The sequence below is a fragment of the Desmodus rotundus genome, chromosome 8 (assembly GCF_022682495.2).
Source record: "Desmodus rotundus isolate HL8 chromosome 8, HLdesRot8A.1, whole genome shotgun sequence".
In the NCBI taxonomy this organism is placed as follows: Eukaryota; Metazoa; Chordata; class Mammalia; order Chiroptera; family Phyllostomidae; genus Desmodus; species Desmodus rotundus.
The window spans coordinates 84483837-84772194 of record NC_071394.1 but is presented as its reverse complement, the minus strand read 5'-3'; the positions used below and the strand labels follow the sequence as shown (position 1 = coordinate 84772194).

General features: G+C 38.9%; 1 protein-coding gene across 7 annotated transcripts; it reads right to left on the bottom strand.

The window, feature by feature from the left end:
- Nucleotides 1-52952: 52952 nt before the first annotated feature.
- On the bottom strand, nt 52953-281621 carry CFAP20DC (CFAP20 domain containing). Of its 7 annotated transcripts, XM_053930177.1 has the most exons (18): nt 281200-281621; nt 278345-278434; nt 274504-274597; nt 267758-267830; nt 199561-199675; nt 168927-169083; nt 154331-154495; nt 138985-139121; nt 138158-138320; nt 136647-136763; nt 135382-135501; nt 132657-132976; nt 123725-124081; nt 112853-112921; nt 107496-107699; nt 97822-97883; nt 65493-65587; nt 52953-53521 (listed from the first exon to the last, which is right to left on the bottom strand). In XM_053930177.1, exons 1-18 carry the CDS (start codon nt 281218-281220, stop codon nt 53409-53411), a joined length of 2472 nt encoding a protein of 823 aa, XP_053786152.1. In that variant the 5' UTR covers nt 281221-281621; the 3' UTR covers nt 52953-53408. The 7 variants fall into 7 exon arrangements, with proteins under 7 accessions (XP_053786152.1, XP_045048318.2, XP_053786153.1 ...); XM_045192383.2 differs by lacking the exon at nt 112853-112921; XM_053930178.1 differs by lacking the exons at nt 274504-274597; nt 278345-278434; nt 281200-281621 and adding an exon at nt 220943-221011 and having other exon boundaries at nt 267758-267780.
- Between the last annotated feature and the right edge of the window lie 6737 nt (nt 281622-288358).

Genomic DNA, 288358 nt, shown 5'->3' with positions numbered 1-288358 from the left:
AGAGGAGAGGTAGCTGTGGCAGGTCCTGTTCATTTGGAGCAGACTCTGGGCTTAGCCTTGCCTGAGGCTTCCCACTCCAGACTGAGCCTCCTGAACCTTTATTATTTAGGGGTCAGGAAGAACTGTGCCTCAATTCCTGATTCCCAGGTGTTCCCCTGGAAGCTGGGTAAACTTTGGATAATACAAAGAGAATTTCTGATGCTGGTAGGAGAGTGAGAGAGAATAAGGTGGGCTCTGGGTCCTTGCAGGCCTTGACATTCTATGTATCCACCTGTTTATTAACCCACCGAGGATGGTCCTTCATCATGCTGTGGTGGAGAGCAGTGTTTCCTGGCTTGCCTTCCTGCTAAACGTTGCCTTTGATTACCCTGATTTGCCGCCTTTGCATTTGACACCTCCCCCTTCCCATCCAAGATGGGTTTGTGGTTGCCATCCTGGTTCTCAGAGCTTTTGTCATATATAATATCACTAAGAGGTAGAGAGAAAGAGATGGCCAGAAGAGAAAGGGAGAAGGACTCAGCTGGAGAAGATGAGCTGAAATATGGTATAAAGAGCTGGGGGTGAGGGTGAAGGAGGGAAACTGCCCACGAGGCCAGGGCTGGAGGGAGTTGGGGAGATGTTGTCAGGAGGGACTGGTGCTGGAGGTGGGAGAGCTGAGCGAAGAGGCAGGAGTACTTGGTGGTTGTTAACTGGCTCTCCATTCAGGTTTCCTGAGAAACATAAGTGAATAGGAATTCTTTCACATTTTCTCTTAGGGGCTAGACCTTGCTCACCTGAACATGATTTCAGAGACTGGGGCAGGAAGGCCCCTGAATATATTAGGGCTACAGAAACATTTCATTTCATTATCTCTTCTGAGTGCCAGAAGAGATAATGAAACGGGCACTCTCAGAGTGCCAGACTCTGAGCTAGGCACTGAGGGAGAAAATATGAATCCGAAATGGTCCATGCCCTCAAGGAATTCATGGAATTCAATGATTCTAAAGGGGCTATTATTCTAATATTTCAGAATTTAATTTTACCAAAATTCTTGATCCTGGCAAGTGGGCTGGGCAGTTCATTTCCAACACTCAAGTCAGGAGGAAGCATTTCTGGGAGAAGTTGGTCTGTCTCCTCTTCTTTCTTAGGAAGCAGAGAGTTTGGGCTTTGTGCAGGTTCTGAAACCAAAGTCCCGCTGCCTTTGTGAGGATCCCTACCACCAACTCAGAGCATAAATTTTCCTTGAACAGAAAACTCATGTGGAAAACCCATTACTCTGGCTCCATTTTGGTCTTTGTCCCAGCTCAGTCTTTATTCTTGGCTGCCTCTCTGTGTGCACTTGGCCACTGGAACAATGCTTGAAATTCATCACAGAGGCCAACCTTGACTTAAATACAGAAAAAGAGCTAAGTAAATTCATTGACATGGGTCCCATTTAAACACTCTGTTGAAGGATAATAGCTTATTAGTTTAACTAAGCCCCTGGTTCACAGAAAAGCAACTGAGATCTCAGCAGACGGGTAAGCAGGATCTAATCAAACGGATGTGCCAGTTGTCTCTTTTTGCTTAATGTTAGTTCCTTTTATTTCTTTGGATTTCACCTATATGTTAATGTTTTGGTTTACTTTTTCCTTACTTGTGTGCATATTACAAACATCTATGTCCAGCACTAGTCTGCTTTGTACTGCCATTTGTTAGAAGTTATGACCTTAGCCTCTATAATTCTCTTAGTTATTAATAATTAAAAGTAACAGACAGCCATGACATCTGATTATCACTTTATGGTTGACCCATTAGTTTCTCTTGCATTATTCAACTTGACCATTGCGAGGCAGAGGTAGTGTGGTTCAGTGGTTAACAGCATATGTTTTTGGGGTCGGAGAGACCTGAGGCTAAATCCCAGCTTGATTATTGGCTATCAAGTTGTTTAATTTTCTTATCAGATATTAGTATTTTGGGAAATTGATAAACTATAGCCCACTGCCTGGTGCATGTTTGCTATTTAGTACATAGGGATTTACCAGGATCATTGTTCTCATTTTACTGGTAAAAATATAGAAAAGCTAAAGAACTTACCACAGTCATACAGTCCCAGGCCTGGTTTCTTTCCTCCCCATGAGACTTCCTGGCATTCCTCTATGATGCCAGGCACAGTGCATCCTAATGCTTGAAATCCTTCTTAATACTCACCAGTGCATTGGGGGATTATTATTTCATGGTCCCCAGTGGGATGAAATACAATGTCTGGTGACATATAGACTTTGCCTCTCACAGCACCCTAGTCCGTGGTTGAGTTAATCCCCACCTCCACCCAGATGACTAAGATGAGCCAGGGCTTGGTGGGGATCCCATCCCTTATGCCACAAATGGAAGTGAGTTCTTTTGCTTCCTGTTCTGTCTATGCCCACACTCACACCCACAAAGAGTAAACATTAAAAACAAATGTTTGGAATAAAATGGTTAATTTGTAAATAAAAAAATAAACAACAGATATTTGGCTTCTATAAATGTTATTGGGAAAACTGGAGAGCCACATGCAAAAGAATAAAATTAGATCACTATCTTAGACCATGCAGAAAAATTAACTCAAAATGGATAGGTGACTTGAATAGAAAACTTGAAACTCTAAAATACATAGAAGAAAACATTGGTACTAAGCTCTTCTAGACAGCAGTCTTAGCAGGGTTTTTGAGGACTCAATTTCAACAGCAAGGGAAACAAAGCAAAAATAAACAAATGGGATTTTATCAAACTAGAAGCTTCTGCACAGCAAAGGAAACCATCAACAAAACAAAAGGCAACCTACCAAATGGGAAAAGATATTTGTAAATCATATGTCTGATATGGGTTAATATCCAAAATACATAAAGAACTCATGCATCTCAACAACAAGAAAACCCAACCCGAAAGTGGTCAGAGAATCTGAATAGACATCTTCCCAAAGAAGGCATGCAGGCTTCCAGCCAAAATGGAGGTGTAGGTAGACACACTGTGCCTCCTTGCACAACCAAAAGAAGGACAACAACAATTTAAAAACAAAAAACAACTAGAACTGACAGAAAATCTAACTGTATGGAAGTCTGACAACCAAGAAGATAAAAAGAAACCTTCATCCACACTGGTAGGAGGGGCGGAGACAGGCAGCCAGGGCAGAGAGGACTCACGGCAAGGTGGCGGCTGGTGGACCCAGTGAGGTGGCGGATTGTGGAACAGGGCAGGCCAGGCTGCAGCTAGCAGACCCCACAAGGCGGTAGCTGGTAGCCCCTGCAGCCCCACATTTGCACATAGATAAACTGGGAGGAAAGGCGGGGGAGCGAAAGAGACAGTGAAACCCCAGAGTTCCAGCTCAGGGAAATAAAGCTTCAAACCTCTTATTGCAAACACCCATGGGGGATGAGGTGGCAGCAGGAGAAACTCCCAGCCTCACAGGAGAGTTCGTTGGAGAGATCTACAGGGGCCTAGAGCGTGCACAAGCCCACCCACTCGGGAATCAGCACCAGAGGGGCCCAATTTAATTGTGGGTAGTGGAGGGAGTGACTGAAAACTGGCAGAGAGTGGAGCTAGCGCCATTGCTCCCTCTTGGCCCCTCCCTCGTGTACAGCATCACAGTGCAGCTACCAGCACTACCCTGCCCCAGTGAACACCTAAGACTCTGCCCCTTTATGTAACAGGTGAGCCAAGACAAAAAAATAAAAATGGTCCAAATGAAAGAACAGATCAAAGCTCTAGAAAAAATACAACTAAGCAACAAAGAGATAGCCAACCTATCAGATGCACAGTTCAAAACACTGGTAATCAGGATGCCCACAGAATTGGTTGAATTTGGTCGCAAATTAGATGAAGAAATGAAGGCTATGCTAAGAGAAACAAAAGCAAATATACAGGGAACCAATAGTGATGGGAAGGAAACTGGGACTCAAATCAATGGTGTGGACCAGAAGGAAGAAAGAAACATCCAACCAGAAAAGAATGAAGACTCAAGAATTCAAAAAAATGAGGAGAGGCTTAGGAACTTCCAGGACATCTTGAAACATTCCAACATCCGAATTATAAGGGTACCAGAAGGAGAAGAGGAAGAACAAAAAATTGAAAACTTACTTGAACAAATAATGAAGGAGAACTTCCCCAATCTGACAAAGGAAATAGACTTCCAGGAAGTCCAGGAAGCTCAGAGAGTCCCAAAGAAGCTGGACCCAAGGAGGAGCACACCAAGGCACATCATAATTACATTACCCAAGATGAAACAGAAGGAGAGAATCTTAGAAGCAGCAAGATTAAAGGACACAGTTACCTCCAAAGGAGTTCCCATAAGACTGTCAGCTGATTTCTCCAAAGAGACCTTATAGGCAAGAAGGGGCTAGAAAGAAGTATTCCAAGTCATGAAAGACAAGGACCTACACCCAACATTACTGTATCCAGCAAAGCTATCATTTAGAATAGAAGGGCAGATAAAGTGCTTCTCAGATAAGGTCAAGTTCAAGGAGTTCATCATCACCAAGCCCTTATTATATGAAATGTTAAAGGGATTTATCTAAGAAAAAGAAGATAAAAAATATGAACAGTAAAAATGACAGCAAACTCATAGTTATTAACAACCACACCTAAAACAAGAAGAACAGCAAACTAAGCAAACAACTAGAACAGGAACAGAACCACAGAAATGGAGATCACATGGAGGGTTATCAACAGGGGAGTGGGAGGAGAGAGAGGGGGAAAAAGTACAGAGAATAAGTAGCATAAATGGTAGGTAGAAAATAGGGGGAGGTTAAGAATAGTATAGGAAATGTAGAAGCCAAAGAACTTATATGTATGACCCATGGACATGAACTATAGGGGGGGAATGTGGGAGGGAGGGGGTGGGCAGGATGGAGTGGAGTGAAGGGGGGGAATGGGACAACTGTAATAGTATAATCAATAAATATAGTAAAAAAAAAAAAGAAGAAGAAGAAATGCAGATGGCCCACAGGTGAAGGAAAAGATGTCCGGCATCAGCAGTCACTACAGAAATGCAAATCAAAACTACAATGAAGTATCACCTTACACTGGTTAGAATGACTATCATCATAAAGACAAGAAAAAATTGCTGGAGAGGATTTAAAGAAAAGGGAACCCTCATGCACTGTAGGTAGGAATGCAAATTAGTGCAGCCACTGTGGAAAGCAGTGTGGAGTTTCCTCAGAACAATAAGATTAGAAATACCGTATGATTTGGAAAAGACATATGCACCCCTATGTTCACTGCAGTGCTATTTACAATAGCCAAGGTATGAAAAAAACCTAAATGTCCTTCAATAGACAACTGGATAAAGATGATTTTATATATATATTATATCCAGAAAGTATCCAGCCATATACTATGAAAAATAAACACATTTAGTGAAGATATAAGATACAAGAAACATTGTATGCAGGACAATAATGCCACAACCCCTTCAAAGTAGGCACCTTGGGACCTCACACAGGTCACTATCATCTCTTCTGTTGTTCGGAACACCCGGTAAAATCATTTGTTGGAATTACCATCAGCTACCCTGTTGTATCTTCCTGAATCTCATTGACAGTCTGAAATCTCTTCCCTTTCAAAGGTGATTTTACTTTTGGGAAAAGCCAGAGGTTGCAGGGGGCCAAACATGGGCTGGAGGGGTGCTGAGTGAGTCACCTAGGTTGCCGATCTCTGTTGATTGCAATCCATACACATTCAACATTCCCTGGTGTTCTGCTTGTTGCAGGCCTTCCACAATATGGAGCACTCAGAGTCTTGTCCAACTTTGGAGTTTTGTGCCATACTTTTCTTTGTGTTGCACTCATTTCATTGTCCCAAAAGCCTTCTGAATCATCTGAATACTTTCTTCAGAGGAACGTTCAAACTTAATGCAAAATTTGAGGCAGTTTCATTGCTCTACTCGCTCATTTTGAATGTGACAGCCACACAGTACACATGCTCACTCAACAGCGTCTACTGCCCCCACTGACTAGTACAGTGAAGTTGTCATTGTTCACACATGCATATTCCACCCCCCTCTCCTTGGCTGCCAGGTTACGTCAATATCACACAAACTATTTTTGTTAAATTAACAATGGCTGGGATTTTTCTGGACAGACCTCAATATATCACACACACACACAATGGAATACTACTCAGTCATGAAAAGGTGAAATTCTGCATTTGTGACAACATGGATGGACTTAAGGGTATTATGCTGAGTGAAATAAATCAGACAGAAAAATAACAAATGATTTCACTTATAAGTGTAATATAAAATTAGAACAAAACAAATGAACAAAGAAAAACAATAACAAAACAAACTCATAGAGGCAGGCAACAATAGAACAGTGAGGACCGGAGGAGAAAGGGAGCGGAGGGAGGGTGAAACGTGTAAAGTGGGTCAAGTGTGTGGGGACAGATGGAAACTAGACTTGGTGGTGAACTGATGTAGTATGCACAGATATGAAATTATAATTATGTTGCACACCTGAAATTTATACAATGTGATAAAGCAGTGTTACCTCAATTTACAAAAACAAATGAAATAATTTAGAAGACACATGTTCATAGAGCTGGATGGCTTTAGGTTATGGGAGTAATTGTAACAGTGGAAAATTGTAATGGTGGGAAATTGTAACCCACTCCACCGTTCTTTTGACATTGTCTCTGCAAGTGCTCACTCTGACTAATATGTAGCTTGTGGATGAACAGTGTGTTTGTATAAGAATCCTAGGAACAAACTTCAAAAGATACAGATTCCAACCTTCAGGCATCCCAGCTCCGGGAGATTTGCTGAACTTCAACCAATGAATCAGAATGATTTGAGGTCAGGATGACATGAAGCCAGGATGACTAATCCAGGACGATGCACACCGGACTAGCACTTGCCTTACTGGAATGGACTGTGCTTGTCTGCACATAGAGAACTTTTCAATCCCCTCCCTTAATCTGTTTGCTCTGTCCCCTTCTCCCTCCTTATTAAAACCTCTTCCTCCACTGACAGGGGGAGATGGGCTTTGAGACACGAGTCCCCCATCTTCCAGGTAGCTGGCACCTGAAAACAAACCACTTTCCTTTACATCAGCACCTATCTCTTGAGTATTGGCTTTTGTAGTGACAGGCAGATGGATCTGCTTTTGATTACATAATTCCTTGTAACATAATAAATTCATTTCTGTCCTTATTTCCTTATAACAAATACATGTTTTATTGTTGGGTGTATTTTCTTCACACACAACCAACCTTTACCAGAACTGGGGGTTATGTAGGTTTTCACAAGGGCTTAGCTTTCCACCTGGTTGCCAACTTGCACATTTTTTCATGGAACCAAAGCAGAAGTAGGTAGGACTGAACCACCAATGTTTGGAGAAGGGGAGGATTTCATATGGCTATTTTTTACAGGCTGGACTCTTCCTGAACAATCAGAGGCCTCAAAGGCCAGGTGTTCTGGCTGAAAGCAGTAGGGGGACTTTGAGACATTTTTGCCACCTGAGGAGGACAGTGCCATGGGTTTGCTGCTCCTGTCGCCCCCTGCTTCTTTCCCTCTGCACCTCACCATTTCAGGGACCCCACGCTGGGTCCAAAGTGCTAGACTGCAAACTCATTTTATTTTGCATTTTGGGATCTGAGCACTAGGGGAACATAAAATATAGATTCCCACGTAGCTCTGTAATGCTCAAACTTCAGATTCAGTATTGGCATTTTAGAAATCTGCTCAGCCATTGCCTGCAGTAAGGAGGTTGGCAGATGGTGAGGGGTAGCAGGTATGCGGTGTTCCTGTGCTCACTCATGTTCCACCTTTGACAGCTTTATCAAAGGGCCCTTCGGAAACTCAGCCATGGTGAATTAGTTATTCATTGCTACGTAACAAACTACCCCCAAACTTAGTGGCTTAAAAGACCATTGTGGATTACACATTTTAGCAACAGTTCTCTTTGCTACATTTTCACCATTTCCCTGAGAAGTTCTGCTCTGGGAAGTTAGTGTTGAGACTCAAACTTGATTTTACCTGCACAGAGACCTTCCTGCATGAACCTCCACCCGGTTAGGACCTGTGGGCACAAGGGACTCTCTTGTCACCTTTCTGTTTATCTGTGTTTCTCAGGACCCAGTGTTGGGAGTTAATGGAGATGAACACAAAACATTTACAGGAAATTGTAGGTGAAAAGGAAACATAGTCAAATTTTATTGAGCACTTGTTATGTGTTCCAGGCATTGTGTTAGGCAGCTTACGCGCTCATGTAAATGTGTATATGTGAGGCAATGTCGTTATTAAACTCCTTTTTCACAAAGAAGGAAACTGAAGCACAGAGAGATGAAGTGCCACAGCCCAAAGTCCCACAGCTAGAAAGTGGAGGATGAGGGCTGGGACACCGGCAGTAGGTCTGAGGGCCCACGCTCTGGTCCCCCCCACTCACTTTCCTTCGCAGTAAGAGGCAGAGTCAGGGCTGAGAGGGCACTTGCGGTAAGTGCGAATCAGGCCTTCTCCTTATCAAAATGCTGCCCTACTCAGGGGACTTGTTACAGGCACAATAGGCCTTACATTTTACAAATGGACTTCTGGAAAATATTGCCTTTTAAACAGAACTCTTTTTTAGAAAAATAGTATTTATCTGTATTTCCCTCCATAAAATAAGATATACTACTCATTGCAGAAAATTGGAATGTAAACACAGAGAGAAGAATTAAAAACCATGTAATCTTGCCCTCCAGAAAAAAACATTTTATTTTTATTTTTATTTTTTTTACTTATGATTTTTTAATGATCTTTTAGTTTCCTTATATCCCCCTCTTGGCCCCTCAGCAATTCCCACACTGTTGATTACTTCCATGAGTCCTTTTTCCTTTTTGCTCAATCCCTCCACCCTATAACTTCCCCCGCAACTAGCTGTCATCTCCATCTGAGTCTGTCTCTGTTTTGCTTGTTAGTTCAGTTTATTCATTAGATTCCACATATGATTGAAATCATATGGCATTTGTCTTTCTCTGACTGGCTTATTTCACTTAGCATAATGTTCTCCAGGTCCATCCATACTCTCACAAAGGGCAAAATTTTCTTCTTTTTTACAGCTGAGTAGAATGAATTCCACTGTGTAAATGTCCCATAGTTGTTTTGCCCACTCATCTATTGATGGACACTTGAGCTTCTTCCATATCTTGGCGATTGCAAATAATGCTGCAGTGAACATAGGGGAGCTTATGTTCTTTTGAATTAGTGTTTTGGGTTCCTTTAGATATATTCCCAGAAATGGGGTCACTGGGTCAAAAGGCAGATCCATTTTTAATTTTTTGAGTCTCCACACTGCCTTCCACAGTGGCTGCACCAGTCTGCGTCTCTACCAACAGTGCAAAAGGGTTCCCCTTTCTCCACATTTTTGCCATCACTTGTTGTTTGTTGATTTATTGATGATAGCCATTCTGACAGGTGTGAGATGGTATCTCATTGTGGTTTTTATTTGCATTTCTCTGGTGATTAGTAACATTGATCATCTTTTCACATGTCTATTGGCCATTTGTATGTTCTTTTTGGAGAATTGTCTATTCAGGTCCCTTTCCCATATTTTAATTGGGTTGTTTGTTTTTTTGGTGTTGAGTTTTGTAAGTACTTTATAAATTTTGGATATTAACCTCTTATCATATGTACTGGCGAATAATGTTCTCCCATTCTGTGGGTTGTCTTTTTATTTTGTTGATGATTTCCTTTGCTGTACAAAACCTTTTTAGTTTGATGTAGTCCCATTTGTTTATTTTTTCTTTTGTTTCCCTTGCCTGGGAAGGTATATCTGATAAAAATTTCTATGAACAATGTCTGAGATTTTGCTGTCTATATCAGAAAAAAGACATTTTAAATACGTTGGGGTCCAAACTGTGTCCCCTTACCTGAGCAGTTACTACATATACATGCTTGAGATAAAGATGGAGAAAGGTAAGAATTTTAACAAGCACGCCATGCGGCCACATTCTGACTTGTAAATGTGCCCATGAGTTGATGCATAATTAAATGTGACCTTCTGCTTCTGGGGATGGGCATCACTTTTTTCAAAGCACTGTTGGCAGGCGCTTACTTAAATAAGTTGACTCTACTACTTGACCTGACCACTTTGGCAAGGACAAAGCCACAGCCAGCGGGAAAGGGGAAGAGGGAAGGGCCCACAGTGGAAGGGGGTTTCAGAGAGGCATTTTATGGCTCAGTGAAGGAGCCCCTGCCCCTCTTCTGCTATGGGAAGAAGCCCCACTTATTATGCTTGCTCTGTGGTGCTCAACTGTACCCTGGGGAGGCTTGAGCACTGAAGCCCACCTGCCTGGAGGCTCCAGGGGGTGAAGGAGTTACATGTGTTCCAAGGGTGACTAGGGACAGTATATTCAATTAATAACTAGTGAAGAGGGCTGGATAATGCCATTGGGTATGAATATTAGAATAGGTGCCCTCTCTTTTGGTATAATTGAGACCTGTAGTTGGAGGTTAATCAAAACAGGAGTTCAAGTAGGGGACTGGCTGGAAGGAGCAGATTGCAGCCTTAGAGCTGCTGAGAATGTTTGGAATGGGATGGGCAGTCAGCCATCACTGTGCACCTGAGGGTGTGAGTTAACTCGGTGGGTGGGGTGCATGTGGGTCAGTGACCAGAGTTTTCACTGTATAATTATCCTCATTGATAGATGAGGACACAGATGCTCAGAAAATGTAGGATGGACACTTAAGCTAAAGTATCCCTTTCCATTTTAACTGAGCTCTTATTCTTAGAAAAATCTTTCTTTTTATTGTTTAATTTTTTTTTTTTTACCTGAAATGGGGGAAGTGCCTGACACTTTGTACATTATGCTTCTAAGTCGAAGATTAGAGCTAAATTTGGAGCATCATTATCTCCATTTGGAGGGTGAAGAAACTGAGATGGAGAGACAGTCTGTGATGCAGCAAGGCCCCCGTTTAGAAAGTGTGTTAGTTTTCTGATTGCCATTATCACAAAGTACCACAAACCAGGTAGCTTCAAACAACATGAATTTGTCATTTTATAGTCCTGTAGGTCAGAGGTACAACACAGGTTTAACATCAAGGTGTTGGCAGGGCTGCTTTCCTTTCTGGAGCCTGCAGGGGAGAATCTGTCTCCTTTCCTTTTCCAGTTTCTAGAGGCTGCCTGCATTCCTCGGTTTGTGGTCCCCTTCCTCCATCTTCAAATCCAGAAATGTGGCATTTCCCTGGCCATTTTTATGTTCCTTATATCTCTCCTTCATTGACCATAGATGAGAAAGTTTCTCTGATTTTAAGGATTCATGTGATTAGATTTGGGCCCACCCCAATAATCCAGGGTAATCTCTTATCTCAAAGTCCTTTACTTTAATCCTGAGGTTTTCAAGATTTTCAACTTGCATGCCACAGCAGGCACACTGCTGTGCCGCAAGAATTTTTAAAACATGCAACACCTGACTATTCAGTTAGGGGTACTGACCTCTTTTCCTTTAGATTGTCAAATTAAAAAAATAACAACAGCTGACACAAGAATAGACGTCTGGTGTGAATGGATTAAAATTATACCTATATTTTTGGCAGATCAGCAAGAAATATATATTTTTTGGTGTGCCACAGAATTTTAGTAATTAGTTTATGTGTGCCATGAGATGAAAAAGGTTGAAAATTGCTGCCTTAATCACATCTTCAAAGTCCCATTTGCCATACAAGGTAATACAGTCACAGCTTATGGGGATCAGGATGCGGACAATTGCTGGAGGGTATTGTTCTTCCTGCCTTCACACTAACTGAGGGAGCTGGAGTTCACACTGGAATCTGTCAGTGTAAAGATTTACTAATAAATACAGTCATCGCGGTAGTGTGATAGTGCAGGAGGGGTAGACACTGGATCAACTGAACATAATGGATCCCAGAAGTGGATGGCCAGCTAATTTTCTTATGAAGGTGAAAAGTGACAAAAATGGTGTGGGTATAATTGGACGTCCTTAGGAAAAAAACCAAAACCAAAGCCAAAAATCACAAATGAGTCTTCACCTAAACTTCACACCTTGTACAAAAATTACTTCAAAATGGATCATAGATCTAAATGTAAAATGTAAAACTATAAAACTTTTAGAAGAAAATCGAGAAGAAAATCTCCATGACCTAGGCTAAGACAAAGTGGTCTTAGACGTGACACTAAAAGCACAATCCATAAAAGAAAATAACTTGAAAAATTGGACTTCATCGAAATCAAATGCTTTGGTCTATGAAAATCCATGGTAAAAGATTAAAAGACAAATTAAAGAATGGGAAAAAATATTTGCATATCTGACAAAGGACTTGTATCCAGAATATATACATATCTGACAAAGTTACATATCTGACAAAGGACTTATATCCAGAGCATATAGATAACTCTCTAGACTCAATAGTAAAGAAACAGTAAGGAAATGATACTACTAAAAATGGGCAAAAGACTAACATTTCATCAAATGGGGATACAGATGGCAAATTGGCACATGACTACTTATTCAAGTCATGTGCCAATTTGCCATCTGTATTAGTCAAGTGCAGATTAAAATCATGTTGAGATACCAGGATACATCTATTGCAATGGCTAAGATAAAAGTACTGACAATACCAAGTGCTGATAAGCATGCAGACAAAATGTATCACACATACATTCTGGGTAGAAATGAAAAATGGTATGTCTACTCTGTAAAATAATTTGGCAGTTTCTTATAAAATTAAGTATACATTTAACATGCAACCTAGCAATTGCACTCCTGGTATTTATTGCATGGAAATAAAAACCTTATGTTCACACAAAAACCTATACACAGATGTTTATAGCAGCTTTATTTGTAGTAGCCAAAAATTGGAAGTCATCCAAATATTCTTCCAAGATGTATGATTAAACAAATGGTGTTAAACCCATACACCAAAATACCACTCACCAATAAAAAGAAACAAACTGTGGATACACCCAACAACTTGGATCGATCTGAAGGATACTACGCTAAGTGAAAAAAAAAAAGCCAACATTAATGGTTACATATTTGTGAAACACTCGAAATGGCAAGATTATAGTGATGGTTGCCTGGTGCTGGAAGTGGTGGAGGAGGTGACTATAAAGAGAGAGCATGAGGGACTTTCTTTGTGGTGTTGGACAGCTGTGCATCTTGATTGGGGTGGTTACATGAATTTATCCATGTGATAAAATTTCATAAGGCTAGACACCAAGAAAAGCACATGTAAAAATCAGTGTGTGAGAACAACAGTTAGTTAATAGTGTTGTACTCATGTCAATTTTTTGATAATGTGGTCATGTTAGATGTTACTGTTAAGCTGTGTGATGTGCGTGTGGGAATGCTGTACTGTTTTTACAATTTCTTGTGAGTATCATTTTTTTCTTGGGAAATAAAAGGTAATCAAATAGACAAAACTCCAAAATAAAACACTCTGGGTCTTAGTCACCCCAAATCTCAACCTTTCTGTGTGGTTTTTATGGATTATAATATGTCTCCAGTGCATCAGTTATCTGTCATTGCATAACACAGTGCCCTCGAACTTCGGGCTGACTTAAGTGGTTCTGGGTCATGGTCCTGCATGGTGCTGTCATTGTCTGAAGGCTTGTTTGGGGCTGGCCTGTTCATACTGCCTGTTAGCAAGAAACCTCAGTTACTTACCATGAGGACCTCTCATAAGGCTGCTTGAGTGTTCTCACAGCATGGATGCTGGCTTCTTCCAGAATGAGTGATTGGAGAGAGCGAGATGGAAGTTGCAATGTCTCTTATGATGTAGTCTTGGAGGTCACACACCACCATTTCAGCAATATCCTATTGGGTACACACATCAGTCCTATTCAGAGTGGGAGGTGACTACTAATGGCATGAATTCCAGTATGAAAGAATCCTTAGGGGACCTCTTAAAGGTTGGCTACAAAACCCTGTAAAAGAAAGAAATATTGAATGAACAGTCTTCAATAGATAATAAGCGTTGTTAACGAGCTAAGTGCATTTTCTAGAGGCTGTACCATTCTGGGGTCACAATTTGGCTATTCTTTCAACAGATATTTATTGCTCATCTACTCTGTGCCATCAGTTTGCTCAGGACCTTTGCAGAGGGAGCCCTGCTAGAGAAGCAAATCGCAGGAGCACAGTCAGGAACCAGAGAGACAAGCTCAGGAAAAAGTGCTGCCTTGGTTCCTACTCAGCCCTGCACATCTTCCTAATCATCCCATTAAGTAAGGGCCTGGAGGAACCGCATCAGCCGAGCAGCACTTCTGCCCTTGGTCTGTTTGTTGGATAATGACTACATCTCACGTGCTCTGCTTAAATGGATCACCATTCCACTCCCTCCTCGTTTTCTGGTCATAATTTTTTTCTGTTCCCATTTTAGTTGGAGACATGTGCCCTCCAAACCACACTCTTCACATTTATTAAAGCTAATTTTTTTTTTTTTGCTGCCTTCTCTCTTATTTCTAAAAGCAAGCTTCTCTTACCTTACACACGGATCCTCACCTGAACAGGAAAGTTGATTAATGCACAATTTACCTTTCCTTCAGGTTATTTATGTCTCAGTCAAAATTCTTGGTTGCCATCAAGAAACAAACTCTGGCCACCTTCAGCATAAAGGAATTTCTTAGAAGGACATCAGCACTCTCTGAACTGATAGGTGTCTTGAAAATCAAGCTTAGGAAATGGATACAAACCCTTGGCTTTCTGTAGGGCCAGGCGGTAGGGGCAATGTAGTCAGCATGCCACTGTGGCCACTGTGATAACACTCAACAGCTCCTTCTGTCCTTGCTTCATAGCTTTAGGACTCAAAATCCTGGGAAACTAACTTCTTTGGTTTTGCCCAAGGTCAAAAATGGCCCCAGGCTACAGAGTTGGGAAGAGGTGAGACTTGATCCATTTTGTAAAAATAAATAAATAAATAGATGTATAGATAAATAAATAAATAAAATAAAAGCAAATGTTTCTACTTATTTTTTTCCCTCCATCCTCCACCCCCCTTCCCTGCAGATAACCTTCCATGTGATCTCCATTTCTGTGATTCTGTTCCTGTTCTAGTTGCTTGCTTAGTTTGTTTTTTTAGCTTTGGTTGTTGATAGTTGTGAGTTTCTTGTCATTTTACTGTTCATAGTTTTTGATCTTCTTTTTCTTAGGTAAGTCCCTTTAACATCTCATATAATAAGGGCTTGGTGATGATGAACTCCTTTAACTTGACCTTATCTGAGAAGCACTTTATCTGCCCTTGCATTCTAAATGATAGCTTTGCTGGATAGAGTAATCTTGGATGTAGGTCCTTGCCTTTCATGACTTTCAATACTTCTTTCCAGCCCCTTCTTGCCTGTAAGAAATCAGCTTTTTTGAGAAATCAGCTGATAGTGTTATGAGAACTCCTTTGCAGGTAACTGTCTCCTTTTCTCTTCCTGCTTCTAAGATGCTCTCCTTCTCTTTAATCTTGGCTAATGTAATTATGATGTGCCTTGGTGTGTGCTTCCTTGGATCCAACCTCTTTGGGCCTCTCTGAGCTTCCTGGACTTCCTGGAAGTCTATTTCCTTTGCCAGATTAGGGAAGTTCTCCTTCATTATTTGTTCAAATAAGTTTTCAATTTCTTGGTCTTCCTCTTCTCCTTCTGGCATCCCTGTGATTTGGATGTTGGAACATTTAAAGTTGTTCTGGAGGTTCCTAAGCCTCTCCTCATTTTTTTGAATTTTTGATTCTTCGTTCTTTTCTGCTTGAATGCTTATTTCTTCCTTCTTGTCTAAACCATTGATTTGAGTCTCAGTTTCCTTCCTGTCACTGTTGTTTCCCTATGCTTTTTCCTTTATTTCACTTTGCATAGCCTTCACTTTTTCCTCTATTTTGTGACCATACTCAACCAATTCTGTGAACATCCTGATTACCAGTGTTTTGCACTGTGTATCTGATTGGTTGTCTATCTCTTCATCTCTTAGTTGTATATTTTTACATATTTACTAACTCTCTAAATGGCTCTTGTTGATTTATCACCATTCTGTTCACACCAAAGCTCTCTAGTGCTCATTGAGTAGACAATTACTTAACTGTCTTTAGGATCCACCCAGGCCTTGTGTATTCCATAAATGAGCCCTCAAAATTGGCAAACACTCTCAAGAAGTGCTTTAATTGGATATTCTGTTAATTTACCAATAGTCATCTCCTAATGTCATTTATTATAGAAAATTAGATGAATGTAGAAAGAGAAGAAAAATATTGATTGCTACTCTGAATTTTTAATATGAGTATTTGATTTATGAATTAATTCTTCATTTCATTAATTAGAGTAGCAAGTCAGTTTCCCGAACCAAGGAATCATGCTGAGGATTATTGTGACTTTCTCATTAGCAATTTTAATGAGACATTAAATGAATTTCTTTCCTGGTCCAAGTTTTTTATCCTGCTCTAGGTGGAGCCTTACGCTTGCTGGGTTTGTGGTTACCTTTTATGTTCTTTCACTCAGCCTTTCTTTTTTATCTAGTTACCCATTTTGGACAACTTTTTTTCTGTGAAAGACGCAGGAGGTTGGCTGTGTTGACCTCTACGTTGGCCCAGGATCCTGCAAGTTCATTCAGAAGAGCATTTGGTTCTAGTTGGCTCAAAGGGCCTCTAAATGTCTAAATGTCTGCCCTCAAAACTTAGCCCCAGCTTGGTATGTAGCAGGGGCACAGTAATTAGTTGTAGAATGATTGAAAGAACAAGTGAACACATGCTTTCTGTTGGTCAGGGATCTCCCACAGTGAGTGTCCTGTTGTATCCTTTAAAACACCTTTAGAAGTGGAAAAAAAAATATCCTGGTTGTTAAGAAGCTCAGGTTCTGGAGTCAGACAGAACCTTATCTTTTCTATATTCTAACTATGTGATGTGAGGCAGGTAAATTTATCTCTCTGATCCTCTATTTCTTCATTAATGAAATGGGAAGAATTAGATTCTCTGTCTCATGGGGTTTAGTTTGTGGTTGCCCTGTGCAGAGGGCAAGACCAACCTTCCACAACCCCAAAGTGGTTCAGATGTTGAGACTGATGATGAGAGTGATGATGTCACGGATGCACCAAAAAGGTATAAAAATATTTATTGCAGCATGAGACTTTCTAGGGGAAGAGAGGGAAAGCATCCAATTTGGTTTGAATGTGGTTTTTACTATGCTTAGGGATGAGGCCGGGGTGACAGTTTCCACACATGGCAGGGTTTGGATTTCCCCCCTGGGAGGAAATGTTTTGGCTCTTATCAGCTTGTCCAAGTGTAGAGCAAAGAGAAATGGGAATAGTGGGGGCTTGAAAGCGTCAGCAGGCAAACACCAAAGAGTCTGACCATTACACTGTCATGAGAAATGAGCTGCTTAAAGGACATCAGAGCACAGTGTGGGGCTAAGCGTTTAATACATGGATTATCAATGCAATGATTGGTTTAATCCTTTGAAGAAGCTTTTGCATATATTATCTCATTTTCTCTGTATATCAGTGTGAGAAATTTGGAGACCTGGTCAGAAGTTGATTGGGTACAAAGGAAACAGTGAGCAAACGGCAGCTGCTCACCTCACTCTCACCATTCCCATCATCATCACCAGCTTTATTGTCACCATCACCACCATCACCATTGCTCCTGCCACACTCAGCAGCAACAGCATCAACAATGCCATCCCCGTCGTCCCCAGAACGGCCCCATCGTTGTCACCAGAAGCAGTGGCAGCATGACCATTGCCATCATCATGATCTCCACCACCACCATCATCACTATCATCATAAGATTTCCTTTTTAAGTTGTATTTTATTGATTATGCTATTACGGTTGTCTCAATTCCCACCCCCCCTTTGCCCACTTCCACCCAGCACCCCCCACTCCCTCAGGCAATCCCCACACCATTGTTCAAGTCCATGGGTCATGCATATAAGTTCTTTGGCTACTCCATTTCCTATATTGTACTTTACATTCCCATGGCTATTCTGTAACTACCCATTTTTACTGAATCCCCTCACCTCTTTGCCCATTCCTGTGTACCCCGCTCCCATCTGACAACTATCAAAACCCTCAGTATTGGACATCAGAAATGGCGCAGCTAACTGTCTTTGACAAGCACGAAGGACCTGTCAAATTGCCACTGTTGGATGTCATTGCAGCAAGGGCCTTGCAACAGGATGTCTTCCCAAAAGACAGTCTCGCAGGCACAGAGACTGGCTTGGGATTTTTGTGTAAATTAACACGTGTTCTTCCTTCTGTTTTCATAGGGCGTATGCCTAGGACCTCATAACTTGAGTGATTGGTTGCAATATAAGCCTCACTTAAGGAGCCCATCCTCATCATCGCCCCCTGAGACTCAGCAGTTTGACTGAACTAAGTGGTTGGGTTGGAGCAGTCTGTAGGCTTCACCTTAGAACTGATTTTCTCTTTTCTGTCCCAAAGGCTTGGACAGAAAGGGCCCAGAAATTTGGAAGGAGGGAAATCCTAATATGTTGCTCTCAGCCTGAGTTCAGTAGAGTGGGCCACAAGGGTTTTGGATATGTGTAGCATGCCTCATACACCTTCCTCCGGATAAGTCCAACTCTCTTTCCAAATCTGTCACGTCCAGAATACGACTAGGATGCCAACTGTCCGGTAATGCCAGCCTTTGGACATTGAGCCTGCAACTTCCTGATGACAGCCAACTGACCTGGATTCTGTAAGGTCCTTACCCTTACAGGAAGGACTCCCTCCGTACTGCACCCCCCCTTTCAGGGCACCCCTGATCCAAGGGTAGGTAGGACGACATCCATGTCTAGCCAGAAGTAGTTACAAGAAGATGAAACCTTCATCCATTGTCTTTTAATAAGATTATAAAGGGGTTGTATATCTGAAAGGAAGGATTTGTAACAGGGTTCAGCCAATAAGGGGGTCCCAAATAGGGATTTGTAATGGGGTCCAGAAGAACTTGGAGACAATTGGCCCCACACCACAGGGACACACTTGCCTGGAATGCTGGCAGCTGTAACCAATTTTGGGAGGAGCTGGAAATGGGGCTGCAGAGGAAGATTGGCACTGGGATTTAAACCCAGGCGTGGCAGTCGTTTGGCGTCTCTTTTTGGGACCATGCATCTTTTCGGGGATTACGCAGCTTTGGCAGAGTTAGGACCACGTGGCTTTGGAAGTGCTCCCTTTTTGCCACCTAAATGGTACAGGGTGCCTGAACCACAGACTTCTATTTCTTTCCTGAGATACGGTACCCCAAACTGGGCAAAGGGGAGAAGGAAGGACTGTGTGTGTTTGTGGGTATTTTAAAGAACTTTAGTCTGTATTATTTCAAATAAATAATAATTCCTTTCCTTTTTACCAATCTCTGGCATTGAGAGACGTCTTTCCTCTGGTGGTGGGCAAAGTGAACCTAGTATGGAGGAGGAACCCCAGAGAAAAAGAGGGGGTCCTTTATATTGTTCAGCCCCCTCCCCCACCTCTGGTCTGTTCAGTAACATGTATGCATGATTCTGTCTCTGTTCTTGTTTGCTTAGGTAGTTCATTAGATTCAATTGTTGATACATATGTATTTGTTGCCATTTTATTCTTTATAGTTTTGATCTTCTTTTTCTCAAATAAGTCCCTTTAACATTTCATATAATAATAATTTGGTGATGATGGACTCCTTTAGTTTTTTCTTGTCTGGGAAGCTCTTTATCTGCCCTTTGATTCTAAATGACAGCTTTGCTGGGTAGAGCATTCTTGGCTGTAGGTCTCTGCTTTTCATGACTTTGAATATTTCTTGCCAGTCCCTTCTAGCCTGCAAAGTTTCTTTTGAGAAATCAGCTGATTTTTGAGAAATCAGTCTTATGGGAATTCCCCCATAGGTACCTAACTGCATTTCTCTTGCTGCTTTTAAGACTTTCTTTTTATCTTTAACCTTTGGCATTTATCATGTGCCCTAGAGTGGGTCTCTGCATCCATTTTGTTTGGGAGTCTCTGTGCTTCCTGGACTTGTATGTCTATTTCCTTTACCTAATTAAGGAAGTTTTCTTTCATTATTTTTTCATATAGATTTCCAATTTCTTACTCTTTCTTCTCTTCTTCTGGCACCTCTATGATGAGAACGTTGGAATGCTTGAAGTTGTCCCAGAGGCTATTTACACTATCCTCATTTTTTTTCTTTGGATTCTCTTCTTGTTGTTCTGTGTGGTTGTTTTTTGATTCTTTATATTCCAAAACATTGATTTAATTCTTAGTTTCATCCACTCTATTGTTGTTTCCCTGTAAGTTTTTATTTGTTTCAATTAGTGTATCCTTTATTTCTGACTGGATCTTTTTTATGCTCTTGAGGTCTTTGCTAAGTTCCTTGAACATCCTTATAACCAGTGTTTTGAACTCTGTATCTGATAGATTGCTTATCTCCATTTTATTTACTTCTTTTTCTGGAGTTTTGTTCTATTCTTTCATTTGGCCATGTTTCATTGTCACTTTGTTTGGCAGCCTTCCTGTGTTTGTTTCTATGTATTAGGCAGAGCTGCTATGACTCCCTGTCTTGGTAGCATTGCCTAACGCAGTAGGTGTGCTATAGGGTCCAGTGGTATAGCCTCCCCTATCACCTAAGTTGGGTACTTGAGGTGCACCCTTTGTGTGGGCTGAGTACACCCTCCTCTTGTAGTTGAGACTTGATTGCTGTTGGCAGATCAATGGGAGGGATTTACCCAGGCCAGTCAGCTGCAGGGACTGGCTGTGACCACTGACCACCAACCTCCAGCCTCTAGGGAGGAGCCCCTGTGCAGGAGTAGGGTAGTGGTGCTCTGATGTGGTCAGTTGCTGTCCACCGGGTGTGCAGGCCCTGGGCTTTTCCTGGTGGTGCAGGCCAAGTTCAGCCCACACCTGTGTTTTGCCTGGGGTCACCCTGCCTAAGCTATAGAGCAATCTGAGATGGCTGCTACTTGTGCTAAGCTTGGAGATTCCCAAGCAAAGCCAAGTTGTGAATTTAGGCTGGCTGCTGCTGGTGTCAGGCTTGGGGCCACTTAGTAAGAGATATAGGAGTCGAGGGGCTCACTGAGGCCAGCTGTTGCTTGTTTGAAAGGATTCAGGAATTTGTGAAGCATGAGCCAAGACCAGTCATTCATATGGAAAAGTCACTGTTAACAGCTTAGGTAGGCCAGTAAGTTGGGTGGGACAGAGTCTCAGGGGGTCTCCAGGGCAGGGCAAACAGTGTTAGCAAGGTTGATGGAATCTCAGGCGTGATACCTGCCTGCTGGCTCTGTGGCTTTGTGGGGAGAGGGTTGAGAAAAGGGACACTGACTTCTGCCCGCCTTACTATTGGAGAGAAAGCTGTCCCAAGTTCCTCCTATATGCCACTGGTGCCTTTCTAGCTGCTACCCAAGGGCTGGAGCTCAGAGAGAGTGATTCTCAGTAAGTCTTTGCATGGGTTCTTTAAGAGAAACTGCTTGGGACTCCAAAAGTTTCTTCCACCAACTCAATCCCCACTGGTTTTTGCAGCCAGAAGTTATGGGGAGTTATTTTTTGGCACTAGAACCTGGGACTGGGGGCATCGGGTATGGGGTTGGGACTCCTTGCTCCTGAGATATCCCTCCTGAATTTTTATCCACCACATGTGGTTGTGGGACCAGCTAGTTCTGTGTCTCTTCTCCTCCTGCTTGTCTGGATGGACGTGGTTTCTTTAATTCCATAGTTGTCAGACTTTCATTCAACTCAGTTTCTGACAGTTTTGAGTTTTGGTTGTTCTGCAGTTTAATTGTAAGTTTTGATGTGGTTGTGCAATGAGGTGAGCCATGTGTACCTATGCTGCCATCTTGACCAGAAGTTTAAGATTTCTTTCATATAATCTACTTTCTTAGGTTGAAGAACTATATTTTCTGCATTGTTGCAGATGAAATGATATTAGCTATTAGTAACAAAAATATAGGCTCACCTAGCTGAACAATAAGGAATTTAGTCTCTCAAGTAGCAAGAAGTCCAAGAAGGGTGGTTCTCAGGAGCTCAAAGATATCTTTAAAGACCTGGATTCTTTTTTCTGCTTTGCCTTCCTCTTTGCATTACCTAGTCCTCAGCTGGTTCAACTTCCACACACGGAAATGTGTGTTTTGGTAGAAAAGGAGACTGTTTTTTTTTTTCCCGTGAGTTTCTTTATATCATCAAGTAAAATCTTTTACAGAACTGTCTTTCAACTACCCACCTCCTCTTAGCAGTTTCTCCCAATGTCCCATTGGCTAGAATGATGTCACATGGTCATGCATAAACTCATCACTGGTAAGGGGCATGGTTTACCCAATCGTGGTGTACTCCCTGGAGCTGTGGATTGGGTTCAGTTTCTTTGATGTTTACAGGGTGTGCATGTCAGTCCGGTAAGGAAGAAGGAAGCCCACGAGTGGGCAGTGAGTGGAAACTGCTACAGGGTCTATTGACTGAGCTTCTGTGCCAGAAAGACATGGTGGGAACTTTGGCTGAAGTAGATGGTGAGCTGTCTTCACCAAGCATCATCAGGCTACTAGAGAATCTCACTCCAGTGAACCAAAGGGGGAAAGAAAACTTCTGGGACAATATTGGGCTATATCAAAGTCTTAGAGAATCCAGGAACCAGCGCAGGTCTGGGATCCTCATTCTAATGCTCTGGTATCAATGTGTCTCAACTGTCAGACATCTGGGCACTGCGTAGTTGCATCCTCCCAACTTCTCTCTGTGCATCTGTCTCACTCTTTTCTCTCTGCCAACTTGTGTTGTCTGCCGTGGTCTTCCCGCACTATGACCTCGCTTTATAATTCCTTCTGTTTGTAATTGCGATGGAGCAGACTGCAGGTTCTGAGGAGAGAGAATTTTATTGGTGCATCTTGAACCAATGTGGTCCACCAATGTTCACCTCTCTTCCGATGGACAGAGACTGGAGGTTGGGTCATGTGCTGCCTGGTGACCTTGCCTATCCAGCAGGGGCCACATGCAAATGTCCTCTAAGAAGGGGTCAAGGAGTTTCTCTGGAAGTGTTCAGGCAGGGAGAAAATGACTGTCAAAGGAAATGTGCACTTCTTTTTTTGTGAATGGCTAAATAAATACCATGGAGTCTAAATTTGATGTGTCAACTTGGCTGGGCCATGGTAAGCAGATATGTGCTGAGCACATTATTTTGAATGTTTCCATGAAAGTGTTTTTTGAATGAGATTAACATTTAAATCTGTGGACTTTGAGTAAAGCAGATTGCCCTCCATAATGTGGGTGGACCTCACCTAGTCAGCTGAAGATGCTAATAGAACAAAGGAAAAAGGAATTCTGACAGCACACTGTCTTTGGACTTGAACTGAAACTTTTTCTTTAAGGTTCTGGCTTACCAGTTTCCCTTGCATATTTTGGACTTATCAAGCCTCCATAACTGCATAATCCAATTCCTTATAAGAAACCCCTCCCTCTCTATATATGTACACACATCCTGTTGGTTCTGTTTCTCCCTTAGTCAAGGAGAACCTTGACTAAAATGTTTGGCCAAGAATTAACTCTCCTTTGTGGGCAGGGGGTGAGGGAAATCTGGGAAAACATTTAGAGTTAATGTGGATGCTATCATAGGTGGGAAGATTCTGGAAACTGCATTTTGTTTTCTGCAGCTGCAGGTCAGATTTCCCGCCTTGAGCAGATTCCTTCCTGGGACAACCCTGAACGTCCAGCCAGCTGCACAGAGCACCAGCGACACTGTGGCCTTTCTACTCCTTGTGTACTCATCCCCTTGATAACTTCCGAGGGCCTAATCTTGGTCTTAGGTCAGTGGTTGTCCCCAGGGGACATTTGGTAAAGTCTGGAGACATTTTGGTTATCACAACTGGGGAGAAGATGGTGTGACTGGTACCTAGGGGGTAGAGGTCAGGGATGTGGCTTAATATCCTACGATGCACAGCCCAGACCCAGAGCCACCTGTAACAAATAGTTATCTGGACCAAATGTCAATAGTGCCAAGATCAAGAAACTTACATCTATTAATAGATAATTAGCTAACATATAAAAACAGGCCTTCCTTTCAACCCTAGCTTCCAGGAGATATTTAATCTCTCTCTCTCTTTCTCTCTCTCTTTCTCTCTCTCTCTCTCTCTCTCTCTCACACACACACACACACACACACAGAGTCTCTTTTTCTAGTGTCACTTTATAAATTGAGAGAATTATGACAGAGACTGAGGAGACAGCATTTTATTTCACCGTATCTCTGTCCTATAATATCTCAGTGCTCTCAGCACAGGGCCTCTGGTGCCCCAGCATAAAATCTGTGAGATTTAAACGTATACTTGGGATGCCGTATAAAACATACAGAACATTATGTGGCAAGGCCCTTTCTTGATGCTCTACTATGCACAAAATCACCAGGCAGTAATTCAATTTCAAGGCTTTGTCCTATAAAAATAGGTGTGTGAGCCACCCAGGCCTCAGACTGAAGCATAGTCTTGTAGTTAGCACTGGGCATTGCCTTCTGTAGGTAAGGAATTTTATTTTGACAAAAAATGAGCATTAAAGAGCTTCCAAGGAGGCACCATTGTTTTTAATGATGGCTTTGTTTTCCTCAGAGAATGCAAGACATTGCCACATAATGAAAATAATCATTATCTTTGAGTTTATTCTGGGTTTAATGGATTATTATAATGCTGTGGAAAATTATTTCCCAATAAATGTTAAATTTCATTTTCTCAGAGCCTTCTCTCTCTTCGCCACATGCTTAGTGTTTTCTTCTTCTGCATTAAAGATATGTGACTCTCAGACAAATGGGCTGACAAAGCCTGCTCTATTTTCTTTACCATTTCTGACTTAAAAAAAATATATGTATATACCCCATGTTAATTATTAGTTTCTATTGGGGAAAAGAAATGGTATTTGGTATTTTTTATTAATAAGAGAAGCTTTGTGAGCCTTATAAACTTACCTCTGTGGGGCTCACATGCATTAAAAATTGGCCATTTCCACAAAATTCTCAAGTTCAATCAGATTGTAACAGTTTTGGTCACCAATGTAAATCTTTTAAAATTCATGGGTTGCTCGACGCCGTGGCAGGGAACACCGTGGGGAGCTGTGTTCCGTGAGGGCCAGATCTGCTCACATTGGCAGCAGTTGCTGGGTGGTGGCTTAAAGTTTTCAAAATGGGTTTGAGGAAACCCACAACTTTGGGCTACAACCTCTCCCCTTTATCTGATTCCTCCTCCTGCTCTCCTGTCGGAGATCTAAACACTCAGCCCTTCTGCTGAGCAGTCAGGGGCCTCAAAGTCAATTCTTAGGATAAAACAACAAATCCTCAATCCCTGAATGTTTGCTGACCACCTCCCACGGTCAGATCTGTGTGTAACAGAGACATGACAAAGCCGCAGACCCAGAAAAGGTCACCATCCATATTCTCAGTCTCTATAGCTCAACCTCTCTTTAGCCCTAGGTGTCTGAATAACACAAAAAACTGGAATGCCAAATCAAACTTGCAACATTAGCAGTCTTACCCAATACCCAACTTTATTGACATTTTAAGGAACAGTTATTTCCAGGCACAGGTGAAGCAGGGAGAGACCAGCACCCACCGGCATAGTCCCCGGCCCTCTTTTGCTATATTAGAGTGACTCCTACTCCAGATTTAACAAACTGTCTAAGCAATGCCTCTGGGGGCAATACTTACACATAAGAGAACAATTATGATCATGAAGCATTTCTGCTAAGTACAAAGGTTACACGACGTCTTTCAGGGAGCCATGCCCCATAAATTCATGGATTCCAGATTTGCTTGCTGTAAGTAATTCAGACACCTCAGGTATAGCCTGTGGAAAGCATTCCACAGGGAAGAACTCTTTCTCCGTAAATATCATCTGTGCTTTCCAGAAGGTCAGCCATTAGCATGTTTATGAGGCTATTTGATTGGGTCACTTTCCTTTCTTTCTCAAGGCATCCCTTGAAGAAGAGGAGAATGCATTGCAGGCACTGCTCATGTGCCCTTCCCAGGTGCTGTGATTGACTAGCAGTATCTGCTGCAGGTGGGTGTGCAGGGGGAGGGGAGGGGAGGGGAGGGGAGGGGAGGGGAGGGGAGGGGAGGGGAGGGGAGGGGAGGGGAGGGGAGGGGAGGGGAGGGGAGGGTGAAGTGTGTGACCCTGAGCACCTCTGAGTCAGCTTACCCTACTCCCTCATGTGAAGCCTTCAGAGAGCAATAAGTTGCTGAAAGTCACAACTCAGTGTGGCAGGGACTCAAATCAGGGTCCCTTGGGCTCCAGGGCTTTCCATTGACGTCCTTGTATATCTCTGTTCAGACTCTGGAGTGAAAACACCAGCTCATGGTCCTGAGCCTTTAGAAATTCAGAGAGGGCAAGGACATTGCCAGCCCCTGTGGTTCCAGGGCTTACCCTGGGTCAGATACAATACTCCCCAGCACCTTACAAAGTGGGTCGTCTTGTGAGTCTCATTTTGCAGACAGGGAAGGTGAGGCCCAGAGGGGTTAAGTGACTCACCCGCGGCCACATATCTAAGTGTGCAGAGGTGGTAGTCAAAGCCAGACACCAGGCATTTCATTCATGCACTTGTTTTGATTAGAAGGGCTGCCTTTGCAAAAGTGGCTTCATCAGGGGCACCAGCCATCGTCTCTAGCCCCTCTCCCTCCCTGCAGTAAACACTATATATTTCCAAGTGGCTATTTTTCATTTCCTATCCTATGGAAAGTGAATGGCTGTTAGAAGTATAAAACAAAAATTTCCAAACAAGTTGAAGGAAAAGATTTGAAAGTGTAAGCAGAGTTGAGAATGGATTTTACATATCAAGATACTGTGTCGAAGCAACATTTAACCAGTTTTCTGGCCAAAGACCCATGTTTGCAGGGTGACCACCTAAACACCTGGTGCCACTCTTTAGTGGGATCATGCAGCGGTGAGAGTAGCAGGATGCAATGGAACAAGCCCTGGCCTCAGGCATGTAAGGCCACCTGTGACCCTGGCCCAGTACCTTTACCCATCCCCTCCCCTCTCCCCAGTCCTCTGTTTCTCTACCTATTAGATGAGATGGCTTCTGAGCAGGTCTGCTCAGCCCTGCCAGCTCTGACCTGCCATGTGGCTAGCCATTTCCTCTGTCAGTCCCCTGATAGTCTGACAGCTTTTGGGGAACACAGATGTTTCACAGACATTATGGGGAGTGGCTCTTTATCTTTTTGGATTCTGGATCCCACTTGTGAATCTCATGGAAACTACAGATCCTCTTCTCAGTGAAATCTATATATGCAACATTTGGTTCACAACTTCAGGAGATTCCTAGAACCTTCCCCCAATGCCCATGGGTCTCAGGTTAAGAATCCCTGGTCTTGGGCAACAATATACTTGCAATCTGAAGTTGGAAGCACAAGAAGTCAGGTTCAGAAATGCAATGCATGCGTAAAATATAAACAGAGTTTCACAAAACTCCCCATTGTGGTAGGCAGTTTCTGGGATGGCTCCCAATGATCCGTGCTTCCTGGAACTCAGGGTCCTTGCCTCCCCTGCAGTGTGATCTGGACTCAGTGGCTTGCTTCTGATGATGCACAGAATGCGACAAGAGTGAAGGGATCACTTTGGAGATCAGGTTATAGAAGGACTCTGGCTATCATCTTGCTCACTCCCTACTGCTCTCTCGCCCTCTCTCTCTACAGGAGGCTGGCTGAGATGCTGTGGCCACCCTGTGGAGAGACCTGTGTGGCCAGGAAACAGGCAATAGTCAGTGAAGAATGGAGGTGCTCAGTCCAATGGCCCATGAGGAACTGAACCCTGCCAATAATTGTGAGAGTGAATCGTGAGAGCTTGGAAGCAGATCCTCCCTCAGTTCAGCCTTAAGATCAGACTTAAGATGAGGCTGTAGTTCCAGCTGGTACCTTGATTGTAGGCTTGTGAGAGATCTTGAGAAAGAGGCTCTTAGCTAAGCTGTGATGGGATTCTTGATTATAGGAATGTGTATCGTTTGAAGCCACCAAGTTGTGGGGGTAATTGGTTACACAGCAATAGATAACTAATATGACCACAGTCTAATTCCAGGTACAAAATACCATACAAAAGTCCAGCAAGCCTCTGAAGTGTCCCCATAGTGGACTCAGTGTTCTTAAGAAGCATGAAAGCAGAATGTGTCTTGTGATCCCAGGCTGGGGGCAGCAGATGAGGGGTAGGGATCCTCACAGGGGTCCCATGCCACCTAGCTTCTGCCAACAGGAGGCCTCCCATGGGTGCCTGAGACCTTCTGGGTTTTCCTTCTAGGCTTTGGTTCTGTTCTATTGCCAAACAATAGAAAAAGAAAGTTGATTGACTTTCATCATTACAAATGATGAAGTGGTCATCAATTCATTCCTTCAGTTGCCACAGAGAAAAGGTGACCTTTGCTTGCCCCATAGATGTGACATATTATTTCTTTTGGCTTTGCAGTTGGCCTGTGGGAGTCATGTCACAGTCTGAACAAATGGCTCTAGGCAAACTGGCGGCTGTGATGAAGGGCAGGTCATCCAGGGGTTGGGCATGCCATGCTGGATAACCATCAGAGTATAAATCAGGCCAACAGGAAGGCATCTGTCAGCCACCACAAAACATGGGAACTACCAGTAAAGCTCGCATGGGTGGTAGGGCTTACCTGAGGGTGATAGCACAGGTAGGGGAAAACCTCCATTAATTTTTAAACCTCCCTGACCCTGGGTTAGGGGCTACGCATTGACAGGAAGAAAGCCATTTTCCACTTTATCAGCTGGACATTGTTCTGTGAGTGCTAGGAGGCCCAATCCCAGGCAGACATGTGAAAGAGGCAGACATATTGCGTACCTTCCTTTAGTATAGTCCAGGGCATCTGCATTTCAACACGGGACTTTTAGGGATAGGAAAAAAATTAAAAAACCAAAATCAAAGGGAAATGAGCTCATCTGTGTCTCTACTCTTGGTTTCAGAAATTATCATCCCTCAGAGTTGCCCATGCCTCAGCTGGGGAAAACAGGAGGATCAATTAGGAGTTTTGTTGGGTCACATGCGAAGAAGCCTCATCAATGGAATCAAGGTTCTCAGCCTGTTCTGAGTCATGATTTTTTGGCAGCCAGGGGAATCCTGTGGAAGAATGTTTTCACGTGCATAAAATGAACTAAAAATAAAATAAAATAAAAAATAAGACTATGAAGAAAATAAATTATTGAAATATTTATAAAATATTTAAAAAATTCAAATTTGAGATATAGCAGGCTTTTAAATTAACACATTAAAGAACTAGATCAAACCACCAGAATTTCAAAATAGTGATAGCTGTAAGTGATAAATCAAGATAAAGGCAACAACGGTAATGTTAAATGAAAACATATGTAGTTTCTATTGACAAAGTCACGAGCATCACTGATACTACTCTCCTCTGCTGCCCACATTCATAATGGAAAGAATTAAATCTCAGAGGTTTGTAAAAGTGAAAAAGTAACCCCTTTCCCTTCAAGTTCATAAAACCCTGAATTCTTTCTGAGGATGCCGTGGGATCTGTAATCCAGAAAAAGAGGCCTATTCCTCTCATGTGGAATCTGTTCTGGAATCTGCAGTACAGGGCTGGCGCAGCTGCTCCTGGGAGAATCAAGGGCTCAGACTTTTGGCTTCTTGCTTTGATTTTCTTAGCATGTGACTCACCTTCACGGTTGCAAAATGGCTTGGCACCTCCAGGCATTGCTTCTGCATTTCAAATAGGAATAAGAAGAAAAAAAAAGAGAAAAAAAATGCATGTGCCTGCTGATTCTGTCCATTGTTATGAGGACAAGGATAATTTTCCTGGAAGCCAACTTTGTTTACTTCAGTTGACACTTCATTAGCCAGACCTGGTGCCTGGGTCATCTCCAGATACATGGAAATTTGGGGGAGGGAGTGTTCTAACTGGGTACATTCTTGTCCAAATGAAGGTTGTATTAGCAAGACAAAGAGGAGCAGGGTATGGGGCAGTTGATGATACAGAAAGCCAGGGTCTGGGCAGCAGGATTTAGACGAGTGTGTGTGTGTGTGTGTGTGTGTGTGTGTGTGTACACGCAGGCAGCGTGCATTGGCCCGAGAAGTAGGGGGGATTAAAAGACATTTCTTTCTATTTGTGGTATATTATCACTATTACTCAAGGAAATAGTGCTCAGAAACTGTGATTTTTTTTATTGGCATGCTGAACACTTGGCATAATTGCCCCTAGTAAAAATTCAATTGACCAATAAACAAAGAGGCAGGGAAGTGTTCTGGTTAATTCTCTGCTTAACCCAGGATTAATTGAATTCCTTTTTGTTCCAGAGTGATAATGCAAAATCCTTCTAAAATGTTTGATGCCCTCTGGTTTCCCTCTCCCTTTGCTGACACTGGCTAGCGGGGACTGTGGCGTTCCCATCCTTGTAGGTGGAGGGGTAAAGTTGGAAACTGGTCTGAGGGTGGCAGCTCCCAGTCCTTCTCCAGAAAGTTGCTGTTTTGACTCTTTCCTTGATGCAAGCTCATTTTTCCATGTGCCCCCTTACCCCGAGTTAGGGAGACAGCATTATATTTCCAGTGAGCAGAGTTTTAGTGAATTTAGGTCTTACTATGCTGTCAGCTCTGTGCAGGCTGGGGACACAGCTATCTTGTGTGCCCACTTCAAGGGCCTACCTGGCACATGACATTATAGGCAGTTTATAATATTATTTATATGAATGAAATATATAACAACTCTGCTGGCATGGAAGATCTTGTGCTCTGTGCATGTTTTTCAGCTGTGATCTTTTGTGAAATAGTTCTGTCTGATAAAACAGAATCTCACCTGGTTGGGGCTGGGCTGAAGAACCTGCTTCCACCCAACACTCTTTTCTCCATTTCAAATTCCTGGTGGCGAAGCTTGTGTCTGTGTCTCTCCAGAAGAGCTGGAACTCATTGCTTGACTTCCCTCTCTTCAAACAACCAGCTCCGGATCCTCTGCGTTATTTCTTCTGGGTACAAGGCTATAAATCACAATGGTTAGAACCACGGGCTCTGGAGTCCACACCACAGCAGAGAGACCTCCAGCACTGTCCCCTCCATCACTATGTGCAAGCTTCCCTGGCCTTCCCCCACCCTGAGCACTCTAGGTGCTGTCCTGTCTCAAGGCCTTTGCACCTGCTGTTTCCTCTGCCTGGACACAGGAGCTGCCCACTCCTCAGCAGTGAGCTCTCTGGTTACATGCCTCCTGGGAGGGGCTTCCCTGACTACACCCTGTGGAGGGCCCCTTCCCGGTGAGTCCCTCCGTAGCTGGTTTCCTGTTTCTCTCCCAGCACATTTCACCATGTGCTATTGTCCACGTGTTTATGTGGAGTCCCCCTAGTATGTAAGCGCCACGAGGACAGGGGCTTTGACTATCTTTCCCTGTTGAAGCCCAAGTGCTCAGAACAGGGTAGAGTACGGAGCAAGCCTTTGACACCTATCTGCTGAAATGGAGAAATAAATAAAGTCATTGAAGCTCTCTGAGCCTCAGTTTCCTTATCTGTCCAATAGCTATGAAAACTAGAGGGTTGTCATGAAGATTAATTGAGCTCATGTGTGGAAGCAATGGTCTTGATACAAGATGGTGAATTCGAAGACCTTCTTGGCCACCTAATACTTTCTACACTCCAAGAGTCAGTAAGGTAACTCTGTACCTTATAATTGCTCTGACTCTGAGCTCTGCTGCATGAACAGGCAGAAGAAATATTCCATAAGTAATTGAAGTGTTTGACGGACAGCACTGCCACTTTTACATTATTGTTATTTCATAGCCGGTGCTTTGAGGCATTTGGAAACAGCCTACGCGAAGGAGTTCCTGCAGCTGGGCGTTACAGCTCAGGCTATAATTTCACTGCAAATGTGTCTTTCGTCTTTAAGCAAAGGGTCATTCAGTTTCACAGAGTCAAAGTGCTCTCCATGTGATGTACATTACAGGATAATATTAAACAGCCCATTCACACTGCAAAATATATTTATGCTTCTTTTTCCTTGACTTATACTGAATTATCCCATAATGCACTGTAAATAAAAGTTACAAAGGAGTCATTATATGCTCTGAAAAGAAAGGAGGAAATTGAGAATTGCCTGCCCACATTCTTGACTGGGATGAAGGACTCTGGGGTGTGTGGTGGGGAGGATGGCTTGGTGGACATTTCATTTCCTTAAGAAAGCATTCCTGGATGCCAAGACCAGGTTAGGTGCCCTGGTTTTCTCTCCCAGGACCCTTCTTTTTCAACATGCTCACCCCCCCCAGGTTTGTTTACCATGTCTCCTCATCTAGCTGTGTGTCCCAAGACAGCAGAAGTGGGGGATTGTGTTCCCACCCCTAACCAAGCATCTGGCAGCTATGACAAGTGCAATGACATCCTAAATCTATTTCAACAAATGTTTATTAAACACCTTCTCTGGGCCAAGGATTTGGTAATTGTGTGTGTGTATCTGGGGGGGGCGGGTTATAACAGTCATCAAAAATAGAATTACTGGCCTCATTTACAGTCAAGATAAGAAGGTAGACATTAAATACATTAAAAAATTACAACCATAAGAAGGTACTTAAGTGCCTATTCTTGAGTGTCTATTCTGGGAGTTTGACCTAGTCAGAGAGCTTGGGAAAGTTCTTCACAAGGAAGTCATATTTAAGCTGAGATCCAAAGGATGTGTAGGCATGAACAAACTGAAGAGGGGATGGAGCAAGCAGGAGCAAAGGCCCTGGGGCAGGGGGCCCAGGAACAAGTACAAGAAAACTAAAGCAGGTCATTGTGGCTGGAGAGAGGTCATGTGATGCAGGTGAGTCTGGAGGGAAGGGAAGGATTGTATCACATAGGACTTTGATGGCTGTGACTCTAAGGAGTTAGTTTGTTGATGGAAGAAAGGAATTTTCCCAACGTTGACTCTCCTGGCACCTCGGTTCCTTTCTTAACACTTTCCTTCCAGAGAACGAGGGCAGGAATCCGAAGTGGAGACTGCCATGTTCTGGTCATCTGGGGCTGACTATATTTTTCTGAGATTGTTGCAACAACAGCTCCCATCCCACCTGGTCTTCTGCAGTGTGACCCTGCCACAGCCCCCTTGAACCTGGGCTGGTTTGCACGGTAACCAACAGAATGCGGTGGGAGAGAAGCTGTGTGCTTCATGAGGCTAGCTCAGAAAAGATCATGCAGCTCTCACCTGGTTCGTGGGGAACATTTCCTTTCTGCATGTTCCTACTTGGAAAGGCCCTAGGCATGTGGAGAGGGCACATGTAGGTGGTCCAGGCAACAGCCCCGGTTAAAGCCCAGCTTTTCTCATCCCAGTCCAGGTACCAGATATGTGCATGAAACTCCAGGTGACTCCAGATGCCAGATGTCTGGTCACCTCTGCCCATTTGAGGCTTTTCAGCTGAGGCCTTAGACATCGTGAAGTTGAGTGACGCTGTCCAGCTGACCCTGTCTGAATTTCTGACCAACAGAAGTTGTGCGCATAAGACCACAGTTGTGGTTTTACACCACGTAGGTTCAGGGTGGTTTGTTATGCAGCTATAACAGGACACGTGTTAAAGGGGCCATGATGGGCAACTTCACCAAGGGCAGTAGCAGGGCGGCCACAATCACCTGGACTCCTGAGGTCAGACAGGAACTTGGGGGTGCTGCCCATAGGACCCTAATTCTTCTTCATGATGGGGTAGATAACCTGTGAGAGACCATCTTCTACTCAAAAGCCCATCTCTCCCCATTCAGGCAATGCCAAAGCAGGAAAGTAAATAGGTTACTCTTTTAGTTTATTTATTTTTTACCTTTCTCCAGGTGTGAAAGTCACACGCCAGCTGTGATAGCCGGAATCCTTATTTAACTGTTGTTTTCAGATCACTTGTTTTTGAAAGATCCCCAAGCTGATACAGACTGCTGGTGTTTTGCCAAGAGAGATAAACAGTCTCAGCTTGTACTGCAGTTGGATTCAGTGTTAGCAAAATACAGCAGCTGCCTCCCAGGGGACGTCTGCCCTGGAAATACCTGGGCATTCTGATTCAAACTCACCTCTCAATTCTTTACCTTGCCACCCCTGTGACCACGTAATCAACCAGTTGTAAACCCTGAAAGACATGCTGGTGAGCAAATCATCTTGATCACCCCAAATACCAGTGATTATTTTTTTCATGGAAACAACCTGAGGTAAGCAAACATCCACTTCTGTGGCCTTTAAAACATGTTAGGAATTAAATTGAAAATCGAAATTATTCAGTTCAATAATAACTGCTTCCTGAGTGGTGTTGTTTTGCACATCAGGTGGTAACATTGTAACTGCGAATAAATTGCTTATAGTAAGATTTCCCCCTTCAATGCTGCGGTGGCAGATGGACTAGTAAATATGCAACACTTTGTACCGACACTTGCAATTTCAGAGGACTAAAGGCTCCCCCTTCACACAAACAAAATGCACAATCATCCAATATTACACTTTTTAATAGAAAAACTTAATCGTGATGTAAGTAGCATTCCCTGTTCGACAATTTCACTAGTTTAACAGCAATTATAATGAGGAAGAACATGTCAGCTGCTATTTACGTTCTCTCTTTGCAAGAACATTTTCTTTCTTTCTTGGAAACTTTTCTGACTTTGAATTTAGGGAATACTCTTATACATTTATTGGCAACTAAGGGGACATCATTAATAAGTAACAATTTCTTATACGGTCCTCTTTCATCAGGGTTGTGTGAGGCAGTGAGAGTGATGGTCAGGAGCAGGCTGTGGAGACAGCAGGTCTTTTCCCCTCATAAGCTGGGTGACTTTGGGCAGATCCTATTCTGTCTCTGGCCCTCAGTTTTTGCATTTGCCAAGTGGGGTGTAAGTAGTACAGTCCCTTTAGGGCTGGCATGAGGATTAAATAATGCAGGTAATGAAGTTATGCCTGGTCCAAGGTAGCGCTCAATGACTGCTGGCTTTCATTATGATTAAGGTGTCTGAGTGAGTTAGAGTTTACTAAAAATGTTTTATTTTTCTGAGAAAGGATAACTATGATATAAAATACAGTGAGATGGTGGCCAAGATGGAGGTGTTGGTAGATGTGCTTCACTTCCTCTCACAACCACAAGAAGGACAACAACCAATTTAAAAACAAAAAACAAGCAGAACTGTCAGATAATCAAACTGTATGGAAGTCTGACAACTAAGGAGTTAAAGAAGACAGACTGGTAGTTCATCCAGACTAGTCGGAGGGGCGGAGATGGGCAGTTGGAGCAGAGAGAACACTCGGCAAGGCAACAGACCCAGCAGGTGAGGTGGCAACTGGTGGCTGGCAGACTGGGTGGTCCCACATTCGTGTGCGGATAAAATGGAAGCAACAACTGGGAAGTGAGACAGACCGTGCAACCCAGGACTCCATTGGGAGAAAATAAAACCTCAAAACCTCTGGCTATAAAAACCTGTGGGGGTAGTGGTGGCAGGAAAAACTCCCAGTCTCACAGAAGAGTCTGTTGGAGGGACCCATGGGGTCCAGGAATGTACACAAACCCATCCACCCAGGAATCAGCACCAGAAGGGCCCAATTCGCTTGTCGGTAGTGGGGAATGTGACTGAAAGCTGAGTAAGAGCCGAGCGAGTGGCATTGTTCCCTTTTTGATCCTTCACCCACACGCAGCACCACAATGCAGCAACGTGGGTTGCTGAACTCTGGCGAATACCTAAGGCTCCACCCCTTACAACGTAACAGGTGTGCCAAGACAAAGTAACATGGCCCAAATGAAAGAACAGATCAAAACTCCAGAAAAAGTCCTAAGTGATGAGCAGATAGCCAACTTATTAGATGCAGAGTTCAAAACACTGGTAATCTGGATGCTCACAGAAATGACTGAGTATGGACACAAAATGGAGGAAGAAGTGAAGGCTATGCAACGTGAAATAAAGAAAAATATACAGGGAACCAAAAGTGAAGGGAAGGAAACTGGGACTCAAATTAAGAATTTAGAACAGGAGTTAAGAATAAACATTTAACCAGAACAGAATGAAGAAACAAGAATTCAAAAACATGAAGAAAGGCTTAGGAACCTCTGGGACAACTTTAAAAATTCCAACTTCCAAATCATAGGGGTTCCAGAAGGAGAAAAGAAAGACCAAGAAATTGAAAACTTATTTGAAAAAATAATGAAGGAAAACTTCCTAATCTGGCAAAGGAAATAGACACACAACTCCAGGGTGCTCAGAGTTTCAAAGAAGTTGGGCCCAAGGAGGAACACACCAAGACACATCATGATTACATTACCCAAGATGAGAGATAAGGAGAGAATCTTAAAAGCAGCAAGAGAAAAGGAGACAGTTACCTACAAAGGGGTTCCCATAAGACTGTCAGCTGATCTCTCCAAAGAGACCTTACAGGCAAGAAGGGACTGGCAAGAAATATTCCAAGTCATGAAAGGCAAGGACCTATATCTAAGACTACTCTATCCAGAAAAGCTATCATCTAGAATGGAAGGGCAGATAAAGTGCTTCCCAGATAAGGTCAAGTTAAAGGAGTTCATCATCACCAAAGCCTTATTATGAAATGTTAAAGGGACTTGGCTGAGAAAAAGATGAAAATCAAAACTATGAACAGTAAAATGACAACAAAAGTCACAACTATCAAACCTGAAAAAACAAAAACAAAAACAAACTGAGCAAACAACTAGAACAGGAACAGAATCACAGAAATGGAGATCTCGTGGAGGGTTATCAGCGGGAGGAGGTAGGGGGAGAATGGGGGAAAAGGTACTGGGAGTAAGAAGCATAAATGATAGGTGCAAAATAGACAGGGGGAGGTTAAGAATAGTATGGGAAATGGAGAAGCCAAAGAACTTACATACATAACCCATCAACATGAACTAAGGTGGCGAATGATGCTGGGGGGTACAGGATAAAGGGGAATAAAGGGAAGAAATAAATGAGGCAACTTAATAGCATAATCAATAAAATATGCTAGTGACTACTAGTGGGAGAGACAAGTCCCTTAAGCACACATTTTTGCTGCTCTGGTGTATCTATCATGGAAATAGGGCAAACATTCCCTTGTTGAGCTCCGAGCAGAAACTTAGGTACAAAATCTTCATTGCAGGATGCTGTGGTTTAGTCCTTCTGAAAGGGTCTCCTGCTGGGGAGAGGGCCAGGTCATCAGGTTGCTCTGTGGGCAGCAAGAGGCTCCCCCTCCTCCTTGCTGGGGCCTGCTGAGGGCTGGGATCTCCACCAACACCTCATCTCTCAACCCAAAGGTGGTGAGAGTTACCTCTTTGGGGAATAACCATGGGAGGAGGTGGTGCCAGATAACTAAAATTAAAAGCTTGGGAGCAGTGATGATTGTGACCTTGGCTCGGTTCCTGTGAGCAACCAACTCACTGATTTGCAGATTTGCAGAGCCTGTGAGCACTGCTGAGGGAGTCCCAGAAAGAGCAAGGTCACATTTGATGGTGGAGGGAGGAGCAGAGGGGGCTATTTTTATCATCATGGAGGGGGCTACTGAATCATTGAACGTTTGAATTATGTTAACATTAATGACAACTATGGCAATTAAGTTTGGTAGGTACCAGCACCATTAGGTATTCTAAGAATTGCTTTAAAAACTCATCAGTTTAAGATTAAAATATTTATTTATATTTTTGTCATAGACACAGAGACTTTTCTTTCTACAGTGTCCTCAACTTCTTTTATTCATTAGCAGGACAGATTAGTGAAAGTTCCTTAGCTGTTCTTGAGAGTTAGGAAGTATATCATTGACTAGGGCCTTGGGATTGGATCTGATGATTTCAACACCATTTTGTCCCAGGATTCAGTGAGTAAGGCACACAGCATCTTCTGAGAAATAATTGTGTATGGTAAATCATTGGAATTTCTCCAGAGGTGAGGTTCTTGGCTCTAGTGTATCACTGAGATCTAGGTCATGCTGTAGAAACACACAACTCTCCACTCTAAGCTCAAAATAATGAAAATTTCTTTCTTGCCCACACTGCATGTTCTTGCAGGTAGGCAAAGAGGCTCTGCTTATCACAGTCTCTCAAGGACCCAGGCAGACAATGCTGCAGGTTTCCCTGCAGGAAGAGAAAGAGAACTCCAGAGGAGCTCTCACTGGAAAGTAGCACATCACCTCCGCTCACAACTCATCTGTCAGAAGAGATGACCTGAGATACCTACACACAGGGGTTCAGAAAGTGCAAACCTGTCACGTTCTGGGAAGCAAAGAGCTGGAAAGATTGGTGAGTAGCATTAGTGACAACCACAGTCCACTGTTCTACTCACCAAATGTTTGGTCCACACTCCCTGCTGCAGGCAAAGATATACTCAGCCTCTCCCCCAGGGAGACAGCCCCCAAGTCCAATTTTATCAAGACATCCATCTCAAAAAGCAGGATCTTGAGATAATGGACAGTGGTCTCTATGCCAGGTCCAATTATGGCTTCTGTTAATCCAGACATCTATAAATTAGAAAGACACGTTGCATACAACACCCAAAATACAGTGATGGAAGAGGGCCAGAACTACTGCAATGAAGATAGAGCAGCCTCCAGTGCAGGGCAATTCTGAGTCTTGCTGGCAGTTGTTAAGGGCGCCCCTGCTCTGGGTGTGGGGGCTATTCCTTAGTTAGATCAGGATTCTGTTGCTCTGAAGTCCAGTTGGCTCCATCCTCTGGGAGGTTTTCCTTTATCCTTAATCTCTTTGGCCACGTCTGAAGTAAGCATTGGAGAACATGTCCTCCTTTGGGGCTGGAGATCTTTCTCAGCCTGCTTCCTGCCTGAGGAAGATTGGAGGTCCAAGGGTGGTTTTAAATCTCATACTGTTTTTAATCATAAACACTTTTAGTACAGCCTCTTGCTTTCTCTGGCTGTACAACTCTCTCAAAAACTAATTGGCTTATTGTCTATTTTATTCCGATCATCCTCATGAGCCCATAGTTACACTCATGCTTCTTCTCAAGACCTGCCTCCCTCCCTCTTGACTTGAACCCGTTGGGCTTGACAGGAGAGCTACACTCTCAGTCTCAGGAGAACTACGCTCTCAGTCTCTTTCCCAGGGCCGTTTTGTTGTCCTCATTCCAGGACCCAGGTGGTGGAGAAGCCAGTGCTTTGAACATCGCAGTTGCCAAGCGAGGGGCAAAGTGTTCCAGCTCTTAATTTCCCAGCCAGAAGTGACACCCATCACTTCTGCTCTCGTTTGATTGGCTAGTGCATCATGGAGCCATACTTCTCTTTAAGAGGGCAGTAGAGCGCAAGTGGCCGAGCACAGGCAGAGTGCAGAGAGAGTGGGGATATTTTCGAACAGCGCTAGTGACCACAAGTTACTGCATTTTGATGAGCATGTACCTGCATAATCAGAAAGTAGTTAGTGAGAGTAAACTTCGAAGTTAGTGACTTTTATTATTCTAGTGAGTGGGATGTGATCAAAATAGCACGTTCATGAAACATGTAAAGAATGCCATGTACCTGTCTTGAAAGCTTTGCACAAGGAAATATGTTTGGCTGTCTTATTGCTGACATGGTTGAAAGAAGGGTCAAGTCCTCACGGCAGAGAAAAAGCTGGCAAGAAGGTAGGACTTAAAAACTGGTTGTTCTAATGATTTATGCCAAGGTCTAAAGAATTTGAACTACTTTTGTGTTATTCAAATTTTTAGGTGGATTATAAAAAATTTACATTGATGTAGATTAAAATGTCCTCCCAGATATAATTTAGGTTAATGGAGAAATTAGATATGACCTTGGGATGAAATGAAAGAAAGGTACAGACTTTTTTGATTATTGCTAAATTAACACAGAACTAAATCAGTAATTCAGAGAAATGAACAGCAGTGTTCCATTGATCTGAGGCTTCTGATGGTAGAGGAAAATCACATGCCAGAGCTTTGATTAACCTATTGACTCTTCACAACATATTGGAAAGAGCTGACATATTATAAAGATATATCTGTTCCTGTTGTCTTTTTTCCTTTCTTAGTTGTCAGTAATTTTGGTTTGTCTCCTTGTACATAGTTTTTTGGGGATTAAATTTTGGAAAAATTGTAAAGGCTCATTTGAGGCTCTAGATGGTGTTATCTCCCTACAAAGAGGATTTATATTTGCTTGCTGTGGGCAGTTAAGGCAGGTGTAGATAACTTAATCCAATCAGCAATTGGAAGGTGAGGTTTTTAGTTTTCTCAGAAACTTCATAACCAGTTTATCCTGTGTAATTAGGGCACTGCTATTTAGGGGTCTTGGGCAATCTGGGGGTGATTAACAGAGCTCTTATTTCCAGTAGGTTCTTTTGTGTCTCTAGAAGATTTCTGTAACCTTTGCTCATACTCTCAAGCTGTCAGCAAAGGAAAAAGTAGGAATGTTGGAATGGCTCATTTTGCCTATTGTTCTATCTTCCTGTCCCCTTGAATTCTTAGTGTCATGGTAACTCTCTGATGTCTTCCAACAGGTGTTAGTTTGCTGTTTGTGTCCCATTAAAATCCACATGTTGAAGCTCCAGTTCCCAATGTGGTGGTCTGACGGTACTTTGGGAGGGAATTGGGTTTAGATGAGGTTGTGGAGGTGGAGTCCCCATGATGGGATTGGGGCCCTTAAAAGGAGTTGAAGAGACTAGAGTGCTTGCACCTGTCCAGCCTATTCCCTGCCATATGAAGATAGAGGAAATAGGTGGTTGTCTGTGAGCCCGAAAGAGGGCTCTCACCAGACACTGAATCTGCTGGTACCTTGATCTTCAATTTCTCAGCCTCTAGAGCTGTGAGAAACAAATGTTTAAATCACTCATTTTATTACAGCAGCCTGAACTCCTTAAGACAGATTTTTTTTTTTTTTTTGGTAGGCTCTTCAGTCATTCCCAATGAAAGGTTTGGTCTATACCAAATTAGTCCACCATTACTGGAAGCTGAAATCCTGTGGGAGCTTTTGCACAGACAAGTGACCTGACATATTATATTTAATAGGGTTCACTCTGGCTGCCATGTTGAGTATAGATTGGGGTAGGGCATCAGGGCGATGGCTGAAGCAGGCGTGGCAGCTGGTATGCTCTGTAAGGAGATGGTGAGAAAGGACAGCGGTGAGAATGTGGACATACTGAGAGTAAAGCCTGGAGATTTCCTGACAGTCTGATAGAGGGGTGACAAAAGTGGGAGAATCAAGTTTGCTCCCAAGTTTTCTGGCCTCAGCAAACAGAAGTATAGATTTTCCATGAGATGAGATGAGGAGACTATGGCTGGAGAAAGACTGTGAATGGAGCTGGTTTGGTGAATTTTGAATGTTTGCCTTTGACAAATTAACCCTTTCAGTCTTCCCAAATGGCACATGCAGTGTAATTGGGCTATTCATAAAATAATTACAGATTTATTCTTTAAAAAGTAATTCATCACACACCACAAGTGAGGTGGCTCAGTAACGTGTGTTCATTTTGGAGATGAAGGATGGCAGTTCTCTTCGCTGGAGGCAGTCTCACCCCACCAGGAGATCTGGAGAGTGTTTCCGACCAAGGCCCAGCTGATGCCTCTTCTGTCTCTGCCATGCCAGCCCCTGGATCTAGTTTCTTCGATCACTGATATGACAAAAATCCTTGTTATATCCTGTTCAGAGACAGCAGAGCTAGAGATTTTTTAGGGGAAGAAAAAGCAAAACACTGACTTTAGAAAAGATTAAGTTTTTGAAATTTTCTTTTCTTGGATGTGACTGTATTCTGGTCAGTGATAGTCTTCATCGTGCAGGCAGTAGGGGAAGGCAACAGGGGTGAAGGAGCGAAGGCTGACTCCCACAATCCCAGAACTCAGCTTGGTTGTTTTTTATCAGTTGTGAAGCTGAAAGCTAAGTCCTCTAACACCACATTTCTTGATATTTTCACTCCCCTGAACATGGGAGTTTAATTTAAGAGAAGAAATGCTTCAGGTCCTGTTAAACTTACACACTATCTGTTGTGTTATGAATTGGTCGGTGTACTTCAGAACAAGTGGAGGTCTGATTAGAAAAGATCTTTTAGTGCCAACAAAAAGGTGGTAGCTGAGGATGCCAGGTTACTATAGAAACACCAGGGAAATGGGAAGAGTATAAAGGATGCTTTGTGGAGAAGAAATAGATTCTTAAAATGATACCTGTAAATCATGTCTAATGTTTTCTCTTTATAAAATGTGTAGATAATAGGAAGGAATGCTCCTAATATCCAAACACATCAATAACTTAAAATGTATTTAGGTATAGGTAGTAAATTTCTCATGGACTTAAAACATTTTTTTGTGAACTCTTTTTTTTTTGTATGAGGTACAAGAGTTAGACAGAAAAAATATTTTTTACAGCCACAACCATGTAGTTAACACCTAAGCAAGAACAAGGTGTCATGGCGAACACTTTCCTCTACTAATAAGCAATATGGGTTTTAGCCATCACAGAACAATGGCTGGTCACTAGTGCTTCCCACTGTTAAGTCATGAGATTTGACATCATCCAGGCCTGAACCTGCTTGTGCCTCAGCTTCCTAATTTATAAGGTGGACTATTTCAACTCTGACTATTTCAGAGTTGTTATGAGAATTAAATGAGAAAATGTGTATATACAGTTCAGTGCGATACTTGGCAACACAGTGAGAGCTCAGTAAATGGCTGTAGTGATGACAATAAAGATGATGAGGACAGTGAGCAGGAGAGCCATTTTCATCCTGAGTGAAGCTTTGAGCAGAGTCATAGTCCAAAGCCTACCTACCGTGATGAATCATTAGGTTAAATGACTAAAATGGACAATTTTCACTGTGACCTGTAATTTGACTGTGTTTATGAAGTTTGAGTGGGCGGAAGTGCTATAGGAGACCATGGGAGTGCGTTTTAAACACCACTGAGTCTTGGACATAAACCTGAAGCACAAACTGTTGGGCTACTGATGCAAATGTTGTTTGTGGAAGGTGAAAGCGTGGCAGAGCGACACCAGAACTTTGGGCGCTCTAGGATTCAGCAAGAGACGCTTTCAGTGCCTTTATCACTTCAGGTGGAAGGAATTATAACTCAGAAAGCATTACAAGAAATTTTCTGTACACACCATGTGAGAGGCTGTGTACAATTTTTTACAGCTTGGTGTTGGAAGCAAAACCTGGATGATGCTGGAATTAATTGAAGAGTGAAGAAAGTAAGTAGAAAAACTACTTCTCACCCTAATGTGTTTATAATACCCAACCTGGCATAAAAGCCATGGTGAAAACAGCTACTGAGGAGTCTGTGAATTTCCTTTTCTTCTTAGTAGTTGAAGGCAGCGAAAACCAGAGAAAGGGATAGTTGGTAATAGTTGGCAGAGAAAGGGCTGGTAATTCTTTGGTGAACTCTTCTGCATCTATAACTTGTGATTAAATTCTAGATAGAAATTTAAGGGAGAAACATTTGCAGAGGATGGCTGATCTTCCAAAAAGCAAATAAAGGCAAAGCTCAACATGAATATTTCCATAACTTTTTTTGAAGAAAAACATGTTTAATTATTATTATTATCATAAGTACATAATTATATCATCTTTTTTAATGGTATGTATTCTACAAATATACAAATGTACATAAAAAAGTTATCCTGAATTAAGCCCTTGCTGGTGTGGCTGAATGGATTGAGTGCCAGCCTGCAAACCAAAAGGTTGCCGGTTTGATTCCCAGCCAGGGCACATGTCTGGGTTGTGGGCCAGGTCCCCAGCAGGGGTCACTCGAGAAGTAACCACACATTGATGTTTCTCTCCCTTTCTCTCTCCCTCCCTTCCCTTTCCTAAAATTGAATAAATAAAATCTTTAACAAAAAATTACCCTGAATTAATTGGTAAACACATTCTTTTTGCTATTTGTTTTTTGTACAGTTTTGCTATTAAAATGCTGCAATATACATTCATAAATATTTATCAATATTGGAGATGTGTCTACAGGAAGTATTTGGCAAGATTTTTAAAAGATAAATTACTAGAATTGAGCTGTATATTTTCTTTGTTCTTTTTCTTTCATTTTTTTATTGTTGTTCAGGTACAGTTGTCTCCATTTTCCCACCATCCTTCCCCCCACCCCAGCCATCCACACTTCCCACCCTCAATCTTACCACCCCTTTGGCTTTGTCCATGTGTCCTTTATACATGTTTCTGACAACCCTTCCCTCTTTTCCCCTCATTATCCTCTTGCACCTCCCCTCTGGTTACTGTCAGTTTGTTCTTAATTTCAATGTCTCCGGTTATATTTTGCTTGCTTGTTTGTTTTGTTGATTAGGTTCCACTTATAGGTGAGATCATATGGTATTTGTCCCTCACCGCCTGGCTTATTTCACTTAGCGTAATGCTCTCCAGATCCATCTGTGCTGTCACAAAGGGTAGGAGCTCCTTCTTTCTGCTGTATAGTATTCCATTGTGTAAATGTACCAGTTTTTTGATCCACTCATTTACTGATAGGCACTTAGGTTGCTTCCAGCACTTGGCTATTGTAAGTTGTGCTGCTATGAACATTGGGGTGCATAGGTTCTTTTGAATTGGTGTTTCAGAGTTCTTGGGGTATAATCCCAACAGTGGTATTATTGGGTCAAAAGGCATTTCCATTTTAAGTTTTCTGAGGAAATTCCATACTGTTTTCCACAGTGTCTGCACCAGTCTGCATTCCCACCAACAGTGCACTAGGTTTCCCTTTTCTCCACAACCTCACCAGCACTTGTTTGTTGAGTTGTTTATGACGGCCGTTCTTACAGGTGTGAAGTGGTATCTCATTGTGGTTTTAATTTGCATCTGTCTGATGGCTAGTGATGCTGAGCATCCTTTCCTATGTCTCTGGGCCCTCTGTATGACCTCCTTGGAGAAGTGTCTGTTCAATTCCTTTGCCCTTTTTTCAATTGGGTTGCTTGTCTTCTTTAAGTGGAGTTGTTTGAGTTCTTTATATATTTTGGAGATCAAACCCTTGTCTGCAATATCATTTGCAAATATATTTTCCATACAGTTGGTTCCCTTTTCATTTTGCTGATGTTTTCTTTAGCCATGCAGAAGCTTTTTATTTTGATGAAGTACCATTTGTTTATTCTTTCCTTTATGTCACTTGCTCTAAGGGACATACCAGTGAAAATTTTGCTATGTGGGATATCTGAGATTTTCTTCCCCATGTTCTCCTCTAGGACTTTTATGGTGTCGTGACTTATATTTAAGTCTTTTATCCATCTTGAGCTTATTTTTGTGTATGGTATAAGTTGGTGGTCGAGTTTCATTTTTTTGCATGTAGCTTTCCAGATGTCCCAACACCATTTGTTGAAGAGGCTGTTTTACTCATTTTATGCTTCTACTCCCTTTGTTGAATATTAATTGACCATAGAGACTTGGGTTTATTTCTGGACTCTTGTTGCTATTCCATTGACCTATGTGTCTGTTCTTATCCTGGTACCAGGTTATTTTGATACAGCAGCTTTGTAACACAGTTTGATATCAGATATTGTGATCCCTCCTACTTTGTTCTTCTTTCTCAAAATTGCTGCTATATTTCCATAACTTTTGAACATCATCTTACTCAATTATTATAAAAAATCACATTAATTTAAGCTATGGAGAAGAGAGCTAGACTGAAATGATACCAAATCTGGATTATAGACTCTGTTTAAACATATAGTGTAATAATATTAAATAGCCTTCATATGCCCCAAGATAAAGTGTGTATGAACAGATAAAATGAGATGAGCAAGAAAGACTGCTTGGAATACTCCTGCAGTACCACCACGAAGAGTAAAAGTAGAAACCTTCTTTAACACACACGAGCTGCTTGGCTCAACATTGATCATCTCTGAAATCCTTGTTTTGAAAAGTTGCTGTTTATTTGGGCTTTACCCAGAAGTAAGACTCTGAAAATTCATAGTGGAGCCAATTATTTCAACCATACAGGTTAGACCTGGGTGTTACAAATAATGAATAAATACAGCTTTAAAGAATTTCTGGAGTGTTCATTTTCCAACTATATGGCCCCAGGTGTTAAATCTGTATTCAGTGCTGGCTGCATTTCCCCCAATTTTTAGGAAATTGTTAGTTCTCTAGATGGCATATTGTATGAAACTGATGCCCCTATCTTTCAGAGTAAGGATAAAACATTTTTTAGCTTAGTTTTATAGCAAAATATGAAACTCTAACTTAGGTACATAAAAGTATACATGTACCACTCACACTTTCAGGAAAAATGCCATAGCCACTGTGTATGCCCAGGGGTCCCAGTCTGAAAGCCCATTGGTCCACCAGGCCCAGGCATAAATCACGGTCGTAACAGTGAACACTTACTCATGTGCTAAATGATTTTTCCTGGGTTTGGCAGTTCACTTATCTGCATCTTGGACGTCTCCAAGTTCTCCAGATTGCTGGGGTTAAGTTGTTTTTTAAGATTTTAGGGAAAAAAAAAACTAACCTAGGTCTCATTCCACAAGTAGTTGTTACCTCATTTACACTCTGCACAGATCCTTGGGGCGGGGTGGGGCTGGGAGCTCTGGTGCTCCAAGTACCCTCTGACTTGGTCATTGCCTTATTGGCTTTTTGACCTCCATTCCCTTTCTACTCTTGCCCTCTCTTTTCTGAACAGTGTCACTCTACTGTAGAACAATTGTCTTAATTTTTTCACAGCCCCAAAGCACGTCCAATTCAAGGCTATGCACAGAACAGATTTTACAAAAGTGGCTGTGAAGGAGTGATTTAAGCAAGATTTTAAATTCTCGATATGTCTCCTGTAGTCTATTTACAAATATGCCACAGAAACCAGAAATTGAAAGCCACTGTTCTATACCTTTACTCAGATTGAAAAAATTGGCATTTTTTTGTGTGTGGGAGAAAAATAGAAATGACTGCTTCTATAAGTGGGATGACTCCAACTTCCCAGCAGTATCTAGCTTAAGGATGGTAAGTCATAATTGGTTTTGTGAACTGGTGAATTCTAGTTACATAATATACTCAGGCATAGGCACACACTAATTTCAATAGCCTATGACAGAGTAGCTCCTGTGATTTTCACACTATCACTTGATAAGCCGTCTTCCCTTTAATAATTTAGAGCTGGAACCTAGGCGTGTTCATTCATTAACATAAAATATAATCTGACACCCAGGAAGAAGAATGAGTAGTTTCACTTGAAATGTATATACAACAGAATCAGAGCAAACAAAACAAGTCATGTTTTACATTCTAGTAATCATCAACCGCATGGGGCTAAAATAAGTTGTTGGAACATTATTGGATTACCAACAGATGAAGTCCATCAAGTGATAGTTTGTCGACTGAAACCCTGTGTCTTTGACATCATATGCCCTTGAGAATCCTCAAACTGTTCATTCTTGCACCACAGAAAGTAAGAGGAAAGGTAAACCAGAACATAAAATGGGTTAGGCCAGAGGGTCTGAGCTTGGCTGCTTTTAAACAGTGTGATGCCCAGGTCACTGCCCAGCTCCGAGGAGGTAGAAATCCCGGGGGTAGGACTCCATCAGCATCATTTTTTAGAGCCCCAGAAAATGCAGTATGCTGGCAAGATTGAGTTTTCATATTAGACTGAAAGTAACAATTGGTGAAACATGGAAAGGGGTCTCAAAAATTATAAAGAGAAATGCAGACAGTGATATCCCTTACACGTTAAGGTTACAGACATTACCAGGGCTTGTGTTTTCTGACCAGAGCAAATTACAGCTGCAGTCTCTGGCATCCATTCTTTTCTGTTTATCTGGACTTTGAAGTGTCTCATAGATTCTTATGTTTAGTTAACAAATGGAGCCATCCTTTTTTTCTTAAATCAATTTTTTTTGGATAAAGGCAGATGTTCTTGTGAAGTACCTGACTTAAGAGGATTAAAATCGTTTGAAGTAAGTGAATTGAAAGATATTATAAGTATATTGTCCAGACCTAGTTGCCTAAATGAATTTTAGAAATATTTAAATATGAAAAGTCAAAAGAAAACACAAGTATTAGGGGGAAAAATAGTCTGCTTATTAGAATTAGCCCACTATAGGATGATATTAATTTCTTTGACCAGCCAAAAGTTTTTAAAAGAATTGAATTGGCTAAAAGGTTTGTAAATCTTCAGGGTTTGAAATGTCTGAACCGCTTTTGCCTGTAGAAAGAAAAATGAAGGGTGAAACGTTGATTAATTTTCTTTAAGATAATTTTGAGTTTAGGAAGCCATAAAGCAAAGCTGGGGATGGTTTTAATCCCATCTCATGATTTATTTATAGATTATTGAAACTCCATAATTAATAGAAATTATTCAAAATGGTATTTATCAGAAATAAAGAGTAACGCGCCCCCCCCCCCCCCCCCCCGGACTTCTGAAGCCAAACATTCCTAGGTGTTTGTACATATCTCAGCGGTAAGGCCCCAGGGGCACACCCTCCCTGCTCCATGCCTTCGGAAATATCCTTTACAGCAGATTAGAGATAGATACAGGAGTCTCCTCTTCTCTGCTGTTTTACCTTCCTTTCACACTTTCAGTTACCTGCGGTCAACCAGTCCAAAAATATTAAATGGAAACTTCCACAAAAAACAATTCATAAGTTTTAAACTGCACACCATTCTTCACAGCATAGCGAAACCTGGCCCTACCCCACCTGTGCGGCCTGGGATGCGAGCCCTCCCTCGTCCAGCGACTCTGCGCTGCAGATGCTCTCTGCGTCTGTTGCCCAGCAGTCCTCTCAGCTATCAGAGCAACTGCCACCGTGTCGCAGTACTTGTGTTCAAGTGGCCCTTATTTTACTTCATAATGCCGCACTTACATAACTTTTATTACAGGATATTGTTATAATTGTTCTATTTTACTATTAATTATCATTGTTAATCTCTCACTGTGACTAATTTATACATGAAACTTTATGGTTGGTATGTACGTACAGGAAAAAACACCGTATATCTAGGGTTTGGTACTATCTATGGTTTCAGGGATCCACTGGGGGTCTTGGAACATATCTTCCTAGGATGAGGGTGGGGGGAACTGTTATAATTTCCCCTCATCCACAGGTTAAAATACTGGTAATACTTATTATTAGGAGCAAGTTTATGTGCCTAAATCTTGCCAGGTTCAGCATAAACACTGACAATGATAAGTTGAGCTGATGAAAACCAATCAATACCATTTCCCACACTTCACTTCTGTAATGTTTCACAGGATTACAGGTGATTAACTACAGAAGAATATGTCAGCAGTAAAAATTAGTGTTATCTGTGGTCCATGTTTATTGGTTATTTAATTCTTATAAGTCAAATTATTTTGACTTAATTTGATTTTAAATTATATTAAAACCACCCAAACCCAAGGCAAAATATTCATTAAGCTGTAAAGCTCCAATATTCATGAGAAATGAACTTGAACTTAGATTTATTCTTTGTTATAAGTGAACTGTATTACCTACGGTTATAAGTTTGTATAATTTAAAATAGGAGAAAGAAAATTCTTCATCTTAGGTGACCAAAACCTCTGACTTAAGAAGTGTTTAGCGAAATATCTGGGCAAAACATAAACAAAAAGCAAAAAGCCTACTACAGCCCCGAAAGGGCATGCACACACTCACAGACACAGACACACACACGACCACCCTGGGAGACACGTTTCTGGGAGTTCTGGTGGAGTCAGGGCTTCCAGGGACTTGGTGTTTCTCAGAGAAGGCTCTGTGGGTGGATAAGCCTGTGAGAAGCTCTCCTGAGAAGGGGTTCTGAGGACAAAGAAATTGGAGAAATGCTGCATCCTTCACTTCTCCCTCTGCGTGTGGGTCTATCACAGCCACTGAGAACTTCTTCAATAAAGACTTCTCCAGTGTTTTCCTGGGCTTGATCGTGGGCTTCTTGCACACTCCCATTAAATTGATTGACCTTGAGTGGAATTTTTGTTTCCGGGGACACATTTTGGGAAATGTTGACCTGTGACATGAAAGGCTGACAATGAGGGAAGAAGAATCTGTGCAGAGCAAAAGAAGGAAACACTGAGAAATAGGGAACCCAAACTCTGGCGGGGTCCTCTGGTGCCCATTGCAGAGTGTCATGATGTCATCTTGAATTGACATGAGGAATCAGAGATTCCACTTGCCCCTCTGCAACTGAGTGCCTTCAGACAACTAACTTCCCAATTCCCAGCCTGAATCTCACTTTTCTCAACTGTAAAATCAGAGTTTAAAGAAATGATCTAGATTGTCTTTTCTAGGCTCAATTAGATGAGTCTACCTCAACTATCACAATGGAAGAAAAAGAGAAAATAGGATTTGCTTGACAAGAATTCTCTTTATAGCCAACTTTTTTGGAATGCAAAAATAAATGATGCTTTAAATAGAAATCCTATAATACAGCCAAATGTGGATAGGTGATTCTTAATCTTCATTATTCCGGTCATTTTGAGTGAAAATTCAGAGTCACAGAGTGTAATCCAGAATAAACCCAGTTTTAGTATTGTACTTGCTATCATCAAACACTTAAAAAAACAGTCCAGAAAGTTTCAGCAGCTAGATCTTTAATTAAAGCCAAAGGGCAACTTTAAAATTAGTTCATTTAATTAATTGTCCTTCAGGTTGTACAGTCTGTGACTACACTATTCTTGGTTATTAATCACAGTTCGTACTTCAAAAAATCAAGATGTGGTTGAAATAACTGATTTAAATGAAGCTAATCTGAACTATGGAGAAATACAACAGGGCAAATTATTTTGCAAAATGTTCTATACTTCAAGTATGTCAGTGTTTTCCTTTAATAGGAAATAAAATCAAATTAATTGGAGAGACAATGTGTAATTGCCAGGGAAACGAAATCATTGATCTGATGTCACCTACCAGCTGACAGTTTCCCCACAATTTCCATTACCTGAGCTCTGTGATTAAGTAAGTCAGAGACTGAAGACTTAAAGTCACTTGCGAGCTGCCTCCCAAATTATATGAAACAAGAAACTGAATCAGTCCACAAATGAATACCAAATTAACTTAAGATGTACATCCATACTGAATCAAACTACTCTTTCAGAATCCATGTGTAATAGTCAATTTCAGATACAATGTTCAGTACACATTTGATTAGAAAAGTCGAAGTCAAAGTCTTGAAAATGGAAACTTACAACAATATGGACTCCTCCCCACTGAGACATGTGCCATTAGGTGAATCTCTCATCACGTTGGACCTCTCATCACGTCGGCGCTCTCATCACATTGGATCTAATCCATAGCAGTGGTTCTCAACCACGACTGTATATTAGATTTGCCAGCGGAGGTTTTAAAATTTTCTGATGCTCAGGTTGCACCCGAGATGAATCAAATCAGATTCTCTGGGGGTGGAACTTAGACACCAGAATTTTTATAAACTTCCCAGGAGATTCTAATATGCAGCAAAATTTAATAACCAGTGAAGCAGAATAGCCCAGTCAATAAATTTCCAAGTAAACTTGCTGTACCATTTTGGTTTAAAGTTGGCAGTGTGAGGAACACCTGTTTCTTTTCAATTCTTCTGTAAAAATCTCAACAGAAACGAAGCTATTCTTTTCAAAAGACAAAATATAAAAGGTAGATAATAAAATGTGGTAGATAATCTTTTTGAGTGTCTGCTTGGTTCACAAGAAACTCCTTGACTGTAGAAGGTTCTCATGAACCAAACTGGGCCACTTGGAATCCCAAGTCTGGATTTTTAAACTGAAATTGAGAGCTACTATTTCTGTATGATTGGATGTGTGGGCTGTGAAATGGCTGAGTGTTCTGGCAGGTGGAGGAGTAGCTGAGAAAGTTACATGGGGAAAGAGAGAGGGAGAAGGAGGGAGAGAGAGAAAAGAGAAGAGAAGAGAGGAGGGAGGAGAGATCAGCAACACGAATCAGAGGTAATGCATCTCGATTCCCAGGGTAGACATCTGTCATTTCTGCCTGCTTGGCATCCCTCTCCATTTTGTTAACAGCATCCTCTTCTCCATCGGGGACTACTCACTCCCATACCATATGGGCTGGGTATAGCCAACAAGTCAAGCCGACTGCTTCTTGCTCCCTGAGCAGAGACTCAGGCAGAAAAAGATGGTGCTGTCATTTTGGTGACTACATCAGGAGAGAATTTTGGTTCCTATTACAGGATCCCTGGAGCTTCCCTGATTCCTGTGCCTCCTGGGTCTGATCATTTAACAAGTCTTTGAATTCTGGGATCAAGGGGGCATGTTGCTTGCAGTTCAGTTTTCTATAGTTTTCTTGTCCTAGCTTGAATCCATTTGGAGGCTGTGTAGCAGTCTGTTTTGGGTTTCACTAGGCACTCATATATCCTTAAGCTTTTTCCAGTTTATGTTTTTGATATTTGTAACTACACACCTTAACTAGGGCAGACTTCTAATTTATGTGGATGTTCCCAAGACTGACTAAAGCAGGAACAAGGCCTCCCAAGTCCTACTCCAACCTTCAAGGTCATAATCAAGATAACTCACTATTTTATCATCTTGCATGCTTTCTGAAGCTTCAGTGAGTTATTTGCATTTTGTAAGTATAAAGATCTTGGGGAGAAATTCATAACAAAAATATACTTTGTGAACAATAAGATTAAAAGCTTATTGCACATAAACATGGTTCTAAATAATGTATGATCCTTTGAATAGGAGCCCAAATCCTCCCTGCAAAAAGGAGCTCTTACTTCCTCTATCAAACAGCACTAAATACAATTATGGTACTGCCATTAAACCCAACTGTGCACCAGTAATTTTTCATTTCCAATGGTACTCTTCTTTATTAAAAAATCTTTATTAAATAACAAAATACGCCAACTAATATAATAAGTACTTCTTTGAGCTCAGTATCAATATACTTGGCATACAATTCAAGGCCATCTACTCAAATGCAGTAAGGACAGTTTCAGTGACATAACCTTGAAGACCAAGGGAAACCTCCCTGAGTTCTTGAGGCCCAAGTTAGAGAAGTGGTGAGGTGTCAGGGTGTTCAAATAGCTGCCTTCTTGTTAAATCTGGATCCATGGAGCTAGGTTTGGATCACATTATTAAAATTCAGAGATAACTGGTAAAAAAAAAAAAGAAAGCAGGGCACAGTGCTAAGCAACTTAAATGATGAACAGTGTTGTGATCTTGGGCAACCTCTGGATGAACTATAATGAAATGGAAAGAGCGGGGCCAGTGCCAATAAAACGTGACCATAAAGTCTGACCAGCTCACCGTGTTTCCTTTTCTAAGAGTCTAAGAAAAGGTAAATATCACCTTGGAATATTCTGGTAAAGAAAGTGGGCTAAGTAGAAAGAAGCAGTTTAAAAGGTATTCTTCTGACCATCATACTTTATTTTTAATACAAATAGGTAATAAAATAAAAGGTACACAGATTATCTTTAACAAGAATATATTTTCTGTATACCTAGCCATCATTTACAGAGTAACACTGAAAAAATTTGAATTAATAACTCTTAATTTGTTTACATAAAATTATATGAAATAAACAAAATTATATGTGGGATGAGAACCAAAAATAAGAACCAATTCAGAGTCCTAAAATCTTGTCCGTGTATCAATTCCTTTTCAGTTCCAAAAAGTCATACACGTCTACAAAAAGAATGTAGGCATTCTTGACATTGAACATTATCTACAAAAGAAATTCACCTCTGTTGCTTTTGATTCTGCGAGCCTGCTGCCCGGCACACACGTTGTGGTGTCAACAGAGTCAGAACTGCTGACCTGCTTCACCTGGGGGGTGGCCCTTCTTTGCCCTGGAAGGAGGGATTATACCAATTCGTAATATTTCCCAGTCTGGGGATCAAAGTAACAGTTCAGACATGGGTCATACAGAAGAGTCAGCACTTCCTCGTCCTCTTCCACGCTCAGTTCCTCTTCACCTGCAGGAAGGGGAACCACAGACATGTTAGCTACTGGCCTGGCCTGAAACTTCTAAACATCAGAATGGCAGAGAAACAGGAATCACCATCCATCCCTGGAGAGTTCATGTGGGCAAAGTGTTGACGCTGGAATGAAGGAGCACTGCAGACATGATGAGACTATGCGGTTTAAGTTATGGAAGGGACAGTGGTCACAGGGCCAGCTTCCGTACAGAGGATAAGAAACACTGAGTGTGCCTGGCAATTCCACTGCTGGGATTATACCCTAAGAATCCTGAAACACCAATTCAAAAGAACCAATGCACCTCAATGTTCATAGCAGCACAATTTACCACCGCCAAGTGCTGGAAGCAACCTAAGTGCCCATCAGTAAATGAGTGGATCAAAGAACTGTGGTACATTTATACAATGGAATTCTATGCAGCAGAAAGAAAGAAAGAAGGAGCTCCTGCCCTTTGTGACAGCATGAATAGAACTGGAGAACATTACACTAAGTGAAATAATACAGGTGGTGAAAGACAAATACCACATGATCTCACCTATAAGAGGGACCTAATCAACAAAACAAACAAGCAAGCAAAATATAACCAGAGACATGGAAATAAAGAACAAACTGGTAGTAACCAGAGGGGAGGGGGATAATGGGTGAAAGAAGGGGAAGGATCATCAAGAAACATGTATGAAGGAACCATGGACAAGGACAACTGTGGGGGAGGATTGAATGTGGGGTGTGGGGGTGGGTAGGGCAGGGGAGAGTAATGGGAGGAAAATGGGGACAACTGTAACTGAACAACAATAAAAAAGAAAAAAGAAAAACGGAGTGTGGAGTACTGGCAGGGAGGGGAAAGGGAAAGGGCCAAAGGACTACGCGTTATGCTAATTAGAGTTAGGGAAACTTGAGCAGGATTCAAGGCTTAAAGATCACAAGTCTAGACTTCTTCATGGGCCAGAGCTGTACAAATGCAAAACAGTGTGAATTCAATGACCTAACAGAGAACTCAATCCCCAGTCATACATCCTTAGAAGACTACCAAATAAACACGAATTAAAATAAAATGTTTAGAACACACAATACAATATACAGATGATGTATTATAGAATTGTATACCTGAAACCTATGTAATTTTATAAATCAATGTCATACCAATAAAGTCAATGAAAATTAAAGAAATAAATAAAATGTTTAGAAATATAAATAAGATGCATAAGCATAGAACACATATGGAAAGTGAAATGTTAGGTGATCTGTAATTTTATGAGAGGTAGGGAGGTCTGTCAACTTTGCTGGGAACATGAACATGGCTTGTGGTTTTCTTTGTTGTTGCTGCTGTGACAGCCATTTAGACGGTCTGGGTGAGGAGAGGTCCTACTGCCTAAGTTATTAGCAAGGTTTGGCTGGTTTCCAACAGATGGCATGGAATGAAAAAAAAAAAAACTGTTTTACAAAGATGTTTCCTGTGCACCTCATGTGTGCCCAATGTTGTTCTACTAACAACAATGTGTGCTTGGGTACTTGATGACATCATTGGTGAGTGCCTTCTGAGTACTTCTGAAAATCCCTGTATTAGGAATTCAGAGGCTGGGAGGGCAAGACCTCCCTGTGCTGGAGAAAATCAGATCGGGCTCAGGAAGACAATACTCCTCTGTCTTCCTTAGCATAGGCTGCTAAGGACTGAAGATGCCAAAGTTTTGGGTCATGAGCTCACTAGGGTCAGTTTTGGAAGATGAGGGGCACGGGACAGGGCTAGCACATAACCCTGAATTTTTTTGAAAGGGTGAATAAATGATCATGAAACAAAGCTTGTGATCTTAAGTGTCACTGCCCAGAGTAAGGGTAGGTGGTGGTAACGGTGGGACTTCATCTTCCCTCCCTTGCAAATCAGATCAAGCGGGTGTGTGAACATGTCAGGACAGCGACAGAATGGAGTGAAGTCCAAGGAAGTGGAGCAGGATGGTTAAGTGGGTTCTGAAACTGTACCACAGTCATTCCTCTGCCCATCTCTCTGCTACCCACCCAAAATGTTTCACACGACTGTTCCCCACACCAGGCACCCAGCCAGGTGCTAGGGACATGATGGTACAAGAAACGGGCTCTGTGGGAAGAAGTGTGCAGGGACCCAGGTGAAACATGAGATCAGCTGGCTCTCTTGTGCATCTAGACCCAGCAGTCCTTAAAAGATGGAATTTAACAGAGGAATGATTACATCAACCTTGCTCACTAACATCTGGGTAGAGCCCTCACTGGTTTAGAAAGCACTTTTTCATGCAGTAGCTCACTTGACTCTCCCGATCCTGTGAAATAGGAATTATCGTGCCCAACTTATGGATGAGGAACGAGGGCCTGCAAAGTGAAATAGCTTATGTGAGGTCACTTAGTGAGTTAGAGGGATGAACCTGGGTTCTCAATTCAGAGCTCTTTCAACCATACTGGCTTGCTGTTTTTATTAAGAAGGAGGTGTAACATTCAATTAGGAGCTATTATATTACAGGAATTTAACATGGAATTAACAGTAAAAAATTGTAAAGGTGTCCTACGTTTAAAAAAAGAACAGTTTTGGAAAAAAAGAAATTTGATTTGTCATGTTTCAAAAACCACTGACAAAGATGAGAGAGTCCACAGGGGAGAGCAGAGGCAAATAGCTCAACCAACCCGAAGGAACTGGCCTTATTAAATCCAGAAAAGAGACAGCGTGATGGAGGTGACAGCAGCCCTCTGGCTTCAAGTATGTAAAGGGTGGCAAACGAGGGAGAAGTTAAGAAGATTCTGGGGGGTTCCAGGAGAAAACAATAGATTGCCGAGTGAAAGTTACAAGAAGACAGAACTTGGCTCAGCACGAGGAAGAATTTGCTAAACATTCGAGCTGACCAGAAAATGGAAAGTGGACTCTAGGGAGCCTGAAGCAGGGGCTGGGGCCACCATCTGTAAGAGATTCTGTAGGCGAACCTGCACAGGACAGGGGACCAGCTCCAGTGATCCCTGTGGTGCTTTTGATGAGTTTCTGTGACTTTTGGCTGCAGTGGCTTATGTCTTTGAAGTATGGCAGGACTTAGCTAATGGCCACAATAGTAGTGGTAGCTGACCTGAGCACCCTGCACAGTTTCTTATTAAGAACAGGAGCTCAGAGAAGGCAGACTGCCTTTCCTTCATTTTCTGTTGTTACAGTAAGAGTGGTCCCCAGGGCGCTGCCTCCACCTGCTTCATCTAAGTGGGAGAGGTTGGAAATGCTGTTCAAGTGGCTGTTTTATACGGAAGATGACCCCCTTTAGGTCACTTCTGTACATCAAAGGAGAGGGCACATGTCTTTTACTTTCAGATATTCAATCTGTCAAGTCTTTCATATTTGGGCTACTTCAGAGAACAGAACAAAATCAGTTTACTGGTAACCACTGTGTGCCTGCTGTGTGACTGAGCCATCTGGCTGCAGAAGTGACATATGCACACAAAGCAAAAGCAGCTACTAACGGTTACAAGGAGTTAAACTGGGAGCTGCAACTGCGGGAGGTGGAGGGCGCCTCTGGGCTGTACAATCCCACAAACCTGGGGGGGCAGGGAGGGAGCCCTGCTGTTTCCTACGGGGATAATTTCAGGCAGGTTACAGGTTACTTCCCCTTACTGGACTTTCGTTTGCTCATTTATAAAATGGGAGTAACAATGCCTATTTCAAGTCTTCTTGGTGGAAGACTAAATTAATCAGACACTGGATAATATGCATAGTGGAGTGCACTGAGTAGTTGTTCAATAAATGATCGTTACTATTACTATTAAGGATAATAATAAAATAAATCATTAACTATAGGCTACAGTGTTTTTAGTAACTCAGAACGGCAGCACGGGCAAAGCTTAAAGAGCGAGGAAAGGCATCACAGAGATAAGCAGCACGACGTTCCGACAATGGAGTTGCACAGATCGGGTCCTACTCCTACTTCTACCTCTTCCCAGCTGCGGGACGCTGGGGAAACCCACTGCTCGGAGCCTCTGTTTCCTCAGATGTACAGTGAGGATAGTAAAAGTACCTGTTAGAGTATGTATGAGAACTAAATCAAATAATAGCACACATATACAATAGCAAGTACTAAAAAATTAGTTGTTATAATCATCATCATGAAAAACGTAAAATATCTGAGTTAGTCATGAGTGGAGTATGTTCATTATACCTTATTCTCTATCCCAAAACTATTATTTGTTTGATTTTTTACTACCCCAAAAAATAGTTGGTTTGAATGAAACCCCAACTAGTTTTATATAGCACAGGGTGATGAATTAATCTTTAAATAAAAATTGTTTTATACCAAAAAAATCATGTTTTTCAAAAAGTAAAACTAAATTTGCCATCATGTGTAATGTTAAAACCATGTGTCACTGATTCTGAGGTAAACTGTCTTAGAGACCCACCACTGGATGTCTTGTTTTCATGCCATCAACACACGGGGGAACTCTGACCTCTGCCGCATGAGAATGAGATGCTATGCATTCTGTGCCTCTACTTTCCAACAGAACAGTTTGAAGCTGATGCTATTCAGTTAGAAAACTCAACAGTTTTTATAACCACTCAGGAATCTTTCAAGATGACAGTAACCGTTGTAATGAGCTGAGGGTCTCTATCACCCAACTGCCTGCCGAGGGAGGGAGTAGAGGTTCGGCTACACAGCGCATGCGGACTGAAGCAGTAACTGCCACAGAAATGCATCGTTTCCCATACGGATCACTGTAGAACTGGGCCTCGTGCATTACAACCATGGGGTTATGGCAGGTTTTGTGGTTTTCAGTAATAAAGCCTTATATGGATGCATTTTAAAACTCTACCAACAATGACAGTTGTACAAAAATTGGGTGACATTATGTATAATTTTACACTGACAATAAGTGCTTTAAACTTAACAGAAAAGGTTTTTTTTCATTATAAGTTAATTTTCAAAGCCTCCAACTTACATCGTTTTGCCATTGTCATCCCTATGTAATGAAATTATAATATCATTAAGCAATTACCACTATGATGTCAAGCAATGGGAAGTGTTTTGAAAAGTAATGATTGTGTCTGGGTATGGGGTAATTTTCAATCATATTTTTGGATAGTGCAGTGTTTGGTTTTTCCCCAAATGTGAAACTGCTCTATTGAAAGACTGGCTACAGAAACTGGAAAAGGACAAATTAACAAATAAAACCATTCTCTCCTACCAGACTAAGAGCATCTGGTCAGAGATCCAAATTACATTTTTACTCTTTGTCACATAATAAAGCCATTCCGAATGAAATAAAATTTCCTTTCAGATAATAATCTATTTACAAACTTTCAGCTTCATCCACATTGGAACTGGTTAACAGCATATACAGGAGAAGAACCAGTGGGGCCAGACCAAGCACAGCAACCCTGGTGCCCTCAGCTTGGTGGGGTGGATCAAGCAAATACTCCCTCCAGGTCACCTTTGAAAGTCAATGAATACAAATGCTTAATTATCTATATTTAGTGTGTTTTAACTATAGGTAATAGAAAAGCCATATACACAAGCTAAGTCTTCAAGCTTGAAAGTAAATGATGCGGCACCAGTTTATCAGATTTAAAATCTCTGAATCAAGACACTGTACTTGATTTTCGATTCTGACACTGCTGTCTAGAATTTTTTTTAAAAAGTTCATGCATTTTCTCCCTTATAGATCTTGAGAACTGATTGACTGTGTTTTTATGTGCATACTATACACTATTGTTTAAACAATGCAAAGGCGAGGGATCACCATTGGGAGCAGTCAGCCGTAGGATCAATAAAGATGACATTTCAGATAAGATTCTGCTGAGAACCAGGTGCTTGCAAACTCTACAACCGACATATCTCACAGGAGGGCCAGATTAACTTGCACTAAAACCTGAGAAAGTCCACGGAGAACTGCTGAATTTTGGTTTTCAGCAAATACTTGCACTCAAATGGGAGAAAGATAAGTGATCAACAATGGAATAAAAAGAATGAAAAGATACTTTCTTCCTTTAGAAAGCTATATTGTTTTTTGGAAGGCAAATAGCATGCTATGATTACAGTTCATGTTTCATTTGGGAAACAAGTACATCACCCCTTTTGTAAAAACTGGTGCCTGTATTTTACTCAGAAAGTGCCATTTAAAGTGACATGTGGAAGGATTTAGATGGTTAATTAGGATTAAACTGCAATTTCATTCTTTCTGGGTAGTTTCTACTTGTACGTGTGCACAGTGTATCAAATCATTGTGTGTACAGCCTAAACTCACACAATGTCATGTGTCAATAACGTCTCAGAACAGCTGGAAAAACCCCCAGAACAAATGTGTAGCTTTCAACTCTGAATGTGTTTTATCTCACCTGAAGGAAGGTCCCTAGCTGGACTACTGGGCTCAGAAGCCTACAGAGCCCATAGTGTCTGAAGGGCCTGGTTTTAGGCAAGGTGGCCACTCTGCAGAGGGGGAAAATGTGCTCCAGTCCCAGCAAGGGATGCTGGACCACATCCTGGTCCAGGACCCCTTCTGGGTGTATTTGCGGGGTAAGTAGGTGGGGCTGTGGTTCTGAAGGGTGAGTGCCCCAGACACCAGCAATGTGTTTACTTCTCTGCTGGAGGGTTCACTGCTAGTCCTCTGGAAAAGAAGGCATCTCTTTATATTAGCGAGAGGGTTCACTCCCCTGCTTCCATCATTTCTATGCAGATAAGACACCTCTGGGACCCTGCCAGCTGCATAAGAAAAAATATCTCCCTGCCCCAAGATTAATCAGAGAACAAAAGACAATACTTACCTCAGAGAAGGGGCAGGGATTCTGGATTCAAGAATGTCATAAATATTAATGAATCATTTTACAAGCTGAGTTGGAGTAGGTCTAAGGAGAATACTAAAGAAAGTACATTTTTACCCAGAAATTTTCAAAAAAGAGAACTCACCCAATTAAAAGAAATTGCAGCGGACATTTCAGCTGTACAGTTCTTATTGACCTAAGATGGAATTCTATGCTCCTATGGCAGCATAGGGGTTAAGGGTGGAAACTGGCCTGGATCTGCGTCCTGTCCCACATTCAATGGGTCTGGGACCCAGGCTGTGACCTTAACCTCACCTGTCAGGTGGGGACACAACATAGCCCCATGCCGGGGAGTGCTGGGACTAGTCATTGTGAGGTGATGCTCGGAAAACTCAACCTACTGCTAGGTACACGGTGAGCGCTTTATTAACACTGCTTTATTAATGCTGACTTCTGTTATTACTTTTAATCACCAATATTTTTTTGTGGGGGGAAGGTCTCCTTTGCATCTTAAATAAATCTTCAAGAAACAGGGAAAATCCAAAGAGTAGACCAAGTCATCCTCCTGTTTCCCATGGGCAGAAGCTTCGTGCCCCGACTCATCAAACACAGTCGGGGCATTTACTGTGTCCTAGGTGCCACAGAGGGTACCAGATTGTTCCATGAAACATAATGTCTGGTGAAGTAACTAATACAACAGATTTTAGAAGACTTCTTTCGACTCAGGTAAACGTCAACAACTTGTGCAGTATGACATAGGGCCGTGAAAGTATTCCTCTGATGGAGCTCAGGTAGGTGGCCAGATTCCCCTCTCTCTGGTTGTCTGTGAGAAGCCATAAGATTTCTGTAAATTCTTAATTAGTAATTTAGATGGTATCTCTATAAAATAAGCATCCATTGCCTGTTTATGTCTTGTGTGAAATTAATGAACGTTCACAAAGCAATATCCTATGTGGCTTTGCCAAACAAAAGGTACAAAACGAGGCTGGCAACCCCGAGGGCCCTTCAGAGTGGCTTTCTCAGTCAAGGTCTCTGCAAACTGGAAGAGAGACTGCAGGCCTGAAGAGAGAGTCATTATTATTCCATTTTGGAGCTGGTAAGCATGAATAATTTAAGGGTCATCTCTGTAAAGGAGCAAATGTCAAAAACAAATTGACAACTATTTTTCAAGCAAAGTCCAGTTCACTTTCAAAAGGTCAGTTTGGTAGTTTTCTTGAGTAAGTTCTGAAATCTTAACTCTGCATTTTTACATTTAGCATGAGCTCCAAGAAAACACATTTTTAGTAAGTGTTAAGCGCACCTGTGCCCATGGTAATTGATATTCATAGTACATTATGGCCCAGGAGGAACTGTGAAGAGCTGTCCATTTCTCCATCCAGGTGAATGGCGTGGAGCACAAGGCTTTTCCTGCTGGCGGGTCGTCTCCGCTGGAAGCTGAGCCGTTCACTTTAAGGAGGCATTTATACACTTGAGACATTCTGGCTGAACAAAAACTGTGGCTGTGACAAACTTGTACTGAATAAAGTAGGAACACTAAGGCCAGGTCTAACGCATGCATTCACTTTTGCATGGCCTGGGGCAAGTTTTCTGGAATTTTGTCTGGCTGAGGCCAACCTTGCCTGCCCTTAAAGCGCAGTTGCGCCTCCCGCTGCAGGAGTGGCGGTGAAGCGCACCACTTCCTTGTTTTGAGTCCCAGTGTGCGTGTGTACACAGGGCAATAACAGCACCTCCACTTAGCAGGTGCTGTTCAGAGAATTAAAGTGCACCTGTAGGCCTGGGTCTCAGGCAGATGAAATAAAAGTTAGTTATTATTGTTTTATCCCAGAAGTTTTAAGATGGGAGATCTTGTTCCCCATGAACCAGCATTCAGAATGGCCCTCAGGTCCCAGAGCAATGGTTGTGCAGAAAGGCACTACTGTGGGGGAAGCCTGGGTCCTGAGTCTAGCTTGGACTCTGACACGTGTCCTTGGACAAGGTCAGTGGAAGAGGTGGGGCTACATCAGTGTTTTTAACTGGTTCATCAGAGCCCCGGGCAGGTTTCTGAGACCCTGACTCCCCCTTTGGCCAGAGCAGTTCTGCGTTTAGCTCTTTTGTACATTGGGATTCCATGTGAAATTGCATTTGAAAGAAAAGTTTTCACTGCTTATAAGTAAAGTTTGAGAGCCATTGCATAATGTGACCTACAACTGTTTTAAATTGCTAAAATATATAGTTTAATACTTGCATGGTTAAATTTTAGAAATAAACCTAATATACTGAAAAATTGGAATTAGAAATTTGAAAGTCAGATTTCAATGAATTGCTTTGTTTTTCAAGGTTGTGACAGGAAATGACCAGTTGAACATTTCTCTTCCTTTCCCTCTCTTTCTCATCATAAATAATAAATAAGTAAACAAATCACCAATTACAAATTGTGAGAAGACTGAAGAAAATGTACACCGTGAAGTGAGAGAGACCAGCCTTCTCAGATAATAGGCTACCAGCACACACCCAGGCCTGGCAGTTCTGAAGTCCAGTGATGTTGTTCTTCCACTTCCTCACGCCCTTGGCCTTGCCCTAGAAACTGATAGCACAGTCACTGCAGCCCTGAGCCCCTCCCATGGAGGCAGTGTGGCCACCTGTCATCTCTGACAAGCCTGGGAGTGGGGAGGGGGGGGGGAGGCAGGTCTGGGGCTGAAACAGGGGATCAGAGCTCTGATTTTTTTTCCTTAAAAAACTTAGTTACTGAGCTCTTGAGATATTTTAATTTGCTTTTCCTGTTGATTAGGAATTTTTAACGGAAGAATAATCTTTCAATTCCTGGTTTATACATACTGTTTTTTTTGAGTAAATAATCTATTAACTTTGTTCAAAACCAAAATAGTACAAAAACAGTGGTTGGGTTCTGGGGCCAGGCTGCTTAAATTCAAATTCCAGCTCTGCAAGTGACTGGTCACGTGACCTCGGCTTCCTTAGCTGTAACAAGCAACTACACACACAAATAGTATCTTCCTTATGGTGTTGCTGTGAGGGCTAAGTGTGACAACTTAGCGCAATGTCTGGCATATAGTAAGTGCTAAATTAATGGTGGCACACAAGAGAAACCCAGGAAGAGTCCCAGACTGCCCACGACTGAGCCTCCCTTCTCCTTCTGATGATATAAACTGGACCCACTATTTTTCCTTGACAAACACTTTTACGGGGCTGTCCAACCTGCAGCCTGTGGGCCGCATTCAGCCCAGGATGGCTATAAATGTGGCCCAACACAAAATCAGAAATTTACTTAAAATATTACTTGGTCTTATTACTTAGATATATACATTTTCTATATTAGTGATCACAAACTTGGGATCTGCTCAACAGTTTTAAAAAGATTGGAAGAGCCGCTGTATAGTTAGGGTTATTACGTGAGGACATTTTTGCTTCTCTGTGGTGGTGGGTATCACGAAAATTATGCACGGACCTTTTTTTTGCTCATCAGTTTTCACTAGTGTTTGTGTATTTAATGTGTGGCCCAGAGACACCAAACAGTTGAACACCCCTGCTTTATGAGAACAGAAGAAAATACTATCTTGATATATTGGTAAGTATGGACTGTGCTACGTTGTTTAAAACTAGGCCAATTACATGTAAAGATTAACCAAATAAGAAACACTAGCTTTTGATGGTATTAATTAGCTCAAACCACCTGAACATATGAGCAAAGGGGAAAGGGACCACTGATAAAAATCTAGGGTGGTGCACAGAAGGGGTGACCGATCTGGTTAACTGTAGCCAGAACGTTTCGTTTTTATAGTTCTCTAAATTTAATTTGTTAACGTGTCCTCAACGGAAGTTCTGTTTACCTTCAACATAACTGAGCTCCTGGTGTCAAAACATCACTTTGTAATGGCAGCGACTTGAAGACAGCCTTTCAGCTGTGTATACACATATCCTGGTGCCTTTGTTCGTGGACTATGCTCTCCATCCCTGTGCCTTATTGAGGACACCTAACATAACGTATTATTTGTTCCCTCACAGCAAGGTCTCCTTCTGACAGCCCAGATTCTACTTTTCTGTCATAAGTAATTATAAATGTACACCTCTAAAGATTCCCAATTTGAGGGGCATAATCTGTCTCAGATAGTAAATCACAGAGACATCTCTATCCCTTGGGCAGCCCAAATGTACAATTCAGATGTATGAGCTTTCACTCTGAATTATCCATACCTGAAGAAAAATGGATGTTCCACTTTCTCCCTGGGGCAGCTAGGAAAAAAAAATACCCCCAGAAAACTGGCACCTTTCTTGGAGCAATTTATATTGGTTTCAGTTTTTTTTTTTAACCTCAGATATAGAGCTTCCATCTTCAAAATCCAACTCAGAAAACTGTCTCAGATTCCCACTCTGAGGTTATGTGTCACTCTAATTACCCACTTTAGATCCCCATCCCCCCACCTCAAGCCCTCTGTTTCCACCAGAGATTCTTTTCTGTTCTTCCTCTCCATACTCCTGCCAATCATGTTCCCTGCTCACAACCAGAAACTTATGGTTCATTTTTACAGCTCTTGCCAACAAAGGGAACCTCAGGCAAATTTTCATTCCTGCTTCCTTCCAATTTTTCCATTGCTAACACTGCTTATCATAGCTCTGTGCCAGCCTTTGCTTTATGTCAACTATAATTGAACATTTTTTAAAAAATTGAAAAAATAAAACACACCCCCAAATAACCCCAAGTCCCCATTGTATCTCTGTATTAACAACAAAAACATGTATCTCAGTGATATTAGAATATTGAATCTGCTTTATAATAATACCAACAGCTAGGATTTGGCAGATACTATTCTAAGTGCTTTGTATATGATATACCTCATTGAATCTTTTTGAAAAACTTTCAGGAGGGCACTATTATTAGTCTTACTTTACAGATGCAATAATCAAAATTCTCAAAGGTCACACAGCAGAAACTGTTAGAGCTAGAATCCAGATGAAGGTCAATTTGACGTGAAAGCCATGCTCCTCTTACTCCTTAAACTATGTTTTGTCCCGTGACTAACCTTTAGCAGAACAAGGACAATTTCTCTCATATTCTTTTTAGTTGTAAAGAAGCGATCATTGTAGAAAATGAGGCACAGGTTACCTGTGTTGGGTGTGTGAGCCTAAGCAATCAGCATTTAATGAAGGCAGTGGCATCTCAAAGTGACCGATTGTCTCTGTTTATAGTTATTTCTGTTTTTTATGCATAGCATTTTTCACGTTCCCACCTTGGGCACTCAGACTTCCGGAAGAGTCCTGATGCTGCTCTGCTGGCTGCTGACTGGGAGGGACGATGGGCGGGCTCAGCATATTTAACCAGTCCCTAAAAAGGAACGAACACACACCTGTCATTCCATGTGCGGATTTCACCCAGAGGATATTTAATTCCCCGGGGCTTCCACAAAGAAACATTTTTCCTCCTTCATATTTCAGAAAGATAAGATGTTCAAAAATTAGTGTTCAGTTTCACAAATTGTTTAACATAGAGTCAATTACTTAACTAACTACAGAGCTCCTTGGCTTACCATGGGGTTACGTCCTGATAAACCCATCATAAGATAAAACTACTGTGAACTGAAAATGCATTTGATACAACTAACCTACTGAACATCGTAGTTTGGCCTAGCCTATCTTAAATGTGCTCAGAATACTTACATTAGCCTGCAGTTGGGCAAAATCATCTAACACAAAGCCTATAGTAAAGGGTTGACTATCTCATGTAATTTATTATGCGTACTGCTTTTGTTTCATTGTAAAGTCGAAAAATCGTTAAGTCAAAGCATTGTAAAAAAGGAATTTCTTAGTTGTTCCATAAATACTCAACTAAATAAAGATGACATTCTTCTCAAAAGTTTATTATTGTTATTAAACTATAGCATAAGAAAATTATTTTAATAACTCAGATGGAATGCATCAGAGATAAATCTCGTTAGGACCTCTGGGTAAGAAAGCCTGACAAAGTCACATGTCACATGTCACATGTCATGAATGACAGCATTCCACACAGTGATTCAAAGCAGAGGTTAGTTTTGGAGCGATCACGGAGCAGCCGCGATGGTGGGAGTCGGTCTGCATGAATTCGGGGCTGGATAGCAGCGGAGGCCAGAAGAAGGAAGAGTGAGGGGAGCTGGGCCCTTGAGTGACTCACTACTTTAGTTCTCCCATTATGAATGGGGACAAAACCACTCCAGAGCACCCTCTACATTCCTTGTCCCTCTCCCTCCGACTTCTAACCTCATCTCCTAATCTCTTGACTTCCTCTGGGTGGATGTGATACAAGTGGGTGACACACAGAAGACGTGAGTCACTGTGCATTTTACTTCCATACTTAAGCCCTCCTCACCTCTAAACTCGCTCCTGTGCCTCTTCAGAAGAGAGCAAGTAGAGGAATGAGAAGGATTTTCCAACATGAGTTCTATTTCTTGCATTGATACAGTACCCTGTAGTTTACCTTATTCTTCTCAACAGGAGGCATGTCCTCATGACTAAACAATGTCTTTCTAAATTTCTGTACTTACTACTGCCTTTATCTATAATGGGAGATAGTCCCAGCCAGTGGCTATGAGCACTGGCTCTTCAGGCCAATCCTGGCTTCACATTTCCTAACATAAGAACTTGGTGAAGTCACTTAACATTGTAAACCTCAGATCTGTAAAAAGGAGATAATAGTACCTCAGAGTTTTGTTGTTAGGATTAAATTTAAAAAAAGGATGGAAAACACTTGGAATGGATCTGGGTGCAGAGTTGTACTCAGTAAATTTCATCTATGACCACTATCATCTTCATTACCGATGAGGATCATAGTGTGACTTTACCTGCAATGGTAAACCAAGGTAAGAACTGGATTCTGTTGGAATTAGAAAGAGTGACAGTATGATTACAAGTCTATACAGTAGAGGTTTTCCTCGCAAGCCATTCACTCTTTTTGTATAAAAGTAACAATGTAAAAAATTACCTATTTCCTATTTGTAATATTTTAAAATACCTTCAGTAACTGCTCAGCTCAGCTATCACTAGATTATGGCCAATGAAATAAGCAAGGTGAGCATGTTGTATAATTGAATTTCATAACAACACATTAAGGACATCAAAAAGGATTTGTCACAGACTTCCAAGCTAATGGGACATTTTCTGATAAGCACCTTTTATTTAGTCCATTTAATGATAATAGACCCAAAATTCCTACATTATATAAAATTACAAGGTCACATGCAAAAATTACCTGCTCAGTGACCTCATTACTCAGTTAGAGTGATGGAGAGCAAGGATGAACAAGAGAGAAATAATGTTATCATATGATGACACCCCCAGAGACAAGTTAGAAACTTTACACAATGGCAGTGGAAGCACCTACTCTCTGTCCCTGGACATGGGAAATATATGGGGGGGGTGCTGTGTGACTGCTACAAAACAAGGCATTCATTTCTTAGGCTAATGATTTGATTAGATTAATGTTTTTCCTTCTTAGCAGTAGCCATGAAAAATATAGGGGTCTCTTTGTGATTTTTAAAAAAAATTTCAAATTTATCAAAAAGTTGCAAGATAAGAAACTCCTAAACGTCCTTCACCCAGATTCCCCAACTTAAACATTTTATCACATTTGCTTGGGATCTATCTATCTACCTAGGTACTCATCGTGTGCCAACATTTCCCCGTCTAAACGGGCTGATGAACTATGGCCCATGGGCAAAGTCTGTCTGGCCCACTGCCTGGTTTGTACGGCCTGCAAACCAGTCATGGCTTTTGCATTTTTAAATGGTTGAAAATTTAAAATAATAATGTTTCATGACACATAATAATTATACAAAATTCAAATTTCAGTGCCATAATAATTATACAAAATTCAAATTTCAGTGCCCATAAATAAACTTTTATTGCAGTACAGACATGTTCACTAGTTTATGCAGCTATGGCATTTGTGCTATAATGACAGAGTTACATATTTACCTGGCCCTTTACAGAAAAAGTTTGGTGACCACTGCTCTGTAATCATGGGCTCATATTGATTTCTCCACTGCTAACACAATACCGCAGGTCTGTTCTCACCTTTCCTCTTTCCACATTTGTAACTCCCTTCCGACTGTGAGATACCCAGCTCTCAGACGAGATCGGTTGCGTTCAGGGTGGTATGGCCGTAGACAGAAACCCGGCTCTCATAATCCTCAATATATTTACTATTTTATGAACTATGGAACACACCAAAAGTCATTTCAGAATTGTTAACAAAACAAATTAAATAACCGATAGAAAATCCCTAACCTACTCTCTAGGTTTCTCTGTTTATGGTTCTTTTTATTCTTCACTCAAAATACTAGGTTCAAAATAACTTGGGTTAGTTCTTTTCCCTGCTCTTCAGTGCAGTTTTACAGACAGTCCTGATTTATGATGGCTAGATTTACAGTTTTCAACACTACAGTGTGTGAAAGCAATATGCATTCAGGGGAAATTGCACTCTGAATTTTGATTTTTTCCTGGGTGAGCATTATGTGGTACCTTTTTCTCTTGTGATGCTGGGTAGTGGCAGCACGCCTCAGCTCCCAGTCAGCCACGCTCAGCTCACAACTCACACTCCACAGTGTATTCATTGTGTTAGATGATTGTGCTGAACTGTAGGCTAATGTAAGTATTCTGAGTATGCGTAAGGTAGGCTGGGCTAAGCTATGATGTTTGGCAGGTTAGGCATGTTAAATGCACTTTTGACATAGGATGGGTTTTTTGGGATGTAACCCCAAAGTAAGTCAAGGAGCTTCTGCATTATTCATTTGAAATACAGAGTTACCAGCTTCTGTTTGTATTACATTTTAGGTTTTTCTTTCCATCCTTATTGATTTTTTATTACTTGTATTGTTGTTGAATAAGTTAAACATTAACAGTTCAAAAGTCAAGACTACACAGAAAGGCACATTCAGGTAAGAGTTATGCTTCCTCCACGCATTCCGGGCTGTTTCCACCTCTTGTCACTTCCATGCCCCCCACACACACTGCTCTGTAGGGAATCAACTTCATTAGTTCTGGTATCTCCTTTCTGTTTCTTTGTGCAAAACAAAATAAATCCAAACCAAACCAGGTACATGTCTGTTTTTATTCCTCTTCTTTCTTATGCAAAAGGTAGCATACCATAATTTTTTGCATTTTCATTTTTCAATTTAAAATATATCTTGTAAATCAATTCTACTAGTCCATAGCTTCCTCATTCTTCCATCTGCATAGTACTCCACTGTGTGAATGTAGTGTCATTTCTTTCACCACTCTCCTAGGTTTTCAATATTTTGCATTATTGCAAATTAACTGCAAGATTATTGCAATTAATGCAGCAATGAATGACCGTGGGCATATCTATTTTTGTATACCTGGAGATATATCTTCAAGGTAAATTGCTAGAAGAGAGATTCCTGGAACAAAAGGTAAATACATACTTGGTTTTGTTAGATATTGACAAATTGCCTCCGCCAGGGTTCACATCTGCATTCCCACCAACCATGTATGAAAATGCTGGCTTCTTTACGGCCATGTCACAAGAATATGTTATCAAGTTTTTAATGCTTTTTAATATGAGAGATGAGAACTGGTATCTTAAAATAGGTTTAATGTGCACTTGTTTTCATTATGAGCATTATGAGTGGGACTGACTGTCTTTTCATATGCATAGGGCATTTATGTAACATTGAAGTATATGCATGTGGGTATTTTATATCTATACCTATATAAATATTTTGTCTGTTCATATATTTTGCCCCTTATTTTATCAGGTTTTTTTGTCTCCTTCCCTTATCTTGTCATTTATGTCTGTTTACTTTGTTTTTGTCATGCAAAAGTTTAAAAACATTTTTCTTTCTGTAGTCAAACGTTATCAATCTTTTATTGCTTCTGTATTTTGAGTCATACTATATGGTGCGAGTTTAGGCTTGTGTGAGGTGCATTTGATTTTATCTCTTAAAAATGACTGCAGAATATTCTTGACAAGTGATATTTTAACTTAGGATTTAGACGATTTTATATCATCAAAGCAACTCATTTGTTTGGCTTTTTCATTAAGTAAGCATTTACAAAGTATATTTTGAAAAACAAGGTTTTCATGTTAAATGTAAAATACTGGGCTACACAAAGCCAACCAGGACTTTTTCTTGCAGGACTTTGAGAGCTTTAAAGCCACTGGCTCTCCTGAGAGGAGGACAGAGTGTGCAGCGCCACCCACGTGTGTGCGTCTGGAACTGTTACCTCTCTTGGGGTCGTGAGTCCACAGACCTCACCTTGAGAGATGCTGCTTCAGGTTACACCACTTTCCCATCCCGGTGACACTGCCTTTATTTGTTTTTATTTTACTTTATGTATATTTAATGATTTATTTTTCCACGTGCATTGTTTTTTGGTGACTTATTAAGAAGCAGAAATGTATAGTCTAGTACCTGTCTCTTACTTGTTTACATTTTTATATGTGATATTGAATGTGAATCCATTGCTTTGCCTCTTGACCAACTCCTTTGAACCTCCACACCTTCCCAACAGTAAGGAGCCAACACCCGGTGTGCGGGTGTTCCAGCTCAGGCTCACTCACCGCATGCCAGTTCTAGCTTTAGTTCTGAATAGTTCTGAACTGTTTCCTTGGCCTTTTTTTTTTTTTTTTTACCCCAACTACCTTGCTCCACAATCTGTGCTTGCTCTTTGCTCCACCATTTTCATACTTGCCTTGTCTTTGTACTTGATATATTTTGGATGCTTTCCTCAACTCCGACTATAATCTTTTCTCTCAAGGATGGACTTCACCCACCTGTTAGGAAAGACTCTGGCTCCTTAGTGGGTAAGTATCCTTCTCAAACATGCTCCCTCCCACCCCTGACTCGCCTCTCAAAACTGAAGAGAAAGGCCCACGAGGCGCACCTACACATGCTGAGGTGTGTAAGTGTGCCTGTCACAGGAAGATATTTTACTGTTTTACTGTCACAGGAAGTAAAAAAGTAAACCATAACACTTCCTGTTTTACTGTCACAGGAAGATGTTTTAATCAGGAGTCAATACAATAGATTTAAATTAAGTACCACATATAAAAATATCATGCAGATGAAGAATAAATACCATCTGGTGAACTTTCACAATGGCCAGATTTAGCTAATATTAAAGCCTTGGCCGAAAAAGAATGCCACACTGTTTACATCCCACAGTGGGCATTCACTGAGTCAGAGTCGAGTCACATATTTTCATCACTGGGATGACATCTTTGGCTAAGATGAACTATGGTTTCAGTTCCTTCATTTCAAAACAACATTTTGTTTACAAGATAATTTTACTAATTATTTCATTAATATATTTCCTATAAATATATCATGTATGTGTGCATGCATATACACATATATGCAAAAACATGATATGAGACCGAAAGCTCAATCATCTCTCTACATACACTGTGGCCACTCGCTGAAGTCCTGTGTGCCAGGCCCTGGGGTTCAAAGAGCTCTGAGTCAGATGGAAAAAGCGTCCCCACCAGCAGAAATAACACCAGAACGTGGCTATGCACAAGGCCGCTGTGGGCTGATCAGACCATCTGTTTGTTCCCTTGAAATAATTCCCCTGTTATAAAACTATATACAATTTTGTATACATTTAAATATTTATTTGGGGCAGTAATTCTTTGAGAAATTTAAAACATGACAATAATTATTATGTAGCTCATTACAACTTGCTATTATAAAGGTTGGGGTCTGAGGAGCCAGCCCAGAGAAATACACAGGAGCACTTAGCAATTTGTAGCCAAGACTTAATGATATTTATTTATCATTTGGTATCAGTGCACATTTCTTATTCACTGAAAGAAGTCTGGGTGTTAAACATCTATGGTTAGGAAACAGACTGGGGAGAATGCACAGTTGTAAAAGCTGGTGAAAACTTTTTCCAGAAAAATGTACATAAATACCAAGTTTTACTTCCAAATTCAGGAGGTCAGAGATCATCTGAAGCCCATTCGTGGACTTCTGGACCCCCAAATTAAGAACTTGTGTACCCTGGAATAGCATGGAGGCAATGGTTCTAATAGTGTAAAACCCATGGTTGGCAACCTATTTCTGTAAAGGGCCAGACAGTAAATACAAGTGTTAGGCTTGCCACGCAGTAAGGTTTTTATTGCAACTATTCAACTGTGCTGTTGTCATATGAAAGCAAACATAAAGAACTAAGTAAGTAAACAGGCATGGCTGTGTTTCAATAAAATCTTTCTTACAAAAAAACATCCTGCAATGGGATTTGGCCCACAGGCTGCTGCTGAATGACCTCTGTCTTAGAGGAAGGAACTGAAGCGTGGAACATTCTCCAGGCTCTTATAAAACTTCCTGTCAGTGTCCCTCCTAACTGCCTTCTGAATCCACCTTCCTCACCATCTCCACTTCTACTACCAAATCCAAGCAATTCTCTTGTCTCACATTTTCTGTAGCCAAAGCTCTTAATCGATCCCCTCATGGTCAGTCATTCTGGTTTCACTTCTCTGTTCTCCACATTGTAGCCAAAATTCTAATCTGATTATGTCAATCTTTTGTTTAAAACCTTTCAATGTCATTGGGAAGCTATTGTACTTGGGAAAAAGACTGAACCTTCGCCTTTGAGGCTTTGCATACATAATCTTTATGTATTTTCCCAGCCACATCCCACATGAGCCCACAGCCTCAGTTGATTTGTTCAGATGTGGACACCTGACCTAATCTGGGCCAATCACTGTGTTTCTCCAGAACTTCTGAAACTGGATCTAAAAGTAAGAGACAGTCCCCAATAAAGATGGAAGCCAAAATAAGTGAAACTCAGATATGCCACTGGTTACCATATTTCCCGTCACACTGAGGAAGCTAGTCTGAAGAGAGAATGAGAAGCTTAAAGTGTGGATTCTGGGAATGAAACAATGTCGGTACCAATGAATGAAATGGGATATTGGGGAGAGGAAACCAGTTTGGGGTGACATAGGAGTTTGGTTTAGCACATAAGGCATATGAGGTCTTGGTAGTAATAATTTCACATGGTCCTCCAAGTTACGCTGGACACATTTAGGGATCTGTTAGTAGGTCCTGCCCTTAGTTCTTGAATATGTTGACAAAGCTCCACACCCACTGCTGCCATCGTAGCCTGCACTTGTAGAATCTCTCTCTTGTTTACCCCCCAGCCAATATGGACTCTCTCTAATCCAATCCAGAGTGATATTTCAAAATTGGCTTTTAGGGCAAAATCCAAAGTCACTACAATGGCTTAAGGCTTCGCACGGTCTGGTCCTTACTTTCTACATAATGCCTTTGTGTCTTTCCCTCACTGTCGCCACTACACTAGACCCAGCTTCAGAGGGAGAGACATAGCCACATCCTTTCCTAGTCCCTTTTCTTTTTTTAAATCTCCATATTAGCACTTTATTACTATTGCACAATGGATTTAAAGACATATACATATATGAGTAAAAACATTTTAACTGTTTAATTATGAAAATTTTCAAACGTATGTCAAACTCTTCACTGCCCAGGTTCAATAATGTTAGCATTTTGCTCCAGAGTTTTTTCTTGGTGCTGTTTTTAAAAAATTCTTTCTTTTCATTTTTTAAAAATTTGTTTTTGTAATTACAGTTTACATTCAAAGTATTGAATGTCCTCTGCTCTACCAGCTGGGCAAAGAAGGGAATGTAGTCCCTTTTCTCATTATGGCCGAGGGCTCTAGACTGAATGTTAGTATCTCCCTAAAATCCATATGTTGAAACCTCATCCCCACCGTCATGGTATTTGGAAGTGGGGTCTTTGGAAGGTGTTAAGGTCATGAGGGTAGAGCCCTCATATATGGGATTGTGCCCTTACAAAAGAGACCCTAAAGAGCTTCCTTGCCCTTTCTGCCCCATGAGGTTACAGTGAGAATACAGCTGTCTATGAACAAGGAAGAGGAGCTGTGATCAGACTCTGAGCTCCATAAAGCAGAAAATCGTATCTGTCTTCTTTGCCTTGGGCTTGGAACTCAATAAATGTTGATACTCAATAAATGTTTGTTGAATGAATGAATGAATGAATGAATTCCTGTGTGAAGGCCATGGCTATAAAGAAGGGCCCAGAGGTAAGAGTGAAAAGATTGGGAAATGGGTGAGTTCTCTGAGAAAGATCTGGTAGAGAGGAGGAAAGGAGAACACACTCTGAGAGCAGTGGGAGGAATAGCAGGAGCCAGAAAAGGCAGCTAGTTGAGAACAATATGAGAACTATTCTTCCCAGACACTTCTTCTCCTCCCTTCCTAAAAAGGGTCCTGGAGGATGTTTGTATTATGGTGACACCTGGAATAGGATCACATCTCTTGCACAGCAAAAGGTGGGAAACATATTGCATAAACAAGTAGTGTATTTTCGCCTCACATCAACCCATATATATTTGAAGACACACAACAAACACCATACAAAAGGAAAACCACATTCTTTCTTCTTCTGGCCTCTACAAAACCATCTCTCCTGCCCATGTCTTTGTCAGAAAGATCCATAAAAGAGAGGGCTCAGCTCCTTTCAAGTGCTCAATGCACCAAGAAATCACAAAAACGATTAACTTCTCTTACTTTATTAAATATATTTTTTACGCTCTCTGCAGAACCAAATATCTTTCCTGTTTGGCAGTATTTCCCTCAGGTTAAGAGAATATTAATGGCATAGCATCTTGGGACCATTTTACAGATACTGACTCATTAGATATGGTAGATAATTCAACTCCAGAGAAACAAATCCAGGCATCAGCCATCAAATTAAGCTACAACATGTGAACAGTAATATCCCATCTACTTGAGACAGTATGGAAAAAGGCCAATCCCTTCTGTGCCTTCTCAATAGTGTTGTCAGCATTGCTGCTTTATAATTTTAGGGTGAATAGATATTTCTTGAGCCCATGCAGCATCACAGACTTTATGCTGCATAGTGAGGAGTAAAAAGTGATTCTGCCCCTGAAGAATTCAGTCTCCCGGAAACAGGTTATAAGACCAACACTTATAGGAAGTGAAGAAAGTGTTGTTACATAGAGGGAAGCCCAGAGAACCCTTACAGTTAGGAGAAGGGTTCAGATAAGGCTTTCTAGCAAAGGTTGTTCCTGAAGAATAAGGATGAGGCTGCAAAATAGAGAAAAGATGGGAGAATGTTCTAGAAGGAACAGCATGCACTGCAGTAGAAAGGGGTGGAGGGTTTGGGGGTACCCACTGTGAAATGATGGGCACTGGGTGTACACACATAGCAGTATGTGTTGGATGATGCAACTGTGGTCAAATGCTGACGAAGGCAGGGGTCTTAGATGCAAACTAAGGAGTTCCTACTTCATTCTGAAGGCCCTGAGGATCTATTCAAGGATTTCAGCTAGAAGAATTTTTGATTTGCATTTTTGAAAGATCACAGTGGCAGCTGTGTGGAGAATGCATTGGTGGGAAAAGAGAGGGGCTAAAAAGATCAGTTAGGAGTTTGCTGTATAATCTAGGAGTTTGCTGTATAAATAACACAAGGAATAATGTGTTATTTTGGAAATTTAATACATATGTGTATGAAAAAAAACATACAAAAGGGGAAAAAAAGAACTTTCCCTTTGACAAAATTCATTTCCCATTGTATCAAAATAAGGTTGTAATATACAGAAATCTCCTTAGAAGACATCTTGTTTTTATCATCCAGTGAGAGTGAAGGTCTTCAGAGATGGCAGTTTGCCTCAAGGACCTCACCCTCTCTAATAAGGACTGGTTTAGATTTTTTTCTGTGCATCCCATATACTAGCTAAGTCAAATTCAAATAATTATTGAGGGTCTAAGTACCCAACCTTGTGTACTTGTGATATATAAGGATACCGAATAAATACAAGTCCCAGAAAAGTAGGCAAAGATATGAACAGGCAGGTAGGGAGAAAACACATGTAAATGCCTCCTCACCCCCACTGTGGAAAGATGTTTGGCCATGTATATAACTATAGAAATGCAAATTAAAATAACAAGCTACTATTAGCACACAGAGCTTGGCGAAAGTTACAGGTTTCATGATACTCAGTGTGAGCTAGTAGGAATGTAAATTGGGAAACCATTTGGTAGTATCTATTAAAATTACCAAGTAATTTCACTTCTAGAAATTCCTTATAAACACATACTTGCCCAAGGTCACAAGATATGAGGATGTTTGTTACGGCAGTGTTTATAGTAGCGAAAAGCTGGAAACCACCTAGATGTACATCAGCAGACAACTGGCCAAATAAGTTACAGTGCATCTGAATAATAAAACAATACCCAGCAATTAATGAAGAATGTGAGTATTTATATGTTCAAATTCAGAAAGATGTCCAAAATTTATTCTGTAAATATCTAAAAAGCAAGTTATAGAACAGTATAGAGACTCATCCCGTTTATGTTGAAAAATACATAAATAAAACATATTTTCTTGTATATGCATAGAAAGTTTCTGAAGGATGCCCAAGAAACTGTTAACCATAATCATAAGTAAGTAGAAATGTGGAGTATGGGGTGGGAGGAGTAAGGCTTATTTTTCACTTTTTATTTTTCTACTCTAGTGGAATTAAAACTTTTTTTTTTTTACTACTCTCTTCTTTAAAGGCAGATTCTCTCTCTTCAGTAGCTTCCAATTTGATGGCATCTATAAGTAAACTCCTCTGAAACACAGCTTCGAAATATCTTTTAAAAAGCTATTAGGCGGCAGCGCTTACCGCAAACAGCAGTGCTGATGGAGGAGAGAGGAAAAAGGGGCGCCTTCTTCGTGCCAGTGAGCACCATCTGAGCTGATCCTAGCAGCCTTCCCCATTGCAAATACCAACTTCAGTGATAAAAGCAGAACGTTTTGGGTCTTTATAAATACATTTTGGTAATGTTCCTGGAAATTGTCAAGTCAATTTGCATAAACAACAGCTGCTTTATCTAATGCTATAGATATGACTTAAAAAAAAAGATGGTGGCTTATTATTTGTTTGTAACAGATCCTTCATGAGCCTGATTATTAAAGGGAAATGGTTCCTGGGCTGAAGTCTGCAATGTCAGGTCTGTAATCGAATGATATAACCTGACAAAAATGGTTACAGGGGGAAAGCTGGAAGATGCTCCACAATAGCAGGAAGCTAGGCACAAATCTCGGAGGAAGCAAACATAAAGACTTTTTTCATTCTAGGAATTCTAGGAGATGTATTCATAAGACTATGTGAAAAGAAGTTTAATATTATGTTTTAATCTGCTTTTCAAAGGATTTTTTCTTTTTTTAGTTGCTGGAAGATAAAGGGTCTCAGCGTCATGGAAAACTTAGCAGTGACTCACTTATCCTTTACCTTTCACTGGAGGGGAATTATTTGGGGGTGAAAATTCTCAAGGAAGTCCGTTTATCTCCTCAGAACAGAAAAAAACTAATCAAGCATTGTCTGATTAATTAGAGACACTTGAAAAAAAGCTATCAAGGCCCTCCAGCTGTAATCAATTTAATCAACATGCAGCGAGCCAATCTGGTTTTCTTGATTAACAAAACTGAATGTTAAACAGAGAAGTTTGACATTGCACTGCCATTAGCTAAAGCTACAAATTGAACACTTTCCCTAAATATTCAAAGTCAGGTCAGGATAAAGTGAAAACTCTTATGACAAGGACCATGGGCAGGAACACGCCATTTCTTCCCCTTGATATTTCTGTGCCAGATGAATAAGCTTCATCTAAGTAGCAGAGATCAGTAGTAACATCAGAATGCCTCAATGAAGACAAAAAAGTGCTGTGAGATTTCTCTCACCTTAGTGTTATCCATGTTGGTTGCAGAATTCATCAGAAACAGACATGCCGGACATGAAGAGATGGAATTTTCCTTACTACATTTTAAAGATGTGCATCAGACACTATACGCCTCTACAGTGTCTGATGAGTAAATAACAAAATTCACTTTTGCTTATTTTATTTGCATGAAGTCAGTTTAAATGTCAAAATGTCTAATGCAATATTGGTTTATTAACAGTTTGTTTCTTACTCTTAAAAAGCAGTATAACTATAAAGTGATTAATTTTGTGTAGTTGATCTTTGCAACACAATCTGGAGTTTTATCTGTTAAAATATCAATTCTCAATCTTTTGGGAGTAAAAATCCCTTTTTCCTGTTTGGAACTTAGTAAGAGCAAAAATAAATATGTGCTAACCGGTATGTTGCAATTAGTTATTATATTTGTTACATGTAATGTTACCAAAATAGTTTCAATATGGAAATATATAAGTAATTTGCCTAGAAAATCAACTGAATAGTATTCAAGGTAGTCTTAATGCCATTGCATTCACTATGTTTTCTTGAAATGAAGGGGAAAGGAAAGAGTATACATGGCATATAGTAGTTATTCAATAAATACTTATGGAGTGAATCACCGAAGAGGTAAAGCTTATCCACTAGTACTATATTGTGGTAGCTATGGTTTTGGCTGGCCACTTCCTTTTCCTCTTCTGAAAAACTAGCTCTTCTTTCCTATGGGTAACTCACATCACATGGTTTTGGGTGCTAAGCCTTCCTTCAGTCCCAGTATGAGGGCAGGCTCGAGACCCAAAAGGGGCCTGAGTCCGTTCTCGAACTTTGGCTGGGCATATAAGCAAGGTCCTGACACATGCCCACCAAAGTGTGCACAAGTAAATGACATCTGTTGAGCATATTTTCCCAACAGAAAAAAGAAGGGCTGAGAGAAACTGTATGGAAGCTGTGGTATTTTTTCAAGAGGTCCTTTAGAAACTCTACTTTTTTACGGGAGACAAATACTGTTTTTTTATCCAGTGGAAGGATGCATGTAGAATGATGACTTACATTCCAAATAAACACACCAATACTGAAGATGCAGGGGCAACAACTGTTCCTCTAAGTAACAGGTTTTGTCTTCACATCTTTGAGGAACATTAAAAAAATATCTGGATGCCTGCTCTAAGCCACTTTGTATTTTTGATCTCGGTGTTGACAACAGAGTGGTGACCAAGTCACAGTCCCTGAGGACAGACAATAAATGAAAAAGAGAAGAAATGAAAGGGTTCAGAATATGCCACCCCCAAATATGACACGTTGACATAAGGATTATTTTCAGCTAAAGGCTAGGAGAAAAGGAGACAAAAGAAGAACTCTCAGCCCTCCCCATCTCTACCGGGCAGGGTAGGATGATTCTTAACCATTGGAGGCAACTCTAGACTCTTTATCGGAGATGACACCAGAGGAATCTACATCACAGATCTTACTAACTAGCCCTTGTGTTCCATCAGTTTCCCCCTTATATTTATCCTCCCACAATCAGCCACCTCCAGAAGCTCAGAGTCCCTTTGCTTTGTCTTGTCATTTTTCCACAAAATTTATTGTTCTTTTGTTAAGATGCTGTATAAGCCCAGGTTCTAGCCATTCTTTTGAGGTACTCATCACGGAGCACCTGTGTGTGCACGTTGCAGGACCACAGGTGTTACTAAGCTCTGTCTGTTTTCCTCATGCTAATTTTTTTTGTTGTTCATTTATTTTGTAGGAGAACCTAGGAGAGTAGAGGGAAAAGGTTTTTCCTGCCTCCTATAGAAGGGATATTATTTCACATAGCCTAAAAAATTTAAAAATAAAGTTTAATGAGTATTTCATAAATAACAGTTCTAGCACAGAGTAAAGTGATAGGTTCTCATAAAAACTCCAACCTATTGCGTACAGACTGATTCTAAATGCACAGGCAGAATGGGAACCACAGAATGGCTGATTTGGGGCCATCTTTCAGAGACAGATGTTTCTAACATAATGGGGGCCCCTCAGATGAACAAATAAAATTCACATTGAAACCATGTTTCCTGAGGAAATCCAGTTGCCGGGAGTCCACAGACAGTTGTGAGCTCCTAGATGTGCAAAGCACTGTACACGAACAATGGGAAGGTGACGGGGAATCAAGGAGAACAATTTCATGACTTAGACTGACCACCTTAACTTCCAGGATTAACTTCATAAACGCCAGCAAGGCCTGGCTGGTCACAAGATGGAACAGTAAAAAACCCTGTGCTGCTATCTGGACGGACAGGGGCTAGGGTGGGACTGTAGCAACAGCAGCGACAATCAATGGCCACCACAATAGAAAATACGCTGATAATCCAAGGTGGAGCTGGGCATTAGACATATATTTGGGGTAAGAACACTGCATATAATTTAAGTTCCACAGTTTTTGATTTGAGCTTAACTTTTCCTTAGCCTTGCAATCTTTAGGTTAAACTCTGTGCCTCTGTTTCTTCACCTGGAACATGAGAATAACAGAATTTATCCCGCGGGGTTGTCGCAGGGATTAAATGAAGTAATGCAGCATGTGAAAGCCATCACCCCTGAGTGCTTGCTGCAGAGATGGAGGCAATGAGTGATGGATGTAATAGCAATAATGTTAGTAGTTATTATTGTTTGAAATTACAGAAAAAGATTCAACTTCAAGGAACCTTTTATAACATCTTTTACAGAATTATAAGACAGCTTATGTGTTAAAGGCTTTGTAACTAAGTCATTAGCGAATCAACAGCAGAAAACTCTGTAGCCTTTTCTAACTTTAACTAGAGAATAATTGCTTTAAAATTAGAATACAAAAGGGAACCACCTTAACCTTTCTGCAGAATGATGGGATTAATGGTGCAGAAAGAGTAGGTGGGTTTAACTTAATGCTCTAATTCAGCTCTCTGGGCTTTTGTAAAGAATAACTACAGGGTATCATTTTCATCATTAAGTGTGTCAGATTATCAGATGCCATATTTATGTACTGATTTCCATTTTCTTTTCAAAGTTTGTTTATTCTTTTATGTTCGTTAGTCAAATAAAACAATAATATGCTAAAAGGAAGGCTCTGTGAGGTGAATGGCAATTTAATTTTTCCCCAGTGTTAGCTGCTTGCACAGAAAATAAAGAACTGGAGAAAGTTGACAGGGTCTTTAGTTGACTAGATTTATTTCCTAGCAGTCGCAGGGTGTGTTAATTATAGCATTGCAGTTAATGAAAAATATGTGTTAGAATGCTGATGTGTGTGATAAATGGACTTTTGAATAAATATGATGGTAAAATGCTATTTTTAAAATATTGGGAGGAAATAATCAGAATTCTTTTGTTGCAGGGACCATTCTCTAGTGAGTAAATTGGGCTGCCAAGGAGGGCAATAATTCTCTCACATCACCAAACCACCACCATCATCATAATTATTCGTGGTGTTACTGCAGCTGCTATTTAACCTAAATATGGTGTTTATTCTGTAGAAAGCTGACATGCTAAATTATAAACAAGGCAGAAAGATACAGAAATGTTAAAATACCAGAAAGAGCAGAGTGACTATATTAGCCTAAGAATTACATTATTGTTGAATTCTTTTATTAAAGTGTGACATACACGTAGAAAAGTGCACAAATAATGAATGTATAGCTCAACGAATGATCTTGAAGTGACCACAGCCATCAGCTGAGCCAAGAATAGAACCTTCACTTACTCCTCCTCCTGATACTACACTCTCTGCTCCCCCCAAGCAGCTCAGATGGCAACTTAAAAAAAATTAAATTTATTAGGGAAACATTGGTTAATAACATTATGTCAGTTTCAGGTGTACAACTGTAGATGCCGCCTTCTGACACTCCCAATTAGTTGGCCTGCTTCTGAACTTTGTATGGGTGGAAGGATACGATGTGGATTCCTCAGCTGTCTGCCTTCTTCCCCTGAACATTATGTTTGTAAAATTCACCCATGTTCTTCAAAGTAAATAGCATTCCGCTGTGAATATTTAGTAATTTACTTACGCTTTCTACTACTAGAGGAGACTGGGCTGTTTCTCATTTGGAGCTGTCATGGATGTGTTTATGTTGGAGGAAGAACTTTTTTCTTTTCTGCTTGAGTGCTGTGGTTGGGGGCCTGCAAATTAACTGACGACAGGCAGATCACCAGGCGGAAAGACAGTTTATTCACATGTGCACCTGGGAGTTGCTCAGGAATAAGTAACTCACTGAGTAGCTAGAGATGAAAGTTTATATACGAACTTAACAAAGTGGGTATGTGTAGGTCTTCAGAGGGAAGGTATGGAAGGTTCTATTGACTTTTTTGATGCTAATGGGAAATGGGCAGTCTATATTTTCCAGAGGCCCTGCTTAAGTCAGACAAGGGAAGTCCAGATAAGATTTCTTTCTGCATCTTTTGTAGCTCAAATCTTTTTCACTGTAAAATCATCTTTATATCAACTCTGGGAGTCTGAGTGAGTCCCCACAATTTATATGTTTTGGGGTGCACATACGTATGCATTCTACCGGTCATGTATCTAGGAGGGTAACTGTTGGGTCAAAGGATACATCATGTTCAGCTTATGCAGATGCTACCAAAACAGTTTTCCAAAGTAGTTGTGTTCATTTCTACTCCCACCAGCAGTGTTTGAGAGTTCTACTTCTTCCATATCCTCACCAAACTTACTGATACTTTATCTATCAGCCATGTAATGGGGTATAGTGGAATCACAGTAAATTTCTTCTTCCACTCTGTGGCATGCCTTTTTACCTTCTTAAGCAGTGTCTTTTAATAAATTCTTAATTTTAATATAGCCCAATTAATCAATATTTTCCTTTATGAAATTTGAGACTTATTTAGGAAATCTTTTCCTACCTCAAGGCCATAAAGTTATTCTTTGAAGCTTCCTTCTAGAACTGGGTTGTTCACCAGGGCGGTCACCAGCCACAAGCAGCTTCTGAGCACTTGAAATGGAGCTGGTCTGAGTCAAGCTATGAATATAACACGCACACTGAATTCCAAGGACTTAATACAAAAAAGGAAAGTATCTCATTGGTTCAATATTTTAAACTGAATATGAAGGGACCAACAAACAACCAGAATGGTGTAAAGATTACCTTTAACTGAAAACATTTAGGTAAGTACCAGATGCAGAAAAAAATCTTATCTGAAATTCCTATATCTGACTAAAGCAGAGCTTTTCAAAAATCAGCTCCTACACAACCCCGCCCTGGGGAAGTCCTCACAACTGACCTTAGCAACTGAACACTTTGAGAAGTTGTAAACAAGCCTTATAAGAATCTTCCATCCTTTTCCACTGAAGCTCTACTCTTCCACCGCACTTATTAAGCTGATATATAAACCCTTACCCCTGACTGTTCAGAGGGCCACTCCTTATAGATGCTTTCAGATGCACTGCAATAAAACTTTTCTCCTGTCAATTTGTTGTCAGTTAATTTATAAACCCAGGTACAGCACAATTTACAATAGCCAAGTGCTGGAAACAACCTAAGTGCCCATCAGTAAATGAGTGGATCAAGAAACCACGGTACATTTATACAATGGAATACTATGCAGCAGAAAGAAAGAAGGAGCTCCTACCCTTTGCGACAGCATGGATGGATCTGGAGAGCATTATGCTAAGTGAAATAAGCCTGGCAGTGAAAGACAAATACCATATGATCTTACCTATAAGGGGAACCTAATCAACAAAACAAACAAGCAAGCAAAATATAACCAGAGACACTGAAATAAAGAACAAAATGACAGTGACCAGAGGCGATGGGGGAGGGAGATAACAGGGGAAAGAAAGAGAAGGGTTGTCAAGGAACATGTGTAAATGACCCATGGACAAAGCCAAAGGGGGGTAGGACTGAGGGTGGGAGATGGGAGTGGATGGGGTGGGGGAGAGCGGTGGGGGGAAAATGAGGGCAACTATATTTGAACAACAATTTTAAAAAAGAAAAAAATAGGATGATAATTAAAAAAAAAAACCCACATACCCATTGCTCAAACCTAGGTTGGAAGAGAAAAAGTTTTCCTCCCATGAATTATAGTTGAAGTGGTTAATATTTTGGATATACTGGGTTAAATAAATATATTATTAAAATTAATTTTACCTGTTTAAAAGTTTTTAAATGTGGTTACTAGAAAATTTTAAATTACGTAGGTAGCTCACATTCTGTTTCTGTTGGACAGCAGCTCTAGACGGTGTCTTCTTTCTCTAGATGTGGTTCCTGTACTCTGTAGGGTAGGGTCACAGGACCATCAGCATTTAGGATGTTTCAAAATAAATGTGTCTCAGTTCCTCCAGAGACCTGATCTATTTCGAGTTAACCCTTTTACCTGAGGTGTAACAACACTCTAGAACTTACTATGCCCTTGTGTCTTTATAGGTCCTGAACTGCAATTTTTGTCTGTCAAGCTCAAAAAAATGTCAAAGGTCATGCTCAGCTTCTCAGCTGCTGCTGCTCTCTGAAGTGTAATTTTTCCCCGAGAAAAGTGGCCCAAGGTGCAGGCGGCCTCCCTGGCTTCCCTTCCTTTCCCTTCTGCAGCAAGGCTCTGTAAGGCGTCACTGCCCTGGAAGCTCTCCTGCGGCTTCAGTCAGAGGACTTTCACATGCTGTCTGGCTTTTCTGGTTGCTCTCAGAGGGGAGTTTAGTGTGAAACGACTAAGTTTGCCATTACCAGAGGCAGAATTTATATAATTTAATTAAAAAATATATTATGCCTATCATTTAATGTTGTAGGATTTTAACTATGGTTGATGTGGGGAGCTGAGTCAGGGTTGTGGAAAAGGAGCAGTCCTAGCTGATCTCAGTTTAGTCAAGGAAGGTTGTATAGAAGAGGGGCGTAGGAGATCTCAGCAAGGCGATAATCCCAGGGATAGGGAGTATCATGTAGGGCTAGGGACAGAGTCCGTTCAGTAACCTAGCTGACCAAATAAATAATGGAAATATTAGCTCAAAGAGATTACAAGTCACATGCTAATTCCAATACAGTGTTACCTGGAGCACCTTACTGAGAAGGTGTGTAAGTTTACAGCGATGCTCAATGGGCAAGAAGATTGTGATCCACTAGCAATGTCTGCATTGGACAAAGGATGGGGCATAACTGTGCATGGATGTGAACCCTAATACCCCAGAAATCATATGCAATGATTGAGTTATCATGCATCAAAAGTATGTTAGAATCAGATTGTTTGTAAATTAAAATAATTTAGAGATATTACGTAAGGGTTTTGAATGTGCCATCCCCAAATTTTGCTGCTTTGACATATTATTTTTTAACTGAAGACACTTCAGAAACAGTAGATTCAGGAAAGGCTCTCTGACCTCTCCCTTTCTACCTAAAAGCAGGGCATAAAATTTCCCATGAGGAAGGTGCCCTTTTTGGTACAGGGTAAAACTCAATCACTAAAGATTCTTATGAGCCCAGAGACAGCAGCAAGAGGGTCTACAGAACAAACCTTATTAATACAGTTCTTACCTCCCATTGGTTTCCCCCATGTATTTATCCTCCCACAGTCTGTCATCCATAAAAGCCAACCCCGCTGTCTTGGTCTTGTCATTTTTCTACAAGTATATTATTCTGTTTTAAGATGCTGAATAAGCTCCAAATTCTAAAGACTCCTTTGAGCTACTCATCACTGAGTTTCTCTCATGGATGTAAGTGCTGCAAACATAAGTAAAATTTGTATGCTTTTCTTTTTAATCTGCCTTTTGTCAGCTTAACTTTCAGGGCTCAGCTACAGAACCTAGGCAGATGGAGAAAAAAGTTTTTCTTTCCTCCCGTACAATCACATCACTTCAAATTGGCCATTGATCAATATTAATATGGTGGAAGACCTTTAATGGAGGCCTGAGGGGCTTTATAGTCGGCTATGATCTATTAAGGTTGTAATAAATGCCCAGCAGGGACAGTGAGTGTGCTTTTCAAATTTATGCAAGACACTGGGGTGAGAGACAGAACAGGCTGGATGATAGAACTGAGATTCACAATGATCTTGGTAGTCAAGAAAATTGGTTCAGACACCAATATTTATTCCACGAGTATTTACCAAGATCCAATTTTGTGTCAGATCCTGGCACAAAGTGCAATGATGAGCAAAAATAGATATCCTGTTCTCTTTGAGCTTACAGTGTGGAGGGTGGGCCGACATCAATCAGGTAATCACACAAAAATGTGTAAGTGCTGTGAAGTTCATTGATGCTATGAAAACACATGAATAGGAACTTGAGGGTTCCCTCGGGGAAATGATGCTTGTCAGGAAGTCTAATAAAATGAATAGGTATTAATCAGGCAAGGTGGAAGGTAAGGTAGGGGAAAAACATTCTAGGGAGAGGAAAAAATGGGCAAAGGCCCCGAGGGAGACAGGTTTGACAAGCGGAAAGGAGGCCAGTGTGGCTGAAGCACAAATCTCCAGATGAAAACAGGGATGGCTCAGTGGGCATGTGCCAAACCACTCAAGCCTCGAAGGCCATTGAAAGCTTTTTGTCTTTATCCTGTAAGCAGTGGGAAGCCATCGAAGGGTCTTAATATGAGGGTATCACAGTCATATCTGTGTTTAGAGAAGGTTACGCTGGCTGCCCTGTGGGGAACTGACACTGGTTGTGGTGAAAAAGCACATGTGGATGCAGGGACACCACTTAGGACGCTCTAGAAATGGTCCTGGAGGAACAGGGTGATAGTTTTAGGTGACCAAAAGCCAGAGATAAACCATTAATGCAATGTGGGTACTAAAAAACCAAATGTGATTCAAGCTATACTAACAGACACAGTGTCCTGGGCAATGGTCTAATTGTGGACCGAATGAACTGTTCAGTTATCTTGTTCAATTTAGACAACTGCAATTTGATAAACTCAAAAGTGTCCAAAGGAAGGCAGGTTGGCCTATGCCAGGACCGGGAATGGCAAAGTTCCCAGACTTGAGGACTTGAGGCTGGAGAAATGACGGACTGAAGGAGAAAATGGAACAACCAAGAAGCAATATTCAAAAATGTTAAGGGGGCATTGTGTGAAGGAGTGGTGATTCAAATTACTGTTCTGGAAAGACAGCTAGGACCAGTGGGCAGAAGTTATAAGGAAGCCTGTGCCAACTCAGTGTAAGGAATGCTCAGTAATGAACTGCCTGTCTTGTGCTACACTGAGCCTGCCTCCCTGGCCCAGATGTGTAGAGGAGACTTTTGAAGGGATGCTGGGTTAAATCATCTCTATAATCTCTTCAAACTCTCTAGGGTTCTTTGATTCTCTCAAAGTGTGATTGTTTGGGGGGTCACTTCATTTCTGATATTTCCTATTAATAGGAATTAATATCTGATATTAATAGGATATTTCCTATTAATATCCTGCCACCACTATCATCACTCTCTTCCATTTAATAAGAATATATATGTCAGGCCTTGTGCAAAATTCTTTACATGCACTTCCTCATTTAATCCTTGTAGTTACACTAGTTTACTGAATACGATCCCTATTTTTTAGTTAACTTAATTGAGGTTTAGAGAAGTAATTTCACAAGGATACAAATGTGGCATTTTGAGTTCAGAGATGGCACTTTTAACCAGTGCACTATGGTGCTTCCTACAACCAGTTACTCTTCCATTCTATATGCCAATGAATGGCATTCTGATCTCAGCAATTTAACCAACTTCCAGACTTTCATATATTAAAGTAGATAAAGTTCCTTATTCACAATGACAAAATATAGTCAATGTCATAGATAGTAACTATGTAGGTCAGAATAAGGCTAGCTTATACTTGGTAACAACCCCAAATTTCAGTGTCTTAACAAAAGTTTATTTCTTGCTCATGATAAATGTATATAAAAGATGAGCAGGGGAACTCTGTTATCATAGTCATTTATTCAGTGACCAGGTTTACAAAACAACCACTACTTTTAATGTTCCTGGTTGTTGTCAGAGGAAAAGAGGACTTTGGTGGAGTGTTTTACACCTGCAGTTACGTGCTCCAGACAAGCTACAATGTAGGTGATTTTGCTCACAATTCATCGGCTGGAACTAGTTGGGCTAATTGGCTCCTCCCAAACCAAGCAGATTTAGGAGAGTAATCCAACAATGAGGTAGGAATTGAGAGTGCTTGGGATTTTGGCAAATCATGTTAACAACTACTGCAGACAATAAATATGCAATGAAGCCAGAAAACATGCAAACACCTTTTGCTGTATACATTTCAGAATTTCTACCAAAGGATAAGAATACTTCTGAACATTAGCTTATTTACTTACCCCAAGTCGAGAGTATGAATATATTAGGAGAGGAGAAATGTACAAAATGTGCTGAATTCTGGTAAAAGTCTTCACTGTATATGAAAAACACAATTTGAACCATAATCATGTCTACGACTCAAGCCCCGGGCATTCCATATTAGGATACTTCTTTGTACTAGGGTTATATACAAGTGTTGAGACATAAAATGTAATACTGTATTCCCTTATAAGTTTCCTTGTACCTAGGTTTATGTAAAGCCATCAATGGTGAGCTAAGAGAAGGTGATATGAAACAACTTAAGCCATGTATCAGGGTTTGAATATTAAGATACAGGAAAAAACCCATTTAAACACTTATAGAAATTTTATTCTGAAAATTCTTGGCAATGTCAGTTCGTCCTTGTCAAATTTGCTAAAGGCATGTTACTCAAATCCCAATTTTATTTACATAAAAATGTAAAACTCTTAAGAACTTTTGCTTTCTAATAATATTTGTAATAACAAAATAAAACAAGTAATTCACCTTATTTCTTGCTATGATTCAGAGTACTCAATTCAAATTTGAACTACTTTTATCTACAACCTGAGGGAAAATATAGTTGTTATTCATAAGCACTCCAGGATCTCAAGTACAGAACTAAAAACCTACAATGGAAGTACGAAGGCAAATCAGTGATATCTATGAAGCGTTTCTCTGGAAATGGCTGTCAGAGATTTAAATGCCCGAAAAAAAGTAAATGGAGTATTAGTGTGCTTAAAACACAATTAAAGTTTGTGTTACCGTTACTAATTTAGGAAAAAACTGATTCCAAAAGCCAGTAATTATTTCCTGTAAAGTCACTGCTGTAATGTCTTACATGGTACCTTTTTCTAATTTGAAAGCTACATATTTTAATAGAGAATGGTTTGAAATGTTTTTAAGGTCAAACTGGAAATATGTTGATGATTTAAAAATGCAAACAAGTGCTTTATTATATTATAGTACCAGAGTGTTATTGTGGTTTAAAAATATCATTAAATCAGCACAAACCCACACTTATCATTTCCTGCACATTTTTCACACTGAGCTGCCTTCTGACTATGAGTAATCTGTTAATCTGCTCTTCGCCTCACAATTCGTCAAAATGACAGATTCATTCCTTCTCTAATACATAATATCTTCATTTACTGTACGCCTTGCTGCATCTTTTTTGCTAGCACTGAAATTTAGGAAATCACAAGTAAATTTAGAGAATGTGACATGGGTGGTTGTTCTTATTTTTTCCCCATTTCTTCCATTATTTCAGCAGGAGGAACTAAAACTTTTCTGGACCCTTAATGTGAGTTAATAATATTTCCAACATGAAGGCAATTTCAGGTTTCAGTAAAAGCGTTGTTAAAGAGGTTGGAAGAGGGAAAATGATAAAATAAAAAGTAATTGCACCCTTTGCCAAGTCAAAACTCTGACCATAACAGAATTTTCTTCTAAAGCTACTGGGCAGTAAATAGATTGCCACAACCATGTCCAACCACTAGGGAGAAAGATGTCATTTGAAAGAAAGAAAGAAAGAAGGAAGGGAGGAAGGAAGGAAGGAAGGAAACAAATAAATAAATAAATATCATCCAGTAGTTTAGGGATGAATTTTCCCCTCAAAAGACAGGGCTGCATTAGCACAAACCCCACTGCTTAATTGAAGGCCACACTGTGATTTTATTTAAGCTGAGACCTTCATTTTTATCATGATGTTGACTGACCTTAGGTCAGGCCAGATCTCAGGCTTCTGGTTCTGTGCTATTTTGATAATGCAAATGGTTTTGCTATTTAAAATTGTTTGCTACCAATTCAACAGAAGGTATTTTACTCCCCGCTCCGTTCCTGCTTTGCTCCCATTGCTTATTAGTTTATAAATTCTGCATACAAAGAGAATGAAGAACTGAAAAATATGAGAACATGTAAAATTCTAGATAGTTTTTTCATCTTAAATAAGAGATAAAGCACATCATTTACAAATGACCATTTGGCTTCACTTGTTACTGAGCTAGGTGTTCACATCATAAAACCAAGGGTCACTATTGTTAACCTTGAAGGTCAAAGTGAAGAAGTTGTTTTCAGCTAAATGAGAAGCTGCCTTCCAACCAATCTGTCAGCACACACGCACACATGCACACACACACGCACACATTTCCCATGCATACAACCAACACCCAACAGCATGGTTTCTTGTCCTGAGCACCAAACTGCACCTGATTTGTCCTAATTGATGGCAAGGGAACTAAGGCTTTTAAAAGTCAATGGACAAGAAAGAGTCAATAGAACAATAATGTCAGTGTTAATCCAATCAAATCAGCTAAAGGTTGTTTGCCTTTTCTCCTTCAAGTCACGTCGAACACGCTGGACCTTTGACCAGTAGTTGTACTGAATGGGTTTTCATGTGGTAATGAGCAGCGAAATTTCTTCACAGCTGTGAACTCTGGTAAACATAATATATTGCTTCAGTAAAAAATTATGTTTTAACTTTAATCAATTTCAAAATGTAATGTTTTTCATTAATAAGAGAAACAAAAGCATTGCAAGGAAGAGGTAAAACTAACTGCCAACAAAAGCAGAGCGTGTGAGGGCTAATGGTTGGAAAGGCTGCGATTTCTCTGTGCCAGCCCAGGACAGGCTCCCAGGCCCCTTGGCACCTTTCCTAAAACAGTCACACACTGCTTTGATGACACTTGGTGAGGACTGGCCTCTGCTGGGAGGCTGAAAGCTTGCTAATGGCACACTCAAAGGCATCTCTCCATGATGCTCTGCACATAATAGGTGCTTTAAAAATACTAACCATTGCTGACGGTATAAACTGCAACACCCTCAGATCATTTCCTGCTTTAGAGGTTCCTTGTTTAAACAACAATGGAAGCCACTCTGCATTAGGTTACAAAGTGAAGGATGAGGCGGCAAGTCTATGGATGTGACTGGCTGTGGCCATATAACCACGATTACGGTCTTCCTTTTCTTAGGTCATGTCCTTATCCTGGACCTCAACCTGCAATCCCCTCCCCGCCCCCGTAGATAGAGGTGAATGTTATAAACTGGAATTGGTACTTCGACTTTTTACAGGTGCTCATTACTCTAGAAGGGAAAGCTGAATCTTTTAATTAAAAGCTGAAACTGTAAAGTGTTAGAATGGTAAATAATTGCTTTGGTAATTACTTTCTTTGCCTGGACCCCGCGCCAAAGGTAATTTGAGTTCATCATCTGGATGGGTAACAGTGACTGGGGAGGCCTGGGTAATTGCAGGAGCTAAAAATCCCAGTTAAAAAATGCTAGGATTCTTCAGGGATCCATCATTTCAGACACAGAAGCTTTGGGGAGGTGGAGGAGAAGGTACAATCTCTTGCTCTGGAACTCACACAGGAATGGATTTCATGAGTTTGTAATATTGGAAAATGTGATAACTAAAATATTGATGAGTATTTCCCCAGTCCTAATGGCTTAAGATTCTCTCACGGAGTACAGCTGGAAAAGGAGGCTCTGGGTGAGGTGCTAGGTCCCTGCGGCCTAAGAGAGTCCTGGTCGGAAAGCGGGCAGACAGCTAAACTGACACTGGAGAGTTGATGCCCAGGCAGGCAGGGCCAGAATGAATACGTGAAGAGAGCAGAGAAGAAGAAATACTGGCCAGGTTGGCAGGGGTGACACCAGGACCTCTGGGGGGATGGCTAGTAGGGTGTGGGACAGGGTGATTGGTACAGGCATGCAGTCTGAGCTAACTGGCTCTGGTAGCATAAATGGTCAGAATCAGGACTGAAGGTGGGCCAAGGCCACTTGGCCAGGCCAAGTGCCAAAAGTAGAGGAAGAGGAGAAGTGATGGGGCAGGCTACCACCAGTTGCCCAACTCTGTTGGTGAATTGTTGGGTCCCATGGAACCCAATGGGAATGGTGCCCCTGAAGTTGTGCAGGGCATGGCCCTAGGTTCACAGTGGTCAGGGGTGAGAAGCAGGATGATTCTTGAGCAATTTTGTTTGCTTCCCAGGGTGCCTTATCTTGGGTTTTCCCTGGAGCAGGGTTAGAGAAGCCATTCTGAGCCTGGTCTTTGCCGTTAACTGGGGGAAAAAGGGGCCCAGGTGAGTTTTACCAGGTGTCTTTAAATCCTGTTGAAAAGGTTAGACCATTGGACTGCAGATTGTGCTGGGAGCAGAAAGGGGACAGAGTCACTTAAGTTTAAGAGGGCAACAGCACCACAGGCTCAGGTTTGTCATCTATCTATCTGTCTGTCTGTCTGTCTATCATCTGTCATTTATCCGTCTATCACAGTTAACTAGGAAACTCTGTTGTGCTCTACTCCGAGGGAGAAATGTTTGTCAAAACCCCAACTTACTTATTTAAAAATGATCCAAATTTAATCACTTGAAGAGAAACACAACTTGCAACTTTTGTACTTAATTTCATTTATTTACATTTCTCTCTTTTGTGTTGGTGGGACAGAAGACTTACGCCATAGAGGAGAAGTCCATCAGGCTGAGTCCCGACAGTCCGGGAGAAAAGAGAAACGAAGCCTCAGAGATCAGCGCGGAGCAGCGCCTGCAGGCTCGGAGGACAGGCCGGCTCGCTCCAGTCAGGCCAGCGGGGCCGGCGGGGACTGAGGTCAGTGGTTATTAGTCATTTGTCAGAGTCGGTGGGGCTTTGTCAGATAATTACAGTTATAAGTATGTTTATATCACAAAACATGTGACAAAGCTGCAAAGGATTCAGGTCCTAACACAATCTGTACTGACATTTAACACAGATAAATGATAAAGCAAAAAGCAAACACTTTAGAAAACCATGCCACTGATTATTGGGCATTCTAGAATTATTTTCTATACTGTTTATTTCCATAAACATTTAGAACCTTCCAGGGCCTTAGCCTACCTTCCCTATTCCCCCTATTTTCCAATGAGTTGTAAAAATAGCAAGAATAATCGTCATTTGAAAGACTGGTTATCGACTCCATCCATATAAATAGACAACTAGAATGTAATTACAGCTTATTTTATAAAATCCATTTCTGAGCAAAAATATCTTGAGCCGTTCTGAAGAATCTACATAAACACATACATAGATGTGCCTAAGGGACAGCTCTAAATCCCACAAACCAATAGAAGGCACTTTAGAATAAATGACTTAAGACTGCAAACAGCACCCATTTTGCTCTGTTTGGCACCATGTAAGTTCACACCCTAGGAAACACTTCTCCACATGAATGAATTGTGAAATTGTTTCCTTCTGCTCGACACTTCTCTAAGTTATATTAGATTATGTTAGCCATATCTGCGCCTTGTCATAGAGGCTGTCGGTGCCCCAGAGGCAATGTGGGTGGACACTGGCAGCAAGGGCCACAGTACTTGAGATGCTGCCTAAATATCAGCCAGTATGTTGGGGAAAAACAGTGGGAAATATCACACCCACACCTAAGAGTACAAGGAAAGATGGCTTTGTTGAAAATCTAGACTTGCTAGGGATTATGGTGTGGCGAACCACGTGTATTTGAATTCCTAGATTACAAACATAAACATCTCAGGAAATGATTACCTTTGTGTCTCACCTCTATCCAGTGTCAAGCGTTGCCCTACAAGTGTGAGTGAGTGCGCGTACCAGTCCGCTCTCCTCGGCTGCCGGGTTGCATCAATGTCGCACAAGCCATTCTCATTATATTCATAATGCCTGGACTTTTTCCAGACAGACCTCATATTTGGGTATGAGTTATAAAAATCTTAGGTCTCTGGATTTTGCAGATACTTATTTCAGTGAATTGAACATGCTGTCTCACCTCCCAGAGGCGCCAGCCTACTCCCCTGTCATGGACCTGCAGGTGCACACGGCCCCACCACCATCCTGTCTGCATTGCTGCCATCACAGCTGTGCTCACTTCAGGAAGCCAAGAGCCCCTGCACCTTCATTTTCATTCAGAGCCTGTGTGTGCCCCACTCGCAATCCACGATTCAGGCCAGATTCCTGTTTATCCAAGAGGGTGGACTTAGAGACTTATCTTTTATTGTTAAATAATTTTTTATATTCATTATTGATATCTTTTAACTTTAAATTTTAACTTTAAAGTTTCATATTTTAGAATCTAAAACATGGAATACTATTTGTAAGAAATATAAAAAATACAAATTTTAAGAAGAATCATAGCTTTCAATTTTGTTAAATTATGTGCCTTACATGATTCAATTATCCCATTTTATATGATGATCTATGTGACCTCTCCTTTTAAATTTATGGCCCAATAATGCCTTTCTGTCAATTCTCCAAGATACTGAATTTATGAGCCAAGAGCCAAGCCATGTGATCTTCAGGTTTTCTGAACAGCTATATAACAATGTTCTAGAAACTGGTAGATAAGCTGCAGGCAAATGGGATTAATGGCACTTTATTTTTTTGTTTTAGAATTTGGCTTTTAATCAGAGAGATGCAAATTAAAACCACAATGTGGTACTATCTCACACTGGTTAGAGTGGCCAACATAAACAAATCAACAAACAAATGTTGGAGAGGATGCAGAGAAAAGGGAACCCTAGTGTACTGTTGGTGGGAATGCAGACTGGTGAGGCCGCTGTGGAAAACAGTATGGAATTTCCTCAGAAAACTAAAAATGGAACTGCCCTATGACCCAGCAATTCCGCTGCTGGGATTATACCCTAAGAACCCTGAAACACCAATCCAAAAGAACCTATGCATCCCAATGTTCACAGCAGCACAATTTACAACAGCCAAGTACTGGAAGCAACCTAAGTGCCCATCAGCAAATGAGTGGATCAAAGAACTGTGGTACATTTACACAATGGAATTGTATGCAGCAGAGAGAAAGAAGGAGCTTATACCCTTTGTAACAGCATGGATGGAACTGGAGAACGTTATGCTAAGTGAAATAAGCCGGCGGTGAGGGACAAATACCATATGATCTCACCTTTAACTGGAATATAATCAACAGAAGAAAAAAGCAAACAAAATATAACCAGAGACATTGAAATTAAGAACAATGTAACAATAGCCAGAGGGGAGTGGGGAGGGGATAGTGGGGAGAGGGGTCTATAGGAGCTACTATAAAGGACACAAGGACAAAATCAAGGCGGAGGGTAGAGGAGGGGGAGGGAGGTGGGACTGGCTGGGGTGGGGTGGAGGGAAGGGGAGAAAATGCAGACAATTGTAACTGAATAAAAATAAATAAATAAATTTTAAAAAAAGAATTTGGCTTTTATTATGTAAAAACATAAATTAATTTTTCCTAAATGAATCAACATTTAATTGGTTAAATAAAATATATTAAGAATATAAAAATAAATAAATGCTCAGAACAGTGAAAAAAATACTATCTTTCAGTTGGTGAATTAAAAAATTTAGTTAGTGAATTTTCTTATATTCTATCTTTGAGAATGGAATTTTAAATGAGATATTTAAAGATATTTACCACATGTAAATATTAATTAATTCACCCAACATTATGAAGTATATTGTCTAAATAAGACAGTGTTCCCTTCAAGAGTGGAACTGGTTTTCAGGTGTAAACCCTATCACGAGTCTCATCAAAGTCTCAGAATCTAAGCTGGGAGTGACTTCCGAGAGCATGTAACTCAAATCTGTTCTATTATATATGAGGGTGTTTATATTACTAGATGAGATCTGAATGGATTGAGAGGCTTGTCTGAGATCATTTACTGTGTCAGTAACTGTCAGTAACGGTATTAGGATGAGAATTAGGGTCCTTTTTCCCTTTTATTGAAACAAAAGGTTCTACTTTTTAACATGTCTTATTATCACTTTCATTTGTTCAGACTACAGGTTCTGACTTTGTTATGATTTAGACCAAAGTTAGATTTCCAGTTACCTTCAGAGTTTACTCACATATGGATAAAGAGATTGTTAGTCAAATCTAGATAATCTGCATGATTGCAAGTGACATAATGACACATCAAGAGATAACTGATTTTAACTATGTTGAAACACTTTTTACATATACAACATTACAATTTCACCTTTGAACCTATGTTTGTATCTATTTATGATAGTGACAATTCTCCCTATTAGATAACATGAAAGAATGACCAGATCAAGTGTATAGATCAGGAATAGATTGCTGATAAAGAAAATTTAGTCTACCTATGTCATGAATATTCTGGGTCCCATTAAAGTCCTACAAATGGTGTAGGTGGTCTCCTGGCAGCATGTTAGTCCTACATGGCTTTGATTTGCTGTTCATTGCTGATTAGACGAGAAGTGGTTACTTGGCCCAAGTTATGCCAATCACACTCTCCTTCCTGGAAAGTAGGAAATGGATTCAGACATAGCCTGCCAGCCAGCTTCAGCATGTATTTTGAACTGTAATATGTAAACTCAAGAGCTGTCAGACAGCCATATGTGACTGGGGAGAAGGGAAAGCGGGTGTTCAGCAAGAATGAAACACACCGGAGGGAGCCAGTTTATGTGTCCTGACCAGGAATTGAACCTACAACCTTTTGGTATACGGGATGATGCTCCAACCAATCGAGCCACCTTGCCAGGGCTAGCTAAATTCTTTTTTTTCTTTTAAAAAGATTTTATTTATCTATTTTTAGAGAGGTAGAGAGGGGAAGGGAGGGAGAAAGGGAAACATTAATGTTACCTCTTTCACACCCCCTACTGGGGACATGGCCCACAACCTAGGCATATGCCCTGACTGGAAATCGAACTGGCAACCCTTTGGTTCGCAGGCTGGCACTCAATCTACTGAGCCACACCAGCCAGGGCCAGCTAAGTTCTTTTTGATATGTGCAACCAATAAGTCTAATTCAGACACTGTATAATAGAGATCTCACTCTGGAGCCAGAGCTATGATGCTGTCGTTGGTATTTTGGTCCATTTTGGACAAACCACAGTATAAGTGAAAGCGCTTGATAATGAGATGTGTTTGGACAATGAGATGCATTACAATAACTAAGACCTTGTGCATGAAGCTCAAGATAGAATGATTTTTAATAAATTCCTACTATATAGTAAATAGTAATAAAGTAATACTGTTTTATACAGATAAACTAGCTTATTTAGCTATTTATTAGAAAGCCATATGATACTACATATATTACAAAACTGAAATTCAGATTTCCTTCTCCCCAATGAACCTGAAATAGTGAAGTTTTTCTATATTGACAAATGACTCATATGTCAATGATATTTTAAAAATAATGAAATAATTTTGAGATTGTGAAGTTTTGAAATTATGAAAAAAGACAATGGCCATTTAAACCTGTATAAGCTATTTTGATAAATTTAAAGGTACCAGGTAATATAAAAAAAATACTTAAAAGAGAGCTTGTCACATGCCAGGAATTGTGCTAAGAATTTTTCATGTATTAATTCATTCGATCCTCCCCATAACCCTATTATTATGCTCGCACGTGAGTTAAATGACTTGCTCAAAGTCCCACAGCTAGTAAAAGGTGAAGGTGCTATTTAACCTAGGTAGGCTGTTAGCCACTACACCATAGTCTGAATAAGAAAAGCAGACTGAACTAAGACTTCTGAAAAAAAAAAACTTTGGAAAGTTGTTTAGACATTTTGAAAAACAGTTTCATGAAACCAAGAAAAAGGCACAATTTTCTAACTAATCTTTAAACAAAGAATTTAGGTTATTAATGATTCTTACCGGGGGTTGGAAGGAGACGGTGGATTCATTTCTTTCTGATAGTGCCGACCCTGGTTAATAGGCTGTAAGAGACAAACATCTGTGAGTGACCAATTAGCAGCATGCTCTTTACATTACTTTCACACGCACTCTCATTGCTGTAATTTTTCCCCCAAGACACAATCTGCAAGAAGGGCCTGGTTTACTTTATAGTATTGTTGAAGGCTGTTTGGGAGGTCAAGCTAATATCAAAGTGATGTATATGGGAAAACAGGTTATTTTAATGGCCAGTCACTGGACTAGATAACACGTATGGTGTAATCCAAGTTCATGGATGGAATCCTCTTCCCTCGTGGAATTTTATGCTATTATCATTGGTTGATATTTCCAGAAGCAGCAAAACAAAACAAGTGATCCGGTGGAATTTATGCTGCAGAGCAAGTATAGGCAATAACCAGAGACTGGGGGATATAAAATACATATTCATATCTCACTGTAAGTTTGCAAGGAGAACTTCTACTTACATTAATGGAATTACACATGTAAATCTTAGGTCAAGGTGGTCACTTTCCCCAACTGCATAATAAAGCCTCAACGATTTATCAATGAACTGAAAAAGGTAATGCCAATACCCAACAGAAATGTGAAATCTCAATTTTCTCTCCACAAGAAAACTTTATGTTTCTGTCTATTTCAAAACACAGCTAAACAACCACCTCCCATTTAAGCCTTAACCTGCCTCCACTGGAACTTGATGTATTTCATTTGTTCTATAAAAGGAGAAAATTCCATTATAACTGAAACAAATTCTGTTTTCCAACATCAGTTCAAAGTATGTTTCCTATCTGATTAACAACAATGTTACTGTAATATGGAAATCATTTTTAAAGTTCTCATTGTACTACAAGTTGGAATTTGGTATACATTTTTGAATTGCATTTAAAGGGCTTTAGTTACTTCCTTGCCCAAAGGGGCTGGCACTAATGTTTTCTCACCCATAACGTGACCACACAGTGCTGACAGCGACCGAGAAAAACAGTGCAGCCACGGTGGCTGTATACATACAGCGCATACTCCTTATTTTCCACATACTCCTTATGTTAATGGGTTCTAAAATAGTAATGACATGGGTGGTGGGAATTCTTTAGAGTAAACTCTCTTCCTCTGTAATAATGTCTTGGAAGTGTTCCTTTAATTTAAATCAAACACCCTGTATGATAATCACAGTCACTTAGCAACTATCTGTGATGCACCATGAATTTAAATGTACTCCAATACTTTGGCAATTGAACCAGTATCAATGCATCACCATTTCAGTAATAAGAAACAACAGCTGGGAGAACAGTGGAAGGAAAAACATGTCATAAGACATATTTGACCTCACTAGAGAAATAATACTTAGCAATTTGCAAGTGAAATTTAGTTCTATGATTTAGGCTTTATTATTTCACAGCAGAAAAAAGATTAGCACGGAAAGTGCTTTACAGGTTCTCCAGACCAACTCACACTGGGGCAGAAACAGTCCCGATAATGCCTTCATTGGTATTCCCGTGTTTCAGCTGTACTCAGGCCTCCAGTGAATGGACCACTGCTGCTTTACTTGCAGAGGCATTTCCATAACCCTCTAAGTATTAGAGTCCTGATATTCAGCCAAATTTCTATTTTCTTAATTTTATACCATTAATTCTATTTATACTTGTCCCCAACCCTCTTATTTCAAATGACTTACTCCATCCTCTGGAGCAGAGAAATGGCTGCAGAACCCTATCTTGTTTGGGACTCAGCTGTCACTTAGACCACATAGACGGACCCTTCCATGCTTGCTCACATTTGTGTAAAACAGATCCAATAACCCACGGGATACAAAGGAATACAATTAATAAAAATTCACACATAATGATTTTTCGGTGTTAGAAAACAAAAAATAACTAGTGGAAACTCTTCAAAGTAGGCAGGATTATAGATATGAATAGATAAAAATGTAGTAAATAAAAATATTCACTTAAAATAATTGCAGGCAATGTAACTTGGTCTGAAATACCTGATTCCTCAACTTAATTTGTACTGCTGAAAACTAATGGCCCTGGCAGGGTTGCTCAGTTGGTTGGAGCGTCGTCGCATACATCAAAAAGGTTGTGGGTTCAATTCCCGGTCAGGGCACATATCCAGGTTGCAGATTTGATCACTAGTCGGGGTGCATATGGAAGGCAACCAATCGATGATCTCTCTCAGATTGATGTTTCTCTCTCCCCCCCTCTCTCTCTCTCTCCCTCTCTCAATAAACATATCCTTAGGTGAGGATTAAAAAAGGAAACTAATGGAGTTGTTACTCCAAAATATTTTATTCAATAACCAAGTTAAATTTAATAATAGTGTGTCATGCAGAGCATTTTGACTTACGCATGTAACTGCTATAAACTGACTTATAAACCGCAACTGCTAACGACTCAGTTGGGGAAGAATGCGAGTCTTGCTTTGGAGTGGGTGCTATATAAAATTGGGTGGCCCCACTTCCCTTTCTCTATACATGTCTCCTAACCTCGTAATCAGACTCAGACACAGGAAGGGATTATGGGAATGATGCAGCTAAAGCGCTCTTTCAAGATATTTCAGTTCCTATAACTTCGCTTTGCTGCTTTGAAAGAGCAGAGCTTTCACTTGGATGTGGTCTTTTTGGTTTCCTAGGCCCAAATCAGAATACGGGGGAATGTGCCTAATGGTTTCTAAAGCTCTCTGACCGTGGTGGGGTGGGCGTGGGCATGGGGACAACATGACAGGCTGTCTGAAGCCAGATGTCCCTATCCACGTGTGGACACAGATGTTTCTATATCTATATATCATAGATACATATGCATAAACCTATTTCTACTATTTCTAGGTAGGCAACATCATTTGAAAGCAACAGTTAAAAAAATAAAATTGATTTTTTGATTTTGGAAATTTAGGCGTATTTAGACAATACCATAAGCAGCCAAGGAATACCAACCAATACCTACAAATAACTATGAAAATCATGATAACGGCAGTAAATGATATGTATTGAGCATTTACTCTGTGTGGAATCCTTGACAGATATTATCTCATTTGATTCTCACAGTAATTCTATGAAACAGGATTAACGACTCCAACTAACAGATGAGGAATTTCAGACACTGGATGTTAACCCAAGGTGATGCCAGCCAGGAAATAGTGGGGCCGTAGTTTGAAGCCAGGCTGTCTGATTTCAGTTTACCCTCTAACCACCAGAGCGTAGTACTTGATCCGGTACTTAACCACCTGGAGTGGTGAACACCTAAGTTTCTGAATAAGAAATATGGCAAATCAGTTCAGTGTACATCAGGGAAAAAAATAGTGGTCTTGAAATACATTTATTTGAAACATATGACTCCCTCCTTACCATAAATTAAATCCATTTGATTTCATTCTTATGATGTTATTCTATATTTAAATTAAAGAAAGTAAGTTTTGCTACATTGCTAAATTGGGACAAATATATAAGATGTAATAGACAATGCTTTGAGAATGAAGAAAGTTTATTTCACGGGGTGACTTTCATAGTCACTAAACACAGAACAACTAGCACATTTCAATAGTTCTCCTGACAGCTCATATATTACGCTGACTCTAATATCAGTTTTTGTATATTATTTCTATAGTGGCACAAGACATCTGCTCATCTGATTTATCTGCAGTTTAGCACAATCAACTACTTACCTTTTTAGTTCAGGATTAAAAGAAAACTCATTACACCTAAAGACAGCTGAGAAGTTAATGAATCCGTAGATCAGAACAAATTAAGACCTATTAGAGCCTGAAATGCTTATACAGTATATATTGGACACAGCAGCCAGCGATCATCATGTAAAACACTGATATGCTGATGAGCAAAGAAATGGAACAGATCCCAGAAATTCGGACCTCGTCCTTTTGGTGGCGCTGTTGCTATGCACTAGTGTTGGGAAAACCAGCATTCACATAAAAGTAACTACCACTTAGCACAAAAGAAGCTTTGCTTTTCTATGATCAAGCTGCTAGAAATTTGGGGGTGAGGGAGAGAAATAAAGGCTAAATAAAAGAACAGGAGAATCCTTCAATGTTAAAAGGTAAAGACAATATTTTCATGTTGTTACATAAAGACTTATGATAATGGCAATAATGTTGCAAGGTTAATCAAGATCATAAATAACTTGTATGAGAACCTCACCATATGCTTGCAATTTCATTATGTGCATTTTGACTCATTTTTCCAAATACGCTTTACAATGTGCCATTTGATGGATGAATATGATTTGTTTTTTTTGTTTTTAAACAAGCTGAGGGACTCATGTACTTGGTATTAGGTTAGGAAAATTCTTAACTTGAAGGAATGGTGGCTTTGGGGCACCTGCTTACAGGGTAGCATGCACGTGAATGTAGGTTAGAGGTGGAACAGAGAAATAATGACATAATGAAATAATTTATTTGTAAATGTCTGAGGTAGTTGGTGTGGATTCTAATGGTGAGGCTCACATTAAAACAAGAACAGCCTCAGAACCTTTGCCCACCCTTACAGCTCTCAGTAGTCATAAAAAAGGGAAATGTCCTAGAAATCTTTTCTGATTACTCAAGTGGCCCTTTGAGGGGAGTAGCTTTGGGGAGCAGTAGATCATAGGTAGCCTGAGCTGACTCTGCTAGGCACAGGACATGTTCATTCTATGCTCTCAATCAATTCTCATCATGCTAATATGAGGAAGGCTCTTCATTACCCTCACTTTACAGGTGACTGTGCCAGTGAATGGCAGAGCTGGGGTATGAGATGAGGTTGGCTGATGTAGAGTCTCTATTTCGGTCATCACATGGAGTTATCTCCATTAACAACTGTTCCTTTTCCTTAAAACACACACACACACACACACACACAAAATACAGTTTTATGCTATTGCCAATCAAAATCCCTCACCAGAATAAAATTCATTTAAAAATCCATTGTAACCAACTCCTAGCTCTCCTTCCAAGGCTGCCTGTAGCCCAGTTTTTGAATAAATCTCATGAGGGCTATTCCTAACAGAAACCCTCCAAAATCGACTACTTGTAGTTTGGTTTTCACAGAAGTTGTAAAGTATTGTTTTAATTGAATTTGGTTCTAAGTTAGAAACTTTGAAAAATTTGTCTGTTAAAGGCCAGGGGGAGTTCTCAGTAGGCTTGATTTGTTTAACATGAGATGCAAAAGCTAATTTGTTATGAGAAATATGGTTACATTTAACTATACTTTTAAATGAATAATTTATTGTATCTAAACGCATTTTAAATAGTATATATTATTCTAACTGTACAGATGCTGAGAGAAGCTGAGGGATCAAAGCTGGTAGGAAACACAATCGAATTGCTAAAGACTCTTCACTTTCCTCCGCATGGGCGGTCTGGTTTCAGAGTGCAGTGTGCGTGAAGTCCTTAGGTCAGGAGGCTAGACTGCACGTGACTGGCCTAAATCTCCTCTGTAAACTATTGGTCATTAAGCTCAGCCTAGAGTGAAATTTTTCCTTTATGTGTATATTTAATCCCCATGTATCAAATCTTGAATGTAAGATATTACCTGCATCATTCAGGATTCATTTAAGCAAAGAAAAGCTCATATTTATTTATTTTAGAATTTTGATAAAAACTTCCTTATTTTGGAGTAAAAGAGGAATCTTTCGATATTATCGATTATTTAGCCAGTGACTAACAACCAGCAGTGACTGAGTGTGACCTGATGCGGGGTCTGTGCTCAGCATGGGCCTGCCCCTCAAGGAGTCACAGCCAGGCCTGGGGGATACCAGTGACAATGGTTACCCGATGTGGTAAGTGCTATCATTGAGCCTGAAGGTAATGGGACCCCAGAGAAGAAAGAGAGAATTCTGTGCAGGGTGGTTGAAGGCGGGAAGGGTTTCGTGAGTTGGGTCACAGGGGGTGTTTAGGAGAAGGATGGAGGGTCTCTGCCAGAGGGGAGAGTGTGAGCAGTGGCGCGACTGATGTGATCTGGAGGGAAGGCAGAGCAAGCTGCACACACAGTGCAGCTAGAGTGTGGGGGAGTTAGCGCTGTGTGTATGTTGGGTGGGAGGTGCATAGTGATGCTGAGACAAGCAAGCACTCATTTCAAGTCTGCTCAAGGTGATGGAGAAACAGGCACTGAGACGAGGTTGCCTGGTTAAAGGAGAGACGCCACCATCACCTTCATGGAGTCTGTCCTTTTCAGAACTTGGAATTCCTTTCTCCCTCTTTCCACATGGTGAGTTTGCCCTCATTCGTGAACTCTGGTTTAACTGTAGCTTTCTCTGTGAAACATCCCTGAAACTAAAGGTAGAATTAATTGCTCCCTCTCACTTGTTCCCAGAACTTTTCATTATATTATCACTCACTACCCTGACTTATATACAATGAGCTGTAGACTCTATGCTTCCTTCCAGTTGGTGAACATCTCAAGGCTCAGCAAAGCTTTATTTGTATCCCCAGCATGGTCCCCAGCCTGGTGTACCACTCAGAACAAAATGTGAAATGAATTCACGAGAGACAGACAAGTGAGGTTGTGGTGGGAGTTATTGTGGAGATATTCCTGGCTCTAGTGGCAGACAGGTAGGCGTGGCTCTCACAGTGAGTCCTGGAGAAGGGCTGCAGGAGGCTTTGGAGCCAAGTCTTGTGGGATAAACAGGTACAGCGTACAAGGATATGCGCAGGTGCACTTAGGGAATCACAACGGGAACTGAAGCATGGAGCGCAAGGTGGGGGTAGTGAGAGATGAGACTGGAGAGGGTGGCAGGTCTCAGGCCATCCAGGGCCCTCTAGGCTAAACCGAAGAGGCTACAAGGGGTTATTAAAGGGCTTTGGCAGGGGCAAAGATAAAATCAGATCTGGGCTTTAGAAATATACTAATGTGAATAACAATGATAATAAAAATTGCAACTAAACTTTATTTATTAAATGCTTGTTATGTCTCAGATACAGTGTCAAGTGCTTCTCCAAGGTCACAGCTTGGATGTGAACCCTGGCAGTATGAACCCAGAGCAAATCCTCCTAACCATCCAGCTATGGTGCTTGGACCGGAGGTACAGAGGCGTTAGCAGGCTGATGAAGTAATGTGGGTATGGTGTAGGCAGGGGGGGTTCGGAGGTAAAAAGAAGGGAGGATTTGGAGACCACCTGGGCATGGACAATGAGGAGTGGGAGTAGCGTGGAAGTCTTCCAAATTTCCGGTTTGAGGGCCGCATGGGTGGTGGCACCATCACTGAGCTACAAGGAATGCAGAGTATTACTGTGATAAATACAGTTATGAGTTCTTCTGTTTCTTCCTTTTCACAGCCCCTCTATAATTTCTAAAGAGAAGGGCATGAGCTCTCAGAAAGACCACAATGGTCCTTGTAAATTGCTCTATTTAAACTCTAGGAGCAACAAAATGCAGAAGATCATTAAGGAATGCAATTTTCCATTTTGTGATAGTTCCAATATTAAAATAGAGTGACTTTGATGCAATAATAATCATATCTAATGAATACAAAAGGTAGGCTTTTCAATTATTTTCTGTCTAAAAAATAGACTGTCTTTAATTTCTCATTTAGTCGAATAGGCGATTATTAAGTTCATCACCAATGATGTTATTTTTGGCTGTGTACTTTTCGAGAGGAGTAGTTGTCATGCATGAGGACTTCAGCCCTTGCCAGAACAGGGCAGTGATGAGAGCACTGTATCCAGGGCAACCGAGGGTTCAGCCGTTTCAGTCCATAAAAAATCATGCCTCAGCTTGCCCTTTGTAATGTTGGTCTCTAAGCTACTACGTGACAGAATGAGCTTATTCAGGAGGCCACTGTTCTCTTTCTTTCTTTTGGTTTAAATGCCTGCTGAGGAATATTTTATAAGAAAGGCAATGTTTCGATTCCATTGTAGCTCTGGCTCCTACATGAGTAAGATGCAGATTTTTGCCAGTGCGATTTACAATGATGTTTTAGCTCTGGCTGCAAGGATACTCTGCACGCAGGGGTATTTTTGATGGGTGGGTGGATACTCTTTGGCACCAAGGCTACTCAAGGCATTATGCATGCTTGGTCATTCGATTTAATGAGGAGAAAGAACACTGATGAAAAATGAACACCATCCCTCCCACCCCGTGTCCTTAGAACCAATTTGAATTTCTCCTCTGGGAAGTCTTGTAAGGTCTCGCCAGAGCAGGAACCTCACCTTCTGCTGGACTTTGGTAGCACTCATTTGACAACTGAATCCTGTATCACAAGTCACCATATCATGGTGGTTAGGAGCTCGGACTCAGGGGTCATGCCACACTGGTTCTGAATCACTTTACTCAGGGTCTCCATTTGCTCATCTGGAAATGGGAACTCAGTAGTGCTCGCCACATGGGATAGCAGCAAGGAATAAGTTAGATAACACATGTAAGGCCTAGTGCTTGAGATGTCTAAGATCCACAAAGATGCTAGAGACCTGGAAAAAAAGCCAGCTTTAAAATTCAAAAGAAAATTCCAAATTAATAAATATTTAATGAACTCAATTTTTACATATTTTATTTTAGTATTTTATATTAATAGGAATAAAGTTACACAATTTTATATTTCCTTTCAAAAACTGCATATTAAAAAAGTTACATTTACTGTGGATGAAAGTCTATTTTAATACGTTCGATCTGATGTTGAATGTGGCCTTTAAGTAAATGTTCCTTGGGCCTAATCAGGTCTTAAAATGTCTCTAGGTGCTTGGTAATTTACCTTTACTATATTAATGATTTTATTATTCTGCCTCACTATATTTATTGTGCTGTACAGGACTGTTCTGTCAAAGTTTCTGCTTTGTGTTTCCAATTAAGCCAGAAGATCCTTGAGGACAGCATTGTGGAGGATGGACTGTCAAAACGCTGGGCTCTGTTCTGGGATCCAGTACTGATGGGTGTGGGAAGTTGGGCTCAGGATGTCTTCACCTGAAATTTGACTTGCCCCAGCTCCTCTGCAGGTGCAGAGTGAGGATGATGGCCGTATTTAAAAGTGCTCTCCCTGCGCAAGCCTCTGGGCAAATATAAGCCCCGGAAGCATCTGCAGTGCCTATCGTGGCCCTTAGGCACAGGGAAGAGTCAGTAAATATCTGGTGATTTCTACAGAGGGTTCGTTTCTACCTCGTATCCAAGGAATACTTAGTATATCTATAGTCTCTTTCTCTTTGTTTGTTTAACAAATATTGACCCCAGGGCCTGTACTAGGAGCTGGGGATGCAATGGGATACCTTGAATGTATAGTAAAATTATTCTTTTTTAAAAAAGATTTTATTCATTTATTTTTTAGAGAGGGAGAGAAACATCAGTGTGTGGTTGTCTCTTGCATGCCCCTTATCAGGGACCTGGCCCACAACCCAGGTATGTGCCCTAGATTGGGAATCGAACCAGCAATCCTTTGGGTTATAGGCCAGAGCTCAATCCACTGAGCCACACCAGCCAGGGCTTTTTTATTCTCTCAATGTGTGGTTTTATATATCACTACACAATTAACATACGTTTTCTGAAGTTAAATAAGACAATTTAAGAAAGATCAATGCCTCCACACCTAAAAGACTACTTCAGAATGGGCTCTGAGTATTTCTGATACTCATTTAGGCCCTGATTTTCCCAGGCAAGGTTGAGCTTCATCAGAAAGAAGCTGCTTGCTCCTTGTCAAGCCAATCAACAAAGGCAAAAAGCCTTGGACTCACAGGTGGCAGGCAGGAGTTCCAGGTGGTTGTGTCATCACTGCTGGTACTTATGCTAACATTACAGTTGTCAACCTGGGATGCACTCAGGCCGTGGGAAGCCCCAGTGTCCTCCAGGTCTTCATTCTGTTGCCGCCGTAGGCTTGCCAGCATTTGCAACTCAGATTCACTCATCTCGCTGGGCTGATAGTTTCTCCAGTCATACTCCTAACCAAGAGAGGAAAAAAGTGACAGAGCAAAGGGTCACTTGGCTTTTCTTAATTTTATAGCTACCAATGAATGCTACTCCACAACTCTATCCTTCCAATGGTTCCCCAGTGACAGAGGCCACAGCCACACCCTTAATGTGCCTTTATAGGATGCCTACCCCACCCGGCTGTCTTTTTGTTCCTGACCCTTGTCTTTTTGTTCCTGACCCGTCAGCCACACCGTGCTTCACTACGATTCTCTAAATGAAGCATCCAACTCACGTCCGCCTTAGTGCCTGTGCCCATGCTAGTCTCCTGTGCCCCATCTGCTGGCTAACTCCTAGGCGTTTTTTAGCTCCCAAATTATGTTATTACCTTGCAGAAGCCTTTTCTGACAACCACAAACTGGGTCAGTTCCTCCACATTATGGGCTTGCCTAGATGCTTAAAGTGTTCATTTTTAGCATCTATCACAACTGCAGTTAGTAACTGGCTCTGTGTTCACAGGTGGTCTATCAGCTCTACAAAGGAAGCACCATGACTTACTCCCACTGTACTTCCCATGTCTGATGCTCAACTAGTATTTGATGATGATGAAATAAACAAAAATTCAAAGCAGGTTGTTTTAAAAAGAAAACTCATTTCCCATAAAAATGTCCACTTTACAAGAAAATTGATGAATTTTATCCTTGTCAACATTATGACCAAATCCATTCAACTTATAGTAAGACTGAGAATGACTAATGCTGTTAAAAGCCATCAAATAAAATATGAACTCAAGGTGGGACCATGAAAGCTGGAAAGACCTTGCAGCTACAATAAACACTTTTACTGATATGGATTTTATTATACATATGTAATCTCTCAGGCACATTTCCCCCCTCCCCCCGCAACAATAGTACTATGAATCTTTAGAGGCTAATATAAATATTATTTCACTGTACAGGGAAGAAATTGACATATGGAATTCTCAAAACTTTTTCTTTTGCTCTGGACTAAACCAAGTTTGATAGAAATGTTAATTTCAACATTACTAAAAGTTAGCATCGTAAATGAGCTTTATGATTTAACCCAGGACTGGCATATAACTTAAACACAATCTTGAAATTTTCTTTACATGTATGAAATTGGTTGTACTTAAAAAGTTTTTTTTGCCATGAAACACTAGAAGTTTTTAGACATTATAATCTCCACACTTACTTTCTCAGTGGACCTTTTGAGACAGAGCCTGCCTTCTCTTCTTTTTTGCCTCATAGGAATATAGAAAGTTAAAAAATATATAATTTTGAAAAAAATCTTGGCATTTCTATGACATTAAAAGCTTTTTAATAGAGCATTATCATCATCATAATTTGGAGGCTGTGAAAGCATACGATCTGATAATGTGATGTGGAGATTTTCTGGAAAGTTGCCAGTGGGAACTCACTTAAATGCTTATAGTTCATGGCTCCAAGCAGCTCGGCACCCCGAGAGGCCATGCAATCTCTAACAGGAGAGTTCAGGAGTATTTAATGTGCTTTGAGAGTTCTTGGGACAAAACAGATATCACAAGAAGATGAACAAAGTTCATATACCAAAGAAAAACATGAAAAAGAAAAAAAAAGGGCAATAGAAATAATTGAAATTCAAAAGAAATAGTTGGGAGAGCAACAAACACAAGAAGACATGCTCAGCATCACTGTCATTAGTGAAATACAAATCAAAACCACAATGAGATGCCATTCACATCCACTAGGATTGTTACAATACAAAAGATAACAAGTGTCCGCAAGGGCATGGAGAAATTAGAATCCCCATACACTGTTGGTGGGAACGTAAAATGGTGCAGCCACTTTGGAAAACAGTTTGGTGGTTCCTCAGAATGTTAAACATGGGCCATGTGGCCAGCAATTCACTCTTAGGTATATGGCCAAGAGAACTGAAAACATGTTCATATAAAAACTTGTAAATGAATGTTCATAGCTGCATTATTTATAATAGCCAAAAAGTGGCAACAACCACATATCCAACAATGAATGAATAAGTTTTTGTTTATCCACACAATGGAATATAATTTAGCTATAAAAAGTAATGAAGTACTGATACATATTACAACATGGATGAACCTTGAAAACACTATGCTAAGTGAAAGAAGCCAGAGAAAAAAGGTCACAGATTATATGATTCCATTTACATGAAATGTCCAAAATATGGGAATCCAGACGCAGAAAGCAGATGTGTCTCTTCGGGGTGAGGTGGGAAAGAGGGAATAGAGGGTGACTGTTGATGGGTGTGGGTTTCTTTTTAGGGTGATGTCAATGCTTTGAAATTAAGTTGTGGTGATGGTTACAGAATTTTGGGGATACACTAAAAATTCCTCAATTGTATACTTTAAAAGGGTGAGTTTATGGCATATAAATTATATCTCAATTAAAAAAGTAGTAATTAGGTGTGAAAATGAGACCAGTTGCTTGACTTTGGGCTCAACAGTGATCAAGTGACCTGCTGTTCTTCTGTCCAGAAATGGAACTAAATGTACTGTGCCAAATAGGGGTATTATTTGGCTTGTCATTACCAATACATGCTTTTATAATGAAAACAACACTTTCATTTTCATTTTTATAATTTACATAAGAAAGGCTTGATATGTAGTATGATTAATCCATCCATTCAATTTATTTCTGTAATCCACAAACCTGTACCGTGCCTGAGGTACATCCCAGGTGCCAGGATGGAAAAACAAGGGAGAATGGGGCAATGGATCAGCCAGACAGATCGAGTCTGGGCCCTCGTTCTGCCACTCACCAGCTGTATGTGCACGGGCAAATTACCTAACCTCCCTGTGCCTCGTTTCTTCACTTGTAAAATGAAACCACAGTACACACCTCATGGAGTTTTTGGTGGACCAAATGAAATGATGTATATCAGATGCTTAGCATAGTACCTGACAAACTAAGGGTCTTCAAACTTATGATTTGTTCTTTTATCAGAAAGTGTTTAGCATGTATTTTCCAACATATAGCTATTTCTAAATTAAACATATGTACAACTATATTAAAATAGTATGTATAAAATAAAAATGCAAAAATTGAAATTAATATGGTCAGGCTTAAAAAAAGGAAATAGTTTAAAAATTTTGCTCCTGCAGCCCAGTGGATTGTTTTGGACACATCTTCTAGGGTGAGCACAATCATAGTAGACCCCTGAGTGGGCAGTCGATACTTATGCTCCCTGTTATTACAATATTATTCTCCCCTCTCATTTTCTCTGCCCCCCTCTGTGCAGTCTTTCATCCATTCCATATTATACTAGGAGCTGGGAGCACACAAAAATAGGACACACATCTGTCTTCAAGGTGCTCACAGTCTAGAAAGGGAGGCATAACAATTATTCTAAAATGTGCTGTTATCAACACTGTAACAGAGCTATGTCTAAGATGCTTGAGGAATTCAGCGCAGCAGTGACCGCTGTGTTTTGCTGTGTGTAATGCATACTATTTTGCCCGAATCTGGAATGCAAAATAAGGAAGCACATTTTACATGAGTATAATGATTACCTAACATAGGAATAATAATCCTGTGTTTAATGCACACAAAAACATGAGTACACATTATATACAGCAAAATACGGTAACTGCCCAGTAGAATTAGGAAAAGCCTCACAGAAGTTTACAGTGGCATTTGATAGTAATTAAATTTATCGACAAATGGTGTGTGTGGCCTTCAGCGGGAGTGAATATTCTCCACCACTGACCAGGTTGGGCAGCGGCTGGGAAAATCATAGCTGGCTGGAACACTGCCGTAATCTGCGGTGGTGGAAATGGATTGATTGATTCATTCATTAGTTTATTCCACAAATGCTTATGGAGACCCTATTATGTGCCAGAAACTGTTGGTGCTAAATTTGCTTAGAACTCTGTGTTTCCATGATTTTATTTCATACAACAGTAGTAACAGAGTCTGACAACAGCCTGGAAGGGGCAGCTAAAAATGAGCTGAGCGAAAGAAGTGACTTTCTCCAGGGTCATGAGCAGAGCAACTGGTGGCAGAGACAGGTAATTAACTCACTTGATACATTTGTGATTTGCAATCTCTTAAACTATACCTAAATCACCAGGAAGGCTAAATTACTCATTATTTTTTAAAAAAGTTTTGCAATAAAGTCTTCACCTTAAAGTGGACTCCGGTACAAGATGTCATCTAACTAAATTATGCAACTGCTGAGAGGCAAAGCGCTTTATGTGATTCTATCTCTGAAAGGCTCAAAATGCTATGTGTAACCCAATTTCATCTCAAAATATCCTTGTAGGGAAAAGGGGAGACTTTATAGATCAGATGTTTTAGGAACAAGGCAATGGGCTCAGGGCCGTGAAATTCAGCTGTGCTCAGATCCCAGGCAAGCTCTTCTGTCAGGAAGTCACTCAAGCCTTTTGTTTCATTGATCTTTCTTCAGACATCAGGAGCCTACAACACTGAAGGTACAAACACAAGTAAGATGTGGCCCCTGCTTGCACAGGCCTTACAGTCTAGTAGGGTGAGTTAGGCTATCAAGAAACAAGCATTAAGTAAGGTAGAATATACTGAGGTACAGTATTAATAATCAAGCAGAACACTGATAATGATTAAAAGGAAAACTAATAACTCCAGCAAAATCATACAACACAACAAACAAAAACAACCTTTCAACTAGATGCCCTTTACCTAATCTTTCTCAAGATGTTAAGACAGACTTGCTCAATCAATCAAATATCAGCCTACAGACTTCTGCAAGCCCCAGACAGGAACTGTGGCCAACATAGGGCTAAGTTTCCAATGGTGGTATAGAGCCAAAATGAGACATAGCCATTAGTAAGATCAGATGAAGAAACTCATCCTATTCTGTATGGATGGCAGTGTAATAGAACTGGGAGAAAAGTGGGTTGTTATTCTCATTCTAGAGCCCGTAAACTCTCAGAGACTCTCCTTCTAAATCAGGTTTGTGCTATGACGGTGCCTGACACCCGGGAACATTGTGTTGTAAAAATTCTTAATAAAAGGTCTCCTAAGCAGTCCCTGACTCTTTGTATTTCTTTAAGTTACAGCAACACTCAAAGGGGATGGTGGCTGTTATAAGAGAATATAATACAAAAGGCAATGTGAAAAAAGAGAAATGCACCAAAGAGTCTGGTGTATTCGGCACCAGAGAAGCCACTTACAGGATCAGTCAAGGCTTCATGAATGAGATGGTCTCTCAGCTGGGTCTCGAAAGTTAAGGGTAAAAATACCTAAAATTTAATTGAAACCTTATAAGACCAAATGGCTTTCACTTCCCTTGCCCAAGTTTTATGAAAAAATCTAAGATTCTACCCAAAGATATTCTTAAGAGTTCCAAAATGGAAACTATGCAAATGCCCATGAACAGTAGAACAGATAAATAAATAGTGTAACAATCACACATTTAAACACCATACACATTGAAATGAGTGATATATTGAATCTCACTAACCAAATGCTGAGTGAGAGAAATCAGACGTGAGAGAGTATACACTGGTAAAACTAGTCTTGGGGGTGGGGGTGAGGGGACAGGAAGGAAGTACAATCAGGCTTCTGGGGTGCTGGTTTGTTCTGTTTCTTGAGCTGGGTGATGGTCACACAGGCTTGTTCAGTTTGTGAAGCCTCATCAAAGTACACGTTTACGATATGCGTACTTCTCCATGATCAACGAGAGCATGAATGTCTAAGACTCAAAAAACCCAGTAGATCTTGGGAAGTGATTAATCATTGGCACTTACTCTGGGCTGTCTTAGTGGGAAAAAAGCATTTTGTAAATGTAGCAGGGGAGTTGGTATCACTGGTATTTATTATTCAGAGTTTTGAAGCTGTAATTAGAAAGTTTTAGAAGTTTTTTGAGCCCCAAAATGACAGCAAGAAAAGTAGAAGTTCATTTTCCAAAGCTAATTTTAAACTCTAATTGGCATTTGATTTGAAGATTAATCTCCTCTCCATTGCTATTTGCAGACAGTGTTTAATTTCTACACTGACATTTTAATAATAGCTGATGGTAAATTAGTGTCCCAGGGCATCTCTTCAACAACTAGCACTCCTTGAAGACTTGTTTCAAATTCCTGACCTGTGCACCCCACACAAGAGTTGGTCCTGATTCACTGGGATGCAGGCCCATTGACAGTAAGAATGAACAGAACACAGAGGCCACAAAGTGAGCTGTAAGGGACACATACTTGAGGACATAACTCCTTCAAAACATAAGGGAGCTTTCAGCCTGTGTTTCACCCTGCAAAGATATAAATCAAAACTTAAAGACCAAGTCACAATACAACTTGAAAAACTTTGCTAAACCTAAGGGATGCAATGTACACAGCATAAATCAGGAGTCAGGCTGCTAGAAAGAACCAACTGTCCAAATCTAGGTCATGTTTTATGTCAATGGCATTCATGAGCCCTAGGCTTAACCAGCTCCAATGCCACCACTGAAGTGTCTCTCACAAATGTTTCATTTCTTCAATAAACACTTGACTAGGAGGATGTATTAGAATATTGGAGAACTGACAGTGAAATGTTAAGAGTGTGTTGGCTAAACAGCCAATGCATTTTTACTGATTCGTACTTCTGGTAGTTTCTTAATTTTTGTCAAGTCTTTCTATCTACAATTTCTGCAACTTTTGAGAACTTGAAATTGTTCTTCAATAGAATACTGGCATATTTTTTGCATACCTAGCTGCTTAGAAATGGAGATATCAAAATATTCTGATGACTTTTACAATTAGATACCATTGACCAAATTTTGGACCATAATTCCATTTTAAATTATTTTAACATACCTCTTCTCTAGACCATTTTTGCCTTGGTCAACAACAAATTAGACACTAGTACAAAGAAGGTGAAAGGAACAAACCATTTGGTAGCATGAGCAGGGGTTTGGACTGAAAAATGTTCAAAAAGAAGACAGAGGACTAGGAGGAAGTTCCACCTGAGAAACTTCTGTGCTTAATGTGAATACTTTTACTGGTAGTACAAATGGTATTTAATGATAAAATTCTATAGCTTCAGTAATGTACCCAGCAGTACACTGACAGATAAAACTGAGATAATGGCTTTTTCTCAGAGAAAAGGAAAGAGCGCAGTTTTGAGAAAACATCAAATATCACTCTTTTCCAAAGGTTATTAATTGGTAGGAGTATCCAATTCAATAAACAAAACTTTCTTATCATGGTGGATATTACAGTTTATGAAATGCTTCTAGTCCTGTCCAGGTTCAATTCACTCTATCAACCCTGATGCTCCCATCTACGGCTAAGCTCTGGGAACACGGGAGGCACACAGAGGGTGGTCTCTGGGGAATGACTGGAGAGACATCATGTCTTGCTTCTGAATATTTTTCTCTCTTCAATATATCCCTGAGGAAATACCATGTGTTACCTGGCAGAAGCGGCCCGTCAATTCTCTCTGATGTTAGCACTTCATTCAACTATAAACAGAGAAGGGGCACACATAGCCAGCACTTACTGAACAGTACCTAGAACTAGTTTCTGGAATTTTATGAAATTTGAAAAGGTTTCATTTGCTTCGGCATGCTAGGTATACTGGTTACATTTCTAATTATTGAGTCTCAAAGAGGTTAAGAAATGTAACCAAGGTCATTTAAGTAAGGAGCAAACCAGGACTCCAGTCTAGGTCTGTCTGATTTGAGCTGGTGCTCTGAACGTGGGAGTCCACTGCTCTTGACTTCTTGGTTTTGCAGAATGAAAATGTAGACATACTTGGCATACAGCCCTATTTGGGGGAGGCCCTGAGGGTGGCAAAGGGGAAGGCTGCATACCAGATGGCCCAGGGCAGATGAGACCAGTGGAGACCTGGGGTGTAAGGAGGGGCAGTCACCTTGAAGTGAACCTGCACCATCCAATAAACACATGTATAACACACAGGGTAACCTGACCCCAAAGCAGGTGTTTTGCAACAATGCAGTATTGTTGTAGCTAGAGCAAGTCAGGGGTCAAAAAGGCATTTCGGAATTCTTTCAACAATGGAGTATTGTTGAAAAGACAGCTGCAAAGGCACACCAGAGTGGCAAATTCAAAGAAAGACAGATGGCTTCCCTTGAAATAGAAAGCATTATATAGCATAGAAAATGGGGAACTTTATATAATGGAACAATGCTTCTAAAATTCTAAAATAATTTACAAATTCACTTTTCTCTAACTTGGTAGAGCACCAATTGCACAGAATAGTGAACTTTCATTACTTTTTAAGAAATATGATGATAAATATGCCCCACTCCAATACTGAGCTCAAGTTCATCAGGAAGGCAATGAAACTCATCCTTTTTCATTATCCAAACTAAATGGCCTGACAATTAAAGGAAAAAAATTTCTCACATTATCCCATGGCCTAAAATATCTTTAAAAGCGTTCTCCTACAATTCAGTTTTGATTTTCAAAAATGGAAATGTGAAAATTAAACTCAAAAGTTATATGTGAATCATTTTACATTTTTTTCATATAAAGAGTTGTATATTTTTTTCCTAAAGAGAGTATCTCAATTAATAATTGGTAGCTTATTTTTTCTTTCTTTATAAAAATAACCATTCTTCAATAAGTTTAAACTTTTTTTCTGGAGCCACAAAGCCTATTATATACATCTTTTTTATTTGTTGGTCTGTTTAAAGATGCACATAATGACATTTGTAGGTTTAAAATGATTCATTCAAAATTGTTTGAGTGCAATTATACATGTGGAAAATTTTAATTACCAGCTATCTACATGGTTACAATATTATCCAGAGGGCTGTACTTCTTTCTTAATTAAAAATATCTGAACTCTATTAAAATATGAATAAAACATTGCAAGGAAGAAGTTTACCAAGCAGTTAGCAAATCAATTTCAGTAAACATTCCTAAAGAATAACTAGTACCCTTCCATTCCATATCCGGGGACTAGAAAGACAGTGGTCCTGTACCTTTTCTTTTTTTTTGTAAGAGCCTTGAGTTTTCCTTTGTCATAAAATTGCTTCATGTTTACACTTGCGAGAGCTCAAATTTTCAGTGGGCTGTCCACTTATAATTCCTGACTGCGGTACCTTTGTGGCTAAGTGGATGGCTCGGGTCTGCCCTCAGCGATCTGCAACCCAGGCAGTGACATAACCACCCATTCACTTGGTTGCTGAAGTTCCCAACTTAATGTCCTCCTCAATTCGTCCTGTTTCCTCTTCCCTATATCCCGCCAGTCCTACCTCTCAAATATGACAGCACTGTGCCACTTCTCTTCACCTCCACTCTGCACTACCAGTGATGCCTCAACTGCTTTCCCTGCTTCTGTTCCTGCCCTGTTGCACCCTTCTTGACACAGCTGGGAAAGTTTTTGAGTGTAAATGTCATTGTTTGCTTAAAACCTTTCAAAGACTTGGAGTAAAGGCTACCCTCCTCACCATGGCCTTCTTGACCTTTTGTGTTCTGGGCTCTGTTTACCTCTCTGACCTCATCCTCTTCTACTTTCCATAGCCCATATGTTCCAGCTAAGTTATTCTTCAAAAATGCCCTTGTCAGGAGCTTTCTAACTACTGTTCCTGATGTCTAAAGCACTGTTGCCAGGTTCTTTGCATAGCTGGCTTCTTTTTAAAATTTACATCTCAACTCAAATATTACCTACTCAGTTAGATAATACCTAAAGTACACCATTCTGCCCAACACTACCACTCTATTACAATACCCTGTTTTTTTCTTCTCACACCTTTATTATAGTTTACAGTCATTTTATGTACTTGGTGTTACTGTCTGCAACTCCCAACAGATATAGACCCCTGAGGAGAGGGGCCTTCTCTGTCTTGGTCAGTGTAGTATCTCTAGTACCTGGGAGAGTGTCTGGTCTGATAGGTGTTACAGAAGAGGAAATTCTCTTACTTAGCTCAGAAGTAGAACTAGAATAGCTGCATCCCATCAGTTGGAGGTCCTTTATTTTGGAGACCCAGCTTAGGTGGCAGAAACCACCATCAGGTGTCAGTGCTCTGAATATATGGAGTACAGTGCTAGCCAGCCAGCCAAGGTAATTTCACACCTGCACTCACATTAATATCAGATGGACTTCTAGTCCCATGATAACTCTCAAATTTTTCTTCTTGCATCAGTACATTTCCTATGAGTCGTACCAGTAGAATCCTTGTAGATCTGACTGAGCCATTATGTCTATGTTAGAATTCACTACTGGGGCCACACTAGTCCAAGTATTAAGTTTTAAATATCTTGAAAGATAGAAAAGTTTTGAGTCAAATTAAATCTATTTGTGGAGGCAATTGGTAAGAAAAAGAAATAAAAGGTCCAGACTGGAAAAAAAGTAGAACTATATTTGCAATGACATGATCTTATACATAGAAAATCTTAAGGGATTCACAAAAACGTGATTAGAACTAATGCCCAGCAAGGTTGCAAGATACAAAATCAATAGAAGAATCAATTGTATTACTACAACTAGCAATGAACAAGTCAAAAATGAAATTAAGAAAACAATTCCATTCACCATAGCATCAAAAAAATACTTAAGAATAAAATTAATAAAGAAGTGCAAAGACTTGAACACTGAAAATTATGAAACATTGCCAAAAGAAATTAAAGACACAAATAAATAGAAAGACATCCCATGAATTGGAAGGCTTACTATAATTAAGATGGCATTATTCCCCAAATTCCAGTTGCCTTGTTTTTCTTTTTTGCAGAAATTGACAAGCTAGTCCTCAAATTCATTTGAAAATAGAAGGGACCCGGCATAGGAAAATCAGTGAAGATAAGGACAAATAAGGCTGGAGGACTCATACATCCTGATTTCAAAGCCTACTACAAGATTGTAGTAATCAAGACAGTGGGATACTGCATGAGGATAGACATATAGATCAATAGAATAGAGTTGAGAGGTCAAAAATAAAGTCTGACATGTATAGTCAACTGATTTTCAAAATGGGTGGCAAGACAATTCAATAGAAAAAAAAAAAAGAACAGTCTTTCAACCAATGGTGTCGGCACAAGTGGATATCCACATGCAAAAAAATGTAGTTGAGCTTCCGGCCAAGATGGAGGAGTAGGTAGACACACTGCACCTCCTCGCACAACCAAAAGAAGGACGATGACAATTTAAAAACAAAAACCAACCAGAACTGACAGAAAATTGAACTATATGGAAGTCTGACAACCAAGGAGATAAAGAAGAAACATTCATCCACACCAGTAGGAGGGGCGGACATGGGCAGCTGGGGTGGAGAGGACTTGCGGCAAGGCGGCGGCTGGCGGACCCAGTGAGGTGGCAGATTGTGGAGTGGGGCAAGCCAGGCTGCAGCTAGCAGATCCCACAAGGTAGTGGGGGGCAGACCCTGTGGCCCCACATTTGAGCATAGATAAACTGGGAGGAACAGTGGGGGAGCGAAGCAGACCTCGCAACCCAGGGCTCCAGGGTGGGGAAATAGAGCCTCAAACCTCTGATTGAAAACACCTGTGGGGGTTGAGGTGGCAGCAGGGGAAATTCCCAGCCTCACAGGAGAGTTCGTGGGAGAGATCCACAGGGTCCTAGAGCATGCACAAGCCCACTCATTCAGGAATCAGCACCAGAGGGGCCCAGTTTGATTGTGGGTAGCGGAGGGAGTGACTGAAATCCAGCAGAGAGTGGAGCAAGCACCATTGCTCCCTCTTGGCCCCTCCCCTACGTACAGTGTCACAGTGCAGCGACCAGCATTACCCGGCCCCGGGGAACACCTAAGGCTCCGCCCCTTTATGCAACAGGCATGCCAAGATGAAAAAAATGGCCCAAATGAAAGAACACATCAAACCTCCAGAAAAAAATACAACTAAGCAATGGAGAGATAGCCAACCTATCAGATGCACAGTTCAAAACACTGGTAATCAGGAAGCTCACAGAATTGGCTGAATTTGGTTGCAAATTAGCTGAAAAGAATGAAGGCTATGCTAAGAGAAACAAAGGAAAATGTACAGGGAACCAATAGTGTTGGGAAGGAAACTGGGACTCAAATCAACGGTGTGGACCAGAAGGAAGAAAGAAACATCCAACCAGAAAAGAATGAAGAAATGAGAATTCAAAAAAATGAGGAGAGGCTTAGGAACCTCCAGGACATCTTGAAACGTTCCAACATCCAAATTATAGGGGTACCAGAAGGAGAAGAGGAAGAGCAAAAAATTGAAAACTTACTTGAACAAATAATGAAGGAGAACTTCCCTAATCTGGCAAAGGAAATAGACTTCCAGGAAGTCCAGGAAGCTCAGAGAGTCCCAAGGAAGTTGGACCCAAGGAGGAACACACCAAGGCACATCATAATTACATTTGCCAAGATTAAAGAGAAGGAGAGAATCTTAGAAGCAGCATGAGAAAAGGACACAGTTACCTCCAAAGGAGTTCCCATAAGACTATCAGCTGATTTCTCAAAAGAGACCTTACAGGTAAGAAGGGGCTGGCAAGAAGTATTCCAAGCCATGAAAGGCAAGGACCTACATCCAAGATTACTCTATCCAGCAAAGCTATCATTTAGAATGGAAGGGCAGATAAAGTGCTTCTCAGATAAGGTCAAGTTAAAGGAGTTCATCATCACCAAGCCCTTATTATATGAAATGTTAAAGGGACTTATCTAGGAAGAAGAAGGAGATAAAAAATATGAACGGTAAAATGACAACAAACTGAAACTATCAACAACTGAATCTAAAACAAAGCAAATATGTAGAACAGGAACAGAATCACAGAAATGGAGATCACATGGAGGGTTATCATCGGGGAATGGGGGAAAAGGTACAGAGAATAAGTAGCATAAATAGTAGGTAGAAAATAGACAGGGGGAGGGTAAGAATAGTATAGGAAATGTAGAAGCCAAGAAGTTATATGTATGACTGATGGACATGAACTAAGGTGGGGAATGTGGGTGGGAGGGGGTGTGCAGGGCAGAGGAGAATGAAGGGGGAAAATGGGACAACTGTAATAGCATAATCAATAAAATATATTTAAAAAAAGAAATGAAAAGACAACTTACAGAATAAAAGAAAATATTCATATGTCACATAACTGACAAGAATTGTGTATCCCAACTCTTATAACTGAACGATAAAGACAAATCCAACTTAAAAATAGGCAAAGGATTTGAATAAGCATTTCTCCAAAGGACGTATATAAATGGCTAATGGGCACATGAAAAGATGTTCAACATCTTTAGCCATCAGGGAAATGCAAACCACACCCACAGTGAGATACCATACCGTAGGATGGCTTACATAAAAAGGAGACAATAGCTATTGCCTAGGATATGGACAAATTGGACCCCCCGGCCCCACTGCTGGTGGAAATGGAAAATGGCACAGCCATTTTGAAAATTTGGCAGTTTCTCAAATGTTAAATGTCAAGTTCCAAATGAACCAGTGATTCTACTCCTAGGTATGCACTGAGAGTACTAAACATACGTCCCCACAAAACCCTGCACGTGCATGTCCACGGCAGCACTGTTCATAACAGCTCTAAAGTGGAAACAAGCAACGTCTATCAACTGATAAATGAACAGGCAAGTGTGGCATCTGCATGTAATAGATTACCATTCAGGCATAAAAAGGAATAAGCTGCTATAACATGGATAAACCATGAAAGCATTATGCTAATCGAAAAAGTCAGACACAAAGGTCACATATTGTATGATTCCATTTATATGAAATGTTGAAAATAGGCAAATTGATAGACACAAAAAATGTATTGGTGTTTTCCAGGAGTTTAGGGGGAGAGGAGGAATGGGGAGTGATTGTTAATGGGCATGAAGCTTCTTTCAGGGTGATGATTCCTTTGTGGAGTTAGTATGCACACAACACTCTTCGGAGTAAACTTGTTTCCACAGATTCTTGCCTGCGAACATCTAGTGGGGAGAATGTCGATTATTAGAACCCTTCTCACCATGACTGTGAATTTCTTTTTAAAATTGTGTCTCCGGAAGAATCCTCCATTTTCATTGTAAATTCACTTTGAGATGGGGTAGGCTGTCTATGCCTTCAATAATTTTATATCCTATTAAACTGGGATGATCACATTCATGGATTGTAGCGATCATGTGGGTTGTTACAGTCAAATTTTATTAGTCTGAGTTTTGACACTGATGTCAAACCTCTCTGCACGGATGTGAAGCAATGCTTTAGTGCCTCTATCCCCTCGTCAAAGACAAAGCTCCTCTCCCTTTCCTCTGTCTGAAGTCATTGCTCTGGCAGTCTCCTTAGCTGTAAAATGGACTAGTAACAGCTCAGAGGGCTGCTGTGCAGACCGGGCCCAGGTCAGGCTTGTGCTGTGAAGTCTGAAGTGTGCAGCTGTAAGAAGTGTCTCCTGAAGTAATGGAGATGTTTTCTGGAAACTGTCTTATCCTAAAAGCTTCTTAAATGAAGAGAATGGGTGAGGGAGAAGTCCCCTGCTCTCTCCTTTGCGCCTTTCACCACTTGCAGGTGTTGCAGGGGGCACTGTTCTTCCAGGAAGTGGGCTTAGCTGAGTGGCCAGGTACTTTAAGACCATTCGTGCCTGAAGCTCATAAGCTGATTTTGATGTTCTGGGTTTATTTCTACAGGGAGATTAAAGAAAAAAAGAGAATAAACAATCTTTGGATATAGAAGATGACAAATTCTACCTAATGGAAGGTGGTGACAAAGAAATTAGGGTGAAAATGGAGTGGAATGCTTCTCCCTGACTGGCTTTGGTTCTGTTTTTGGCAGCCTGGCATTGTAGACTAAATCTATACATCTATAAGGTTAGTTTATTAGTTGTATTCCAATTATTATTAAAAATGACAGGCGGAACATTTGTTTTAGAAATATTTTCAAAAATAATATTTAAAATAAAATATTTAAAAATATTATTGACCACTTTTATCTTTGATCACCATAAGACAAATCCATTTTCATTAGGTGAAGTGATCTACTATTTTCTTACATGCACACACATACGCACACAAGCACGAGAAACCAAAAGAGGAAAACACATTTATCTTTGGATGTCTCTTAAAGAGATACCATTATCACTCAGCACATGCTTGTGCAGAAAGGTATGGTGGACACAGCAGTAGTTCTGGATGCAGAAAATCTAGGTTCAAGTTTTGACTCCCAAACTAACTGTTGTCCTTGAACAAACTGCGTAAGTGTCCAGAACCGCAGTTTCCTCCTCTGAACGATGGGGATGCTGACAGTCTCTGCCTCTCGGAGTTACTGTGAGGATTAAGTGAAATACTTCACGGAAGAAGGCTTGGTACAAGGACTTGCATGTGGTAAATATTAAATAAATATTAGCTATTTCTATTTTGTTGCTGATGATGTACATGTTTATTACCTTTCTAGGTAACAATCCACGCTGACTTGCTTAGAACATAATTGAATCAAAGCCTTACATTGTGACACATACAGAATATACTTAGGACATGACAAATAAAGACAATCTTTAACATTTAACAAATGGAATGTAAGTATTATTTGTCCTGCATAGCCTCTGGTTTCTAAGTGCAGCTGTAGGGGAACTGAAGGAAGAAGAGTACTAACACAGGAAGAAAAAAATCAGTCTGATGGACGTGAATACAGCCACCAAACTAGCCTAGGGATTTATTCAATGACTCTGCTTTACTGTTAACCTTCACTCATATCGTTTATTACTTGGGGAACTGCTGCAAAGAGACCACAAGTGAATAGAATAATGATGTTTTTATGGCTCCTAATGTAGATTGTTATTGAAAATCTGTCAATTTTACTGGCAAGCCTTTGGCTCAGAAATAAGATCTTCATTTATAATTTGCAAACAGTGATAACTAAAATAATGAGAAGTAACTGGGAAATAAAACATAACTATTATGATAATTATCTTTCTCATTAAAAACATGAGGCATTCTATTATTGTTCGGATGTGCAATACTCTTTAACAGCTGCTGTTACTGAGCTAAAACATATCTGAATAGAAAAGAAAATACTTTACTGATCACCCAAAGGATGAAAAATAGATCCTGCTGAAAATGTGCGCAGAGTGGAACTGAACAGGACACAGCAGGATGCACTGTGTGCATCGCAAACCACAGTAAAACCACTTACCGATGCTTCAGGAATGGGCTTCAACTTCTCTGAGACTTCCTTTGTGGGGCTTTTGTTTACTGAAGCTGGCGCTTGATGGGTCGGTGGGTCCTTTGTTTTGATAATGGATTCTGGAGTTTTCTGAGAGGGCTCACTCCTTCTTCCAGGGGGAGAAAGCCATGCTCCAGGCACCAAACTTGTTTGAAAGGTGTTTATATCTATGTGCTTCGCCAAGGGATTCTGGCTTTCTGACACTCCTGCTTCTGTGTAGGCACTTTCTAGACATCCTTTACTTGTCCGCCTTGCAGCCTTCCCCAGCGTGGTCTCTAAGGTGAACTGAGTTATTGGACCAGGAGAACCCTGGACGCAGTGGTTATCCTACAAAGGGGAACAAAGTGAAAATCATTTTGAGACAAAATGTGTGGTAAGTTACTGAGTACAGTTCTTAATAAGTTCATATATTCTATGAATAAACCAAAATTTATACATTTATTTTATTGTATAATAAAATATGTGAGTTCCCAGACAATAAAAAGCTAAAGGAGTTTATAACCACCAAACCAGTATTACATGAAATGTCAAAGGGTCTTCTTTAAGAAGAAGAAAAAAAGACGTATGAATAGAATGTCAATAACTACATGTCCATCAACCATTACTTTAAACGTAAATGGATTAAACGCTTCAGTCAAAAGACACAGAGTGGTTGCCTATAAGAAACTCACTTCAGATCAAAAGATACATACAGACTGGAAGTAAAGGGATGGAGAAAGATATTTCATGAAAATGGAAACAGGAGAAAATAGCTGGGGTAGCAATCCTTACATCAGACAATTAGACTTTAAAACAAAGGCTATAACAAGATACAAAGAAGGACCCAGGAATTCCACTTCTAGGTATTTATTTGAATAAACCCAAAACACTAAATTAAAAAGACACGTGTAACCATATGTTCATTGCAGCATTATTTACAATAGCCAAGATATGGCTAAGTATTGCTCCAGGCACCACAGATGCTGGGAATATAATGGTAGGCTAGAATTTAAACCCAGCCATCCAAGGACTTTTTCCTGAAGGCAGCAAGGAGTTGTAGGGTGATATGAGGCAGAGGGATGCCACAATGGCACAAAATAGAAGGCATGGGGGATGAGTTTGTGTCAATATTGTTTGTGGGATGTCTAGAGTGTTTTATGGAGATAGTAGAAAGGGAAGCCAATTAGGAGACACCAAACTGTAAAAGCCAGAAACACCGAGGAGGCTGTGTTGAGGCAGTGATGGTGATGATGGGGAGGCCAGCTGACTTGCGAGTTCTGTAGGAGGCAGAATATGTTGTATTTTGTGACTCTGGGAAGTTCTCACATGGAATCTGAGGTCCCTAATCCTGTCACGTTCTAATTTTCCCTTCTTGCAGGAAGTATGCGGGATTTAGCAGACAATGGGGCTCTCAGGAAAGGTCCACTCAGGTCTTACAACCTCCCCTAGGAAATAGCTTGCCTATCTGTAGTAAAGAATGTGTGGGTAAAGAAACTGCAGAGTGTCCAAGGATCTTTTATGAATATTTCTCTTGGTACTCATTCTGGGCCTACATTTTCTTTGTCTATGCTGGCTTTATCTTCTGATACCTATATTTCTTTATAAATGATAGAGAAACTAATTTTCCAGAGTCCCAGATAGGGTAAAGAGAAGAAGGTGGTGCGTGGGTGTCAATCCACATAAGAAGGGCAAGAATATTTTTGCACTTCCAACAGCACTGCAGGCACGGGACAACCCTCTCTGCTGCCCCTTCCTGGTGAGCTGTCCTTCACTACCAGTCTGCTGACCCTGAGGGAATTCGTATGGGTGAAGAATGCGGCCTACACGCAAAGAACGGGAGAGTGCCAGAGACCTAAACAATGCCTACTGCCCCAAAGTACCAGAGAACGGAGGGGTGACTCTTGCCACTTTTGTTTCATAAAGGTAAAAAGATATGAGTTTAGTCTTGTTTGGAGAAGGTAAGTGGAGAATATCAGTATCTTCCAAGTCTTAGTTCTGAGAAGGTATGGGTGCAACTCGGATAGATTTGGTTTTAAATTTAGTCTGGCTACTAGACAGTGTTCTGTCTTCTCCAAACTTAAAAAAAACCTCAAGTTTAATTTCCTATAATTGTTATACACAATTGTCAGGGGGATTTCTGTGACCAAAAGACCCCCAACATATTAATTTCCATAATATTTTCATAATAAAAACATATTGTGGGCTTAAAACATATTGGACTTGAAAATAGGTGGATAAGTGAAAAAGGTATAATTACGACTCTTTGGGCCCAAATCTCTGTACCAATCTGGGATTCCATCTTATATATGACAAAAGCAGAAGTTAAGAGCTTTTGCAATAAACATTAGTTCAAAAAATCTTTACTAAACTCCTGCTACGTGCAAGGGATGTTGTGAGTACTGCATAGGATCCACAGGAAAAAGAACAGGAACACTGCCCTCAAGAGAAATAGACTCTAACAGCAGAGAGAGAGATACCTACAAAGGTAACAATTTCATAAGGTAGAAGGTAGTAAATGTAATTTTAAAAGTTTCAGGTGTACTATTATGAGAATTTTGAGGAATGCATGGAAAACTAGATGTTTGTTACATCATTTAAAAAACACTTTAGGAAGTCTGGTGGGTCAGACTAGAGTTTTTTCTTCCTTCTAGTAGTTTACTCAGATAAAAAATTTCTTTTTGCTTGGCATGAGCAGTGATTATATACACAGAAATATTCATGAGTATGTATACGGACATTCATCTCACACTTTTTCTAATGTGATAGGCTAAGAAGTGGAGATGGACCAGGAAATGGACAGGTTTAGCTGTGTTCCCTGGTGAGCATTATCTCGGTTATATTGTATTTCTGAATGGTATGTTTCCATGCTATTTTAAATACATGGAAAAGTGAAGTAACTAGAGAATGCGGACAGGGTACAAAGGGCTAGTTTACTTTGGCTGCCCCAGAACCACCAAATCGGTTTATCCCAGATTCTGATGGGAGAATTAGGATAAATGAGAAAGGCAAGTTGATATATGAGACTAGTGTCTTGATTTAACTTGGGTCAGCCTCTCCTTTAGAGAGGGAATAAATGGAGAATAAAAAATAGTGTAATGTTGACTGGGAGTGGTGCACTGGCACAAACCTATTCCTCTTATTTAGTAATGCTTTTGCCTTAGTAAAACAGATGGTATAGGTATAGGCAATGTTTATTGATCTTACATATGTAATGCATTTGGGCTCAATATGTTTTGTAGATTAATTTTCTCTATATAACATACATTTGTTATATGCATAAGAAGTTAGCTTACTATGATCTGATTGAAAAACAACCACTTTTCCCCTTTGGTTTATGATTTAGCTGCTGAAAACCTGTACAGCAATTGCGTATCATTTGTCAGAATAGTAAAGAAATTGTCAAGCCATTTTCACATCCCAGTCATCTGTTCATCTGTTTTTCAGAAGAACAAACACAAAATGATTTTGATTTAACTTAATCTATTTTTTTAAAAGTCCCAAATCTCTTGAACTGTTTGTCTTCTGGGATCAGAAGCATTTGTTTGTTAAATATTCAATCACACCCCAGCGCCAGGAACATCAATAGAGTTTGCCTGATTAACTGTAGCGCGGCATATGTACGCTGAGGACGAGAATGATTTCCCCAAGGAGCCAGCGCTTCCTCTGTTGAACTACATTTCTTACAAGGACATGCAGATGGGCATTTGGACAAGTTGTGGATACACAAAATGGATTGCTCTTGCTGAGCTTCAATTTTAAAAGATAATTTTAATGACTCTTGAGGGCCAGCTACTTGGAGCAGATGGGACTTCGGCTTTTTGTCTCACAACTTTAATGTTGAGTGAGTCAGGATAGAACCCTGTTTCAGCCTTTGTAAAAGTGGATGATTGTATTTATTTATATTCCAATTGATGTTTTAATTCAGTCCACCGTGAATAATGTCTTACGTAACATTCTTAAAAGTTCTGTAACAAAACACATCTGCAATATTCCAAACACACTTGGATGGCAGTATTGACTTTGTAATTTAGATCGAGTCAGCAGGGGTTTCTCTTTGTCCAATGTTTTCATGACTAAACGTGTGAACTGACAGCACCTTTTAGTTGGGCTAGCAGACAATAGAGATGATATACGTACATATTTCCAATGACAACCAAAGAGCACAGTTATTTGCATAAATATAGCTAAAGATATTAGTCATAACAGAATGAAAAAATCATCTCTTTAATGATAGCAAGATTGACCATTCAAGTATATCTTAAATGTCCTTACTAAAAATCATCCCCAAGAAGTATATCTACTTCAACCTCTTGATTTAATGGGAAACTATAAAAGTAACACAGTTTTCTCTGGATAGTAGTGTCTTATAATGCATTTTACTTGTTTATAAACAAATAAAATGAAAGGAAGATGTGGCTTTCTAACAAGTAACTAACCTGCCCCACGCCTGATATTAAGAGGCTGGGTGAATTGTTTTTGTGAACATCTTTAACCTGTAGCCAGTGATGCCTCATGCAAAAATCATAGAAGTTACAGGGACTGTATGGGATGGGCAAACATCATCATGTGAATATTTGAGAAAGATGATGATACTTCTTTGACTGTTCAATACAAAAACATATTTTTCTCTAAGTTAAATTTCATGTTCTTTTAACTAATAACACTTTAAAGATTTCTTGTGAAAACTATCCACACCACATATTTGTCTACAAGGTGTCTTTTATTTTTATTATTATTTCTTAAAGGTTTATCTTATCTTTATTTTTAAAGATTTATTTATTTTTAGAGAGTGGGGAGGGTAGAAGAAATAGAGAGAAACATTGATGGTGATAGAAACATCGATCGGTTGCTTCTGCTACATGTTCCAACCAAGGACCGAACCTGCAGCCCAGGCATGTGCCCTGGCTGGGAATTGAACCGGTAACTTTTCCCTTTGTGGGACAATAGCCAACCAGCTGAGCCACACTAGTCAGGGCAAGATGTTTATCTTTTGGCAGAAGCTGTAGAATGCTATTCTCGGCAGACAAGAGTTTTATAGCCTTTATTTGCCTACAACAATGAAGACCCAAGTCATAGCCAAGGGGCCTGAGACTTTTTCAAAGAACAGAGCTTCAAAAGATAACAATGAAGACAGGTAGATGTGAACTGCCCAAAAGAATTATTCACACAGAATAATATTACATTTGCCTGGTAGGTTTAGATAGTATGTTATGTTGTAATTCATAATATAAAGGAATAAAAGTGTCAGGCAATATATTAAAAATAGAGTCCTCCTATATTTTTTCTAACACATACCATATTTTTTGGACTATAAGATGCACCTTTGCCCCAAATTTGGGAGGAGAATGGGGGTGCATCTTATAGTCCGAATGTAGCTTCCCTGGCTTGCTGGGGCGGGGGGGGATATTATGGTATTTATGTTATTAAATATTTTACCACACTTTTTGCTTCTAAAATTTTTTTCCTATTTTCCTCCTCTAAAACCTCGGTATGTCTTATGGTCCGAAAAATTAGGTAAATTGACATTTAAAAGTTTTTAAAGGCTACACAGAAATATAAGCAGCTTCATGTGGACCAGAAATCCTTTCTACTGTGCGTGTGGTTGTGTGTGAGAAAGTAATTCAAAACCATCAGTTAAGTGTGTAGGGGTGAATGGTTTATAGTATAACCCAGAAATACATGCTATCAGGGAAAAAATAAAATGAAATAGCTTAATTACGGCATGCTAAAAAAATACCTTGAAAGCAACAATGCCAGTAAAGCTGAGAGGAAGGACTAAAATGGTGCTTTTAATCTGTTTGTAATTTTGTCCTTTAGGCTTCCGAAAAGTCAGATGGAGAAAGCTTCCTAGCTAATCTGAACACTATAAGTAGTCAGTACACAAAATTCATGTCCAAATGTGGGTAATTTTTGGCTCAAATGTTCCAATTTGGACTGTTATACAAGACAAATTACCTGTCCTTGAAAATATCTGCTTTAGTGATACACAGCCAGAGTTTGGGGGAAAGTGACAGTATTGCTAAATAAGAAATTAAATTAGGGGAGTAATAAAATATTAATATAGAGCTAACTATTTCAAGTTGCAAACCAGATGCATATACTTAGAAGCCACACTGAGAATGAGGGCACAAGGTATGGAGACAATAGCAGTAACGTGCTTGTCTTCTTTCAGACGTTACAAGAGCGTGGATGGCGCTGTCTCAATAGCTGTCCTCAGGTAATTCATCTTCCATGGTAGTCTTGATTGTACAGCTGTCCACAAAATACATTTCCACACTTTGCTTTTCAAATAAGATGTACAGCTTCAAAATTAATTGAGTATCAGTAATATTAGTATATATGACTGCCTAAGGAATAAAACATATAGTACACCAAAGACTAAGACAAGAATGCATACAAAAAATTTTATACTTCTGAGGCTCTCACATTAGTGAGGATCTGAGATGTGAACTAATTATTTTAGCAACTTAAATTACAAAGACAATGTATCACTTTAAGCTTATTTTAATTGGCCTTTACTATCAAATGTGCTTTTCCTCTATCATAATAACACGATTTAATTTTGCCTAATTTATATGCTACTGAATACATCTAACTTCCCTTAAAAAATACTCAATGGTCTTACAGCAAATTAAGTCTTTTAACTACAAATTATAAACTTCAAGCATAACAAGTCATGTAATTATTACTCATTCATCCATTATTATTTATGACATAACATTATGGTTTTTTAAGTATAATTTTGTTACTGTAAGGTTACAACATTCTAAAATAATGCAAGTAGTAGTAAGGTTACCTGAATCAACAAAACTGATTTTTGCCCAAAGACTATATATAAATTATTTTAAATTTGTAATTCAATTTCCCATTGACTTATAAAATTAGTAAATGAGAGAAGTAATCTTACAGGAAAAGAATTTGCCAACAAAACAAAACAAAAACTCCAGACAAACCAATCTGATAAAGAAGAGATCATTACAAATTCTAGAACTTGTTTAAATAGAGCCTGGCATTTTTGTTGGCTATATTTTTGTATTTTCGTTTTTGTCTTGTTATTGCTTCTAACAGCAAACCCCAAAACTTGCTATAGTGTGGCGAGGCTTCTGTCTCTCTCTCTCTCTGGCTGCTAGGGCAGGTGTTAGCAAGGAGATGGTCCCACTGTAGACTCTAGCCACACGCCCCTGGTCATTCTGATGGTCTTGGCACAGGTGTGACCAAATAGCTATGCCAGTCAGAGCTTGGGTGATGCATGATCAATTTATTTTTCAATTTAATGTAGCTGGTAATAAGTACGTGTGTGCATAATAAGCATTGAAGGATGCCAGAAGTAGAGTAGCTAGTAGCAAAAGGAAGTCATAGAAGTAATAATAAATTTAAATATTCAGAACTAATATTCTTCATTTTCCTGTGCAGCTCTGTTGCTTCATCTCAATGCTTATCCTCCCGTGGTGCTATTTAAAGGGCAGTTTCCCCATCACACATCCCTTAAAAAGTTTTCCAGAGAACGACCCTTTCCCACCTGCCATGAAATCCCCACCACCACAGCGATTCTGTTGGGTTAGGAAAGACAGATGGTGCTGTGCACAAGAGAATGGGTCTAGCCCATTAATGAAACGGTATGCATTAACTTATCACATTAGCCAATTGATATCGCAGAAGAATTGACTGCCGGAGTGGGAGCAGTACTAGATGTTGAAGACAAATGTCCATTTTACAGTTTTATAGCCTAAACTTAGTCAAAGTGAAAGGAACAAAGATGTCCACAGCGACATTTAAAATGTGTTATCAAATGTACTATTTTATGCAGAAAGGAGTTTGTAGTAGGTTCATGTTTGGTATAACTAATAGTTTCATCACATGCAGAAGCAAGGGTGTTATAAAAAAAAGGGTCTCCCCATGCACTTTGCTACGGAAACTCATTAAAAGTTGCAAAAAACCATAATTACTGCCTGAACAATCTCACCATATTCTCAACTGGAGCTATGGATTTCACCCACATCCCACTGTCCAAAGGGGGATTCTTGATCAGTTATAATTTTTAAAACAAAATTTTGTAAACATACACAAGTTTTTCTAATTATTTCTATATTTTTTGCATAGAAGGGAGTTGTATAATTTTACTAAACCATAACTTAACTGTAATCTGCTTTTTAAATAACATTTCCTAGAAAATATTCACATCTAACATTTAAGAATAAAGCTAAAAAGATTCAGTTAAATTCATTTCATATGAGGAAGAAAGGTTTATCATCATGTTTACTTATTAAATAAATGTTAAGACCTATATTCAGTTTGGTTTTTAATAAGTTTTTTAAACAAACTTTTAATAAATTTACTAATTTATAAGATACATTTGTATTCTAAATAATTGCAAACAAAAAACCTCCTGCAAGGCAAGTCCCAGAAGTAATCCATGATTCATTATCTAAACTTTAATTGGCACAACTCTTGAAATTCTGGGACCATATGGAAAATAATGAGTCCTAATAGGTCTAAGGTGAAAAGATGTCAGGGAATAAGGAAGCCAGAAAACCATCAATTCAGAATGCTTAGCAACTGTAACACCATTTCCCCAGAGATCAAGAACAATGAGTTCTCAATGTTTTACTGGTTTCGCTAATCATAAAATTAAACCGCATATTATTTCTCATTCTGTGAGACAACGATTAAAATGAAAAGACAGAAAACAAAACAAAAACTGGTTTCTATAATTAAAAATGAGATTGGCTGACTGTTAATAAAAAAAGGCAGCAATTTAGAGTTACCATAACAACCTGAGGCAATTGTTGAGTGACACTGCAATCTGCTGCATTTTTATAAATAGCAGTTGATTTCCCCTCTTTTATTTCAACTAGTTTTACTGTTTCTTGGAGGTAATGGAACCACTGTGCTTTAAAACTATTTCACTCATCAAACAGTGTACCTCTTCACTGCTGTCACTGTTATGAAAGTCATCCTCCACTTGGGTCACACTGGTGTCCTCTTTTAGGTCCAAAATAAATGGGCACCCCTCTGGGGACATATTCTGAGTCCTTCCACGAGGCGCTGATCGTGGTCTTGATGAAAAGGTGAAAATGTCCTTTGGAACAATCGGGGGTTCCTCTGCCGGTTGGTCACGTTCACTTTCCGTGCTGGCTTCCAGCCACAGCTGTGAAGTGCGGCAGGAGTCATCCAGAAGCAGAGACTGTCTGCTGGGTGCCAAATGGGAAATGTGGTCATCGTTTTCGGGAAATATCCATTCATCTGACATTTGGAAAAGATGACAAAAATTAGTAGTGCTTCATAAGTGTTATTTCAGGCAGGTAGTCAGGTTAAAATTTCTTGTTGTTGCAACAAAGATTTATTAAATAATGTAAAAGTCAAGATGGCAATTTATCCACCATCTTGTAATCTGCCAACATTTAAACCACAGATCAGTGCCTACAGCGATGGGCAACTCACCTGCACTTCTCACCATCTGAGTTGAAACACTGGCCAAGCAATTTATGTCTGAAATAATTACCACCTGTCTTGCAGCAAGTTCTTTATAGCACAGCTTCATTAACTTGACATTGCAGAGGGGGGAAAATCTTCCAACTTAAAAAGGGCTGACTTACTAATATCTTTTTTAACTGCAGGAGGACAGAGTACTTAACGAGTTTCTTTAAACAAAGTATCTGGGCATTGTCTAGATTATAAATCATGGAGGGGAGGAAACCATGGGAAGGTTGACAGCTTTTTTGCTCCATTCTGCTGATTAAAACAGGAAAATTCACAGACTAATCTGAGTAGACTCTTCAAGTAATAGTAAATCTATAGAAATATTTGTTAATGTGACTGGTGAATTCTGCCGGTAAAAAAAACCTTTCTGTTTAATTTTAGGAGAGAATGTTTTGATATGAATTTTGTTTTGCACAGCATTATTTGTTTTCTTTCAAAATACTATATACTACCACTGAGTTACATTTTTATCAAAACTTAAAAACATTATAGTCTTATACTCAACATTGAGATAGATTTTATAACTACGATCCAGGCAAATTAGAAATGACAAATCTATATAATGAATATCATTAAAAGCATGCTTACTCTTTTTTAGAATCGCACCAAAAAAGAGTTGAGCATTTTTTCTAACTTGGTCTATTTTTCTTGAAACTTAATTTTGCTGCACTGTGTCAGTGGTGAAAATCTTACTAAAATCTGTGTTCTGCAGAACTAGAATGTGGGCACGGTTATTTTATCCCTGACTCTTGAATCCTATTATATTTTTATCATCACAAGAAAAGTAGCGTAGTGATATTTAAGATTTGCTGATTTGAAACTTTAAAGCCTATACTACAAAAGCACAAGCAACAAATAAGACCTTTAATAAAATTAGCATTGAGAGCACAGATAAAATTATATTCATCACAATTGTATTCATCTGTTTCTTAATCTAAGACTAGCACTATATAACAGAACCTGCCTATAAAAAAAGGACAATAAGTGTACACTTCTTAGAAAAAAATCTATTAGGGATAAGGCTTGCATATATTCAGGGACAGAGTCTAAGTAAATGGCCAAAGGCAGGCTGAATCTACTTCATCTGACCACCTACATGGGGACGTGGCGGGACCTGGTGAAATGTGAAATGAATGTGGTGGGCAGGTGAAATGAACAGAGGCACTGGGCTGTCCTCTTTTGGGCAGCAAACCCCTTTGCAGGGTGCTAAGCACATGGAAGGTGCTTTGTAAACAAAGTAGGTGATTTAATAAAGGTTGAAAAAGATTGCAAAAACCAATGTGTTGCATTATGTTCATGGATATGTAAAAAATAGTGGAGGAAAACATAATAGAATCTTCACTGTGCAATTCAACAACTTTTATGACCTATTGCCAAACATATTAACTGTCAAAAAGTCAAAGTAAAAGGAGTGTTTTTACACCAAATAAACTCTAATTATCTCACTACCACACACTTTTTTGGAATTTGTAGTTTTACCTCCAATATTTCCATATCAATTGTAATGAATAATTTGGTGTGTTTTCTTAGGAAAATATGTAAATTACTGTGTAATCACAATATTGCAGCAAACAAGATAAATGCAAGAATGATCACCTAAACATCTAATTAGTTTTTCTACACAGTCAGATTTATGCTAGAGACACTAATTGCTTAACATTTTAATGAAGGTTTCAACATTGCATAAATAAGACTGACAAACTACAAACAATTATAATTTATTTTCCTTTTTCCCTTGCTCAAAAACAATTTGCAAAAAACCCCCCAAAACCCCACAACAATTTGCCTTTGTAAAAGTACTACACACCTGCTGGGCAAGATACGTTGATAGGCTCAATGCTCTACAATCCAACCATCTCCATTAGAAAGAGGGCTGAAGAATGCAACAATAGATAATCTTAGGAGAGGGTGACAATATCATGGAAAAACTTCAAAATTTGAAACTTTCATTCTGGACAGGACAACCAGTGCATTAAAACTTGAAAATAAAAATACTCTTTCATCCACTAAAGTTTGACATAAAATTGAGGTTAAAAGGAGATTTACAAAAAATGATAGATTTTAGCAAATGACTGCCTCATAAATTTTCAAAATGACAGGGTTTGAAATATTTAACACATTTATAGCTTGTTAATTACTGACAATTATGGCATAATGAAGATGCAAACCTGCTTCAGCAGAAGCCTGGGGCGCTGGGGTGCTGAGGTCCAACGTCTCCGCTTTTTGTTGGGACGCAGTGGTGAGGGTCGCCGCTTTATCTTCATTCCTGTTATTTCCTGAAGAGCTGTCTTTATTAGAATAAATATTTTCCACTATGTTACTCTTTTAGTGTTTACGAAAGTTAATTTTTGAAGGTTGGTATTAATTGGGTATACTTTTCTGTATCAATATTGTAAAGCATGTTAGAGGTGACATTGTAGAGTTTTTCGGTAGAATGTTTTAAGATGAACTCAGCTGCATTTTCGTGGAGGTTCATCATATAATTCCTGGATATCTGCACGGGGACATTTGTTTTACAATATGTAATAAAAGGAATTCTAAAACCCATATAATTTTTAAAGGGTCTTATTAAATTACAATTTTACTGAACTCCAGTCTTAAAGCAAGCTCTTTCCTTCAGCACCTTAAGAAAATGGGCAAGAATGATCACCTAAACATCTGCATCATTACTGCAGAATTAATTTTTCTGTCTACCATTTTATAAAAATCACATTGAATCTAGCAAGCTGAATTATGACATATCCAAGAACCTTACATTTTTTCTTTCTTTTTATTTATTTATTTATTTTAAGAACCCTACATTTTTGAGAAATTATGCTAACAGATATGTACATGATACATTCCGGGCTTGATGGAGGACAGACTAATGCGTGTGTGTACAAATCTACACATACACGCCTCAAATCCATTACTCAAGGAATAACTATCAAAGCCACCTACATTTGTCTAATGCTTTGCTGGTCGCAAAGAGTTGGAGTTTTAACCTACAATATATCGGATAGCAAGGAGTTTAAAGAGGAGATAGCAAATACTAAAACAATCTGTAAAGGGCTCAATGTAAAAAGAACAGACATAAATGAAACATGAAAAATTATGGGTTAAGTTCAATTTTAGTAAAGTCTACAGGCAGAAACTTCCTCCATCAAATATGGGCTATTTTTAAAAAACAGTAATTTAAACTTATTCAGCCTTTGAGAATAGAAGTAGAAAGTCCTTTATTTCTGTGGTACTGTCTATTTAATCCAGAAAATCTCTGTTAGGGCCCTAGAGCAACTGTTTTGCAGAAAATTTGATTTTCATAATCCCTGTAGAACAGACATTTATATTTTAAATGAATCAGTTCATAATCCTTTGAAATTTACAACCTGCAGAGAGAGATTTCATTGCTCTGAATAATAAACAGATATGAGATAGTATTGAATTAGTGCCATACCGCTGGGTGTCTGTGTCCTTTCTCTGCTGGTGCTTTTTAACCTTAATCTTCTCCTGTTATTATTCTTATCTGCTGATGGGTCTTGAGGAGGATGTGGATGAATAATATGCAGATTGGCTGGTACATTTTCGGATGAAAGAACAAAAAGCCAGAACAGAAAGTACTATATGGTTTGAAGTGACTCAGTAAATATAATTATAGCTATAATGAGAATGTTCATGTATCATTTTGACATTATGTAAAGCTGTATCAAAAACTTATTCCTTCACAGGAAATAGATGTTTATTCCCACTCTAATGTTAGGATTTTATCAGGCTTTCAAAATTACTAATACATTTTATACATTAAATATATAACTTATAGAGAGCTACAAGTAATTTAGTTAATGTTAATCACACAACATGCTATATTAAAAATATAAAAAATGAAACTGACAAGCCAATACTGAAAAATTATTGCTTCCTTTAAAAGAGGAAGCATAGTTAAGTATGATGCAATAAGAACTTAGAGGGTAGTTTCCAAAAGAACACTGGAAGACTAGGAAATCTAAAGAATTCTTAAGTGTAATTTAATTCTGTACTAATACTAATACTAATAATATCCATGGCAGCATTTAATATTTACTGAGTGCTTAATTTCTTGGCACAATGTGATGATATGCTTGACTGATTTTTTTCTCATCGAAACCTCACAAAGACTCTTTGAAGCAGCTGTTATCACTACTACTAGCGCCAGTAGTAGTTGTGTAGCCTCAGGTGACAGGTGAGGGAACAGGCTTACAGTGCCTGAGAAATGCGATCAGGGTCTCACAGATAGTGATTGGGCTGCGACTGAATATCTCTGTTATTCATCTCCTTACTCAGGTTTATACTCCCTGGAAGATATAGTTTGTAATAGTGCTCATTAATTTCTAAGTCAAATAAAATGAACCCAAATGCCTGTTTCAACTCTCACAAAAGTCAGACTCGTAAGAGTGAAAAAACTGACAGGAAGTGGGTTCTGATCTCAATTCTTTCCAATAATTACAGATTGCAAAACACTTTACCTCTTTGTTAACCTTGAACTCTCAATCTATAAAATTAGACAAAGTCTTTTCTTCACCAACAGGGGTGTTTTAGTATCAATAAGAGAAGATAAAGAACACTTTACAAATGGAAAAGATTAATTAAAAGATAAAATTAAGTTAAAAAATCTTAAAATGCACATGAAGTTCCCAAAATATAGTGATAAAAAGATGTTATATTATTTCCATACTAGTCTTCACAAAGTAAAAACACAGAGGACTACAGGAATTTGAAATAATAGAATAAATAGAATGATAGATTCCAGAAGATTATAATATATATATAAGAATTCTAAACATATTTTAATATCTATGATACTTTTCATTTTTAAGTGGTATTTGTCTGGACTTAAGGTCTAGTCACGAGTATAACTTCAGATTTATCTTAACAAGGACATTTCTCACTGTTTTCACCAGCTGTCAGTCTTTATGCGTGATTCATTCTTACCATGAAGAGGCACAGTCTGCTTTATTTGGCAAATATTTTCTTTATCTCCTTGTTCCTCGGACTCAGGTATCAGCAAGGGCGACATTTCCACACTACTCACACACTTCTCTGCTGTGGACCGCTGGCACGGTCGGTTATTTTTGGACCCGACAGATCTTATGGTCTATAAAGGCAAGAAATTAATCTTCACATTTTAGAATACAGGAAATGCATTTATTTTCTGTAGACTCTACATAGAAGAAATAATATTTAGACAAATAAAGAGTGAGAAAAAAGAGAAAATGAGGTTACAAAGTTGGTGGAAAATTAGAAAGGAGAAAAATAATGTGAGATAGAACAGAAGACCAGCCTCCCAGACATGTAAGCTAAAATGCACTGATTTGCTGCATTTCATCTTTAGTGGAACTGAAAATCACTGTGTATGTCAGAAATTAAGAGGAAATTAAAAATAAAAATATATCATTTGAGAAGCTGTTAATTAAGAAGAAATTAAAAATAAAAATTTAACATTTGAGAAGCTGTTCATTGTAAGGTGTCTGGTGATGATCCAACTCCTTCTTGAAGGAGACCACAAAATGTGATCACATATATTTAAGTTTTGTGAGCATATCTAATAAAAAGAATACTCAGAAATGTTAATTATGTTGACATGACAAAACGGAAACAATTTTGAGGTCTTTTAAAGTCCAGAATTTCTGATCAAAATGGATTCAAGCCTTCTGCTTTTGGCACATAGTCTCACTGCCACCCCCCACACCCCGCACTGGAAAAACGCTTCTCTTCCTGTGCCACTCATGTGTAGATAAGCTCTTCAACCTTGCTCCTACCTCAGTGGATGTCCTCATGTTATTTCTTCTGCCAGAGAGTGGAGGCGGTCCAAGAACTTTGGATCCAAAGGCGATATGACAAACATCTTGATTTTTACTGTTCCTCACAACACCTGTTCCTCTGTTAATAAACTGATCTGTTTTGTTAAAGGAAGGTAATAATGGTTCATTAATGCGTGTAATGGTAACATAATGTTGCAATGTTTCTAAAAACCCCTCCCCGCAAGCACTAATGAAAATGCAGATACCCAGGTCCAATATCGGCTCTATCAGATCTGTAGGATTAGAATGTTGGGTGTGGGGCAGGGGTGGGTGTCTGGGCAGAAATCTGTAATTTTAACAAGTTCCACTATCATTTAACAAGGTCACTATCATTTCAGAGCTACTACCACAAATATTTTTCCTCAAAGAAAAAAATGAAGAAAAATGAAAAACTACTAAAAATACATCTTGTTCTCTCTTTAAGGAAATAATTTAAACAAAACTATTCAGCTCAGCTAAACAAATATTTGCTTGAGCACTCTTGGGCATTTCCTAGAGGTTGTGAGTGACACAAAATAGATAAGACACATTGCTTGCCCTCAGGGAGTATGAAAGGAGGTGCCAGCGCAAGTAAAAGTCACTACAACATGAGGCAGACCAGTGGAAATGAAGCATAAAGTGACCTCTTAAATGGACCTTGAGTGACTGATAAGATTTCAGTCAATTAGAGGTGCAGGGTACCCTAGGCTGGGGAACGCGCCTGAATAAAGGCATGGAAGAGCAACAAGGCAGAGTATGTTTGGGGAATAATGAAATTACCAGTTTAGCTGGAAGGATAGACTAGGGTCACATTGCAAAGAGCATTAAAATGCTTAGAGCCTACTGTAAACTTCTAGGCAACCGGGAATCTCTGGTTTGGGGGAGAGAGAGAGTAAATGGGCATCACCTCCAGGATAAGGCAAGTGTAATCACCAAACGCTGCTGCCTTTTCCTTTCGGGAACAGAACTGAATGACATTTCAGAGTCTTCCCTGCAGTTACTACATGGGCCATGTGATGGAATGGGAGAAGTGTAAACCACTTGCTGGCCCCTAAAATCTCCTGCACAATTCCCTGTGCTCTCTTTCCTCACCTCTTGACAAGATGCAGAAGATTCAGGGAAAGGCTTTAAGGCCCCAGAGGAGTCACTAGATGAAAGGAGCTCAAGTCTCTGAATTACCCTGTGGAAGGCTGCCTAAGGAACTCTTGATTAGACCAGAACTGTGGGGTTCTTTGTGACTGTAGTTAGCCTCCTTATTCTGATAAAGTAGGTGAGGGTTATGTCCCTTAACTCAAAACACTGCTCACAACCTAGAAAACCTGCTGTGACCAACCTGAGTATTATGATGTTGGCTCTGAGTTCCACAGTCCTGGACATTTAAGAGCTACTGGCCACTTTCTGTCTGAGCTATTCCCTTGAAAACATTCTTATCGTTAGCTAGCTGTAGAGCTGCAATTTTACATGTGGTGGTATTAAAAACCACTTTTCCATACAATAGCATGAGAAAAGGCATAAAAGTTTGTGAAAACAGAAGCTCCAAATACTTATATCTGAGTGGAATATGTGTGAGTGCATGGGTGTTTTTAGCGCCTGTTTTTGAGTTTGTAATAGATGAAGTTGAAGAGATGGGTAGGGCTAGATTGCTGAATTGATTGGATTTTTGCTGGAGAGAAGATCTCGTGTGGATGCTAAGTGGTGAGAAGATATGCTATTCCAGTTTTCTTCAAATTCCTAAAGCCCTATTAAGTAGAAGACATTTCATTTGCCCAAACGGCAGAATCAGAACTAATGAGTAGAATTTGGGCAGTGAATTTTCTGTCACTTTGAAAGTGTTCAAGCAGAAGTGTGAAAAGCTGTTCTGGATATTGCAAGGCAGATGCAGATTTCAAATGACGCCCTGTTTTCTGTCTCTAGCCTGGTGCTCTCTTCTGAGCTCCACTCTTTGTATCCCCTGGCCATTGTGAACGGGGCTTCTTTGATGTCTCAAAGACACCTCAAACTGAAAACCTGGTCTAATGAATGGCACCAAAATCCATCCAGGTTGAAAAGCCAGAATCTAGATGTCATTCTTGACACCTCTCTCCATCCTCTTCATGTCCAGCCCATGGCTGCTTCTCTCCATCTCCTCCACCAGCAATGAATTGCAAGTGGCCATCATCCCTCTCCTGGATGATTTCAAGGCCTCTCAAGTGACCTACTACATCTGCTCTGGCTCCCTGTCCCATGCCTTTTCCAAAATACAGCCAGAGTGGTCTTACGCAAACATAAATCTGATTGAGTCATTTACTTTCCGCACTTAAAACTTTTCAATGGCTTCCCTGCTACTCTTAGGATTAAGAAAAAAGCCCTTAAAATTACCTACCAAAATCTGTGTGTTCCATCCGTCTTCAGTTCACACCTTACACCCCTCATTTTCTGCCCTCTCAGCAGACTGGCCTCCTCAGTTCTTCTTGCCTCCCAGAGCATTAGTACCCATGGCTAGAAGACTCTCTTTTTTCCTCTAGGCTGTATGTTTCAGCTCAGGTATCACTTCCTTAGACAATCTTCCAGACCGTTCCGATTGGGGTAAATTCCCCCAGTATAGGTAATCCCATAAACTCTCCCTCACAGAACTTGTCAGACTTGCACTTCCACATGTGTTTATGGGTTTCTCTGATAACGTGTGCTTCAGGAGATATAAACTCAGTGGCCTGCTTTGTCACCCCTAATTCTGGCACCTAGCTCTGTGCCTGACACAGAGTACATAATAAATCTTTGCTGAGCAAAATGAATGGATCATTAAATGTAATGGATCAGAAGAGAAGTTGGATTAAATGACCAAATATTTCTAACTATGATTAGAATTTTATTTTAAGAAAAATCCAATGGTGGGTTTTATGTGTAAATCGAGGGCGAAGACTGAACAGAACTGAAAAACTGCCAGGATGCGGGGGATGAGAGAGAAGGGTCAACAATGACCAGGACATTGGTATTTATGTGGTTGGTGAGACTCTCAAAAGCAGCAGTGCTTTTCAGAGTTACGGGTGAAAGTTTGTAGCATTTAACAAATAGACTTGGCTGTGTATGAATCTGAATTTTTTTCAGTCATTTATAAATATCCACTGGAGTCAACAAAACACAGTTAGTCTCTTAGGATCAATAATATGAAGAAATGACACACAAATTCCAGGTCAACTGGAAAACTCTATCACAGACTGATCATTTGTACCTTTTGTGACCAGTAAAATAAATCCTGGACCATTGATTTTGTTCTCAAATGTGGATTTCCCAGAAAGAATTAGCCACTGAGGGTACTGAAGGGCTGTAGGGGATATGGCATAGGCCTAGATGGGAATTTTCAGTACCACAATAAGAGCCTTTTTTACTTCCAGTGATGGGAACCATGAGGCTATGGTTATAGTTTTCTGTTCGAACATCCTACAGTGGCAATTTCCTTGATGTATTTTCTTCTTCTTTATCTATATGCCAGTTCCCCTAGTTAATTTAAGTTCCTTTGAGTAGAGAGACCATTTTGGGGTACTGTATGTACCCCTACCTGCTGACCCAGCATAGCACGTGGTAGACAAAGGATAAATCTCACCCAACTTGTAGACAGTATCCAAGATAAAAAGAGGATTTGGGGGAGGAGGCAGTATTGAAAAAAGTCATACTGCAAAAGGTACAAACTCAAGCGTATTTTATTCAAGTGTAGAGTAAGTGAGTCATGGGATGCAATGTGCCGCATGGTGCCTATAGTTAACGTTGTGTCGCACATTTGAAAGCTGCTAAGACAGTAGATCTTAAAAGTCCTTATCATAAGAAAGAACTTTTTTGTAACTATGTTAATGTGGCTTAATGTGGTGATCATTTTACAATATATACAGATATTAAATCATTATGTGGCAACCTGAAACTAACTTACAAGTCCAACACAAATAGTGCCCCCTTTTTATTACAAAAACTTTTATTACAGAATCATAAGCATGTAATTCTGTAATGTAACAATATCACACTCAAGCACACTATATGATATTTTAGGTGAAATGTTCAAATTAAAACTATAAATTATTACACCCATATTATTACCCTATCAACCACACTCAAGCAGGCGTTACTTCTGCTGGACCCTGTATAATAATGTTTATGTAAATTATACCAATATAATTTAAAAAATCAATTCCAGCTATAATTCCAACAAAATAAACATATCAACTAGTTCATAGTTGTTTAAAAAATGAAAATTCCTAAGTACTTTGAATTCCTTAGAATTTCTTGTTTAGCAGTAGTTACCCAGTGAATATAAAAGACATACCAAAACCTGATCTAATATAATCCCCTAATCACAGAAAAGTATGCTTTCTGTATTTTTTACAAGACTATGTGCTATAGGATTTCTTCAAAGAGTAATATACCACTATGTTTTTAAATTTAAATTTATTTTTTAACTTTACAAATTTTAGTACACTTTTTTCCCACAAAGTATACCTAGGCTCTACTATTTAGTATCTCTTTAATGAACAAAGCTTTTTAAACTTAGTACAATTAACACACACATTCCTTTTTTTTTTTTTTAAGGAGGGGACAGTGAGGAGAGGGGATTACAGGAACTACTATAAAGGACACATGAACACACACATTCTTAAAGCCTATTTCACTTTAATGATTCTCTGTTTATAATCATATTGTCATAATTATCTCTATAAACATGTATTATAATGTGAGTCTATTATGATAGGGTCCTAATTGAAAGCTACAAGGAAAAGTAATTTAGACCTTTGGTTTCTAAAATAAAAAGTAGAAGGGACAAAGTTTCTGTGAGAGAAATCTTAAAACACAAGCAGAAATATATGCCTTTTGAATTATAAAAGGGGCTCTTTTAAGAGCTGACATCAATATGCATAACATAAGGTTAAAATCAAGATTAGATTAAAGTCATGTTCTAGGCATTTCATCTTCTTGAGTTTGTGCAAAATGAACTTGGTGTAGGTCAGAGATGTTACTATTAATTATTTTTCTATTTTACTGAGGGGTAGATGCCTATGGATTATAAAACCTGAGGGTATACTTTCTAATTGTCTTTTAGAAAAATAAACATTCATTATTATCTCAAGACACAATGTTGTAATTATCACAGTCATTGCACTTTGCAGGGTTTTCAAAGCTTAACCAAAAAAACGTGCTGAATTTTCAACTGTAATCATTGCAGGGTCATGCTCAAGACTTGTATCTATTACCTAATAATCAAATCAGAATTAAACTTCTACCAGAATCCAGACTTTGAATGAATTTTTATTTTACTATATGTGCATTGTTATAAAGAATCTGAAAATTACAAAAGAAAGGTCTATTTAGTAGAGCAATATTGTTTTAGACAAGGTACTTAACCTTTCTACACTTCACCTTCTTCAGTAATAAGATTGGGATAATAGAAGTACCGAAGTCATGTGTTTCTGTCATGTGTTTCTATATATGAAACACACATATAATATGCTAAAAACTATCCTTAGTAGGCAGCAAATGCTTAGTAAATATGCTATTAATGTCTTCCTTCTTGAATAGCATTTAATAATTGGCAAAGTTCGCTCACATTCATTCATTCTTTCAGTAGTGACTGGGCACCCAGTCTGAGCAGCCACTGCCCTCGGCACTGAGTAAGACAGGGAGTAAGATGGACACATCACCTTCTTCAAGGAGCTCCCAGTCTCATGCAGGAGACAGATATTAAAGCAAGCAATTCATAAATAACTGCATGATTAAAACTGTCATAAGAACTATGAAGGAAAAGTTCAAAGGGTTTTAAGTGTGTGTAACAGAGTGTTGCTGTGTTGTCTTTGGGGTCAGGGAGATGACAGTCAACTTGAGATTTAAAGGATGACGGATGTGATGATGCGTACATGATCTCTTATGCAATTTCCAATCCCTTTGTGGGACATTAGCTCATCTCTACAGCTGAACAAACTGGGACTCACAATGTTTATTTACTGTCCACACAGAGCAGGGGCTCAGAACCCATGTCCCAAGGCCTTTTTGTGTCTTCCTTTCCCTCCATGTGATGCTGCCATTGGTGGCCCAGGAGGGCAACACAGGGGATTCTTCCTATAACCACTATTTATTTTCTGGGCATTTTGGTGAAAAACCTTTATTTAGCTATCTGAAAAGTGCTTTATTAATGATTATATAGAGTAATATTAGAACTTCATAAATGTGATAATTAATGTATATGATGAAGACTGATGGGGTTTAAACCAGGAGGAACAACTGGGGAGTGAGAAAAACTACATAACCCAGGATTCCAGTGTGGGAAATAAAGCCTCAATCCTCTGATTGAAAACACCTGTGGGGGTTTAGGTGTCAGTGGGAGAAACTCCCAGCCTCACAGGAGAGTTCACTGGAGAGACCCATAGGGGCCTAGAACATACACAAACCCACCCACCCAGGAATCAGCACCAGAAGGGCCCAATTTGATTGTGGGTAGTGGGGGAAGTGACTGAACAGTACCAGAGAGCAGAACAAGAGGCACTGTTCCCTCTTGGACCTCTCCCCTACATGCAGCGCCACAACTCAGTGACCAGGGTTGCCCCACCCTGGTGAACACCTAAGGCTCTGCCCCTTAGTACATAACATGTGCACTGAGACCCCCCCACAAAAAAGGGGCCCAAATGAAAGAACAGATCAAAGTTTCAGAAAAAATACAACTAAGTGACGAAGAGATAGCCAACCTATCAGATGCACAGTTCAAAACACTGGTAATCAGGATGCTCACAGAATTGGTTGAATATGGTTGCAAAATAGAGGAAAAAGTGAAGGCTATGCAAAGTGAAATAAATGAAAATGTACAGGGAGTCAATAGTGATGGGAAGGAAACTGGGACTCACATCAATGGTTTGGACCAGAAGGAAGAAAGAAACATTCAACCAGAACAGAATGAAGAAACAAGAATTCAAAAACATGAGGAGAGGCTTCAGCACTTCCAGGACATCTTCAAACGTTCCAACATCCGAATCATAGGGGTACCAGAAGGAGAATAGGAAGACCAAGAAACTTAAAACTTATTTGAACAAATAATGAAGGAGAACTTCCCTAATCTGGCAAAGGAAATAGACTTCCAGGAAGTCCAGGAAGCTCAGAGAGTCCCAAAGAAGTTGGACCTAAGGAGAAACACACCAAGGCACATCATAATTACATTATCCAAGATTAAAGAGAAGGAGAGAATCTTAAAAGCAGCAAGAGAAAAGGAAAGAGTTACCTCCAAAGGAGTTCCCATAAGACTATCAGCTGATTTCTGAAAAGAAACCTTGCAGGCAAGAAGGGGCTGGAAAGAAGTATTCGAAGCCATGAAAGGCAAGGACCTACATCCAAGATTATTGTATCCAGTAAAGCTATCATGTAGAATGGAAGGGCAGATAAAATGCTTCCCAGATAAGGTCAAGTTCAAGGAGTTCATCATTACCAAACCCTTATTATATGAAATGTTAAAGGGACTTATCTAAGAAAAAGAAGATCAAAAATATGAACAGTAAAATGACAACAAATTCACAACTATCAACAACTGACCCTAAAAAAACAAATACAAACTAAGCAAACAACTAGAACAGGAACAGAATCACAGAAATGGAGATCACATCAAGGGCTAGCAGCGGGGGAGGACAGGAGAATGGGATAAAATGTACAGGGAATAAGACGCATAAATGGTAGGTAGAAAATAGGCAGGGGGAGGTTTAGAATAGTAGAGGAAATGGAGAAGCCAAAGAACATATATATGACCCATGGACATGAATAAAGGTGGGGGAATGTTGGTGGGAGGGGTGTGCAGGGTAGAGGGGAATAAGGGGGGGAGATGGGACAACTGTAATAGCATAATTAATAAAATATATTTAAAAAAGACAACTGTGTAGGTAAATGATTAATGCAGGAAAGGCCCTGGTGAGTAAAATAATTTTTTAACTTTTGCAAATATTAAAACCAATACTTAGGCTTATTTCATTAAAAAGTTTAAGACATTTTTTAAAAGGCAATAAAAGTAAAATTAGAATATCTCTTTCTTCTCTGAACTTGAGTAGAACCTTAGACAATGTAAGAACACCATCTGTGTATTAAGTTCAGATATGTGAACAAGATAAAAAGAATTGGTGATTTCTGGGGCGGGGTAGATATAAGGGGTTAAATGGTAAAAAAATGTAATAAAGTATAATATATTACTATTTTTCACAAAGTCCTAATTTATTAAAAAGTTATAATACAGGCTTTGGTAGATAACTTGCATCATTTGGGCTTGGAAATTTAAGTTTCCAAAACACAAGAAGGCACCCCAGCAGATAACCCTGAAAAGTAGTAGTGAGAATTGCATCATAATGCAGGTCAGCAATTAAGAATGCATCTCTGAAACGAGACTGCCTGCTCTTCCTAGCTGTACTACTCACTTCCTCAGTGAGCCTCAGTTTCCTCATGTGCAAAATGGTGATTATGATGACTGCTACATAAAAAGGTCTATCAGAGGATTAAATGGGATACACTATAGGAGATGGTTAATTTTATCTGTTAAATTGACTGGGCTGCAGGGTACCCAGATTAAACATGAATGTGACTGAGAGTGCTTTTGGATGAAACTAACATTTGAATCAGTAGACTAAATAAAGCAGACTGCCCTCTTCAGTGTGGATGGGCATCATCCAGTCCATCCAGGGCCTGGATGGAACAAAAAGGTGAAGGAAAGGAAAATTTGATCTTTCTGCCTGACTCCTTGAGCTGGAACATTGATTAGTCTTCTCCTGTCCTCACACTGGTACTTTCACCATTTAGTCTCCTGGTTCTCAGTCCTTTAGACTTTGACAGAAACTATACAACTGACTCTCCCAGGTCTCTGCAGATCCTGGGACTTCTCAGTCTCCATAATTGTGTGAGCCAATTGCTATTATAAGTCTGTCTGTCTGTTCCTGTCTCATTCATTCATTCATATATATATATAAAAATAAAAATGATACATGTAAATATATATAAACTATATAAACAATATGTATATGTAAATATGTATATTTACATATATATATAAGTTTAACTCTTACGCTATGTAAACGGTTTAGTGCTTGGAGCATAGTAGGAACTCAAAAAGTATTAGCTATGATGATGAAGACAATGATGATGATGATGATTGTTGCTTAATTATTTGGCTAGCATTTTATTCAGTCATTCAATCACTTAATCAACAAATATTTCCTGAACTCCTGACAGATGTATAGCATTGAGCTAGATGCTAGGGATACAACAATAAATAGGACCCTGCTGTTTTTAAGTGTAAATTCCAGAGTGGGAGACATCAATATGCAAATAAGTAAACAAGAAAACATCAGGTAATGATAAATAATGTGATGAAAATAAAAACACAGTGATACTACAGAGTGCCTTGGGAGTTACTGGAGATCACTGATGATTATAGTCCCACGTTCACTATTAGTGAGAATGTATGTCAGTATGACTCATACTGATATAGTATATGTTATCATATAGTGTATTTCCCTATTATTACCGTAAACAAGTTTAATATTTAACTATATTCTTAAATATCTTATTTTGCCAATAATTCTGGATTTCCTTCCCATTATATGTTTTACATGCAAATATTGATATTAAATAAATATATTTTAATTTTATAGCAATTCTTTGGGCTTTAAAAGTAAAGTATACAGAAGAAACTAGAAATGTCTCATAATTGTTGTAACATAATACATCTGTTGACATAATAAATCATAAATATATTTAGAAAATTAAAATTCTCTAGTAAAGATACAATATGAGAAATTAAAGTTTCATCTTCCTTCCTTGCCTCTACTAGTCCCTGTACCTAAAGCTAATTTCCTTTAAAAATGTAGGCCTACACCAGCTTCCCTAAGCAAGTAGCAGTGGGGTCATACAGAAACAGCATCCTCAGTTTCCATTTTTTCCTGACTGACATGGCTTAGAGGCTTTTCCAGACCATCACAGGAAGATCAGGCCATCTATATACCTGCATACATGATATCTTATTGTGTGACTATTTAATCAATTCCCTACTGTGCAGTTTGTCTCTAGGTTTTTCTTATTATAAGCAATATGGTAACAGACCTCTAAAGGAGAAATGTAAAGGTTGGTGAGTCAATCCTGCAAAATTAGCACAATTATCAACTGATTAAATGTGTTTTTCATATTTAATAATATGTTTTATATATCAAAGATTTTTTCAACATTTGGCAGAAATACCAAAGAAAACTTAAAGCTCACTGTGTAAATGAATTGTGACATCTGTGCTATAATGACACTGGATCAATGCCCAGGCTAAATTTCTTTCACATTAAAAAATTTTTAAATGAAGGAATGTGATCAATTATACCTCATTTTTACTAAAGACAGGGGTATATCTCAAATATAAGAGATGGCTGAATTTATTCTGAATTATTATCAGACACTGCAACTAGAAATTGTGGCATCTCTTTAACCAACAATCCTAAGACACGGTTTATCAAAGTCTGATTTTAGAAAAGAAGTTAAAAGATTGTCTTGTGTTTCCCTGAAGTCAGAATCTTACTCCTTTTTCTTGTAGGTTCTACTTTACAGTAGATTTTGTTTTCACAACGTGGAACCCAAGAAGAAATTTTAATAAGGATTTCACCAATGCCAACTAGTTAGATGATTACTGCATGGTTTTGCTAGATGTATTAATTCACCCATTTGCAATTGTGCTAGGAGATAGGGATGTCAGTCTCTTATTTAAAAAGGAGTAAAAACACAATAAGACTGCTGCTGTGGAAAGAAGGGTGCTTAAGAGAATTGCCTCCTAATTTTTAAGTAAATTACTGGTTTTGATTTGCACCTAGTGGACCATTACATCTTGTCATTAGTAGCTGAATGATCAACTTCAATAACCAGACCTGATTCTCTGATTTAATTAAACTAGGGTCCCATTAATGAAAATAAGATAATCAGACCTCACAGTCATCTGCAGACTAACATCCATTAGCTAATGTGCACCAGGAATGGAATTGCCCAAGCGAACAGTACAATGTTTGGTGACACTGGCTTTATGGAAACACAATTATTTTATTGATTTTGTTAAATCCTTTTGATCAAGTTCTGTGATCTTCAACAAAATGCACCCTAACACAGAAGTTTCAATGTTTCCTTTTTTGTTTGGGTAAACATGCTAGAAAGCATCCATAGGAAATACCTACTTCTTCCTGTAGCAGCTTCATTGGTATGTCTCAATATGAGCATTTATAATAAAATACAATTTACATGAGTCCTATACAATCAATTATGAAAACACACAGTCATTTTTCATGCAATTCAAATCTCACCATGGGGAGTCCATTTTTTTAGAAAGACAAAAACACATAGTTCAAATTAAGAAATACCTCCTGGCTTTTCTATGATTAAAAAAGCCTGTCCTTGGGCTCTATTCATTAGCTACCCCTTTCAGATAAAATATCTTACACAGGAAATTATAATTATTATTACATTCACCGATAGTAAATTTTAAAGCCTGCGTATGTCAAAGTTAGCAATTGAAAATTATTTAGAGGAAGAGAACCACGAAGTTCAGCACATGTCCCTGTAATCTCGGCTGCCACGCATGTGCAGGGAGATTTACTTAAGAGAAACAGTCATAACTCTATGGGTATAAATGAATATAAGTATAACTGGGATTTACAGGGCAGAAGAAATATGCTGTTAGATGATTATTAATTTTCTGTATATATAACTCAAGTTAACTATTATTATGTATTGGGAGCCCATTTTTAAAGTTTGCAAAAATATGAACTAGTATCCTCTTCTACAAGTTGGGATCAAATAGGGCCTATGAAAAAGTTTCTGTTTAATTACAATATTGGATTAATGTTATAATTAATATTTATTCAAGTTCCTGTTTAATCTCAGGCATCATGTGTCCTTGAACTTTAAATAAGACACTTAAAATATCTGATCATAGACGTACATTTTCTTTGAAAGACATAATTAATTATTAAAACTTTGAGACACAGCCTTGGCCGGCGTGGCTCAGTTGGTTGGAGCATCATCCCATGGACCGAAAGGTTCCTTGCTGGATCTCTCCCCACTCAGGGCACAAACCTAGGTCGCAGATTCCACCCCCGTCCCTGGTAGGGCACTTATGGAGGCAACCAGTCAACGTTTTTCTCTCTCTCTCTCCCTTCCTCTCTCACTAAAAGCAATGAAAAAATGCCCTCAGGTGAGGATTAAAAAAATTAAGGTACAGAGAAGACATTTACAATTGCTGAGGGTTACCTGACAGGCTTTACAGCTTAAGCCTTTCTGTTACCGAAAACTATTACCGAAAACTACCGCAGCCTATTAGGTACAGATAGACCGTTTGGTCACCCAAACCACTCTTACTCATTTCATTCTGTGGCGACTCTTCCATTAAGATTGAATTGTGACCCAATGTGTTTATACTGGCTGTCTGGGTCGTGGGATCTTTATCTTCCTTTTATGTTTTCTGAAGGTCCTTTCATGAAAATGGATCGTGTATGTCTCTCTCCCCAGCCCCCATCTAGAGATAGTATATATCATAAAAATACAAATTCTGACTATTTATGCCCTCGTTGTCAAAAAGTCTTGCCCAAAGCTGGTAATTCTGGAAGCAGGCAATGGAGACATGGGGGTTCATTATATATTCCCTTTACTGTTGTGTAATTTTAGAAATTTCACAATAAAAGGTTTAAAAACGTAGTGCCTATTTACACATAGTCCTCTGCCAGGGTTTATACTGAAAAAGTTGTAAAATCAATCCCAATTCTTTAGGAATATATGACTTAGGGCATGTGATGCTGATGAAGATTGATATATACGAAATTCACTGACTAAATGAATGTAGGATAAATAGAGTAAAACAGTCCGTTTTTGCAAGTCATTCATTTCATCCTGATTATCTTTTTCCTGTTTCTACTCTGGCCTCTCTCAAACTTTGACCATTCTCTCCTCCCTGTCTGTTGGCTGAGAATCACCAGTTTTTCTCTGCAGTTCCTTTCAGTGTCTTCACGTTTGGCTTTCACAGCCACTTGTCATTTAATGCCTAGCTGGATGCAAAGGCATCTTAGTTGTAATCCTTAATCTCTGCTCTCGTTTGATTTACAAGTTCATATTGAATCCTGATGTCAATTTCAACTTCCTGAAAAGGAAATTATCATTCCTCCACTTTAGAAACATGAAGTACACTCTTCTTGTAGTTCCAACACAGCCATTCTGCCTCCTCAGACCGTTCCCCTTAGCAACCCCTCAGCCAACTCTTCCATGCTGTTTGCTGTCCCTTTATCTTTGCTCAGTCTTCTGTACCATCTTACACATCCATACGTCCTATATTTATTTATTATAAACATATATACAATAATTTATTGAATACTTTCAAGATCTACTTCCTCTGTAAGTGCCCTATCATGGCCATTTCACCTTCTTCTGAATCACTTCAGTATGTATGAGAGTCATCTGAACCACGTGAGTGTTGTGGGGAGGAGTGATCTGGTGGTTCTCAACCCTGACTGCACATTAGAATTGCTGGGGGAGTTTTTTTTTAAAATCCATCCCAGGCCAATTAAATCAGAATCGCTGGGAATGAAGCATAGACATTAGGAAAATTTTTAAAAAATCAGTTATTTTTAAAGTGTCCCAGGTGATTCTAAAATACAGGAGGTTGAGAACAACTCACCTGAATAATATTAGGCTCTTGATTTTGTAAGCACTACCCATTCATTTGGTCAGTAGCAATGGGTGACTACTCCAGTGGCAGAAAACTGGCACGCACTGGCAGATATTGTTAGGCTTGCAGAGTGTTTCAAAAAAAAATTTAGACTTCAGATAATATATTAAAATTGGGAGATTTATTATAAACATTGGGATACCCAGCCTTGAATAAGAAAATGGAAGATCTGATGAGACTAGGCAACACTTCTGCAAGGCAACACTTGGCTAGAACTGAACTGCAGTTACCCCTTCTAGACTGAGAATGAGCTTCTAGTTTGCTGCAGTCCTCACCACTCCCTAGAGTTCCCTCACAGGGGCTGAGTGTTAATCGCCATCTATTGTATCATTTGTGTAGTAGTTAATGTTACTGTATTAGTAGTAGAGAATGATGTCTTTGATGCACTATCTCAATCTTCTTTCCTAATGCCTCTTCCACTCCCATTAAGGCTCACTGTTCAAGTAGAAAATGTTTCTCTGTGTCAAATATCCAGTTATTTAGGTCACGTTATTTGTGTTATCAGACTGTCCTCTATAGTAACTTAGTCTCCAGTCCCTGGCTCAATATTTGATAAGCACTATGATAGAAGCTAGGGAAATAGAAGAAAGAGGAAGTGACACTTTATTGGGGAATGCAGACATATTAAAAAGTATAGCAAAAAAAGGGGGAAAAGTCATAGAAAGAGAAGAACAATGCTTGTGAGAATTAGGAAAGGCTGCAAAGAAGCGGTGGCATTTGAATTGGGTCTAGAAAGATAAATGGGAGCTTTTCCGGCACAAAGGCAAGGAAGCCATGTTAGGCCAACGATACAGCAATTCCAAAATATAAACATGTGAAAGCCACAGAGTAATCAGAAAATGACACGTGGGGAATGAGAGAAAGGTCTCAGAGATAAAACTGTGGAGTAGGTTTGGGATAGGGGAAGTTGGCTTTGTGTACATTCTCAAGGGTTTTTCATGTTGTCTTCTAAGATAGTGGGAAAGACATTAGAAGTCTTTAATTGAAGACTAACAGAATCACATTTCTATTTTTTTTTTAAAGCTTTTACTTATTTATTGTTAGAGAGAGGAAGGAAGGGAGAAAGAGAGGGAAACATCAATGTGTGGTTTCCTCTTGAGTGCTCCCTACTGGGGACTTGGCCTGCAACAGAGGAATGTGCCCTGACTGGGAATGGAACCGGTGACCCTTTGGTTCTCAGGTCAGCGCTCAATCCAGAGCCACATCAGCCAGGGCCACATTTCTATTTCTATTATCAGAAAGATAATTCTGATAGCAACGTGCAGATTAACTGAGAGGCTAAGGTGAGTGACAGTAGGGATTAGAGCAATGGATATAGCAAATAGATAGAGGAGACAGATTTGAGTGCTGTTTGAGAGGTATAATTGGCAAGACTTGGATGCATATAGGAAAAGGAGAGGAATAATTAAGGATGTTTTGATATATCATGTAAACAAATCCAGAAAATATTTTAGTTGCTAAAGAGAAATTCAAAATAATGATTTATCACTGACATGAGTCATAATATTTAACTTCAAATTATAAAGATTAATTGCATGCTGTTTTCCCCCTTTATTTTGTTCTTACAAATAAACATGCTTATAATTTAGGTGTTTAAGTGCCTACCTGATTCTGCTGAACTTAGAGGATGACCTCCAAATTTTTTTACAGTTTGGCGGAGTTTGGTCATGTTTAGCAGCTGTGTAACTTGTGGAACATCTGTTGTTAGTTGGCAGCTTCGTGGAATATTGTCCGTAGGTTCAACTGTTGGAAAGGAAGCACCATATCCAGCTGGAAATAAAGACATTCAGTACCAAAATGTAAGCCATTTCTGCCAAATGGACACATCTTATAAATGAAACCAATTAAAGTAAATCATTTTAGAATACGACTGTGGATGAGATACTCAAATTTACATCCTTGGTTTACTCATCTGTAAAATGAGCCTGATAATTTTACTGCTTATTTTTAGGACTATAGAGAGGACTGAATGAGACAGAGTATATAACATATGGAGCGGGTTCAGAGACTTGTGCAATAAGTAAGAACATTCACTGGAAATATATTATATTTGTTTTTCAATACTAGATTGTACCTTGAGAGAAAAGCTAGTTAGGTATGCACCAGTGAAGATTTCTGGGAGTTTATTGGCTCATTTATATAAGATCAATAAGTATAATGACATTATTAAATAAGTGCTATAGTCATTTTATGAGTAAATTAAAGTTTTCACTTTTTATTTTGAAAGAACTTTAAATCTATAGAAAAGTTACAAAAATAGTATAGAGTTCCTATATGCCCTTTTCCCAGCTTCTCCTATTGTTAACATCTTATCTCTGAATACTTTCAAGGGAAAACCAGTTATTATAGTTAAAATAGTATTTTATTATTATAATTCATATTTCTAATGAGATTTGATAATGTTCATATATATTTATATGGATATTTAAATTTCAGTTTTAGCAAATTTTCTGCTCATGTTCTTAATCTACTTAACTATTAGAACATTTTTTCTCATTTATTTTTACAACCTCCTTTATGGCAAAGATATTAAGCCTTGTCATATATAGCAAGTAGGAATTAAATTGGTATTAGCATTCCAAAACGCAATTTTACTACATGTATGAAAAGTCTTAAAAAGGTACATGCCATTTTACTCAGTAAGTTCACTGTATGAATCTACCCTAAGTAAAAAAAAAACAAAAACAAAACCTCAGACAAAGGTCTATGAAAATAGGTGTTTAAAATTTCTGAAAAATAAACAACTTGAATTTCCAGTAAACAGTCACAAGAAATTATATTTATAAGGATGGTTGAATGATATGGGAAAGACTCAATAAAAAGTTAAATAAAAATCATATATATAAAACTCTCATCTCACTGTAGGAAATTAATAAATAAAATGTATGAATGGCAAAAAGACAAAGAAATATACCAAAATGTAAAATAACTTTTGATGGTTAGCTTAAGCATAGGGTTTATTTTCTTCTTTATAAAAATGTTAAAATATAATGGAAAATTTGTTTGTGTAACTGTGAATATGAGTAGTAAGAAAAATTTAATCAATCATCCCTCAAAAAACATCCTATGTAAGTGTAAACTCTAACCACATTTGCACGGGCAATCTGAATCTTACAAGAATGTGACTGACATGTAAATCAGATTTCACATGAAAAAACTCAGATTCCCTGTGTCACCTCCCCTTTCTGTCCATCTACTCTCCCTTTGTACCCGGAACTACTTCACTACTTTTTGGATTATTATTTGAGGAAAACTCTGGGAATTACAAAATCTTCAATAAAAGGAGAAATTAAAAAAAAACTATTGGTTTACTATTTTAAAATAAAGACTAATCATTAAGACCATTTAATTTAGCAATTATTGATCCTCAAACTTTCTCTGAGCCTCTGTGGAGGAATACATGGAAAATCAGTCTCGTTTTTGTGAGATAAAACTATGAGGGAGCTTGGTGACCTGGTAGTTGGATGTTCTGATAAACCTAAATGGACGTTAACTCATCTCCCCACCACCCACACCTCACCGCTAACCACCCCCACCACATCCAAGTAGTAAGTCATTTTATTTTGTTGGGTTTTTAGCACTTATAGTTTAATTTAAAAATAAGAATTATGAAAACAGCATCCCACAATAAAAAGTAATCAGTGCTATACTGTGAATAAATAGAGGGCATGGCCTGTCTTCATTCATTCATTTACTCATTTTTATCATTCAGCGAATATTTATTAAACCTCTATTATGTGTCAAGCACTTATCTAGTTGCTGGGAATCCAGTGGTGATTTAGAGTAACTCTGTCCTGGCCTTCTTGAAGCTTACGCCTAGCAGAGAATATGAAACAAATGATACACATATAACTATTTAGTTATAATTCTGTTAAGTGCTCTGAAGGAAAAGTTCAAGGTGTTATGAAGTCTAACAGCACAGGGTATCACTGAAAGTCTCTGATAAAGACACATTTAACCTGAGTCATAGAGGATGAGCAGAAAGTGGCCTGGTGACATGGGGAAGGAGTGATCATTCAGATGAAGGGAGGAGAGCATTTGAAGACTCTGAAGGCAAAAAGGACTCCAGTGCATTCTAGGAACTGAAAGAAAGTCTGCTCTGCCAAAGCATTGCTAGCTTGGAAGAGAATGGTGGGATAATCCCAATGGTGTATTTAGTCAAAGCGGATGCTCTATAAATGGTCACGGACAAAAGCCCCTTAATAACAGCTGACCTAGATTAAACATAGCTGCCAAATCTGCCACTTTTCTTTGGTTGTTCTTTGTACAGCTACATCCTGAAAAGTAGTACTCCATACACATTTTATTTGGATGGCACATCTTTCTCCCCAGATGGCAAATAACAAATCAAGCTGGGAATCAGATATTAAGGGACCGGGGCCTGTCTGCATTGTTCTGTCAGACAGGTTCTGTCTTCTGGAATAGACTGTGTACGGAAACATGTAGACTGCTTAATTAACGCCTGAAAATGACATAGTTGAATTCAAACTGCTTTTGTTAAATTTGAAAGAACGTAATGTTGGTTGTAATGGTCAGCTCAGAATGGCAAAATGGTACATGAAGGGAAAAGCTGACAGAGTTGCTCATGTTGTATCCAAACACAACAAGGCTGTGGGGTTTTCTGATGTCTTTGCTCTCAGTATCAGTTAGTGTATTATTATTATTAGAATGTTTGAGTGACATTGTAACTCTGTTTGCCATAAAGTCACCATAAAATGAACCATTCTGTAGGTGTCTAATAACTTTTGATGAGGATCTTAACTAGCTTTAAGATTTAAGACATGATTATATATATATAAAGCACTGTCTCCAATAAAAATCACCACTCCCATTTTTTGTGGGGAGGATGGATGCCTTGTAAAATAGGGATATTTATAAATCTGTTTTGTTCATGGCTTCTCCTAGTTCATATAGTTTAAATAAGGACTAATTTTATAAAAGTTCACTGGTCCCAGACTCGATTATATTCATCTTATTTCTATGGGAATAGCCTGCAGTGCCTAGCACAGTTTCTTATTTACATAAAATCTTACCTCTCTAAAACACCAGTGAGAGATAAGCAGAAAACACAAAATTCTCTAACTGCCAAAACATTTGTCTGAGTTTGTTCTGCCTGTTATAAAAGAATATTGTAGACTGTGTGGCTTATAAACAACAGAAATTTATTCTCACAGTTCTGGAGGCTGAGAAGTCCAATATCAAGGCACCAGCAGATTGGTGTCCAGTGAGGGCCCTATTCCCAGGTCAGAGATGGCCATCTTCTTTCTATACCCTCATATGGCAGAAGGGGTGAGGGAGTTCTCTGGGCCTCTTTTTTAAAAAAACATTAAAAAAAATCCTCATCTAAGGATATCTTTGTTGATTTTAGAGAGAAAAGTAGGGGGAGAAGGAGACAGCAAGAGAGAGAGAGAGAGGGAGAGACACTGATGTCGGAGAGTAACATGGATCAGTTGCCTCCTGTATGTGTCCTGACTGGGAACTTAACCTGTAACCCTTTGGTGCACAGGACAATGCTCCAAGAGAGCCCCCCAGCCAGGGTACCTGGGCTCTCTTTTATAAGGGCACTAATCCTATTCATGTGGGCTCCAGCCTCATGACCTAATCACCAACCAAAGGCCCCACCTCCAAATACCATCACTTTGGGGATTAGGTGTCAACATATGGATTTTAGGGGGATACAGACATTTAGTCTATAAAAATACTGATACAAAGTCCAGGGGTTTTTTTTGTTTGTTTGTTAATTCATTCATTTGTTCTATAACTATCAGATTTTCTCTAGGCCTGACATGGATTCGAATCCCAACCTTTAGGAAGTTTACTGTACAATGAACAAAGACATTGTTATGCAGTATACTATAGGGGTTAAAAGTACAGATTCTAGAGCAAGGTGCCCTAGGTTCACATTCTGGCTCCACCACTTGTTAGCTGTCTGACCTTGGCGTAGTAGTTTGCCTTGTGTGTCCTACTCTCCTGTCGGTGAAACATGGATCCAAAAATATTTACCCTGTAGGGTGGCTGTGACGATTAAATGAATTAATGCATATAAGGGGCTAAGAATAGTGCCTGGTACGTAGCAAGTGCTACATAAGTGTTTATTATTAATAAAATATAAATACTTATGTAAAATATCTCATTACAATGTTGATGAAACCACCACATCTTATTATGTGCTTTCTATAACAAAAAGTATTGATGTTAAAAGGAGTAAGTCATCCTGGATTACACTGAAAACTCAGCTATCCTGAATGAATCATACTTATAGAGTTGTGTTTTAAAAAAATAACCTATTGAAGAGGAATTCACAGTCACACAAAATTAAGCATTTTAAAGTGAATGATCCAGTGGCATTTAGCAAACTCACAATGCTATGCAACTACCACCTCTACATAGCTCCCCAACATTTCCATCACTTCAAAGTAAAATCCCATACCCACTAATCAGGTTCTCCCATTCCCTGCAGCACCACAGACCCTGACCACCTCAACTCTGCATTCTGTTTCTCCAGATTTATCTATTCTGGATATTTCAGATAAATGGAATCACACAATATGTAACCTTTTGTGTCTGTGTGTGTAATATTGTACATACCATATTTTGTTTCTCCAATCATCTCGTGATGAACATTTGGCTTATTTTCACATTTGGGCTATTAGAAATAATGCTGCTATGAACATACATGTACCTGTATCTGTTTTCCATTCTTTGGGTATATAGCCAGGAGTGAAGTTGCAGGGTCACAGAGGAATTCTCTGTTTATGTTTTTAGCAACGGCCGAACTGTTTTCCATAGCAGGTGACCATTTAGTGTTCCCATTAGCAATGTGTGAGGGTTCCCGTTTCTCCACACCCTTGCCAGCACTTATTTTCCATTAAAAATCAGTATAGTCATCCTAGTGAGTATGAAATGGTATCTCATTGTGGTTTTAATTTGCATATGACTAATGATGTTAAGTATTTTTCATGTGTTTGCCAGACATTTGTATATCTTCTTTGCAGAAATGTTTATTCAAGTCCTTTGACCAATTTTAATTAGGTTGTGTTTTTTTTTTGTTGAGTTGTAAGAGCCCTTTGTATATTCTAGATACTAGATTATATCAGAATATACATTCCCTATAAGTAGAACCAGAATATATATCCTATCTTGCAAATGTTTTCTCTCATTTTATAGATTTTTCAATTTGACAGCCTCCTTTGATGCACAAATGTTTTACGTTTTGATGTCCAGTTTATCTATTTAAAAGCCTTTTGTTACTGCACTTTCAGTGTCATACTTAGGAATCTTCGGCCAAGTTGAAGGTCATGAAGATTTAGATCTATTTTTTCCTAGTACCTCTTACACAAGGGTGGGCAAAAGTAGTGTATATTCATGAGTACGTGAAACACAGAGTTTATTCTTATGTTATTATTGATTACCATATTATTTGCATAGTAGCTGTAAATGTAGTTTTGCTCACCCCTGTATTTAGGTCAATGATCCATTTTGAGTTAACTGTTTTATATACTGTGAGGTAGGGGTCCAATCTCATTCTTTTGCATGTGGACATTCAACTGTCACAGAAGTTTTTTTCCCTGTTGAATGTTCTTGACACCCCTGTCAAAAGCAGATGTGTGGGTTCATTTCTGGTCTCAATTGTATTCCATTGGTCTATATGTCTAGCCTGACTGTTTTGGTGTAGCCTGGCCAAACTGTTTTGATTACTGTAACTCTGAGGTAAGTTTTGAAATTTGAAAGTGTGAATGCTCCAACTTTGTTATTCTTTTTCAAGATTATTTTTGTCTATTTGAATCCCCTTGAAATTCCATATAAATTTGAGGACCAGCTTTTCCATTTTTGCAAAAAAGGCCATTGAAATTTTGAGAGACTGTATTGAATCTTTTTTTAAAATTGTTGTTCAAGTACAGTTTTCTGCCTTTCCCCCCCACCCCAGCCCAAGACTCCAGCTCTCCCCACCTCCCTCTCGTTTCTACCCCGTTACCCTGGTTAATTGTCCATGTGTCCTTAATCGCTCTGCAAACCCTTCACATTATTCCCCTGAAATTCCCTCCCGTCTCCCCTCTGGTCACTGTCGGCCTTTTCTCAATTTCAGTGTCTTTGGTTATATATTTTGCTTGCTTGTTTATTTTGTTGATTAGGTTCCTGTTAAAGGTGAGATCATATGGTATTTGTCTTTCACTGCCTGGCTTATTTCACTTAGTGTAATGTTTTCCAGTTCCATCCATGCAAAGGGTAGGACTCCTACTTTCTTTCTGCTGTGTAGAATTCCATTGTGTAAATGTACCATAGTTTTTTGATCCATTCATTTACTGATGGGCACCTAGGTTGCTTCCAGTACTTGGCTATTATAAATTGTGCTGCTATGAACACTGGAGTGCATAGGTTCTTTTGGACTGGTGTTTCACAGTTCTTAGGATATAATCCTACAGGTGGTATCTCATTGTGGTTTTAATCTGCATCTCTCTGATAGCTAGTGATACTGAGCATCTTTTCACATGTCTCTGGACCCTCTGTATGTCCTCCTTGGAGAAGTGTCTGTTTGTATTGAATCTTTAGCTCTCTTTGGGTAATTAATACTGACATCTCAATAAAATTAGGTCTTGCAATCAATCCATGAACACAGGATGTCTTCCCATTTATTTGGGTTATCTTTAATTTCTTGTGGCAATGTTTTATAGTTTTCAGTGAAAAGTCTCTCACCTCCTTGGTTAAATTTATTCCTAGATATTTAATTATTTTGGATGCTGTTGTAAATGAAAATGTTATCCTCAGAATTTTTCAGATATGAAGTATTAATATAAATATTTTATATATTTAAGTATAAAACTGATATTTTAATCGAATAATTGTAAGTACTGATATACAGATATTCATGACCCATATTTGCGAGATCTATTCTTGGTTGCTGGGCACCTCTGTAATGCTGGGACATTATCCCCTTTCTTGTCCTGCATTGTTTGCTAGGGAAGGGCATTTTAAATTCAACTCCCCTGCAGAAAGGAGTGAGAATGCAGCTTTAAACTGATGAGATTGGGTCTGATGTACACTCACCTGACCTGAAGATAAAGAGAGAGGTGGGAAAACACTCAATAATGTTAATTATTAAAAACACTAAACCTCTCCAATTGCTGAGAAAGTTAAACTTGTGTACTGTTGGGGAAGGAATGGTTAATCAGTTAACCATTTGAACCATCAGTTAACCAAGGAATGGTTAATGGTTGGCCTCGAATTCCACCTGTGACCTCAGGGCAAGATGCCTCCTGACCTCAATGCGATATAACATTGGCCTGGTTTTCCTCATAAGTATGATTAAGACATTGGATTAGATGACCTTGAAGGCCCTTCCCTGCTCAATGAGTCTGTTTAGGTGAGACATCATTGATTCTAGTTTCTTTCTGTGACCTTTGAAGGGATGATTTTCTTCATGTTGCTTGACACTCAATAAAGGTTTATTAAATAAAGACAGTAAATGAGTGAATAATTGAATGAACAGTTAGCCAATCCTTACCTCATTAATTCATCAAACATTTATGACAGGATACCAGTGCCAGGGCATGTGGAAGAGATAAAAATGTGGAGACCCAACCTATGCCCTCAAGAGTCTCTCAGTCTCGAATCACACCTTTCATTATTCTCTTCTTGCATCTCTAAACACAGAACACATACTTCCCAGTACTGATAACTTAGAAAGAATACTGAATTAGGGAGTCAGGAAACCTGTAAAATCATCATTGGCATAGCATGCACCCATGCTTAGTAGATAATCACTTGCTCTTTCCTGTCTTCTCTTTCTCTCCTCTTTCTCTTCCTATCTATACATATATTCTATTTTTTCAAAAATACAGAAGGATACAATTTAGTCAGTAATTCAGTCATGCAAATACCTAAAAATACTTCTCCCTGTACCCTCAGGAAGCTTTAAAGTACCAAACTAAATTAAATCAGCCTGTTATACTACTTGTCCAGCCTAAGTCCTTCTTCTGGAAAAGTGAGAAACTACTTAATTGCTGTTTTAAGGTTCTAGTAATTCACTTCCTATTGTATTCACAGTATAAACAGAAAATAGCAAAGGATTAGGCAACACTCTCTAGCTTTGGTGAGTTTAAGAGGTTCTAGAGTAAAATGGTAGGAACTTAAATAAGCCACAGACAACACAGTATTGAGCTCAAGCAGGCATTTAATACAGTATTTATTAATTGAATCCCAGAATGGAATGTAAAAAACAGGTAAGAGGTTTCCTGTTATAAAAGTCTCAGTACTATGGCTGACTAATCTGTCTCTGCAGAAGAAAAGGGCCCTTCCTTCAGTAAGGAAGACAGAGATAGGGTAATTCATTGTAATACAGACACCCTAAACACAGCTAGTCACCAAATCCTGACATTCTTATTCCATGACAACTTTTGTGTCTTTCCATTGTAAATTCCACCCCTCCTTCTACCCTCCCAGGAGAGGCAGTGCACTGTAGTGAGTAGGAGCATAAACTCGAGTCCTGCTGCCAGCGTTCAAATCCTGCCTCTACTGCTTAACAGCTGTGTGACATTGGGCATGTTATCTGACTTCTCTGTGTCACAGTTTCCCTATTTGTAAAATAAGGGTAATAGCAACACCTGCCTCATAGGGTTGTATGAGCATTTAATTAAGTCCATATATATTGTGTTTACAACAGCCACTGCTACCAGTCATCAACGTCATCATCACCATTATCACTCCTGTTGCCAATCTCCTTGACCAGGGACACTCAGTGTGCTCCACACTATGTTCTCCTTTGTCCTTTTTATCTAATTGTCTTCAGAATGAACTCTTGTAGTGTTAACTTTTCTAGTGTCTATAATTACACAGTGAACTCTAAGGACAGGAACTTGGCTCTACATCTTTGTTACCCAAAGTACGCAGCCTAGTAATGCAATATGATGTTACATCATGCCTCTTACCCCACCATGTACCATACTGAACTCCGTTCTTTTGAAAATCAGATCCATTCATGATGTCACATCTTTAAACATGTATGCTCTTTGTTCTGCCTGAAATGCTTTCTCTTCCCACTGTCCACTTTCATAACTTGGGAAATTATTCTTTTTCTTTCAGAATATAGCTTCCAAAGTTTATTTCTCTACATTGATATCGACCAAACACTGATTTGTAGACAGATTCTGATCCATGAAGTCATTTTTATTGGTCTGTGGTGAAAATGTCAGTCTTTATTCTGAAATTAAGAACTTCCCTGTGTGTGTTTGTGAGTGTGTGAGTTTAAATGCTCAATGAAACAATCAAAATAATTGTAGTTTTTCTTATTTGTCTGTTTTAATGCTGTAATTTGGCAAATTCAAATGGCAACCTTTTATTAGTGCTGAAGTTTTTCTTAACAGGTCTGCAAACTCCAAGTGCCTCACCAAGTGGCTCCCTCAGGTAAGGTGTCAGTGCTCCAGACTCTCTTCTTAATGCTTGTTAAGGCCTTAGGGACGTCTGTACCAGGTATTGTGATCTGCATGTAAGTTCAGGGAGACCCTGAGCTCCTTGAAGGAGAGGCTGTGTACATCCCAGTGCCCGATGTACAGGAGGCAGATAAATGTTTAGCATCTACACATTACATTATAGTTTGTCTTTTTACATATATTTTTACATTTAATTGGATCTTCACAACAACTTTATAGCAATTTTTGAGGAAACAAAATTCAGACACATTCAGAGCACATACAAAACCACAAAGTTGGTACATGATCACAGCAACTAACTGTGGAAATAGTAATCCATGTCTTTAGGCTCTATAATATCAATTCAATTTAAATAATGCATTTAATCAATTTAATTTAATTTAAACAAAGATGACTTGGTTTACACACATATGTTCACTGGGAATATAATAGTACTTATCTAACCAAGAAACAATGATTATCCTCACTTTACTGATGAGGAAAGTGAACCAGAGAGAGAGGGTGAGTACTCGTACAAGGTTCGGTACTTGTAGCTAACTGGGGAATATGAGGCCATATTCCACAATACCCTGGACTGCAGTATGCTTCCCCAGGTCTATTCAGAACATTTGAGGTAATCTGAGATGCCACACGTAAGCCTACTTTTCAAGCATTTTGAAAACCTGAAAGAAATCACACCAATGCTTGTTTTTGGAAGCTTTTAGATTATCTATTCATTTAAAAATTAATTATAAAATAAGTACATGTATATTGTTCAAAAATTCAAAGAGTACTATACAATTATGAGAAAAAATACCATCCCATCATTTCCTAATGGCTGCCCTCCTACTTCAATCATCCCCTACTTCCTAAATGCAGAGGCACCATTTTCAAGCCTTTCAACTATATCTTCTAAATCTTCTGTAGTTACTTCTATATTTATAAATAGTAGCCTTATACTGACATTTCTGTACTTAACAGTTTTAGATAATACTTCTGACTTTCTATTTCAGAAAAAAGAGGATTTAGCACTGTTAAACCAGCATTCCACCTTCCTTCCCTAGCCACATCTTCCAAATATGATTTTTCATAATTTTTGGATAAGTTATTAGTAAATGCTTTATATAATTAAGATTATATGTAAAAAGGTGTGCTACTACACACCTATTTCAATGGCAAAAACCCAGAACACTGACAACTCCAAGTGCAGACAAAGACATGGAACAACAGGAACTCTCATTCATTGCTGGTGGAACACAGAATGGCACAGTCACTTTGGAAGACACTTCGGCAATTTCTTATTGAACTAATCACACTCGTACCATATGAACTGGCAATTGTGCTCCTTGGTATTTACCCAAATGAGCTGAAATTTTATGTCCACACAAAAATCTGTACAAGAATGTCTACAGCAGCTTCATTCATAGTTGCTAAAACTCGAAAGCAAGCAACATGTCCTTCAGTAGATGACTGGGTAAACTGTGGTGCTTGGACAATGGACTATTATTCAGCGCTAAAATAAAATGAGCTATAAAGCCAGAAAAGACATGCAGGAATCTTAAATGCATATTACTAAGTGAAAGAAGTCAACCTGAAGGTTACATGATTCTAAATACGTGACATTCTGAAAAAGGCAAAACTATGAAGACACTGAAAAGAGCAGCAGGTACCAGACAGTACTCAGAGGGAGGAATGAGTAGGCAGAACACAGAAGACTTTTAGGGTAGTGAAACTATTCCGTATGATAACTATAATAGTAGATACATGGTGATTATTCATTCGAAGTTCTAATGTAAACTATGGACTTTGGGCGATGGTAATGTGTTAATGTATGTTCATCAGTTTTAACAAGGGTACCAGTCTGGTATAGGTGGTCATCGTTGGGGTGACTGTGTATGTGTGGGGAATAGGAACATAGTGAAACTCTACTTTCCATTCAATTTTTCTGTGAATCTAGAACTTCTCTAAAAAATAAAACCTATTAAAGAAAAAGTTGTGCACATCTGAGCCACAAAATATACTATGATTACGTTTCTTTCATGGTACAACTTTACAACTTAAAAAAAAAAATCCTAACTAGAGGATTTGCATATTGGTTTTAAGGGGGCTGGTGGGGATGACAGAGAGAGAGAGAGAGAGAGAGAGAGACAGAGAGACAGAGAGAGAGAGACAGAGAGAGAGAGAGAGAGATGTGAGACAGAAAATCAATAGGTTGCCTCCTGTATGCAACGGGTACCTCCTGTTGCTCTTGATTTGTGAATGTTTCTATATACATATAAAAAGTTATAATATAATAAATTTGGTTAAAATATTTATTGAAGTAAAGCAGGAACAATTACTTTCATTTTATAGATGTAGGTATCTGTTTTTAACTCTGAGAAAAACACATATTATGTTCTACTTTATTTCTTTCTTTGTATTAGTTTTGGTGTATACCATGTACCTGATCTACCTGTGTTCAGAAACTCAATGGTGCAGTTTCTCGAGAGAATAAATCTCCTGTTTCCTGGTTATATGGAGGCGGAGATGGACCTGGGGTTCTGTAGAAACCTATGTAGAATTTTAACCAATCTCCCTGTTTTTAGCCACACCCACTTACCCTGCCTTTGGCAGTACCTGGGCTTGACAATTCTTGAGCCCTGCTGAGGTTCTATGTTATGAATTTCATTGGTAAACCTCTCTGTAAACCCAAAAGTTTCAGCTTTCTCTGCTCTTGTAAATCAGTTGTCAGTTCTCAATCTCACAATATTTATCAACATCTTTTGTCTGTTGGTACCTCCTCTGCATCTTGGTGGACTTATACCTATTTTATTTTTATATTAATTTTAGCAGGTTTGAGGAATAATTAGTTAGAAAAAGATATGTATTTATTCTGCCAATTTTTGATTTGCTTTTTTCCCTGACATTTAAAGAAAAGATTTTACTTATTTATTTTTAGAGAGAGGAAAGGGAGGGAGAAAGAGGGAGACAAACATCGGTGTGTGGTTGCCTCTCACATGCCCCCTACTGGGGACCTGACCTGGCCCACAACCCAGGTATGTGCCCTGACTGACTGGGAATCGAACCAGTGACCCTTTGGTTTGCAGGCCAGTACTCAGTCCACTGAGCCACACCAGCCAGGGCTTTTCCTGACATTTATTTAAAAATATTAATCAGTTTATAATTCACTGCCTATGATCGGAGGTAGAATGCACATATATTTCTATAAATTTGAGGTTTCTTATTAGTTGGGTGCTATTTTTTCGAAAATAAAATCTTTCCTTTTTTCACATAGACTTTAGTTTAAGTGGTACATAAATTATTGGCCATACTTCTTGGCTTGTGATTTCATTAGGGAGCTGCTATTAGTGCACTGCTGTGTTTTATTATCAAATAAAATTTACAGGCACAGTGTCCTGTTCCACAGTGAACCAAACAAGGATTTCTCACACACTCTTCCAGATGGAGTAGAAGTCTAAAGTCTACATACAAACTCCTAAGAAATCACCTTTGGCATCTTATACGAAGTCCTATTTCCTGGGCTTCTAGAAGTGATTTTGTTAAAAATAATCCCAGATGAAAATCAAAAGGAAGCATCAGTATGTTCCCAATACTTTCAGTTGTTTAAGACTATCTTAGCAGGAGAGTTTGTGGTGTCTAATGAGTTCTAGGTGGCTCAGTTACCTGCCGAGAATACTATTCATCAATCATAGAAAGAATAATTAATGTATATGTTTCTGGTCCTTCTAGAAATATTATGAGGAATAATTTAAAAACCTTTCCATTTTAACATGATCATTAGAAAATTAATATATTCATAATATTTCTCCCAAATGACTTTAAGAAATGTAAACAGAGTAACATAGTATAGTGGACAAATGTAGAGCATTTTGGATGTCCAATATCTTCTGAACATTTCTAATTTGGTGACTTTGCTGTACTAGTCCTCTCTCCCTAGTCAGGAATCAGACATTTGCTTTGCCAGCCCTTGTTGCATTAGACCTAGGCTCTACAAACCAGACAGAGCCACGTCAGTCTTTGTTCAGCAGAGAAGCAGGAAGAAGACATAAAGTTTTCAGGAGCAGCAGTGACAGAAATTCTGGAACCCACAGCCCAGAATTATGGTGTGAATTATGAAGTCCTTGCCCAGGGGCAGTAGCTATTGGGGTCTACTTTGGAATAGTCATGTGGCAGGGGCTGGGTGTAATCTTGGCTGTCGCTTCCAAGCCTGACTTTCTGAATCTCCCTGAGATTCTATGAACCAGTTAATTTCCTTAAATAAATTCTTTTCCCCTCCTAACTACCTAGAGAGAGTTCTGTTTCTTACAACTAAAATAAAAAATATATCTTTGTAACATTTAGCTACAGTAAAAATAAACATGTAATCCAGAGGAAAGAATGACACATTCTACAACAGGGATGAACTATGAAAACTTAGGCTATGTGAAATAAACCAGTTACAGAGAGGCAAATACTACATAATTATATTCATGTGAGATGCCCAAAATGGTCAAATTCATGGACCCAAGGAATTGCCAGGGTTGGGAGGAGGGGCAAATGGGAAGTTACTAATCAAGGGGCAGTGGAGAGGAATAAGCTCCACAGGTCTGCTGTACACGTTGTACCTACAGTCAGTAATTACATACTGTATACTTAAAAAGTTATTAAAAGGATAGATCTCATGTTAAGTATTCTTTCCAAAATAAAATTAAATTTAAGAAAACCACTACTATCAACTCATGCGCTCCCCAAAGACATGTCTAATTTAAAAAACATATTGGAGGATTTTAAAAATCTTGATAGCAACTTGAACATACCATCTTTATCAGCGGTATCTTGAGGCTTGGATTTTAATGTGAATATCTTCCGTAGCTTACAGTTAGCTGAGACAACAATTCCATCCAATGACTGGAAAACTGCTCCCTTGAATATTTCACTGGTAAATGCTACCAAGTCAATGCATAGGTTGCACCACTAAAATAAAGACAAGGAAAAAATGAGTAAGTACTTTCTATAATCACACAGATGGGCAAGCTGTCTACATGTGCAAAGTCCGGAGAGGTGAGGCAATTATCTGAACCAACCAGTCCCATTCCATTTTTCCCTTTTAGGCAAATATGTCTCATTTTGGCTTCAGTTTTCTTAAGAACTGCCTTGATTCTTCCAAAGAAATCATCATAGTCTAAAGTATACAGTGGTCATCTGACTACAGAGTTCCCACCATGAGACAAGGCTTTGACAACTTTGGGGAAAACTCTAGATCTGTAGGCCCAGTGCTAGGGGGGAGCTAACTGAAGGTGCATCAGACCACTGAAATCTTGAAAATCAGGGATAAGTAGCCAATTGTTCCTTCAAGGGGACTAATTTGATCCCAATTAGCCACTTACATTTGTTAAAGAAAAAGATTGGATGAAATTAGAAGCTGGGTTTAAATTGTGGCCAGTGCTGTCTACTTATAATCAATTAGCCTATTGTATAGAAGTAGATTTTTCTAAAGAATCTGTGATTATGCTTGATATTTGCCAATTTTAAAGTACACTTGCAGGGAGTAATTTCTGCCTATTAAACAATTAGACCCCTCAATACTTCATCAAATAAATTCTTTTAATGGTCTGACTGAGTTAAAGAAAAGGAGAAAAGAATCATTTAGTAAGAAATTAAGACATATTTAAGATTGCAGAAAAAAAGCAGGAAAATAATTTTTGAAATTAAAAGAAAAGTAGTATTTAAAATTGTGCTTTTTAAAAAATATCAGCCTCTTCCACTATTTGTTTAGAAGCACAATTTACGTAGGTCCATTTTATTAATCCATAACATTGAAAGCTATATTCAGTAAGAAAATAAAATATCATTTTTAAAGGCAATTCTATTTAGAAATCATTTTAATATGGAGGAAAAGATGAGGTTGTTTCCACAGCAGAAAAGTAAGAGATTGCAGTACATTATTTATTATGTACATGAAGATTATTTTCTTTGTAGATATCTCAACAGAAACATTATATTCCCAGGCCATGGGGATGCTCTGGTCTTTTTGGGAAAAGGTGTCTGGAGTAATAAAAGGTAGGAAGTAGGACTGAGTGTGATGTAATAATGAGACTGGCTTGACCAGTAAGATGGTGAGCTCTGTGGAGGTGTAGGAAGTAACAAGGGATGGGCCAGTGAGGCCACATTCCGGAGGAGATGGAAGATGGGGAAGAGAACCTTGGGCTCCAGAAGGTAAAGTGTAACTGTGGTTCTTGAAGGAGAATGTAACACAAGAAGAATATTGGGAAATTTGGACTAATCCTGATGTGGAACTGTTTTGGGATGGTAGAGGGGGTCTGTGGGGGAAAGGTGAGGTAGAGTGGAGACAGACTGAGGCACAGAAAGACTAGCCTCTTGTTAGTCATTTAAGCATAAAGTGAGGAGGGTCTGTCTGGTTAGAAGGCTAGCACAGCAAGTGGAATGTAAGGGACAAATCCCGTAGGCATGCCATAGGGTGAAACACCACAAGTTGGTAAAATCCAGGTTATAAGGAATGGAGGTCTTGGGGTTTCCAGCTATACAATAATAATTATTAACATTATTATTACAATAGTAAATTATTATTATTGTTATAAATGTTGTTCTTATTCCTAAAAGACTTAATTAACATTATGCCCAATTCCAATCATTCAGTAATTGCATTCATCCACCCTTTCCCACAGGTGCTAAGTAAGCATTTATCAGGTGTTAGACACTGTTCTTGGCTCCAGGGATACAGCGAGGAGTAAGGCAGTCCTTCTAGTCTGGGAAGGGAGGCAGACATTTGGAACCTATTACATACAGTTAGTATGGAGGGGGCTCAAGGTAAGAGGGTGGAGAGATTCAGAGAAGCCTTCTTTTAAAAAAATCTTAAAATTATGTCATGATACTATATGCACATACAAGCATATAGTTTTATATAAAAATGTTATACAAAATGAGGTCCTGGTCATCTCTACATTCCTCTAATCAAATTGTTAACTCTTAACTTTCTTCTCTCTGTATTTTTAAATAATACTACTTCTTGATTCATCAATTTTAGACATCTACTGACTTCCTATTATGGTACATAAGACTTAGCTTATTACTTACACATACTACTTTCCCAACTTCATCCCCCTAGAAAATTATCTCATTCTTTCTTTTTTCTTTTTTCCTCAAAAAATCCATTTTATGACCCTAACTTGTGTGGCTCAGTTGGTTGGGGGAAAAAGCGAAAGGTCACCAGTTTGATTGTTGGTCATGTCACAGAGTTCGGTCAGGTGTGGGTGTGTACAGAGACAACCGATTGATGTTTCTCAGTCACATCGATGCTTTGCTCCCTCTCTTTCTCCCTCCCTTACCTTCTCTCTAAAAATAAAGTTTTAAAAAATCAATTTTCTGTTTTACTTGTGACTATGTAAATATTGCATACAACTGAGCCAAGTGATGCTCTATGATTACCTTTCCTCCCTTATACAACTTTTTTGTATTTCTAGTTAATAACTGCTATATTAATTATTTGCTTTATTTTCTTTGAATCTAAGTGTTCCTACATCTAGGAAATGCTTGGAGGTGACTTCTGGGTTTGGTTGTGAACGATGATGTAGAATTTCCAGGCTCAGGGAGGCATGCAAACATGTTAGGCATTTTTTCTCGGGGCCCTGTCCCTTTATACCCTGCTTTCATGAGCTCTCTGATTGGCTGTACCTGAACACCCCCATCAGCTCTGATGGGGAATTGGTGTCCACCTTCTTCTGAGTCCCAGAAAATCAGGCCCTTACCTGCTACACACTTTTCTTATCCATCACAGTACAGCTGCTTTTATTCCCTCTACCTGGACTCCTGGTTTGTAAAAATTACTCAACCAATAATGGTATGCATATGTGTGTGTGTTTTTGCCTGTTTGTTAATATATGAAGACATGCATGATTACATACATGCCTATACACACTTTCAACCTTCATTTTATAGTCACTCGACAAGCTCCATAAATGTGTGGGAAATGATAACATATTTAATGAATCCATCTCTTAGAAGTACAGATTGGAGAAGTTCCTGAAAAAGATGGGAATAACTTTCACGAATCTCCCTTGGCTAGAGGAAATAGAAATTATTTTTTCATTTAGTTGATATTTATAATGGTTCTAATTTTCATAAGCTCCAACAAATCATTCATTATTTATACAAATGCTGTGATATATTTTCTGAAGTTTTATAAAGAGTATAAACTCTACTATCAACAGGTGGGTTATAGGAATTACAGTTAATCTTTATAAAATAAAGATTTATAAAATTTTCATTATTCTTGGTGATATCATCCATTTTAAAAATATCCTCTTTTGGACATTTTTCTTGATCTCTAATCACTTTATTTTTACATACAACTCTAGTACAGCATGGAAGACCTCTTAGTCTAAAATATTTATAATCAAGGGCCCTTAAGAAGTTTGCAATAGAAAGATAGCAATGTGATAGAGAAAAGGTGGTTCTGTTCAGTTCGTTGCCTGGATTAATGAGAGGTTATGTTACTTCCAGGATGTAATTTTGCATGAAAAAAATTGACTGGCAAAAGGTAACTGAATTACTGAAAGCATGAATTTCTAGTTCATACTGACTCATTTTGGCAATGTGGCTTTATTATACCAATGAAAGGACAGTATATTCTGTGAACACACACACGTGCTTGCACTCACATACTCACACACACACACACACACACACTCAAATGCATGTTCTCGGTTGTCCCAGCACTCTTTTCATTTCCCAAGTCATGACTGTACGAAAGCTCTGAAGATAATTGAGTTCATTCTGCTGGTGTAGAAAGAACCCGAGTCATAACAGTGTACAACTCCTGCCGTCACTGACCTTCTTAAAAGGAAACAACAAACAGGAAACTATAATTTCATAACCTAGCAATCCTAAAGTACATCTCTACAGAATTTTAGAACCTCACTCAGGTTTAGTGCTCCTAAAATGATAACAAAGAACAATGTTTTAAGATATTTATTGTGCCTTTCAAAAGAATTTTTCATATATTAGTTTTAATTTCTCAAAAGAAAATCTGCTTACCATTGTATTGACCTTATTTATCTCTATCACCATCATACTGTATTTATTAAATGGTGTAAGCAGAAATTGAAATAGTAATTTCATATCCACGTGGTCAGAAGGAATTATCTACTACTACTGTATTAAAAACAATTTCCCCAGGAAAACAAATCATGACAGGTCCTTATATGGAGAGAGGAGAGCTGAGGAGAGGAGGATGAGACAGCCTCAGTGCAGCTCTTGGCTGAACCAAAAAGGAAGGCAAGTTCCTTGTGCAAATGTTGTCAGTACACCTGTGCAGCAATTGAACCCTACCTCCTAATTCCTGCCCGCTTCAAATAAGCCACCTGTTCCTGAAACAGCCCCATCTTTCTCTTGCTAACCCTCAGCTCACCCTTTCACTGCACCCTCTGAAATCGTTTACTGCTGGGAAGTACTTCTATCCTCTTTATTTTTCTAAGGGTCCTACACACCTTACCTTAACTGACACCTGACTTTTCTTTGAGAAATTACTTCCTCTTCATCTCTGGAGCTGACGTTTATTTAGGGAGTTCACACCTGCTTCTACATCCCACTATTTTGAGGCTGTGGGACCGAGTGGCATTGAGAGAAGTTATGCCCTAATACTCTTTGAAGCTTGAGGCACTGCACTGGCAAGCTCTTCTATCATTTTAGCTACATCAGTCTTCCAGCCACTCTCCAGTCACTCCTTTGACTGCTTCAGACGCTCCCTCACCAGCCTGTACACACATTCCTGAAATATGCTGGGCCCAGGTTCATCTTATCTTCCAACATACTGTTCAACACCCCAACAGTCCCTTAACCTCCTTTCCTTCAAAAGCCTTCCTCTCCTCTTCACTCTGTAATCCTCACACATGGCCACATCCTGAGATTTCTGAAATACTTAACTTTCAAATTTTGGAAATAGAAGTAATTTTCTATTATCTAATCACAATATTCTATTCTTTAATCTGTCCGGCAATTCCCTCCAGGTAAACCCTAATGGCAACTCCTTTTAAATATATTCCTCCGAAGAATGTAAGAGTCTGAGGTGTGGAGCCTCACTGTCTGGATTTGGATTCCAGCACCACCATTAATTAGTTATGTAATCTTTACAATTACTTAAGCTTTCTGTACCTTTCTTTCTTCATGTGTAAAATGGTGATAATAATGATACATCTCTCATAGATGTACCATTCCTTCTCTAGGAAATTGCTAGGATTAATGTTTAAATACATATAAACACTTACAATAGTGCCTAGCATATGATAAGTGTCACTATAAGTTAATTATAATCTTTTTTACTTTCATACCATGAAATGCAATCTTTAAGGGTAGAGTGCTATGAATTTTGACCACTTAGTACACCTGCATTCCACACCCCATCAAGTTATAGAACATTTCAATCATCCCAGACAGGTCTTTTTTTTTTTTTAATTTTAATTTTTATTTATTTATTTATTTATTTTTATTTTTTCCCAGACAGGTCTTTTGTGCACCTTCCCAATTCATCCTCAAGGGCAACCACTAATTTCTTTCACCTTAGATCAGTTTCACCTGCTCTCTTCTTTTATTTAAATAGAACCACAGAGTAAATGGTTTCTTGTACTCAGCATACTTGAGGTTCATCATCGCCATTGCATACATTGATAGTTCATTCTTGTTTGGCTGAGTAGTACTCACTCCGTAAATACACCACAATTTGATTGTCCATTGTGCTGTTTTTAGAATTTGGGCTATTTAAGATTTTGGCTTTTATGAATAAAGCTGTTGTGAAATTCCCATACTAGTCTTCTTGTGTATGCATACTTTCATTTCCTTGGATATAAAGCAAGTAGTAGAATTGCTGAATCAATGTTTAACTTTATCAGGAACTTCCAAAGGTATTTCCAAAGTAGTTGTACCATTTTCTGTTTCTACTGAAAATATATGATAATTGTCTTATCTATCACTAACATTTAGTATTTCCTGTCTCTTTTATTTTAGACATTCTAGTGGGTGAAGTAGTGGCACTGTTTTTAATTTGAATTTCCCTGACTGATGGTGTAGAGCTCTTTTTTATAACCTTATTTAACTAATGTATACCTTTGTGAAATGCTTTAATTGGTTTTGCCTTTTAAAAAAGTTATGTCTTTTTATTATACAGTTGTGGGGTATATTCTGATATAAACCTTTTGTCAAATACATGTATTATAAACATTTTCCCCCAGTCTGTGACTTGCTTATTCATTTTTTTTGTTGATGATCACTTTAAAATTTTTTTGAAACCCATTTTGCAATTTTTTTATTAGGGTTTATGCTTTTTATTAGGTTCTTAAGATATCTCTTAAAGTAGCTTTAAATTTTTACTATTTACATTTACTCTATGCTTCATGTTACATTAATTTTTATGAATGGTGCAAAGTTGGAGTTAAGGTTCTTTCTTTTTCTTCTATATAATTACTCAGAAGTTCTAGTTCTTCAGAGTAGAGACCTCGGAAATAAACCCACAGCTATATGGTCAATTAATATATGGCAAGGAGGCAAGAATATATAATGGGATAAAGACAGTCTATTTAATAAAGGGTGTTGGGAATATTGGACAGATACATGCAAAAAATGAAACTAGACCACCTAATTTTACCATATACAAGCATAAACAAACAATGGGTGAAAGACTTAAATGTAAGACTTGAAACCATAAAACTCCTAGTAGAAAACATTGGCAGTAAACTCTGACATTTCTCTCAGTAATACTTTTTTTCTGATATATCTCTTTGGGAGAGGGAAACAAAAGAAAATATAAATAAATGGGACTACATCAAACTAAAAAGTTTTTGCACAGCAAAGGAAACCATCAACAAAACAAAAAGGCAGCCTACTAAGTGGGAGAAGATACTTGCTAATGATACGTTTGATAAGAGGCCAATATGCAAAATTTATAAAGAAATCATATAACTCAACACCAAAAAAACAAACAATCCAATTAAAAAATGAGCAGAGGATCTGAATAGACACTTCTCCAAAGAGGACATAAAGACACTAATAGACAGATGAAAAGATACTCAATGTCACTAATCATCAGAGAAATACAAATGAAAACCAATGAGTTATCACCTCACACCTGTTAGAATGACTATCATCAATAAATCAACAAGTGTTGGAGACGGTATGGAGAAAAGGGAACCCTCATGCACTGTTGGTGGGAATGCAAATAGGTGCAGCCCAATATGTAAAACAGTATGAAAGTTCCTCAAAAAACTAAAAAGAGAACTACCTTATGACCCAGCAATTCCACTTCTGGTATACATCCATAAAAACCCCAAAACACTAATTCAAATACACACACACACATACATACCCCACTAAGTTCATTGCAGCATTATTTACAATAGCCCAAATATGGAAGCAACTCAAGTGTCCAACAACAGATGAGGGGTTAAGAACATGGTACATATAGACTATATTACTTAGCCACACACACACACAAAAAGAAACCTTACCATTTGCAACAGCATGGATGGAATTAGAGGGTATTATGCTAAGTGAAATAAGTCAGGCAGAGAAAGAGAAATGCCATATGATTTCACTTGTATTTGGAATCTAAAAGAATAAAAAAAGAAAAGAACAAACAAAAGAGAAATAGATTCATAGATTTAGAGAACTACTGGTTGTCAGAGGGGAGGGTGGTTAAGGGGCTGGGTTAAAAAGGTGAAGGGATTAAGAAGTAGAAATTGGTAGTTACAAAATAGTCATAAGGATGTAAAGTACAGCATAAGGAATATAATCAATAATATTGTAATAACTATGTATGGTGCCAGATGGGTACTAGAATTATAGAGTAGATTATTATGTAATTATGTAATTGTGTAACTTCATAAATTATGTAATTGTCTAACAACTATTCTGTATGCCTGAAACTAATATAAAATAATATTGAATGTCAATTGTAATTGAAAAATTAAAAAAAAGAAGTTCCAGTTCTTGAAAAAAAGATGTTCCTACTCCTATTGAATTGTTCTGGTGCCTTGGTTGAAAACCAACTGACTACATATATGTAGGTCTATTTCTAAATTTGTTATTGTTATCTATGCCAATAACACACTGCCCTGATTACTATAGCTTTATACCAAGTCTTGAAATCACAAGATATACTTTTTACTTTTTGAAAATTTTTGGCTGTTGTAGGTCCTTTGAATTTACACACACACACACACACACACATTAGAATTGGGTTATTAATTTCTGCAAAAAAACCCCGCTGGGGTTCTAATTGGGATTAGGTCAATTGAAGGAACACTGGCATCTTAGAAAACACATTCTTTTGAGTCATAAACAATGCATCTTCAATTTCTCTCAACAATGCTTTATAGTTGTGAGTTCAAAGATTTAGCATATATTTTGTTAAATTTATTCCTAAATATTTCATAATTTTGATGCTATTGCAGATATTTTTAGGCTTCCGGCCAAGATGGAGGTGTAGGTTGACACACTGTGCCTCCTCGCACAACCAAAAGAAGGACGACAACAATTTAAGAACAAAAACAACAAGAACTGACAGAAAATCGAACTGCATGGAAGTCTGACAACCAAGGAGATAAAGAAGAAACATTCATCCAGACTGGTAGGAGCGGCAGAGAGGGGAAGCTGGGGCAGAGAGGACTTGTGGCAAGGCAGTGGCTGGCGGACCCAGTGAGGCAGTGGATTGTGGAACAGGGCAGGCAGTGCGGCCCCACATTCGCACATAGATAAATCGGGAGGAACAGTGGGGGAGCGAAATAGACCCCGGAACCCAGGGCTCCAGCACAGGGAAATAAAGCCTCAAACCTCTGACTGAAAACACCCGTGGGGGCTGAGGCAGCAGCAGGAGAAACTCCCAGCCTTGCATGAGAGTTCGTTGGAGAGACTAACAGGGCCCTAGAGCGTGCACAAGCCCACCCACTCGGGAATCAGCACCAGAGGGGCCCTGTTTGATTGTGGGTAGCCCAGGGAGTGACTGAAATCCGGGAGAGTGGAGTAAGCACCATTGCTCCCTCTTGGCTCCTCCCCCATGTACAGCATCATAGCGCAGCTACTAGCATTACCCCGCCCTGGTGAACACCTAAGGCTCTGCCCCTTTACGCAGTAGGTGTGCCAAGACAAAAAAAAAAAATGGCCCAAATGAAAGAACAGATCAAACCTCCAGAAAAAATACAACTAAGCAACGAAGAGATAGCCAACCGATCAGATGCTCAGTTCAAAACACTGGTAATCAGGAAGCTCATAGAATTGGTTGAATTTGGTCACAAATTAGATGAAAAAAAATGAAGGCTATGCTAAGAGAAACAAAAGAAAATGTACAGGGAACCAATAGTGTTGGGAAGGAAACTGGGACTCAAATCAATGGTGTGGACCAGAAGGAAGAAAGAAACATCCACCAGAAAAGAATGAAGAAACAAGAATTCAAAAAAAATGAGGAGAGGCTTAGGAACCTCCAGGACATCTTGAAATGTTCCAACATCCAAATTATAGGGGTGCCAGAAGGAGAAGAGGAAGAACAAAAAATTGAAAACTTACTTGAACAAATAATGAAGGAGAACTTCCCTAATCTGGCACAGGAAATAGATTTCCAGGAAGTCCAGGAAGCTCAGAGAGTCCCAAAGAAGCTGGACCCAAGGAGGAACACACCAAGGCACATCATAATTACATTAGCCAAGATGAAGCAGAAGGAGAGAATCTTAGAAGCAGCAAGAGAAAAGGACACAGTTACCTCCAAAAGAGTTCCCATATGACTGACAGCTGATTTCTCTAAAGAGACCTTACAGGCAAGAAGGGGCTGGAAAGAAGTATTTGAAGTTATGAAAGGCAAGGGCCTACATCCAAGATTACTCTATCCAGCAAAGCTATCATTTAGAATGGAAGGGAAGATAAAGTGTTTCTCAGATAAGGTCAAGTTAAAGGAGTTCATTATCACCAAGCCATTATTATATGACATGTTAAAGGGATTTATCTAAGAAAAATAAGATAAAAAATATGAACAGTAAAAATGACAGCAAACTCACAGTTAACGACCACACCTAAAACAAAAACAAAAGCAAACTAAGCAAACAACTAGAACAGGAACAGAATCATAGAAATGGAAATCACAGAGAGGGTTATCAACAGGGGAGTGGGAGGGGGACAGATCGGGGAAAGGTACAGAGAATAAGTTGCATAAATGGTAGGTAGAAAATAGACAGGGGGAGGGTAAGAATAGTGTAAGAAATGTAGAAGCCGAAGAACTTATAAGTATGACTCATGGACATGAACTATATGGGGGGAATGTGGGAGGGAGGGTGTGTGCAGGATGGAGTGGAGTGAAGGGGGGGAAATTGGACAACTGTAATATCATAATAAATATATTTAAAAAAAGAAAATATTTTTAAAACTTCAGATTTTTAATTATTTCTATAAATAAACAATTTATATAGAAATTAATTAATTTTGGTATACTGACATTGTATTCTGTGACTCTACTAAATTCACTTATTCTAATAGGTTTTGTTTAGTTTTTATAGATTCCTTAAAATTTTCTGTATAGATGATTATGTTATCTGTAAAGAAAGTTTTCCTTCTTTTTTCCAATCTGTTTTTAAAAAATTTCTCTTTCATATCTTATTGCACTTATTGCACTTATTGAGACCTCCAATACAATGTTGAATAGAAGTGGTCAGTGTGGATATCCTTGCCTTGTTGTCAGATTGGGGATAAGTTGTCAGTATTTCACCATTAAATATAATTTTGGTTTTAGGTTTTTTTTCTTTATAGAGGCCCTTTATTAGATTGAAGAAACGTGCCTCCTTATATAATATTCCTTTCCTGTAGTTTGCTCTGTCTGGTATTAATATATCCACTCTAGTATATTTATGATTAGTATTTGCATAGTAAATCTTTTTACATTTAAAAAGTTTTAATCTACCTGTGCACTTCTTGCAAACAGTATACACTTTTTCTTGCTTTTCATTCAATTTAACAGTTTGTCTTTTAGTTAAAGTGTTTATTTAGTTCATTTACACTTACTGTAGTTAGTTTGATGTGTTTAAGGCAACCATTTTGCTATTTGTTTTCAATTTGTCCCATCGATTCTTTGTTTATTTCTTCTTTCCTACAATTTTTGAACTTATTTTGAAATATATTTTTAGTGTCCTATTAATTTCCTCAGTTGGCTGATTAGTTATACTTCTTTGTTTTCCCCCCCAATGTTTGCACTAGAGTTTGCAATGTGAGTCTTCAACTTATCACAATCTAACTTTGATAGACTATCTCATGGATAAGAACCTAATACTATTATACTACCATCTCCATCATTCTTTATCATTATTGTAATATACTTTACATCTACACTGTTATTTTTATTTTCAACAATCACATACTTTTAAAGAAATTATGATATGAATAAAGAATCTTTTAGATTTACATACATATCTACCATTACCGGCACTTGTTGCTTTCTCACTTAGATCCAAATTTCCTTCTGGCACATGTTCTTTTTCAGCACGCAGGACTTTTTGTAGTTCGGGTTTGCTAGTAACAGATTTTCTCAGCTTTTCAGTCTGAAAATGGTTTTAGTTGCTCTAATTTTTAGATATTTTCATTAAAGAATTCCAGGTGGACAGATTTAGTTCCCTCTCCTCCCTAGCACCATTACATTGTTTTCTTACTTTCATTACTTCTGGTAGGAAGCTGTTGACATATTTTATCATTGTTTTCTGATGCACAATGTGATTTTTCCTCTTGCTGAGACTTTCTCTTTATTGTTGATTTTCAGAAATTTAGGTATGGCATACCATGGTGTATTTTGTGGGCATTTTTTTTCTTTTCAGTTATGAGATACCATGGTGTGATGTTTGAGTGATCCTCAGCTCATGGTTTGTTGTGCTTATTGGATATGTGGGTATATTTTTCAAATTTTGAAAAATTTCAACCATCACTTTTATAAATTTTCTTCAGCTCAATCTCTTTGCTCTCCTTCCAGTATTCCAATTACACGCAAGTTAGACTAATTGATATTGTTTCACAAGTCATTTGAACTATACTAATTTTTCAGACTTTTTTCTCCCTCTCTATGCTTCAGTTTGAATTGTTCCTATATTCCTGACTTCAATTTTAATGATATTCCTTAGTGTTTAATTTGGTGTTAAATCCGCCCACTGAATCTTTCATTTCAATATTGTATTTATTCAGATTTTTTCATAGTTTACCTTTCTCTCCTGAGGTTCTCCATTTGATTCTCCATTATGTTTATATTTTCCTTTAAATCATCAAAAACATGTTTACAATAGTTGTTTTAAAGTGACTTTTCATTCTGTGAGTTTTCTCCTTATTATGGATCATGTTTCTCTACTTTGCCTATCTAGTATTCTTAAAAATTTTGTGTGTGTGTGTGTGCTGGATATTGTGGCTGCTAATATTGTTGAGCTTTTGGATGTTCTGGTTTTTCTTAAAAGAGCCCCAAATAAGGTTCCAGAGGAAGTTAATTTATTTGCAGATCGTCCTGATATTTTTGATGTGTATTTTTACGCTTGTTAGGTTGGGTCTAAAAGTGACCTTTTCTCCAGAACTAGATTAGCCCTATTTCTAACTTATGTTGCCTTTCTGGAATTTCTCCCGAACATGTTCAATGATATCTCTTAACTCTTGCCAGAACTTGAATATCTCCCAGCCTTGTGTGTCATGGATGCTTAGTAGGTGTTCTTTTCCCAGGGGCTAGTCTATGCTTGCTTCATGGGTCCTATTGAATGCATGCACAAAGATTCAAGAGGACCCTGATGCAGATTTTTTGGAGCTCTTTCTCTTTGGTAGTCTAACCCACAAATTCCAGCTATCCCAGTAGTTTTTAACTCCAATCTCTGTTTCTATTTAGCAAACTGCCATGCTTTTTCTGGGCTCCCATCTCTGCACTGCAGTCCAGAACAGGCCACCAGATAGCATAGAAATATATGACTCATATCATTTCTTTCTTTTTAAAAGTACATCGCCCATTGTTCAAATGGCTGAAAGTGCTTATTTAAAATATCTTTTCACTTTTATATGTTTACAGTAGAAAGAATAATTTGGTACCAGATACTCTGTGTCACAGTCAGAAAGAGAAATCTAAGCAGTCATGTAAAATTAATCTCCCGGAGGGGAACCAAGATGACGGCATAGGTATACACACTGCGCCTCCTCGCACAACCAGAACTGACAGAAAATCGAACTGCAAGGAAGTCCGACACCAAGGAAATAAAAAATAAACATTCATCCAGACCGGTAGGAGGGGCGGAGACGGGCACCAGGGCGGAGAGGACTCGCGTGGCCGTGGCGGGACTGAGACTGGTGGAGTGTGGGACAAATGGCGCAGGCAGTCGGAGCACTAGCAGACCCTGCGGCCCCACATTTGCACAGATAAACCCAGAGGGCCGGACTCAGAGTGGCAGAGAGTGGGGCAGGCAGAGTGGCGGGTAGCACCCTGCGGCACAACATTCGCCCACAGATAAACCTGACGAAGGGCGGGCAGCGAAGCAGACCGTGCAACCCAGGGCTCCAGCTCGGGGAAATAAAGCCTCAAACCTCTGATTGAAAGCGCCCCTGGGGGTTGGGGCGGCAGCAGGAGAGACTCCCAGCCTCACAGGAGAGGTTGTTGGAGAGACCCACAGGGGCCTAGAGTGTGCACAGGCCCACTTACTCGGGAACCAGCACCAGAGTGGCCCAGTTTGATTGTGGGTATCGGAGTGAAAGATAGAAATCCGGAAGAGAGTGAGGCGGGTGCCATTGCTCCCACTCGGCCCCTCCCCCACGTACAGCGTCACAGCGCAGCCACCAGCATTACCCCGCCCCAGTGAACACCTAAGGCTCCGCCCCTTAAAGTAACAGACACGCCAAGACAAACAAACAAACAAAATGGCCCAAATGACAGAACACTTCAAAGCTCCAGAAAAAATACAACTAAGCGAGGAAGAGATAGCCAGCCTATCGGATGCACAGTTCAAAGCACTGGTTATCAATATGCTCACAGACTTGGTTGAATCTGTTCGAAAAACAGATGAAAAAATGAAGCCTATGCTAAGAGAAACAAAGGAAAATGTACAGGGAACCAAGAGTGATGAGAAGGAAACTGGGACTCAAATCAATGGTGTGGACCAGAAGGAAGAAAGAAACATCCAACCAGAAAAGAATGAAGAAACAAGAATTCAGAAAAATGAGGAGAGGCTTAGGAACCTCCAGGACACCTTGAAATGTTCCAACATCGGAATTATAGGGGTGCCAGAAGGAGAAGAGGAAGAACAAAAAATTGAAAACTTATTTGAACAAATAATGGAGAACTTCCCCGATCTGGCGAAGGAAATAGACTTCCGGGAAGTCCAGGAAGCTCAGAGAGTCCCAAAGAAGCTGGACCCAAAGAGGAACACAACAAGGCACATCATAATTACATTACCCAAGATTAAACGCAAGGACCTACATCCAAGATTACTGTATCCAGCAAAGCTATCATTTAGAATGGAAGAGAAGATAAAGTGCTTCTCAGATAAGGTCAAGTTAAAGAAGTTCATCATCACCAAGCCCTTATTATATGAAATGTTAAAGGGAGTTACCTAAGAAAAAGAAGATCAAAAATAGGAACAGTAAAAATGACAGCAAACTCACAGTTATTAACGCCACACATAAAACAAAAACGAGAGCAAACTAGGCAAACAACTAGAACATGAGGGTTGTTAGTGGGGGAGTGGGAGGGGGAGAGGGGGTGGAAGGTGCAGAGAATGGGTAGCGTGGATGGTGGGTGGAGAATGGACAGGGGGAGGGTGGGGGTGGTGTGGGAAGTGTAGAGGCCAAGGAGCTTGTGGGTGTGGCCGGTGGACGTGAACTATGGGGGGGGGAGTGTGGGAGGGAGGGGGGTGGGCAGGATGGAGTGGAGTGGGGGGGGAGGTGGGACAGCTGTAGTAGCATAATTAATAAATATATTTAAATTAAAAAAAAAGAAAAAAAAATAAAATTAAGCTCCCACCAGACATTTCCCCTGTTGGTAGCAGCACAACTACTTTGTTAATTCCCAAACCCTTGATTAACTTAGTGCCATTTTCTCCATTTTTTCATTTATTTTACTCCTGAAGTATCTCTTATATTTGTCGTCCTGTTCCACTTCCTTGCTACATTAATCCAGGCTTATATATCTCACATGAACTTCTGTGTTGCCTCTTATTTGGTCTTTCTGTTTCTAGCTCCCTCCATTCTGACATCATACTAACTTTCTAGAATACATTGTATCATGAAACTTCTCCATGTTAAAATTTTATTTCTTTAGTCCTGGCCAGTGTGGCTTGGTTGGTTGGAGTGTTGTTTCATAGACCAAAAGGTCATGGCTTCAATTCCTGGTCAGTGCACATGCCTAGGTTTCATGTTTGGTCCCCAATCAGGGCATGTACAAGAGGCAACCGATCTGTTTCTCACATTGATGTTTCTCTCTCTCTCTAAAATCAATGAATGTGTCCTCAGGTGAGGACAAAAAAATATTTTTAAATCTCTAATGGACTAAAAAATCAAATTTCTCAACATGACTTTTGAGGCCCTTCATGGTTTCATCTAGCCTTCCTTTCCAGCATTGTAATTCTGTACATTCCTGTTAGACAAGTCCGATACTTTCCTTTAACAGCATTTGGTTCCTAAGACTAGCTTGGTGTTTGCCACAGCCAGTTATCATTGATTGTTTATGTGCTGCCTCCTCTGCCACATAATAGTTTCCTTGGTGGGAAGGTGTCATTCACCTTTGGAGTCTTATCATTTGGCAAAGACCTTGGCCTCCAGCAGAGGCTCAATCAATGTTTAATTGAAATAAGCTGTAGGTTCAAAATTTATTTTGACACTGTATGCACAAGTTAATAACATGGGTTTATGTCAAGAGAAAGTTGTAAAATAATAACAATTATCTACTAACAGTAACTATACACTTAGTATGAACCTGGCACTGTTCTAAGTAACAACTCATTTAATCCCAAGAACTCCTCTCAGAAGCAGATTCTAATTCTATCACCACCTAATTTATGAGGAAACTAAATCACAGAGAGATTAACTGACTTGCCCAAGGGTCCACAGACAGGAAGTGAAAATCAGAATTTGAACCTGTACAATCTAGCTCTAGAAGCAACACTTCAACTCAATACCCTGACTATTCATGTGGTTTGAAAATAGGGTAACTCTAAAGCTAGATAATCATGTTTCCCAAGACAAACTTATTTTTATGCAGTTATTCCTACTTCACATAACCACCCAGAACAGGAAGGCATGGAATTGTTCTTCTTTCCCCAAGTCTCTTTAACCATATTAGACTGATTGGTGAGTGGAGAGAGAAAAACAGACATATTAAAATGATATTCACGTGAGTGAGATGAAAACATTTACAAGCCTTCAAATATTTATAAACATTATGGTGGATTCTAGGTTAGAATACTTTCATTAAAAGACATTCTTTAGAATTTTAAATGTATATGTATGCTCAAGTCTCTCTCTCCATCCCTCTGCATCATTTCTACATTTCTATCTTTGATATCACTAATTCTTTCCTCCATCTGGTCAACTCTATTTCCTATGCTTGTTACTTAATTCTTGATCACTTTATTGAGCTATTCATCTCCAGAATTTTACTTGATTCTTTTAAAAAGTTTCAACCTCTTTGTTAAAGTACTCCTTTTATTGGTTGATTTGGTTTCTGAGATCATTAAATTGCCCATCTCTGTCTTGCATCTTGTTGAGTTTTTTCAGAACTGCAGTCTTGAATTCTCAGTCATTTAAGCCACATATTCCCATGTCTTTAAGTTTATTTTCTGGAATTTTTCATCTTCTTTCTAAGCTGCATCATTACCTTGGTTACTCATGGTATTTGATGGATTCCTTCTCTGTCTCGGCACCTATGTATGAGTGGCACTTTTCTGGTAGATTGATAAGAAATCTTTCTATTGTTTTCCAGTAGGTGGTGCTGAATCACAAGTTCATTTGTTTGTTTTTTGCTTGTGTTGCACTTCTCTGGCTTTTCAGATGCATGGTGGTGGTGCATGGTCTGTGTTTCACAAGGTTCCTCCCCTGTGATCTGGTTGCCCCAGTCCCAGGGGACGAACCCCACAGGGGAACTTAGTGGGTGATGGGGCTCCAAATATGTGAAATCCCATTGATGTCCCTCCACCTCAGCCAGACACCACTGGCAGTGCAGCCTCAATATGTGGGGATGGGGAGAGATGGGGAACTGGCTGCCTCCTTTGTTGCTCTGCCCTCCCAGCAATGGCAACCTCAGACCTCTGTGGAGTACCTCCTACACCTCCACTCAACCTGGGATTAGTTGAAAAATGCACCCTTTGCTCAGGGTAAAAGTATTTCTGTAGTGCCAGTTCTCAGATTTGCAGATAATGTGCTCTGCAACCTGACACAAAGAGTGAGGGGAGGCAAGATCTGACAGGGTGAGGGGAGGTGGCTGGGCTCCTTGGTTTTGTTCTTCTGTCTGGAATGCTGATTGCCAGACAACTGTGTCCTCACTTTTGTGCTCATGCCTGCCTAGGTCACTGGACTTAGCAGCAGCTCGCACTACCCACACCTGCACTATATCTTGATGTTCCTCCCAGCTGAAGGGAGTGCCAGCCACAGTTTGATTCCTCCCTTCTCTGGGCTGAGACCCACCTTGAGTTCCAAGCTGCATACTTGGCTCACCTTGGCTTTTCTCCCTTCTTGCCTCCCTGGTTAGCTCCTACTTGCCTTGTAGATATTTCAATGCATGAATCTCTCAGATGTGTTTCTGCATTGACAAGGGAATTCTTTGTTGAGTTATAGCTCTGTTCAAATTGTTGAAACTTCAAGGGGAGAGGTCAAGGAGATCTCTCCTGCCACCATTCCTTTGATGTCAGTCAGGATTTAAAAAATGTACATCTAAATGACCTTGTATCTAAATTAATCTGCCTCCTCTGTTACCTTTTCATTAGATGACACTCAATAAATTAAATACTGTTAAAAATCAAACAATGTCCAAAGCACTGGCTCTATGAAAAAAAATATTTGAAAGAAATTTTTTTTATCCTCACTTGACATTTTTTCATTGCTTTGTAGAGAGAGAAGGGAGACAGAGATATATAGAGAGAGACAGAAACATCAATGTGAGAGAGAAACATTGATTGGTTGCCTCCTCATATGCACCCCAACTGGAGTACATGCCCCAACTGGGGAACAAACCTACAGCCTAGGCATGTGCCCTGACCGTGAGTCGAACCCGTGACCATTTGTTCTACTGGATGATGCTCCAACCAACAGAGCCACACTGGCCAGGGCAAAGGAAAAAATTTAAAAACATTATATCACACTTTCATTTTATAATAAAAGATATATTTCATTAGAATTGTAGCTCAAGAAAGTAGAACTCCTAAAGAGCAAATTTATCTATTTGAATGACAAACACTGGATACTTGAGTGATAAAGTTTACTGAAAGATTTTAGCATTGTAATTTATCATACCATTTTTATATTTCTTTTTTAAAATATATTTATTGATTATGCTATTACAGTTGTCCCATTTCCCGCCGCCCTCACTCCACTCCATCTGCCCACCCCCTCCCTCCCACATTCCCCCCCTATAGTTCATGTCCATGAGTCATACTTATAAGTTCTTTGGCTTCTACATTTCCTACACTATTCTTACCCTCCCTCTGTCTATTTTCCACCTATCATTTATGCTACTTATTCTCTATACCTTTCCCCCCCTCTCCCCCTCCCACTCCCCGATTGACAACCCTCCATGTGATCTCCATCTCTATGGTTCTGTTCCTGTTCTAGTTGTTTGCCTAGTTTGCTCTTATTTTTGTTTTAGGTGTGGTCATTAATAACTGTGAGTTTGCTGTCATTTTTACTGTTCCTATTTTTTATCTTCTTTTTCTTAGGTAAGTCCCTTTAACATTTCATATAATAAGGGCTTGGTGATTATGAACTTTAACTAGACCTTATCTGAGAAGCTCTTTATCTTCCCTTCCATTCTAAATGGTAGCTTTGCTGGATACAGTAATCTTGGATGTAGGTCCTTGCCTTTCATGACTTAGAATACTTCTTGCCAGCCCCTTCTTACCTGTAAGGTCTCTTTGGAGGTAACTGTCTCCTTATCTCTTGCTGCTTCTAAGATTCTCTCCTTCTGTTTCATCTTGGCTAATGGAATTATGATGTGCCTTGGTGTGTTCCTCCTTGGGTCCAGCTTCTTTGGGACTCTCTGAGCTTCCTGGACTTCCTGGAAGTCTATTTCCTTTGCCAGACTGGGGAAGTTCTCCTTCATTATTTGTTCAAATAAGTTTTCAATTTTTTGTTCTTCCTCTTCTCCTTCTGGCACCCCCATAATTCGGATGTTGGAACGTTTCAAGATGTCCTGGAGGTTCCTAAGCCTCTCCTCATTTTTCTGAATTCTTGTTTCTTCATTCTTTTCTGGTTGGATGTTTCTTTCTTCCTTCTGGGCCACACCATTGATTTGAGTCCCAGTTTCCTTCCCATCACTATTGGTTCCCTGTACATTTTCCTTTGTTTCTCTTAGCATAAGCTTCATTTTTTCATCTGGTTTTCGAACAGATTCAACCAATTCTGTGAGCATCTTGATAACCAGTGTTTTGAACTGTGCATCCGATAGGTTGGCTATCTCTTCCTCGCTTAGTTGTATTTTTTCTGGAGCTTTGAAATGTTCTGTCATTTGGGCCTTTTTTTTTTTTTTGTCTTGGTATGTCTGTTACTTTAAGGGGTGGAGCCTTAGGTGTTCCTGGGGCGGGGTAACGCTGGCGGCTGTGCTGTGATGCTGTACGTGGGGGAGGGGCCAAGAGGGAGCAATGGTGCTTGCTCCACTCTCTGCTGGATTTCAGTCACTCCCTCCACTACCCACAATCAAACTGGGCCCCTCTGGTGCTGGTTCCCGAGTGGGTGGGCCTGTGCACGCCCCAGGCCCCTGCGGGTTTCTCCAACGACCTCTCCTGTGAGGCTGGGAGTCTCTCCTGCTGCCGCCCCAACCCCCATGGGCGTTTTCAATCAGAGGTTTGAGGCTGTATTTCCCCTCGCTGGAGTCCTGGGTTGCGTGGTCTGCTTTGCTCCTTGCCATTTGTCCGGTTTATCTGTGCACGAATGTGGGGTCGTGGGGTGCTACCCGCCGCTCTGCCTGCCCTGTTCTCCGCCACTCTGAGTCCAGCTTTCTTGGTTTATCTGTGTGAATGTGGGGCCGCAGGGTCTGCCAGTGGTCAGACTGCCTGTGCCATTTGTCCCACACTCCGCCAGTCTCCGTCCCGCCACAGCCTCGAGAGTCCTCTCCACTCCGGTGCCCGTCTCCGCCCCTCCTACCAGTCTGGATGAATGTTTATTTTTTATTTCCTTGGTGTCGGACTTCCTTGCAGTTCAATTTTCTGTCAGTTCTGGTTGTGCGAGGAGGCGCAGTGTGTCTACCTACGCCGCCATCTTGGTTCCCATTTTTATATTTCTTATGACTGATTCATTCTCAATGATATATCATACCTGAACTTCCTATACAAATGGAATTAAATTTACTAAACATTAGTACATACTTTGGTGGCAAGACATTGATGTTCATCAGATGCTATCATCAACTAATTGAAATTATTTTAAAGAAGAACTAGATTGATTTCAGTGAGTCTTGACTAAGTGGCTATATCCATTGTTTAATGTGATGGTTATTAATTTTTGCAACTAAGTAAAAATTATTGTAGTTTAAGTGGTAAGGTGAATCCTTCATAATTAAGATGTGAAAAATAAAACATTTTTATTTGCACGGTTGAACATTTAATGGTAATTGGAATAGTAAGTGGTCTATAAATAAATATTCATATTGGTGTGGTTATAAGAATGTAAACTTTATTTGCTGCCTCTGGCTTTGTAAAGGTTTTAGCTAAAGAACCAAGGCAAAGTGGGCCATTTGGCAATTATCCTCTAAATCAGAGTTGCAAACTATATGGCTGGAGAGCCCAGGCAAGTAACTTAAATGAGTGAAGCAGGAAGAATCTGAGTGTACCTGAACATGTAATGAGTGGAGAGGACTAAACTTCACAGCTGAGCTAAAAGCTCTGTTAAAGTGTACAGTTGCTTCTCAGCTTCATCTAACTGCTTGCTCTGCAGACTGAAAGTTGATTAACTTCTGACTTATAAATGTTAACTGAAATGCTTTTAAAATACTGTATTGCAAGGCTTACCATTAAAATATCTACAGTTACTAAAATGTAGAAAGAATTGAAGAGTGTTTTGACAAAAAGCAGAGAATTAAGGCCAAGACTACTCCAACACCAGGAAGGACCCTAGGGATGGTATTTTGCATAGGTGGAGTGCTCTATGTCACCTTGCTGCTCTCTGTAGAAATTTCCCCTAAATCATGACTCAGCTTTAATTCAATAAAGGCTTATTGGGAACAGACTCTATTAGCAGTGGAAAGGAAAAGATCCTCTGCTGCCATAGCATCTCTTGGATTGAGAGAAAACTGAGGGGAAATGAGAACAAGTTTTAGAACTGAATTTCTTTTCCTTAAATCCTCACCCAAGAATATATTTTTATTGATTTTATAGAGATAGGAAGGAGAAGAGAGAAAGGCAGAGAGAGAGGGAGAGAGAAGGAAGAGGAGGAGGAGGAGAAGGAGGAGGAGGAGGAGGAGGAGGAGGAGGAGGAGGAGAGAAAAACACCGATGTGGGAGAGAAACGTCGATCAGTTGCCTCCTGTATGTGCCCTGACTGGGAATCAAACTCACAATCTTTTGGTACACAGGACAGTGCTCCAACCAACCAACCAACCAAGCAACCAACCAAGCAACCAACTAAGCCATCTGGCCAGGGGAGAACTGAATTTTTCTTTAAAAAAAAAAGATTTTATTTAATTATTTTGAGAAAGAGGGAAAGGGAAAGAGAAAAAGAAAGAGAGAAATATAGATGTGAGAGAGAAACATCAATTCGTTGCCTCTCATATGCATTCTGACTGGGGACCCAACCCACAATCCAGGCACATGCCCTGACCAGAAATCAAACCAGTGAATTTTCGCTTTGCGGTACAATGCCTGATCAACTGAACCATACTGGTCAGGGTGAACTGAATTTCTTAATATTTGTTTGAATACTCTAGATATTTTGGAATTACTAAACATTTAGAAAGCTTATATAATTTGTCCATGATGAACTCGTGATTTTATCTCCCATGTCAAGAGGCACATTAAAATTTGTCAATTTATTTTTATTGTTGTTTTTTAAGAATGATATTTTTATTCTTTTTGTCATTTAATCAATTTTTATTATTCAATTACAGCTGACATACAATATCATATTAGTTTCAGGTGCACACCCCAGTTATTAGACATTATATAACTAAGTGATCATCCCAATAAATCTCATACCCATCTGACACCATACACAGTTATTAGAATATTATTGACTGTATTTCCTGTGCTGTACTTTACATCCCCATGACTATTCTGTAACAACCAATTTGTACTTCTTAATCCCTTCACCTTTTTCACCCATCTCCCCCATGCCCCTCCCATCTGGCAACCATCAAAATGTTCTCAGTATTTATGAATCTGTTTCTGTACTGTTTGTTTATTTTAGATTAAACTGTTCATAGATATGTATTTATTGCCATTTTATTACTTATATTTTTGATCTTAGTTTTTTCTTCTTCATCTTAAGGAAGACCCTTTAATATTTCATATAATATTGGTTTGGTGGTAGTGAACTCCTTTAGCTTTTTCTTGTCTGGAAAGCTCTTTATCTGTCCCTCGGTTTTGAAATAGCTTTGCTGGGTAGAGTAATCCTGGTTGTAGGTCCTTGCTTTTCATCAGTTTGAATATTTCTTCCATTTCCTTCTGGTCTGCAAAGTTTCTTTTGACAAATCAGCTGATGGTCTTATGGGAGCTCTCCTATAGGTATCTGCTTTTCTCTTGCTGCTCTTAAGATTATCTCTCTTTCTCTGTCTCTCTGTGTCTCTCATTAAACTTTGTTTTAGTGGGTCTCAGAATTCTGTGACAGATTTTGGTCAAGTTGTTTCCATTAAGAAGTACTGATCTTAAAAATGAATAACTTAAAAATTATTAACACACAAAAACCCCCAAATGGTCCACAAAACATTCTCCTTTCCTTATACACTGCCATTATAAATCCTTTCCTTATAAATCAATTATACACTGCCATTACCCTGTTACATAATCCAACTCTATGTTTTTAGCATCACCCGTGAGTTTTATATTGACTTCTTATGTTTTTATAATGATAATCAGTGTCCTTCATTTCTACTCAAAGAACTTCCTTTAGCATTTCTTATAAGGTAGGACTCATTCATAGTAATGAATTCCCTCAGGTTTTGTTTTGTTTTGTTTTTTTTTTGAAAAGTCTTTATCCCTCTTTTAAATGAAGGACAGCTTCCCTGGTTAAGTATTCTTGGTTGACAGTGATTTTTTTTTTCAATATTTTGAATGTGTCATCACATTCTCTTCTGGTATGAAAAATTTCTGTTGAGAAATCTGAAAGTCTTATGGGGATTCCCTGGTATGTAAGTTCTCTTTTTTCTCTTGCTGTATTCAAAATTCGTTCTTTGACTTCTGACAATTTAATTATGATGTGTCTCTATGCAGCCCTACTCATGTTATACCTATTTGAGATCCTTTGAGCCTCTTGAACTGGGTATCTATTTCTCTTCAAATTCTGGAATTCCCATAAAGCAAATATTGTTTTCCTTCATTGTGTCCCAAAACTCCTATTGGTTTTCTTCACTTTTTCATTCTGTTTCTTTCTACTCCTCAGACTGAAATTAGTCAGTCTGATTTCATTTGTCCTATCTCCCAGGTCACTGACTCTTTCTTCTTCTTCTTTTTTAATTTTTTTAAAAATATATAATCTTTATTATATTTTTTCTATTGCCATTTAGTCTCCTTATACCCCCCTCCCCCAGCAATCACCATCCTGCTGTGTATGTCCATGAGTCCCTTTTTTTTTTCTCAATCCCTCCACTAGCTGTTATGTTCTCCATCTATGAATCTGTGTCTCTTTTGCTTGTTTTTCAGTTTGTTCATTAGATTCCACATATGAGTGAAGTCATATGGTATTTGTCTTTCTCTGACTGGCTTATTTCACTTAGCATAACCTTCTTCAGGTCCAGTCATACTATTGAAAAGGGTAAAATTTTCTTTTTTATGGTGAGTAGAATTCCATCATGTAAATGTCCCATAGTTGTTTTATCCGCTCATCTATTGATACACACTTGGGTTGCCTCCATATCTTGGCAATTGTAAATAATGCTGTAATGGTCATGGGGGCACTTATGTTCTTTCAAATTAGTGTTTTGGGTTCCTTCAGATATATTCCCAGAAGTGGGATTGCTGGGTCAAAAGGCAGATCCATTTTTAATTTTTTGAGGTATCTCCATACTGGTTCCCACAGTGGCTGCACCAGTCTACATTCCCACCAATGGTGCAAAAGGGTTCTCCCTTCTCCAAATCCTTGCCAACACTTGTTTTTTGATTTGATGATGATAGCCATTCTGACATGTGTGAGATGGTATCTCATTGTTGAATTTATTTGCATTTCTCTGATGATTAGTGATGTTGAGGATCTTTTCATATGTCTATTAGCCATCTGTATGTCCTCTTTGAAGAAGCATCTTTGCGGTCCTTTGCTCATTGTTTAATTGGGTTATTTGTTTATTTGGTGTTGAGTTTTGTAAGTAATTTATAAATTTTGGATATTAATCCCTTATCAGATATATTGGTGAATATGTTGTCACATTTTGTGGGTTGTCTTTTTATTTTGTTGACAATTTCCTTTGCTGTACAAAAACTTTTTAGTTTGATGAAGTCCCATTAGTTTATTTTTTCTTTTGTCTCCCTTGCCTTGGGAGATATATCTGATGAAAAATTTCTATTAGTAATGTCTGAGATTTTTCTGCCTATGTTTTCTTCTAGGATTTTATGGTTTCAGGTCTAACATTTAAGTCTTTCATCCATTTTGAATTTATTCTTGTGTGTGGTATAAGAAGTTAGTCTTGTTTCATTTTTCTGCATGTATCTGTCCAATTTTCCCAACACCATTTATTGAATAAACTATTTAGCCCATTTTAATGTGCTTGCTTCCTCTGTTGAATATTGACTATAAAGGTGTGCATTTCTTTCTGGGCTCTCTATTCTGTTCCATTGATCTATGTTTGTTTATATGTCAGTATCAGGCTGTTTTTATTACTGTGGCCTTGTAGTATAGTTTGATATTCAATAGTCTGATTCCTCCAACTTTGTTCTTTTTCAGGACTGCTGTTGCTATGCGGAGCCTTGTGTGGTTCCATATAAATTTTTGAAATATTTGTTCTAGTTCTGTGAAATACATCATTGGAATCTTGGTAGGAATTGCATCGAATCTATGAATTGCTTTGGGCAGTATGGATATTTTAATGATGTTAATTCTTCCTATCCACAAACACAGTATGTGCTTCTACTTATATGTATCTTCTTCAATTTCTCTATTCAGTGTCTTATAATTTTCCAAGTACAGGTCTTTTACATCCTTGGTTAGGTTTATTTTTAGGTATTCTTTTTGTGAATAAAAATTGTGAATGAGATTTTCTTAATTCCCCTTTCTGTTAGTACGTAATTAGCATATAAAAATGCAGCTGATTTCTGGATATTAACTTTGTATCCTGCTAATTTGCTGAATTCATTTATCAGTTCTTGTAGTCTCTTGATGGAGTCTTTGGGGTTCTTTATGTACAGTATCATGTCATCTGCGAATAAACATTAGTTTTGCTTCTTTCCAATTTGGATGCCTTTTATTTTTTCTTCTTGTCTTATTGCTAAGGCTAGGACTTCCAGTTCTATGTTTGATAAGATAGGCAGAAGCGGACATCCCTATCTTGTTCCCGATCTTAAGGGGAATGCTTGTAGTTATTGCCCATTGAGTATGATGCTGGTATTGGGTTTGTCATATATGGGCTTTATTATGTTCAGGTATGTTCTCTGTATTCTCACTGTGCTGAGAGTTTTTATCATAAATGGGTGCTAGATTTTATCAAAAGCTTTTTATGCATGTACTGATATAATCATGTGGTATTTATCCTTCATTTTGTTTATGTGGTGAATCACATTTATTAAATGTTGTAGCAACCTTGCATTCCCAGAATAAATCCCACTTGATCATGGTGTATGATTTTTGATGCATTGCTATTTTCAGTTTGCTAATATTTTGTTGAGGATTTTCACATCTATGTTTATCAGTGATACTAGCCTATAATTTTCTTCCTTTGTAGTGTCTTTATCTGGTTTTGGAATTAGCATAATCCTGGACTCAGAAAATGATTTTGGGAGGCTTCCTTCCTCTTAAATTTTATGAAATAGTTTGAAAAGGAGAGATGTTAGTTCTTCTTGCAATGTTTGATAAAATTCACCTGTGAAGCCATCTGGCCAGGACTTTTTTTTGTTGGGAGTTTTTTGATTACTGTTTCAATTTCATTAAGTGTAATCTGTCTATTCAGATTCTCTGATTCTCCCTGATTTATATTTGGAAGATTGTGTGTTTCTAGGAATTTACCCATTTTGTCAAGGTTGTCCAGTTGGTTGGCATATAATTGTTCATAATAACTTCTTATATTCCTTTGTATTTCTTTGGTGTCAGTTGTTATTTCTCCGCTTTCATTTCTGATTTCATTTATTTACGTCCTTTCTCTCTTTTTCTTGATGAGTTTGGTTGAAAGTTTGTCAATCTTGTTTATCCTTTCAAAGAACAAGCTCTTGGATTCATTGATCTTTTGTGTCTTGTTTTTAGACTCCATTTATTTCTGCTTGATCTTAATTATTTCCTTCCTTCTACTCACAGTGGGCTTTGTTGTTGTTCCTTTTCAAGTTTGTTTAAGTGAGAAGTTAGATTTTTTTATTTGAGCTTTTTCTTGTTTTTTTGGTGGGGGGGATAGGTGTGTAATGCTATGAATTTCCCTCTTAGGATTGCTTTCTGAGTGTCCCATAGGTTTTGGATTGTTGTGTCCTCATTTTCATTTGCTGTAAGGTATCCTTTGATTTCCTCCTTGATCTCGTTGTTGACCCATTCATTGTTTAATAACATGTTATTTAGCTTTCATGTCTTTGTGTATTTTTCAGTTTTCTTCTTGTGTTTGATTTCTAGTTTCATACCATAGTGGTGACAGAAGATGTTTGACATGATTTCAACCTTGTCAAACATCTTATTTTGAGACTTGTTTTGTGTCCTAGCATGTGGTCTATCCTAGAAAAAGTTCCATATGCCCTTGAAAAGTATGTATATTCTGCTGCTTTGGGGTGCAATTCTCTGAAGATATAAATTACATCCATTTTCTCTAGTGTGTTGTTTAAGGCTGCTGTCTCCTTGTTGATATTCTGCCTAGAAGATCTATCCATTGAAGTGAAAGAGGTGTTAAAATCCCCAATTATGACTTTATTTCTGTTGTTCTCTCCTTTTATGTCCATCAAGATTTGCCTCACATATTTAGGTTATTCTATGGTGGGTGCATAAATGTTTACTAGGGTTATATCCTCTTGTTGGATTGTTCCCTTTATCATTATGTAGTGTCCTTCTTTGTCTCTTACTGTAGTTTTGGTTTTAAAGTCTATTTTGCAGATATAAGTACTGCTACCCCAGCTTTTTTTCTTTTCCATTTGCATGAAATATCTTTTTCTGGCCCTTTAGTTTTAGTCTGTGCGTATCTTTCAATCTGAGATGGGTCTCTTGGAGGCAGCAGAGATATGGAGGTAGCAGATGTATGGGTCTTGTTTTCTTATCTATTCATCTAACCCCTGTCTTTTGTTTGGAGGATTTAAGCTATTTACATTGAAGGTGATTATTGATAGACATGTATGTAGTACCATTTTATTTTTAGACTGTGTTCCTCTGTTTTTTTCCCTTTCTCTTTTTCTTTTTCTTCTTCTTGAAGCAAGCCCTTTAACATTTATTGCAGTATTGGTTTGGGGTTAGCAAAATCCTTTAGCTTTTTCTTGTCTGGGAAGCTCCTTATTTCTCCTTTCATTTTAAATGATAGCCTTGCTAGGTAAAGTAGCCTCGGTTGTAGGTTCTTGCCTTTCATCACCTTGAATATTTCATGCCACTCCCTTCTGGCCTGAAATGTTTCTGATGAGTAATCAGTTGACAGTCTAATTCGTGCTCCCTTGTAGGTAATTACCTGCTTTTCTTTTGCAGCTGTCATGATTCTCTCCTTATCTTGAAGCCTTGTCATTTTAATTATGAGGTGTCTCAGTGTTGGCCTCTTTGGTTCCAACTTGTTTGGGATTCTATGAACTTCCTCAACTTGTGCGATTTTTTCCTTCACCAGATTAAGGAAGTTTTTGTTCATTATTTCTTCAAAAAGGGTCTCAATCCCTTGCTCACTTTCTTGTCCTTCTGGTATTCCTGTGATGTGGATGTTGTTACACTTCATGTTGTCCAAGACGTTTCTTAGGCTTTCCTCATTTTTTAAAATTCTTTTTCATTTTGCTGCTCTACCTGATTGTTTTTTTCTACCCCATCTTCCGAAACACTGATTCAATCCTCTGCTTCACCTAACCTACTGTTTATTACTTCCAGTGTATTATTTATCTCAGATACTGCATGCTTTATTTCTGACTGATCCTTTTTTAATGGTTTCTATGTCTTTTTTTCATGCTGTTGAGTACCTTATAATCATTACTTTAAACTCTCTACCTGATAAATTTCTTACTCCCATTTCATCTAGTTCTTCTGGAAAATTCTCTTGTTCTTTCTTGTTTCTTTGTCTTGCCATTGACTGCTTCTTTGTATTTCCTGCCTTAGATGTGAAACTAATAAGCTGTTAATAAAATCAATCTGAAATCAGCAGTCAGACTTAAGCACCCTCAGGTGGGGCAGAGTAATTGCTGTGGGTGGGGCTATTGCTTCCCATCTGACTGATACCATGCAGAGAGGAGTGCTCTGCTTGAGAGAGATAGCTCCTACAGTATGGGGAGACTCAGCACACAGATCCTAGAGTCTGTTCCCTCAGTTCTCTCCCCAGAGCCACCAACACTAGACTCTCTTCAAGTGTCTCTAGTCCACTTTGTCCTCCCATTGCTGGTGCCCATGGTAAGTGGCTACAAATGAAATTTTGTGCTTTGGCCCTTTAAAAGGCTCTCTGCATTCTCTCCCTGGCCAATAGAACCCCTGTTGCTCTTCACAGCTGGATGTTATCTGGGTTCCTTTCCAGCTCTGGTGCTGTAGGCTGGGGAGCTCAGCTTGGGGTTGGGACCCCCCCACACTTCTCAGCGGGGGGCCTCTGGTTGCTGAAATATCCCTCCGACACTTCAAGTGCTGTCCATGGGAGTCCAGCCAGCCCTCTCACGTCTCGACCATAATCTTTACCAGTTACGTTGTGCTGAAATATTTTATTCTGTCTGTCTGTGTTTGTAAGGCTTCTCTCCAGCTAGTGTTCAGAGAGTTATTCATGCTGATTTCTCTACAATTTAGTTTTAATTCCAGATTGGTCCTGAGAGGAGATTAGTAATTTTCACTTCCTCCTCTGCCATCTTGGATCTGTCAGCTCTTTATTCTGCATGGTCGAATCTGCTTTTAAGCTCTCTATTGAATGCTTCAGTTTAGTCATTGTACTCTTCAGTTCTAAAATCCGTTTGCTTTTTTTGAGGTTTCTATTTCTTTGTTGAACTTCTCATTTTGTTCATGCATTGCTTTTTAAATTGTATTTAGTTTTCTGTTTGTGTATTCATGAAGTTCCCTAGATGTCTTTAAGAGAAATATTCTGAATTCTTTGTCTAACAGTTTATAAACCTCTATTTATTTAAGATCAGTTATCAGAGGTTTGTTACTTTTCTTTGTTGGCGTCTTACCTGATTTTTCATGAGCTAACATATTGCTTATCTATGCATACATTATATAATGCTTTAAGTCTCAGAGGTTTCACAGCAGGCATAAAATCTCCCAAACTATACTGAACTATTATATTGTAAAACTGATTTTCCTTAAACCTATTTTTTAAAAATCTGACAATAATGATCAGTCATTCTCTGTTCTCCAAATATGTACCACTTCCCAGCCTCCATGCTGTTCCTTCTGCTTGGAATGCATGGCTTCCCATTTCTAACTGTTGGAATCTCACAGTCCTTCAAAGTCCTTGCTAAATGCACTATCTTTCATGCAGCCATTCCTTAACCTGAAATCAGATGGATTTCTTTCCCTTTCAAAGTAGCAATAGCACCTTCCATCTCTACTGTGCTTCCCATAATAGTTTTTGTGCCCTTTCTGATTTTCAAATAATTATAATCTCCTACCTAGGAGATTTTAAACATTTTCATGTGAGGTAAAGAAAAAGCATGAATTTTATTCATTTTTATACTACCACAGTACTTAACAAAGTGCTTTATACACAGACTAGGCACATGATTAATATTCACTGAATTGAACTTAATATTTTAAGCAACATTCATGTGACACTTACAATTTTGCGCTTGATCATAAAGAGTGGGATTTTTGCATGCAGAGGGGTTGAGGACAGTTCTTTATGGACCGTTGATAAGTACAATCTTCTTTTGATATTCCCTAAATCAGTAATTCTGAAAAAAGCAAAAAGAAGAAAGATTTCCATCAATATAATAACCACATCTTTGGATAATCATCAAAATGATATAATTTATCACATAGGCTTTTTCCAACAGGGAGATCAAACACAGAATTTAAGAATTGCCTTTTGTCTTTCAAGAAGTAATAAAATTTCTTCCTTAAATTCAAAGTGCTCACAAGCTTATATGTATAAATTCACTTAATATGCTAATTTATTTCAGTACTTTATACTAGATTTCCAGTGTTCCAGCCTACAAAAAAATTCAATTTGTATGAACTGAGAATCTGCTAGCCTTTAATAACCATGCTTGTTCCAGTCCTTTAAGCGTGCATTATCTTGGGACATACTGTCACCTACTAAATAGGAAAACATTATGAGTTTCTTTCCCTAAAAATGCACCTGTCATTTTATATAGGCTGTTAGTCTGCTTAGAGACAGACGCAAAACACTGACTGTCGGTTTCACTTCCTAAGCGCATATCTTGGAACTAGAATTATAATACACAAGTTTACTGCTGTCAGGTCAACCTGCAGTGATACCAAGGACAGTGAATTTGAACATCTTTAATAGATTAGACCACAGCCATGATCACAAAGATTAGGTTTGCTTCAAATTGATAGAGGCTCATTTTTATGTTCTGCTTCCTTTAGGTCTCAGAGGTAACAGAGCAGGCTTAAAATCTCCAAACCTGTCTCAGGTTGCTATATCATAGAATTGATGTTTCTTGAAAGACTATCTTCTATTGGACAATAGTTATTCTGTCCCTATTTTTAGCAAAAATATTTGCTACATGTACCAACTGCTAATTTTCTACAATTAGCAATTCCCCAAGAATACAACATTTTATTCAAATACACTGCTACCAATATTTATAGTGCAATTAACTTTTAAAAATCAACATAGCCTTTTCTATAGTTCTTTCTTGTTCCCCCCACTCATTTTTCTAATCATTTTATTTCTTTCTTCTACAATAGCCTACATATTTTTCTGTAGAAAGCTATCATTGAACATTCTTACTGTTAAGAATAAGTACAGTAAAAATTAAATGAGATAAATTCAGAGTATGCCCATAAAGCTAAAAATTCTACCATATCTGCACTGTATGATGCCACAAATTCATTTAAAAAGCAATAAATTCTGCCTGGCCAGGTGGTTCAGTTGGTTGGAGCATCATCTCATACACCGAAAAGGTGCAAATTCAATTCCCAGTCAGGGCATGTATGCGGCAACTGATTAATGTTTGTCTTTCTCCCCCCCTCCCTCCTTCCTTCTGTAAAATCAATAAAAATATATCCTTGGGAAAGGATTTAAAAATTAATAAAAATAAAAAGCAATAAATTCTTTTAATTCTAGTTAGAGGTAGGTTTAAAATGCAAAAATGTTAACACTACTGTAGTTTTATACTTGGATGTATAAGTAAATGTGTACTTTTGCTCCACGGCAGTGTGCTCAAAGTGGGATGAGCACACGGAGAAGGTGCTACTCAACTCTTCACTGAAGTGCATAAAGAAAATATTAAAACTGCCTTTCATTTCACCCTTTAAAAAATGTTATTTCTGATCACTTTCATTAATTAGTAGTACAGCAATATATTTACATATTTTTGAAATAAATAAATGTGGTTATATGGTTAGTGTGCTCAAACATTTTACCAGTAGAGTACAGGATCAAATATATTTGGAAAGCATTGTCAGAAGTAATGCTATTAGGTCTCTGTAAGAAGCTCTGATTAGGAGATAGAAGAAAAGACCAAGTAAGAATCTGGAAAGAGAAAGGGGAAATAAAGTTCCTTTGCAATCAAACAAAAGGTTTGGTTGCATCAACCAAAAACTCTATTGAGACACAGTTTTATTAAAGGTTTGCTTTACTTTAGAATAAGGAATAAGAGGTAGGAATAAGACTATGTAACTTTTATTTGAATTAGTTAAGGATCTAACTCCAAATTGAGAAATATTTGAGTATACTACCACTTTCTCAATATATGGAACAATAAAAACACTTATTCCTTCCTTCCTTCATCCATTCACATGTTCAACAAATACTTACTGAATCCACTGAACCAGGCAATCACCTGGGAATACACTGGCAAATATAATAGTAAGAAAAGGCAAGGTTGCTAACCTCCTGAAAAAGTCAGGGGAAAAAGTATGAAGAGACAAAACAAATGTATCATAAATGCAATAAAGAAAATAAGTAAGAGAATGAACTAGAAAAGATCAAGAAATTACCTACTTTAGACAGGAAAGCCAGCAGGGGTAGCATCTAGAAGGTAAGGGAGGGACATAAAGCCGAAAGGGTAGGCAGGAGCCGATTTGTGCAGGGTCTTTATGTCAAGGTTTACACATTTATTGTTCACAATAAATTAGAGTCCACATTCTACAGGGCATGATGAATGGATATCATAGAAATAGTTATGTTCTCTTTCATTTCTTTAGGTAAAATTTGAGTAACTGAAATGCACAGATTTCAGTGTACAATCTCATGTGTTTTGATAAATATATACACACATGCAGTCACCACTCCAATGAAAATATAAAATATTTCCATCACCCTAGAAAGTTGTCTTCTGGCTCCTTCTAGTCAATCCTCACTCCTGATTTTTTATCATCATGGGTAAGTGTCATCTATTCTTGAGCTTCTTAATATGGAATGGCATAGAATATATTGTTTTGTGACTGGTTTCCTTCACTTATAACATTATATTTTTGAAATTCATCTCAAAATATAATGTAGCATGTAATTGGACAAAAGCCCCCTTTTCAGGCTATCTTTGCCAGAGCTAGGTGGACCCCATAAAGCATGACTGACCCTAATTATTTTATGAGTCTTTATCCTCAGGACTAAAAAACTACTGGGAAGCATCCTGAAGGCACAGAGGCTATAGGAACTTACAAAACAGGACACACCAGACCACAACAACTGGACTGGACCCTGCACCCAAAAATAACATCAAAAAATGTTGCAGCCTATACAAGACCAACTGAAACATCCTGCTGTACAACCACCCCAACATTTAATAAAAGCTCAAAGCCCTGACTGACCCCTCAGGGCTGATGCTGGTGCATGTCTTAGTACCTAGCCCTTTCCCTCCGTTGGGAAAGTAAAAATAAAACCTTTACTCTCTGCATTTTCTTCTCTTTGTGAATTCTTTCACAGCTCACATCACCGACCACCATAGCAGCATGAACCCATAGTTTTATTTATTTATTTATTTCGATATATTTTTTTAAATTGCTAAGTCTTACATGTCTATATAACAATTCATTTTTAATATATTTTCCTATTGATGTACATTTGTTTCCAGTCCTGGTTGCTTAAGAAAACCTGTAAGAAAATTCTCGTAGAATTCTGTTACTGATATGTATATCTATTCTCTTGATACTTAGGAATGGGATAACTGGGTCATTGAGGAAGCTATATGTATATCTTTATAGAAAGGGTTCTCCAAAGTGGCTACAGTGATTATACATTCTCACCAACTTTTGGTGCTGTCAGACTTCATCATTAGCCAAGCCTAGTGGGTAAGAAATGAGTACCATTGTGATTTTAGTTGCATTTGTCTTATGAATAAAGTCATTGAACTCTTTTACATGTATTTACTGGTATATCCTGTGAAGAATCTGTTAAGTTTTTTATTGGGTTGTTTTCTTATTATGATTGTATGAGTTCTTCATATTTTTGACATATACACACACACACATGTATATCCTTTGTCATGTATATGCATTGCAAGTATTTTCTTGCCTATTATATTAATGGTATCTTTAACCTATATGGAAATAATTTCTAACTTAGGGAAAAGTATCAAGAATAGTACAGAGAAATTCATATATGCTTTATCTAGATTACCTTATTGCTTAATGATGTCTTTTGATTAGCAGTTTTTAATTTTCATGAAGTTTACTTTATCATTATTTATTTTTTACTTTTTAAGTATATATTATTGATTATGCTATTACAGTTGTCCCATTGTTTTCTCCCCTTTATCCATCTCTGCCCTGCATCCACCCTCCCTTTAGCACTCTGCCCCTTAGTTCATGTCCATGGGTCATACATATAAGTTCTTTGGCTTCTCCATTTCCTATACTTTTCTTAACCTCTTCCTGTCTATTTTGTACCTACCAATTATGGTTCTTATTCCTTGTACCTTTCCCCCCATTCTCCCTCTTCCCCCTCCCTATTGATAACCCTTCATGTGATCTCAATCTCAAGATCAATAAAACAAGGAGGTATGCCTAAATTGCTTAGAGAAGTCATCTGTTAAATCTGGGCCAAACTGCTTTTAGAAAGGACGGGAGAGCTACAATGGTAGTCTCTTTCTGCTTTACATGTGCTTCGATACTGGCTAATATCTCTGATTCATGTGAGTGTGTTTGACAATCCAATTCTTTGAGCTATCTCATGTACCTGGTTGTGTAAGTACAGTATCTTTAAGAAGCAAACCCTCAAAAGTAGAGTCTGAGAAAAAGACATAAGTACGAGGAGTTTACTGGAGAGGTGATTCCATGAAGCAGGAATGAGATAGCAGGGTGAGTAAGACAACAAAAGAGGAAAAGCCAAGATAAGGGCACACTATCAGTGACACTGTTATGGGCCTCTATTCCACCAGGACATCTGGAGACATGTACAGACATCTCTCAGAATTGTCCACCTGAAGAGTGGGAGTGGGGAGCATATAACCACTTACTCCCAATGCCCAATGGTTAAGGGTTGCCTCTGGGGGCCTTAATGCCCCAGTATTTCTAGGCTGTGCTTGTCTGTGGGTAGAGCAGGCTCCCTGGGTGGCAATTGATATGGCACTCTATCCAAGCAAGCTCACACCAAGCTGTCCACTGTATCTGCAAATGATATCAGAGGTGGACCCAGAGGATGATATAGGCCTCTGGAATAAGCTGACACAATGCTAATACCATCATGCTTGCTGCCATTTAAACATACTCCATCCTTTTGTACTTTTGTGCCTTTGCTTATGCATTTCCCTTGGAAAGCCCCTTCTCTCATTATGCCAACTGAAATTATATTCATCCATCACAGTTTGGGTTGAAATGCCACCTCTTCCTTGAAAACAACTCAGATTTACAAATTGAAAATAATCACATCCTTTTTTTTTGACTTAGCACAGCACGTTTTTTGGCTTCTATTACTGAATTTTTTTCATTTCCCCTTAGTGTTATAGGTCAGTAACTAGTCCTCTTTATGGGCCATTATCTAATGCAAATATGCAAATCTTTTCCTTTGTTTTCATGGGCGAATAACATGCAGTGCCATATTGTTCAATTTTACCACTTGCTAGTAACATTCTAATTTAGTTTAAATGGGTTACCAGAATTTGGTATTTCAAAGTCCATCTTAGAATTTAAAAGTTTCTCATTCTAAATTTCACAAAAATGTCTGACTGCCCTGAAAGGCTTGGCATTTTATAAAGTTTCTAGTCTGTGCACGTACAGGCACAAGAGAGGTGAAATTTCTGCAATTTGGGAGGACAGTTTATTAAAAATTCATTATCAGTGTTGTCATCTTGAGTTGATTGTAGTTTCCAAGTGCTGCTATTTGTGTGTGTGTGATAAATTGTTATTATGACATCAAAAAGTGTGGAAATATGCCATAATAGTTAAGAGCAACAGTTTTGAAGTTGGATTTTCTGGGTTCAAATTCTGGCTTTACTATTGCTTAGTGACACTGAGCTAGTCACTTAACATTTTGTGTCTTAGTTTCTTCAGTAAAATGTGGAAAATAGTAGTACTCTAAGATTGCTGTGAGTACTACTTAAGTGTATGTATAAGCAAATGCTTAGAGATTACCTGGCTCACAGAAAGTTCTACCTGAGTACTACCCACCATCAACTTAGGTCACTGTGGATTGCTTAGTGAACTCTGCATATTTTGGGCCTTTAATTTTCTAATAATGAAAATTTGAGTGGCTCATAAGTGACTGCCTAATCCTCGACCAGTGTCCCAATCTCCATACTGGAAAGTGGGATGGGTGGGGGTGTGGGCCGTGACATCTGTCACCCTGCTGCAGTCAGTCTTGATAAACATGTACGGGAATTATTACAGGCTGTTGTCTGCAGTGTCTCTTCTAGCCTGTAAGCTTCCTGAGGGCTGAGACCACATTCTGGTTATCACGGTATTCGCACACAGGTACAGCTTTGTAATGAATTGCAAACTGCCTTTGTGAAGCCCTACTAGAGTGATAATATTTAATCATCTATTTATTGAGCACCTACTTGGTGCCAGACATGAAAGCAGACACTGGGATATCACAGTGGATAGAATAAGTCCCTGTTCTCATGAAGCATGTGTTTTAATGAAGGAAAATAGTTATAAACAAATAAGTACACATGTAACATGTCAACTCTCATTAATGACTCTGAAGTCAGTATACTTGGTATATACTTGCTATAAAGTATAGCAAGACAACAGAGAGAGATGGAGTGGGCAGTGTTATTTTAGGAAATGTAGTTAGAAATGGCCTCCCAGAGAAAGTTCCATTTGAGCAGAGTTGAATGAAGCAAAGGTTGGAACCATGCAGATATCTGGATGAAGAGGATTCCAGACAGAATACTCCTGAGGACTGTGTGAAAATCCAAAAGAAAGATTTGTTAGCTCTCTATAGTTGATCTTTTAATATAATTCAACAAATATTAAGAGAGGTGGGCCTCCTGAGCTGTAAGGCTCACACTGAATGCATGGCATGTTTTTGCCCTTCCAGAGGCCAGGTTTTGGTATGTGCAAAGTAGTTCTCAGTTAAACCTAACCATTAGGGCTCTGAGAGCTGGATGAATTTCTAAATGATCCTGCACCCAATTCAGGACAGAGGTATCAAGACTAAGCCATTCATATGGTGATGAGGATTTATTCTACTTTCTTTGCAAAAATAAATACTCAAACCTTCCCTACCTCATAATTAAGAAGAGTTGGTTTTGGAGGGAAAACAAAATCATGTGCTAAGCTTAAATTGTTCTGAACGCAAGCTGAATTGCTACTTAAAAAAATAAAATAAAATTAGTCATTCATGAGAGAGAGAATATAAATGCATTTGTGTGATTACTTAAAGGCTTCATTATGCTTATGTGCTTTTGGGGGGACAATTTAGTTGCTATAAGGAGGGCTGCTTATAAAAAATCTCTTCACTTGTATTACAGGCTTGATTTTCAGCATCTAAAACCTGTGACCTAACAGAGCAGAAAAAGACAAGCAACACTGGCATTACTCCTGCACTTAAAGATACATTTAAAAAAGAATCATACATGAGCTAATACATTTTTTATATCTGTAAGTGAGCATTTATAGCTAAGGGTCAGCAATGTGATAGAAAAAGTAATGAGACCATGTTGAGAAAAAATGGGGTAGTCAACAGGAAAATCAACCTCATTTATTATGATATTCTAGTGATCAGCAGGTGTATAACTCTCACAGCTATGGTCATTAACGACATTCATTCTAAACTTAACATCTACGATTGCAAACCATTTGAAAGTAAAATTACTTTTGAATTCAATTTTCAATTCACTTTTATATCTTCATCTTTGATTGACAATTTTTTTTTCATAATGGCAACTGCAGTGAGTATTTGAGTAAATGGTAACAACCATCCAAGAGTGTAGATAAACTCATTTGTTCAGATTACCTATTCACTTTTCTTCTGTATGTACAATCATTTTAGGTTAAAATGAACTGCAAAACTGATGTCAGACTTCTGATGATTTGATTCATTTACCAGAATCATTTGTTCTTAAAGCCAAAAGGTATTCATTTTTCTTATCATGACCTAAAAAGAACCAAATTTGAATGCACATCTTCAGGTATGCTGTTCTCACCAAATAACTGCTGCAGTGATTACAAGGAACAGTGAGTTTACAGAATAGTGTATTCAAATATGTGCAATGATGTTTAGGCATATAGCTAATATGGCTGTGTATTGAAATTTAAAATCATATAGAATGAGGTTTCATGTATAAGGTCATCCTTACACATTCATTTCTATGCTTCACAATCACCAAAAGGAATTTTATTCCATTAGTTTTTCCTAGATCCCTTTGGCTGAAGTTTAAATTCACTGAGTATTCTTTTACCCTTAATAAAAAAATAGTGGTAATTCTGAACCTAAGACATTTTCATATACTTATTAAAACAGAATGTAGCCCTTTTTAAAATTGTTAACATTCATTTCAATGCATACTTCACATATATGCTTTTAAATTAACAACTGATCTCTTGAAATCTTCCCTGAATAGCATCTGATCGCCTTTCTAAAAACAGCTTTATTGAGATAAATTTACATGCTGCAAATACCATTTTAGTATACGTTCTTAGAATATTTAAGGAGTTTGCAAAAATCATCAGAATTCAGTTGGTGAACATTCCCCTCCCACCAACCTTAAAGATCCATCATGCCTGTCGGCAGTCAGTCGCTACTCTCACCCCAACCCCAGGCTATCACTGATCTGGTTTTGGTGTCTAAACTTTTACCCTTTCTAGATATTTCATATAAATGGAATATCTAGAAAGTCTAGATAGAAAATATAAAGTCTTTTGCATCTGACTTCTTTCATATAGCATAATATTTTGGGGATTCATTCATATTGTAGCATGTATCATTACTTTTTATTACAGAATACTATTCCAATATATTGGTATGCCACATTTTGTTATCCCTTCATCAGTTGAGCTGATGGAGCTGTAGGCTGTCTACAGGTTTAGATAATCTAAATAATGGTACGAAGAACATTCATGTTCAGCTGTGTGTATGGACATAATGTTTTCATGTTTTTTAGGCACATACCAGGAAAATAGCAATTGTGGTAGGTATGAGGTAGTATTTCATTGTGGCTTCAATTTGCAGTTTGTGAATGACAAATGGTGTTGAGATTATCATTAAGTCATATGCCCATCTTCTTTTATGATATGCATATTCAAATCTTTTACCAAGTTTTGAATTGGGTGATATGTTTTCATATTAATGAAAAGGAAGAGTTCTTTTTATACAAGGATACAAGAACTGGATACAAGAACTTTAACATATATATGATTCACAAATATCTTTACCAGTCTGTGGCTTGTCTTCATTTACTTAATGGTGTCTTTGAAATGCAAAACCTTTTAATATTTGTGAAGCCCAATTTATCATCTTCCTTTTTTTAACAGATTTTATTTATTTACTTTTAGAGATGGAAAGGGAGGGAGAAAGAAAGGGAGAGAAATAGCAACATATGATTGCCTCTTGTGCACCTCCTACTGGGGATCTGGCCCCAGCCCAAGCATATGCCCTAGACTGGGAATCAATCCAACCACCCTTTGGTTAGCAGGCCAGGACTCAATCCACTGAGCCACACCGGCCAGGGCTATCATCTTTTCTTCAAAAGCATTTGTCTACAAATGCTTTTCCTAATCCAGAAGGGTCATAAAAATTTCCTTCCATTTTCTTCTAGAAGTCTTATACCTTTAACTCTTACTTTTAGGTCCATATTTAATTTTGAGCTAATTTTTGTATATGGTGGGAGGTAAGGTGTAAGTTAATACTTTTGCACGTGGATATCCAAATGTCTCTGCACTGTTTCTTGAAAGGCTATTCTTTTACCCATTAAATTGCCTTAGCACTTTTGTTAAATATCAACTGACCATAAATGTCAGGTTTAATTTATCAACTCTGCCTGGTGCTCCATTGATCTATCTTCCTCATGCCAGTACCATAGTGCTTTGATTATCGCAGCTTCATAGTAAATTTTGAAATCAGTAAGTGTAAGTCCTCCACCTTTGTTCTTCTTTTACACAACTGTTTTGCTATACCTTTGAATTTCCATATAAATTTTAAAAGTAGCTCATTAATTTCTACAAAAAACCAAAATGAAAAACAACCACCCACTGGTGAGTTTTTAGATCAATCTGGGAAGAAGTGTCAACTTAACAATATTGAATCTTCCAATAGAATGGCTCTCCATTTATTTAGACCTTTAATTTCTCCCAGCAGTGCTTTTTAATTTTCAGTATACAAATTTTACACTAACTTTGTTAGTTATTTTGAAGTATTTTATTATTTTTGATGTTATTGTAAACAAAAGTGTTTTCTTAACTTCATTTTCAGATTCCTCTCTGCTAGTATATAGAGATGTAATTGATTTTTGTATATTGATTTTCATGTTCTTCCACCTTGCTGAACTCATTTATTACTTTTCTATAGACATTCATGTTGCTCATGAATAAAGACAGCTTTGCTTATTCCTTTCCAATATGGATGCCTTATATTATTTATTTCTTCTTCCTTCCTTATTGAATTGACTGGAATCTTCAATACAATGAAGAAGAGAAATGGTGAGAAGAGACAGCTTTGTCTTGTTTCTGATCCTAGGGGGAGAGCATTCAGTCTTTCATGGTCTTATATTATTAAGTATGATAAGCTGTTTTTATGGATGCTCTTTATCAGGTTGAAGAAATTCCCTTCTTCTGCTAAGTTGTGAAGTTGTTGTTTTGATCGTTACCTGAGGCTATGTTCATTGAATTTAGAAAGAGAAGGGAAAGAGAGGAGAGAAACATTGATGTGAAAGAGAAACATCGACCAGTTGCCTCCCATACGCATCCCAACTTGGGATTGAATCTGCAACCTAGGTATGTGCCCTGACCAGGAATCAAACCTGTAGCCCTTTGGTGTACTGGATGATACTCTAACTAACCAGGCCTCCTGGTCAGGGCTGAAGTTTTTTTAATCATTCACTCAATACGGATCAAAGATTTAAATGTAAGAGCTAAAATGATAAATCTCTTTAAAAAAACATAGGTGAAAATCTTCATACCCTTGGGTTAGGTAATGGTTTCTGGGCAACAAAAGAAAAAAGAGATCAACTGGACTTCATAAAAATTTAAAACTTTTGTTCATCAGAGGATACTCTCCAGAAAGTAATGAATGGGAGAAAATTTTTACAAATTATATATCTGATAAAGATCTAGTGTTCAAAATGTATAAAGAACTCATACAACTAAATGATAAAAAGAGATCATTCAATTAAAAATGGGCAAAGAATTTGAACAGACATTTCTCCAAAGAAGATACATAAATGCACAATAAACAAATGAAAAGATGCTCAATATTATTAGCCAATAGGGAAATGCAAATCAAAACCATGACATACCATGTCATACCCACTAACTCTAGAATGGGTATAATAAAAAAGACTAATAACATGTAATGCTGAGGATGTAAAGAAACTGAAACCCTCACATATTGCTGGTGGGAATATAAAGTGGTACAGCCACTTTGAAAACAGTTCTGCAGTCCCTCAAAAGTTAAATGTAGAATTCCATATGACCCAGAAATTTCACTCTTAGGTATAAACTGGAGAGAATTGAAAACATGTCCACATAAAATCTTGCACATGAATGCTTATAGCAGTATTATTAATAATAGTAAAAAAAGTGAAACAATCGAAAGGTCCATTAACTGATTAAGTGAATAAACAAAATATGGTAGATCCATGCAATGGATTATCCATGATAAAAAGAGTAAGTCACTGATACATGCTATGGCATCAATAAACATTGAAAACTTATTAAGTGAAAGAAGTCAGACCCAAACTACATATTTTATGGTTCCATTTATATGAAATGTTCAAAATAGGCAAATCCATGGAGAAGGAAATAAAGGGCTGGGTGTAGCAGGGAGTTGGAAGTAATTCTGAATGGGTACAGGTACTTTTAGGGGTGATGAAACATCCTAAAATTACACAGTGGTGATGGTCGCTCAACTGTGAAATATACTAAAAATGACTGGATAATATACTTTAAAATGAAAAATTTTATGATATGTGAATTATAGCTCAATAAAAAAACTTGTAATAGTTCAATCACATTGGTGATAGGAATTTGGGTAAATGGAAATTTAGGAAAAAAGTACAGAAAGCAGTAAGAACTATTATTTCTATTCCATTAGTATGAAACACAAAGTTTCCTCAAAATGTTCTTGTGCTCCTGGAAAACATTCATCCAGTGACCCACAGTCATCATTGTGGGCTGACCTGTGTGCCCCAGAGATATATGTTCAAGGCCTAAACCCTGGTACCTGTGAATGTGACCTTATTTGGAAATAGGATATCTGCAAATAGAATCAAATTAAGATAAAGTCATGCTGTATTAGACTAGGTGATAGTCCAATAACTGCTGTTCTTATAAAAAGAGGAAAATTCGGACACAGACACAAATAGGGAGAGGATGCCATGTGGCAACAGACACAGAAATTGGAGGGATGCATCTACAGGTCAATAAATGCCAAAGACTTCTGGCAACTGCTAGAAGCTAGGGGACAAGGCAAGTACAGATTCTTGTTCAGTGCTTGCAAAAGAAACCAACCTCACTGACACTCTGATTTGGGATTTTTGGCTTCCAGAATTGAGAGACAACGAAGTTCTGTTCTAATCTGTGTAGTTTGTGGTAATTTGGTATGGAAGTCCTAGGAAACAACTACAGTAATATATATATATTTTAATTTTTAAAAATATTTTATTGTTTATGCTATTACAGCTGTCCCAATTTCTTCCCCTTTGTCCCCTCCACATAGCCCACCTCCCCACTCCTGCACTCAATCCTCACACAATTGTCCATGTCCATGGGCCCTTCACATATGTTCTTTGACTAATCCCTTCACCTTCTTTCAATCAGTCCCCACTTCCCCTCTCCCTCTTATAGCTGTCAGTCTGTTCCATGATTCTATGCCTCCAGCTCTATTTTGTTCATTAGTTTATTTTGTTCATTAGATTCCACTTATAAGTGAGGTCATGTGGTATTTGTCTTTCACTTACTGGCTTATTTCACTTAGCATAATAATCTCTAGTTCCATCAAAGCTGTTGCAAAAGGTAAAAATTCCTTCTTTACTGTTGCATGGTATTCCATTGTGTAAATGCACCACAGTTTTTTTTTTATCCATTCATCTGCTGATGGGTACTTAGGTTGTTTCCACATCTGGGCTATTGTGAATTGCATTGCTATGAACATAGGGCATATACCGTTATTATTAAAGACAAAGAGTTATAGGAACTCGAATCAGACTTTTGGAGTCTCAATTTCTTCACCTACAAATTGGGGATGACAACATCTATTCATTCATTGTGCTGAGAAAATGATCATGAAAACACTTTAGAAACTGTGAAGTGCCTTATAAATATATGTTGTTACTCCTCCAGAGGTATGCTTTTAATGGATGACAGCTCTAATTAATTGGGTTTTTTCTGTCTTCAAGGTCATCTATTTTTAAGCAACAGTCGCATTCCTTAAAGCCACAGTTTGGGTGTAAGTTGCTTAATTAAAAAAATAACCATTTCTTACATAAAAGTGAGAATTCAAATTACGGAACTCTCATACCATCCACTCTTCTAATCTCCCGCCCCACAAATACTTTGCCATAGATTGCCAACGAAGTCACCTGCATTTTAGGAAATACAATTCGATGCACTGTACTCTTTTGTTTATGCAGGGTGAGAACACTGCTAATTTCAGTCAGTTGACTATTTTGTTCAGCTGAATAATACTAATAGAAGAACCAAGAAACAAATGGGAAAATTGAGAGGTCCAGGGTCTATCCAGGGATAAATATACCATGCTATATATATGCAATGATACACATGGCAGCTATTAAAAAGAATGAGACAGAGTAGTATGTAGTAATACAGAAAGATTCCCAGAAGGATAAAGTAGAAAGCCCCACTTCACCACACCAAAAAAATTCCAAAAAGTATGAAGAGTATGATTCTGTTTGTGGAAAAAAGAAATTATAATATCATACACACACATGCACATAATCTCTGAAGGGACTCACAAACTATTAAAAGCAGATTCCTTTGTATGATGATTCCAAATTTCCTTATAAGCATGGATTACCATGATAATATAATATAATAAATATAATATAATATAATATAATTAATATAATATATAAATGGAAGCATTTTAGCCCATAAGCACACAGCAGTGATTAGTGGTTAATTATTAAAAATAAAATATTCTATACAAACAACACCCCCAAAAATGTTTAAATTTTTTTACTTCTGGGGACCTGAAAAAAGACAGTTCACCAACATTTTCCAGGTACCATAGGGAACTGTAGCTAGGGTCATTCTGCTAGGCCCATGCTCATGTGGAGAATCAATATACTATCCTTTGAGCTAAGAGCACCACAATTTACTTATAGTGGTTTATTGAGTGCTTAGTTCAATATGAGTGGACATTTTGTCAATAACATTCTAGTGGATGCTACAGATGACAGTTTAGTGTTGTGACATACAAGCTAGAAGGCCATATGATAAAATCTAAAAGTCCCTGGAGTTAGAGGATGATCATTTGTAGGGGACCGAAAGAAAACACCAAGAAATGTCTCATTGCACGCCCTGGTGATTGTTTTGAAGTAAAAAGCAAACAGATTTGGTTATTATGGATTGTATTTCTGGTAACACATTGGTGCCATTTTCATACATTCTTCTACTTTTTTTTAATTCTAGAAAATGAAAGATGAAATTAGAAAGCTTTCCTTCAATTGAATTAGTCTGGAAGCTTATCAATGCAAACACATTTCCCAATTAAGTTAGACAATATGCAGAATTCACCACCTGAGCATAATCCTGTTGAATAGAAATAAGAGCTGGAGATGAGGAGGCAAATTAACTCGTTTAGTTCTACAGTCAATTCACGAGCTTCTTGCACAAGGCCAAAGTTGTCATATGAGCTACATCTGTGCCAATGGTCAAAGCAGAAGTAAAACAGTGTTTCTAGAAGGCACAGAACTATTGCTCTTTTAAAAAATATTTCCAATTAGATATCAAGCTTATTTTATGGGGAGAAGTATAATACCTAGCATTTTCACATTTTATTTCTGAAGCATTCATTATTTTCCTTTTTCTTTCCTCTAAAGCTGGATTTATATATTTTTAAAGCAGTATTTTGGGAGGAATTAAAATGTGCATTCAAATACCTCCTAAAGACGTTTAAATCTTGGAATTCCTGCATTCTCTTTTCTACTGTTTTTAAATATTCTTTTCTGTGGGGACTATGTGCACTCCCAACTCTGATTTTAAGTTATCTCTATGTTGAAAATAAAATCTACTTACTGGAATCTTTTCCTGGGTATAGCACAGACATTTTGAATGAAACCCATCAAGAAAAGAACCTTGATTTCCAATCCTCACCACTTCCCATTGCCTCAAACCAGAAATTTAATTCCTGGTTTACACTCTTGATTCCTATGTCCTTTTTGCAGTTCTATGTTGAATTCACTCATTTAGCCTTCTCCTATACTCTGGCCCAAGCATCACCTTTCCTTTCCTGCACAGCCTTCCAGCTGGTCTCACAGCTTCCAGTCTTTAGCCCTCCTTCCCCTAGTCAATACCCTCAAGAGCAGCCAGAGTGACCGCCTCAAGTGGGGATTATATTCGAATGGTTTCATGCTGCTGTGAGAAGAGAATCTAAATTCCTAGCTTACAAGGTCTATAAATTATCCTGCCTCACTCACCAGGCTTCATTTTCTGTCGTCAGGGACCTTGCAAGAAACAGAATTCATTCCCCATGGTTCAGATGTAAAGACTGTCATGAAATAACTCCTTATGGAGGTGTGGGGGTTGAGGAAGCAAATGAAGGAAATAATAATAAAACTAACAACAGCTGGGGCTTGTCTGGGTGGCTCAATGGGTTAGAACAGCATCCTGATACACCAAGGTTGTGGGTTGAATCCCTGGTCAGGGCACATACAATAAACAACCAATGAAAGCATAAATAAGTGGAACAACAAATCAATGTCTCTCTCTCTCTCTCTCTCTCTCAAATCCATTAAAAAAAATAACAACAGTAGGCAGCCATTACCATTCCTAGTTCTACAAGGACTGGGGGTGGACTAGAGCCAGACCTACTGGATCTTCATAGGAAGAACTATCAGCAGGAAGGAAAGAAATACAATGACTTCTCTCTTCCTGTCCTCTGATCTCCTGCTGGTACTTCCCAATTGACTTGGAAGCCTTTAGGTCAAAGAAGTCTGGGTGCTTAATACAATGTGATGTGGGAGAACAGGAGGGACAGACCTCCCAGGACACAGAGCATGTGACAGAGGTAGTGCATGGATCAGGAGTGGTGGAAGAGGGATTAATCATACGTGACAATCTCATTCATGTCACTTTCCCTCTTCTTACTGCTCTCAGTTTCACACTTGGTGTGTTCTTGTAACAGTAATTTGCACAGGCCTTTTCTTTCTGTGGGTCTCCTCTTCCTTTCACTCTTCAGAGGGCAAGTTACTCATCATCCTTCAAGTCATAATTTAAATATCCTTATGAGCCTATCCAGGAATAGGTACCTGCTTGGTTAATCCTTTGTCTGTTTCATTCAGAATACTCAACAAAATTTTTAAGTATTTTTATTTACTTGCTTTTTTTCCCCTGACCTACAATGTGTCTAGCAGATTCCGGCCATACAGTAGGTGTTTGGTAAATATTAACTGAATGAATGTTGGCCAGATTATACAGTGAAATCACTAAGACTGTGTCTAGAGACAATGTGTTCACAGAACCATCGGCATGAATTCGAAACTGAGGCAGCATTTAAGAAAACCCTCTTAACCTTTATCTATATGGCATGTTTTAGGTTAAAATAAAGGCCTTATGCAAAGTAAAACCCTACATCAATAGATGCTCCATTCTTTGTTTATGTGAAAGGAGAATGTCTATTATTGCACCAGTGGTCTAAAAGAGAATAACCGACTCATTTAAAGGCAAGGTTTATGCTCACTTCTCACTGCTGTTTCTATAGCAATAGCATAAAATCACCAGCTTTCTTTTTCTCTGTGATGCTTTTGGTACTAGAATATTAGTCATTCCAATATCTTTTTTTCCTTTTAATTGAAGAAAGGGAACAAAGAAACATGGAGTAGTTTCGTTTGTAGGGACATTTGACTGTAGATAAGTTTTTATATGTGGTGAGATGGCAATTGCAAAGCAAAATCTACAGCAGTGACAACACTCCCACATGACTGTAGACTTAAAAATCCAAGGACTTCTCTCACCTCCTCTGAGAGAGGGGCTTCAGCTGGTCCTAGATTTCAGAGTATGGTAAGGGCCTACTTCTTTTGTAGAAACAGTCTGTAAAAAGTAACTTTGGCTTCCCTTATACACCATGTTATTTTTAGAGACTATGTTTCTAATGGGCAATCTCCACTTAAGATTCATTCATCATGGTGCACCTCAACATCTAAGCAGTTAACAGAAATTAAAAGTAATTTTGAGTGTTAGTAGGAGAGGGGGAACCAGGAAATACCCTAATCCTGGAAGAAGGTAAAAGTAGGCAAAGAAATAGAGTTGCATCAAGTTAAAATAGAGGGCTAAAAAGTAGGTGAGAAAGAATGCTGCCCAGACAGAGGGTGGCTGCTAGCAAGCCTATGACACCATCATCCTTGCTGAAGGAGCAGGAGCTGCAGCAGCAGCAGAGGAGAGCTGTCCATGTCACTGGGACCACTAATGTCATCACCTGGCACCCCAAACGAGCAATTGGAGTGACCACAGGCCATGGATGCAGGTCAAGTGGGCTTGAAATCCTGATTCTAACACTTAACTGTCTATGAAGCTTGAGCAATTTGTCAGAACATTAGTTTCTTCACCTATAAAGTGTGGCTGATGCCCAACTTGCAAGGCTCTTGTGGAAACAGAAGGCTAGCTGCTTTAATATAATTTGTTCCTATGCCCAACCAAACCTGTGCTGCCTTTCATTTAAAACTTAAATTAGACCAAAATACCTCAACAATTAGTCTTCCTCAGAAACGTCCATGTGGGTGTATGAAGGCTGAGGATCAGAATTAAAGGAGGTACAACTATTAAACCAATGTTTTTCATAGGCAATAGCAATCATTAACTACAGAATAACTTCTGAAAGAAAATACCAGCCATCCTACCAAACACTGGAGTAAGCCCTGACAGCAGCCAGGCAACTACGGTGTGCTTGCAGCTTGTACTTTGGCCTCCTGGGTCTCCTGTGCACCGCCAACAGTGCTTCCTGAAAACAAACTCTGAGGGCTTACATGCTGATGTGGCAAGACTTTAGATATAGTAAGATTTTTGACAGAGTGTAGTCCTTATAGCTTCTTGTTTGATGTTTGGGGTGGTAAAGACAAAAAAAAAGGAAGTGGAATGAAAAGTGGAAGCAAATTTGAATACCAGTGAAGGCATTGTGAAACTAGCTCTAGTTGGCAAGGAGGAGCTACCTCATGCTTCATCTTTTTGGCACTCCCCACTCTGCCATGGTGCAAGGGCAGCTAGAAATCTGCATAAGAACCTGAAAGAAGTGTGGGACGATGGATGCAAGGAGAGGAAAGTGACCTGTCACCAAAAGCCGATTTGCCTGGGGAAACTGCAGCCCCCTCCTTTCAGGAACTGAGGGAGGAAAGGCATGTGTGCTTCCTTCCTAGAATTAGTGGAGCCCAAGAGGAAAGGGTCAGAAGATGCCTGCACAGGTAGCACTTTGTTCTGGGGTACAGTGAGGAGGTACCAACGCCCCTTAAAAACCATGAGACAGCATCATCAGCATCCTTATAGCCTACTGTCCTGCATTCCAGTATCTTCCTGCCCCTGACCTTCATACTTCTCGTCTTCTTCTGAGCTTTAGAAGCCAATGGCTTTTCCCTGTTCCTATTTTGTCAGGCTGCAAATCTCAATTAAAGCAACCTAATTGTCTCATTTGATAATTCCCAAATGTAAGAGTGCTAAGAAAAGTCTTACTTTGTTAACCAAAGCAATATGGGGGACATATTTGTGAACTTCCTAACACTTCTAATGCAGGTGGTCCAAAGACCACATTTTGAGAAACCTGGCTAACTTCATTGGAAAAGCACTCTTTTGGCAATTAGTTCTCCTTAATCCCTGCCTCTTTTTGGCTAAATTCAGACATGGCTATTCTAATGCAGGTTCTGGAGTATTCTTTGTATATTCTTCAAGCCTGACTTTAACAGAGTTCTTTATTGTCTCAGTGACGGTGGTTGAGGCTCTGATTCAGCAGACACCTTAACCTCAGGACTACCGCTCTAGAGGTAACCTTCAAAAAGATCCCACAAGTCCAAAAGGCTTGTTTCTTTGGAGCCAGAGACGGGACTGGATGATAGGATCTGTCAAATAAGGAAAACTACAAAACCTGCAGCTCACGTGAAGGCGGGGCATTGTGGGACTTAGGCGAACAAGCTTTGCAGTCAGACTGCCTGGACACACATCTCGGTTGTCCCACTTTTTAGCTGTGTACACTGGGCGACTTAGGGCTCCCTCTTCTCAACCTAGGAACAAAAGTAGGCTCTCTACATTGTAGAACTGCTGAGGATTAAAGGTGATAATGCATGTGAAGTGCTTAGCATAGTCTAAATAAGGCATCTATGTGGTTTCTGTCTGTTATTGACTAAAGTTTGTTCATATTCCAGGACTTTGAGCTTACATCAGGGTATTTATCCAAGTCCTTGAACATAATCAAAACTCCTGAAAAATGAGCCATCAGTATTAATCTACCTTTGGAGAAAAAGAAGATGGCTCTCAGTCTGACAAGAATGAAATTCAGGTTCTCAGCTTCTATAACAGAATGTCAACTCTGCTTCCAGTCTGGTGTCTATAGTATATTGATCCCACCTGAATCAACAGCACCAAATTTCAGCACTTCAGGCACTTGTCAAAAAATTCAACTATGAATTGACTGAATCTAACACTTGCCAAAAGCTTGCTTGAGATGGCTGGTATTCTGACCCATAGTGTGTATTTCCTTCCTAAAGAAATGCCTTTGGGGGATATCTGGCCAAGATTGAAGCAGAGGTATATACACTTTACCTTCTTGCACAACCAAAAGAAGGACAACAAGTTTAAAAACAGAAAATAACCAGAATTGCCAGAAAATCCAACTGTATGGAAGTCTGACACCCAAGGAATTAAAGAAGAAACATTCATTCACACTGGTAGGAGGGGTGGAGATGGGCAGCCAGGGCAGAGAGAACAAGTGGCAAAGCAGGTGCTGGAGGACTGGGTGGTCTTACATTTGCTTACAGATAAACTGGGGGGAACAACTGGGAGCAAGACAGACCACGCAACCAAGGGTTCCAGTGCAGGTAAAGAAAGCCTCAAAACCTCTATCTGTGAATATCTGTGGGGGTTGCAGCGGTGGGAAAGACTCCCAGCCTCACAGGAGAATTCCTTGGAGAGTACCGCAGGGTCCTAGAACATGAACAGACCCGCCCACCTGGGAATCAGCACCTAAAGATCCCAATTTGCTTGTGGGTAAGGGGGGAAGTGACTAAAAGCCAGACGAGAGAGCTGAGCAAGTGGTATTGTTCCCTCTTGGACCCCTTCCCCACACAGAACACCACAATGCAGCAAAGTGGGTTGCCCTGCCCTGGTGAATACCTAAGGCTCTGTTCCTTACAAAATAAGAGCTGTGCTGAGACAAAGAAATATGGCCCAAATGCAAGAACAGGTCAAAGCTCCAAAACCAGAACTAAGCAATGAAGAGATAGCCAACCTATACGATGCACAGTTCAAAACACTGGTAATCAGGATGCTCACAGAAATGGGTGAGTATGGTCACAGAACAGAAGAAAAAGCGAAGGCTATGCAAAGTGAAATAAAGGAGAATATACAGGCAACCAACAGTGAAGGGAAGGAAATCGAGACTCAAATCAAAATTTGGAACAAAAGGAAGAAATAAACACTCAACCAGAACAGAATGAAGAAACAAGAATTCAAAAAAATGAGGAGATGCTTAGAAAACTCCAGGACAACTTTAAACATGCCAACATCTGAATCATAGGGGTGCCTGAAGGAGAGGAAGAAGAACAAGAAATTGAAAAAATTTTGAAAAAATAATGAAGAACTTCCCCAATCTGGCAAAGGAAAATAGATTTCCAGGAAGTCCAGGAAGCTCAGAGAGTCCCAAAGAAGTTGGACCCAAGGAAGCATATACCAAGGCACATCATAATTTCATTAGCCAAGATTAAAGGTAAGGAGAGAATCTTAAAAGCAGCAAGAGAAAAGGAGACAGTTACCTACAAAGGAGTTCCCATTAGACAATCAGCTGATTTCTTAAAAGAAACCTTGCAGGCAAGAAGGGGCTGGAAAGAAGTTTTCAAAGTTATGAAAGAGAAGGACCTACATCCAAGATTACTCTATCCAGCAAAGCTTTCATTTAGAATGGAAGGGCAGATAAAGTGCTTCCCACATAAGGTCAAGTTAAAGGAGTTCACCATCACTAAGCCCTTATTATATGAAATGTTAAATGGTCTTACCTAAGGAAAAGATGATCAAAATGATGAACAGTAAAATGACAACAAGCTCACAACTATCAATAACTGAACCTAAAAAAAACAAAAACAAAAACAAATGAAGCAAACAACTAGAATAGGAACAGAATCACAGAAATGGAGATCATATGGATGGATGGTTATCAGTAGGGAGGGGGAGGGGGAGAATGGGGGAACAGGTACAGGGAATAAGAAGAATCAATGGTAGGTACAAAATAGATAGGGGGAAGTTAATAATAATATAGGAAATGGAGAAGCCAAAGAACTTATATGTATAACCCTTGGACATGAACTAAGGTCGGGGAATGCTGGTGGGAGGGATTTGCAGGGCAGAGGGGAAAGAGGAGAAAAAAATGGGACAACTATAATAGCATAATCAATAAAATATACTTAAAAATAAAAATAAGTTAAAAAAGGAAAAAAGAAATGCCTTTACAAAGCTGAGATTTAATGTTTTGTCCTCATTTTTTCCCCCTTTCTTTGTGGAGAATCAATATAAGAAAAATCCATTTGAAAAAAATTTTTGACTTTCATCAAAGTCATATCCTGGATGGCAAACAGGTTTCATCTTAAGTTCCAATAGCAAATGACTGAAAGTGACTGTCTAAACTGCTCTGTTATAAAGGACCATGATCCATTAACTTTGTCTGCCATGAACATCAACAAGGACTCATGGTACCTTTGTGATATATTTACCATATCTGAAAGCATGCCACATTGTACAACATGCTGTGCCTTATGTAAGGACCTGCTAAGTGTATACATCCCTTTCTAAATTCAATGCCATGGGCCTCTCACCACTGAGCCTTTGTAAACCCGTGTTAATCCCTCTGTCATGTTGTCTTCCTTCCACAGGCAAGTAGTCCTCAGAACTTAAAGTTATGCTAAAAGTTACCAAAATCAACTCAGAAAGGATGAGATTAGAAGACAGGATGTTTCTCAAATCAAGGCAAGGAAATCTAGTGGAAGCTAAATAATATGAAGGAAATTTAAGCCTTATTAGTGGAATTAAGAATATGTGGATGAAAGAAGTTTCCTTTCAAACAGAAAAAGGAAATGCAGAGGGGGAAAAACATTTGAAGAAAACTGTTCTGCCCATGGGCTATTAGTACTTCAGACAACTCACAATGACAAATCATTGCAGTTTGTTCACAGAATTCTTTACTAGAACCATTTTAGTGACATTAAATTGTTTAACTGAACATCTGTGGAATGGCACAGCAACTGGGTGGGTTTATGGACCAATCTGGTACATCCATTAATATAGCTACACCTGCTCTTGTGGAAGCTGTTTGCAACTTTCCTTTGCCAATCATAAATCTGGTTAATCCCACCTTCCTTGTCATTTCAATTTTTTATAGATTACCTAAACTGCAAGGAATGTGGGTACACTAAATTGTTACCAATTTAACAAAGAAAAAATATGTTTTGAAAGCAAAAAAGCCATATTCAATTTAGACAGCAGTCAAACTTATGGTTCAGTTTTACATCTTTTCTATTTGAAAGATTTATGCAACAAAATCAGAGCAAAACACCATAATGGGTAAGCATACAGGATATGGTCTCTTCTTATTCTATTAAAAAGTTTGCTTACTGATAATAAGACATCAAATATTTCATTATCTAAGTTTAATAACAATCACCATAACACACTGAAAGAGAAGTTGTTGCTTATAAATATCAAGAATGATAGTAACAAAAATAAACACTTATATAGGGCTTATTCTGTGCCAGGCACTGTTCCAAGTTCTTTACATACTTTGTGTAATTTTCAAACATCCCCATGAGATACGTCTTATTATTCCCACTTTATAGATGAAGAAACTGAGGCATAGGGACAGTAAGTAACTTGCCTAAGATTACATAACTGGTGAGTGTCAGAATCAGGATTCAAATCCAGGCAGTCTGGCTCTAGCATCTGTCATCTAAACCACTCAGATACATATACTCTCTTCACCTTTGACCCAGAAATTCTAATTTAGCCTATGAGTAAGGCATGATTTCAGGGGTAGACTTGGGCTATTTCTGAACCTCACAATTGCCTCTCAGTGTCTCTATAGTCTCATCATTGGTGTTTAAGGGGAAAAGGGAAAGAATACTTGTGAATTTGGTTGGGAGGAAAGGAAGAATATAAGTGGCAGGGAAAGCTGGTGATAGTATTCCACTCTGCTTATTATAATCAGATCTTCTTTACTTACTTATATGAAATCTTTCTCTTGGAAAGCCCAGAAGAACTTCTCCTACAATAAACCAGCAATAATTGTTACTGGCTTCCTATTTCTTCAATTTATGGTGACATCGTATTTGTCAACATCCCTGAGTGATCTGTGACCTAGCTTAGCAAGAATGACTAGTTTCTGAATGAGTTTCTGATAAATTTCACCAAAGGGTATGGAAATGATTATTACCCTTTCTCCTCAGCTCCACAAACCACATGCTGACTAACAGGAAATAGGGAGCAGAATCATCACACTGCAAAGACAGATGCAGACACAGGGATGTCAAATTGTTTTTCAACTTTAGAGGGGCTGGCCTTGCTAGATTTAATTAGTTTACCATTGAGAAGAATTTTTTTAAAAAGATTTTATTTATTTATTTTTAGAGAGAGGGGAAGGGAGGGAGGAAGAGAGGGAGAGAAACATCAGTGTGTGGTTGCCTCTCATTTGCAAACCAACTGGGGACCTGGCCTGCAACCCAGGCATGTGTCCTGACTGGGAATCGAACCACCGACCCTTTGGTTTTCAGGATGGCACTCCGTCCACTGAGCCACATCAGCCAGGATGAGAAGAAATTTGAAGCTTCAAGTTATAGTTATTTAGAGACTTTTGAATTGCTCATCATTTTACTTTATCAAACTACAATATGAGGCAAACTTCCATGTAAAAAAATAATTTAAAATATTTTTAAAAGTCCCTACGAAGAGGCAACAAAAGGACTGTAGAAAGCCTGCTTGGGAGCCAGCTCCACAGATATGATGCTGGGCTATTCATAAACTTCTCTGAGCCTGTTTTCTCATCTATAAATTACCACTTACCTTATGGAGTTGTTAGAGTTACGACAAAATGCCTAGCATAGTCAGTGCTCAATAAATTTTGGTTTATCACCCTTCCTGTTTTCTGTTTATACAGACTCTGAAATTTTCTCTTAAATTCCCCATTTCTGAAACCCACTTCTTCGTCTTCCCTCTTCCCATCAATCCATCATCACTGGCCTGCCTGACTGCAACAGCCTCCTATCTTGACTCACTTCTAGTGTTTCTCTCAGCAACACATCTATAGAAAGACAATCATCAATGTTATCTTCCCAATTTACAAAAATGGTGAATCCCTTGCCTACAGAATAAAGTCCAAAAATCTTTGCCTATGTCTCCAGACTCGCCTGCCACCACTTCTTCACTCACCCCCAATTCTCCAGCCAAACCAATATACAATATTAGTAGTATGGCCCTTACAAATGTTTTGTTCTTGTACTAAAATACTTTCCTTACCTTTTGTGAGTTTTTACTTGTTCTTTAAGACCTTTTAGAAACATCAACACATTTCTAATTCTAAAAATAAGAACTGCATTTTACTTAAAGGCTTTAAAGCAATTACAAATTCTCCTATTAGCATTCCTCACACTGCATTCATTTGTTCTATATCATTCTCTTCAATAGACGATAGCTCCTTAAGGAAAGAAATTGTCTTACTCACATTTGTATCTCCAATATCTAGGACTGCTTCTGGAATCTTATATACTGGATATTGAACAGATATTAAAGGAAAGAATGTTCTGAAAGCTTTTCCCAACCAGTTCACTAATCCCTGATTCAGTCTGCCAGCCATAAGCCATTATTATTTCTATATTTTGATTAACCATTATTTTTCCTTTATTAGAAAGTAAAGGATTCTCTCAATGTGGTAGGCTGAGCTAATGAGTATTGTCTGCCTGCTACAAACACAGTCTGGAAAATTTAAGAAAAATGAAGTTTAAATGATAAAAGAATAAGTTGATCAGGTATTAGAATGAAGAGGAAATAAAAGCCAGGGCTGCTGAGCTATGTGTTGATGCCAGATTGTGTCTGTGTGCGCGAGGGGGGAGGGGCGTTAGGGGGGATTTGGCCGAAACATATATAAGGATCAGAGCCTCATGTGTGTGCATGTGTACATGTGTGCGTAAAATTACGGACAGGGGCCCCAGGACTACAATTGAGACTACTGCAGAGGGCCATACCCTGAAATGACTGTACCACTCTGTGAGAGAGAGGTTCTAGAAACCTCTGCCCACTGGTCCAGGCAGTAAAAAGGCTTGTTTCTAGTCAGGTTTAGGTTGAGGAAAAGTCTACTGTGAGACATACAACTCAGCAGCCCTGGCTTTTATTTCCTCTTCATCCTGACACCTGGTCAACATACTCCTGCATTTAAACTTCATTTTTCTTAAATTTTCCATACTGTTTATGTGTTTGTAGCAGGCTGAGATTACTTAAGCCATGTATGTGAACTTTGTATGCCTTTAAATTATCCTTCTGAGAAAAAATTCCAAGGTAAGAAAGACATTTACAAATTGGTTCTATATCAGTAAAGGCTTGGAGGTATCCAGCAGAAGAAAATGTGCAACTTCTCACTGAAGTACACTGAAGGGACACTTCAGCAGTTTCTGCTACAGGTACCACCACTGAGAAAACACCCCCCAGTGAAGATAAACCCATACTCCAAAGTTACTACATGAGGAAAGGATACACCATGAGGGAGAGTCAGCAGATAGAGCACATAGGAAGATTAACTTGAGATAATAGAGCAATCTGAAAACTATTATAAAATAAGTATGTTTAAAACCATAGTAAAAGAGTAGAATATCATAACAGATTTGAAAAGAACCAAATAGGATTCTCAAAATTAAAGACGTTGTTCTTCTCATTAAAAAAAAAGAAAAAAAAAAGGACAAGGCAAAATGCCATGTAAAAAGCAGCTAAGGAATTAGTGATCTGAGGAAATCACCTAAAATGGAGAGAAAAAGGAAGAAACAAGGAGATGGGCGAAGTACAACTGGAGTTACAGTTTTCTAAGGTGCTTGTTTATAAGGGGAGGCACCATTTATTTTCAACTTTGTTAAGGCAAATGTGAATGTTAAATTTAAAGGTAACCACTAAAAGAATAGAAATGGAACATATAACTCCAAACTAGTCAAGGTTAACTATCAAATACATATAAAAACTTGATATGTACCTAAATGAATAGCCTTAAATTGCCTATTAATAAAGTAAGGTTAATCTTCTTGAGTTAAATATTCAACTCAAAAAGTTAGAAAAATAACATACTCAACAAAAGTAGAAAGAAGGTAAAAATTAGAAGAATAATCAAAACAGAAACTTTAGAGTATCAACTAAAGCAAAATTATGACTCTTTTAATTTTAAGAGTATGTTTATTAATGCTGGGAACAGTGAAACAGGAAGGGGTTAGGAGAGAGGAAGCACCAGGAGAGAGACTAGGCAAGGCTGCTGTGGCTCTCTAGAAGCATTATAGGAAAGAAGTGAGCCAAGGCGGGGCTACTTTGGCTCACTGGAAAGTCAAAGAGAAGGGGGACTTGGCGACAGGTTCAGGGGCTTAGCCTGGGGTGAGCTGATGATGCCCATTGCTCCCTTCATTGCAAGTCTCCTGAGGACCCTTAGGGTTTAGGAGACACACATCTGAAAGGGAAGAGAGGAGTGGGTGTGTTTTCAGGAGGGAGAGTGCCAAAAATATGATTCTTTGAAGAGAATAATGATATTCAAAATTTTAGGAAAGATTAAGAAAAAATATAAAAATACAAATAAAAATACAATATTAGCATTAAACAGAGAACAAAAAAACTATAACTATATACACTTCCATGAATATCTACACAAAACTCAATACTTTTATAACTATGCTTTTAAATATGAAACAAAGTGACTTTTCTAGAATAATATAATTAGTAAAAGTGACTCCGGAAAAAATGAAACCTAAAAATGCCTATAACCATTAAACAATTGGTATCAATCATCAACGATTATTCCACCAAAAAGCACCAGATTCAGATGTCTTGAAGACCAATTCTACCAACCCTTTAAGGTACTCAATATAGATTTTGATGAGATGAAGAGAAAAAGTTTCCCAACTTAATTTATCAAATATATCCTTGTTAATAAAACCATACAAAGATAAACATAAAAAGTGTAAGTTAATTTAATTAATGATCATATATCTAAAAGTCCTAAACAAAGAACAGAAAACTGAATTTAGCAATATATAAAATATCATATATGATGATCAACAGTGGTTGCCTCAGGAAGTCAGGGGCCCAGGAGGGCACATTCTTCCACAATCACCATGGCATTGCAATAGAACCATGGTGGCCGGTACACTAATTTCTAAAGCTTCCTTCTAAAACGACAAAGTCACTTCTGCTCGTTTTTAGTGGCTAAAGCAAGTCATATGGCCAACCTAAGAAAAGGGTGAGAAAGTGAAATTCTACTCCGTGTCTGGAAGGAAACCTGTAATGTCTGGAAACAACCTTAACGACTATCCTTGGTTCCTGGCACAGAGATCCTAAAACCCTTCCAATTTCCTGAGTAATATAGTAATAGGGGCATTTTTGTTGTTGTTGTTCATAACACATCCCTTTCAACCTTACCTCAGTTTATTCTAATAAGGTCTAATAATATCTTGATACTATTAGACCCTAGATACTTCAGGAAGGGAACTAGCTGCCAGAAAAATCAACCATGTGATTAGGAGGTTGGGATTTTTCAACCATCGGTGGCCAATGATTTAATCAAAAGTGTCCACTTAATAGAACTTTCATAATAACCCCTAAACGATGAGTTTCAGAGAGCTCCTGGGATGGTGAGCACATGAAAGCACTGGGAGGCTGGTGTGCCCTCAGAGGGTGTGGAAGCTCTGCATCCCTTTACTCCATACCTTGCCCCAGCATCTCTTCCATCCTTCTGTTCCTGAGTGGTATCCTTTATACTAAACCAGTAAGAGTAAAGTACTTTCTTTCCTGAGTTCTGTGAGTCATTTCAGCAATTATTATTATTATTTTTAAAATTTATTTATTTTTATTCAGTTACAATTGTCTACATTTTCTCCCCTTCCCTCCACCCCATCCCAGCCAGTCCCACCTCCCTCCTCCACCTCTACCCTCCCCCTTGATTTTGTCCTTGTGTCCTTTATAGTAGCTCCTATAGAGCCCTCTCCCCACTATCCCCTCCCCACTCCCCTGTGGCTATTGTTACAATGTTCTTAATTTCAATGTCTCTGCAATTATTAAACCTCAGGAAGGGTCATGAAATCCCCCAATTTGTAGATGGTTGGTCAGAATTATGGCTAGCCTGAGCACACGAATGCAGTTGGTGTCGAAGTGGGGACAGTCTTGTAGGATTGTGCCTTCAGCCTAACTCAGGGAGTTAGTGTCAGAGTTGAATTCAGTTGTTGAGCACCCAGCTAGTATTGAGGAATTTGAGATTGTCACATATTTCATACACACATAAATACAAATTGAAACCTTAACAGATGATTATTATACAGGGTCCAGCAGAAGTAACGTCTGCTTGATTGTGGTTGGTAGGGTAATAGTAATAATTTATAGTTTTAATTTGAACATTTCACCTAAAATGTCATATGGTGTGCTTAAGTGTGATATTGTTATGCTACAGAATTACATGCTTATGATTCTGTAATAAAAGATTTTGTAATAAAAAAGGGGCATTATTTGTGCTGGTCCCTGTCAGGGGTGTCTAACCTGCGGCCCATGGGTTGCATGCAGCCCAGGATGGCTGTGAATGTGGTCCAACACAAAATTATAAATTTACTTAAAACATTATGAGAATTTTTTGTGATTATGTGTTGCAATGCATTTAATGTGTGGCCCAAGACAACTCTTCTTCCAGTGTGGCACAGAGATGCAAAAAGGTTGGGGTATACTAGAGCTGAGAACCATTGCATTCGATTATTTACTATTATATTCTGCACTTTCAGTTGGTCATAAAAGGAAAATATAAATGTACAATATTTAGTCAGCATTACTTTAAAGTGTTATTCTACCTTTAGTCTTTCTCTAAATCATTGTTATTTTAAAAAATACTTGTCACTTTATTTTTAAATCCTTACCCGAGGATATGTTTTTACTGATTTTAGAGAGAGAGGAAGGGAGAGACAGAGATAGAGAGAGAATGAGAGGGGGAGAGAGGGAGAGAGGGGGAGAGAGGGAGAGAGAGTGGCTGCCCTGTATGCACCCCAACCAGGGACTGAATCCACAACCATTTTTTTTTTGGTACATGAGACCACACTCCAACCAACTGAGCTACCTGGCCAGGGGTTAAAAATATGTCCTGCTTTACAAGATATTTAGTATTATTATTTTATAAATGAAAACCTGGAGGAAAAATAATTTGCCAAGAGAACAGCAATGCTCAAGAGTTCCAAGTCTTTATGACATCATCTACGCTGAGTTGTAGTCAACTTTTCAGATTACATCATTCCTGAAATATTTACATTCTGTGCTTTTTTAAAAACATTTTTTCCAGCTTAGATAACAAAAGATGAAATTAGTGTATTACATTGTAACAGTACTCAATATAAAAATAATGATAAACTGCCCAAATAAAAGAAAATCAGGGATAAAAGATCAGTGACCATTTTAGAGTCTTTCATCACTCAAATCAATCAAAAATTGAAATTTACATCATGTTTATTTTTTCTTTTATAGATTTACTATTACTAAAGTTGGGACTACTTTTAAAAATCTATTTGATGATGTGTAAGACACTTAGAATCCAGGTCATTTTACTATAATTGGCACTGAATCTGCAATACTAACAGTAGCACATTTTATGTAAAGAAAGGAAAGATACAGAATTAAGATAGTAAAGAAGCTAAAGTACTAAGTAAGAACATTTTGTTTTTAGGATTCATGCTAATGATGATTACATTTTAAGTTCTTCCTGGAGCAGGGGTGTCAAACTCATTTTCGCCAGGGGCCACATCGGTGTCCCGGTTGCCTTCAAAGGGCTAATTTTAGGACTGTATAAATAATAACTAACTACTCCTTAACAGTTAAGCGAGAGCTTGGGCTGCCGCCAGTTAGAAACAAGGTGCTGGTCCAGATGAAACAAGGAAGAGGGCTGGATTTGGCCTGCGGGCCTTGTGTTTGCCACCTGTGGCCTGGAGTCTCACTAGACAAAGCATTACTCATATCCTGTCTTTAAGAGGTATTCAGTATCATCGAAGTGTACACAAAGGACACTAGTTCATGACCAAAGTTTTCAAGATTCATTAATAACTTTTCTAGACATTTCTTACTCTACTCAATGCAGATAAAATTTTATAAGGTAAATCTCTGTTCCATAAGACATCTATAAAAATATGAAAGGAATGTTTGACTTGCATATACTACTTTCAATAAAATAAACCAAAACTTAGTTTACACCTCACAAGACCACTTTTCAACATTGGAAGTAAATTCATATTAATTGCATATAAGAAAATTTAAAATAGCAGTAGGATTTTGAAACAAAAATATTTTAATGAATACTTATCATATTTGGGTTCACTGGGGGCAAGAATGAAAAATGAACAATTTATTGATTCACTATTAGCAAAGCACAAGGCAAGGTGCGAGGCATAGCAGAAATGGAAAGAATTATGATCTCTGAGAAAGGTGTTAGTCAAGAGTTTCAAAACTATCTAATCCTGTGGATAATATATTGAAAATTACAGTGAATGAAAGTAATTTGTACGAAGAAAAACTCAATGGAATAAAATGCCTGAGATGTGCCTGCAGCGTACTGATGGATAGCATGTAATAAAGTCAGGAGCACATAGAATGCATTCTGTGCTCTGAAAATGCCTTGGACACTCACCTGCAGCCCTCATCAGCCCTTGCACAGGTCCTGGGAGGATGTGGAAGTTGATGAAGAAATTAACAACTCCACTGGCATAGTAAATGAAAGTAGAAACAGCTTTCTGGGAGGCAGTCATTTCTGTGTTCTTCCACTATGGGTTATAAACAGCTGGAGAAAAGTTACAGTATCTACCTCTACTGATGAGTTTTTTGAAATGCCTGGTATGAGGTACCCCACCTACTGGAATGTTCCTTCCCATCTCTTCACAGGGCTTGCCCCTTCTGTCCTTTGGGTCTCAGTGCAAATGCTGCTTCCATAGAGATGCCAATCCTGACCACTTTTCCTAAAGTAGACCTTTCTGTGTACTTTCTTATTGTTGTCTATTTACCCCGGAACACAACTTATTTCATTTTGTTGTGTTTTTAAACATGTTTTTCTTTCCTGCCTCCCTACTAGAAATGTAAACTTCAGGGGGACAGGGACTTTTTTCTACCATCATCATTAAAAATACTCTCAGCACCTAGAACTGTACTTGGTACATAATGAGCACTAATAAATATTTATCAAATGAATAAAGTAACAAAAACACTAAAAATATGTTTTCTGGGTATACAATCACAAACAAAGGTTAACTTTCTTTTCACAGGAAGGCATTTATAATATTTTCTACACCTTTTGTTCTACACCGTGCAAAGTCCAATTGTTCCCCACACATCCTCAACAATTTATAGTTATTTCCCTAAGAAACAAATACTCATAAGTTCTGCCAGAAGAAATATCAATAGTTACTAACATAGAGAACTCACCACTGACAATGCCATATCACTAATGTAGAACTATTGACAATATTTCATTATGGATAAATTAAAGGACTCATATTTGCTTTAGCACCAAGCATGCCAACTTAAATGTTTTGGAGGCCAAGTAAAATAGTAGTTCGGGCTAAGGAACCGACAATAACATCTTTGTGACCAGGAAAACACATATGCATGTGTCCAGCCAGATTTCTTCAGCTGGGACTTTCAACAGAAGCTCCTAGGAAGTGAATGATGCCCTCTAAAGGCTGAATATGAAAGGGCATGTTCAATAAACATTGAATATTCAATATTCTTCAAAGTTTGAATTATTCATTCATATTGAAAGGATGAATCCCACTTCCCCAGAATAATACCATTGACTTACATTGCTTACTTTCAAGGGCTCTGTTTGCTTAAAATATGCCTTAAAAGTAAATTAGCTTTCAAATATTCTAGATAAGTTGGCAAAACATTGAAATTTCAGGTAGGTTCAAAATTCAGCTTGGCTGATTTAGTAACAGTATCATTGCTGCTAGACAAAGTAAGCAAACTATTACATTATTAAGTTTTACAGAACTAAGTACTTTGTTCATACACTGCTTAAGCCAATCCTATGAGATGGGTCAGCTTTGTTATCCCCAGAGGTTAAGTGATGTCCCTGGGGTCGGCAAAGCCAGTTCAAACCCAGGCAGTCTGGTTGTGACATGCAAGTATGTGATCACCGGACTCACCGTGCTGGGCAGGGTACAGACCCGGTTAGGGGTTGTCAAAGACACACGAGTAGCCCTAACTGTGCAATGGTACTATGCACAGTTAGTTGAACAATATTACTTCAGTTAATCTAAGACAAACGGGAAATTAAAAGAAAAGAAAAAAAAAGAAAACAAAAACATCTGAGACTTCAAATAGTTTAAGAAGTCCTGACCTACACCAACATCATTTGAATCCTAAAAAGATTTTTCCATCGCAGAGGGGAAAGGAACATTGGGGGCGGTGTCACTTTTTGCCTGCCTCCATTGGACGATAAATATAGACAGAATTTTGGATTCATTCAAGTTTATATTTATAAATTAAGTACATATTTTAATGAAGAAGCTATATAAAAGCATTTCAATATGAAATATGTAAATATTTCTTACCCTTACTGCATGAAAATATAATGCTTAGTCATTTAAAGTATGTAGCATTAAGTTTTCCAGAACTTTAAATTTTTGTTCCACCCCCCAAAAGAAAGCCTTTTTACAAGAGACTAAATACAATGAAAAATATTTAATTTACATTTTAATTTTGTCAGACATACCTCCTGCCCCTCAAAACAATTTTTCCAGATTCTAACTCCTTGTTTTGTCTTTAAAATAATTTGGAAAGTCATTTAAGTCAGATCAGAAACTGTAAAGAAGAAACTTTGGAGGAATAATTTTCCATTTGATTGAGGAAATCAAAATATAAGTGTTATCAAATGTGTCTACCAAAATGGAAGAAAAATGAGATAGTCCATATATATTGATTTTCAACATAAATGATACATATCCCTTTAAAGTCATTTTTTAAATGGAACTCTTCCTAAAATGGAGTACAAACTTCTTCGTAAAAGAGCATTCTAGATATGATTCAGAAAACTTCTGCTAAGGCCTGTAAAACTCTGAAACAGAGACCCAGTACAATGTGGTTAACTGAAATACAGAAAGCTGTTTATTCCCAATTCTGGTCTGAGAATGCTACTGGACTTCTGGGGTCTCTTCTCCAGGTACCTTCATGGGCAATTTCTTGCACTCTCCTCCATCATCCTTTCTTATTGTTCATTTTTAAAAATCTGTTCTCCTAGGTTACTACAGAGAAGAAACACACATACACATATGTGCACACACATGCACACATATACCAGCTGACTTTGCACACAATTCCAAGTCAAGAGGTTTGGCCTTAAAACATGTAGTGCTGTCCTGGCTCACAGCCCTTTTTCCTGTCTGCTTCTGGGAGTCATTACAGATGACTGAGGCTGGAAGTATGATGGTTGGATAAGTGGGACATTACTTGATCTTCTATCATTCTGGTAAGAATTTTATGAGGCAGAGAAAAGGCATATGCTATTATCCTCTCTCTCTTTTTTTTAATGGAGAAACTGCAGCACACAAAGGAAGTTAAGCAACTTGCCCAAGGTGCCAAGCAAATCAGTGCCAGAAGTCTTTAAATTCCCCCACCCCCTCTCCGCATCAGATGGTGATACTACCTTCCTTCCCTCCTCTCCAGTCTTTCTCAGCCAAATTTATTCGAGTACAATATATATCCAAATTGTGCTTTCTGTGTATGCATTTCTAGACACCTCAACCAAATCATTAAATTATAATTTCCTATTGTCTTCTTTGAAATGTCATATTTTAAAAAATGATACTTACAAATCTTTCAAACATAAAATTTTGAAATTAGTAGGAAGAGGAAAGAAAGGATGAATGGAAGCAAAAATAGGAACCGTTTCAACAACTTTGCTGGGAGAAGAATCAAAAGATTAAAAAACCAAAACCAAAAAATCCTGGGGTGGGGGAAGCCAGGTTCTTTTTAACAGACAGTGTTTTGCCTCTTTGCCTCTTCATGCAGTAGGTGGAGCTATGATACTGTTCCTTAGGGTTACAGGATGGCTATCAGTGAAAGATAATCCAATTCATTCCTAGGATATCCATTTTCTTTTGCATTTTCAAATGGTCCTTTCCTGTTTTTGAAACGTTTCTCTTCTGTGCCCTGAGAACCTTCAGGCTGCGCCACCTACATCCCTTTTTTCTGGAATGACAGAGGGCTACCATCTTCACCGCACATCCTCACGGTGCCATTTAGTGAAGGATATTAGGTGATACTGTTGCACGAAGCAGCCTGCCCTCCTCTGCCCCATCGCTCAAAGGTTTCCTCTATAATCTATCAAATCTATTTTTTAGCTCGGAAACAGGATTCTCTTGCAACTGAAAAATTTCCAGACCAACCACTGGCATATGTCCTTAAGTTTTCAATTATAATGCAGCAGAAATGGCTGTTAATAACCTGTCATAAAAAAATACTTGTAGAAATTAGAAATAGAATAAAATAAACTTTATTCAAAAATAAGAAATTCAAATCTAAAACTAGGCTAACTAATTAATTTTGAGTATAGAAAACATCATCCTCAAGGATACATAGGAATCAAAGCTCCCTTTACATGGGGCACTGTGTTTCATATTACTGTGAAGGTTAATTTTATGTGTCAACTTCACTGGGCCATGAAGTGCCTAAAAATTTGGTTAAACATTATTCTGAGTGTGTCTGTAGTCTGGATGGGATTAACATATGAATCTGCAGATTGAGTAAAGCAGACTTCCCTTTCTGATGTGGGTGGGCCTCTCCAATGTGTTGAAGGTCTGACCAGAATTACAAGGCATAGGAAGGGAAAACTCATTCTCTCTGCCTGCCAATCTTCAAACTGGGACATTGGTCTTCTACTGCCTTTGGACTTGGATTAAGACTCAGACTCAGACTCAGACTTTAGACTGAGGACTTGACTCGGTCAAGTCTTGACTCAGACTTGACTTGGACTGGAAATTACACCATCTCCCGGCTCTCAGGCTTTTGGGCTCAGACTGGGACCACACCATGGGCTCTCCTGGGTCTCCATACTGCTGACTGCAGGTGGTGGGCCTTCTCGGCCTCCAAACCCCTATGAGCCAATTCCTTACAATAAATCTCTTTATATGTACAATATGTAACATATACAATATTATAATTTTGTATAATATATGCATTATTGGTTTAATTTCTCTGGAGAACCCAGACTAACACAATTATGAATTTCATGTTAAATTGCTTTGGTATAAATGAGACAAAAATTTATATAGACATAATATTAATTCCTTTCCAAGTAACATCATACTTGAATTTTTTTGTAAACAACAGTCAGAGTTTCTAAACTTCTTTACGTAACTCAATCTCACCTGTATAAGCTCTGCTTAGGTTTTTATATTTGGTTTTGGAAATAAATGCTAACACGATGACAAAAGAACATGAGGCTGTCGCTCTGTCTGCTTGCTACCCGGAGAGCCCAGGTAGACTTCACAGGCTGACGCACGTGGCTGCCTTCACCTACGGGCGACTGAAGAAGCCGCAGCGTTTACTCAAAAAATGGCGGTGATTTACCCTATTTGCAATTTGGAAGATACAGAAAGATTATAAATAAGTATAAGATCGATTCACAAGGTGTGATAAACTGGGAACTTCAAATCTACGAAATTCATTAAGGAGGAAATTTATCTCTTTACCTTAATAAGACTACTTAAATTGAGAGTTTTTTCAGGCTAAATTGTAATTAAAGAAATTTACTGACTACCTGTCCTAGGCCAGGGAAATAAAACGGGTGGTCTGTGAACTGTTTGTTATCATCCATACAGAAGATAAGCGGCTAGAGCCAGAATGGAAGTCAGCTTTATCACTAAGCACACACTTTTTTCCTAAAGAGAGTTTTTCAAAAGAAGTGAGTGTTCGTTTACATCGTGGTTTTACAAACCTGGTTTCTCATATCACTGCAGATGGCCACCTAGAGTAGCACTGTTCTAGGCAATTCTAGAGGCTTTTATATGTGTTACTTGCTATTTATAATACCTAACATTTATGATCCAACACTTACACTAACATTTAATCCTCACAATAACCCTGTGGAATAAGTACTACTATTCTCCCTACCCTATAGATGAGAAAACTGAAGCCAAAAGTTTTCACAGAGAGTAAGTAGCGAGGTAAGATACAAACCAGGCCATCTGGCTCCATCTAGAGCATGCTCTTTCCGCTTCACATACTGCCCTCTCCTTAAATCTGGATCCTCAATTCAGTGATGCAGACACAACTGAAAGAGAATGCTCCTAGACAGTGTGCTGCCCAAGACGGCGTCTGTTCCTAATTCATCTTGGCATGTTCTCTCTTGCAGCCTCTAATGATGTCCCCACGCTTGTAGGCATTGTGGGGAAATGCAGAAGGGTCACAAAACATGGGCTCTACTCTCATTAAGCTTACACCATGGAAGAAATATGACCAATAAGTGAGCCAAGTAGGAGGTGGAAGGGCTGCCCTGCCCTGAGCTTGGAAGAGAAAACATGAGAACCAATAATTTCTCTTAAGGATATACTTCAAACCCTAAGCTTTGCAGGCAGACAGGTCTAACCTCATAGGATTGCAAGTGCTCACGTGCCTTATTCTACCTTTTGCTCTTTCTGAGATACAAAAAGAGGAACAAATAGGTAACTTTCTTACTTTCTCAATAACAATGCCTATTGGACTGCCAGCGGGGAGGGGTCAGGGGAACCTCAGCAAGGAATTAGACAAGTAGGATCCCACAGAAAGCAAGGTCAGGGATGGTATATAAATTCACCTCTCCAAACATGGAATTAAGAACTTCAGAGTCCATGTACCAATCGCTCAGTTGGCCTTCCACAGAATGGATTTCTGTGTTGTTTGAATAGAATACCCAATGACACTAACCCAAATTTGAAGCTTTATTATAACCAAAGTCTTGGGACTTTGCCAGCTGTGTTTCTTTCCGTGGGCAGCTTCCTAAGAATGAGGCTTTCAAGGTCATGGCGGCATCTGCAGGGCTGGCAGAGACTGCAGTAGCAGCAGTGAAACAGGCTCATAAAGGTTAGGAGGAAATCTTCACAATAGATGTTTACTAGAATAGAAAAGGTTAGCAGCAAAGATGCTGAAGTCTGGCAGGCCTGGTTTAAAATGCTCATTCTGACCCTTGCAAACAGTGTAATTGTGCACAATTTACCTATCCTCTATAAGTTTACTCATTTGTAAAGTGGGGATAATAATATCAATGTTGAGGAGTAAACTATAAGATACATGTAAAGTGCTTAGCATAGAAACTTAGCACTAGACAATATAAAAAAATAACAATAGACACTGAGTCCTTATTGTGTGCCAGACCCTCTCTAAGCTCTCATACTATTAACTCATTTACATCTTGCAATAATGAGGCAGCATAGTGGATTACGTTATTATGGACAAATATTCCTTGCTCCTTTCCCTTGGAAGGAGAATACATCCCTACCTCAATGACTCCAGGGTCAGCCATGTGATGGACTCTGCCGATGGAACTGAGCAGTGGTGACCCATCCCAGCAGAAGTTCTGGAGGCAGAGGAGCAGGTGGCAAATTGGAGGCAGGAGAGATACGAAGAACAAAATTGGAAATTCTGTTCTAGGGAGCAGGGCAGAGTACTGTGTTCCTCCAAAAAAGAAAGGCCCGTTTGGGGAATTCCTGGGGCAGAGTTCAAGAGGAACCAAGAGTTGGAGCTTAGAAAAAATGTAATGTATGGAAAATACCAATATTTCGAACTAAAACTGAGATCACTGACTAGAAACTCAGCCATAAAAGGCCATCACCCACTGAGAGAGTTAAATGGGGTGATGTGAAGTTGATGATGGAAAAATAGAGAAAACTGGATTTAAATTAAAGAATGAAAAGAATTCATCTATTTTATTAATGTCAAGAGGCTTAAAACACATTAAATGTTACTTAAACTGTGGCACACATTGGAATCAAAGAAATAAGAGTTAGAAGAGGGACAAACGCTGCTGAGTAAAAGCAGAAAAGGAGATCCAGAAAACAGAAATCACTGTTAAAATAATTAATACAGTATGGTAAATCATAATTTATGTACTTAATCAGGACACTTTATACTTGAAGATTTTTTGATATTACTGTAAAAACACAGGGCCCAGTATACTGCCTCTACATGACCATATGGATCGACAAGAAGGCACACCACTAGAAAAAAAGGGGTGTAACCCTGTTGCTTTAGGGGTTTGACCTTTGAAGGAGAAAGTCTTCTCTTTTAATACCCAAAAGCAGAGAACTAGCCAAGCAACACTTGTGATGAAGGGCAGCCTCAGGGAGGAAGGGGAAGCACTGACCTTACTATCTCTTCTCAAGTGGTCAGGAGCTCCCTAGGCCCTCTGCCAATTAGTGTGGCTTGAGGGAAAGGACAGAAGGTGACATGTGGTAAAGAGGATTCCAAAGCTGAGAACGTTCTGAATAGAAAAACTAACTACTAAACAAGACTGGAACTTCTGGCATTTAAAAATACCGACCGTGTACTAAAATGCCATGTGGTTGACCGCCACCACAACCATTTGTCTAGGAGGGAAAATAAAGAAGTTAAAAGTGCACGGGCTGTCAGAACCTGACAGAACTGAGTTGCAGTCCTTGTTCCATTAACTTGCTGAACCTTTGGAAAGATATTCTTAGAACCTCTGTTTCTTCACCTACAAAAGGGAACTAATAAATATACCTCCTCTTCCTGAGTGGCTGAGACTGTGCCAACATGAGTGCCTGTCACACACATGTGCTCAATACACACATGCTTCTCACCCCAGAAGTCATACCTCCGATTTCCACACACAAGTCATTGTGAAAAATTAGTGTTTCTTAACAATGTATGTTACATCCATAACTAAAATGGCTTTAAGCAAGAAAAGCTGGTGGAAGTATTTTTAAATGTGAAAACATTCATTCATTCACTCATTCATTCAATAAATTTTATTGAGCCACTATCATGTGTTAGGTATGGTTTACTATTAAACTCTCATTCAAAATTCTAAAAAACATAATTAGTAATTTGTGTATTAAGGTTATGATGATCCTACACTTTTAATTATAAGAAATACTGATGTGCATTCTAGACACCATCATATGGAAAATCACGATACAAGTTATGTACAAATTAATAACATGGAGAGAACTACTGAATTTTATATTCTACTACTCTACTCTCAAACACAAGTCTGATCCGCTCGGGATGATCAGGTGTAGTGAGGGATGATGCCAAGTCAATGTTCTTGGGCTTATCAACTGGGATTGCTTCTATTTGTCTTCACCTTTCTCCCTTACCCAAGAGGCTGAGGCTTGACGTTTACATGAAAAAGAGAGTGTTTATTACCTTCTCATAATAAGAACATTTGTACAGCTTAAAGAAAGTATTTCTTATTATCAGCTTTAACACTGACATCAAGTAGGTATGTGCTCCTTTGACATGTAAAGAAACTGGGGCTCCTAGAAAATTAAATCTGCCCAAGGTCTTGGTTAATGACAAAGCTATAAAACACCCAGGCTTTCTGACTCAAAATCCTATATTCTTTCCTGTGGTTATATGATGAATCAAAAAACCTATTTTATAAGCATTTCAAGAGTTACCAGAGTTAGAAGGGGGCAGAAAATGCACTAATTACTCACATTAAAAGTGCAGCACAGAAAGGGGGCTTTAAGAATAAAGAAACACTATAGATCAGTTTCCCAGTCATCTGAATGCAGATATTCATTTTATGAATTATAACAACCCAGTTTCCTACTTCTCTCTCTCTCACTTTCTGAAGGCAACAGAGAGATCGGTTAGACATGGGCAACCAGGTGTTACCATTCTACAGAAGTTCTGAATAGGAGAGAAGGAAGTGAAGATTTGCTGCGCAGATCTATTAGCCAGAAACTTGTTGATATTTATAGGTGTTCTGTAATCTAATCTGTTTAAGAGATTAATCCACAGAGTTACCAGTAATACTTGGAAAGTTAGATGTCTTTCAGAATAAGCAAACTGTTGTCTGTTTTTATAGTTAGGTTATATTTATTTATAGTACTGTTTATTACCTTCTAAACCAACAGTCATATATATGCCAAAGCAATCCCCAGGTATCCTCATAAAAGATCCAAGTTACACAAGAGACACAGTGTTGGTGATGGTAATAAGTCTAGACACAGACAGATGAAATTTCGTTTCACAGGAGTAAATATCTGAAAACGTACTGTTTCTATTTTCCAGACATGATATGAAAATGGAGCAATCAATATATCTAAGTGACAGACTATGCCCGATGATGGTAAAATTGGTCAATCCTAATTTCACTACTGAACAGCATTCTGGCAAAGGTATGAATCTAACCTGCAGGAAGAAAGCAGAGAAGCCTGTAATTAAAACAAAACATAGTACAATGAAGGTTTTTTAATTTCATTTTCATTGCCCCCAATCACTAAGGGCTTTTTTGAAATTGCTTCTGCTTAAACTAAAACAGAAGGCAGTCTCTTAAGAGACCCACTAGGTTAACTGACACTCCTCTCAGTGAAACATATCTGTTGGGAAAGGTAGACTTACATGTATAGTCTTTCGACCCCCTCTCGGGTGCAACGGGCTGTGGGCCCGGAATACTTCCTCACCAAGAAATAAGGAGAGTCCTCACAGCATGTGCTGGACTTGTCACACTGTGTGGGAATTTTGTTCCCTGTTTCAGACTCAGTGTGTGCTCTCCTTTGTTCTGCTTTAAGTGGTGTGTGTGTCATGTGGCACCTGGCTAACCCCACTACTACATCTGTCTCCTGGGGGGAGAGGCTAAGGTCCTTCTGCTATAGTACAAAAGGGATCCATGCGGGCCAACTGACCATATGCCTCGAGAATAGTTGCCCAGGCAAGCGCAGCCAAGATCAGCCAACTTCAACCCACCCATAGATGCAGGAGAAATAATACATAATACTTTTAAGCCACAGAATCTTGGATTGGTTTGTCATGCAAGAAAAGTTCACTGATACAAAGGCATTTTATACAACACTATGTTCTTTGGTAAATACCACTTTATTGAGAGACTATGACAAACTAAAAATGTATGGTGTATGAGTTTTGCTCTCAAATAATGTTTGTATTTTCATTTCTGCAATTTGTATATTAATTAAATTCAGGTTTGTATTCAGTCATTTTACATCACTTTAGCCACTGTAGATAAATTTAATGGATATGAAATAATACTGATAATACCATGTTTAATATCCCACCACTTTATTTCTAGATAGGCAATAACTGTCATAAAACTACCTATCATTAGCTCTTATTTCAATATATTAATGTAATTGAATGCTTTCATCATCTGATTCTTAATCTTCTTCGTGGTCATAGAGACTACATTATTTGTGAGCAAATCAAATTTAGGCATTGATTATTCTCATTTCTAGATTTGATGAAGCCTAAAAGGCTATCTGAACCAGTAAATCCTTTTGCAAAATATCGTAGATACACTGAAATAGGTAAGACGAATGTGGTTTTCACTGAAAAGAATCTCTTATTCTCTTAGAAACCTGAAACTATTTCCTTCTACATGTGGCAGATACAAGAAAATACCTTTTGGTAATTTGGGGATGTACAGAAAGGGAAATGATGCCCAAGATATAGTATTTTAAAATATCCCTACATTACACCCACATACGCACATGCACACAGCAGGGATGGATGGATGGATGGAAGGGGAGAGAGGGTGAGGAAGGTTATAGAATACAGAAAGTGGCTCTCACCCCAACAACCAAAACAAACATGAAAAACTACAAAATCACAGTTTTTTAAAAAACCTATCAGAGAGCTGAGGATGCAAAAATACCTAAAATGAACTAAATTCCAGAAGTGAATGAGCCCTTCATAAGAAAAGGGAGACCCTTGCTATTCTTATCTGTAGCAAGGCAGAAGGAAGACAAAGAATGGGCCATGCATGGGGGGTAAGGAGAAACCAGCCTAACTTTTAACAGCTGCATGTAGCCTGAATGATGGATCTGAATTCTGAGAGGCCCCACCTGAAGCAACCCTGTTCACCAACTTTTCCCCATGAGTCTTCACCAAGTCCTGGAGGAAGTATACTGAATAAAGAGGGTGGAATTGGAAAGTGGAAAGAAATTCATTTAAGGTACTCTGGGATTTCAGCTACTGGAGGCTAGGGGTAACCATGAGAGCTGAGAGAGACCTTTCCAAAAAAATTCTAGGCCTTTACAGAGTGTTGGGCAGCAGGGGAATAAAAGATCTCCTAAGGCACAAAAAGCCAGGGGCAAGACTGAGAACAGAGAACTTTCTAGGGACCTAAAAATCTGGTATCTAGGCTACAGCGGAGCGAGAGCTCTTACAGTCTGAGAAGCTGTGTGTCTGTAAACCTGCTAAATCTTGTGGGTTGTCAGTGCTCACTCAAGCCCTGCTGAAGGAAGAGACCTGACTTTGCCCGAGTAACACTTACTCACACTGCAGCAACAACAAAGCCCTGCCCAGCCAGACCACAGGCTGGTGCAGCCTCTGCCTCCACTGGCCAGAAAGAAGGGGCATGCGCTTTCGAGGAGGTGAATATTACTTAACTTCAGCCTTTACTGTTCTTTACCTGCCATTTGTGGTATGTAATCCAAAAATTAAAGACACACAAAAGGGCAAGAAAAACACACAAAGAAGCAATAAAAGCAGAAGCAGAGGTGATTCCAATGGACAATTATTTATGTAATTGATAAATATTCTTTAATCACCAGCAGCATTTCCTTCACAGGAATACATTTAATAAACAGACAAATAACCTAGAACTCAATGAGAGGTGCAGAAAGTTTAAACTTTTTATTTTCTTGTTATGAAAAAATATAAAAAATTTTGAGTTTTTACTCCATTCCAGGTACTGAATCAGATACTAGAGTTGCAAAGTGAAGAACAGCTTATCTCTTCATGGAACTTAGAGTCTCATGGGAAAAACAGACCTGTACACTAATGAGACTATAAACCAACTTCATAAGTGCTATCACAGAAGCATACAAGGAATATTATGGAAAGAATAGAAGATGAAGTTGCAAGAGTCAGGGAAAGCTTCAGAGAGAAAGACATTTGAACTCATTTTTTTAGAATGAGTGGGATTTCAAAGATGGAGACAAGAGAAAGGTCACAGAAGTAAAAGGATAAAGGAGGGAATGTGCTGGAAGAAAGGAAGGGAGGAAGGAGGAGATGTGATCCGACTAGACAACTGGAGCCAGCACCAAACAGCCCACATGAAATGAAAAATACGACATGAAAGATTATGGAAAGCTTTTAAGCAGGGAAAAATAAAATCAGACTTACATTTGTGACAAGTATTTCTAGGACTTGTAACACTACATTGTAATTATTTATAAATTAGCCTATGACTATGAGCACTTGAAGGGTATGAAAAGATGATAGGAATTGATCAAAGATGAAGGGAAAAATGATTTAAGAGATGAGGTTGTGAAAATTCCCTGAGCTTTTCCCTACAACTTTGATCTTACCACTAAAATGATCAATCAATACCATCCTTACATTTATAAATAATAAGGTTTACTAATATGCAATGCTGGTTCAATTTATTTCCACATAAGGACATAAGTAAAAGTTTATTTTTGTAATTCCAAAATAGGCTATGTTTTAAAAAACGCAATGCATAATTTCTTGAAGACTTAGATAACTCAGGAAGAGAAGTGTATCAGTTAGGAATCTGTTAGGATACCCCTAAAGCAAGGGACATAAAGGAAAGAATAAACAAGTGGGACCTCATCAAAATAAAAAGCTTCTGTAAGGCTAAAGAAAACAGCATCAAATTACAAAGAGAACCAACAGTATGGGAAAACATATTTGCCAATGATACCTCTGACAAGGGCCTGATCTCCAAAATATATAAAGAACTCACACGACTCCACTCCAGGAAGACAAACAACCCAATTGAAAAATGGGCAAAGGACTTGAACAGACACTTCTCCAAGGAGGACATACAGAGGGCCCAGAGACATATGAAAAGATGCTCAGCATCACTAGCCATCAGAGAGATGCAAATTAAAACCACAATGAGGTACCATCTCACACCAGTCAGAGTGGCCAACAGAAACAAATCCACAAACAAATGTTGGAGAGGATGCGGAGAAAAGGGAACCCTAGTGCACTGTTGGTGGGAATGCAGACTGGTGAGGCCACTGTGGAAAACAGTATGGAATTTCCTCAGAAAACTAAACATGGAACTGCCCTTTGACCCAGCAATTCCACTGCTGGGATTATACCCTAAGAACCCTGAAACACCAATCCAAAAGAACCTATGAACCCCAATGTTCATAGCAGCACAATTTATAATAGCCAAGTACTGGAAGCAACCTAGGTGCCCATCAGCAAACGAGTGGATCCAAAAACTATGGTATATCTACACAATGGAATTCTACGCAGCAGAGAAAAAGAAGGAGCTTATACCCTTTGCAACAGCATGGATGGAACTGGAGAGCATTATGCTAAGTGAAATAAGCCAGAGGGTGAGGGACAAATACCATATGGTCTCACCTTTAACTGGAACATAATAAGTAGAAGAAAAAAGCAAACAAAATATAACCAGAGACATTGAAGTTAAGAACAATCTAACAATGGGCAGGGGGAAGTGGGGAGGGGACAGTGAGGAGAGGGGATTACAGGAACTACTATAAAGGACACATGGCCAAAATCAAGGGGGAGGGTAGAGGTGAGGGAGGGAGGGGGGTTCAGCTGGGGTGGGGTGGAGGGATGGGTAGAAAGGCACACAACTGTAATTGAATAACAATACAAAATTAAAATTAAAAAAAAAAACCAAGAATGAGGTTTATTTACCCATTCAAGTCTAAGGATTGGCAGTTCAGGGCAGATTAGTGGCTCAAGAATGTCCCCAGGAACCCAGATTTTCCCCCCATTTTTCCATTGTGCCACCCTCAGAATATAGCTTTTGCATTCATCCTCTCCAGAAGGCTGCTGTACCTCCATGCATTGTATTCATATTTTAGGCAACAAAACAAAGAAAGAACAACATAACAAACACATAGGCCTAAAGAACAAGTCAGAACCTTTCAAAGCTGTCCTTTTAGAAAAGTTTTCCTAGAAGTACTACCCAGCAAATTCCACCTGCATTTCATTGGCCAGAATTAAGACATGTGGCCATCGTCGCCTACAAGGAAGTTCAGGGAGGTGTTTCTATTTAGCTGGGCTCACTGCTACCCTGATCAAAATTCTGCTAAAAGAAGAGAAAAATGGATGTGGATAAGCAATGAGCAGTGTTTGGCACAGAAAGTTTCATAAAATATTGTTCTATTCTATCAACTTTTCTATTAGGTTGCATTTCAACTGCTAAGAGACACATGCTACTAAACACCCTGCATGCCTGTAAGAGAGAGAATTTTCTCTTTGGTAAGCAGTTCATATGTGATACATATCTTCTATTGAAAGGACGTTCCGGGAGAACCAAGATGGCGGCGTAGGTAGACACACTGCGCCTCCTCGCACAACCAGAACTGACAGAGAATCGAACAGCAAGGGGGACCAACACCAAGAAAATAGAAAATAAACATTCATCCAGACTGGTAGGAGGGGCGGAGACGGGCACCGGGGTGGAGAGGACTCGCGTGGCTGTGGCGGGACTGAGACTGGCGGAGTGTGGGACAAATGGCGCAGGCAGTCCGAGCACTAGCAGACCCTGCGGCCCCACATTTGCACAGATAAACCCAGAGGGCCGGACTCAGAGTGGCAGAGATCGGGACAGGCAGAGCAGCGGGTAGCACCCCGCGGCCCCACATTCGTGCACAGATAAACCGGGACGACCGTCGAGGAGCGAAGTAGATCGCGTAACCCAGGGCTCCAGCACGGGAGAAATAAAGCCTCAAACCTCTGATTGAAAACACCCGTGGGCGTTGGGGCGGCAGCAGGAGAGACTCCTAGCCTCACAGGAGAGGTTGTTGGAGAGACCCACAGGGGCCTGGAGTGTGCACAGGCCCACTTGCTCGGGAGCCAGCACCAGAGTGGCCCAGTTTGATTGTGGGTAGCGGAGTGAAGGATTGAAATCCGGAGGAGAGTGAGGCGGGCGCCATTGCTCCCGCTCGGCCCCTCCCCCACGTACAGCGTCACAGCGCAGCAACCAGCATTACCCCGCCCTGGTGAACACCTAAGGCTCCGCCCCTTAAAGTAATAGACACGCCAAGACAAAAAAAAAAAAAAAAAATGGCCCAAATGACAGAACACTTCAAAGCTCCAGAAAAAATACAACTAAGCGACAAAGAGATAGCCAACCTATCCGATGCACAGTTCAAAGCACTGGTTATCAATATGCTCACAGACTTGGTTGAATCTATTCGAAAAACAGATGAAAAAATGAAGCCTATGCTAAGAGAAACAAAGGAAAATGTACAGGGAACCAATAGTGATGCGAAGGAAACTGGGACTCAAATCAATGGTGTGGACCAGAAGGAAGAAACAAACATCCAACCAGAAAAGAATGAAGAAACAAGAACTTGGAAAAATGAGGAGAGGCTTAGGAACCTCCCGGACGCCTTGAAACGTTCCAACATCGGAATTATAGGGGTGCCAGAAGGAGAAGAGGAAGAACAAAAAATTGAAAACTTATTTGAACAAATAATGAAGGAGAACTTCCCTAATCTGGCAAAGGAAATAGACTTCCAGGAAGTCCAGGAAGCTCAGAGAGTCCCAAAGAAGCTGGACCCAAGGAGGAACACGCCAAGGCACATCATAATTACATTACCCAAGATTAAACGCAAGGATCTACATCCAAGATTACTGTATCCAGCAAAGCTATCACTTAGAATGGAAGGGAAGATAAAGTGCTTTTCAGATAAGGTCAAGTTAAAGAAGTTCATCATCACCAAGCCCTTATTATATGAAATGTTAAAGGGAGTTACCTAAGAAAAAGAAGATCAAAAATAGGAACAGTAAAAATGACAGCAAACTCACAGTTATTAACGGCCACACATAAAACAAAAACGAGAGCAAACTAGGCAAACAACTAGAACATGAGGGTTGTCATTAAGGGAGTGGGAGGGGGTGAGGGGGGGAAGGTACAGAGAATAAGTAGCATAGATGATAGGTGGAAAATAGACAGGGGGAGGGTAAAAATAGTGTAGGAAATGTAGAAGCCAAAGAACTTATAAGTATGACCTATGGACATGAACTATAGGGGGGGAATGTGGGAGGGAGGGGGGTGGGCAGGATGGAGTGGAGTGGGGGGGGAAATGGGACAACTGTAATAGCATAATCAATAAATATATTAAAAAAAAATAAAATCTTAAAAAAAAAAAAAAAAAAAAGAAAGGACGTTCCCAGCATAACATAATTTGAGGAGTAAACTTAAAACACAAATACCAATTTTGGAACGTTACCTAAATTCATTACATGCCAAATGGCTCCTAGGAGTCACTACAAATGGTTGGTTAGCATTTTATCTGCTGCGCATATCAACACCGGTGAAAGCAGGCACACTTGTTATAAATCCAAGCAGCAGAAGAACAAACACCTGCCCACGCTCACTATTCTAGATGCTTACCAAGAATGGTAGGATACACCAGTTGCTACTTTCCTTCCTGCCCAAATATTTTCCAAATATTAACCTATTTTGTTATTGCAAAGAGGTAACAAAATTCACAGAACTAAGCATTTAACAATTGGCTACTATATTTATGACAGATGGCTACATTTACAATTACTAACAGTCTTGCTACTGCTTGAATATAAAACCCCCCAAAAGCTACATAAATTACATGCTCAGTTGCCTTACTTCTAATTTAACTTAAGGGAACAGGAATTAATTTGATCTATTTTAAATATTTGCCAACAGGATTAATTCAATAACATATGAAAGGATAATACTAAATTCGCTGTCTTCTACTTCTTGCCACTAAACAATATATCAGCTTGCTTTTCTACTGAAATAGCATAAAATAGATAGGACAGCTAATTTAAACAGTTGTTTGCACATTCAATATTTATAACCCGAACCTTGCATGACTGACTGGAAGCAGTGAGTTAGAAGGTTTAGCTCAGCTGCTGACTGGAGTGATGGATGGCCTCGAAGAATTTCTTGTTCACTGACCAGATCAATCACATAACAGAATAAAAAAATAATAATAAGATCAGCCTTAAACGAGATTCCCAACATTTCCATCTGTATGCAAAGCTGTTGCAGGAAGAAATGTATCATAAAACATAATGTGAAGCTACTTAAAAATAATAAAAATCCACCAGAGATGCTGTGGAATGCAAATAAAAAGGATAGGGTCCTTGGATGATATTCTACATTTTAAACGAATATTAACTGAAACCTTATTATGTATAAAATCCAAAAGTGTTGTCAATTTATAGTGATATTTTGATTGAGCTCAGACTCACAAGTGAAAGGGTTTACAAATCATTGAAAGGGCTGCAGTTTGTTTGGTAGTATGTGCAGTGGAATCAAACTAAAAGGTAGTGTGGCAATTATATACTGCTGTTTTTAATTATTCCGATGTCTGTCCTAAAAAAATGAGTCTATTAAGGCGTGAACAAACATCTCATGTTTCAAATTATTGTAATTCACTCATTAGTGTGGTTAACCCCCAGACATCCAAACATCTGCATTAATGAGGGAAGGCAGGAGTATTGCATATGCCACAGCTGGTGAGGCCCCACTTTCTGTGAGGAACAGGTTTGACTGGTTTGTGAGAGTCCACTGTGAGCATCTCTTGCCAGCTCCTCATTCAGTGATGTCAGGCTGGTTGCTTAAAGTGGCCATTACACCACTTTAAACTAGCAAACGCTAAATATCAGGGCTTCTCAATATCCTACCCTCCACCCCAGAACTAACTGGTAAACATTTACCAGCACATGGCAGTTCGATATCATTCCTGGGTCAGTGTTGGGGTGGGCTAGAAGGCTGAGTGAACTGAGAGCTGAAAAGCATAAGGTTGAGGTTTTGCTCAGACCCTGGATAATACTGAAGGTGCCTGGGTGTCTAAGGGGGTGTATGGGTAGCAACTAGGACTATAGAAATGGCATTTATCACTCCCTCAGGTGTTCACCTTCTTATCTTCAGTAAGTTTACTTCTACTAAGAGAGATGGAAGGAGGAAAAGGAGGAACTAGAAGATAATTATAAGAAATGAAAAAGGGAAGGAAGAAGGAAAAAGAAGTAGAAGGCAAAGGGCAAGAATAAAGAAAGGGGGAGAGGAAAGAAGGCAAAGAGAAGAAGAGAAAGGGAAAGAGGAAAGAGAAGAAGAGTAGGGAGGTAAAGAAGGAAAAGGAGATATTCAAACTTCTGCACATAGGCAGAAAAATGTCCAAGACATGCTAGACACGTGGTGGTCTCTTTGGGCTAAACCAAAGATACGGGGGCTCCAGAGCTGGGGACAGCAACGTTTCTGCTGCCAAAGTCCATTTACTCTTTAAAGGCCAGAGACTAGAGTTCTCTTTTGAAGCACTGGGTAAGGCAACTTGGCCATATTTCTGTTTTCAAGCAGTACAACGTGCCCAGCTGGGAACAACTGCCGGGAAGAAGATCCTGGGTTCTGGCCACCTTGCGGGTTTTCAGGATTTCCCCAAGGCAGTGGTTTTCAAACTTCAAGTGCATCAGCATCACCTGGAGGATCTGTTAAAACACGAATTGCTGGGCCTTGCCTCCAGTTTCTCTTTCCGCACTTCATGAGTGGGGCCCCAGAATTTGCAGTTCTAACAAATTCCCAGATTGTTCATGCCGCTTGTGTAAACCACTGCCTAAGTTAGATTAAAAAAACTTCCTGGAATTTATTACAACACAAACCTTAAGATTGCATTAGTGAGCATCTTACAAGAATTCAAATGACAGACATGTATACTAACAATTAGGGGAAAGAGCCCTGGGAGGGGAGAGAGGCATCACAGACCATTTTTCCTGCTTACGGCTGTGCCCTCAGCTGGCTGTGGCACCCGAGTTTGTCGAATAGCCAATGCTGGAGTCTCTATATCACTCCCTGAAATCTTTGTACCCTCAGGGCTAGGTCTTCTGAAACCATTTTTATACCAATGAGCACAAATGAACTGAACAGGAGTGAATCCCTGACCCGAACTAACTCAATCAATCATATTCTCTCTCTAGGTACTTTGAAATTGCCTGATAGGGCTAGAAATGAAGCAGAAACACACAAAAAGCTGAGATGAATGAGTGTGTGCTTAAGGTTTCCCAGTCCTGGTTTCCCTTGTTAACCCAGGTGGGTTACTCTCCTTGGGCTTCATGTGACACCCCAATGTACTTGCGTTTGATGCCCACACTGCATTTTAATTCACTCCGATTGGTGTGGTTAACTAAACTGAGTTCAAATAGCCTCTCTCCACAACCGTAACTACTTTACTACTGAAAATGAGCTCATGTGCCTTTTGGCACATGGGATATGCATTGCCAGTTCTTTAACTTTGCTTAGTAGCCTATGCTGCGGTGCTATCACGAAGCTGGTGAGAAAACAAACAAAAAACCCTCACCCCCATTTCTTTTGGTCGGGCGTTGAAAATGTTTTACATATACATCATTTTTAACATTTAAAAGAAATATCAGGTAAAAAAAAAACTATTACTACTTATTTGTTACCAGAAATTTCAGCTAGGTCTCTCTAAGCCAAAAGTTAACAGTAAGCCCAATTCACGCTAGCTCACTTAATACATGGAATATATTAGCTCACATAATTAGAAACTACAGAAGTAGGACAGGCTTCATGGTTGAATGACTTAACAGCTTAAATAAGTCACCAATGACCCGATTTCTTTCTATGTCTCCCCTTCTGCCACCTGGGTCAGCTTCATCCTGATGGTCAGAAGACGGTGCCAGATGGAAACAAAATTTCTAGTGCGGCATCCCAAACACTCTGACTGGGCCAGAGTAGCTCAGATTCCCACTCCTAAAAGAATAAATGTGGCTAAAGGGATGGAATTACTAACTGACTTACCAGTCAAAGCCCACACCAGGGACTCTGTTGTAATCACTTTTACTAGAAGTACATGGGCTGCCGTGAGGCAGGAGGAGATTATTTTAGGAAGAGAAAAATGTGGCAAATTATGCTAGGCAGAGAACCAACACATGTCCACCCCCCTTGTTTCTTATGTGTGTAATTAGTAAATAACTTTAAAATTCACTTTATTTTGCAACCATTATAGTAAAAACTGGTTTAGGCAAGAATTATCACGCTAAACTAGCAAACAAAAGCTTGATGAAGACCAAGATATTTACACTATCGAGTATGTCCTCACATATAACTTAATTTTAAAGATAACAATAGTAACTTAACTATGAGGAAACTTGGCAGATATTTGACCAAGTGATCAAAACTGACATCACCTATAACAGATCACACTGACATCATGTGCCTCCTGATAAAATGTACTGAGGACATAACATTTCTTTTATACTATTTTTGCCAAAAATGTATAACCTGAATCTAACGAGGAAAATATCAGAGAAATTCAATTAAGGGACATAAGAGAAAATAACTAGCCTGCACTTTTCAGAAATGTCATTTATGTGAAAGGCACAGAAAGGCTGAGAAATGATTCCAAATTAATGCAGACTAAATGATGCAAAATATAATCCTAGACCGAAACCATAATTGCTACGAAGGACAGTAGGCTTATACCATTGATAATAATATTACATCAATGCTGGATGTCCTGATTTTGAAAATTGTATTGTGGCTTTGTTCCTAGTAGATACACACTTAAGTATGCAGTAAAAGGTGGTCTGGGGAAAAATGTCTATGTACACACATGTATGTATATACATAGAAAAAAGTAAAAAAGCACATGTGGCAAAATATTAACTGGTAAATCTGGGTAAAAGGTTTATGACAGTTCTTTGTATTATTTTTGCAACTTTTAAATTTGAAATTATTTCAAAATAAAAAGTTAAAATACTTTAAAATTAATTTTAAATTGCATTGCAGGTCCCACAACTTTTCTCAAAGCATGAGGTATCACTGTTTTGCACTGTGTACCACTTAAGTTTAATAAGGGCAGAAAAACCTAACAACAAATCATAAAGTTTTATTTTAACTTGTTTAGTAGAAACTTAATTATTCTGGTAGAAGATGACTGTCTTGGCCAAACTCTGTTGTTTCTTTTTCTTCTGGACATACAGTGAAACTACATTTCCCAGCATCCAATGCTGTTATGGATGGTATAGGAGTTCTGACCAGTTGTATGTAATCTCGAATATCTTCCCAAGCAGTTCTCTGGGCTCTCTCTTCCTGCTGAGCAGGTAGAGATGTAGGATCCAGCACAGGACTCTAAATCTTAGATGGAAGATGGAAGGAGCCTAGGTCCCTAAATGACTCTGGGGGACAGAGCCCTACCACTGACCTACACTGGATTTTGATGTGTATATGAACATATACTGTGTTAAACCACTGAGATTTGGGAATTATCTCTTACAGCAGGTTGGCCTAACTGATAAAGTTACCTAACTTATAAAATAAATGAACAGAAAAGTGGCACTCCAAGAAAATGCACTCAGGATGTCATGTATTTGCTTTCAGAATATACTTTAGAACAGCAGTTCTTGAAGTGTGGTTAAGGGACCCTAGTTGTCAAAGGGTGGTTTGGGATCCTTGAGGGTCTCCAAGAGCCTTTCAGGGACTCTGTGAAGTCAAAACTATTTTCAGAACAATACTGAGATGTTATTTATCTTTTCACCCAATTCTCTCACAAGTATACGGTGGAATTTTCCAGAGGTGACATGATGTATTATATCACAAGATATTGAATACAGAGGCAGACATGAGAATGCACCTGTCTTCCATGTAGCCGGATGCCATAGAGATCTGCAACAATGTAAAACAATGGTGCTCTTTGCTCATTTCTTTTGCTTTGGAAAATATAGGTGTTTTATGCTATAGTTACTTATCTACGCTAATATGTAATGGGGCTATTATTTCTAAATAATAAATATCTTTTAAATTACTCAATTTTAATTTCTAATATGGTAACTACTGACAGACACAACCCACATAAACTAAAACTCTTTGGGGTCTTCAATAAATTTTAAGAGTATAACGGGGTCCTAAGACCAAAGAATTTGAGAACTGCTGTTTTATGAGAAAGAAAGCATGAGCATAACTGAGTGTCACAGCTTTTAAATAAAATAAATCCATATTGTTGAAATACATGAGATAGGATAGTGAGGTTACTCATTCGACCCTTATTAATTCAACAGCATAGTGTCTAGGACATGGCAGGTGCTCAGTATATGATTGTTAAAATAATGAATTATATAAGGTGATGATTTACACATTTTAAGAATGCTGTGATAACTGAGATAATGTATATGTGTTTGTGTATATTATCAGGGTTGACAGTCATTCACTGACCCTCTTTGGGTAGGAGGTTTATATGTGCCTGCCCCATTGGTTATAGGCAGGATCATAGAATTTGCATTGGCCAATGGATGTTAAGTAGAGCGACATATGCCACACATATCTGAGGAGAAACTTTAAATTCAGTTGCGTGGTTCTGCTCAGGCTCTTGCTCTTCTGCCCTTGCCTCAAGAAGAGCATGTTCCAGGTAGGTCACGTATGTTCAACCCAGGTTCTGGAATGAGATGGCGCAGAACCAACAGACAGTGAACCTATAGCTAATGCAGAGCTACAGTTCACCTCCAGTACTCACGTAGCGTGAGACAGAAATACAGGAAGTTGCTGTAAGCCACCCTAGCAATCCTGGCAAACACAGTATGGAACGAGCCTAACATATTGTAGCTGTTCAATTAACCTAACTAATCAGTTATTATTTAGCTAGAAAAGCACTGAAGAACTGTGGCTTCGTCCTTGAGTGACTGCGCAAAGCAGGGCCTAACCCGATTAACTAAATTTATACAGTACCATTGAGAAAACCTTGGGATTTCAGGTAAATGAAGTATATGAACTAGGACAAGAGTGGTATCAAAGTAGATCGGGCCATAATAAAAAAATTGGCTATTATTTACCTCTGAATGCCACAGGAGGGGCTCCAAAATGTCTGCAGAGGTCGCTGGCAGGTGACAAATGTCCATACTCAAACAGTAGTGCGGTGGGTTATCAGCCCATCTGCCTGTCCTGCCCACAGCCTTTTCTCAGGGACTCTGCTCCAGCTTACAACCTCTGAAGCCAAAAATGAACAGTTGGCTTAAAGCCAATACTAAGCCGAGGACCAACCCTGACTATTTCAAATCTCTGAACTGGCAGATACAGAGAACGAACACAGAGTGATGAGTATTGGAGTTTTAGGGTCATAGAGGGATGTGGCAACCGTAGTTGCCCGCATGCACAGTGACAAGCAGTCAGAGAAAGCCCATCTTATAGGATCAAACAGAAGAACAGAGAAGACTTACAAACAGAATGAGAGATGAGAGAGTAGCTGCCAGAGAGAAGCTGCTGGCAACTGTCACCTCTCCAGGGTCCTGCATCAACTTCTGCAGGTGGGTCCCATGAGATTTCTTCATGTTCTTCCAATAAACTTATCTTTTTACTCGGCATAATTTAAATAGATTTTTGTCCCTAGCCACCAAAGAATCCTTAAAAGAAACAGTTGTTTTGTTTTACCTCACTAACCCTGACTCCCACAATTTAACTTATTTCTGGTAATTATTAGAGGGCAGGGGTGGTGGTGGGGAATAGAAATCTGGATCATGGTAATAGAGTTAGCATTCTATAGCTGAGAGTCCAATGCACTTACAGAAATAATTTCACTTTAAAAAGTGTCAGAAACCATGATTATAAAATCATACTGCACCTTCAGCTTTTTCCAGCTCAAGTACTAAAAGCAGCAAAAAAAAAAGAAAAGAAAAAGATGCTACAGGTCAAGAGCCGGGGATTTTAGTCTTTTGCTTTGCCCCTAAGAATCTTTGTGTCCTGAGGAATGTCACAGCCCTTTTCTGGGTCTCAGGTATTTTTTCTGTAAAAAATAAGGAGGAGAAGATTTATAGATTCCCTATAATAATAGAGAACTGAACTGCTAAAACATTTTAAAAGTTTATGCTAATACATTGATTTCTAAAATACAGTGAATTTGTAAATTTATTACAAATCACTATGTTTATGGCATATCAGTATCATACACAATTTTAAATAATTCTACGATATATTTTATTTTCCGAGTTATAAATCAATGGCATTGAACCTTAAAAAGAATGGTAACACCTATGTATACGAAAGAGAACGGCTGTTCCTATTTACTACTAACAAATGGAACCAGCCTCCAACTCTTGAAAATTTCAGATCACTGTTGTAGTTTCAGTTTATTGTAATAGCTTTTAAAGTTTTAAATACATATCGAATGTAAGATCACTAATATGCTTCAATAAAAAGGGCAGTGTACTTGGTTTTAATTACAGTTCTTTGGGAGTTCTAGTGTGGGTTTATGGTCAGTTTTTATCTAAGAACCAAGTGTGGTGTTCCTTAGCTTTAGTCCAGTCTCAGAAGCACTTACTTGCATATACTACTTTCCACATAACTATTTTGAGAAATTAAAGAGACTTTATTTCTCCTTACTGAAGTTCTGCCTTCCCTTGTTCTTTGAAATAGATACTATCCTGCCACTAGAGGTGTGGCTAAGGGAAATACTCTTCATACTTGGCAATGCAAATACAAGGTTAAATTAGGGCTCAGATACTAGCTTTCCAGGAAGTATGCATTGAAAAAAGCAAAGCTGGATACTTTCCTGATCCTGTTCACCTGCTCTTTACTCATCCTTGTTTTTGCCCTATCTTTTTCTAAACAAAGAACCACTCTGACAGTATGTCAACATATTTCAGTACAATACAACAAGCATTCCTGAGGAGCCACCATGCACACAGAATTCTTCTAAGTGCTGTGGGGATTACAGTGATGAATAGCCATCCTTATGTACATAAGCATGGGAACACTGAGGAGAATCTTAGTGCAACTGGAGGGCATGGGGAGGACTCATGAGGATGTGCATTTGAGTTTGACCTTAAAGAATGACTAGGGTTTCATATGGTAGAGAGATGAGATTAGGTTGGATGAAAACTTAAGACAAAGGCATAAGAGCCTACACGGTGTTGATCAACCAGGGTGTCTACGGCAAGAGGGAGGAGTGGAATGAGTTATGGAGGGAGAGGTGTTGGAGATCACATCCAGAAAAGCCTATGGTGCCCAGTGACCATCAACTTTGTGGGACATTTGGATGAAGAAGCTTGGGCTGCAGCAAATAAGATGGTTTTTCCCATGGACCTAGGCTGCCTAAGACTAAAATCTAAAACTTATACTGATCATTTCAAAAGTAAAAGCAGATGTTAGAGTTCCTGGCAACAGAGAACTTACATGTAGTTGAAATCTGCAACCTCAGCTTTCTTTGACTATGTAATACCACCCAGTTTTTAAATGAAAGTTAAACCATGTCAGTGAATTTCAACCTTTTGAGGGAGCAATGACATCTTCTGTTCATATAAAACATACAAACGTTTTCATCCCGAAATGCCTATTAGATTGAAAAAAGGGAGGAGGGACTGTTCTGTTAGAAGTAACAGAAGTGACTCAGGACTGCATAAAAACCAATGGATTAGATAATTTTAATTTCAAGTGTTTTTTCCAGCTAGCTCCAAAACTTCATTTCTATGAATAGAAATTCTAAATGTGAGTATCACCATGTTACTAATTTTAAATCACCCACATCTTCACTTCTCCCTGCAAAAGAAGTACATTATACCACAAACTGAAACTGACTTAAAGGAGTCTAACAATGCAAGGAATTAGAAATCACTGGTGCCAGCTACTACAGTAGGTCTCTGTAAACACCTGAGTCCAATGAACTCTGCTGTGCCTACTGTAACATCTGGGCGATGTCTTTTACATATGGAGCTTAGAAATTCAAAAGTCAATGATACCTTACCAGGATCCCAATGCACTGGCCTCTGAAGTTCTCTTGGTCTAGTTAGGGTAAAGAGATGGTTGTGGAGATACATAAATAGTAAGACCATTAAGTGATAAAATGTCATAACAGACTTATGTACAACAGGCTTATATATAAGTCTGTTATGTTACTATAAGATATATTTGTGACTTACTATATATATTTCATTTCGCTAAAGTCATTTTTGTATGTTAGAATAAAGGTTCTAAAATATTTGTACATCTAAATAAGAAATTCTATAATTTATGGAAAAATTACAAAAATCAGGATTGATAGAGATACCACCAGCCCTCCCCATAGAGAGCTTCTCCTTATATTTATTACTAGCCAACCTAATTAAAGCTAAATGACTGTGTAAAGTTCCATGATGTATTGCAATTGCTAACAAGGAATTTTTCCTCCATATAAATAGTTCTATAATGCTGCATTAATGAAAATCTCTTAAATTGTTATTAATTTTATAATAAGGACTATATAGGTCCCATAACATACATATTATATTCTATTTTGTGTATGTTTAAAATTGTTATTTTGAATAATTAAAATAATTAACTGCCAGAATAAAAAAAATACAGTGAGAGGGAAGGAGAACCAAACCAGAGGAAACATTTTTCCTAACAATAAGAAGTGGGCTACACATCAGTGGCATGAAAGAAACACAGCTTCCCAGGTCTGCCAGAGCGAAGAAAGGGGAGCACGTGGAAGATCTGGTTGGCTGTGAGTCATTGTCAATCATCCCTGTCAGTGAAGGAGAACACGCACAGAGGGAAACACAAAGGCCCGTTTTTTCACCCTCTGCATCATTGGAAGTTTACCTGCTTTTCTATTTTCCCAGATCCTGTTTCTTCACAGATGAACATTCCTCTCCATCTGTGGTTCTACACTTGGCCTGGTAATCTGCAACTCCCTTCATACCAAGACTATAACGCCAGTAATTCCTGTAGTTGTCTTTTAAATAAGTCGTTAGTTACCATTCATACCCAAATGATGGGAGTCACTTCTCTTTCCATGTTTCTGTGATCATTTCCTTCTAGGCAGACAACTTGCGTAAGTCAACAGTCATACAGGCTCCCCAGGAAAAGCTGCTTTCCCACACTCTTCACAGGGAAGAAGACGTGCTCAACTTGTTTCAGAACAATTTAAAAATTAAATATCCTTGCATTCCTACCTATATTTAGGGATGTAAAAACTATAAATTAATATATACTGCACAGTTACTACTTGGCATTATCCAAATTAATCCTTATAATTACTCAATAAATAGGTGTAACCACCATCCCCATTGCACAGATGAGGCTAACACACACAGGGGGCTCACCAACTTGCCCAGGGCCACCAAGCTAACATGTGGCAGAGCCGGTGAGTCCCAGGCCTATCATCCAACACATCACAGGACCCTGGTTTGTGCCTTGATATGCACATGGCGACCATTAACTGCACAGTGCTTAACAAATGCATGGCCTTTTATTGTAATTTTACAGAGTAGGAACACTTTTAAATATTTTCATATGTGCAATATTTCTTTTGTTGGCATTTTATTTTACCTTTCAACATGTATCAAGGCTCTCTAAAGGGTATTTTTAAAATAATTTAGAAAAGTAAAATAAACTGAACTGAGAACAAGAAAGAAAAGATTTCTCAAAGAACAACTATATAAAATATAGAATATGGCACCTGGTTTATATACCTACCACATGTTATCTAAAAGTTCCACATAAAACCTATTTTAAGGCATGCAATTTAATATATTATGAAAGTCAGTATGCAAAGCATATTAAAGTGCTTCTTACTAAGCATGTAACAAAACATACTGATTATGCAAGTACATTTAATTGGATATAATTAAAATAATGACATTTAAATACTGATGATTTTAAAAAGAAAAAAATAGAAGTTGGAATTAGCCATGAAATGCATTCAAAATGCTGATGAAACTTGCAGTGTTGTTAGCACACAATACCTCTAGTTTAGAAAAGAGCAACCACTGGCCACTTTTACTCGGTTCTAAACACGCAGTTTAGAGATATGTTCATTCGATGACAAATGATTTTATTGGGAAATATAATACTTTGCATTTACTTTGATAAAAATTTAAGAACTACACCAGAACCACTATTTTCTTCAAAGGAAGGCATCAAAATGACAAAAAAAATAAAGCAAATTTTCCACAGGAAGAGCTGTGCCTGGTTAAATGGACACAATCTCAAAAGCTCTCACGAATGTCATTCTGATCTGAAGATATCAAATTTAGGTTTTCTCTCAACTCTGGTAGCTTTAAAGTGGCTGAAGGAGACTGATGACATGTGAAGAGAACAGGTCTGCAGCTGTGCAGCTGTATTCACTTTACTTGGTTTAAAGTTTCAAAAGAGTCTACTGTCTCCAACATCACTGAAGAAGGGACGGTAGGAACAGAATTCAATAGGGTAGAAGAACCTGAAACTTCTATTAAATTTCTCTTCTGACCTCTTTGTCTAACTCACTAATAACAATACAGAAAAGGTGATGCAAGAGTAACTTTCCTTAAATTACCTTGACGCTAAAGCTTACTACTGTAGGATAGATATATTTCAATTTTCTATTTCACAGAAATGGATAAAAAAGCTCTGAGAATCACACAAATTCTAAACCTAAAATTTTTTAGGAGAAAACTAATATCACCAATTAACTCTGGAATTAAAATAAAAATAAAAAGGCCACTATACCACTGACTGAAGAGGCAACTGAGAATTTAAGTGTCTGGCCTAAGGCAGAGAACTAGGGGACAGAGCAAAAGGGTGAAACAAAAACTGGAATGAGCGTCGAATGAGCGTCTGCAAACCCTAGGTCGAATTCTAGGTTACAATCACTAAACTCAACTCAGATAACTTCAAATTCAAAATACTGCAGTGAGGAGATCACAAAAAGATCAGTTAGAATTTGTAAGGATTAGGGACCCTTTTAGGGATCTCTCTCTTTTTTAAGGATTTACCTTAAGCAGATTTCAATGCAAATAGGACTCCAAACAAGTTAAGGGCTCAACATGAGAAACTTTTTGGTAGTAATAACATTCCCTAGGATCGAACCACAAGCTGGGAATTCCAACCTCTCCAAACAGCACATGATGCCCACCACTGACTTTCATAGTGTGTTCATCCCACATGTCGAAAAAGCACTGGTTGAGCTGAGTGAAAATGAGAAAAATAGTATCAATTCTCCAGAGGCATTAACATTACAAAACCTCAGAATTCACCAAGATCAAGACAAATAAGGATAGAGAAAGGAATTAATGCAGATCAACAATATTCAGTAAAATAAATACAATTCCTGTCAAAAATTGTAGTAGTCCAAAATCATTTAGACTGATTGGCAGCATCAAATTTAGCGAAATGGATTTCTGTTTTAAGATGTAGTTGGTCCTTTTCCAAGAGCTCTGGTTCATGGAGTTCCTCCCATGTACCAGATGTCTGCCCCCAGGCTCTGAAACATCTACCCACCCATACAGGAGAGCTGTTGGCTTCCCACTGCCATGACGGTGCGGTACGGAAGGGACCACAAAATGAAAGGATTCTTTAAAATCTATCATTTATTGAATCATTTAACGTTAGGTCAAACAGTAAGTATAGGAACACTAAAATACCTTGGAAATGAAAATTGCAACTACTACTAAGAAATAAGTAAATCAAAACATAGGGTTTATTTGTAAAAAGCAAGGGAGGGCATTTTCTTTTGTGGGTTGACAGCAAAAAAGAAATATGGGAGAATTCCATTACTGTATCGCTAGAGATGTTACATGTTAGTATAGTAAACACTCCCTTTGCTCTATATGCAAAATGTAATGTGTCTGCATAATTGCTGGTCAGGTTATTAAGCTCGGAAAGCACCTTACCTATAGGTGCAAGATTCTGAATAATGTAATTTTAGATCTTAAAGGAAAAAAAAGACCTAGATATGAACCAAAGTAAAGAATCAAAAAAGAAGTAAAGTTGATTCTTAGCTCTCATTTTTTAAATAAAGTATATATGAGTATTGTCACAGCTGAGATGCAAACTACTAAAACAACAAAAAAAATCTGGATAAAATTCTTCCCCTAACTCCCAGGCATTTCTCTCTTAAAAGGGTAAAGACAAAAACAGGAACATCTCAGAATGAAATACCTTTCCTTCCTGGAACTCTAACGATAACACTGTATTATGGGGAGCGTCTACAAAAGAAGCAGAAGGCTTAGCACTTTCATGTTGTACCAAGAGTCAAATAAAATATCCCTCCTACATATATACCTATGTATCGTTAGAATAACAACAACATTTACTAGTGTGTCAGCATGGCATGGTGGTGCAGAGCTAGGTTCTAGACTGAAGACTATATTATCGCTTCTCGGCCTTTTGGCTAAGATCAAGTGTAAATTTTGACTACAAATTTGAATATGGCTTTAAGAGTTAGTAAGTAGTTAAGAGTAGTTAGTAATAGTAAGTACGTATTTTTCGGACTATAAGATGCACCCCCACCCCCCATTTGGGAGGAAAATGGGGGTGTGTCTTATATTTCAAATGTAGCTTACCTGGCTCACTGGGCAGGGGGGGAGGGCGGTGGTGGAGCAGGGTTTGTTTTTTTTTTTCCTATTTTCCTCCTCTAAAACCTAAGTGTGTCTTATGGTCCGGTATGTCTTATAGTCTGAAAAATATGGTAGGTCTATAATCTCTGGCAAATTCCTTAACCTTTCTGGACTTCAGCCTCCTCAGTGGTAGAACAGAGGCAATAATTATGATTTACCATACAGGCTTGTTTTAAAGATAAATTGAAATAAAACAATTAAAGTGCTTAGAGCATATGAGGGAATACCCCCAAAACCCCTGTAATAATATTCTTGAGGGTGAGCCCCTTGTAGTACAGGCTTCCCCCACTAGGTGAGTGTTCTAGGAACCCATCTTATATCAGTGTTCCAGCTGGGATTGTTGTGAGAGGCAGTGTTTGGATTCAGTTAATTTTTCTGAAGACTCTATCAGTGCATTTACCCATTTCATGATGGGTGCTTTACAAGTTTACCTGACCACACTGTGTTGAGTGTTCAGCAGTTTTTGACCAAAAATGGCATGAACCCCACCCTGGCTGGTGTGGCTTAGTGGATTGAGTGCTGGCCTGCAAACCAATGGGTCACCAGTTCAATTCCCAGTCCAGGGCACATACCTGGGTTGCAGGCCAGGTCCCCAGTAGAGGGCACGCAAGAGGCAACCACTCATTGATGTTTCTCTCCCTTTCTTTCTCACTCCCTTCCCCTCTCTAACTATAAATAAATAAAATCTTTTAAAAAATAAAAATAAAAAGTTTAAAAAAATGGCATGAGTCCCATGCCCCACCCTCCCTATTCACCCCATCTTGCCCCAAGTGACTTTTTTCTGTTCCCTGGGATGAAAAAAGCTCTCAAAGGGAAACTTTTTGCTGATGTGAAAGAGGTGAAACAAAAACAGCAGAAGCACGAAAACGCATCAAAATCGACAAGTTCAAAAACTGTTAGTGGAAAAAACGTCTTGATAGGTGTATCACATCAAGTGAAGAGTACTTTGAAGGTGACTGAAGTTAAAACACGTAAGAATAAATACATAATTTTTTAGAAATAAATTCCATTCTTTTTGGGTCCCCTTTCCTATAGTAATTGCTTAATAAATGTTAACCTTATACTTTATGTAAATTTTCTCACTGAATTCTTATGATACTTCTGTGAAGTAGGTATTATTACTCTCATCCTACAGTAAAGGTAAGTTAATTTGCCTTAAGTCCCACAGAGATAGAGCAGGATTTGACACTGGATCTGTCCAATTCCAAGCCTATGTGCGTACTTCTACCTAATCCCTCACATGATCTGTATAGGTCTTGCTCTTACATCATCATTACATTTATCAAGATGTATTTAAATTGCCTTTCAAGTGATCTTACACCCTGAGAATAAACTATTTGAGGACAGCACGTGAGTCCTGTTTATTCATTTCAGTCCATTAGTCCACTCCTGCCCACCTATCCAGATTTCAAAGCTTCTATGTAAGGCAGTGTTAGGTGCTGGGATATCATGCTGGATAGAGACGACAAGGGTCCCAGTCCCCATGGAACTCAAAGTCTACTAAAAAAGACATAATCAAGTAAAAATATAAATTAAAAAATATATAATTAGAAACTGGTATAGTTGTAATAAAGGAAAAGAGAGGGTGTTAGAAAAGAGCATAAGAGATGGAACTCACTTAGTGAAAGGAAATTGAAGACCTCTCTGAAGAAGAAACATAAGCTGTGATGAGGAGACTGAGTAGGAGTTGGCAAGGCAAAGAAATGTGGATGTAAACCAGTTGTGCAGAGCACCCTAAGAAGAGACCTCAGCTGGTGTGCGAGGAAGGGAAAGCCAGTGTGGCTGGAAAGGAGCCAGCATGTCTGACAGATGGTGGGCGCAGGGCAGAGTGCTATGAGATGAGAAGGGAGAGGTGAGTGACCAAAGCACATAGGAATATCAAGGATTTCGGAGTTTATTTTCTGTACATTGAGAATTACAGTTGATTTTTCGAAAGATCATTCTAGCTGTGATGTGAAGACTAGACTGGAAAAGGACAAAAAAAGAATCCAGAAATCCACTGGGATTCTCTAACAGTAGATCAAGGGAAATGTGATGGTGGTTTGGGACTAGGAGGGTAGCAGTAAGGGTGGGGTGAGGTATACTTCTCCAGATATTTCTTCTCTGGAGTTCCAGATATATTGACTCCACCGGCCTAACACACTGGCTGACAGTAATAGGAACTCAGTAATTTGTTGACTGACTGATTCCTCAAGCAGTGCTCTTGTTAATTTTAAGGCATCCACTACCCCACAGATGTATGACCTCACCCTGAGCAATATAATCATCTGGTGCACACGAGACAAAGGAAGATGTTGGAGAAATTATTATTAAATTAATAAACCATCTGGTAAGACTTCATTTATGAAAACCTCTTGCTGCGTGAACATATCTTTGTAAAACAAAATGCCTCTCCCACTCTGACCAGGGAAAATTTTAGAAGCCAGAAAACTTTCTGCTATGTGACTTTACAAGCTTATGAGAGAAATGTATTATTTAAAATAGCCTGGGGGTATGCTGCTAGAAATACAGTAAAACACTAATGGTGCTGAAAGACAGTCCTTTCATTAAAGAGGGGAAAAAGGTGTAGTTAGAGAAACAAGCTACACTCATTATTCTACATTCTTCCTTGTAAAAGCATGGTCTCATTCATTACTTCCTAAAACAGCAAAATATATTTAAATCTATTAGCAACAAGTTCAAATGAAGAGTTAATGTATTATAATCTGATAAATTCCAAAGTCAGGACTGAGAGTATCTTTACTATGTTATTTAATAATTTCCACCTTGTGTCTATAAGATATTTATCTTGCTAAAACTATAAAACAAAAACCATTGGGAAAACCCAAATGTTCATGTGGATATGAGAACAAGGGAATTTATGATTACAATTAAAAATCTAATCTTTAATCCCATCACCTCTGAAAATGTTTCCCCATCCTTGCTGGTTAAACAGGCCAACAGCATTAATTACAGGTAACAAGGTGTAGTCAGGCTTACTTATAAGAGCTACTCTCTTGCTAGGACTAAGTTAAACCTAAGATACTTATCAATTTCTTACTAATTAAAACTTTAATTATTATTAAATTAGTTATAACAGTATGTTGCTTAGGCTAGGGTGATAAGCTCAAGTGCACAAATAAAGCTTAATTTGTTATAGAAAAAGAGTGCTCATCAGTAAAAGGTTCAGCCAAGTGTCTCGCACAGCTTTTATCAGAAGGTCAACCGCCAGTGCCCTGACCACTGCTTCTGAAGAATCTCAAAGTATAACGGGTAGACATCAGGAGAGTAAGAGGGGCTGAAGTGGACTTCTATGCAAGGAACTTAACAAGCTTAAAACTATAATTTGCTTTCTTCCATTTGGTAGGAAACTATTTCCCCTACACCAAAAGTAAAGCTTTATATGGTATTCTCTGTACATGCAGAATGCCTTTAGGGTCTTCAAAATGCTTTTTCTGCAGACCCAGAAAAAGACACATATGAGTATCAAATAATGTTTTGCTCTTATGACTATAAAAACTATTTTAAAGAATCTTGGTAACCAATTCAGATGATAATAGTAAATCTTAGAAGTTCACTGAGATTTAAAGTTGAACAAAACAAAGGTACAAATTGTTCCATCTATCCTTTATCACTCAAGAAAACAAGATTGTGTATTATTAGCTAAAATTCATATTTTACCAACATCTGCACAAATTGTTAATATTCTAATTCACATAAAGAGAAATGAATAACCTTTCATTTGTTATTCTCATTTTATTAAAGAAATTCCTCCTTTCTCTTAGTTTGTACCAGTGTAACCAGTACAAAATTACCTCCATTAACAGGAAAAGTCATTTTTTCAAGCAGGGAAAATAAAAGCCTAAGACCTTGGACAGCTATTAATTATAAAAACAAATAAAAAAAAATAGCATACCTTAAATGTAATGTTGTAATAAAAGTAAACAAATTTTCAGGGTGTGGCAAAAGTAGGTTTACAGTTGTGAGTACATAAAACACACACTTTATTCTTGTATTCTTCTTTAACAGTTATTATATTATTTTCTATATGAACAACTGCCTCACCCTGTATTAAACAGTATTCAATTCTATAGGAATGTATTGTACAAATCAAATGTTTTCATTCTCAGAATTATCTCAGATAAAAGATAGCACAACTGAGTAAAAGTTCTCATTTTTGCTTAACAATCTATTCATAGAAAGATCATTTAAAACAAATATATTCCAAGCCATCTATATGTAAGCAGAAAGAACCAATATTTCTAACCTAAATTAAACCACACTAAAATGAGGTATTTCAATCAATTTTTGAAAAGTATTTTTATTGATTATACTATTACAGTTTTCCCAATTTTCCCCCTTTTCCTCCCTCTGCCCTGCACCCTCCAACCCTTCAGCACTCCCCCCAGCCCACTTAGTTCATGTCCATGGGTTGTGCATAAGTTCTTTGAGTTCTCTGTTTCCTATACCATTTTGACCTATCCCCATCTATTTTATGCCTACTAATTATGCTGTTTCTTCCCTGTATCTTTTCCCTCCCATTCCTCCCTTCCCCCTCCCCACTGAACTCCCTCTGTGTGATGTCCATTTCTCTGATGCTTTTCCTGTTCTAGTTGTTTGCTTAGTTTTTGTTTTCATTGTTTTTCTTTTCTTTTAGGTTCATTTGTTGATACTTGTGGGTTTGTTGTCATTTTATTGTTCATATTTTGTATCTTCTTTTTCTTAGACAAGTCCCTTTAACATTTCATATAGTAAAGGTTAGGTGATGATGAACTCCTTTAACTTGACCTTATCTGGGAAGCACTTTATCTGCCCTTCCGTTCTAAATGATAGCTTTGCTGGATAGAGTAATCTTGGATGTAGGTCCTTGCCTTTCATGACTTGGAATACTTCTAGCCCCTTCTTGCCTGCAAGGTTTCTTTTGAGAAATCAGCTGATAGTCTAAAGGGAAATCCTTTGTAGGTAACTGTCTCCTTTCCTCTTGCTGCTTTTAGGATTCTCTCTTTATCTTTAATCTTGGGTAACTTAATGATGATGTGCCTTGGTGTGTTCCTCTTTGGGTCCAACTTCTTTGGGACTCTCTGGGCCTCCTGGACTTCCTGGAAGCCTATTTCCTTTGCCAGATTAGGGAAGTTTTCCTTCATTATTTGTTCAAATAAGTTTTCCATTTCTTGCTGTTGTTCTTCTCCTTCTGGCACTCCTACAATTTGGGTATGGGAACGTTTCAGGCTGTCCCAGAGGTTCATAAGTCTCTCTTCACTTTTTTGAATTCTTGTTTCTTTATTCTGTTCCAGTTGGATATTTATTTTTCCCTTTTGTTCAAATTGTTGCTTTGAGTCCTGGTTTCTTTCCTGTCACTGTTGGTTCCCTGAATGTTTTCTTTATTTCATTTTGGTTATCTTTCATTTGTTTTTTCACTTTTCGACCAAGCTCAATCAGTTCTGGAAGCATCTTGATTAGCAGGTCTTTAAATTCCCCATCAGATAGGTTGGCTGTCTCCTCACCACTTAGCTCTCTTTCTGAAGTTTGCTCTGTTCTTTCATTTGGGCCGTACTGCTTTTTCTTGGCGCACCAGTGTGGTTGTTCTGGTCAACTTTTTCTTTACTTTCTTGGTTGTCAGCGTTCCATGCAGTTTTATTTTCTGGCACTTCTGGTTGTTTATTGATTTTAGATTGATTGTTATCTTCCTTTTGGTTGTGTGAGGAAGCAAAAGGTTTCTTCCTCACACAAAAGGCCAGAACCTCAGTCAATTTTAAATAAAACATAGTTTTCAATAGCAGGTAGCATAAAACATAACATCACTCCTCATTTGAATCAAAATGTCAAACTTTTGGATTATTTATTTCTTCAAGCTATAGGTTGTTTATTGCCAAATTCACAATCCTCTGATATTTTTAAAACAGATGAAATTTGCTTCCTTCCTCTAGGGAAATGCCAGACTAGTGAGATCTAAGAAATATGACTCAATTAGTTTAATTACTTCATGTCAACTTGATAAGTCACTGCTCTTTAATGCAAAAACTGCCACTTGTAATTAATGACTATTTATATTGTTTTAACTGATCAAATGTCTAATACATATAAAACACTGAAAGAAGTTCTGTATATCTTACAGCAATTCGGTGGAGAAGTCTTGTCCCAGGGGTACGTAAATCTGAAGTACAAGAAACCTCTGGATCAGTCCAACTAGAATGAGAAGGGGAAAATATACATTCATATGTCTAAGTCATTTATATGTGCATATAGACAAACATAATCAAAGGTTATCAACAAGCTCAAGCATTTAGCATTTCAGTAATATACAGAACTGAAATAGCATTGCCCCTGAACTACAATCTCATTATGAAAACGAAAAAGTGATGAAAGTCAAATCAAACTTTAACAACAAATGTTGCCTTTTAAAGTCCCATCTGTGGGCTTGGTGAAATTTTTATGAAAATTTTAAAAATATTTTTTATTTACTACTTTTAATAGGTTGCAAGAGAATGTACATAGAGACATATAAAATTGAACCATAGATTCCCATCAAGGCAGCTATAAAAGCATTTGGCAATTATTTTTATTCACTGACAGTTTTAACTGTACTAAACAACTTAATAAAAAACAATAGATCAAGAAAAACAATTCTAACAACTACAGCTGAAGGTCTAATGAGCCATATCTAGTGTATATGGTTTTAAATATGGTGTCCACATTGAGATGGATGGAGGAACATAATTACTCTAATGCTCACAAATTAAGAACTGATAACTTTTATTCCCCATCACCAGCTTTACCTGGATTTAAAATGTTTAGAGAAAAACCAATCCCTTGATACTTTTGATAGGTGAAGTCTGAAACTGCTTCAAAAATCAATTAATTTCATATTACCCCTATAGATTCATATACTTAATTCTTTTCCTCTTACGTTTTGAACTTTTGCTTGATCTCTCAATTATGATGTTCTTAATGGATTAGGAACTTTTTATTCAGAATTGGTAGGCTTAACAAATGTAAGTATTTTAAAGTAATAATACATGTTTAAATAGTCTATATTCCTTTGGTAAACTGTTTAACAGCATTCCTGAAAAACTTAAACAGTTCCTATATTGTATAAGAAATTTAGTATCTAAACAATAAACATATTTGATCAAATATGCCTAATATTTCTAAATCAAACATACAAGGATAACTTTTGCTTAAAATACTAAGCTTAGAGCCATCTGTAGAGTAAGCAGTATAATAAAAACAGGGCATAACAGGCTCTGACCTTAGAACATTCTCTAAGAATCAGATTGTACCATATTTAGGGGAAAAGCCAGTGGAACAACCAGGGTCCTGCACTAAAAAACCAAAATTAGATATCAAAATGAGGCCAACCTACATAAACCATCGTTAATCAATCTCTCTTGCATCTTCCATTGATTGGCTCTATGGTATTTTTCCACTGCACAATGGCCTCTGTAAATAGAGCTGAGAGAGCACCGGGATAAATGCAATGCAGTCTTTACAAAAGGTCCCTAATTTAGGTACTAAATCTCACTGAATCAGCACTGTTCTCTTCAAATACAAAGAGCTACACATACTGGGCATTTTTGTATGAACATTTTTAGATATGAAAGACACTTGCCCTCAAAAAAGAAACCTTTGTAATTCTACTTACTCACATATAGAAGCCCTAGTTTCCAAAAGGCTTCACTTCTAAGATTAAAAGAAGTATGACAATACCATATGGTGATGATCTGACAAAGAAGAAAGCACTTTAAAAGTACTTTAATAACATCCAGCATACACCGATCCTGTGCGTCAGAAAAGTTAAGTAAACTTCACAGTAATATTTTTTCCAGTGGCTTAGTAAATTCAAATGGACTCTCCATGTCTACGTTATATTTAAAATCACTTTAATGCTGCATGTGGAACTACTGTTAGTTAAAAAATGCCATTAAGTACATAAAATTCATAAAGATTTAGTCTTTTTACTGAAATATTCAGATTTCTGCAGTTTTGCAATATTGTCTTCCTGAGACAAACTACCTCTATTTTTAAGGTGTCAGGTCATTTTTTCTTTTGAATATTTTAAAACACATTTAACTGGTAAAATACCACTAAATGTTTAAACAGTGGTTGTACAGTTGTTTCATTATAGAAAAGGACAGCTGTACCCCCATATACATTTTCCAGGTGTTACGTTGTCTAAAGAGTGCCCTGATAGACATGACGGAAACCGCTTATTGGTTCCCATCACAGTGCTGGCGCAAACAGCACACAGCCCACACCCCCCGCTTAAATACAGACAACAGGAAACAGTATGCCTTCATTATGGGTTATTCCACATCCCTTGCGCATATTAGAAAACCTGTCTGGGCCCTTTTATTTTTCATGTATAAACTAGGTCGACAATTTAGACTTACAAGTCATAGGACTATTTATATAAGTTAAGTTAGATCAATTATTCAGTAAAGATTTATTAGGCACCTATGTTCAGGACTCAGTGTTAAAGTTTTTGTAGTGACTAAGACAGACAGATGTGATCTTTGCCCTCTTAGAATTTATAGGCCAGTTCCATGAAGAACATCAGGGTGCTTTGAGAGCATATAATCCTGGGTCCATAGAAGGAAAAGTATGATGAGTGAAGGTTTTCTTGAAGAAATAACATTGGAATTCAGCTGTGAAGAATAAGCAGGGATGACTGAGCAAAAGAGATGAGGGTAGGAGAGTCGAACAAATTTTATAGGAAGAGGGAATACTTCATCGTACAATGAAAAAGGCCATAGTAGAGTAGGTGAACTTAAAAGGCCTAAAGGGCAGAGAGGAAAGACAGAAGCGGGGGAGCAGCAGGAGGTAAGTTGCAAATAGCTAGGAACTCAATAATCACTCGGGGCCTCCATGGCCATGTGAAGGATGTAGGTCATCCTAAAATCAGTAGGAAGCCACTCATATGTTCATTAGTTTATTCAACGAAGATTTAGTGGATGTTTACTATGTGCCAGGCACTGTTTTAGTTAAACAAAATAGACTAAGTTTCTGTGCTGGTGGCAGTTACTTTCTGGTAATGGTGAGAAAAACAATTAAATCAATAAATGGCATGTTAAATGGTGATAAGAGCTACTGGAAAAAGTAGAGCATGGTAAAAGGGATCAAAAGTGTGGAAAGGATCTAAAGCCCAGGTCAGGGATAAGGCCTGAAGAAGGGGAGCGTGTGAGCCATATAGCTATTTGGGAAAAGGAAGCTCTAGGCAGAGGTGCTCAAGTGACAACCTACCAGGCTATGTTTGAGAACAATGGGGCGAACTGTGTGGTTGCAGCAGAGTGAACAAGGGAAAGAGTAATAGGAGATGAAGTCAGAGAGTTAAGAGGGCACCAATGCTGCAGGGTCCAGCAGACCTTTGGTTTTTACTGAGAGAGATGGGATGTTTTCTGCAGCGGAGTTCCTTACAAGTATCTCTCTAGTTGCTAAATGGACAATGGGGGCAAGTGAGAAACAGGGAGGACAATTAGAAGACTACTGCAGTATTACAAGCATGAGATAAAAGTGGCTTGGACTGGGTGGTAGCATTGGAGCTGGCAAGAAGTAGAAGTCAGAGAATGAATCTAATTTAAACAGAACCAACAAGATCTTCCTGATGAACTGAATAAAGAGAAGAAAAATCAGGCTAATATTACATAAGAGTTTTTGGTTTGATTAATTGACAAATTACTAACAACTGAGATGGGGCTATCTGCTGGAGGAGGAGAAATTTCTAGGGTAAAGCTGTCCAAGTAGAAATGTCAAGTGAGCCACTGAAAACACAAGTCTTGAGTTTGAGAGAGAAGTATGAGCTGGAAATATAAGCTGTAAGACAGAGATGGCATAAACAGGGAGTAAAAGTACAGAGAGGGTCGAGGACTAGATCCAGGCACACTGCAACATTAAGTCGGGTTAGGGAAAAGAGGAAGAACTATGAAAGGAAACTAACTAGATGGAAGACCTGTGAATAAGAAAGAAAACTAGGAGTGGGCACTGTGGAGAATGAGCAAAGAACATAGATCAAGGAGGAGAGTGTCAACCTGGTCAAATGCTGCTGATGTGTTAAGCAAGATGAGGGCTGAGAACTGGCCATTGGATTCTGGAATACAGAGGACACTAGTGACTCTGACAAGAGCACTGTCAATAGATTGGTAAGGTCAAAGCCACTGAAGAGTTTTAAACAGAGGAAGTTACAATGAGATTTATTTTAAAAAGAATAGCAAATTGAGGGCAGGGGGGAGATTTGGGAGAAACCTCATAAAGATAAGCAACTGAAACTTAGATTAATACAGGGCTTCAGGGATGCTGATCCCGAGACATACCAGGGGGCTCAGATGCCACAGGCAGAGCAAAACTGGTTTCAAAGATGAGCCTCAAATAGAAAGTCCTGGAACAGACCATTCAAATGATGTCTATGTGTGACAGAGCTGCCTCAATTCAATATAACATGTTCCAGGGTGAAGAGCAGCATGAATTTATTTATTTATCTGGCTAATGATTTACTCAAGTCTCATTACCAAGGCTAGCTGGTTACATTTAGAAATTATAACCTATTTTTGTTATAGTTTCTTTATGTGACAAATTTAACAAACTTATTAAACACCAACTGTATATGAAATCCTAAGGTAGGGGTACAAAATAGATGATGTAAGATTCCTACACAGGAGAAATGCACAATACGATAATTAATATCACTTTATGTGATAAGATGCTAAGGAAAAAAACCTAACATATTTAGAGATGCTCAAATGTAATTCAGAATTACTACTATTTAAAATAAAAAGTTAAACATACTTAATTTCATTGTTAAACTTTGTTCGGAAGCACCTAATATAATAGGAAACATAATGGGGTATCTAACGTCAAATTTGCATAAATAAAGTGTGTGTTTACTCTCAAAATAGAAATACATAATGGTAACTGAACTAGATTTAGAAATGTTAATTGAAAGCCAATTCTCTATTCAAGGCATGCCATTTAAATTTAATCATAACAACTTCACGCAGGTCATTTTATACAAGCAAAAACAACTATAAAGCTGTTATCAAAAATTACAAATAATTAATCTTAAAAGCATTAGTACAAAAATTACACATAATATTAATGACTGTATAACTGTTTCATTTGTTACAGCATTGCACATGCTATAGAAGAGTCAGATTAATTTTTAATTACAGAGTATTGTACAAGAAATACATTAAAAGATTCTTCTGTTTCTTCCAATTAAAACGATCATCTTCCCATTTAAAAAGCAATTATAACACACTGAAAAATACTTTTCTAAAAAAATTTTAGATAAAAGTTGGAAAAGGGAGCTTGTCTTTAGACACTGAGCGTTTGGTAGAGGAGACATATTTTTCAGAGCAAGCTGAGAAATGTTACTAGAAGTGATTTGATTTTGCCAATACCATAGTCATGTACATAGATGCTGAGGGCATCACATGGAAGTACAGGCCAACAATAAGAAAAAAGCGAAAGAATACTGGCTTAGATTAAGTCATGTTCCTACAAATCAAATGTATTTATCTCACAAAGTCAATATCCTTTAAAAAGATGGAATGTGTCTCCTGTAAGGAGAATAACCTACAATTAAAAAATGTTTCCCTGCGTCATCTTAGTTCATCTCATTACATGTATAAATTTTTGTGAAAATAAAAAAGCCCATATCTGTTATTTTTAAGAAAGCAGGAGCTATGAAAAAATCATGATTTTTTAATTGTAGTAAATTAGTAAGAATTAACTTAACAATAATTTTTCTGAGTTCTGTTTCTTATTTCATTTTAGAAATAAACACTGACAAACCATTTTAAAATTAATCATCTCCCATCTATAACTTCTATGGCTTGGTTTATGTCTCAGAAATCTATGTATGTAGACATGCGTGTAGTAGCTTGAAATGGTAGATAAAACACAGAGTCTGTAAACAGTTAGAAAATTGAATTAAAGTGAGAAAGTCAGATACTAAGAACAGTCTTTTCATAGAACCTGGCACACAGTAGTATTCAATAAATGTTCTTAATCAATGAAGGAAGGAATAAGTAAATGATGAGTATAAAAAATAACTACTTATATTTGCTAAATCCCTAAAACCTATAGTGAAAACAGAGAATAAAGTTGATAAAAATCTGATTAATCATTTTGAAATGTAATTTTTCTTAAATCACATTAGTTTACTCAAAGCCTAATTTGGTGGCAGAGCCTCAAATTTTAATCCCAGTTCTGCTAATAACTGGGCTTCTGATCCTAAATTTAGGTGATCTCAGGGTTTCTTCTGCCTTAAAATGCTGACCCTAATTTCCAAAGTAAGAATTGAAATCCACTCTTGGAGCTTTTGTTAAAACACATATTAATATCTATCCTTATTAGATATTAATATTTTTAAAGGTATATAAGTATATATGTCACTTAATACTGTTATTTTATATAATTTTTTCTCACAAATTGATTTCCTATAATTTAGGAATTCCTGAGTTTATTTCAAAACTTAGCCTTAACTACCTGATTTCTTGACAAGGAACCAACCTCAGTGTGCTTATCTATAGAAGTGCCATTGCGAGGATTAAGAGTTAAATGTGAAATGCTTAGAAAGTCACAGGCACATAGTAAGTGCTCAATAAATCCATTACTATTATAATTAATGACTATTAAATAATCCTCTAAATCTTAAAAATACTGCCAGATGTCTAGTAAACAGTGAAGCAGACTATATTTTTTTAAAGCAAGACATAATGTTACTTTCTAAGTTAAAAAAAAAATTCCTGTCATTTCATGTCAACAGGTGCCAGTGAAAGTCAAAATAATGCCTCTGTATGAGACTTAAAAATATAATTTTAAGCATCAAATTTTAAGCTTCAATATTAAAAATTTTACTTACGAATCTGCTTATTCTCCTTTGGTAACTGAATTTTGTTTGTTTGGCTGCTGCCTTCCAGGACAAACACAAAACTTTTAACTTCTTTGTCAAATTCCTACAGAACAAAAATGAAAACAATGGTAACTGAAGTATATTTTATTTGGCTTCTATTATAAAATTGGAGCTGAAAACTAACAGGAAACAAGTTCCAGATTCAGATGCCTTAAAAGTAGACTTAGGCCTTGATACTCTTGCCCTGACACTTGCTGCGAACTGGCATACAGAAGCCACACTAAGCCACTTGCCAAGTCCTCTACTATATCAAGGCGCTCTACCTCCAAATAACAAAAAAAGTTCTCCAAGTTTAGGGATTCTCAAGTTACTAATTTTGAGTTTCCAGAGTTCATTTAGCCTTCCTCTCCTTTAATCTGTGTACTTCTGTCTAACAGCACAGTCATGAACCTGAATCATGACCTGTTACAGTATAATAAACCATCTAACCTATGTTGTGTCCAGTCTGAAAGTTCCTTAATTTCTGGTGATGGCTCAGAACAAAATTTATTATTGCCTACTTCTTTACTAGTGCTGTAACTTGAAATTCTGTATTATTTACTTAAAGCCAGTACAACTTAAAAGTATTACAATTAAGGTGGCCTAAAAAACTAAGGTCAGAGAAACAGAAAAAACAAAAGGAAACCAACCTGGATAAAACTTCTTAACAACAGAGTCCAGTTTCCATGAGTCAAAGTAGTAATGTAAATGGTTATTTTTTTATGGACCAAATTCCTAATCTTTGAGTATAAAAACTCCCTTTTCACATTAAAATATTTCACAGATCCTCCCACTGTCCTGTTTTGTGTATGTTAAGAAATGCATTGAAACTAATGGCTGCTAAGAACTAAGTAACACTTTAATAAATTTATTATACCCATCACAATAGCATCTCTTATATTTGAAATGAATATATATACACAAAGTGTATTATTTATTCCATCTATATGCAAGTTGGACATATACTTAAAACCTTTTAACAGTTTACCAAAATCTTTAACCAGTCCATAAGCCCCTGCGTATTCTGGTCCTTGTCCAGTTTTTCTTTTTCTTTTTCTTAAAATATATTTTATTGATTATGCTATTAGAGTTGTCCCATTTTTCTGTCCCATTTATTGATTATGCTATTAGAGTTGTCCCATGTATTCCCCTCTGCCCTACCCCCCCCCCATTTCCCCCCTCAGTTCATGTCCATGGATCATACACATAAGTTCTTTGGCTTCTCTATTTCCCATACTATTATTAACCTCCTCCTGTTTATTTTGTACCTACCATTTATGCTCCTTAGTCCCTGTACCTTTTCCCCATTCTCCTCCTCCCCCTCCCCACTGATAACCCTCCATGTGTTCTCCATTTCTCTGGTTCTTCCCCTGTTCTAGTTGTTTATGTAGTTTCTGTTTTTGTTTTTTAGGTTCAGTTGTTGATAGTTGTGAGTTTGTTGTCATTTTACTGTTCCTAGTTTTGATCTTCTTTTTCTTAGATAAGTCCCTTTAACATTTCATATAATAGGGGCTTGGTGATGATGAACTCCTTTAACTTGACCTTATCTGGGAAGCACTTTATCTGCCCTTCCATTCTAAATGATAGCTTTGCTGGATAGAGTTTTCTTGGACGTAGGCCCTTGCCTTTCATGACTTCAAATATTTCTTTCCAGCCTCTTCTTGCCCGTAAGGTTTCTTTTGAAAAATCAGCTGATAGTGTTATGGGAACTCCTTTGTAGGTAACTGTTTCCTTTTTTCTTGCTGCTTTTAAGATTCTCTCCTTATCTTTATAACCTTGGGTAATGTAATTATGATGTGTCTTGGTGTGTGCTTCCTTGGGTCCAACTTCTTTGGGACTCTCTGAGTTCCTGGACTTTCTGGAAGTCTATTTCCTTTGCCAAATTGGAGAAGTTCTTCATTATTCGTTCAAATAAGTTTTCGATTTCTTGCTCTTCCTCTTCTCCTTCTGGCGCCCCTATGATTCAGATGTTGGAATGTTTAAAGATGCCCTGCAGGTGCTGAAGCCTCTCCTCATTTTTTTGAATTGTTTATTCATTCTGTTCTGGTTGAATGTTTCTTTCTTCCTTGTGGTGCAAACTGTTGATTTGAGTCCCAGTTTCCTTCCCATCACTGTTGGTTCCCTGTACATTTCTCTTTAGTTCACTTTGCATAACCTTCACTTTTTCTTCCATTTTGCAACCATACTGAACCATTTCTGTGAGCATCCTGATTACCAGTGTTTTGAACTGTGCATCTGATAGGTTGTTGATCTCTTCATCACTTAGTTCTATTTTTGGAGCTTTGATCTGTTTATTAGGGCCCCTGCCCAGTTTTTCAAACCCCATCTCCTACCTTGAACTCTCTCCTGTGTCTGCATCCCAGCCTTAAAAATTCTAAGCTCCCTGTTGACAAAAGGACTTTGTACATGCTTTTCCCTTTCCCTGAAATGCTCTGCTCTCTGCCAGCCTCGCACAGTTTCTAGTTAGCTCTTAGATCAAATGTTATTCCCTTGGGAAGCATCTCCTAATTTCCTTGCTGTATACCCTCACAGCATCATTTATCTCTTATTCATAGTAAAAGCTATATAACTGTGAGGCAAGTCACTTACCCTCTCCATGCCTTAGTTTTATGGTCTATAAAAGGGGCATAAAGGTACCTTCTTTTGTACAGATTACCAGGCTGTTGTTCAGATTACATAGCATATGTAACATTCTTAATGCTGTGCTTGGCAAGCAGTAAGCACTCAATTAGTAGTAGTTTTAGTTATGCATAGAACAGAGTCCCTGGAAAGGCATTTTTCTCTCGATTGTACAGGAGAGAATAGAAAGAGAAGATAGGGATGGACATAGGTCTTTAGATCTGGTAGCAGAAAACTGAGGTAGTTTTTGCCTGATGGCATTGGTTTTCCCCATGAAATGGGGTGTGAGGTCTTCTGGTGAGTGAGTGAAGAAGACCTGTCTGGGTGTGGATTGGGGATGAGAGTAGGGAGTTGGTGGTTGAAAGCCTAAAGATAATGGAGAAAGAATTATTTTAGAGACCTTTCTGGGCTGTTTGGGTTGCACTTATAGCATCATCAATCTAAAAGGCTGTAGACATTTTCTCCAAGGGTACTGAGAAGCCCAGGTGCAGAGAGATGACTCAGGATTCAGAAAGGGTTGGTGTTTGCTAGGCAGGGGTGATGAAACGACAAGGAGGAAAGTCATTCAAGGTCTTGACCAGGCACCAATTGAAATCATGGACTATGGATTCTGGGCTGCAGAGAAATGGAAGTGAGGACAGAGAAGATACACATGTAAATAAAACCAAATGCAGGGGAACGTAAAATGGCCAATGGCCTAAGCATCTGAATTATAGGTTGAAGAACAAACATAGTGGGAGTAACTGGGCAAGCAACTCAAGAATTAAAGATTGGGGTCAAAGAGGGATGTCTTGATGTCTCACTTAGTAATTTCAGGGGCCCTGCAGTTTGTGGTGATAAGGTACGGGGTGTGATTGTGGGAATGGGTGCTAAAGTAGAGTGGAAGAAGTCACTAGAAATGAAGAAATAAAGAAACTAAGAAGCTAAGGGTTTGGAGAGATTTTCCTCACAGATACTGAAATCACCTAAAACCAAAGCAGGACTTGGTGTATTGAGAAGGGCTGTGAGCTGCGTGCCTAAGTCTCAAACAACCAAGGAGTGCTGTCTGGGAGAACTGCAGCCAACAATGTCATGACAGGGTTTTGGAGTGAATGAACAGGAAAAACAGTGTGAAAACTCATCAAACCCCTTCTGTTATAACCATCACTCTCTTCTTCCCAGGTTTTAGGTGGCTCTAATTTCTCACACTTACTTTCCAAATCACAGATGGACTGCCAAGGATCTTCCATTTTGCTCCAGGATTTTTTCCCTGAGCGCTAAAGATTTCAACAAATGCACCCCCCTGGAAAACAAAAATGAAATATTTAAATTAAAGGGAAAGACAGTGCTAAGGAGTAGATAGAACCCACCCCATACTCTACAACCATTGTTCAGGCTTCTGTCGGGTAAGTAGATCTGGGAGGAAACATGATCCCTATTATTATTCCTACTTTATACCTTGACTATAACTAGACATAGCAGATCTGATTTGAGTCACCCTGGATTAATGGTTTAAGTAATTTCTTTTAAAGCATGATAAACATTAATAAATTGTGTCATTCAAACCTACAGTCTCTCAGTGGGAGGGTCATTTATTTGACATGTATAGATCATGATTATAAAACATCCTGTTCAACCCAGACTAATAAATTCTGTTAATAATCTTTTGTTTCAAGATTTTTAGTCATACTGGCCTGAGCTCCAATACCAGCTTTTACATACTCACATTTATTAACTACCTAACCTTGAAGTTACTTAGCCTGTAAGTAACTTCATCTGTAAGATGATTCTTCATCTGTAAAATGAATAGTAAACATAAACCATCAAGCACAATACCTTACACATAGCAAAAGCTCAACAGTGCCAGCAATAATTATTCAATAAAGGGCAAATTAATACCGTATTTTGCCCTGCATAATGCACTCCCATGTATAATGTGCACCCATGTTTTTGGCCCAAACTTTCAGGAAAAAAAATCTTTTGTTTTAATTTAATTATTTATTTGTTTATATTTAGATATTTGTGTTTTTTTGTATAATAAAGGAATTTTAGCATTTATTTTTTTTAGCATATTATGGTACAAAAACTTTTATGTAACAAATAATTACAAAACATAGGAGCAGAAACAGCGTATTTCAGATACTACCCATGTATAATGCACATCCTCATTTTTCCCTGAAAAATTTGGGCAAAAAAGTGCGTATTCTATACAGCAAAATATAGTAGTTCAGTCTGGTCAATAAAAAAGTTTGGGAGTGAATGAGGGAAAGAATGACTCTAATTTGAGCATTCCTAAGAATCTTTTTATACAGGCAGGAGCAAAAATAGGTTTATAGTTGTTCATATGGAAATACAATAATTATTAAACAATGATACAAGAATAAACTCTGTGTTTTACATACTCACAATTGTAAACCTACTTTTGTCTCATCCTGTATATTTAATATATATTCATTTGGAAATCTGTAAAATTGTATAGGAAAGATAGAGAATCTTATTTATATATATGCTACATGGTCTCTACTATAAACCTGAGAACATGGAGGACATGCTTATGTAAAAACACTAAACACATTACTAAATTTCCATCACCTTTCATGGTAAAGGAGAGGAATTAAACAAGATGATTATCTTTGAGGAAGAATTTATTGCAAGAAAAGACTAAATATGGTTTTCTTTTATGGCCTGTTTGAATTACAAGCAGCACATGAGCAAATCTGTCTGATTTTTGTAAAGAATACCCAGCTTTTAATTTTTCTCAATCATATAAAGCTATTTTTGCTTCTGAGTTTTAAGACATAATCACTTAAGACATTTAATGACTCCTTCCTTAGGCAGTATATGCGCAAACTGCGTGTGGGAAGAATCACTATAGTTCCTGGGGTCAGGTCATATTTCACTATGAATTTTAAATTTAAGGCAGTTTTTATTTTGTTGCTTTTTTAAAAAAGAAAAATCCCTATGCCTGGTGAGATAGAAAACTGCCACTCCCCATTTCTTTTTCACCTGTTTTCCAAGTTTACCACAGTTGGAGTATGCTTTTCTATACAACAATATATCTTACCTATATGAAGTGAGAAAAACTCTCTAAAATCATTCTAACAATTGGAATAGAAGAAAGAGAACTGCAAAATACTGTCAGGACACTCATGAGAGGAGGTAGGTAGTGTTTGATGGAAAGGTAGAAGGGACGAACCGTTGCAGACCAGTGGAGGACTGTTCTGGCACAGGGACAAAGTTGTTCATTCTAACAGTACGACTAAGATGGAAAACATTGTAAATTCAGAGTGTAACCTCGGGCTGAGGTGGGGAGGGGAGGGCAGGTGACTGGGACAAAGGAAGGGAAATGCCAGTGAAGTGAGGAAAGCAGGTCAGGTATTGAGACAATCTAGGATACTCAAGGTGATTGAGGAAGGCCCGGAATCAGTTTCTTCCCTGATCGTTGGACTACCTGAATTAGCATGAACCAGAGAGTAATTGTTACAAAAGTAAATTAACCAGCCCCATCTACAGGGACTTTGATTCACTAGATCTGGAAATCTGCATTTTGATAAGTATCCTAAGTGATCCTAATATACCCGTGTTTGAGAATCATTGACCCCCAGGGTTGGAGAAAATAGCATATAGCAAGTGCTTGTTTTCTTTCTAGGCTTAACCCATTCAATGCGCTCACTCATGCACTCTTTTCTAAATAGCTTCTGATACACCGGTGTGCATCAGTAGTGAGTACCCAAGGCGCTTGTTAAAACCCAAGCCCTGTCCTCGAGATTCTGATTTAGGAGTCTGGTTGGGGTTTAAGATCTACATTTTAATTAGAATCTCAGGTACTCCATATATCTTGAGAAGCACTGGGCTGGAGACTGAACAAATTCAGATCACAGGCCCAGACGTTAGTTGCTTTTTTTCTCCTTTTTGGATGAAGAACACCCATCCATTAATTCCTTATTACGCCGAAAAAAGATAATATGGGAGGTCGGCGGGGGAAGCTTTGCCCTCACCCTGAGGAGCAGCTACCTCACCCACGACGAGAAAGCCATACAGACAGGTTGGAGAGCCGTTTGGGGTTACCTGGTACTCATTTTTGAACATTCCCGCAGGGGGGCCAGGGCTTGGGGGGCACGGAGTTCTGGGCTTCCAGCGAGTAACGTGACCCAGACGGCTGGAAAACGGCGGCGGGAACCCCACAGCCCCACGGGCGGGGTAGGGCTTCGTGGTTGGCCCTGACTCGCTCAGGCTCTTCTCAGCCTCGGGTCAGCTCCACCTCGGGCCCCCGACACGCACCATCTCTGTCACCGCCTCCGGAGTGCCCGGGTGTGCGAGGGCGCAGCAGCCAGGGCGGACCCTGGAGAGTGATTGTGTGCGTAACCTACGTGACGGGGCGCCCAGCCTCGGAGCTACAGACAACCGCTCGCTCGCCCGGGGAAAAAAAGGCGCGTTGCTGCTGGCGCTCCGTGGGCCCCGCGGCTGAATCTGTTCGGAGTAGGGGAGTGGAGGGGGTGGGCTGAGTGTCCCCTACACTCCGCCCGCGCCCATTGGTTCACACGGGGAGTTTGCGCTGCCCTGTTTGGCTGTCTTGCGGTAGGCGCCGGAGGCTACGCGGTGACGTAGCCGTTACCCGGGCAACTGAGGGAGTCCCTGAGAGAGGTTGGGCCACCCAGTCTGTGACGCTCGCTGACTTTAGATCTGGACCCGGGTCTGCAGAAAAAGCTTAAACTTAGCCCGGTTTAAGAGCTGCCACAGTTGCTGGACTTTTCTCTAAACCTGTCACATCTTCTTGGTCTGTCTTGGTTGTAAACACTGATCACTGGTAGATTACTGAAGGAAAGAGTCATGGAATCATGAAACCCTCATGTGGCCTTTGGTTTGAAGGTTCCTAAACTTGGATTTGTTGAGGCAATAATAGGGTTTGCCAGCCCCTTCCATTGTTTTAGAAGGCCCAGGTAAGTGGGAGTATTTATTCAAGATCAGTGCACATGTTAAAAAGCCAAGGGTTTGGGTTTTTTTTTTCCTCAATTACATTATCGAGCCAGGCTTTTATAAGCTTAACTCTTCAGTTACTTTCTGTAGTTTCCATGTCAGAAGTACTTTTACAAGGTAGATATTATTGTCTGTTTTGCTTAAGGAAGTGTGGCTCAGAGAGGTGAAATAGCTTGCTCAAGAAGTAATGGAGCTGGTTTGGAGCTCTTCCCACGCTGTGCTCAAGGTTGAGTTAGGTCAGTGGCTTAGGGGTTATTAATCAGGTGCTGAAACCCGGAAAGCCAGTGCCAGCGTTCGTGCTGCCCTGTCTCTACCAGAACAAATAAGCAGAGCCAGATTCAATCTTTATGGGCACTTTATTCAGATGGCCTGCTATCAGAGAAGATGGCAGGTTATGTACCCTAACAGACCCTCTTGCATTTCCTTTCAAGCCAGCCTTTTTATGAGGAAGAAGTATAGATAAGGGATTTGGAATTCAAGGGAAAAAAAGTGTAGGCAAGGGATTTGGAATTCAGGAAAGAGATTAATCAGATAAAAGCTGAAGTCCAGCAATTTCCCTAACATCCTTTCATCCGTGGACCGGTGATATTCTATCTGGGTCCTGTGTCTGGGTTGATTTTCTTTATCTGTGTCCCAGGCAGCCAGGTGTCTCTCCCCAGAACACAATGGCTTAGATACCACCTAGCCGCTTGCAGTCCCCCTGGGGCACAAAGGTGGACTTGCTTGTGGTCTCCTGGAGTCAGGGTAGTTGTACTTTCACTTCCTGAAACAATAGCTTTTTACTGCGTTAACTACTAAGGTTGTTAACTATTACCTAAAACTAAAATTTCCCAACTCTTGTGCTCCCATATCAGTACCACTCATGGAGCCCTTATAGGCCACATAGTTCACAGGTACAGGGCATGAGAATTAATGCTACCTGGACTTGCTCCTTAGCAGGACTAAGAATGTCAGAGAAGGAACAAACTTACTCCAACACTTTCCCGAATACTAGACGTGTACTAGTAGAGGTGGGACTATCACATAGCTGTGAATTGCAGTATAATATCTAGAATCCAGACCTACTGATTTTTTAGACCACAAATCTAGTTCAACAAGTTTTGGCAAGGCTCTTTGCTGGGGGTTTTGGGAATTATGGTCAATAGAAATGGTCTCTTCTTATAGGACTTGTTATCTAATGGAGGATATTTATCTATTCATTTATTTAAGAGATAATTCTGAGGAATGCAATACATTCTAGACACTATGCTAAGAGCTGGATGCACAGGGAAGGCCCCCATCTTCTTCGAGCTTACATATTCATGGGGTGAGACATAATAAATAAGTGAACACACAAGTAATTACAATTTGTGATAAATTCCCTGAATCCAGTGACAGGAAATAACATTGGAAGGGTATATTAGTTTCCTCTTACTGTTGTAATGAATTACTACAAGGTGGGTTGCTTGAAACAACAGAAATTCTCTCACAGTTTTGGAAACCAGAAGTCCAAAATCAAGTGTCAGCAGGGTGGCATTCCTTTTGGAGGCTCTAGAGGTGAATATACTCTTTGCCTTTTCCAGCTTCAGGCAACTGTTGCTCTTTGACTTGTGGCTGCATCTTTCCAATCTCTGCCTCCATGGCCACACTGCCTCTTTGTTTGTGTGTCTTCTCCTCTGTGTGTCTTTTATAAGGATAGTTGTGGTGGCATTTGAGGATCCACTTGGATAATTTAAGGTAATCTCCTTATTGCAATATTCTTAATTTAGTCACATCTGCAAAGATACTTTTTGTTTTTTCAAATGGGGAAACATTCACATGTTTTAGGGGGTAGATTTCTCTTTTTTGTGTGTGTGGGGGAGGATGTGGCATTTTTTTTTTGCTTAACACAAAGACTGACTTGCAGTATAATGCAAAGCAGCTTTTGATAAATGCTGTAACAGAGGCAAACAATACAATGAGAGTATAGGAGGAATCTAAGAGACATCTTAAGGTTTTTAACAATCTCCTTGGGTCTCTGAAAAGGGTATTTTGACAGCATTGCTGAAGAGAAACCTACTTTATCCTATGTTATTTTCTACCTTTTCTCATTATCTGAATTTTACTTGTTTGTTTGTGTATTATCTGTCTTCAGCTATTAAAAGGTAAATTCCATGAGGGTAAGGACTTTTTCTGTGTTCATCTTTACATCTCATCCCCTAGTCTATGGCACATGGTAGGTATTTTATAAACACATATTTGTTGATTGAATTAAAGTCACCTTGTCCTTTCAACATCCAAAACAAAACTTCTCCAAACCAGGGCCTTTTTCATTCTTCCCAGTCTTACTAATACCACAATGTCTTCTCTTCCTCGCTCCAAATGGTAGGCAGCTTCTAAAATGGCTTCCAGTTATCTCCACCTTCTGGTATGCATGCCCTTTACGTGTGTTAATCTCCTCTTGTATTAGGGACTCACTTCTAATTAATATAAAATGCAAAAGGGCTGAGATGTCATTTCTAAGGCTGATTTTCTTCTTCCTTGCCTTCTTTCACTCCCTTGCGCTGATTTCTCTCCCCTTCTCCATCCTCACTCTGAAGGAAGCCAGTTGTGAATATCCCCCTGGAGAGGTTCATCTGGCAAGGTGTGACCAACACACAGTGGGAACTTAAGGCCTGTCAATAGCCACATTAGTGTTCTGGGAAGTGAATCCTTTCCTAGTCTAGCCTTGAAGTGTGTGCATCCCTGGAAACACCTTGACTATAGCTTTATGATTATGCCTGAGTCACAGGCATTCAGCTAAATCGTACCCTGATTCCTAACCCACAGAAATTATATTGATTTTAAAGTGCTATGTTTTAAGGTAATTTTTTATACACCAATAGATAACTAATACATTTCCTAAGCCAAATCTGTCACCCAGACCTATTCATTTTATCTAAATATTTTAAAAATTGATCTACGTTTCCTCTACTGTAGTTTATACAGGCACACCTTAGAGATACTGTGGTCTTGGTTCCAGATCACCACAATGAAGTGATACTCACTTGTGGAGGGTCTTGCCCTCAATTTGTAAAAAATGCAGTATCTGTGAAGGGCGATAAAATGGGGATGCCTGTACCCTGATTTACCTATGATTTCTCCTCCCTGCACTAATTTAAGAGCCTCCTAATTCAACACCACTTTGGCCCTCTTTCAAATCCGTGTCCACACTGCAGTCAAAGTCAGCTTTACAGAACCAAGTCCAATCATATCAGTCCCTTCCTTCTAACCCCTTCATGACTAAAAATCCTGTCGTTCTCTTTAGTGTCATTGTACATTCTTCAGCTGCCTTCATGTCAGTCACGTTGAATTTTCTTCTAGTTTGCTTTCACTGTAGAGCCTTTGTGCTGTTCTCCTGCATGGATTACTTTTGCTTTCTTCTTTCTTTGGTTAAGGCTTATTTGTTCTATAAAATTTAGATCAAGGGTCCCTTCTCAAAGGTGCATTCTCTGATCTCCTTGGCTTGATCAGATCTCCCTATTTATAGGTTTTCATAGCACCTTAATACTTAGAATTATTGAAATAATAATTGAAATTTTATATATGTTTGTAATATTGGCCATCTCTTTTGGACTGTAGATTTCAAGAGAGCAGGGATCATGTCTGTTTTGTTTACCCTTGAATCCCTAGTACTTGGTATCTAGCTCAACCTTCTACCTGGTATAACAAAATAGTGACTGTATGAACAAGTGAAGGAGTAACTGAGGAGATGAAGGATGAATATAGTCTTGAAAGACAGACATAGGTTTTGGTGGTGAGAAAACAGGAAAACAATTAGAAATACATTAAGGTAAAATGCTGAATTAATAACATCAATTTATTGATAGCAAAACTAGTCACAGGGTTGAAATGATTAATCACAGTATATCAATAAGTCTAATTATTCAGGTGTTTTTTTTAAATTTCAATTTTGTATTCTTATTCAATTACAGTTGTGTGCCTTTTCTCCCCATCCCTCCACCGCACCCCAGCTGAACCCCCCTCCCTCCCCAACCTGCACCCTTCCCTTGATTTTGTCCATGTGTCCTTTATAGTAGTTCCTGTAATCCCCTCTGCTCACTGTCCCCTCCGCACTCCCCCCTGCCCATTGTTAGATTGTTCTTAACTTCAATGTCTCTGGTTATATTTTGTTTGCTTTTTTCTTCTACTTATTATGTTCCAGTTAAAGGTGAGATCATATGGTATTTGTCCCTCACCGTCTGGCTTATTTCACTTAACATAATGCTCTCCAGTTCCATCCATGCTGTTGCAAAGGGTATAAGCTCCTTTTTTCTCTCTGCTGCGTAGAATTCCATTGTGTAAATATACCATAGTTTTTGGATCCACTCGTTTGCTGATGGGCACTTAGGTTGCTCCCAATACTTGGCTATTGTAAATTGTGCTGCTATGAACATTGGGATGCATAGGTTCTTTTGGATTGGTGCTTCAGGGTTCTTAGGGTATAATCCCAGCAGTGGAATTTCTGGGTCAAAGGGCAGTTCCATGTTTAGTTTTCTGAGGAAATTCCATACTGTTTTCCACAGTGGCCTCACCAGTCTGCATTCCCACCAACAGTGCACTAGGGTTCCCTTTTCTCCGCATCCTCTCCAACATTTGTTTGTGGATTTGTTTCTGTTGGCCACTCTGACTGGTGTGAGATGGTACCTCATTGTGGTTTTAATTTGCATCTCTCTGATGGCTAGTGATGCTGAGCATCTTTGCATATGTCTCTGGGCCCTCTGTATGTCTTCCTTGGAGAAGTGTCTGTTCAAGTCCTTTGCACATTTTTTAATTGGGTTGTTTGTCTTCCTGGAGTGGAGTTGTGTGAGATCTTTATATATTTTGGAGATCAGGCCCTTGTCAGAGGTATCATTGGCAAATATGTTTTCCCATACTGTTGGTTCTCTTTGTAATTTGGTGCTGTTTTCTTTAGCCTTGCAGAAGCTTTTTATTTTGATGAGATCCCATTTGTTTATTCTTTCCTTTATGTCCCTTGCTTTAGGGGACGTGTCTGTGAGGATGTTGCTGCGTGGAATGTCTGAGATTTTCCTGCCAATGTTTTCCTCAAGGACTTTTATGGTGTTCCAACTTATATTTAAGTCTTTTATCCATCTTGAGTTTATTTTTGTGTATGGCGTAAGTTCGTGATCGAGTTTCATTTTTTTGCACTTAGCTATCCAGATCTCCCAACACTATTTGTTGAAGAGGCTGTTTTTGCTCCACTGTATGCTCCTGCCTCCTTTGTCAAATATTCATTGGCTGTAAAGACTTGAGTTTATTTCTGGGCTCTCTGTTCTGTTCCATTGGTCTATGTGCCTGTTTTTATGCCAGTACCAGGCAGTTTTGATTACAGTGGCCTTGTAATACAGTTTGATATCAGGTGTTGTGATCCCTCCTGCTTTGTTCTTCTTCCTCAAAATTGCTGCAGCTATTCGGGGTCATTTATGGTTCCATATGAGTTTCTGAAATGTTCGTTCTATATCTGTGAAATATGTCATGGGTACTCTAATAGGGATTACATTGAATCTATAAATTGCTTTGGGTAGTATGGCCATTTTGATGATGTTAATTCTTCCAGTCCATGAGCATGGTACATGCTTCCATTTGTTTGTGTCTTCCTTAATTTCTTTCTTCAGTGTTGTGTAGTTTTCTGAGTACACGTCTTTTACCTCCTTGGTTAGGTTTATTCCTAGGTATTTTATTTTTCTTGTTGCTATATCAAGTGGGATTTTTTTCCTGATTTCTGATTCTGCAGTTTCATTGTTGGTATACAGGAATGCCTTTGATTTCTGAGTATTGACTTTGTATCCAGATGTTTTTCCAAATTCATTTATTAGTTTGAGTAGTTTTCTGGTCGAGTCTATAGGATTTTCGATGTACACTATCATGCCATCTGCAAACAGTGACAGTTTCATTTCCTCCTTTGCAATTTGGATGCCTCTTATTGCTTTTTCTTGTCTGATTGCTGTGGCTAGGACTTCCAATACTATGTTGAATAGGAGTGGTGAGAGAGGGCATTCTTGTTTTCTTCCTGATCTTAGTGGGAAAGCTCTAAGTTTTTGTCCATTGAGTATGATGTTGGCTGTAGGTCTCTCATATATGACCTTTATTATGTTGAGGAATGCTCCCTCTATCCCTACTTTGCAGAGTGTTTTTATCATAAATGGGTGCTGTATCTTATCAAATGCTTTTTCCGCATCTATTGATATGATCATGCGATTTTTGTCTTTGCTGTTGTTGATATGATGTATTATGTTTATTGATTTGCGAA

Coding starts and splice junctions, on each gene's coding strand:
- CFAP20DC (XM_053930177.1), bottom strand. CDS start 281,220: ATGTTCAAAAATGAGTACCAG. Junction 132,977..135,381: donor CCAGGCTTCTGCTGAAGCAG/GTTTGCATCTTC, acceptor TCCAAATGTCAG/ATGAATGGATATTTCCCGAA. Junction 107,700..112,852: donor ATGAAGCCTTGACTGATCCT/GTAAGTGGCTTC, acceptor TCTCTTGGTTAG/GAGTATGACTGGAGAAACTA.